The 288,358-nt window shown below is 45.3% G+C and overlaps 2 protein-coding genes and 1 pseudogene across 3 annotated transcripts; 1 reads left to right on the forward strand and 2 right to left on the reverse strand.

Moving 5' to 3' along the window:
* Nucleotides 1-12,822: 12,822 nt before the first annotated feature.
* Nucleotides 12,823-33,193, forward strand: nipsnap3a (nipsnap homolog 3A (C. elegans)). Of its 2 annotated transcripts, XM_078214081.1 has the most exons (7): nt 12,823-13,142; nt 13,409-13,519; nt 21,146-21,353; nt 22,779-22,937; nt 25,181-25,330; nt 30,425-30,511; nt 32,925-33,193. In XM_078214081.1, the coding sequence occupies exons 1-7, from the start codon at nt 13,059-13,061 to the stop codon at nt 32,999-33,001; spliced, it is 876 nt and encodes a 291-aa protein (XP_078070207.1). In that variant the 5' UTR covers nt 12,823-13,058; the 3' UTR covers nt 33,002-33,193. The 2 variants fall into 2 exon arrangements, with proteins under 2 accessions (XP_078070207.1, XP_078070208.1); XM_078214082.1 differs by lacking the exon at nt 13,409-13,519 and having other exon boundaries at nt 12,844-13,142.
* Nucleotides 33,194-55,772: 22,579 nt separating this feature from the next.
* Nucleotides 55,773-215,034, reverse strand: LOC144494770 (phospholipid-transporting ATPase ABCA1-like). The gene is made up of 50 exons (XM_078214083.1): nt 214,899-215,034; nt 191,005-191,126; nt 180,864-180,957; nt 169,737-169,878; nt 166,055-166,173; nt 145,447-145,568; nt 139,925-140,116; nt 138,022-138,111; nt 129,884-130,121; nt 128,943-129,082; nt 127,500-127,616; nt 122,934-123,131; nt 121,928-122,133; nt 121,345-121,521; nt 119,537-119,759; nt 117,171-117,392; nt 116,294-116,498; nt 112,975-113,088; nt 111,925-112,096; nt 110,301-110,432; nt 107,465-107,604; nt 104,552-104,689; nt 102,145-102,365; nt 101,128-101,200; nt 99,820-100,022; nt 96,898-96,946; nt 95,185-95,301; nt 92,995-93,143; nt 92,403-92,527; nt 89,223-89,321; nt 88,578-88,767; nt 87,133-87,227; nt 86,912-86,944; nt 85,783-85,888; nt 83,859-83,933; nt 82,618-82,787; nt 81,897-82,074; nt 76,573-76,688; nt 75,502-75,646; nt 74,787-74,910; nt 73,228-73,357; nt 71,961-72,081; nt 71,792-71,854; nt 68,688-68,794; nt 66,168-66,309; nt 64,385-64,519; nt 62,337-62,440; nt 59,660-59,752; nt 58,645-58,888; nt 55,773-57,028 (listed from the first exon to the last, which is right to left on the reverse strand). Exons 2-50 carry the CDS (start codon nt 191,071-191,073, stop codon nt 56,888-56,890), a joined length of 6,798 nt encoding a protein of 2,265 aa, XP_078070209.1. The 5' UTR covers nt 191,074-191,126; nt 214,899-215,034; the 3' UTR covers nt 55,773-56,887.
* Nucleotides 206,212-206,433, reverse strand: LOC144495391 (U2 spliceosomal RNA; annotated as a pseudogene).
* Nucleotides 215,035-288,358: the final 73,324 nt, after the last annotated feature.

The raw sequence follows: 288,358 nt of genomic DNA on the forward strand, positions 1-288,358 counted from the left end.
CGATAAGTGGGCCAGATGAGATATATCCTAGGATTCTTTGGGAGGCAAGGGATGAGATTGCAGAGCCTTTGGCTTTGATCTTTGAGTCCTCACTGTCCACGGGGATAGTGCCAGAGGACTGGAAAGTGGCGAATGTTGTTCCTCTGTTCAAGAAAGGAAATAGGAATGACCCTGGTAATTATAGGCCAGTTAGTCTTACTTCGGTGGTCGGTAAGTTAATGGAAAAGGTCCTGAGGGATGGGATTTACAACCATTTAGAAAGATGCAGCTTAATCCGGGAGAGTCAACACGGATTCGTGAAGGGTAAGTCTTGCCTCACAACTTTGATTGAATTCTTTGAGGAGGTAACTAAGTGTGTAGATGAAGGTAGAGCAGTTGATGTCATACACATGGATTTTAATAAGGCGTTTGATAAGGTCCCCCATGGTCGGCTCATGAAGAAAGTAAGGAGGAGTGGGATAGAGGGAAATTTGGCCGATTGGATAAGTAACTGGCTATCTCATAGAAGGCAGAGGGTGGTAGTGGATGGAAAATTTTCAGACTGGAGACCAGTTACCAGCGGTGTACCACAAGGATCAGTGCTGGGTCCTCTGCTATTTGTGATTTTTATCAATGACTTGGAGGAGGGGGCTGAAGGGTGAATCAGTAAATTTGCTGATGACACCAAGATTGGTGGAGTAGTGGATGAGCGGAGGGCTGTTGTAGGCTGCAAAGAGACATTGATAGGATGCAGAGCTGGGCCGAAAAATGGCAGATGGAGTTTAACCCTGATAAGTGCGAGGTGATTCATTTTGGTAGGATAATTTTGAATGCGGATTACAGGATCACAGGTAGGGTTCTGAGGAATGTGGAGGAACAGAGAGATCTTGGGGTTCATATCCACAGATCTCTGAAGGTTGCCACTCAAGTGGATAGAGCCGTGAAGAAGGCCTACGGTGTGTTAGCGTTTATTAACAGGGGGTTTGAGTTTAAGAGCCGTGGGGTTATGCTGCAACTGTTGGTGAGACCACATTTGGAATATTGTGTACAGTTCTGGTCACCTCACTATAAGAAGGATGTGGAAGCACTGGAAAGAGTGCAAAGGAGATTTACCAGGATGCTGCCTGGTTTGGAGGGCAGGTCTTATGAGGAAAGGTTGAGGGAGCTAGGGCTTTTCTCTTTAGAGAGGAGGAGGTTGAGAGGCGACTTAATAGAGGTTTATATGATGATGAGGGGGATAGATAGAGTGGACGTTCAGAGACTATTTCCTCGGGTGGATGTAGCTGTTACTAGGGGGCATAACTATAAGGTTCATGGTGGGAGATATAGCAGGGATGTCCGAGGTCAGTTCTTTACTCAGAGAGTGGGGGTTGGGGTGTGGAATGGACTGCCTGCTGTGATTGTGGAGTCGGACACTTTAGGAACTTTCAAGCGGTTATTGGATAGGCACATGGAGCACACCAGAATGATAGGGAGTGGGATACCTTGATCTTGGTTTCAGACAAAGCTCGGCACAACATGTGCTGTACTGTTCTATATTCTATATTCTATAGTAATTGGAACAGCTAGGTAGATAGAAACTAATTCTGCTAGTTGGGGAATCTAGGGCTAAGTTTAAGTTTATTTATTAGTGTCACAAGTAGGCTTACATTAACACTGCAATGAAGTTACTGTGAAAATCCCCTAGTCGCCATGCTCCAGTGCCTGTTTGAGTACACTGAGGGAGAATTTAGCACGGCCAATCCACCTAACCAGCACGTCTTTCGGACTGTGGGAGGAAACCGAAGCACCTGGAGGAAACACAAGCAGATGCGAGGAAAACATTCAGACTCCGCACAGGCAGTGACCCAAGCTAGGAATTGAACCTGGGTCCCTGGTGCTGTGAGGCAGCAGTGCTAACCACTGTGTTACTGTTCCGCCCCCAAGGGAGATGGTCTAAAAATTAGAACCCAACCTTTCAGCGGTGAAATCAGGATGAGCCTCAACATACAAGGCTTGATGAAAGTTTGGAATTCCCTATGCACATGCCAATCAAAAAACAATACAGCACAGGAACAGGCCCTTCGGTCCACCAAGTCTGTGCCGAACCAATGCTGGATCAATTGTAAATTTAAAATCTGATAGATTTTTGTTCTCCAAATGTATTAAGGGATATGGGGTAAAGGTGGGCAAATGAAATTATGTCACTATTCAACTATGATCTACTTGAATCGCAGAACTGGCTCAAAGGATTCAATAGTCTGCACCTATTCCTCTGTCCCTAATATGACCCATGTGTTATACAACTTTAATTTAAACACCTTCCAAGCATTCCCATTTAATGAGACAAACAAGAACAGTAACTAAACAATTCCTTTATTTAACACTTCTGGTACCAACTCAAACATAAACAGTTACAACTCATTAACTCTTCACTGAACTTTAACTGAACATCAACTTTCAACTGAACTTTAACTCTTAAAGTGCGCTTTAACTTTAACTGAACAACAACTTTAACTATTTAACTGAAGATAGATACTATCGAGTTTAAAAAAACCTTGGCCAAGATATATCCTTGATGTATCTTCTCCTTCTCTGAAGCATCCTTCAGGGTACAAGTCTTCTTCTTGTAATGGTTGGTCTCTTTGAGTTATCGCTGCCAAACAAAGGACTCACATGTCTCTTTATCCACAATTCTCCACTTGCTTCCAGAAGATTCTCTGCAATCCAGCCAACTGTATAACCAGAAACTGATCACATGGCTCGAACATCCAATAAAATTACTTTTGAATGACGCCATTACACTTAGTTCATTTGATATGTCCAATACATAGCAGCCACATAAATCAGAGATGACTGCGTCGGTTGATGTAAACAACATCCCTCATCTGGACCAACACAGGAAGCTTCAGATCACAGCTCCCAGGCCAGAGCCTCTTTACAACCTGCATTTGGTTTTAATCAATAAGTTGACCAAAAATCCCAGCATGCTTAGCTCTCAGGCAGAATAGCCATTTTAAAGACACTATTGCCAGTATTGCTGTTAAATCTTTGTTGCAGCCATTCTTTCTCCGTCCACACATGTTTCCATGTGATTTAAAGCAAAAATAAAATGTTTCCAATTTAATATTGTCCACCCAATGATATTGGCACACTTTAAATGTAATGCTTTGGACTCAAGCCTTCAGTGCTGGAAATGGGAATACTTTGTTCACTTTTGTCAGCTACTATCACCATCAAGTACTCTCAGGTCAGATTCAGGACACCAACCTGCAGGGTAAAGGCCCATTTATTAATGGAACACATGTACAATCACAACAAGCATCCCGTATTGCACCAAGGTATATTCCTTCCATGAGTGGCACGGTGGCACAGTGATTAGCGCTGATGCCTCTCAGCGGTAGGGACATGGATTCAGTTCTGGCCTCGGGTGACTGTTTGTGTGGAGTTTGCACTTTCTCCCCTGTGTCTGCATAGGTTTCCTCCGGACACTCCAATGACGTGCTGGTTAGGTGGATTGCCCATGCTAAATTGCCCCATTATATCAGGTGGATTATCAGGGTAAATATGTGGGGTTGCGGGAATAGGGCCTAGGTGGGATTGTTGTTGGCGCAGCCACAATGGACCGAATGGCCTCCTTCTGCACTCTAGGGAATCTATGATTCAAAATGGGTCACATCAGCAAGTTTCCCTGACTCAGGTTGAAAATGTTCGACAGTTTAGCATCAAATGATGGCCCTCCACATGCTAGTGGCTAGGCTGGACCTGCCCAAACTGAAGGTCACAAGACTTTACATTCAGATAAGAGAAGATAGTTTTGTCCCATCATACTGATTTAGAATTATACTCAAGCCTCAACAGGGGGAGGGTATTTGGCTAACCCACAATACTTCCTGGTTCCCATTCACCCTTGCATTGAAAAATATTTCTAAACCTGACAATTAAGCTGTTTATTCAAGGGATCCTATCCACAAATTCTGGCAATTGTGTGTATTTACATACATAATATAAAGCAGAAAATGCTGGATTAACCCAGCAGGCCTGGCAGCATCTGTGGAGAGAGAAACAGAATTAATGTTTTGGATCTAAATGACACTTCTACAAGACCTGTTTATTCAATTTGAGTTTATCCAACCTTTTCTGTTTTCGAGCAACTGCAGAGTACTTCAATTTACACATATTGGTTCAAAACTGACAACATGCATGGAAATGCAGACAAAATGTATTTCTTGAAGGAAATACAATGAAATGAATTATACAACGGTATTTTTCCAATTATTATGAAGCTAAAACTGAGTGCTACAGCGTAATGCCAAATTATTCTTGTGATGCATTTGATTGAAAATGTATCTCTATAGTAGACACTTATAAGTATTAATTATTCAAGGGCTATGAATCTTTGGAATTTTCTACCACGGAGAGCCGTGATGCTCGATATATTCAAGTCAGAGGTCTTTTTGGATCCCACGGGAATCAAGGGATATGGGGATAGTATGGGGAGAGGTAGAAGATTAGCCAGGTTTTTAGTGAATTTCAAAGCGTGCAGGTACAGCAGACAGTAAAGAAAGCAAATGGTATGTTGGCCTTCATAACGAAAGGATTTGAGTATAGGATTAGAGATGCTTTGCTGCAATTATATAGGGCATTGCTGAGGCCACACCTAGAGTACTGTGTGCAATTTTTGTGTCCTTATCTGAGAAAGACTGTCTGAGCTATAGAGGGAGTGCAGCAAAGGTTTACCAGACTGATTCCTAAGATGGCAGGTCTGTCATATGAGGAGACATTAAGTCGATTGGGATTATATTCATTGGAGTTTAGAAGAGTGAGAGGGGATCTCGTGAAAACTTATAAAATTCTAACAGGTTTAGACAGGGTCGATTAAGATAGAATCTTCCCAATGGTAGGCGAGTCCAGAACTTGGGTTCATAGTTTGAGGATAAGGGGTAAACCCTTTAGGACTGAGGTGAGGAGAAATATCTTCACCCAGAGGTGAGGCCAAAATGTTGTGTGATTTCAAGAAGAAATTAAATATAGCTGTTGGGGCTGAAGGGATCAAGAGATATGAGGGGGAAGTGGGATCAGGACATTGAATTTGACAATCATAATGAATGGCGGAGCAGGCTCGAAAGCCCGAATGGCCTACTCCTCTTTCTATTTTCTATGTTTCTATGAGTTGAGGGGCTGAATAGCCAACCTCATGCTCCCGTTTCTTATGCCATCATGATCTTAGAGCTTGTGCTTGTAATAAATGTTCTCATACGTGTTGAACGGTAGAAGACTTGGCAGCACAGTGACACAGTGGTTAGCGCTGCTGCCTCACAGCACCAGAGACCTGGGTTTGATTCTCGGCTTGAGTCTGCACGTTCTCCCTGTGCCTGCGTGGGTTTCCTCCGGGTGCTCCGGTTTCCTCCCACTGTCTGAAAGGCGTGCTGGTTAGGTGCATTGACCACGCTAAATTCTCCCTCAGTGTAGCTGAACAGACACCAGAGTGTGGCAACTAGGGGATTTTCACAGTAACTTCATTGCAGAGTTAATGTAACCTACTTGTGACAATAATAAATAAACTTATCTCAAGCTAGAAATGAGAGTTGCCAACCCTGATTGAATGCATTCCTGGCAGTGTTACGACATAACCACCTACCTCCAATTGCTAGTCTCAATGTACATGTTCCCATGCCAATTCATAGAAATCATAGAAACCCTACAGTGCAGAAGGAGGCCATTCGGCCCATCGAGCCTGCACCGACCACAATCCCACCCAGGCCCTATCCCTACATATTTACCCGCTAATCCCTCTAACCTACACATCTCAGGACACTAAGGGGCAATTTTAGCATGGCCAATCAACCTAACCCGCACATCTTTGGACTGTGGGAGGAAACCGGAGTACCCGGAGGAAACCCACGCAGACACGAGGAGAATGTGCAAACTCCACACAGACAGTAACCCAAGCCGGGAATCGAACCCGGGTCCCTGGAGCTGTGAAGCAGCAGTGCTAACCACTGTGCTACCATGCCGCCAATTGCTAACAGCCTCCTTGTCACCTGACTGGATGACTCTGGACTGCTAATCTAACAGCCCTCGGCCTTATCTCCAATATTTTCCAAACAAACAAACAAGATTGTACATATCAAAGCAAACTGAGAAGATGGGATGGTCTTGGGATCATGATATTGCCACTGGATTAATATTACAGTGATCCAGGTAATGCTCATCTGGTTCACTAATGTCCTTTATGGAAGTGTTATAGGTCAGGTTAGAAACTCCAAAGTACTTTATGGAGATCACCCGAACCATAAGTTTTACATCTCGAATTTGGCTAGGATGAGCAGGAGATGTTTCTCTTCAGGTATGATTCAACAACCCACAAGAGAGCTTTTATCAAACAAGGTTTATTTAAGAATATAGTTAACATGTATAGAAAGAAAATTAGCAATACCTTTAATCAATTACAAAGGAAAACAACCGCAATAATGTATTGTTGAGGATTGACCTGACAACACACGGTGAGTACTCAACCTCCTAAGCTTTTATTACTTGCAAGCAAGGAGAGCAGACACAGTAAATTTCACCATGATGTTCTGCCGATTCATACAGATAATTAGCAGTTATAGTTAATTACAGCAAATGAGAAACGAGCAAATTTCCTAATCCTTTATTTGCATATATAGTCCACCAATCATTGCATATCTTTATGCTCTTATCCAATAGGAAACCACCTCCTTCATTAGCGTAATATGTCACCATATCTTATTTTTTGGTATTTGTCATGGTAACTTGTCTTTGTTTCATCCTGTGGCCAAGTACGGGAATGCAGTGCTTATGAAACTGACACAAAGTTAGATTAGTCTCTTTCCTGAATACCACTGACCTTCAATGAGGCCTTGTCTGATAATAAGCCTTGTCCATCAGAGCCGTCCACCATAGTTGTTGTAACTTAATTTCCACAGTATTAACCCCTAATTGAATATTAAAGCAGTTCCAACAAACCAAAACCTTTCAGAGACAAAACCCTTTTCACAGGCTTAACACATCATAGATTAAAATCTCATTTGACTGGAATTGAGTCTTTTTGAAGGCCGTACTTTCCTTTTGGAAGGCAAAACGTTGCCTTGAGATAACCAGCAGAATTTCCAAATAGAACAGGGAGACAGAGAGAGAGAGACTTCAGCTTCTTTCTTGCTTGATGCCCCTGCTGAAACGAAAAACTAAACTGCCGCCTCAGAACTCTCAAAACTGAAACCTTAAACTCACTGGAAAAAACAGTGTCCAAAAATACATGACCTTTTCTCCTAACAATGCAGAATCATAAAACTAATCCCAGAGTAAACATAAACAACACCATTTAAACTATTTAAGAAGCAATAAAAGGACTCACCGTAGTCAAGCCGGCAACAATGACATCACTGAAACTGTGAGCTAAGAAACTACTGACACTGTGAGAGCTGCAGAATCATGTTTTAAAAAAACCTTCCTTAAAGGGACACTAATGTCACAGGAAGGAAATCTGCTAACCTTCCCTGGTCTGGCCTAGATGTGACTCCAGACCCTCTGATTAGGGATAGGTTATAAATGCTGGCCTAGCCAGTGACACCCACACCCCATGAACGAATTTTAACAAATACTGCGAATGCTGGAAATGTGAAATAAAATTAACAGAAGCCACTGGGAAAAAACTCAGCAGGCCTGGCAGCATAGAAATCATAGAAACCCTACAGTGCAGAAGGAGGCCATTCGGCCCATCGAGTCTGCACCGACCACAATCCCACCCAGGCCCTACCCCCACATATTTTACCCGCTAACCCCTCTAATCTACGCATCTCAGGACTCTAAGGGGCAATTTTTAACCTGGCCAATCAACCTAACCCGCACATCTTTGGACTGTGGGAGGAAACCGGAGCACCCAGAGGAAACCCACGCAGACACGAGGAGAATGTGCAAACTCCACACAGACAGTGACCCGAGCCGGGAATCGAACCCGGGACCCTGGAGCTGTGAAGCAGCAGTGCTAACCACTGTGCTACCGTGCTGCAGCATCTGTGGAGATACAGAAACAGAGTTGACACTTTGGGTGGAATTTTTCCATTCAACCCACCATGGGAATCACAGCGGGCGGGACAGGACCAGGCAAAGGTCCGTTGACCTCAGGCGGCAGTTTGCAGTCTTGGGGTGAGCACGGCTGAAAACTCCTGCATGACTCTTTAGGGGGAAGCGATGGCCTAGTGGTATTATTGCTAGACTATTAATCCAGGAACTCAGCGAATGTTCTGAGGACCCAGGTTCGAATCCCGCCACGGTGGATGGTGGCATTTGAATTCAATATAAAAGAAAAATCTGGAATTAAGAATCTACTGGTGACCATGAAACCATTGTCAATTGTTGTAAAAACCCATCTGGTTCACTGGTGCCCTTTAGGGAAGGAAATCTGCCGTCCTTACCTGGTCTGGCCTACATGTGACTCCAGAGCCACAGCAATGTGGTTAACTCTCAACTGCCCTCCGAGGGCAACCAGGGGTGGGCAATAAATGCTGGCCAGCCAGTGATGCCCATGTCCCACAAATGAATAAAAAAACTATTATAATGTCCACGGGGGACCATCAATAGATCTCCCAGTGTAGAATACGAGCACGCCTATTAGGCAAGGGGAGGCTCACCTAATAGGGCGGCACGGTAGCACAGTGGTTAGCACTGCTGCTTCACAGCTCCAGGGTCCCGGGTTCAATTCCCGGCTCGGGTCACTGTCTGTGTGGAGTTTGCACATTCTCCTCGTGTCTGCGTGGGTTTCCTCCGGGTGCTCCGGTTTCCTCCCACAGTCCAAAGATGTGCGGGTTAGGTTGATTGGCCAGGTTAAAAATTGCCTCTTAGAGTCCTGAGATGTGTGGATTAGCGGGTAAATATGTGGGGATAGGGCCTGGGTGGGATTGTGGTCGGTGCAGACTCGATGGGCCGAGTGGCCTCCTTCTGCACTGTAGGGTTTCTATGATTTCTATAATAGGGAAGGGGGGGGGTTAAAAACCATCTGGTTCCACTCAGTCCGGCAGTCGAAGAACTCCGCGACTTGACCTGTACACTGGAGCTGCCCGACAGCACTTTCTGCACTTTGTAAATAAAGGGTGATGGTGACAAGACTGGCCTCGGCGAGATTATTACAAAAACATATTTAATAGCTCTATGATTTCTCTCCCAGGGTGGTTCGTAGCGTTGTGTCGAAGAGTATATCCTTCATAAATAAAAGCAGTAAGTGCTGGATAAACGCAGCAGGTCAGATAGTGAGAAACGGAATTAACATTTCGGGTCGATAAACTTTCATCAATTCTCTACTGATGCTGCCCCACCTGCTGAGTCTTTTCAGCATATCTTGTTTTTTTTTAAGATAGCGTTTCAGGTCCGTTGCCTTTGATCACAACAGGGGAATATTCAGGGATGTAACGGACTTTAAATAAGTACAGAGGCAGGAAAAGGGGGAGGAGGGGAAGGAAAGAATGGAAGGGAAGTCTGTGTGAGGATGCGAGCAAGTGAGATGAAATGGAAAAAGGGATGATGGTGCCTGTCAAAGGAGATGGTAATGCATAAGTAAAAAAAACAAAGGATCTGATGGAGATGTAACTGAGAGAAGTGGGATCATCATCAACCGCTATGGGGCAGAGGTTATGGCAAAGCAGCTTCACCAGGATGTTGCCTGGTCTCAAAGGCGTTGGCTTTGAGGGGAGGTTGAATGAACTAGGATTGTTTTCACAGGAAAGATGGAGGCTGAGGGGAGACCTGATAGAAAATTATGAGAGGCACAGACAGGCAGTCGAGACTTTTTCCTAGGATGCAAGTGTCAATTACAAAGGGTCACAGGTTCAAGGTGAGAGGGGGAAATTTTAAGGGAGATGTGTGGGGGAAGTTTTTCATGCAGAGAGTGGTGGGTGCCTGGAACGCGCTGCCAGAGGAGATGGTGGAAACAGGCACATCAGCAACATTTAAGAGGCATCTGGATGGGTACATGCATAGGGAGGGAATAGAGGGATACAGACCGAGAAAGGGCAAAAGGTAGGGCATCATGATTGGCACAGGCTTGGAGGGCCTTTGCTCTTTGATCTAAAATTGTCGAATTTGGGGTTGAATCCGGAAGGTTGTAAAGTGCCTAAAATCAAACAATGAGCATTTTTGGAACATTGTAGGAAGACAAGAACGCAGAAGTCAAGAGTGGATGTCGAATTGAAATGACAGGTGCCTGGAAGCTTGGAGGTCATGGTGTGTGTGTGTGGGAGAGGCGGTCCACATGCAGGCTGAATGGATCAATAATCATTCACCCAATCTACATTTGGTCTCTCTAAAGAGCAGCGAATGCAGGATATTGAACAGAAGTACAAGTCAATGGCTGTTTTAACTCGATAGGAGTAAAGTTAAAATTTATTTATTAGTCACAAGTAAGGGTTACATTAACACTGCAATGAAGTTACTGTGAAATTCCCCTAGTCCCCACAGTCCGGCGCCTGTTCAGGTCAATGCACCCTAACCAGCACATCTTTCAGAATGTGGGAGGAAACTGGAGCGCCCAGAGGAAACCCACACAGACACAGGGAGAACGTGCAGATCCCACACAGACAGTGACCCAAGCTGGAAATCGAACCCGGGTCCCTGGCGCTGAGAAGCAGCAGTGCTAACATAGAAACATAGAAACCCTACAGTGCAGAAGGAGGCCATTCGGCCCATCGAGTCTGCACCGACCACAATCCCACCCAGGCCCTACCCCCACATATTTACCCACTAATTCCTCTAACCTACGCATCCCAGGACACTAAGGGGCAATTTTAGCATGGCCAATCAACCTAACCTGCACATCTTTGGACTGTGGGAGGAAACCGGAGCACCCGGAGGAAACCCACGCAGACACAAGGAGAATGTGCAAACTCCACACAGACAGTGACCCAAGCCGGGAATCGAACCCGGGACCCTGGAGCTGTGAAGCAGCAGTGCTAACCACTGTGCTACCGTGCCGCCCAGAGGGCGGGAAAGGAGGATATAAAAGGAGATTTCTTGCACTTGCATGGGAAGGCAAAGGGGTCATTTTAATTCTCAGAACTCATCGACCTGAAATATGTTGGGCGGAATTTTCCCATCCTGCCCATCACAGGAATCATAGAGGGCGGACAGAACCAGGCAAAGGTCCGTTGACCTTGGATGGGATTTTCCGGTCTTGGGGCGAATGGGGCCAGAAAATGCCACTCGATTTAACTTGATTTCTCACTTCACAGTAGCTTCATGACATGCTGGGTATTTTGCACCTGAATATTTGCAGCATTTCCTGTTTACATTTCAGATTTTCACAATATGAAAATCATTCTTGGAGAAACTCCAGGATGAAACTTGACAACCCTAGCTACAAATTTGGTCACGGATTCTATGGGCGGAATTCTCCCACGGCTCTGCCGGCGAGTGGTGGCAGGAGAGATTCCAGCGGGGATGAGGCCAAAAATCAGTTTCACGCCGGTGTGAAATTCCCGTGGGATTTTCCGCTAATGCGGGCCATGGTGGATCATGAATCCCGCTGTAGGCCATTGCGAAAAACTCATTTGCATCCCGCTAATGGGATGCAGGGGAATGTCTGAACAGAATCTTCCCGCAAGCCAGATTCTTCATTACGCCAGTGGGAAAATACGCCGGTCCAGAACATGTCTGGAACAACATGCAGAAGTCAGGACTTACCCGAAGAGTGCCTGGGGCCACCTCCAGAGTTTGGGATGGAGGCTGCCAGCAACTCTGGACCCTGGAATACCACAGCAGTGGGTGGGGGGACCATCCATCAGGTGGATCTTCCAGTTTCAGTGTCATCGAGAAGGTCCATCTTCCAGCCTCAGAGTGTTGCTGGAGATCTATCTTCTTTCTTCAACGGTGGATCAGAGATGTCAGGCACCATTCTAAATATGGCACCTGGGTATATCAGTGTGACGTGCACCATCGAACCCGCCCAGAAAGACGGCGCAAAACACCCAGGTGCATAATTAATAAGATGAGTGCTGGAACATATGGGATGAGATTCTCCGGCCTCCCAGCCTCATGTTTCCCACCGACAGGAGGTGGCGTGCTGTTTGCTAGCAGCGGGATTCTCTAGTCCTGCCGCTGTCAACAGAAATTCCCATTGACGTCACCCCACGATGGTGGGAAACCCGTAGGCAGGGCTGCCAGCGGGATCCTCCAGTCCCGCATGAATGACCGGAGAATTCGGGTCATGGCGGAGTCCCAACCCCTCTCTGTCACCTTCCTCCCCCCCTCCTCCACGCCGCTGGACTTAGTCTCAGACGGGAGATTTCCATCCTATGTTTATTTTTCTAGTGTTAGTTCCGCTACCAATGAAGCAGCACCTGTCTCTCTCTCTCAATAATCCCCCCTCTCCAAAACAATGGTTTCCTCTCACATTCTGAAAGACATGCAGGTTAGGTGCATTGACCCGAACAGGCGCCGGACTGTGGCGACTCGGGGAATTTCACAGTAACTTCATTGCAGTGTTAATGTAAGCCTTACGTCTGCCTAATACATAAACTTTAACTAATAAATAAATTTTAACTTTATAACACTCATGAATAGCCCAACAACAAAACAAAAATCTGACAGGTTTTATTTGGAAGCACGATCTTTCGGAGCGCGGCCCCTTCATCAGGTGAGGGGCAGCGCTCCGAAAGCTCATGACTCCAAATAAACCTGTTGGACTTTAACCTGGTGTTGTGAGACTTCTTACTGTGCCCACCCCAGTCCAACGCCGGCAACCCCACATTATAACAACAAAAATGTTGTGGAGGAATTCCAACATCTGAAGAGACTGAAATCCACAAGAGGGGGCAATGCTGTGCATTTGGTATTGTGAACCGTTGTGCTTTTGTGTTAGTGCGGCTACCGTACGCATTTAAGGGGGGAGGGGGGGGTGCTTTGAGGTGAGCGACTTTTGTCTTTTGGTTCTGGGTCAAGTGTCCGGTCAGCTGGGCGGATTGGAACGTTCGGTCACAGCCAATTGTTGCAACGTTCCAAAAACACTGTCGCAACGTTCGAACCCGCTGTCGCAACGTTCGAACCCATTGTCGCAACGTTCCATCGCTTGTTCTGAGTGTTCCATTGCCATGTACAGTGTAAGGGGCGCATTGAGCAGAATCTATGCAGCCGCTCCACGGTCCCTGCTCTTCTCCAGTTACCTGGGACAACAGGTAAAAGTTCAAAACGGCTGCGGGGTTAAAATAGGGTCCTTTGATCTTGGAGGAGGGGGCGGGGCTGTGCTGTAATTCCTTGTTGCAATTTTTGACTCTTAACCTCGAAACTTTAATTGGGCTTCCTTTTGGTCTGAAGCAATCGTTACTTTCGACTTGTAGTTTCTGAATTTTTTTCTATTTTTTTTGCAAGAACGGCCAAGCCGTGTTGTTTTGGAAACCCGAGGTTGATGATTTGTGAAGTTGACATTGAAAATTATTTGTAGGGCGAGGAAAAGTTGCTCCAAGTTGCATGCAGTGCAGCACGTCGGCGTTGGTGCGGGAGCAGTGGAGTCAGACCAGCCGCACGTAACAATTCTTGGGAATCCAGGCCCTTGGTAAGGGAGTGTGTCGGAAGAAAACCTTGCACATAAAAGACTACAGTCAGGACCAGTGAGTGAGATCAGTTGATGGAAGCTTGTATGCAAACTGGCTGTTTAATTGCAGGTTCACCTGTCTTTGTTTGAGAAAAATAACAATCAGATTATCTTTAGTTATAAATTTACTCTTTCTGGTTTAATTGGTGTACAGTATTTGGTTTAGAATCCCTACACTGTAGAAAGAGACCATTTGGCCCATTGAATCTGCACCTACTCTCTGAAAGAGCATCCCACCCTCTATCTTCTCCATGTACCCTGCATGGCCAATCCACCCAACCTGCACATCTTTGGACTGTGGGAGGAAACCGGAGCACTTGGAGGAAACCGATGCAGACACGGGGAGAACGTGCAAATTGCACACAGTCACCCAAGGTCAGAATTGAACCCAGCTGTGAGGCAGCAGTGCTGACCACTGTGCCACAATGCTGTCTGAGAATTCTTTAATGTGATTGGCTGATTTAGTCGATTTGTACCAACGTGTGCACTGGATAACTCTCATAGAACATTACAGTGCAGTAGAGGCCCTTCGGCCCTCGATGTTGCACCGACCTGTGAAACCAATCTAAAGCCCATCTAACCTACACTATTCCAATATCATCCATATGTTTATCCAATGACCATTTAAATGTTCTTAATGTTGGCGAGTCCACTACTGCTGCAGGCAGGGCATTCCACGCCCTTACTACTCTGAGTCAAGAACCTACCTCTGACATCTGTCCTATATCTATCACCCCTCAATTTAAAGCTATGTCGCCTCGTGCTAGCCATCACCATCTGAGGAAAAAGGCTTTCACTGTCCACCCTATCTAATCCTCTGATCATCTTGTATGCCTCTATTAAGTCACCTCTTAACCTTCTCTCTAACAAAAACAGCCTCAAGTCCCTCAGCCTTTCCTCATAAGACCTTCCCACCATACCAGGCAACATCCTGGTAAATCTCCTCTGCATCCTTTCCAATGCTTCCACATCCTTCCTATAATGTAGCGACCAGAACTGTACGCAATACTCTGCAAGTGCGGCCGCACCAGAGTTTTGTACATCCCTCTCCTGCTTGTCAAAGGGACCTTGTGCCAACTCGGATGCACCCACTGCTTCAATTTTCAATGTTTCGTCCGGAAAACAGCACTCCCAACAGTAAGCAGCTGCAAGAGACGGAGATCCCAAATGATAAGCTCAGGCGTCTGAAGTGGGACTTGAACTCTGAACCTTCTGACTGTCAGGCCAGACTGCTACCAACTGAGCCACAGCTGACAATTGACAGAAGTGGACTGAATTGACTGCATCCATGATTTTCGGAATCATTGAATTGTTGCGGTGCTGAAGGAGGCCATTCAGTGTGTCTGCTGGCTCGCGGCAAGGGCAACATGGTCAGCCCCACTTCACCCATTCCCAGTCAGCTTGCAAATTGTTTGTCTTAAGGGACTTATCCAGTTCCCTCTTGAAAGCCCCAATATGTATCTGCGCTCACCACTGTCTCGAGCAGCGCTCTCCAAACCCAAACCACTTCTGTGCAAAACAAAGAAACGATAACCTCATGTCGCAGTTGATTATTTTGCTGGTCACCTGAAATTGGTGTCCTCTAACTTCCAGATCCTTCTGTCAACGGGAACATTATCTACTGTTGGGTCCATTCATTCATTTGAAGAGACGGGGGAAAGCATTGGCACAAGTTTTAAAATGTTTTTTTTAATTGGAAAGAACTTTAAAAAATTACATGATGGAAGCAAAGAAAAGCGAACTTGGAGACTGGCTTCTCAGCCAAGCCCTTGAACTGTGCTGAACGGAACTGAAACACTCAAATCCAAACTACATTTCAACCCTTATCTCGTTATTGGAAGTGTTTTTCACCGGCCATCTCTGTCTAGAAAAACAATCCTTGCAGCTGCTGTTATGCTGTTGTTTGCCTGCATTGTGTACCCTTCAGGAATGCAGTCAATTTTTAGCTAACCCATCACGCCGTCTGATTCTACATGTAGTCAAGCCAGCTACAGTTGGTCAGCTTAGCAGAGTTAGTTAACCCCTACAGCCTGGCACTTGAATGTAATTGTGCATAGGCAGAAATGACTTAAAGTAGAATCTTTGCATGGACTGAAGCAAGCAGGGCTAAGCATACACAGGATCCCTCACAAATATCTACTTTGTCCAGACCCCTTCGTGATTTGAACACCTCAATCAAATCCCCTCTCAACTTTCTCTCGAGAGAACAACCCCAGCTTCCCTGATCTAGCAGTATACTTGAAGTTCCTCATTACCGGAAGCTTCCGTGCAAATCTTTTGTGCACGCTCTCACATCCTCCCTAAAATGTTGCAGTCCAGAATTGAACAGAGTTCTCCAGTTGAGGCCAAGCCTGAGCTTTATAAAGCTTCATAATCATTTCTTTGATTTATGTGCTCTATATCTCTAGTTATCTGGGATCCTGTATATCTTTTGAACCATTTTCTCAACCTACCCTGCCACTTCAGTGATTTTGCACATACACCCCGAGGTGTCTCTATTCTTGCAACCTGCTATTGAACAGTGTCCTTTCTGTTAGAAGCTAGAAACAGGAGAAGCCATTCGGCCCTTCGAGCCTATTCCGCCGTGGGTTTGCTCCGGCTGCTCTGGTTTCCTCCCACTGTCCAAAAACATGCTGGTTAGGCGCATTGGCCGTGCTAAATTCTCCCTCAGTGTACCCGAACAGACGCCGGAGTGTGGTGACTAGGGGATTTTCACAGTAACTTCATTGTAAGCCTACTTGTGACTAATAAACTTCTAACCCTGTTAGAATTTCATAAGTTTCTGTAGATCCCCTCACTCTTCTGAACTCCATTGCATATAATCCTAACCAATTTAGTCTCTCCTCAAGACAGATCTGCCATCCCAGGAATCAGCCTGGTAAACCTTCGCTGTACTCCCTCTATTGTAAGGACGTCCTTCTTCAGATAAGGGCACCAAAACTGTACACAATGCTCTAGGCGTGGCCTCACCAACACCCTATACAATTGTAGCAAAACATCCCTATCCATACACGCAAAATGTTGCTGCTCCACATTCTTCATATCAAAATATAAGATTTCACACTTTTCTGCATTGAAGTTTATTTATTAGCGTCACAAGTAGACTTACATTAACACTGCAATGAAGTAACTGTGGAAAATCCCCTAGTCGCCACACTCCGGTGCCTGTTCAGGTACACTGAGGGAGAATTTCTAACCAGTACATCTTTCAGACTGTGGAAGGAAACCAGAGCACCTGGAGGAAATCCATGCAGACACAGGGAGAACCATGCAGACTCCGCACAGACAGTGGCCCAAACTGGGAAGCGAACCCAGATCCCTGGCTCTGTGAGGCAGCAGTGCTAACCACTGTGCAGCCCGTAAACTACCTCTTCCATATGTCTGCCTATTCCGCCAGTTTGTTTATGTGCTCCTGGTTTAACATTGTCATCCTCCTCCATTCACAATGCATTCAAGTTTTGCGCCATATGCACATTTTAAGATTGTCCCCTGTAAGACTCGGTCATTGATTCATATGAAGAAAAACGGTGATCCTAATGCCAATACTGAGGGAACTCCATTGAATGCCTTCCTCCAGTTCGAAAGCAACCATTCACTACTTCCTATTTTCTGTTACTCAACCTGCTTTGTTGTCACATTTATTCCAAGAAAAAGTTTACTGGCAGGTTATTGGCAGTTTATCAAACATCTTTCGGAAGTCCATATTCGCCACATTAGGTTCGACTGTTATCTCAGTCAACACTCAGCACTATTTGCCTTTTTAAAAAAAAATCTGTTGTCTCTCCTTAATTAAACGGAGGTGGTGGCATGATGGTATTGTCACTGGACTCGGGTTTCAGGACCCAGGCTCGAACCCCACCACGGCAGGTGGTGAAATTTGAATTCAATACAAATCTGGAATTCAAAATCTCATGGTGACCATGGAACCATAGTTGATTATCATAAAAAACATAGAATGTCTACTGTGCAGAAGCAGGCCATTTGGCCCATTCAGTCTGCACTGACTCTCCGAAAGAGCATCTTACCATGCCCTATCCCGTAACCCTCCACATTTACTGTGGCTAATCCACCCGAGCTATGCATCTTTGGACTGATTCCTGTTTCAGGACAGGGTTTGTGTTCATGCTCCCTGTTGCGTCGGAATGCAGAATCGGGCACAGTGGATAGCACTGCTGCTTCACAGCGCCAGGGACTCGGGCTCAATTCCGGCCTCGGGTCACTGCCTGTGTGGAGTTTGCACGTTCTCCCTGTGTCTGTGTGGGTTTCCACAGGGTGCTCCAGTTTCCTCCCACAGTCCAAAGATGTGCGGGTTAGGTTGGCCATGCTAAATTAACCCTAGTGTCAGGAGGATTAGCAGGATAAATATGTGGCGTCACAGGAATAGGGTCTGGGTGGGATTGTGGTCGATGCAGACTTGATGGGCCGAATGGCCTCCTTCTACACTGTAGGCATTCTAAAATTCTATTCTATGAATGCAGGACATTTATATGGATTCCCCTGAACCTAAAACTAAGTGTTCAGCCTGCCAAGTTTTGTCCACTCACTTCATCTCTCTATATCCCTCTGTAGACTCTTTGAGTGGGATTTTCTGGCTGCGCTCGCCCCAAAATCGGAAAATCCCACCCGAGGTCAATGGACCTTTGCATGGTCGCTACAATTCCCATGGTGGGCGGGATAGGAAAATTCCCCCATTATGGCATCCTCACCACACTTACCTACCCACCTATTTTTGTGTCATCTGCAAACTTAGCAACAGTAAATTCAGTTCCCTCATCCAAGTCATTATATATTGTAAATAATTGTGATTCCAGCACTGATCATTGTGCCACTCCGCTAGTTACAGGTTGCCATCCTGAAAATGCCCATCTTATCCCAATGCTTTGTCTCTATTAGTCAGTCAATCCTTTTATCTATGCTGATAGGGGCTCATATATCATCAAGTGGCCTTTTGTGCGGTACCCTTTGAATGCTTTTTGGAAATCCAAGTATGTTACATCTACTGGTTCCCCTTTATCTACCCTGCTTGTTCCCCCCTCAAAGACTTTTAATAACTTTGTCAGGCATGATTTTCCCTTCATGAAGCAATGTTAACTCTGCTTGATTATATTATATATTTCTAAATGCTCTGCTATTACGTCCTTTATAATGGACTCTTAACATTTTCCAAATGACAGGTTATGTTACCTGTTTTTTGTCTCCTTTTTGAATAAGGGTGTTACTTTGGCAGTTTTCCAATCCTCTGAGGCTTTCCCAGAATTTGTGTATTTAGAAGATTTCTACCAGTGTACCCACTACCTCTGTAGCTACTTCCTTTAATATCCTAGGATATTACTCATTTAGCACCTCAGCCATGCCCTCTGCCTTCATGTGTAGCTCCAACTTTTGGTCCTTAATCAGGCCAGCCATCTTCTTATTACTCTTATTATATCATAGAATCCCTACAGTGCAGAAGGAGGCCCATCGAGTCTGTACCGACCACAATCCCACCCAGGCCCTATTCCCGTAATCCCACATATTTACCCTGTAAATCCCCTGACACTAGGGTCAATTTAGCATGGCCAATCAACCTAACCCGCACATCGTTGGACTGTGGGAGGAAACCGGAGCACCCGGAGGAAACCCACACAGACACGGGGAGAACGTGCAAACTCCACACAGACAGTGACCCGAGGCTGGTATTAAACTTGGGTCCCTGGCACTAAGAGGCAGCAGTGCTAACCACTGTGGCATCGTGCTGCCCTAGAAGACTTTGTTAACTGCCACTCTCTTCTCATACACTCTCTTGCCTTGCTCATTTACTTTTTCCCATGATCGCAATGCTGTAGTTTTTTTCACCTCTGTAATTTCCCTTCAGATTCCTTTCTCGGTATCTTTCCCACTAGTTGGGAAAACCTAGTGTACCCTGCTCTGTAGTGGTATTCCTATTGCTTTTTTAAAACTCTACTAAATAGATACAGTTCTTGGCCCCTAAAGCACACTCTCTTTCTTCAACACTTAATATTCCCGTTCATCCACTTATTTTTCTTCTCAATCTTCCCTGAATATTGTATCCAGGAAAATATAATTCCCAAACCTGCTTTTTTTTTGAACCAGTTTTCTATTAATGTCACAATGCTATATTGATATGTGGCAACCGATCACCAACTTGATTTACCATGCTTCGTATGTTGACGCACAGCACTATGAGCCTAATTTGCATTTGATTATATTACCCCTACTCTGAACTCCACCTAATATTTCAGTCCAATATGGTCTTCAACTCCTAGCATATTCAGCCTCGCCCCTCAGAGCGCTCTGCAGCTGCTTAGCGACATTCTTCACCCTGCCACCAGGGAAGCAACAGCCATCTGGGATTCACGTCTGCGGTTGGAGAAATGCCTGTCTGTATCCCTGAATATGGATTGGTTTGCAAGCCGAGATACTGTGTTCTTGACTCTGGCTGCACTCCCAAGCTGAACTACCACTCTCAGTTAGAGAATGCGATGTACTCCAGCCTTGTCAGGTCCACTCTGACTGCCTGGCTGTCATTCCAACTCTGCCTGCACACCCTTCTGTAAAACCTGAGTAACGATGAAGTTTGGCTTGAAAAGTAGTGAGTAACACTTGCACCTATAAGTGCCAGGCAATGGCAAGAGAGAATTTACCTGTCTGCCCTTGACATGTAACAACACTGCCATCATTGCATTCTCCAACAATATTCTGGAGGTTACTATTGACTTGAAACACGGCTAAACCAAGGATATAAGAAAGCACAGTGGTTAGCACTGCTGCTTCACAGCGCCAGGGACCCGGGTTCAATTCCAGCCTTGGGTGACTGTCTGTGTGGAGTTTGCACCTTCTTCCCGTGTCTGCGTGGGTTTCCTCCGGGTGCTTCGGTTTCCTCCCACAGTCCAAAATTGTACAGGTTAAGTGGATTGGCCATGCTGCATTGCCCTTTAGTGTCCCAAGGTGTGTAGGTTAGGTGGATTAGCCACGGTAAGTACACGGGGTTTCGGGGGTGTGGTCTTGGGTAAGATGGTCTTCCAGAAAGTCATTGCAGACATGAGGGGCCGAATGGCCGCCTTCTGCAATGTAGGAATGCAATAGATTCTATCAGGGCAGCAGATGCGTGTGAATACCATGACCTGCAAGATCCCCTTCTGAGTTATTCAACATCCTGACTTGGATCGGATCTCAGCCTTTCACACTTTATTGTTCTATCATTGCCATTTTTATGAGCTAACTAACCTGGTTAGAAGCAGTAAAGCTATGAAATCACCTGTATAGGCAGGACCTCCCACCAACATAAACTGTTACATGTAGGATACATCTCTGTGCACAAATGATATACATATTTTTTAAAAATAGTGTTACTTGAGTAACCACGAAGCTTCATTAATTTAAGGCCCCAAAATGGTGCGTGTGTATATTGGAGACACTGTGACATACATGAGCTCTGTGCGCTACAGAGAATACAGCACTAGTGTTGCTTTATATGCAGGCACTGTCGTGGGTGGGAACTTTTGGGTGATGTGAAAGTCTTCTGTAGGAAGGTCACATCTGGATGTTGTCATGTAACTATGAAATATTCCCTTCTGTTGCCTCCAGAGATCTATAGGAACTTCCACAAGAGGCCAGCAGGAAAATGGCACTTTTTATGAATTCCGCACTTACATCATACAACCCAGGAAGGTGGCTGACTTTTTGAAGCTGACCAATGATAACATCCACCTGCGCACTGCCCATTCTGAGCTCATTGGTTACTGGTCTGTGGAAATCGGCTGCCTGAATGAAGTCTTTCATGTTTGGAAATATGGTAAGAGAAGAATTGACATACCAAAGAGTGTTTCTGTTTTTGATAACTTGTTTTATTCTATTCAGGAGTAGAAATGGGGGGGTGACACAGTGGTTAGCACTGTTGCCTCACAGCGTCAGGGACCCGGGTTCAATTCCCGGCTTGGGCCACTGTCTGTGTGGAGTCTGCACATTCTCCCCATGTCTACGTGGGTTTCCTCCAGGTGCTCGGGTTTCCTCCCACAGTCCGAAAGACGTGCTGGGGTTAGGTGGATTGGCCATGCTAAATTCTCCCTCAGTGTACCCGAACAGGTGCTGGAGTGTAGCAACTGGGGGAATCTCACAGTAACTTAATTGCAGTATTAACGTAAGCCTACTCATGGCACTAATAAATAAACTTAAAAGTTGCTACAAGGGCGCAATGTATAGAAATGCTATAGTGCAGAGCAGGTTTGCCCAACCTTCTAGAGCGGGGGAGCACTTTTTTAAAAAAAAAATTCTCACTCAAGGGGTCGATGACCAAGTTTCAGAAATGTTTGTTCATGAAATATGAATTTTAAAAAAAACACAAGGTATGAAAAGAAAAAACTTGCTGAACGAACTAAACGAATTTTAAAAAAAACACAAGGTATGAAAAGAAAAAACTTGCTGAACGAACTAAACTATGAGTAAGGATGAGTGTTAGAGTGTAAAAGGGTGAGTGTGTCTGTTTCTGGCTCTCTCCCAGGCTCTGGTTACTCACTCAGTCACCCTCAGCCACCATTAGAGTGCACGGATACTGTCGATGAGCCAGACTAATGGAAACAATCTACCCGTCTCTCACCCTCTCGCACTTTGGACAAGCCTGGCATGGAGCATTGAAGGGGGTCAGACACGAGTTTGTTTCTCAGCCTCTTTCTCTCCTGAGTTTCAAATCTGAAGGGTGGTAATCGGGAACCCTGGCTTTCCGTTCTTCCCTCTGGGAGATATCGGAGGGGGTTCAACATCTGTTCTGAAGGACAGCACCTTCTTCAGTGCTCCTTCAGTACTGTGCTGAAGCCTGGAGTGGGACTTGAACCCGGAACCTTGTGAATTGGGGGCGAACGTGCTGTCAACTAAGCCATGGCTGATACTGAAATTGAATAGTGGAATGGGCTGAATGGCCTACTGTTGTTATGATGTGTCAGAACAAGTAGTTCGGGAATAAACTCTGGTGTTTGTTTTAAGTGTCAAAAATGGTGTCCACATGAGCCACACCACCATTGAATATGGAGCTGCAAATTGGGAGCTAGGTATGGAAGATAAGTGTGTACATGTGTATGTTCTATAGTTTGAATATGACAGAAATGGTGTAAATAATATGATTATATATAATATGTACTGAAAGTGGAGGAGGTGTGTGCTATGTCAAAGGCTGTAATATTATCATGTGAGAATGATGGACTATCTCAAAGCATTTTTTCCTTAGACAGTTACAAGCACCGATCAGCAGTACGAGAAGCCCTGGCCAACGATAAAGACTGGCAACAAAATTATATCTCCAAAATGCTGCCAATGCTTCGAGACCAAACCAGCGAGATTGTCTACATGGTGCCTTGGGCAGAGTTGAACCAATCGCCAAAAAAAGGCAAGCATCTTGCTCTGAGCTTTGTCCTTGTCCAGTCCAAACAAATTCAAACCCAGGGTGAAAGGTTGATGAGCCAACAATCTAACCAGTTCCTCCAGGAGGTCCCTTTTATTTACCTGGATGGGGCAGCCAGCGATTAATAATGTGTGAGTTAACATAGGGCTCACCATAGGTTGATTGTTTGAAGGTTAGATGTCTAGTTGCATGATTGCGTCTAACTTGCCGTCTTGAATCCCAAGCAGCGACGTGCATCGGCTAATACCATCTTATTTGTGCCAGCCGGATTAGAGGGATTACACTCTCAACTTCCTGGAAAAGTTGAAGCACCATAATGCGTGCATCATATTTTCAAAACACCTTGATGTGATGAGCTTTCCAGGAACCAGGAGTGCTCATTGTTGTATTAGTCATCATCCAAGTGTTACATTGTGCAGATATAATACCTGATCCAACAAATCAGACAGCTCTCATTCTCATTGACATTGTGATGATGACAAGCATTGATTTGTTGGCTCAACTTCTGCAGAACATGTTCTTGTTGACAACCGCTATTTTTGGTCGACGCAGATAGAGAAGGGGCCAGGGACAGAAGATTAGAGGTTAAAATAAGGTTGGAGGACGATGCTAAATTTGATGGGAGTCAGTTTGTGGAGGATTTGTAAACACTTTATAAAAGGGTGGCACAGTGGTTAGCACTGCTGTCTCACAGCGCCAGGGACCCGGGTTCAATTCCAGCCTCGCGTCACTATCTGTGTGGAGTTTGCACATTCTCCCACGTGTTTGCGTGGGTTTCCTCCGGGTGCTCCGGTTTCCTCCCACATCCAGAGATGTGTGGGTTAGACTGATTGGCAATGCTAAATTAACCCTAGTGTCAGGGGGATTAGGGTAAATATGAGGTGTTATGGGAATAGGGCATGGGTGGGATTGTGGTTGGTGCAGATTCAATGGGCCGAATGACCTCCTTCTGCACTGTAGGGATTCTATGAATTGGATCTACTTTTGCCTCAGCACTGTTAGTGAGGGTACATTATGATGTCCCAGAATATGCACAGTGCATCACACCTTGGTGTTTATCTGCATTTTGCCACTTTCAATTGCTGAGTGCAAGATTACACATGAGCTTTAAGTACCAATTATGAAACACTTCCTAATATTTGTATAATATTGTAGTTCTTCAATAGGCAACATGTTGTTTGATGCACTGGACCCTTGGGACTTGTAGTTTGTGTGTGTTGTTTTATTTTCTTTGATCGCTAACCAAGATTCTAGAAGGGGGAGATGCTGGTGTAGTAGTCTTCTTCCTGGGCTAGTCATCCAGAGACCCAGGAAAATGCTCTGGGGACAAAGCAGCTGGTGGAATTTAAATTCAATTAACTAATGCAATCTGGAATTATAAAGCGAGTCTTAACAATGGTGACCATGACAACCCTGGTCTACGTGTGACTCCAGGCCTACATGTGACTCCAGACCCACAACTCTTAATCACCCTCTGAAGTGGCATAGGGAGCCACTCAGTTGAAAGGCAGGTTAGGAACGGGCAAATTAGAGCCTTGCCAGCAATGCTCACATCCCTTTGAAGGATTGGTGCTCATGCCCTATATTCCAGTTATAGTCTTCTAAAATTCAATAATGCCACTTGATTTCGTATTCTAATTCTCAATACACAAAACCAATCATAGAATCCCTACAGTGCAAAAGGAGGCCATTTGGCCCATCAAATCAGCTCCGACCACAATCCTACCCAGGCCCCATTCCCGTAACCCCACATGGTTAGCCTGCTAATCTGCTGACACTAGGGTCAATTTAGCATGGCCAATCAATTTAACCTGCACAACTTTGGACCACGGGAGGAAACCAGAGCTCCCGGAGGAAGCCCACACAGACACGGGGAGAATGTGCACACTCCACACAGACAGTAACCCGAGGCCGGAATTGAACCCGAGTCCCTGGCGCTGTGATGTGAGGCAGCAGTACTAACCACTGTGCCACCGTTCCGCCCAGACCCCATTTGAGTGTGGTGTTTTTAAAAATTATCTGTTGGGCCAAGTACTGGCAAGTGGGATTAGGTGGGCAGGTCAGGGTATTTCATGCATCGATGCAGACCCAATGGGCTGAAGGGCCTCTTCTGCACTGTGGTATTCTGTGATCTGTGAGAAGGTGTGTCCACACATTGATTTGTAGCCTGTTGTGTAGTAATATTGCTTGTGTTTGGTTGAATGAGTTTCTTCTATTCTTCCAAACAGGTATATATGAGTTAGTGAGTTACCAGATGGTACCGGGTGGACCTGTTGTATGGGGCAAAGCCTTCCAGAAAGCTGTGAGTGCACACAGCCATGTGGGATATTGCGCACTCATTGGGGTATTCCACAGTGAGTTTGGCCATCTCAACAAAGGTAAGACCTGAATTTTAAGCTTCAGAATCTTCAGCGTAGTAAGACTACATATATTATTTATAGGCAATTTACTCAATATATATTTGCTCTCTTGCATTCCCTTCCGCCAAATCTCTTTTCTGCCATTGTAGTTTCTGCAATCTCCAGACATTCTAGACACATGAACCTTTCCACTTTGAGATTATGCAGAAACTCTGAATCATCTGGGGTTAATTCAGTCAGACCTGACCTGCGAGGGGAGATGGAATGTGAATTGAGGTGACATTTACAAATTTACTCGATATTCAACACTTTGCGGTGCTTGCGGATTATTCAACAGCAACGGAAATCATGCCATTAACACAGCAAAGCATCAGTAAATGTACCGATTGCTATTGGAATGCTACCCTTTATTATGAGAGGGGTTGAACATAAAACTAAGGATCAAAAACAGAAAATGCGGGAAAATCTCAGTTTCTCGTTTTGTGCAATGCGGATCCAGGGAAAAGCTTGTTCAGAGCGAACCCTTCCGTTCCTGAATGACATTTTTCCATTTGCTTTCTCCAAAACATTCCGAGGGAGCTTTTGTCTGAATGTTTTTGCAGATATTGTGTGCAGTTCTGGTCACCTCACTATAAGAAGGATGTGGAAGCACTGGAAAGAGTGCAGAGGAGATTTACCAGGATGCTGCCTGGTTTGGAGGGTAGGTCTCATGAGGAAAGGTTGAGGGAGCTAGGGCTGTTCTCTCTGGAGCGGAGGAGGCTGAGGGGAGACTTAATAGAGGTTTATAAAATGATGAAGGGGATAGATAGAGTGAACGTTCAAAGATTATTTCCTCGGGTGGATGGAGCTATTACAAGGGGGCATAACTATAGGGTTCGTGGTGGGAGATACAGGAAGGATATCAGAGGTAGGTTCTTTACGCAGAGAGTGGTTGGGGTGTGGAATGGACTGCCTGCAGTGATAGTGGAGTCAGACACTTTAGGAACATTTAAGTGGTTATTGGATAGGCACATGGAGCACACCAGGAGGATAGGGAGTGGGATAGCTTGATCTTGGTTTCAGATAAAGCTCGGCACAACATCGTGGGCCAAAGGGCCTGTTCTGTGCTGTACTGTTCTATGTTCTATTGGAACGTAAAGGTAGAATTTTGATGCATTTTTATGTTTTAATCAAGTTTAATTAAAACAGTGGCACACTCCTCTCAAAAGGGTGAATGTCGCGTCTATTTTCAACAATATACAAAACATCTCCGGGTAGATAACCTGGGCAGCCTTGGTGTGCCTTGGAGAGAGAATAGAGCCCACGTTTCGAGTCTGGATGACTCTTTGCCAGAGCTGAAGAGAAGGAAAATCGTGTGTGTGTGTGTGTGTGTGTGTGTGTGTGTGTGTGTGTGTGTGTGTGTGTGTGTGTGTGTGTGTGTGTGTGTGTGTGTGTGTGTGTGTGTGTGTGTGTGTGTGTGTGTGTGTGTGTGTGTGTGTGTGTGTGTGTGTGTGTGTGTGTGTGTGTGTGTGTGTGTGTGTGTGTGTGTGTGTGTGTGTGTGTGTGTGTGTGTGTGTGTGTGTGTGTGTGTGTGTGTGTGTGTGTGTGTGTGTGTGTGTGTGTGTGTGTGTGTGTGTGTGTGTGTGTGTGTGTGTGTGTGTGTGTGTGTGTGTGTGTGTGTGTGTGTGTGTGTGTGTGTGTGTGTGTGTGTGTGTGTGTGTGTGTGTGTGTGTGTGTGTGTGTGTGTGTGTGTGTGTGTGTGTGTGTGTGTGTGTGTGTGTGTGTGTGTGTGTGTGTGTGTGTGTGTGTGTGTGTGTGTGTGTGTGTGTGTGTGTGTGTGTGTGTGTGTGTGTGTGTGTGTGTGTGTGTGTGTGTGTGTGTGTGTGTGTGTGTGTGTGTGTGTGTGTGTGTGTGTGTGTGTGTGTGTGTGTGTGTGTGTGTGTGTGTGTGTGTGTGTGTGTGTGTGTGTGTGTGTGTGTGTGTGTGTGTGTGTGTGTGTGTGTGTGTGTGTGTGTGTGTGTGTGTGTGTGTGTGTGTGTGTGTGTGTGTGTGTGTGTGTGTGTGTGTGTGTGTGTGTGTGTGTGTGTGTGTGTGTGTGTGTGTGTGTGTGTGTGTGTGTGTGTGTGTGTGTGTGTGTGTGTGTGTGTGTGTGTGTGTGTGTGTGTGTGTGTGTGTGTGTGTGTGTGTGTGTGTGTGTGTGTGTGTGTGTGTGTGTGTGTGTGTGTGTGTGTGTGTGTGTGTGTGTGTGTGTGTGTGTGTGTGTGTGTGTGTGTGTGTGTGTGTGTGTGTGTGTGTGTGTGTGTGTGTGTGTGTGTGTGTGTGTGTGTGTGTGTGTGTGTGTGTGTGTGTGTGTGTGTGTGTGTGTGTGTGTGTGTGTGTGTGTGTGTGTGTGTGTGTGTGTGTGTGTGTGTGTGTGTGTGTGTGTGTGTGTGTGTGTGTGGATGTTATGCTTCAATTATACTGGGCGTTGGTGAGATCGCATCTCGAATGTAGTGTGGGGTTTTGGTTGTCTTAAGGAAGGATGTAAATGTGTTGGAGGCCGTTCAGAGGGGGTTTACTGGATTGATACCTGGAATGAGCAGATTGGCTTATAACGATAGGTTGGAAAGGCAAGGTTTGTTTCCACTGGAGTTTAGAAGACTGTGGGGTGGCACAGTGGTTCGCACTGCTGCCTCACAGCGCCAGGGAGCCGGGTTCAATTCCCGGCTTGGGTCATTGTCTGTGTGGAGTTTGCACATTCTCCCCGTGTCTGCGTGGGTTTCCTCCGGGTGCTCCGGTTTCCTCCCACAGTCCAAAGATGTGCAGGTTAGGTGGATTGGCCATGCAAAATTGCCCCTTAGTGTCAGGGGGAACTAGCTTGGATAAATGAATGAGGTTATGGGGATAGGGCCTGGATGGGGTTGTGGTCGGTGCAGACTCGATGGACCGAATGGCCTCCTGCACTGTAGGATTCTATGAATGACTTGATTGAAGTATACAAGATCCTGAACAGTATTGACAAGGTGGCATTGAAAGGAGTAGAGGCGGGGTCACTGAATGTTTTTAGGGTGGAGATAGATTCTTATTAGGCAAGGGAACCAAAAGATATTGGGGAAGATGGTGAACGTGGGATGCAACACAAACAGGTCAGCCATGATCTTATTGAATGGCAGGACAGTCTCGAGGGGCTGAATGGCCAACTTATTTTCATATGGTTTCATTTTCTTCAATCTCAAACCAAGATTCTGGAAAGGGGGAGATGCTGGCATAGTGGTACTGTTCATAGAATCCCGACAGTACAGAAGAAGGCCATTTTGGCCCATCAAGTCTGCCCCAACCACAATCCCACCCAGGCCCTATTCCCATAACCCTCATTTACCTGCTAATCTCCCTGACTCTAGGGTCAATTTAGCATGGCCAATCAACCCTAACCCACACATTTTTGGACTGGGAAGAAACCGGAGCACTCGGAGGAAACCCACGCAGACACGGGGAGAGTGCGCAAACTCCACACAGACAGTGATCGGAGGCCGGAATCGAACCCGGGTCCCTGGCGCTTTGAGGCAGCAGTGCTAACCACTGTGCCACCCCATGCTGTTCCTGGATTAGTAATTCAGAGACCCAGGCAAATGCTCTGGGGACATAGCAGCTGGCGGAATTTAAATTCAATTAATTAATACGATGTGGAAATATAAAGCAAGTGTCAACAATGGTGACGATGACAACTGTCTTTGATCGTCATTGACTACTGCCCTTTAGGAAAGGGAATCTGCTGTCCTCACGCAGCTTGGTGTATTTGTGACTCCAGACCCAGAACTCTTAAACACCCTCAACGGCATTGGGAGCCATTCAGTTCAAAGGATGATTAGGAGTGGGTAAATTATTTTGTATTTTCTTATGTACTTTGTTAAAATAAAGGATTTGGGAAGAAAGGTACAGTTTTGGGGGAGCTTTTTGCGAATGGAGATGGCGAGGCAAAGATTGAATTTTAATGTTCTGGAAATGAGGATATATTTTCAGTGGAGATGCAACATTGATGTTGTTTCAACACATTGTAAGCAATGAAGTTAGTTCGGGCTAGGTGGCACAGTGGTTAGCACTGCTGCATCACAGTGTCAGGGTCCCGGGTTCGATTCCCGCTTGGGTCATTATCTTTGGAGTCTGCACATTCTCCCCGTGTCTGCGTGGGTTTCCTCCGGGTGCTCTCGTTTCCTTCCACAGTCCGAAAGACATGCTGGTTAGGTGCATTGGCCATGCTAAATTCTCCCTCGGTGTACCCGAACAGGTGCTGGAGTGTGGCGACTAGAGGATTTTCACAGTCACTCCATTGCAGTGTGAATGTAAGCATACTTGTGACACTAATAAATCGGTAATAATGACAGGTTTAATACCATATTGGAGCTAATTTCCATGAAGCATCATATCAATGCAGCATAAAGCTAAGTGCTTCGCAGAGTCTTGGAGCTTTCATCTCCCATTTGATTAGGCCCCAACCCCGGATTTATGCAGGAACTTCAGTAACCAAGTTTCATGGTGAGCATTAAAGTTGCCATATTCAGGCAGCATTGTACGCCGGAGAATTGACTGCTAGAAGAAGCCAACTTCAGAAATCTGGAAACTGGGGAGTTGAAGAAAGTTTCTATCTGCCAACAAGGGGCGGCACGGTAGCACAGTGGTTAGCACTGCTGCTTCACAGCTCCAGGGTCCCGGGTTCGATTCCCGGCTCAGGTCACTGTCTGTGTGGAGTTTGCGTGGGTTTCCTCCGGGTGCTCCGCTTTCCTCCCACAGTCCAAAGATGTGCGGATTAGGTTGATTGGCCAAGTTAAAAATTGCCCCTTAGAGTCCTGAGATGCGTAGGTTAAGAGGGATTAGCAGGTAAATATGTGGGGGTAGGGCCTGGGTGGGATTGTGGTCGGTGCAGACTCGATGGGCCGAATGGCCTCCTTCTGCACTGTAGGGTTTCTATGATTTCTATGAAGTGAAGTTGAATACCACCACGCTGCCTGAATAAGGGATTTAATAAATATCTTCCTTTTTAATATATATTTTGTATGTCTACCTCAGCCCCTGCCCCTAATATCACCCCAGTTTCAAATTGTCTGTTCATTCCTGAGCCTCTTCACCTCTTTCTAATTTGACGCTGTTATTTCACAGTCCATTCCCTCTGGTGGCACGAGGATGCTGACCAGAGAGCAGCTGGAAGGCGCAGGGCACATGAGGATGTCAGGGTGGTGGCAGCAGGTAAGGACCTTTCTCCCCATGACAGGCCTCTGAGACAGGAGGCTATATTCAATGAGCCTTCCATTCCCAGCCAGGATGGAGAGAATTGGGAGTCAAGACTTCCAAGACTCGGCGAGCAGTCTGTTTTAAAGCGAGTCGCTACAAATTACAGCCAAGCAGTAGGTAACACCCCTGCGTCTGAACCAGAAGCTCCGGGTTCGTGTACCACACTAAGACTTGCTGACCAAGGAAAATGCATTCATAATGCGGCTACACAGTATCAACCTGCATAATCCTTCCAATGGCTGGCTGTAAGAGTGGGACCGATTCCTCGCCAGCTATGCTTGATTCTGTAATTGCCATCATTCTTACAGTGCCCCTAAAGTTGTATCTTTGTTTATATAAAAGGGTGGCGCAGTGGTATTGTCACTAGACTAGTAATCCAGAGACCCAGGTTACTGCTCTGGGCATCTGGGTTCAAATCCCACCATGGCAGATGGTGAAATTTGAATTCAATAAAAATCTGGAAGCTGAAGTCTAATGATGACCGTGACACCATTGTCGATTGTCGTAAAAACCCATCTGGGTCCCTAATGCCCTTTGGGGAAGGAAATCTGCTGTCCTTACCTGGTCTGGCCTACATGTGATTCCAGAACCACAGCAATGTGGTTGACTCTTAAATACCCTCCGGGATGGGCAATAAATTCTGGCCCAGGCAGTGATGCCCACATCCAATGAATTTTTTTTAAAAAATAGGCATTGAATCCAGTGGATCACCCAAGCACTCTTTTTGTTTTGAACCTGGTTTCAACTCTAGTTACACTAAACTGCAGGGCTCAACCTGGAGACAGGCTGCCTCTTGTGTGCTGGGGATTTCAACTGGAATCTGCCTCGACGCATTCTTTTGAAACCTTTGGGTCACCATGCTAGTAACTGTAGCCTAAACTGATCCAAAATAATTACTCAATGGATGTTGGGAATGTGGAATTTGCTACCATTCATGGTGGTTGATGTGAATAGCTTAGAATCAATCAAGGGAAATCCAGATAACTAGGCTGAGGGGAGAAAGGAAGAAGTGGGTGGTTACAAAAAACTGAAAATGCTGGAAAATCTTAGCAGGTTGGATAGCATCAGTGGAGAGAGAGTAAAACGTTGGCTCTATCCTCTTTCCACAGATGCTGTCAGGCTTGGGCGGCACGGTGGTTAACACTGCTGCCTCACAGCACCAGGAACCCGGGTTCGATTCCCAGCCTCAGGTCACTGTCTGTTTGGAGTTTGCACATTCTCCCTCTGTCTGCGTGGGTTTCCTCCAGGTGCTCCGGTTTCCTTCCACAGTCTGGAAGATGTCTGGGTTCGGTTGACAGGCCGTTGTAAAGCTCCTTAGTGTCAGGGGGGTTAGCAGGGAAAATATGTGGAGCTACAAGGATAGGGTATGGGTGGGATTGTTGTCGGTGCAACCTTGATGGGCCAAATGGCCGCCTCCAGCACTGTGGGATTCTACAATTCTATAACCTGCTGAGATTTTCCAGCATTTTTTGTTTTTGTTTCAGATTCCAGCATCCATAGTATTTTGCCTTTATCTTAATGGAAGGTTATGTTGAGAGGTTTGGGTGAAGGACATTGAGACTCAGCATTGGTTTTGGCCTCCTTGGGCTGAACAGCCTGTTTCAGGATCATTCACTTCTGTGTAATGTATGTTCTGAAAAGGCTTAGCATCAAGGCAAAAATCACTAAACTATTTAATATTCCCAGTTGAATAATTTCTGACCACAATTTAATTATAAATACCTATTTCTTAAAAATTATGGTGCGCAGCAGGCATTAGTAGAATCGTAGAATCCTACAATGCAGAAGGAGGCCATTCGGCCCATCGGGTCTGCACTGACCACAATCCCACCCAGGCCCTATCCCCATAGCTCCATGCATTTACTCTAGCTAGTCCCCCTGCCATGCAATTTAGCATGACCAATCGGCCTAACCCCCACATCTTTTTGGGCTGGGGGAGGAAACCGGAGCACCCGGAGGAAACCCTCGCAGACACGGGGGAGAGCGTGTAAACTCCACACAGACAGTGACCCAAGCTACGAATCGAACCTGGGTCCCTGGCACTGAGGCAGCAGCACTAACCACTGTGCCGCCCCCAAAACTATACTGTGCCCCGAGCGAGGATTGAACTCACGACCTTCTGATTATGAGGCTGGCACGCTACCTACTGCGCTAATGAGGCATTAAAATAAAATTGTGAGAGTACGTACAAAAGTATAAAACGTTTTGTTGGTTCCTGATTTAATAATTATTTGTCATAATGCATGCATTTTAATGGCACCATCCTACTTTAAGACTTGCATTATGTTGGATCCATATCATGAAATGCTATGACAAGTTTTAAACATTATCAGATCTTATCATACTGTCTTTTTTTTTTGTTTTACAGTGAGGGATAGTGCCACATACTTGGTGTCCCAGACTAACAAGCTCCTACGCCCTACGCCTTATTCCCCTCTGAAATGATTCCATGCACTGAGCACTGATTGTACCTCCTTTCCGTTGAATGGTGCCTGTGATACAAGTGGTCCCTTTGAACTCGACATTCTAACCACGTGGCATGTTGCATAGTGGTAATGGTCATCACTGTGGCCAGAGCTTTATTTTGCATTCTCAAGGGCTGAACTGGTTGGAAATAAAAAAAAATACTAACTTTAATCCTTTGTGTGCTGTGAGATCTTTGAAATGTGGGGGTAGGGCCTGGGTGGGATTGTGGTCGGTGCAGACTCGATGGGCCGAATGGCCTCCTTCTGCACTGTAGGGATTCTATGATTCTATGATCATTACTGACCATTTGTATACTTTCATCCCATGTTTCCGTTGCTGTTTAGTCTGAATTATGGGAGGCACAGTGGTTAGCACTGCTGCCTCACAGCACCAGGGGCCTGGGTTCGATTCCCGGCTTGGGTCACTGTCTGTGTGGAATTTGCACATTTTCCCCATGTCTGCGTGGGTTTCCTCCGGGTGCTCCGGTTTACTCCCTCAGTCCAAAGATGTGCAGGTTAGGGTGGATTGGCTGTGCTACATTAACCCTAGTGTCAGAGGGATTAGCAGGGTAAATATGAGGGGTTACAGGAATAGGCCCTGGGTGGGGTTGTGGTCGGTGCAGACTCAACGGACCAGGTGGCCTCCCGGTGCATTGTAGGGATTCTATGATTCAAAATTTCTGGGAGTTCTCTATCTGATCCCAGTGATTTGTTCCCTGTAGCTGCCCTTCTTGTGGCTGCAACACTTTATTCTTCGAGCGTACCGGCTGCCAATTAGTCTAATGGTATTTTCCCGTCCATGGAGTGTATTACTTGAAATGAATTTGAATCCGGTTAGCAGTGGATGTTCCGAATACGGCAATGAATTGTCATGAAAGTGCCTAGTAACAGTACCAAGAATGTGACAAAACTAACAGGTGGAAGCCATCAACATTTCAAAAAGCATTTCACAGGATGAGGGTCTCGGTAATGAGATTAGCGGTTTTTAGACAGATCAAAAGAAAACGTTGTCTTGCTATTAGGAAACACCTTGGACGTTTGAACCATCGAAGGGAGGCATACATACATTAATCTTTTAGAACCCCAGCTGAGGGGACAGACGGCAAATACACGGAGAGAACCACCAAGGAGAAAAATAGTATAACCTTTCATAGAATTCGGGGGCGGTTTACGTCTAGCAGCTTGTGAGCCAGTTCTAGCTACAGACCAGAAGCAAGAGTGCAGAAACCTTTGTGGAGACAGTTAAACCATATCTTTGAACCAAGAAGAGACATCCATCCGACTAACTCCTCGATCATATACAGTGTGGTAACTATAACCCGGTCTTATAGATCTATTGAATTGGATGTTGTTTGGGCAGAGGGAAGTCCTGAAATAGTTATGATTTTGTAAATAATAACTTGGATCAAAAACGTTAATTTCAACATAACTTGCGTGGGTGTGTTTAGTAGTTCCTATACGTAACATCATTATAGTACTGTTTGTGTATGTGTGTTTTTTTCTTGTAATAAATAGCCTTCAATAAGTGTTGTACTACGACTGGGCTGGGTTACTTTTTCACTGTGTTTTCCATGTGACTCCTCACGCCATTCCTGTTAACAAAGTATACACCACCACCAACTGGTGTTCCAGTTTGTGACACCCTCGCAGATAACATCAACCGGGTTTGTGACAATCTATAATTTAGCAGAGAGATGTGGGAAAATGGACTTAAAGCATCAGTGGAGCAGAAATCTTTTTTTCTGGGATTAGTATAAACTTGCGCTCATCCAAAGCTAATGTGTATATCCTTACCAATCCAGGTCAACTCCCCCTGTGCTTTCTGCCTTATCTTGCCTCCTTGTCTGACAATGTCTCGGTTTTTAAAATTCTTGTTTTGAAATTAACCTGTAGCCTCGCCCCCTTCCCAACTCGTTATCTTTTTCCCTGCCCCACAACCCTCTGAGGTTGCTGCAAATCCCTAATTTTCATCGCTCCACCTTTTGGGAGCCGTTTCGCCAGCAACCAAGTCCTTAAATTCTTCCTGCCCCTCTCCACCTTTTCATTCTACTTTTTAAGATGCTCCTCAAGAGTTTATTAAGATTTAGATCAATTGTCCTGAAACTTTCCTTATGTGTCTTGATGTCAACTTTCATTTGATAGCGCTCCTGTGAAGCACCTTGGGGCATTTTTCTGAATTAGGAATCCAAGTCATTGTTTAGGTAGCTTTACTCTGCATCTCTGGACTTTTACTGGATTTTCACAGTAGCTTCATTGCAGTGTTAATGTAAGCCTACTAGTGACACTAATAAATAAACTTAAAGTTTAATGTTAAACATCTTCCTTTTGCTGTTTTTGTTTTACCAAGTTCGTAAAGGACTTTCAAAAGTCAGAGAATTGTACTTGGGTAAAATAAAATATGTCAAGTTAATCAAAAAAATGTTCTGGTATTTGAAATGTGGTGCTAAAGATTGATTTTTCTTCAGTTATGGCATCTGGGCCTTGCTGGCTAGGTCAGTATTTATTGCCTATCCTTAGTTGCCCTTGGGAAGAGAATGGTGAGCTGCCGCCTTGAACCGCCACAGTCCCTGAGGTCTAGATACAGTCACAGTGCCATTAGGGAGGGAGTTCCAGGATTTTGACCCAGCGACAGTGAAGGAACGGTGATATATTTCCAAACCAGGATGGTGAGTGACTTGGAGGGGAACTTCCAGGTGGTGGGGTTCCCAGTTATCTGCTGCCCTTGTCCTTCTAGATGGCAGCAGTCATGCGTCGATTGACAATGCATGTTTCTTCAGCATTAAGTCTTTGTTGAAGCATATAGCAGTTCGGTTATGTATTCCAGTTCTGTAACCATGGGCTTCCAGATTTTAGTTCAGTTTGTCAATGTTTTCAAAACTGTCACAGTATTGTCAGAAAGGTCCTATGGTCACAAGAAGTTTTAGATTCGGGGCAGATTTTCACACAGGTTGGTGCGTATTTGGAATGAGCTGCCAGAGGAGGTGGTAGAAGTGGGTACAGTTACAACATTTAAAAGATATTTGGACAGGTACGCGAATAGGAAAGGTTTAGAGGGATATGGGCCAAACGCAGGCAAATGGGATTAGTTCAGTTTAGGGAACCTGGTAGGCATGGACAGGTTGGGCCAAAGGGCCTGTTTCCGTGATGCATCATCTCTCTGACTATTTCAAATGTTTAGCTTTCCCCCCATCAGCCCCTACAGTTTTTCCAACTGAGAATGGCAATTGTCACTGTTAGTGGAGCCCACAGGTACCCAGAGTCTTCTGCCAATTAGCTTAAATGGCTTTTTGTCACGTTAAGTTGCAGTGATGTAGGTGGCCATTGTGCTGCAAAGAACTTACCGTGTATAGGAGTGCTTCTAGAGATTTGACTATTGTAGTTCTTCTGAAAGGTCATTTGCATGATCTGGTGACTGTACATGACCTGTGTATAATCAGTTTTAAACTGTAGGTTAAATATAAGCTTGAGCCCTTGCGCAATCTTAGCCAAGAAGACCTAGATTGCCTGCAATTTCACACACTGGTGATTTTGGCAATGATTTCTGAGTTGTGCGGTGAAACTAGTCAAAATTAGGAAACATTTCTACACGCAATTAAAATTCAATTTCAGCAAAAACAGGTTTGGGCAGGCAGGCTGGGCAAACAGAACCCGATTAAGGATGGCCGTACAATTTCAGATTGTGGAACGCACATGATGCCTTGCTGTGAAATGAAGATTGAGTTTTAGATCACAATACATGAGCATTTTTCTGAACAGGTTTCGCTCCTGAGGGACTCTGTGTACTGTTGTCAGGTTGCATTTCTCTCCTGCTATGATGTAAATGGTTTGACTGCAAATTCATATTTTTCATTTAAAGTTTCATTAAAAGTGGCAATCAGCACAAACGTGCTCTGCTTATATATTTATCTCAGCCCTTGTGCAATGGCAACAATTAGGTTCCAGATGTTTTTATGAACAAAAATGGCACACTTGTGAAGGATAATATTGTACAACATGCTAATTAGCATGTGGTCAATATCTTAATTGATTCCGAAATGATAACTGGACACTATGCAATTTTCTTTACAAGAGATTACATATGAATTAGGAACAGAAGTAGGCTTCCCAAGCCTGCTCCACCATTCAATGCAGTCGTGGCTGAACTGATTGCAGCCTCAACTCCACATTCCCACCTAACCCCGATTAGCCTTTCACCCTCTTATTAATCAAGAATCTATCTAGCTCTGCCTTAAAAATATTCAATGACTTTGCTTCCACTGCCTTTTTGAGGCGGTTCCAAAATTGGGCAGCATGGTGGTACAGTGGTTAGCACTGTTGCCTCACAGTGCGAGGGAGCCAGATTCAATTTCCGGCTTGGGTCACTGTCTGTGAGGAGTCTGCAAATTCTCCGTGTTTGCGTGGGTTTCCTCCGGGTGCTCTGGTTTCCTCCCACAGTCCAAAAGATGTGCTTGTACGATGCATTGGCCGTGCTAAATTCTCCTTCAGTGTACCCAAACAAGCGCTAGTGTGTGACAATGAGGGTTTTTCACAGTAACTTCATTGCAGTGTTAATGTAAGCCTACTTGTGACACAAATAAATAAACTTTAAAAAACCCTTAACCCTCTTGAGAGAAAAAAAATCTCTACTCATCTGTCTTAAATGAGCAACCCCTCATTTTTAAACAGTGGCTCCTAGTTCTAGATTTTCCAACAAGAGGAAACATCTCCACATCCACCCAAAGCCCCTCAGGATCTTAAAGGGTTCAATCGATTTGTCTCATTCTCAACTAATGGATACAAACCTAACCTCGCCAACCTTCTCTCCTGAGACAACCCACCTCTTATACAAACTAGGGTTGCATTCCCTAGGATCTTAAAGGGTGATTTGATCAAGATTTTGTTAAAAGGAACTGGCAACATTTTTCGATGCAATTTATGCTGGTGGGGTGGGGGGGGCGTAGGTCTAAGATGAAGGAGCATGTTTAAAAATTAGAGGCAGACCTTTCAGGAGTGAAATTAGGAAATGCCTCTATGTGCCAAACATAGTAGAAGTTTGGAACTCTCTTCCGCAAATGGTAATTGTTGATCAATAGTTAAGTCTTAAAACCGATTGATCGTTTTTTGTCAACCACGGGTGTTAAGGGACATGAGGTGAAGATGGGTATATTAAGCCAGGTCTCATATCATAGGAACATAGAAGTTAGGAGCAGGAGGAGACCATTCGGCCCTTCGAGCCTGCTCCACCATTCATCACGATCATGGCTGATCGTCCAACTCAATAGCCTAATCCTGCTTTCTCCCCATAATCCTTGATCCCATTCGCCCCAAGTGCTGTATCTAGCCACCTCTTCATAGAATCCCTACAGAAGGAGGCCATTCGGCCCATCAAGTCTGCACTGACCACAAACCCGCACTGACCACAAACCCACCCAGACCCTATTCCCACAACCCCTCATATTTACCCTCTGACAGGGTTAATTTAGCATAGCCAATCAACCTAACCCACACATTTTTGGATCATTTGAATACATTCAACATTTTGATATCAACTACTTCCTGTTGTAATGAATTCCACAGGCTCACCATTCTTTGGGTGAAGAAATGTCTCCTCATCTCCGTCCTAAATGGTCTACCCTGAATCCTCAGACTGTGACCCCTGATTTTGGACTCCCCCCACCATCAGGGACATCCTTCCTGCATCTACGCTGTCTAGACCTGTTAGAATTTTATAAGTCTCTATGAGATCCCCCCTCCCCCCCCCATTCACCTGAACCCCAGCGAAAACAATCCTAACCTAGTCAATCTCTCCTCATACATCAGTCCCGCCATCCCTGGAATCAGCCAGGTAAACCTTCGCTGCACTCCCTCGAGAGCAAGAACATCCTTCCTCAGTAAAGAAGACCAAAACTGTACACAATACTCTAGGTGTGGCCTCACCAAGGCCCTGTATAATTGCAACACATCCCTGCTCCTGTACTCAACCTCTCGCAATGAAGGCCAACATCCCATTTGCCTTCTGTACCGCCTGCTGCACCTGCATGCTTACCTTCAGCGACTGGTGCACAAGGACACCCAGGTCCCACTGCACACTCCCCTTTTCTAATTTACAGCCATTGGAGCCATTCATCTACAATCTTTTTGAATGTTAGTAGTGGCTTGAGTGGCTATGTTCCCAGTCTAATCGTATTATGGTGTTTTGGATAAAATTCAGAGGAGTGTAGTGTCTTATAAGCTCGGGATATGAATCAGAGAGGCAGAATTTCTTGTGCTTGTAAGCTTAGTAGAGGCTCCATGTTGACCATTTGGAAGCTTTGTTAAGGCTGACATTTTTTATGGCGGTAGAAGGGATTAAGGAGTGAAATATTGCGCAAGTGGATGAAAGTGGAGCACAAAAGTGAATCTTTGGACATGTGAAGACTCATTGTAAAGCTTATAACAGTAAATTTATTTCCTATAACCCGGCTCATGAAGACACAGGGTCTTCATAGAATCCCTACAGTGCAGAAGGAGGCCGTTCGGCCCATCAAGTCTGCACTGACAACAATCCCACCCAGGTCTTACTCCCCTATCTCCACGTATTCACCCTGCTAGTCCCCCTGACACTAAGTGGCAATTAAAATGGCCAATCTATCTGACCAGCACATCTTTGGAGTGTAGGAGGAAACCAGAGCACCCAGAGCAAACGCACTCAGACACAGGGAGAAGGTGCAAACTCCACACACACAGTGACCCAAGGCTGGAATTGAACCCGGATCCCTGGCGCTGTGAAGCAACAGTGCTGACCACTGTGCCGCCCTAAAGTGCTCACTTGCCTTCCCCTCAATGCGAACAAGCACACTTGCTGGAATGTTCTCCCAAACTGCCTGCACCTGATCTGTCCTAACAAGGGACAGCTCTTTAAAACATCATATGCGGGGTTAGTGAGCAAAATTAAAGGATGGACAAGCAGACAGGCAACATAGGAGAAAGTGCCAAAGTGGCCAACGCCCAGGTTCACAAAGGGTGACATCAGCAGGTTGCTGGATGTTGCAGAGGCGAGGGTGGCATGCTCTTCCCCCCCAGCAGGATACAGACCCAGGGCAGGTGACGGCAAAGTGGCCTGGTTGATGTGGATTACCAGTGTACTCACCTTGATGTCCACCTGAGTTGTTGATTTTGATTGTTCTGGTTACAATTCGTTGAATGATGAGCATTGGACAAAGCGGCCACCAGCAATCTGTATTATTTACTCTGCTGGCAATGAGCTCTGCAGCACAATCAGCACATTTTTGCTTCGTTAAAAAAACAGATCAGTTTCAAATAATAGCCCGATGGAAAATATGACAGTTAATAGTTCAAGGCTCAGGCTATTCATTTTCAACCCCTACTAACAACAGCTGATGAAATTTGATCTGGTCCCTCAAATAGATTTTCTAAAGTGAAATTGAGATACTGACAATTTTACTCTGGTCCCTATTCTTGGTTCAGTAGTTCATTAAGTTTATTGGCAGAATCAACCTCGGCAACATTGACAAAGGAAGATCCTAAAATTTGATTGAAGGGGGAAAACAGAGTATGTGATTAAAATTGCAGGGGACGTAGAAACGGACCACAGAATAAATTTGTGAAGAGAAAAAGATTAGTAAAGACAAATGTGGGTCCCTCACCATCTGAAGCCAGGGAAATAATAATGGAGAGCAAAGAAATGGCAGAAAAATTGAACATAGACTTTAGTTCTGTCTTCACAAAAGAGGGTACAAGTAATCTCGTGAGCGAGTAGAAACAAAGGAAATCAGTATTAGGAAGAAAATGGTGCTGGGGAAATTAATGGGGCTAAAGACTGATGGATCACCAGTCCCTGATAATCTACATCCGAGGGTATTAAAGGAAGTGGCCCTGGAAATATTGGGTGCATTGGTGGCCATCTTCCAAAATTCAATAGACTCTAAAGCAGTTCCTACAGATTGGAGGGTGGCAAATGTAACACCAATATTTAAAAAAGAAGGGAGAGAAAAAAGGGAGAATTACAGAGCAGTTATCCTGACATCAGCAGTGGGGAAAATGCAAATGCCTGTTGTAAAAGACATGATTACAGAATATTTGAAAAGCGTTAATGGGATTGGACAAAGCCAGCTTGGGTTTATGAAAGGCAAATCATGCTTACCAAATCTACTAGAGTTTTTTGAGGATGTAACTAGTACAAAAGATAAAACAATTCTAACCTAGTCAATCTCTCCTCATACACCAGTAAGGGAGAGCCAGAGGATGTGGTGTATTTGGACTTTCGGAAGGCTTTTGATAATGTCCCTCATATGAGGTTAGTGGGCAAAATTAAAGCACGTGGGATAGGAAGTGATGTATTGTCATGGGTCAGAAATTAGTTAACAGACAGGAAGCAACATTAGAATAAATAGGTTCTTTTTCGAATGGCAGCCAGTGACTAGGGGCAGATGCAATACCATGTGGCTAAATGTGAAGTTGTATGTGAAAAATAGAAAGGAAGAGTACTATTTAAATGGTGATATATTGGGAAGTGTAGAGGTACAAAGGGATCTGGGTGTCCTTGTACACCAGTCGATGAAAGTGGGGAGGCAGGCACAGTAAGCAATTAGGAAGGCAAATTATGCATTGGTTTCATTGCAAGAGAATTTGAGTTCGGAAGTAAGAATGTCTTAGTAAGGATGTCTTACCGCAGTTACAGTAAGAGTTTTAACAACACCAGGTTAAAGTCCAACAGGTTTATTTGGTAGCAAATGCCATTAGCTTTCGGAGCGCTGCTCCTTCGCCAGGTGGAGTGGATATCTGCTCTCAAACAGGGCATACAGGGACACAAAATCAAGTTACAGAATACTAATTAGAATGTGAGTCTCTACGGCCAACCAGGTCTTAAAGATACAGACAATGTGAGTGGAGGGAGCATTAAGCACAGGTTAAAGAGATGTGTATTGTCTCCAGACAGGACAGCCAGTGACATTCTGCAAGTGCAGGAGGCAAGCTGTGGGGGTTACTGATAGTGTGACATGAACCCAAGATCCCGGTTTAGGCCATCCTCATGTGTGCAGAACTTGGCTATCAGTTTCTGCTCAGCGACTCTGCGCTGTTGTGTGTCGTGAAGGCCGCCGTGGAGAACGCTTACCCGAAGATCAGAGGCTGAATGCCCGTGACCGCTGAAATGCTCCCCCACAGGAAGAGAACAGTCTTGCCTGGTGATTGTCGAGCGGTGTTCATTCATCCGTTGTCGTAGTGTCTGCATGGTTTCCCCAATGTACCATACCTCGGGACATCCTTTCCTGCAGCGTATCAGGTAGACAACATTGGCCGAGATGCAAGAGTAGGTACCATGCACCTGGTAGATGGTGTTCTCACGTGAGATGATGGCATCCGTGTCGATGATCCGGCACGTCTTGCAGAGGTTGCTGTGGCAGGGTTGTGTGGTGTCGTGGTCACTGTTCTCCTGAAGGCTGGGTAGTTTGTTGCGGACAATGGTCTGTTTGAGGTTGTGCGGTTGTTTGAAGGCAAGAAGTGGGGGTGTGGGCATGGCCTTGGCGAGATGTTCGTCTTCATCAATGACATGTTGAAGGCTCCGGAGGAGATGTCGTAGCTTCTCCGCTCCGGGGAAGTACTGGATGACGATGGGTACTCTGTCCACCATGTCCCGTGTTTGTCTTCTAAGGAGGTCGGTGCGGTTTTTCACTGTGGCGCGTAGGAAATGTCGATCGATGAGTCAAGCGCCATATCCTGTTCTTATGAGGGCATCTTTCAGCGTCTGGAGGTGTCTGTTGCGATCCTCCTCATCCGAGCAGATCCTGTGTATATGGAGGGCTTGTCCGTGGGGGATGGCTTCTTTAACGTGTTTAGGGTGGAAGCTGGAGAAGTGGAGCATCGTGAGGTTATCCGTGGGCTTGAGGTACAGTGAGGTGCTGAGGTGACCATCCTTAATGGAGATGCGTGTGTCCAAGAATGCAACCGATTCCGGAGAGTAGTCCATGGTGAGTCTGATGGTGGAATGGAACTTGTTGATGTCATCATATAGTTGTTTCAGTGATTGTTCACCATGAGTCCAAAGGAAGAAAATGTCATCGGCGTATCTAGTGTATAGCATCGGTTGAAGGTCCTGTGCGATGAAGAAGTCTTGTTCGAACCTGTGCATGAAGATGTTGGCATATTGAGGTGCGAAATTGGTCCCCTTGGCTGTTCCGTGTGTCTGGATGAAGAACTGGTTGTTGAAGGTGAAGACATTGTGGTCCAGATTACCGCAGTTATACAGGGCCTTGAGTATTGCATGCAGTTTTAGTCTTCCTACCTAAGAAAGTAGATACTTGCCACTGAGGGAGTGCAGCAGAGGTGCAGTAGGCTGATACCGCGGATGATAGGACTGTCCTATGAGGAGAGACTGTTTCGACTGGGCCTGTATTCACTGGGGCTTAGAAGGATGAGAAGATCTGGTTAAAACACATAAAATTCTAACAGGACTGGACAGACTAGATGGAGGGAGATTGTTTACCTTGGTTGGGTAATCTAGAAATGGTATTTGCTACCAAATAAACCTGTTGGATTTTAACCTGGTGTTGTTAAAACTCTTACTGTGTTTACCCCAGTCCAACGCCGCCATCTCCACATCATGGGTAATCTAGAACCAGGGACACAGTCTCAGGATATGGGGCAGACTATTTAGGACTGAGGTGAGGAAAGATTTCTCCACTCAAAGGGTAATGAACCTGTGGAATTCTCTACCACAGAAGGCTGTGGAATGTATTTTAGAAAGAGATAGAGGCCGACATTTTACTGCCCCACTCACCACAGGAATCGGAGCGGGTGAGGGGCAGACAGTGGGAAGGTCCATTGACCTCGGGCGGAATTTTATGGTTTCAGGACGAGTGAGGCCATAAAATCATGGCCAGAAAGCTTTTTAGATTTTAATGGTATCAAGGGATATGGGGAGAAAACGGGAATTTGCCAGTGAGATAGAGCTATTGAATGGCGGAGCAGGCTTGAAGGGCTAAATGGCTCTACTCCTAGCTCCTATGTTTCATTACAAGTAAGGTTGAAGAACATCAGAATTGACCCCATTTTGCCCAGCCCAGGTCCTACTGTTGGTAAGGTCCTACTTCCTGATAGATATGATTATGCTGTAGGTGTTAGGAGGAACGTTCCCCAATTTCGAATTGCAACCAGCGTTCGAAATATAAGTTCACTTTTTAACTGAAAGCAAAACTGTGCTAAGTTTTATCCTGACCTTGCACCTTCTGTTCAGAAGAACAACGATCGACCTTTAGATATACTGTTTAGGTCAAAATGTTACCTGGACCATTTATCATTGATACTTTCGGAACTGGCAGCAAACACTGCATTGCAATCAGCTTAGCATCCCGATGTTTCATATTATTGTCAATCCATAAAACCATACCAATTACATTTATATTTCATGATGTGGAGATGCCGGCATTGGACTGGGGTGGGCACAGTAAGAAGTCTCACAACACCCAGGTTAAAATCCAACAGGTTCATTTGGAATCACGAACTTTCGGAGCACTGCTCCTTCATCTGATGAGTGGAGAGGTAGGTTTCACAAACATGGCATATATAGACAAAGACCCAGCAAGATTATGTATCTTGCTGTGTCTTTGTCAATATATGCCGTGTTTATGAAACCTACCTCTCCACTAATCTGATGAAGGAGCAGTGCTCTGAAAGCTCATGATTCCAAATAAACCTGTATGATTTGCATTTCAGGCCGATGTATGACCTACAACAATGTATTTCCTTTAATTTCATCCACCAGGATTAAGGATTTTTGATGGGGATCACCAGTAACACTCATCGCGATATCTGTCTGAGTTGTTGCTTTTGATTGGAAACAATCTGTTTCTACAAGGGAATTTTCTGCTGCAGATTTTATTAATAAACTCTGCTGAACTATCACAGATAGGTTTTACAGGTCCTGAGAGAAGGCCACAAAAATGTGCAACTATTGATTTGGGAAAGATTTGTACTGATTATTTTCAATGTTCAGGAAATGTACTGATAACAACAAACAGAGAGCGAGGAACAGTACAGCACAGGAACAGGCCCTTCGGCCCTCCAAGCCTGCGCCAATCACGTTGTCCTATCTAAACCAACCGCTTGTATCCCTCTATTCCCTCTCTGTTCATTTGCCTATCAAGATAAGTCTTAAATGTCGCTAACATAACTGCCTCAACCACCTCACTTGGCAATGCATTCCAGGCCACTATCACTCTCTATGTAAAAAACTTCCCCGCACATCTCCACTGAATTTTCCCCCCTTATCTTGAACTTGTGCCCTCTTGTAATTGTCATTCTGCCCTGGGAAAAATCTTCCAACTGTTCACCCTATCCATACTCCTCATAATTTTATAAACTTCTATCAGGTCACCCCTCAGCCTCCGTCTTTCCAGAGAGAACAATCCCAGTTTATTCAACTAATGCCCTTCATACCAGGCAACATCCTCATAAACCCTTTCTGTACTCTTTCCAAAGCCTCCACATCCTCTGGTAGTGTGGTGACCAGAATTGTATACAGTATTCCAAATGTGGCCTAACCAATGTTTTATACAACTGTAATGTAATTTGCCAACTGTTATACTCAATGCCCTGTCCGATGAAGGTAAACATGCCGTATGCTTTCTTCACCACCTTTTCCACCTATGCTGCCACTTTTAAGGATCTGTGGACCTGTGCTCCCAGATCTCTATGTGTCTCTATGCTTCTGATGGTTCTGCCATTTATTTTATAGCTCCCACCTGAATTGAATGTGCCAAAATGCATCACCTCACATTTGTCCATAGAACATAGAACATAGAAAGCCACAGCACAAACAGGCCCTTCGGCCCTCAAGTTGCGCCGATCACATCCCCACCTCTAGGCCTATCTATAGCCCTCAATCCCATTAAATCCCATGTACTCATCCAGAAGTCTCTTAAAAGACCCCAACGAGTTTGCCTCCACCACCACCGACGTCAGCCGATTCCACTCACCCACCACCCTCTGAGTGAAAAACTTACCCCTGACATCTCCTCTGTACCTACCCCCCAGCACCTTAAACCTGTGTCCTCTCGTAGCAACCATTTCAGCCCTTGGAAATAGCCTCTGAGAGTCTACCCTATCCAGACCTCTCAACATCTTGTAAACCTCTATCAGGTCACCTCTCATCCTTCGTCTCTCCAGGGAGAAGAGACCAAGCTCCCTCAACCTATCCTCATAAGGCATGCCCCCCAATCCAGGCAACATCCTTGTAAATCTCCTCTGCACCCTTTCAATGGCTTCAACATCTTTCCTGTAATGAGGTGACCAGAACTGCGCGCAGTACTCCAAGTGGGGTCTAACCAGGGTCCTATAAAGCTGCAGCATTATCTCCCGACTCCTAAACTCAATCCCTCGATTAATGAAGGCCAGTACGCCGTACGCCTTCTTGACCGCATCCTCCATCTGCGAGGCCGATTTAAGAGTCCTATGGACCCGGACCCCAAGGTCCTTCTGATCCTCTACACTGCTAAGAATGGTACCCTTCATATTATACTGCTGCTTCATCCCATTGGATCTGCCAAAATGGATCACCACACACTTATCCGGGTTGAAGTCCATCTGCCACTTCTCCGCCCAGTCTTGCATTCTATCTATGTCTCGCTGCAACTTCTGACATCCCTCCAAACTATCCACAACACCACCTACCTTGGTGCCGTCAGCAAACTTACCAACCCATCCCTCCACTTCCTCATCCAGGTCATTTATGAAAATGACAAACAGCAAGGGTCCCAGAACAGATCCCTGGGGCACTCCACTGGTCACTGACCTCCATGCAGAGAAAGACCCCTCCACAGCCACTCTCTGCCTTCTGCAGGCAAGCCAGTTCTGGATCCACAAGGCAACAGCCCCTTGGATCCCATGCCCTCTCACTTTCTCAAGAAGTCTTGCATGGGGGACCTTATCGAACGCCTTGCTGAAGTCCATATAGACCACATCCACCGCTCTTCCTTCGTCAATGTGTTTGGTCACATTTTCAAAGAACTCAACCAGGCTCGTAAGGCACGACCTGCCCTTGACAAAGCCGTGCTGACTACTTTTGATCATACTAAACTTCTCTAGATGATCATAAATCCTGTCTCTCAGGATCCTCTCCATCAACTTACCAACCACTGAGGTTAGACTCACCGGTCGGTAATTTCCCGGGCTGTCCCTGTTCCCTTTCTTGAATATAGGGACCACATCTGCAATCCTCCAATCCTCCGGAACCTCTCCCGTCTCCATCGACGATGCAAAGATCATCGCCAAAGGCTCCGCAATCTCCTCCCTCGCCTCCCACAGTAACCTGGGGTACATCCCATCCGGTCCCGGCGACTTACCAACCTTGATGCCATTCAATAGTTCCAACACATCCTCTTTCTTTATGTCCACATGCTCGATCCTTTCTGTCCACCGCAAACCAGCAGTACAACCACCCAGATCCCTTTCCACCGTGAATACCGAGGTAAAGTATTCATTAAGCAGCTCCGCCATTTCTAACGGTTCCGCACAAACTTTTCCCCCTTCACCTTTTAAGGGTCCTATGCCTTCACATCTCATCCTTTTACTCTTGACATATTTGTAGAAAGCCTTGGGATTCTCCTTAATCTTACCCGCCAAGGCCTTCTCATGACCCCTTCTCGCTCTCCTAATTTCCTTCTTAAGCTCCTTCCTACATCCCGTATACTCCTCTAAATCCTTAACACCTCCTAGCTCTCTGAACCTTCTGTACGCCTCTCTTTTCTTATTCACCAGGTTCATCACAACCTTCGTGCACCACGGTTCCCGTACCCTACCAACACCCCCCTGTCTCATCGGAACGTTGTCATGCAGAGCTCCAGACAAACATTCCTTGAAAATCCTCCACTTTCCTTCGGTACTTTTCCCCAAGAATGCCTCCTTCCAATTTACCCGTCTAATTTCCTCCCTGATGACACTGTATTTCCCTTTACTCCAGAGAAACACTTTCCTAGCCTGCCTGATCCAGATTAAATTCCATCTGCCATTTCTCCGCCCAATTTTCCAGCTTATCTATATCCTGCTGTATTCTCTGACAATCTTCATCACTATCCGCAACTCTGCCAAGTTTAGTATCATCCGCAAACTTGCTAATCAGGCCAGCTACGTTTTCTTCCAAGTCATTTATATATATTACAAACAGCAGAGGTCCCAGCACTGATCCCTGCAGAACACCACTAGTTTCAGACCTCCATTCAGAAAAACACCCTTCCACCGCTACCTTCTGTCTTCTATGGCCAAGCCAGTTCTGAATCCATTTAGCTAGTTCACCCCTGATCCCGTGAGATTGAATCTTTTGCACCAGCCTGCCATGAGGGACCTTGTCAAATGCTTTACTAAAGTCCATGTAGACAACATCCACAGCCCTTCCCTCGTCAATCATTTTTGCCACCTCCTCAAAAAACTCAATTAACTTCGTGAGGCATGACCTCCCACGTATAAAACCATGCTGTCTGTCGCTAACAAGACCATTCAATTCCAAATGTGTATAGATCCTATTCTTAAGAATATTCTCTGACAATTTCACCACCACTGACATTAAGCTCACTGGCCAATTATTACCCGGGTTATCCTTGCTACCCTTCTTAAATAACGGGACAACATTGTCTATCCTCCAATCCTCTGGGACCTCACCAGTGGCCAACGAAGAAACAAAGATTTCTGTGAGAGGCCCAGCAATTTCATTTCTTGTCTCCTTCAGTAATCTGGGATAGATGCCATCTGGTCCTGGGGATTTGTCTACCTTAACGCTTTTTAATTCACCTAACACTTACTCCCTCGTAATGATGACTTGTTCGAAAGGGTTTACACACTCCTCCGAGACACCATCAATTGATATGTCTCTCCTTTTTGTGAATACTGATGCAAAGTACTCATTAAGGATCTCACCCACTTCCTTTGGTTCCACACATAATTTCCCTCCTTTGTCCTTAAGTGGACCAACTCTCTCGAGCTATCCTCTTTTTTCCAATATATGTATAAAATGCCATGAGATTCTCCTTAATCCTGTCTGCCAAAGACATTTTGTGACTCCTTCTTGCCCTCCTAACTCCCCGTTTGAGCTCTTTTCTACTTTCCTTGTATTCTTAAAATGCTTCATCTGTTTTTAGTTGCCTCGACCTCATTTCATAACATTTCATTGCCTAATAAAGTTTTAATTGAGAGGCAACGTAGAAGAAACATTCCTTCCATTCAATTTCAGTAAATTCAAAATCTGCTAAATTTGAATCCTAAAATTGTCATATTTAATCCAACATTGTCGATATACATATTTTTCTTCCATTCTTATCCACTCTTTGCACAGCTGGGCGGAACAGTGGCACAATGGTTAGCACTGCTGCCTCACAGTGCCAGGGGCTCAGGTTCAATTCTGGCCTTGGGTGACTGTCTGTGTGGGGTTTGTCCATTCTCCCTGTGTCTGCGTGGGTTTGCATGCTCTCCCCATGTCTGCATGGGTTTTCTCCGGTTTCCTCCCACAGTCCAAAGATGTGCGGGTTAGGTTGATTAGCCATCTAAGTTGCCACTTAGTGTCAGGTGGATTTGCAGGGTAAATACATGGGGTTACAGGGATGGGTACAGGCTCGATGGGTCGAATGGCCACCTTCTGTACAGTAGGGATTCAATGATTGATTTTATTTCCTTCTTTATCCTCTCATGGAGAGGAATTGACTGTCTGACTCCTGTCTGTGAGATGAAAATTCAGGTGGGGAAGAGGAGCATGATCAGAGGATGTCCCACGTCTGATGAACCTGTCTTCCCCCCCATCACATCCTAAAATGTGTGGCTGCTAACCTGGCAGCTAGTTACCACCGCATGCTTTGTGCTTAACACCCTGCCGAATTCAGGTGTGATCAACTCAAGGCTAATTCGCAAGGCCTTGATGAGAAACAGATATGAAAGCCTGGGAGTACTGTGACATTGAATCTGAACTTTATTAAGGCAGGAAAATAAGAATCCCTCGCCAGCATTGCTGCAATAGGTTATGGTGAATAGGGGTTGTTGAGAAGATTAGAAGATTAGCCAACATTGGATCGCACAAGGAAGTTACGGTGGCACAGTGGTTAGCACTGCTGCCTCACAGTGCCAGGAACCAGGGTCCAATTACAGCCTTGGATCACTGTCTGTGTGGAGTTTGCACGTTCTCCCTGTGTCTGCGTGGGTTTCCTTTGGGTGCTCCGGTTTCCTCCCACAGTCCAAAGATGTGCGAGTTTAGTTGATTGGCCATGCTAAATGGCCCCTTAGTGTCAGGGGGACTAGCATGGTAAATATGTGGGGTTACGGGAATAGGGCCTGGGTTGGATTGTGGTTGGTGCAGACCCGATGGGCCGAATGGCCTCCTTCTGCACTGTAGGGATTCTATTTCTGTTCTATGTTATATAGGGCAAACGTTCAAGTCTTTGGATCATCAGATACTGGAAATATGAAGTGCTCTTCAGGACCCTGTGGAAGTCCTGATGTGGGAATTGTCCAGAAAGTTTCAACTTCCAGTGGGCAATTCATCTACCCTCCAGGGCCTTCTGCAAATGTTCCCAACTCTGAGCTATGGCTGTGGACTCTTGACAGTTTCGATGTACTTACCTGGATAGCTATCCATGGAGTGTTAGACACATTAAAACTTAATCTAATATCTGGGGTAACTATACAACTGACTGAGCAACTGCTCATACTGAACGCCATGAAACCACCCCCACCTCCTCGCCCAACTATCCCCTGGCCACCTGGTAGCTCCATGGCTACCAAATCACCAACCTGACCACCCAACTCCTCTGACCAGACCGGATACCCTAATTGCCAACTACCTCCTTGACCTGACTACACTCGCGACACACCCCAACCACTCCCCAGATCCGACCACCACCTCCCCAACAGCCACCTCACCAACCTGCCATCTCTGCCACCCATGTCGTTCCCCCGGCCACCTCACCTTCCTGCCTGCCACCAAACTCCAACCCACTTACCCACCTCACCCGCTTACCCATCTCATTCGCCCTACCCACTTACATACTTACCCCCAAACCCATTTACAATGGTTCACACTGCACCTTGGCGCATCTCAATGCTAAAAAACAGGGCTTGTTCTGTCATTTACCACCGACTCCACTCTGCTCGAACAGGGCACTCTGAAGCGGACTGCATTTTTTGGAAACAGTAAGAAGTCTCACAACACCAGGTTAAAATCCAACAGGTTTATTTGGAATCATGAGTTTTTGGAGTTCTGCTCCTTCATCAGGTGAGTGGAGAGGTAGGTATCTCCACATCATTTTTGGAAGAGCTGAGTTTGAAGGTTCTGGAAGATATGCTGAGGAGCTTCAAATTGGGGGTATTTTCAAGCAGAGGTTCAATTGGACAATAATTTCCACTCCTTGAAAGTTCTGGGCCAAAAGCTTTTTTTTCAGAAAGGCTTGAACTTTGGTTAATGGATTAAAATTGGTGAAATTTTAACACATGTTCAGAACGAACTCAGTTGACCATGAGACAGCATTGAACTTTTAGAACATCAAGCTTTACTGTAGATCTCCCTTTACTGTAGCTTTACTGCTTGATTAAAAGTGTTCAGGGAAGTGATGCTAACCAACTTCTTTTTCCAAAGTGAAAGATTTCAGTGCTGGGAAATGCAATAATCTCAAATAATGATGAGACAGAGTACAGGAATGAGATAGAGGATCTGGTGAACTGGTGCGGCAACAATAACCTCTCCCTCAATGTCAACAAAACGAAGGAGATTGTCATCGACTTCAGGAAGTGTAAAGGAGAGCATGCCCCTGTCTACATCAATGAAAACGAAGTAGAAATGGTCGAGAGCTTCAGGTTTTAGATGTCCAGATCACCAACAACCTGCCCTGGTCCCCCTATGCCGACATTATAGTTAAGAAAGCCCACCAGAAGACTAAGGAAATTCGGCATATCAGCTACGAGTCCCACCAACTTTTATAGATGCACCATGGAAAGCATTCTTTCTGGTTGTATCACAGCTTGGTATGGCTCCTGCTCTGTCCAAGACCGCAAGAAACTACAAAAGGATTGTGAATGTAGCCTAATCCATCACACAAACAGCCTCCCATCCATTGAATCTGTCTACACATCCCCACTGCCTTGGAAAAGCAGCCAGCATAATTAAGGACCCCACGCACCCCAGACATTCTCTCTTCCACCTTCTTCCGTTCCAGATACAAAAGTCTGAGGTCACGCACCAACCAACTCAAGAACAGCTTCTTCCCTGCTGCCATCAGACTTTTGAATGGACCTACCTCGCACTAAGTTGATCTTTCTCTACACCCTAGTTATGACTGTAATGCTACATTCTGCACTCTCTCATTTCCTTCTCTATGAACAGTATGCTTTGTCTGCATCGCGCGCAAGAAACAATACTTTTCACTGTATGCTAATACATGTGACAATAATAAATCAAATCAAATCAGATCAACAGTTCACGATCCACGTTTTGCAGCAAGTATTAGCATCAATACAATTTAGGTCAGGAATAATAGGATTAGAGGAAGAACAAAATTCCCTTTAGCTCCACATAATAATGCGTGATAACCCTAATCTCAGAACATCATTTTATACCCAGTGTGACATTTCCTATTCTTTTAGAACAGCTGTAATTCATATTCCCCGCTCTCACTGACCTGATGTCCACCAAGAACTTAGGCTAAGATCAGGAAGAGTCCATTAAGGAGTCATGCCTCCAAACCTGCATCTTCTCAATCCAATACATTAGAGAGCCAAAGCACATGGGATGCTCCCTGACGTCACTGCAGACCATCGAACAAACGAGTGCTGCAAGTTTTCCTGACTCCACATGTTCCTCTATAGGAACAAACCCCTTGTGCTGTTCCACCAATCATCTGGATCATGGTTGGTCTATGTACATATATACATATATATCAACTCCATTTACCCACCTTAGCTCCATATCATAGAATCTCTACAGTGCAGAAGGAGGTCATTCAGCCCATCGAGCCTGCACCAGCTCTCCAACAGAGCATTCACCCCTTGCCCTATCCCCCTAGCCCCACATGTTTATCCTGCTAATCCCCGTGTCTACATGTGTTTCCTCCAGGTGCTCCGGTTTCCTCCCACAGTCCAAAGATGTGCGTGTTAGGTTGATTGGCCATGCTAAGTTGACCCTAGTGTCAGGAGATTAGCAGGGTAAATGTGTGGGATGATGGGAATAGGGCCTGAGTGAAATTCTGGTTGGTACAGACTCGATGAGCCAAATGGCCACCATGGTACTGTAGGAAATCTATGATTCTAACCTAGACTTCTTGGAACATGAAGGGACAATTTAGCATGGCCAATCCATCTAACCTTTACATCTTTGGACTGTGGGAGGAATTCCATACAGACATGGGGAGAATGTGCAAACTCCACACAGTCACCCAAGGCAAGAATCAAACCCGGCTCACTGGTACTGTGAGGCAGCAGTGTTAACCACTGTGCCACCGTGCCGCCCAGTAAACATGAATTATTGATCTTTTGCCTTACTCTGAAATTAAATGACTTTGACACTGTTTCTGCCTGGTTTCAAACCAGGGACCTTTTGAGTGTTAAGCGAATGTGATAACCACTACACTACAGGAACACTCCAATATCAATAAAATATCTATCTATCAAGCTGTTTAGAAACATAGGAATTAGGAGCAGAAGTAGGCAATTTCAGCCCTTCAAGCCTGCTCCGCAATTCAATCTCTCCCTGGTCTCAAATCCACTTCCCCACCTATTCCTCATATCCTCTTATCCCTTTTTTATTAGAGATATATCTATCTCCTTCTTGAAACCATTCAACAATTCCGACTCCACCGCACTATGGGGCAGCGAGTTCCACAAATTTAGCACCCTCAATCGTAGACAGTGTAGGTGATTGGGACTGTAGTTATTTACCCTGATTGTGGCAGGTTTGGTAGTATAGAACTTGAGTATTGCTGAAGAAAGACACATGTTGCCGAAGCTTTTCATCTTGCACTCATCAGCACTAATCGCAAGAGTATCACATGTAAAGAGAATAACAATTTATACTTCAGGTGTAGAGAACATGGATTGGTAGGTAAGTGTATTCTGATTGATAGAGATGTTGCCATAGAGAATGCACCAGCTAACTGATGACTGACAGTTAACTGCTAAGCTTTGTTTAAATTCAAACCAGGCAGGTTGACTTTGATCAAGGCATTGCCTTGAGAAATGAACCAGAGAATGGCTGTCACCTGCATTGTTTAGTTGAAACAGGTGCAATGTGTACATCTCCTTTGTCTGCAGAAAGTCTATTTCCATCTTGAACCCTTCAATTGTCCCCCAGAACCACAGTTTCTTGATGGCAGATGATTAAAAACTTTTCCTATGATTGAGTGGAAAATACGCTTCCTGATTCCCCTCCAAGGTGGCCTCACTTTAATTTTACGATTACTTCCCTTGTTCTACATTCCCCAAGCAGAGGAAATCGCTCCTCCATCACCTATCAATTGAATCCTTTTAACATCTTAAACACAAGAATTAGATCACCCTATGATCTTCTATACTTAGGGGAAGACAAGCCAAGTTTATGCAATGTGTCTAACGTAATCCTTTAAAACTGATGTACTCATAGCATGGTTACAGCACAGAAGGAGGCCATTCAGCTTGTCATATTTATCCGCGTCAGCTCTCTGCAAGAGTGACCTGGCTAATGCCTACATTATTTTCTCTTCCAATTATTATCCATTACCCATTTGAAGGCCACAATTGAAGCTGAGTTCGCCACACTTGTAGATAGTGCATTCTGGGCCCTAACCACTCACTGTGTAAAAAATGTATATATTTTTCTCATGTCGCCTTTGCTTTCTTTTGCCATTCACCTTGAATCAGGTTCTCAAATTGGTATGATTTTCGTGAATCTATGCTAACCCCTCCAAGTCCAATATAGAATCATTGAATACAGTGCAGAAAGAGGCCATTTGGCCCATCAAGCCTACACTGACAACATTCCCACCCAAGCCCTATCCCTGTAACCCCAAGTATTTACCTTGCTAATTCCCCTGACACTAAGGGGCAATTTAGCATGGCCAATCAACTTAACCCACACATCTCTGGATTGTGGGAGGATACTGGAGCACCTGATGGAAACCCATGCTGACACAGTGAGAATGTGGGCAGCACGGTGATTAGCACTGCTTCTTCACAGTGCCAGGGACCCGGTTCAATTCCCGGCTTGGGTCACTGTCTGTGCGGGATCTGCACATTCTCCCCGTGTCTGCATGGGTTTCCTCCCACAGTCTGAAAGACGTGCTGATTAGGTGCATTGGCCATGCTAAATTCTTCCTCAGTGTGCCCGAGCAGGCGCCAGAGTGTGGCGAATGGGAGATTTTCACCGTAACTTCATCGCAGTGATAATGTAAGCCTACTTGTGACACTAATAAATAAACTTTAAAACTTTAAAAATATGCAAACTCTGCACAGTCACCCAAGGCTGGAATCAAACCTGGATCTCTGGCACTGTGAGGCAGTAGCTCTAACCATTGTGCCACCGTGACACCCTTCCAGAGATCTGATGCCCAAAACCTGAACCCATAGTGCTCTGGTTGAGGTCTGGCAAGACATGATATAACTGCAGCATAATATTTTGCCCCTTGGATGAATAGTTTACCAAGGAACCCATGAAAGCAACTTTAACAATGGGTTTAACAGAAAATGGAAAATCCTGGAGAGGAATTGAATTGGAAAGAGAAATGGTGGATCGATGTGTTCTGCCTAAGATGGGGCTGATAACATAACATCATGCATGAATGTTATCACAATTTTATTTCCTAACTTAATGCACGTGACACTGAAAACAATATACAAATACATTTACACATTAATACTTTCTCACAAACGTGGTATTTTCTTTTGGTATTGCAACCTTTTTGTAAGAAGAACGACTTGAACTGATAAATGTCAAGCCTTTGTCATTACTAAGCCTTACCAATCATTTTTGTTTGCTTTCATAAGGATTAGTTGATATTATGGCAAAAAACAAAAAGAAGAAGAACACAAATAAGTTCCAGAACTGTCTGTGTAAAGTGCTTGGAATGAATAGGCCAAAATAAGAGTTCTAAACATGACTGGTTGAAAACTCCAGTGCCTATAGGTGGGATTTTCTGACTTCATCTGCTGCTGGGAGTCCTCTGAAATGACCTCCCTCTGAAAGTCCGTGGACTTTTGGCAGCCCCACTGTAACACACTACAACCCACCGCCCCCCCTTCCCCTTCCCCTGCCATGGCCAGAAAATCCCCACTTATGAAAACATAGAGATTCACAATTTAAATCAAGGATGCAATACTTCTGTAAACACTTCTCTTGTAGCTGGTTATACCTGCAATGGTAAATAAATATGTTACTTTATTAAGATTTTATTTTTTAAAAAAAATTCTAAGGAAGTCACACACAGGGATTATTAAAATAAATGTGCCCAGACTTTGGTTACATGTTCTGAAATCGTCAGGATGCAGTATGTATTTCATCTTCTATAATGAAATGTGGGTGGGGAGGGTGTGTACACATTTGTATGCATCAGTTATTGATTAGCTATACTCAATTACTGGCCATGACTAATCAATAACTGTAGGATTGTCACATCGCTAAAGTTAAATGATAACTTACGGGAAATGGATTCAACCCAAGGGTTTCACAAAGTCATGTCGTAATACCAACGATATTCAAGTTTTACACTTAACCTCAGTAACTAATCAACAACTAACAGAGGCACCATTTTATCACAAGATAGTGGAATTGTTGCATTGCTTTGCATTGAATGGCATCAGTAGAGTGTCCAGTTTAATCTTCCTTCTCCCAGCGAGGTTTCCCTTCTGAGCGAAGGAAAGCTTTTTTTTTCAGTCTGAAATTCAGTTTATCAGCTCACACACAGCTTTCCTTCACACTGTTGTCGTGTAAAAATGTATTGAGGAGTGCAACATCTAACACAGTGTCGTTCCTGTGAATGGACATGTCCTTGGAGAGGTCATCATCGCTTTGGTCCTTGGCAAAATTTACAAATACCTGCAAAGAGGCACAAGATGAATGTCAGACAACAGAGGCAGTCTATAAATAAACTCTATTTATAGAGTCCAATTCCAATTCTCTTCCCGCACCTAGTGACACACTAAGGCAGACTTTTGTCTGATCCATAGCTAATAATTCCTGGAACATTTCGTTAGGGGGTGGCACAGTGGCACAGTGGTTAGCACTGCTGCCTCACAGCGCCAGGGACCCAGGTTCAATTCCCGGCTTGGGTCACTGCCTGCACATTCTCCCCGTGTCTGCGTGGGTTTCCTCCAGGTGCTCTGGTTTCCTCCCACAGTCAGAAAGATGTGCTGGTTAGGTGCTTTGACCATGCTAAATTCTTCATCAGTGTACCCAAACAGGTGCTGGAGTGTGGCAACTAGGGATTTGCACAGTAACTTCATTGCAGTGTTAATGTAAGCCTACTTGTGACACTACTAACTAAAAACTTAAAAAACTTTAGTCTGTCACCAGGGGATGAGGGGTGTCATTCCACATCAAGCATAGCTGACCAGGAATTTCTCCCACTCTTACCACCAGCTGTTGACATATTTGAAAAGATTTCCAGGTTGACACTCAACCTGTTTGACTGCGTTATAAACGCACTTTCAATGGCCATCAAGTCCTGGGTGGGACATGCACCCCTGAGCTTCTGGCTCAGAGACGAGGACGCTACCCACTGCGCCACAAGACCTCGGCCGCTTTTATAGTGTCTTTGATGTAATAAAATATCGCAAGGTGTTTCACGGGAGCATTATAAAACAAAATATGATCCTGAGCCAAGTCAGCAGATATTAAGGTAGGTGACTAAAAGCTTGGTCAACGAGGTAGGCTTTTCAAAGTTCCTTAAAGGAAGAAAGGGACCGGCAGAGGACTAGAGAGATTTATGGAGGGAGGGAATTCTAGAGCCTAAGGCCTAATCTATGTATTGCTGGGTTTCTGGGTCTGTATTTGATGGAGTTTAGAAAGATGAGTGGGGGGGGGTGGGGGGGAATCTCATTGAAACTTACAGAACACTGAAAGGTCTGGATAGACTGGACGTGGGGAAGATGTTTCCATTAGTAGGAGATACTGGGATTCGAGGGCACAGACTCAAGAGTAAATGACGACCCTTTAGAACCGAGATGAGAAGGAATTTCTTCAGCCAGAGGGTGTTGAATCAGTGGAATTCATTGCCACAGAAGGCTGTGGAGGACAGGTTATTGAGTATATTTAAGACAGAGATAGATAGGTTCTTGATTGGTAAGGGGACCAAAGGTTACAGGGGAAAGGCAGGAGAATCAGGTTGAGAAACTTATCAGCCATGATTGAATGGTGGAGCAGACTCGATGGGCTGAATGGCCTAATTTTCCTTCTATATTTTGTGGTCTAATGGTGGAATGTTTAGAACCACGGACACTAAAGCGGCCAGAATGCGAGGAATGCAGATATATTGAAGGGTTGTGGAGCTGGAGGAGAACACAAAGATAGGACGGGGAGAATGCCACAGAGGGGCTGTAAACATAGGTGAGATTTTTAAATGTGAGGCATTACTGGACTGGCAGCCAAAACAAGTCATGGATAAGATGCAAGCGTTGCCTGAAGGCGCAATGAACAAAAGGAACCTCACTTACTTGGTCTAGCGTGGTCTGCGAGACAGAGTAATCCTCAATCTGAAGCTTCTCCTTGTTGCTGGAGAGAATGCTGAAGATCCTGGATAAGGAGGACTGGTAGGAAGGCAGCTGGTACTGGAGCATGCTGCGGTGCTTCTCTTTGAGAATGCTGCCAGGGAAAGCCCGCTTGAAGAACTCCTCCATCGGACGCAGGTCTGGATTAGGACCTGCTACCCGCACGATTATTGTATATCCATCTCCAAACCTGCCGAAAAAGAGAAGCGTTTGGTTTTAGTTGGTCAATGAATTGCAGTGGAGCATTTCAGCCCAGTTTACACATTGGCCTGTTGTGATTTATATTTCTGTGCATTCTTCCTGGCAGGGAGTTGGTGGCCTAGTGGTATTATCGCTAGCCTATTAACCCAGAAATTCAGCTGATGTTCTGGGGACCCCAGAAATGTGGTTGACTCTCAACTGCCCTCGGGCAATGTGGGATGGGCAATAAATGCTGGCCAGCCAGTGACGCCTCTATCCCACGAACGAGTAATAAAAAGGTAATTTAAAAGAACTATGTTGACTCTCACTATAGCAATTGGTGCTATAATGGGAGATGGTGCAGTGTTTCAGGTCCTGGTCTGGGTTCAAATCCAGCACCCTCAGTGCACGCGAACAGATGCTGGAGTGTGGCGACTAGGGGATTTTCGCAGTAACTTCACTGCAGTATTAATGTAAGCCGACTTGTGACTAATAAATAAAACTTTAAACTTTAACTTTTACTCTGTGCAAATCTCCAAAGTTTTGCTGGGTTTAAGGATTATGTATGAAACTAGTTAAGAATAGGTCTGCGGCCCTTGGGAATCAATCTATTCCGTTTACACGTAATAATTTCCTGATATACTGACGCCCATCCTGCCATCCCATCATTGATAACCAAGAAGTGACATTTTGAACAACAATCATCAGTAGGAAGGGTTCCCTTCCAGAGACACGACAGCTCTCGGACTAATAGGCACAGATTGCTACCGTGGAGTCTTACCTGTTTTTGAGATGTTGAACACTGCCCAGACATCGGAACCTGCCATTCACCATTATGGCCATTCGAGTGCACAGGGCCTCACATTCTTCCATACTGTAAGGAAACAAACACTGAAGGTCAAGAATTTTGCTCACTTCGCTGCAGGTAGGGCTCCAGATTTTGCAACAGGCAAGGCAATTTGAATTGAGAGCTTTGTGATCTTCAATTGAGTTGCGCAATAGAAAATAAATTGCTGCTTTATAAGCAGTCAGAAGCGGTTTATAGTGCGAGATCCGTGAATTAACACAACTTTATTCAATTAATTCAAAAGCAGTGTTTCATTTTGGTGCAGATTTCAGATGCAGTAGGTGTCAGCACTGTGTGGAATACCTGCATTGTGTTTCTGTTCATGGTATCGTTATATTGACATCGTTTTGTAAAATTGATGCCATAATTGGGGTAAATAACTAGGGTCCCAATCACTGCTTTGACAAACGGTCATCCAGACTCGAAACGTCAGCTCTTTTCTCTCCTTAAAGCTGCTGCCAGACCTGCTGAGATTTTCCAGCATTTTCTCTTTTGGTTTCACTGACACTGTCTTTGATTACAGGTTAAAGTCCAACAGGTTTATTTGGTAGCAAATACCATAAGCTTTCGGAGCGCTGCTCCTTCGTCAGCGCTCCGAAAGCTTATGGTATTTGCTACCAAATAAACCTGTTGGACTTTAACCTGGTGTTGTGAGACTTCTTACTATGATTACAGCTGCCAGTGGGCCCAAGGAATGGATAAGGTGATTAGTGCTGATACATTCAAGGGGAAGCTAGGGAGAAAGGAATAGAAGGGTACTTTGATAATGTTAGATGGAGTAAGAGGGGAGGAGGCTCATGTGGAGCATGAAAACCAACAAGGGGAGGTTGGGCTGAATGGCCTGATTCTGGACAGCAAATACAATAACGTGCCATCGCTTCTCGGCCTTTTGGCTAAGACCAAGTGTAGCTTTTGATCCTGCAGCTGGTAGGTATATGAGATGATAAAAGGTACGAATAAAGTAGACGTGGAGTGGATGCTTCCTCTTGTGGGGCATTCTAGGACAAGAGGTCATCGTCTTAGGATAAGGGGTAGCAAATTTAAAACAGAGTTGAGGAGAAACTACTTCTCCCAAAGGGTTGTGAATCTGTGGAATTCGTTACCCCAAAGTGCGATGGATGCTGGGACAGTGAGTAAATTTAAGGAGTTAGACAGATTTTTAATTGGTAATGGGTTGAAGGGTCATGGGGAGAAGGCAGGAAAATGGGGATGAGGAACATATCAGCCATGCTCGAATGGCGGAGCAGAGTCAATGGGCCAAATGGCCTAATTCTGCTCCTATATCTTACGAACTTATGAAGCAATGTTTTAAAGCCATCTCGGCCTTTTGGCTAAGATGAAGCCCAGACCAAGGCCGGGACAGGGTGCAATGCCTCATCCTGTCAGCTTGGATCTTGTTTGATCAAGACCAAGACAGGAGGAATGGCCTGTCCCGTCAGCTTGAATCTATTTCATCTCTCTTGTTGGATTTTTGATTGGGAATAAAGGAACAAAAGGTACAAAAAAAACATGCAAATGCTATGAACCATTTGCCATTACCATGACAGAAAATTACGATAAACTGTGTTAAGCGTACTGACTAATTTGGGCAGTGCAAGCAGCTATTTTTTCACACTTTGTTCAGGTGCAAACTCATCTGATGAAGGAGCAATGCTCCGAAAGCTTGTGATTCCAAATAAACCTGGTGGACTTTAACCTGGTGTTGTGAGACTTCTTACTGTGCCCACCCCAGTCCAATGCCGGCATCTCCACATCATGTTTACAATCCTGGGTATTCCCTATTTCCCCATCATTAATTCTAGTGTCTACTTTACAATTCAGCTATAAATTCCATTCTTTCTACGTTCAAGCCTCTCTGTTGCCTTTTGTCGATCATCGATAACGAACCTTGACGAAGTATCTGAGTATGGTTGCTAATCTTCCAGTCTCTGAGTCTAAAGTGTGCAAATTCTTTCATTAACGCAACACTGCCTTGGAAGATTTTTTTTTGTTGCTCGAAAGTCATACTTTTCTTTGTAACTGGACAAGTAATTAATTGTTCCATTCTGGGTGACAAAAGGGGAATTGTATGCCGAAGACTTTAAATAGAATCCAGTCAGACAGCGCTTCATTTAGTTATCAAAAAGGCAGTGAGGGTCACAGTCTATTCTGCATCCTTTGCAAATGTGCAATTTTCCGGTTATCCCGCTCTTCCTTGCCCGCCAACTCTTGGATCTTAGCCATAAGGATACACAGAGCACCATGCATCAAGGGAAAATCACACTGATGCCCAAGTGGGCACTGGTATTTTACATCAGAATCGACCAGTCAAAGGACAAAATTTTCCAACATTCAGAAGTCTCACTACACCAGGTTAAAGTCCAACAGGTTTATTTGGAATCACGAGCTTTCGGAGCGCTGCTCCTTCATCAGGTTAAATATTCACCTGATGAAGGAGCGGCGCTCCAAAAGCTCGTGATTCCAAATAAACCTGATGGACTCTAACCTGGTGTTGTGAGACTTCTTACTGTGCCCACCCCAGTCCAATGCCAACATCTCCACATCATGTTTTCCAACATTGCAACTAGTTCATATACTAGACAAAGACTCTGCACTGTTTTCCATATCCTACCTGTGTGACGTCAAGACCACTGATCTCCCTTCTTTAACGATACTAAGAATTGTGTTCCACAGGAATCTCCGAGCCTTCGGATCCATTCCTGTCGTGGGTTCATCCTGTTCAAAACATTAATCGTAGAATATGTTGTCTTAATTTTAAAGAGGCCCAGCATATCCAGGAGAATAAGGATTCACAAGTGGCTACAGTTATATAAAGGCTTATTTTATGCCCTTGATGGCGATTTCAGGGATTCAAATACATGTGCCATTTGAAAAAAAATGAAATAGACTTTTTATCTATTTGCAAGGTGTTGGTGTCACTGTCAAGGGCAGCTTTTATTCACTGAGTGAATTGCTTGCCCATTTCAGAGGGTAGTTTAGAGTTAATCATATTGCTGTGAGTCTGTAGTCACATTTAAGTCAGATTAGTTAAAGATGATGACAGATTTCCTTCTTGGAAGATATAAACAAACAAGGTGGGTTTTTATGGCAATCTGGTATTTTCACGATTACTGATACTAGACTTTTCTTTTTCATTCCAGATATTTTTTACCAACTGAATCAAAATTCCCCAGGTGCCTTGGCGGGAATTGAACTTACTGAACTCATTTGAACTGGGCGGCACAGTGGCACAGTGGTTAGCCTCACAGCGCCAGGGACCCGGGTTTGATGATGGCCTTGGGTGACTGTCTGTGTGGAGTTTGCAGGTTCTCCCTGCGTCTGTGTGGGTTTCCACCAGCTGCTCCGGTTTCCTCCCACAGTCCAAAGTTGGTTGACCATGCTAAATTGCCCCTGAGTGTCAGGGGGATTAACATGATATATATGTTGGGTTACGAGGATAGGGCCTGGGTGGGATTGTTGTCGGTGTAGGTACGGTGGGCCAAATGGCCTCTTTCTGCACTGTCGGCATTCTACGTTTTCTCAATATCGATCATTTGGACCGGGTCTCTGGCTTGGCAGCCCAAGAACACAATCACTTATGGGCCCAACTTTTGAACTACGGACATCACCTTTACACAAACACTTCTTCCTTGCTGGTGAAAATGTTTCGTTAACATGCAGTGACGGATCTGCACAACAGTAACCCATGTGATGTCCCAAATTATTTTGTAGAGTGGATTGAAATTCCATGAAGAGATGTTTTTAACATCTTACATACGAAATGCCCTATTTTGCGAAGGAACCCTTTAACCTGTTTTTTTAAAAAGTAGGTTAATTACTTGTTTTAAGCAAGTTAATGACTTAATTAAAACAGGGAACAGGGAAATGCCACCCATACTTATGTACCAATTCATTATAAAAGACTTTACAGAGAGGAACTGCAACCATTTTGCATAATTTCAAAATGCAAATTTTAAATAATTTTATTTCTTAAGTGTCACAAATAGGCTTACAATAACACTGCAATGAAGTTACTGTGAAAATTCCTTAGGGGAATTTACCAATCTGGCTTTACCAACCTTTTAACTGCCAAACATTATTCTTGACGTAATGCTTGTATTTTCAAGTGATGAAAATATAAAGGGGGAAACATATTACACAGGCTTATGGACTGGAGACTTGATTACTATATTTATAGAATTGAAGCATTGTATAATCAGGTATGCCCTTTGCAAATTCACTTAGGTTTAGAGGTGCTTCACGCCTGGACGGGCGCAATCAAGATGACCGAGATTTTATAGGGTGTAATATGCAATGGTGAAATTTATGTTTTGCCATGTAACTGCTTTAATTGCTTTGGGCAGCACGGTGGCACAGTGGTTAGTCTCATAGCACCAGGGGCCCGGTTCGATTCCCGGCTTGGGTCACTGCCTGTGCGGAGTCTGCACGTTCTACCCTTGTCTGTGTGGGTTTCCTCCAGGTGTTCCGGCTTCCTCCCACAGTCCGAAAGATGTGCTAGTTAGGTGCATTGGCCATGCTAAATTCTCCCTCAGTGTACCCGAACAGGCGCCGGAGTGTGGCGACTGGGGGATTTTCACAGTAACTTCATTGCAGTGTTAATGTAAACCGATTTGTGACACTAAGAAATAAAACTTTAAACTTTAAATGTCAAATACTCACCAGAAATAACACAGGGGGTCCCGCGAGCAAGGCCATGGCAGTGGAGAGTTTGCGCTTGTTCCCACCGCTGTAGTTGCCAGCTCTCTTGTCTGCGTATCGAATAATTCCCAGCTTTCGGATCCCCCATTCGGCAACCTGACAGAATGGGAGACTGTCAGTGTACAAAAATAATCTGCACCAAAGTGATTTCATCAAAGAAGTACGCTAACAGCTCCCTGGGGCAGTGGGCCTGGAGGGTGCTGGGCCTGGAGGATCCGGGATCAGGCTGGAGCAGCCCGTGTCAGGAGGGGGAGTCCGCTCCGCTCCTGCAGTTGCGATAGGTGGGGGGAGGGGGGGGGGGCACTGCCGCTCTGCATCAGATCGGAGGAGAGAGGGGGTGGCCCGCGATTGTGGGGGGTAGGGGGAGGTTGATTCAGGCTGTCTCCAGCAGCAGAGGCCTGACAGTTCTCTCCCTCTCTCTGTCAGGCCTTTGCTGTTTGAATTGCACATGTGCAAACACAAAGATCTGCACATGCACAATAGCTCCCTGTGCTGTTGGAATTGCGCATGTGCAGTCACAGGGGTCTGCACCAGCGCAATAGCTCCCTGTGCTGCTGGCTGGTGAATTAAGCCCTACCCACTGCTTGCAGTAACTAGAAACAGTCTAGCCCATTTTTTCATGCACTATGTGACAAAATTGGGCTAAACATGCACCCAAAAAACCAATCTGCAACTCTCCCATTTTCACACTAGCTGGACATTTAGAATTTTTCTTGTAAAATTTTGCCTTCTGTTTCCACTGACTTTTGAGGAAGTGAGTTCCAGAGACTCACGACCCTCTGAGAGAAAACATTTCCCCTCCTCTCTATCTTAAGTGAGTGACCCTTTATTTTTAAGTGACTCTTAGTTCTAGATTTCCTGACAAAAGGAAGCATCTGCTCCACATCCACCCTGCCAATAGCCCTCAGGTTCTAAAGGTTTTTAGGCAACTAAAAACAGATGAAGCATTTGAAGAATACAGAGAAAGTAGAAAATAACTCAAACAGGGAGTTGGGAGGACAAAAGGGGATCACAAAATGTCCTTGGCAGGCAGGATTAAGGAGAATCCCAAGGCATTTTATACATATGTTGGAAAAAGGAGGGTAGCTAGAGAAAGAGTTGGTCCACTCAAGGACAAAGGAGGGAAATATGCATGGTGGGGGTCTGGAATACACTACCAAGTGAGGTGGTTGAGGCAGACACATTAGCGACATTTAAGACTTATCTGAATAGGCACATGAACAGGTGGGGAATAAAGGGATACAGGCTGTTGACCTAGATAGGACAATATTATTGGTGCAGGCTTGGTGGGCCGAAGGGCCTGTTCCTGTGCTGTACTTTGTTCTTTGCTTTGATCAAGTCACCTCTTACTCTTGTAAACTCGAGCCTTTTTAAAAATTCATTACAGGATTTGTGAAGGATAAATACCAGTGCGGGCCTGTCACCCTGCTACTGTGCTGTAAACATTTTGTAATACGATTGTCTCAGCTGCCATCTTCCTTCAGACAGCTTGAATACGTGACCAACCTCATTGCCGAGGGCTCACGAATGAAAATGTCGATGGTACCATCAGGACAGGAAGGTACAGAGCGGAGGAGAAAGGGTGGAAAGGAGAGGGGAAACGGAAAGCATTCTCCACCCCCCCCCCCCCCCCCCCCCCAGCCATACAATGAGGGGAACATGCATTTCCACACATTCCCATGAAGGCTGAATGCTGGAAGAATGCCACCCAGAATGATCACAGGTTTGATGCTCTCAGTTTTACCTTGCAGATCTCTTTTTCAGGAATTCCCCGCAGGAGTCCATACAGCTCCAAATGTTCCCGTCCGGTCAGCAGCTCGTTGATGGCATCAAACTGGGGGCAGTAACCCATGTTCTGATGGACCTCTTGCATGTTGGATAGAATACTGCAGCAGGGAGACCAAACCAAAGCATTTTGTTTCAGTAAAAACTCTGCAAACCACTCTTCTTTTACACGCTGCCTACTGAACTAGGGATGAATGGTTTCTGCAAATCCAGATTCACTCTGGATCTTAATATGTTATTCCAGCTAAATTGGGGGCAATTTAGCTCAATGGATAGAGGTTCCTATTTCACAATAAATAAACTCTGGTCTCTTTGATCTCAAACTAAATGCTATAAAAATTCAGATGGTGGACACAAGTTGGGAGAATACTTCAATTCTGCAACCTCTGAGTACACCCATAATATAAGACTCTGGTGATCTATAAAGGAGTCTTATGATATAATGATCTAACCAATATTGATGTTCTCCCCTCTGATGAGTCCACGTTATGATTCCACTGCTTGATAATGGTGTCAAGTTTACCTTTTGCAGGATCTGAGGTGTGCCAGGCTAAACAGTTCAATTAAAAGCCCTTCATATCTCTTATCCTCGAGTAAAAGGCTGCATGCATTATAACTGGACATGTACTGACATGAGCTGTAATGTGAGGCAAAGTTTCATGCTAGATTCTACAGAGAATCAGTTCAGAGTATCCTTCCAGTAGCCTGCAGCAGGATTCAACATCTAGAGGTGGGCGGCACAGTGGCACAGTGGTTAGCAATGCTGCCTCACAGCACCAGGGACCTGGGTTCGATTCCCGGCTTGGGTCACAGTCTGTGTGGATTTTGCACGTTCTCCCCATGTCTGCGTGGGTTTCCTCCGGGTGCTCCAGTTTCCTCCCACACTCCAAGGATGTGCGGGTTAGGTTGATTGGCCGTGCTAAATTGCCCCTTAGTGTCCCGGGATGTGTAGGTTAGAAAGATTAGCGGAGTAAATATGTGGGGTTACGGGAATGGGATCTGGGTGGGAATGTTGTTGGTGCAGATTTGATGGACTGAATGACTTCCTTCTGCACCGTAGGGATTCTATCATAAATTTGATCAGGTCAACAATGAGTGAAAGAAGGTCCCTTTTACACCTCTCAGGATGTAGGGCGGCACGGTGGCGCATTGCTGCCACACAACTCCAGGGACCCGAGTTCAATTCCGGCCTTGGGTGATTGCGTGGAGTTTGCACATTCTCCCCTGTCTGTGTCTGGTTTCCTCCCGCACTCCAAGATGTGCAGGTTAGGTGGACTGGCCATGCTAAATTACCCCTTAGTGTCCCAAGATGTGTAGGTTAGATGGATTAGCCATGGGAACTATGTCGGGTAACAGGGATAGGTGGGGGTAGTATACTCTATCTGAGAATTGGTGCAGACTTGATAGGCCGAATGGCCTCTCTTACACTGTTGGGATTCTTAGATAATTTTTAGATGATTTTTAGATAAGTTTTAAAAATGGAATGTAAAATATGCTGGAGGCAGAAATTTATTTTTTCAATTTCACCTTTGCTATTTAAGTTAGTGTCAAGTGACCAACTAAAAACCGAAGAGACAACTTTCTCCTTAACAACCTGTGATCTCTTGCTATCCATTCTTCTTCAGTGTTTGTTTTTGATTAACTATCACATGCAAATGACAAGGAGGCTCAGCAATAAGACGGGTGATATTTGAGAGGATAATCTGTGTGACCCTGTGAAATGCCACAGTGCAATCTCTTAATTAAAGCCCACTGCTGTCTCCTCAGCGGAGTAGGAGGTCATAATTTTATCCCAGCACAGCACCGCGGGGGCTAACTTTCACTTCTACTCCTTCAGAAAGCATCAGTACCCTACTCACACTGCGTGCTTGCTTCTACCAGCAAAAGCTCACTGAGAAGACAATATCGTTATGTAGATAACCCAGGAACGGTGCTATTGGAGGTCATGCATAGCTCCTTGAGAAGAAATCAGTTCTTGAAATCATTACCCATCTATGTAAGAAGGTTTGACATATGGTAAGAGCAGGAGGGACTCCGAATCAGTCGTGTTCTGGTTCCCAGCCCTGGAGAAATGAGGTTGGTTCGTGGGAGGAAGGGTATCCGTTTGTAAAACCGCCCAGGTCAAAGTGACAGTTGACCTCAAGGTAATCAACCAGCGTTGTGATGATGGGAGAATGGGATGATGTGACATGGGAGAAGGAGAAAGCAGCCAAACATGTCCATTAACAAACTGTGAGGTTGGCCAGAATTTTACCGTTCCACCCACCACAGGAATCGGAGCGGGTGAGCAGCGAATCATGGAAAGGTCCGTTGACCTCAGGCGGGATTTTATGGTTTCGGGACGAGGGAGGCTGTAAAATCCCGCCCGTAGAGTCACGACTCAGCCATTTTAATTGTTTATGGATATTATGCAAGACTTACTTTGTGGTACATTAGGTTTTTGAGGGCACACCTTATGATGAATCACACACTGTCTTACCTGTAGCCATTAAGGAAAGCTTCTCCCCCTGTCACATAACTATCGCCGGTCAACATCTTGAAGGTTGTCGTTTTCCCAGCACCGTTCACCCCGAGGAGTCCAAAACACTGGAGCGGGAGAAACACCAGCATCAGAAAATGTGCTTGCATTCTGGATCTTAACAGCAAAGCAATGATACACACGCTATCACCTCCACTAAACGAATGAGGATCAGATGAAAAGGGCACTCATTGAATAACTTGATCACGTCTCTTGACACCTAACATAATCCGTGAGCTTTTAATGGAATGTCCCACAATTTGGAGTTGACTACTTAATCAAATCCCTGCCACTGCCCAAGGAGAAAATAAAAGACAATAGTTCAAACACCCAGGCAATCTAGTTATAAAACTATCTCTCAAACTAAAGGTGTTAAAATGAATGATCTGGTCGCCATCACTTTGCTCTTTGTGAGGCCTTCCACGCACAGTTTGGCTGCAGTGTTTCCCACATTACATCAGTGGCCATTCTACTAAAAGATACTTCATCTGCTGTGAAGAGTTTTGGGAAATGTTAAGGTCAGAAAAAGCACGAGATAAATGCAAGGCTTTCTTTTTGTTTCCCTGTACCTGATGTCCCAAATTGAGTTACCGTTTTCTCTGTGGTGGTGTTTCGGGAGTTGATACTTAAATATCCATAATGACACTCCCATGGGGACATTTTCCATAAAAGGTCTCTCTGCCAGCGAGAGAGCTTTCATAATTACCTTGTGTTAAAAATATTGTCAGGATAAAATAATCATAGAATCCTACACTGCAGAAGGAGGCCATGAATGGCCAATCGAGTCTGCACCAAACATAATCCCACCCAGGCCCTATCCCCATAGCCCTTGCTCGTCCCTCGGACACTGAGGGGCAATTTAGCATGGCCAGTCCACTAACCCGTACATCTTTCTGACTGTGGGAGGAAACTGGAGCACCTGGAGGAAACCCACACAGACAAGGGGAGAATGTGTAAACTCCACACAGGCAGTGACCCAAGCCGGGAATCGAACCCGAGACCCTGGCGCTGTGAGGCAGCAGTGCTAACCACTGTGCCACCGTGCCGCCTAAATATGGCCCTCCCAAAATGGCCTCTTCATTCCATTGCATGAGCTTACTTCATTTATTTATTCTTTTGATTTTAGTTCAATTTACAATAATGGCCACTAGAGACTCTGTGCAGTGAATCTCAACTGGAAAGCATTCGACTCAAGAGTTTCATATTTTATATTTTATGAACCTGTGGAATTCATTACAAAGAACAATACAGCACAGGAACAGGCCCTTCAGCCCTCCAAGCCTGCGCCGATCATGTGTTCCTAACTAGACCATCCGTTTGTATCCCTCTATTCCCAGTTTGTTCATGTGGCTATCTAGACAAGTCTTAAATGATCCTAGCGTGTCTGCCTCAACCACCTTGCTTGGTAGTGCATTCCAGGCCCCCACCACCCTCTGTGTAAAATACGTCCCCCGCATATCTGTATTGAACCTTGCCCCCCTTACCTTGTGACCCCTTGTGTTTGTCATTTCTGACCTGGGAAAAAGCTTCCAACTTTTCACCCTATCTATGCCCTTCATAATTTTATAAACTTCTATTAGGTCGCCCCTCAACCTCTGTCTTTCCAGGGAGAACTACCCTAGTTTACTCAATCTCACCTCATAGCTAATACCCTCCATACCAGGCAACATCCTGGTAAACCTCTTCTGCACTCTTTCCAAAGCCTCCAAGTCCTTCTGGTAGTGTGGCGACCAGAACTGGACGCAGTATTCCAAATGTGGCCTAACCAACGTTCAATATAACTGCAACATCATATGCCAACATTTATACTCTATGCCCCGTACAACAAAGGCAAGCATGCCATATGCCTTCTTCACCACCTTTTCCACCTGTGCTGCCACCTTTAAGGATCTGTGGACTTGCACAACCAGATCCCTCTGTGTGTCTATACTCCTGATGGTTCTGCCATTTATTGTATAGCTCCCCCCTGCATTAGATCTACCAAAATGCATCACTTCGCATTTGACAGGAAGTGGTTGATGCGAAAACATTGAATGTATTCAAGAGGCAGCTAGATATAGCACTTGGGAGCGAATGGGATCAAAGGTTGTGGGCAGAAAGCAGGATTAGGCAATTGAGTTGAGCGATCAGCCATGATCGTGATGAATGGCGGAGCAGGCTCGAATGGCCTCCTCCTGCTCCTATCTTCTATGTTTGTGATAATCACCCTGCCCCTTGGGCTCCTTACACAGTGGCTTCCAGGGAATTATGGGCAGGATTTTCCTCCCCCTCCGTTACGTGTTTAGCAGTGTCACGAGGCAGTGCACTGCTCGCTGGTGGCAGGATCATCTGGTCTCCACGTTGTCAACAGGGCTTCCCATTGAAAGCCCTCTCACCCTCAGGAAATCCCCGGCAGGGGTGCACCATCAGTCGGATCGTACGATCCTGCCACTGTAAACGGCCGCAAGATTTTGCCATATGTTTTAATTGGTTCCAGCAATGGGCTCCTGGTTATTAAGATGTGAAATGCATGACATGAATGGATGGTGGAATCAGATTCGAGATAGGGACATTCATGGAGACAACGAAAGAACCCCACATCCCATGAATGAAAGAAAAAAGAAACTAGAAGAGGACTAATTTTCAGGACTAAGGTCAAAAGGCAAAGACTTGCGGCTAAATTGGAAAAGCTCTTTCACAAAACCAGCACAGGTACGAAGGGCTGAATGGTCTCCCTCTGGTGCTGTCATTTTATGATGCTATGGTTACATTTCTCAAGATGGCGCCAGAGTGTGGCGATTTCATACAAACTGTGCCCAGTATACCTTCTAATTCTATTACTCTCGTCCTATGCATCTAAAACTTTATTCAAAAACAGTTTCTTCCCTGCTACCATCAGACTTTTGAATGTACCTACCTCATATGAAGTTGATCTTTCTCTACACCCTAGCTATGACTGTAACACTACATTCTGCACTCTCTCCTTTCCTTCCCTGTGTACGGTATGCTTTGTCTGTATTGTGTGTACTTTTCACTGTATACTAATACATGTGCCAATAATAAGTCGAATCAAATCAAATCCTTACCTCTCCCGGAGGGATCCCGACACAAAGTCTGTCCACCGCAGGCTTTTGTTTCATCCTGTAAATCTGTAAGGGAAGCTCACTCATTAATAAGACACAGCACATCTAGGAAAATAGCAAGAGTGTCAATTCATCATCACTCCATTGGTTGTGTACACATGTCAGCACTCACCTTTGTGAGGCTTTTCAGTTCCAGGATGTCATTCTGACAGCCACCACTCATGACCCGCTGCCTTTCCTTGGCCACATCTTCATCTTCATCTGTGAGCACTGGGAGTTTTACCGATGTGCGTCTAGACAAAGGAAATAAAATACATTAACCCCACATACCATAATATACAGCAGTCATATTTTTTAGTCAAATGGAGATATACGGGGGGGTGGCACGGTGACACAGTGGTTAGCACTGCTATCTCATAGTGCCAGGGACCTGGGTTCAATTCCAGCCTTGGGTCACTATGTGGAGTTTGTATGTTCTCCCCGTGTCTGCATGGGTTTCCTCCGGGTGCTCCGGTTTCCTCCCACAGTCCACAGAAGTTTAAAGTTTATTTATTAGTGTCACGAGTAGGCATACATTAACATTTCAATGAAGTTACTGTGAAAATCCCCCAGTCACCACACTCTGGCACCTGTTCGGGTGCACTGAGGGAGAACTTAGCATTGTCAATGCAGCTAACCAGCATGTCTTTCAGACTGTGGGAGGAAACCAGAGCACCCGGAGGAAACCCATGCAGACATGGGGAGAACGGGCAAACTCCACACAGACAGTGACCCAAGCCAGGGATCGAACCCGGGTCCCTGGTGCTATGAGACAGCAGTGCTAACCACTGTGCCATGTGCAGTTTAGGTGGATTGTCTATGCTAAATTGTCCCTTAAGTGTCCCAAGATATGTAGGTCAGGGGATTAGCAGGCTAAATATGTGGGTTTTTTGGGTAAGCCTGGGTAAGACTCGACAGGCCGAAAGCCTTCTGCACTGTAGAGATTCTATGATTCTATGATAGAGAAAAAATGTTCTCCATTTCTATTATTTTCTTTTTACTAATATGTTTTGTATTGATAGAAGCTTATTTTAAACTTAGATCAAGTGATGAATGCCCATTTCCCGACACAACAGGCTACACTCAAATAGTAATTCATTGAGGGGAAGGCATTGTACAATAAGGTGTTAACTTAACTCAATGATTAATATGCTTAAATGTTAAGGTAACATAGATCCAAGATTTAATTGATAACAAATGTAACTGTTCCAACTTTAATATCATTGTTTATTCAGTATCTCTGAAAGAGAAAATACAGTTATAGGAGTCTTTCTGACTTGTGAATTTTACAGCATAGACACTGACTAATCAGCCCACAGGTTTAAGTCAGGGCTTATGCTCCACATGAGCTTCCTGTGGTCATTCTTCATTGAATCCTGTCAGCTTCAGGCACTACTTACCTTGGTTTAATGAAGAATCTGTACTGAATCAGGACAGTGATTAAGAAGAAGACTACCCCTTCCACAGCCATAGCGAACAGGTTCCGTCCCACCAGATCCCAGGAAAGCGGCGAGACAAAACGATTCTCACCTACAAACGGAGAGAGTCCTCATGAAGCGCACTCCAAGACAACAACAGTGTGCATTTGCCCAGCATTTCTAACACAGTAAGACATCTCAAGGCATTTCACAACAGCACTAATTTATTGGCAAGCCACGTAAAAAAATATTCGGACAGCTGAGCAAAAGCCTATCCCTAGACGTACGTTTAAAGAACTTCCTAAAGGAGTTAGAGAGGCTAGGGAAGGCCTATACAGATGAAAACCAATGATAGAGTAAGGAAAATCATGGATGTGCAAGAGGCCGGAATTGGAGGAATGCAGAAAACAAGGCGGGCTGGAGGGCTGGAGGAGATTACTGACATGGGGAGGATTCCACTTTGGACCTGGACACTTTTTGATGCAGTGTCTTTCTCTGCAACATGTTTTCTTGTACATGACTTGGGACAATGATTGCACCATGAAATGACAGATCTATCATTACGTTTTCTGACTTAGGCATAATTAACTTCCAGCACTGCTAAAGAATATGTGAGTATGCCCTGCTGGTACTGAGGTACCTGAAACAGCCACAGTACAATCGGCAGACAGTTACCATTCCAGCGCCTGTTAACCAAGTGAAATCATAGAAACATAGAAGATAGGAGCAGGAGGAGGCCATTTGGCCCTTCGAGCCTACTCTGCCATTCATCACGATCATGGCTGATCGTCCAACTCAATAGCCTAATCCTGCTTTCTCCCCATAACCTTTGATCCCAAGTGCTACATCCTCTGGAATACATTCAATGTTTTGGCATCATCTACTTCCTGTGGTAATGAATTCCACAGGCTCACCACTCTCCTCACCTCTGTCCTAAATGGTCTATCCCGAATCCTCAGACTGTGACCCCTGGTTCTGGACTCCCCCACCATCAGGAACATCCTCCCTGCATCTACCCTGACTAGTCCTGTTAGCATTTTAAACTTGGAATGAAAATATTGCAATACTGGAAATAATACTGGAATATAAATCTCGAGAACCTTATGCTGCCGTGATCCAAATGTTTTGCCATCCTTTTTGACTTGCATGCCTCCCGCCTCAAGTTAAAAATGGGGCTTAGAGTCATAGAGGTTTACAGCATGGAAACAGGTCCTTTGGCCCAACTTGTCCATGCCACCCAGATTTTACCACTAAGCTTGAATGGATCTTGAACACAACACTTGTGACTGAGAATTAGAATGACATTAATCATCCCAAGTGGGCAACATTCATCTGTGCCGTAAGTTCAGCAACACAGACGCCCATCACCCTACATCACCTCACTTACATCTGCTCCTAAAATATTTTGGTCTTCAAAAACACTGGACCAAAATTAAACATGTTTAGTGCAAAGGCCACATTTTGAGGCAGTTTTTCCCCCCTCAAAGTTCAGCGGACCCGGAATTCAATGGTAAAATGACAAGTCTGTAACTATTACGCACCAAATCGTTCTAAGGCGTCTGCCATGGCCTGATTTTTCACCATGTCGATCAAGCCACGGCCTAAACAGAAGTGAGGGAAGATCAGGAACACAGATTTCAGGACCTCATTAATTCTGTTCAGTTTCTGCAACAAAACAAAAGAGAACCCGTTTACAGATACAAAGAACAAAAGTTTAAATTCAGCAAGTTGTTACCGTTTCAATTCGCTGTACCAGAACATCATAACCTTGGGACAGAAGGAGGTCAGGTTGCACCTGGCTTTCTCTACACCTTAGTTATGACTGTAACATTGCATTCTGCACTCTTCTTTCCTACTCTATGAATGGTATGCTCTGTCTGTATAGCGTGCAAGAAGCAATACTTTTCACTTTATATTAATACATATGACAATAATAAATCAAGTCAAATATAAATATATTATATTAACCTTGAGCAGGTGATAAACTATGCTGTCATACAGGGAACACTTGTTAGTGCCAATGGATCTTTTTGGGAATATAGTTTACATTGCACACAATGCCAGATACTTATCTCATTAGGTTCATTCAGATTTGAAGCCAATTTTTGCAAACATTAAATGGCTTATTGTTGCCAATGGCTATGTTTCCTCTGATCATCAGACCAACCAATTCTCTTCTTTAGAGAAAGCATTCTGTCAGTAGCTTGGCAGAGTCCCATTTTGCCAGTGATTGATGCCCCAATTTCATTCACTCACATTGTTGCTAAAGAGCTCCAGTACAAAGGTTGCCACGCTGCCATTGATCCCAATGAACAGGTTCACACTGGTTAGTATCACGTAGGCAGTGCTGGGGATCCTGAACACAAACGACGCTGGGTACATCAAAGGGGTGATGGACCACCTGCAAAGAGATAAGGAGCTCGTGTTACAAACGTACGGGGGAATTAGCTAATCATAGAATCATATTTATAGAATCCTACAGTGCGGAAGGAGGCTATTCGGCCCATCGAGTCTGCACCAACAACAATCCCACCCAGGCCCTATCCCCGTAACCCCATCCTACTAATCCCCCTGACACTAAGGGTCAATTTAGCCTGGACAATCAACGTGGCGTGCACCCGGAAGAAACCCACGCAGACACGGGGAGAATGTGCAAATTCCACATAGTCACCCAAGGCCGGAATTGAACCCGGGTCCCTGGTGCTGTGAGGCAGCAGTGGTAATCACTGTGCTGCACAAAGAGGACCGCATTATCTTGCCTCTGCCTGCTTCTACGGAGGTGGGTTCAATCCTCCTTGAAGATACCAAAAGTGTGTGGGTTAGGTTGATTGAGTATGCTAAATTGACCCTAATGTCAGAGGATTAGCAGGGTAAATATGTGGGGTTATGGGAATGATTGTGGTCGGTGCAGACATTGATGGGGCAAATGGCCTCCTTCTGCACTGTAGGGATTCTATGATTCTATGATACTCAAACACAACACCTAGATTAATATTTTAGTGCAGTACCGAAGGAAGCCTTTTGGGTAGATGATGCCATCTTTCACGGCATTATCGAAAGAAGAGCAGTTAGCTCTTTGGTTTCAAGGCCAACATTTATTCTTCAGCCAATATCATCATTAGCTTATTAATGATCCCAATCCTGTTTCTGGGTCTTTGCTGTAGGCAAGAGTCATAGAGGTTTACAGCATGAAAACAGGCCCTTCGGCCCAACTTGTCCATGCCGCCCTTTTTTTTTTACCACTGAGCTAGATGGCATTTTGGTTCCATCCATTCCAAACAATAACTACTGAGAATAAGCAGAGCAACAAACAATTTACTGACTTACCCATAGAGGAAAAGAAGCAAGGCCAGCACGGGCAGATTTGAGGAAGACACGTAGGATTTTTGTTGGAAACAGACAAAAATGAGAATGACCAGGGTGGCAGGCACCACATAGTTACACTGCAAGAAAACAAGACCAAAATTTGTGATTAACAGTCATGTTTTATCAACAGGTTCATGACAAATAAAATGTTTTGTTGGCTACAATTTAGTTTTATGGGTTCTCTCTGAATAATTGGGCTTTTTCCCTTTAAATTCTGTGTCTTTTGCTCATTGTACAGAAGTGCAAAACGCTGATGTATTTGCAGCCATCTTCAGCCAGAAGTGCCAAAGGGGTGATCCACCTGGGCCTCCTCCAGAGGTTCCCAGCAGCACAGATGCCAATCTTCAACCAATTCGATTCACTCCATAATATCAAGAAACAGCTAAAGTATCGGATACTGCAAAGGATACGAGCCCTGACATTATCCCGGCAATTGTACTCAAACTTGTTCTCCAGTTCGTCCTTCACCAAGCTGTTCCAGTACAGCTACAACATCTACCTGGCAGTGTGGAAACTTGCCTAGGTAAAAGGAGAATAAATGCAATTCGTCCAATTCCCCCATCAGTTTCCACTTGATCATCAACAAACTGACGGAAGGAGTCATCAATAGTGCTATCATGCAGCACTTACACAGTAAACCCTGCCTACTAATGCTCAGTTTAGGTTCTGCAAGGCCCATTCAACTCCTCACCTCATTACACCCTTGGTTCAAACATGGACAAAAGAGTTGAATTCAAGAAGGAAGTGAGAGTGACTGCCATTGACACCAAGGTGGCATTTTTACTGAGTGTGGCATCAAGGAGCCCAAGCAAAACTGAAGTCAATAGGAATCAGAGGGAAAACCGTCCACTGATTGGCATCACAGCTAGCACAATAGAAGATAGCGGTCAATCTTCTCAGTCCCGGGACATCATTACAGGGGTTCCTCAGGGTAATGTCCAAGGCCCAACCATCTTCATCAATGACTTTCCCTCCATCATAAGGTCAGAAATGAGGATGTTTGCTAATGACTGAACAATGTTCAGCACCATTCACACCTCCTCAGATACAGAAGCAGTCCATGTCCAAATGCAGCATGACCTGGACAACATTCAGGCTTGGGCTGACAAGTGGCAAGCAACATATGTGCCACACCCAAGTGCCAGGAAATGGCCACCTCCAACAAGAGAGGATCTAACCATCGCCCTTGACATTCAATGGCATTACCATCACTGAATCCCCAACTATCAACATCCTGGGGTTTACCATTGAACAGAAATTGAACTAGACCATTTATAAAAATACTGTGACTACAAATGCAAGTGAGGGGCTGGGAATTCCGAGGGGACTAACTCACCACCTGACTCCCCAAAGCCTGTCCACTGTCTACAAAGCACAAACCAGGAGTTTGAGGGAATACTCTAAATTTAACAGAATGAGTGCAGCTTCAGCAACATTCAAGCAGCTCGGCACTATCCAGAACAAAGCAGTTCACTTGATTGACATCCTATTCACCATCTTCAACATCCACTCCCTCCGCCATCGTGGCAGTATTGTGTACCATCTACAGAATACACTGCAGCAATTCACTAAGTCTTCTTCAAAAACGCCTCCTAAACCCTTGATCTCTACACCTAGACAGACAAGGACAGCAGTTTCATGGGGACACCAGCACGTGCAAGTTCCCCTCCAAGTCACACACCATCCTGACTTTAACTAAATTACGATTCCTTCACTAATACGGGGTCAAATTCTTTACAGCACTGAGGGTGTACCTGCAACAGAGGGACTGCAGCAGTTCAAGAAGGCAGCTCACTGTACTTTCTCAAGGACAACTAAGGTTGAGCAACATACGCTGGCACATCCCATGAAATAATTAGAATATGATGTTCTGATTTTTAAAAATCAATATTACAACGTATCAATTTTGATAAATTCTGAGCAAACCTCAAAAACAGAGTCACAATGAAATCCTTCATCACAACTCAAGAATGTCTGCCGCCACATAAAAGTTGGAGAAATCTGGCCCTAGTGTCACAAACTTTGGATTGTTTATGGACATCTGTAATAAACATCTAAGAATTCAACCCTATTCCTGGGAGATGACAACAAGCAGGCCTGAGATCAACCATTGCAAATGTGCCAGTCGAATTGCGTTTGTTATCCTAGATATTGTTGAAGGATGTGGTCTGTGATAGCCAAAACTTAAAAAGGCCTCCACTACTTTCTCTAACTTTCCTGAGAATGAAAGTCAGAATGAATCCTATCTCTTTGCTCAGGTACATGAGTCTAATACCTCAACTGATCCAGACTTCGGAGTTAGAATTCCTCTGGTTGGTGGATGTAACAAATTCTGTACTCTGTTATTCAGTGCTTCCAGTTGATTTTCAAGTTTGCTGATGACACCACCATAGTGGGTCAGATCTCAAACAATGACGAGACAGAGTACAGGAAAGAGGTAGAGAATCTGGTGAACTAATGCAATGATAATAATCTCTCCCTCAATGTCAACAAAACAAAGGAGATAGTTATCGACTTCAGGAAGCGTAGTGGAGAGCATGTCCCTTTCTACATCAATGGGGATGAAGCAGAAATGGTCGAGAGCTTCAAGGTTTTAGGTGTCCAGATCACCAATAACCTGTCCTGGTCCCCCCATGCCGACACTGGTGTTAAGAAAGCCCACACACCATAGTGTGTATGGTATGGCAGCTTCCTTCTACTTTCTCAGAAGACGAAAGAAATTTGGCACGTCAGCTATGACTCTCGCCATCTTTTACAGATACACCATAGAAAGCATTCTTTCTGGTTGTATCACAGCTTGGTATGGCTCCTGCTCTGCCCAAGATTGCAAGAAACTGCAAAGAGTCGCGAATGAAGCCCAGTCCATCGTGCAAACCAGCCTCCCATCCATTGACTCTGTCTACACTTCCCGCTGCCTCAGCAAAGCAGCCAGCATAATTAAGGACCCCACACACCCTGGACATTCTCTCTTCCACCTTCTTCTGTTGGGAAAAGGATACAAAAGTCTGAGGTCACGTACCAACCGACTCAAGAACAGCTTCTCCCCTGCTGCCATCAGACTTTTGAATGGACTTACCTTGCATTAAGTTGATCTTTCTCTACACCCTAGCTATGACTATAACATTACATTCTGCACTCTCTCCTTTCCTTCTCTATGAACAGAATGCTTTGTCTGTACAGCGCACAAAAAACAATACTTTTCACTGTATGTTAATACATGTGACAATAATAAATCAAATCAAAATCAAATTATAAACTCCTTCCCATAGAACATGTTAGAATTCTTCTCAAAATATGAAACAGAGGAAATATTCACGAGCGTGATTCCAGTATAATCACAAATAATAACCCACGAATAGTGATCCTTTCTCTGTGGTTCATGATCTAACGGGTTGGTTCATAAAATGTCACTGTTCCTCAGGAGTCTGCATTCTTACAGTACTTGACGCCCAACATTAGAGGGCACCAGCACACTGTGTAAATACACTAGCTTTGGCAGTCAGCTGAGGAGAGCAAAGAGTAGCAGGTCAGCATTAACCTGGAGAGTATTGGACTGGTTACAAGGCAGGGTTTCGATGACGGCTCTCTCTGACCTCTGAGAAGTTAAAGACACCTTTGCCAAACATAGGCAAACACATCGTAATTCATTCATAAATGTGAAAGAACTGCGAGTGCTGATGAATGAAGGAACAGAGGGTACATCATCTTTTTTTGAACAGTTTGTTCCTTTCTCCAGAAAGAACTTCATGAGCAGATTCTGGGACACAAAGATTGCCAGGTATTATTTTTCTCATGAGTAATATCAATTCTCTGGTGGATTAACTATTCATCCTCATAATATAGATGAGTTTTTTTTTTAAACCCTCAAGAACAAAGCCCTATATTTCTCTGGGACACTGTCAGTGATGAGTACAAAGTAGGTTCCACACTATTTTTTTTCATCAACACTGGTACAATGGAGGAAGATATGTGGGGCCGCGATTTCTTCTTCAAATTAAGGGGCAGAATTGCTGGGGAGTGGGGGTGTTGGGGGGGGGGGGGGGGGGAGGGGAGGGGGGAGTGGGGGGGTGGTGGGGGGGGTGAGTGGGTTTATGACTGCTTGCACACCCAAATTGACATTGAGTGGATGTTTCCTCTTGCGGGGCAATCTAGAATGAGAGGTCACAGTTTTAGAATAAAGGGTAGCAGTCGATCTAAAACAGGGAAGAGGAGAAACTGCTTCTCTCGAAGGGTCGTGACTCTGTGAAATTCACCGCCCCAGAGTGCGATGGATGCCGGGATATTGAGTAAATTTAAGGAGGAGATAGACAGATTTTTAATTAGTAATGGTTTGAAAGGTTATGAGGAACAGACAAGGAAGGTGGAGGTGAGGTTGAGATGAGATCAGCCATGATTGCATTGAATGGCAGAGCAGGCGCAAGGGGCTGAACTGCCTCCTCCAGCTCCTGGTTCTTTTGTTCTCTGGACAAGCAGGGCAAAGTCTAACGCAGGCTTTCCATCAACCAAGAAGAACCGCAGCAGGAAATTCACCACCACTGAAACCTCATAAAAACATGCAGTACAGAAGGGGGCCATTCAGCCCACTATGGCTGTGTGGAGTTTGCACATTCTCCTCGTGTCTGCGTGGGTTTCCTCCGGGTGCTCCGGTTTCCTCCCACAGTCCAAAGATGTGCGGGTTAGGTTGATTGGCTGTGCTGGAAGTTGCCCCTTGGTGTCCTGGGATGTGTAGGTTAGAGGGATTAGCAGGGATATGGGGGTAGGGGCTGGGTGGGATTGTGGTCGGTGCAGACTCGATGGGCCGAATGGCCTGTTTCTGCACTGTAGGGTTTCTATGATTTCTATGGCAATACTAGCCCTTTGAAAAAGTTAATTCATTGTTTTTTTTATTCATTCGTAGGACACGGACGTCGCTGGTTGGCCAGCATTTATTGCCCATCCCTTGTTGTCCTTGAAACTGAGTGGCTCACTAGGCCATTTCAGAGTAAACCACATTGCTCTGGCTCTGGAGTCACATGTAGGCCAGACCGTGTAAGGAAGGCAGATTTCCGTCCCGAAAGGACATTAGTGAACCAGATGGGTTTTCCCAACAATCGACAATGGTTTCATGGTCATCGGTAGAATCTTAATTCCAGATTTTTTTTTATTGAATTCAAATTCTGCCATGGTGGGATTCAAACCCAGGTCCCCAGAACACCAGCTGAGTTTTTGGATTAATAGGCTAGCGATAATACCACTTGGCCATCGGTACTAATTCGAAGCATTTCATGATGAAGGTTCTTACTTACCATATCCCACACGTAGTTAGTTAGCCAGTAGACTCCCGGTTTGACCCCGCTGATGAACTGCATGTGTTTGGCTTTGGTGACTCGTTCCTGAATTAGGAAGACGACAAAGCTGGCCGGGACAAAAGACATGGCAAAGATCACGCAGATCGAAACCAAAACATCCACTGAGGTGGTCATCCTGCAACGTAAACAAATTCAGGATCATTTAAAAAAAACAGATAATCAGACCGTTCTGTTGAAGTGTCAAGGGAATAGAGCCTGGGTGGGATTGTATTGGGCCGAATGGCCTCCTTCTGCAATGTAGGGATTCTATGATAAGAAACAAAGGAGGGCTTCCTGCGTAAGGGGGATGTGGGGCAGCCACTACAAGAAGCTGGTTCAAAAAAACTGAAGGCACCCTTTTGGCACAGTGGTTAGCACTGCTGCCTCACCGCGCCAGGGACCCGGGTTCGATTCCCGGCATGGGTCACTGTCTGTGTGGAGTCTGCACGTTCTCCCCATGTTTGTGTGGGTTTCCTCCAGGTGCTCCGGTTTCCTCCCACAGTCTAAAAGATGTGGTGGTTAGGTGCATTGACCCGAACAGGTGCCAGAGTGTGGCGACGAGAGGAATTTCACAGTAACTTCATTGCAATGTTAATGTAAGCCTTACTTGTGACTAATAAATAAACTTTTTTTTAAGAAAAATAGCTTGCAGTGAGAGAAACAAGAAGCAAATACTTACAGGGCCACCTCAGAGATCTGCTCTTTGGTCAGATTGAGCGGGTGATTGATGGCGGTAATTCCATACATACTCGGATCTTCACCTTCTGCTAAATGAGTGCGCAGAATGGCGTTGTTCATGACATTCAAGAAGGCACCGATGGCATGCCAACCTTTGTTGTTGAACCAGATCTAAATTGCAAAACCAAATGGATAGTGTGAAACGTCACCATTGATGATATGGGCTCGCTGTAACTCTGGTATAAATGGTAAGGACAGCACAGTGGCACAAGGGTTGGCACAGTGAGTTTCCTCCAGGTGCTCCGGTTTCCACCCACACTCCAAAGATGTGTGGGTTAGGTGGATTGGCAATGCTAAATTGCCTCTTAGTGTCAGGGGGACTAGCTAGGGTAATGCATGGGGTTATGGGGATAGGGCCTAGGGGGGGTTGTGGTTGGTGCAGACTCGATGGGCCGAATGGCCTCCTTCTGCACTGTAGGGATTCTGTGATTCGATGACTAAATCTGCTTCAAACTCCCTTTCCGATTGTGCATGCACAACAATTTGTTGTGTTACAAAGGTTCACCTCATCTCCCCTACTGGCTGTTTTGGCAATTAATTTGAAGATGTGCTCCCTGGTTAGGAACTCTCCTGCTCGCGGCAACAGTTCCTCCCTATCCACCTGGTCCAAATTCCTGATGATCTAGGCTGGCATTCTCAGCTATTAACTGTGTGGCAAACACATTGCATAGTAGAGATGGTTCAGTTAGTGTAATGACTTCAATCAGGCCATTGAGGTTGGCCTGTTGGAATATGAACTCCCTGATTACGGATCCAATTGATGGGTCAATCAGGGAGTCCTTGCCTTGCACTTAACTGGGAGCGTCAGTTCCTCTGGCACTCCCGAAGGTACACTGCTGACTGATAGCACTCTGTGTACTGCTGTTAGACTTGCAAATAAAGGGATTTTGGTGAAGGGTCTTTGGCCTCCGCAGACTTATTAGTTAGGATTATTGGTGCAGAGTAGAGTCACACTTTAGTCTCCACCAAGCTGTGCTACAGTGAAAATGGGCACCGAAGTTGGTTGTAAAACGTAAAAGGGTCACACTGCCATGAGCACACATCCAATTAAAGTAAAATAGTAAATTGTTCTCTATTTTTACATTCAAAAGCAAAGAATTATTAGATTTGGGAAGGAGCACTGGGATTCTAAAACGCTTGACTGGAAGAAATGCTGGTCCCTCTTAACAGGTCAAGTCTTACCTTCACATTATCTTTTGTGTCCAATCCGGACATAAACTTCGGAAGCTGGCTCATAAATCGGTCCGAGGCACTGCCCTGGAAGATGAAGAGTACAATGTTTAATCCGTCTTAACTGTGCAAATAACTTCAGGCAGATTCACTCTTCAGTAGGCTGCAGGAGTAAATGGCAGCTCATCAAATCACACTGATTCATTCGTAAGATGGATTGCACGGATCAGCTAATGTAAGACATGAGTAAGCGACTCCAGGGGGCACCACAAGGGTGGTGCGCTGGCACAGTGGTTCGGGCGACTAGGGGAGTTTCACAGTAAATTAATCTCAGTGTTAATGTAAACTTTACTTGTAACTAATAAACTTTAAGAAAAGAAGACTCTCGGCAGGATTTTCCAACCCTTCCCTCCGGTGCCCCATGGTGCATTCCCTGGCGGTGGGGAATGGAAAACACTGCAGACATCGGCAGGACTGGATGATCCCGCTGGAAGCCATTGGTGAACCACCTCCACTGAATAATGCTGTGAATCCCAGACACAAAGACTGATCAGTATCTGGGTTCTGAGAATACTCTAAGTTGGATATCCAAGTCATAGAATCATAGAATCCTACAGTGCAGAAGGAGGCTATTCAGACCATCGAACAGGCACCGACCACAATCCCACCCAAACCCTATCCCCATCACCCCAGGAATTACCCCGCTAGTTCCCCTGACACTAAGGGGCAATTTAGCATGGCCAATCCACCTAACCCACACATCTTTGGACTGTGGGAGGAAACCGGAGAACCCGGAGGAAACCCACGCAGACACGGGGTGAATATGCAAACTCCACACAGACAGTGACCCAATCCGGGAATCGAATCTGGATCCCTGGCGCTGTGAGGCAGCAGTGCTAACCAATGTGCCACCGTGCCGCCCCCTAGATGGTAGAGTATGTGCATTTTGGGAGGTGGCGCTACAGGAGTTAGGACAAAGGTGCAGAGATATTTTGCCATGAAGCAAACCAAAGCAACCAGTGTCCCAGTTATTTTTAACTTTAATCGGGATATGGGCATCATTGGCTAGGTTGGAATTTTTGATCATTCTTGATATGCTGAGTGGCGGATTGTCCCCTTGAATGAGCAAAGTGCTCTTTGCATTAAATATTCCCAGAGAAACCAGGGATGTGCAATGACTGCTGGCCTTGCAAATGATGCCCAGATCCTGAGAATGAAGGAAAGCATTGCATTTGGTCCATGCAGTTTGTTGCCTGTGATTGAGCTGTACATCATTAGCACTCAATGCCACCACACGGTTCAGTTCTCTTCTCGGTTTCTGATCTGAGTTGCATGGTGTAGAAGGGAAAGAGACACTGGTGCCCCCATGCAGCCAGACGGATCTTTTTTTTTAAGCTTTATTTATTAGCGTCACAAGTAGGCATATATCAACACTGCAATGAAGTTACTGTGAAAATCCCCTAGGCGCCACACTCCGGCACCTGTTCGGGTACACTGAGGGAGAATTTAGCATGGCGAATGCACCTAACCAACACGTCTTTTGGACTGTGGTTGGAAACCAGATCACCCAGAGGAAACCCACGCAGACACGGGGAGAACATGCAAACTCCACACAGTGACCCAAGCTGGGAATTGAACCTAGGTCTCTGGCACTATGAGGCAGTAGTGTTAACCACTGTGCCACCATGATGGCGAATTAATCCTGATGTCTCCTTGAGCTGTCGAAAGGACTACAGCTGAAGACCTGGGAGCAGACTGCTAGGTTGCAGATGTGCATGTTCTGGAGGACTAAAGAATGGGAATAACTTATCTCACAACTACTATTTGTAAGACTGGTTTGTGCTGATCAAAAGGTTTTGTTATGCTATTATTTTGCTGCAAACTGTTCAAAATTATACCATAAGATATCTGACTGTAATAAAAATCCACTACTGACCTGTGTCAATGCAAGAGTCTTCTTTAACTGCAGTATGGCTTGAGTGACTTCTTCTCGTGGCGGCAGTAACTCAGAGCTTTTCCCGCCCAGCGAAAATCCCCCATACCTAGGGGACAAGAACAAATCAGTGGCTGGTTCTCTACCTATTGAAGTGGAAATGTCTTGGTCAGAACAGGTTGTAGGAACAACATGCTACACTGAGACCCCAATGATCCTCAAATGTACTCTGGGGAGATGATGGTGCAGCAGTAACGCCACTGGGCCAGTAATCTAGATGGCTGACTCAATGGGCTGAATGGCCTCCTTCTGCATGTAGGGATTCTATGTTCTCGCAGGTTCTGATGGCAGGTCATTAACCGGAAAAGTTAACTCTGTTTTTCTCTGTCTGCAGATTTTTCCAGATTGACTGAGTACTTCCAGCATTTTCTGTGACTTACAGTATTTTGTCCCCAATTGAAGGCCATTGTCTGACTTGAGGAAAATTGAAGAATGAGGATGACTATCAAAATAAAATGGATTTTTGGTAATAATGGTAGCTCGCCGCCTCAAACGTTATTGCCATCGTACATGTTTCTTGGGCAATTTGCTAACAAGATGATCCAAAGACATCATAGAATTGCCACAGGAAGTAAAGCAATGATACCTGGCAAGAACAACAACAAGGCCAGTAAAGAATAACCTGGAAAGAGTGAAGACTAACTATAGTATTTCATAAATATAGCTGACAATTCCAAGGCACCCAAGGCTTTTGGACAATATGGCTTTAGAAGGAGCGACAACCAAGTGACAAAAGGGTTTCCTCCGGGTTTTCTCCCACAGTCCAAAAAGATGTGCAGGTCATGTTAATTGGCCATGCTAAATTATCACTTAGTGTCAGGGGCACTAGCAGGGTAAATACGTGGGGCTAAGGGGATAGGGTGGAATTGTGGTCAGTGCAGACTCGATGGGCCGAATGGCCTCCTTCTGCACTGTGGGATTCCATGGTTCTATGAAAAGGATATCATGCAAGTTCAACAATGATTCTGCTGCACAGTCGCTTCAGCAGAACACAATTTGCTTTACTCCCCCAAAACCATTCTGAAAACAGTACCAATCTAGAGGCAGAACATTTTATTAGGTATTAACCTACCTGAACTCATTCACCCACATTTTGTTCTTTAAGCTGTTAAAAACAAACCAGAATGAAGAATTGAGAAGACTTGGCATGTGATGGCAAACACAAATTAACTGAGAAACACTTTTCAGTCGAAAGCCCAGTTGCAATTGCTTTTTGCCTTATCGCGTGTAACCCGTTTCACCACTAGATAACATTAGTGACAACAATCCAATTTTAAGTGATTTTCAGGTTACCTTCTCCCAATGATTTGTGCATAGGTTTTCACAAGGTAATCTGACACATTACTGCCCGACAGATTCTGCAGAATGTCTGTAGAGTCCAGTTTAATCTAGAAAGGGAGGGAAGAAAAATAAGTGATCTTTGCAATGATTCCAAATTTCATGCCTGCTGTATTTAGGGCATTATGTTTATTCGTCTTTGCCTTAATTTTAAAGATAACTAAAACCCCGATGCTAATGTTAAAAAGTTACTTGTCAAGTAAACAACAATGTTGTTCCCTTCAAAATTTGGTATTGTGATTCTGATGAGTCCAAAATGAAAAGCTTTGACAGCATGGCAGGATTTTCACACCACGCTTGCCCCAAGACCGGAAAATCCTGCCTGAGATCAACAGATATTTGCATGATCCTGTCCAACTCACTACAATTCCCATGGTGGACAGGACAGGAAAATTCCACCCATATCTCTTTTGTGAAGTAATATTCAGGTTCTGTAGCTACTGCTGTAATGTTGGAAATATGGGAATTTGAACACATCAAGCTCCGACAAACGGCAATATCTTAATGGCCACACTATATATATTTTTGTGATGTTGATTGAGGAATTAACATTGGTCAGGGCACCACTGGTCTTTGAAATAGTGCCATGGGGTATTTTACATCCACCTCTGTTTAACACCTCATCCAAAAGATGGCATTTCCAACAGTGCAGTAACTTCCATCCAATTACGTGTGGCTGGAATCACATAAAATGCAAGACAGACGAACCATCGCATAGGTGTGAACCTGGGGGTGTGAGTTACACACCAGATTGGACAATGCTGGGGTGAAATCAAGATGACAGTTACATCAAGGTCACACACCAACCAACTCAAGAATAGCTTCTTCCCTGCTGTCATCAGACTTTTGAATGGACTTACCTCACACTAAGTTGATCTTTCTCTACACCCTCGCTGTGACTATCACACTACATTCTGCACTCTCTCCTTCCCTTCTCTATGAATGGTATGCTTTGTCTGTACAGCGCACAGGAAACAATACTTTTCACTGTATGTTAATACATGTGACAATAATAAATCAAATCGAATGATTGCAGCCAGTAGAGCAAGTCTTTTGGTACAATTGGTACAAAACGTGCCATGGTACTTATGCAGCTTCAGATGAAGACTTTGATCTTTCTAGTGAGAGGTTTTTCTCACCAAAATGCCCCTCCTGTCATTTATGTTACTCTAAAACGTGCATTCTTGCCTGACCTAGTGATATCACAATGAGAGCACAATAGATAAAAATTAGCTGAATACTGGAGATTCCTCATTCGCAGACATGTCATTTATGCAAGCCATGTTTCGATTCAGTTGGAAGTGCGGGATGCATTGACCTTTACGTTACAACGGTTCTAAAAGCACCTCACGTGTATTTGGCCATTACAACATTGTAAATAAAATGGCTCGTTCTCGGACCTGAGGAGGAGGAAGTCCACCAGCAGCTGCAGGACAGTCAGGGAGCATCTTCTTTATAGAGTTATCGCTGCACCGACAGGACGGGGACGGATTATCCATCGTCCAATTTCCATTGCGAAGGACGTCCATTATAGAATCCGAAACAGAAGGGGTCATCCATTCGTCATCTGTAAACTCACAGGGTCGATTCCTAAAATGAGCACAAGCCACAAGAGACAAGCCATTTATTTTCGTGCCAAACCTTCTTCAAGCACATAACTCAATTTTAACCCCATGTGTTTGCACTATTTTGACATCAATGATTTTATTGTGGGCAATATAGGGGAGGCAGTGGCATCATGGTATTGTCACTGGACTAGTAGTCCAGAGACCCAGGTGTAATGCTCTGGGGACAGGGGTTCGAATCCCACCACGGCAGATGGTTAAATTTGAATTCAATGAATTTAATTCAATAAATTGTATTTGAAAAGTCTAATGGTGACCATGAACCATTGTGGTTTGTTAATTAATTAACAATGGTTGCAAAACATGACCTTCAATAATTGAATCAAAACCAAATTGGCATTCTTTGTAGATTCTTCCTCCACATAAAATCAAACGTGAGCATTACGGTTATATTAAGAAAAAATTCGGCAATATACTTACAGGATTGGGTCTCCTTTCATACACCGAGTGCCAAATCCTGGTTTACTAACCAGAGAGTCGAGCAGTCTTTCTGTGTGTTCATCTCCTGGGGCATCATTGCTGTGAACAGATTAGACAGGAAGATTAATGGTCTCAGTTAAGTTGTACCAGCAGTGGACACAGTTAATGGGATTTTACGGCCCCGCCTGTCGCCAGGATCATCCAGTCCCATCGAATGTCAATGGACATTTGGCTAGGCTGTTGAATCTTCTGCGACGGGGCCATAAAATCTTAGCCTGGATCATCAAAATCTACCTTTATCCTTTTTATGTATTTTATCATGACAATTCTTGTTCCGTTTGATTGGCTAGGTCTTTGATTTCAAACATGCACGGATCAGTATCATGATTGCACAGGAGGGAAATGTTCCCATTGTGATGATACTGTGCCTTTAAGAAATATATTGGGGTCCTGTTTCTTGTGCAGGATCTGCCTTAGTAGTTCATGTTATTGTTGATGCCATTTTGCCTGTATCCGGCAGTCCTGTATTGTTACTGCATCAGCATAATTGGGCGGCACAGTGGCACAGTGGTTAGCACTGCTGCCTCAGAGCATCAGGGACCCGGGTTCAATTCCCAGCTTGGGTCACTGTCTGTGTGGAGTTTGCATGTTCCTTCTGTGTCTGCATGGGTTTCCTCCGGATGCTCCAGTTCCCTCCCACACTCCAAAGATGTGCGGGTTGAGCTGATTGGCCATGATAAATTGACCCTTAGTGTCAGGGAAATTAGCAGGATAAATACATGGGGTTATGGGGATAAGGGCTGGGTAGGATTGTGGTCGATGCGGTCTCGATGGGCCAAATGGCCTCCTTCTGCACTGTAGGGATTCTATGAATTGCTCCTAATTGCTGGAATCTTTGTTCTAATCTGGACTAATGTTGTTCTGCTGTTTTTAGTGCTTTCCCCTGGGGTTTTGTAGAGCAGGACTTGATTTTATTAAGTGACAAGGGAATTGAGTGACTGGGTAGAGCTGGGCTTACATGGACAAATCAAGCTCAGTTGCTTTCTGGGAGCTATGGAAGGAAGAATTAGCTCTGAGTCTGTTAAGCCTGGAGACTGGGATCTGCCAGAGTAGGTTCATTTCTCTAAAGTTTGAGGATATATCCTTTTCTGGAAAATGCTGTCTGGATCTCTGTCCAGAGGTGTTGAAAGGCTGGAAATCTAGCATCCACATGAGCATATCTGGTCTTGGTGCTAATTGAAGAAGGGATTGATGTCTTTGGGGTATTGCTTAAATTGGAACAATAGAGATAGCTAGCTGTTAAGAATCATACTGTATCATGTTTAAGTATTTTAATTGGTAAAAGGTATGCTAATTATTTTTGTTATTTTCTAACTATGTTCTTAAATAAAGTTTGTTTTGATAAAAGCTTCCTAGTGGGTCACTTGAATCACACCTGGCGCAAAACATCTTATGCTCACACTCATGCCAAAATCAAAAGTAAAGGTTGGGGTCTAGGCTAACTTCATAATATACTTTGGACTTTTGGATCTAGTCCCTAACACCATGGCTATCGTGGCGAGTGTATGCATGACCATGTCTGATTAGCAGGAGGGCCAGTTGACAAGCACACAACTGGAGATGCATCTGGTGTGCCTGCCTATCACCTGTAACAAAAGCCCCCTTTCCTGAAACATTTCAGCCCATTGCCATTTTAACTCGGATTTCTGTTTCTTTGTGGCAGCTATGACTTCTTTCTCATGATACATGCAAATTTAGGGTGTTTTGAGGCCATTAGGGTTGCACTTTAACCGCTGACTGACTTGAGATCCTCCCGTAAATAACCCGCTCAGTGAAACCTGTCGAGCAAGAAGCAGACTAGCTAAAAGCGTTGAAATGTAAACTCATCTTTACTCTCATGTTTCCTTAGACCTCACAAGGAAAGCCTGGGCCTCTACTATCCTGGGAATACCCCCGACTTCTCTGGGGAAGGTGGTGGCATAGCAGTAATGTCACTGGACTAGTAATCCATAGGCCTGGGCTAATGCTCTGGCGACACGGATTCAAATCCCACCAGCAGTTAACAAAGTGAAAATTCTTCTCAGTAATGGTGACCATGAAACTATAATTGATTGTCGAAAAAACTGGTTCACTAATACCCTTTTAGGGAAGGAAATCTGCTGTCCTTACCTAGCCAGACCCACAGGAATGTGGTTGACTCTTAACTACCCTCTGTAACGACTGAGCAATTCACTCAATTTATGGGCAACTGCGGGGAGCAGGGGTGCAACAAATGTTGACCTTGCCAGTGATGCCTAATCCTATAAAATAATGAATTAAAAAGGAAACATCACCAACTACCCATACCACCCATGATGCTCCTGCAGCTTGCCAGATTGGTGCCCACTTCAGGCACCCGGCTAGATGGCTGAATGTCAACGAGTCCCAGGAATTAAAATAGCCCGGACCTCAACTTGATGTCATTTGGGAGAGTGGAGGAAGTTCATGTCCAAGCTGCCCACCCGCCTGCCCACTCTTCCCTTTCCTGGGAGCCTGATATCCCCTTCCATGTTCAGTAGGATTAGGCAATACAGTTCGGAGTAATTTGTTAGAAGTTTGACCTCTCGTTTCAAGTTACATCAGCAGCAAGGAGGCAAGAAGAGCAAGTGTCCAAGAGTAACCACGTTGGGACAACTCGATTTAGAATCACAGAATCTCTACAGTGCAGAAAGAAGCCATTCAGCCCATCGAGTCTGCATCGACCACAGTCCCACCCAGGCCCTATCCCTGTAACCCCTCATATTTACCCTGCTAATCCCCTGACGCTAAGAGTAAATTTAACACGGCCAATCCACCTAACCTGCACATCTTTGGACTGTGGGAGGAAACCGGAGCACCCAGAGAAAACCCATGCATACATGGGGAGAATGTGCAAACTCTACACAGACATCACCTGAAGCCGGTATTGAACCCGGGTCCCTGGTGCTGTGAGGCAGCAGTGCTAACCACTGTGCCATTCCCCCGTCCCAATTTAATTCTTCAAACTGTTGTTATGATGGGCGAGTCATTATCCAGCCTAAACGTGGCAATTAACTAAATTGAACACCAGTAACCATGACAATGGTTCTGCTTGATCTCTCTTTAATCACTGCCTTCGTTTTGTTGCCAGGAGTTGCGACTGACCCATCGTTGAAGACGTACCTGATGAAAGTGTACTGTTCGTCATACATCCAGGGGTGCAGCTCCAAGCTGGGGTATTTACCAAACGGAGGCACAATCAGGCTGAACACCAGGGCTATGCACACAAACACAGCAGGCAGGACGATCTGGAAAACAGAAGAGGGCAGCGTTCCTTCAACTTGTACAAAAACCAGGTTTGCACGACATTATACCCGACTGAGCAACATTGCTGTTATTAGTGCTGCACTGCTTCTCCACTTCCCCCCTGCAGGTTCTTTCAAGATTTTGGCTGGAATTTTCTGGCCTTTCACACCCTTCCGCTGCTGCCAACGAGGGAGGAAGAATTTGGTGAATCTCCGTTCACTGCAGCGGGACCGGAGAATCCCCCTGACGTGAACCGCCGGAGAATCTCGCCCTCCGTTTCCACTCGCGTATGAGCTAATGAGCTCTTCTTGCTTTGCAATCGGACTCCATGAAGGCAGGGCCGCCAGTAGTGACGGATCGTGGAGATGACTCAGAGCCCAGAACTGGAAGGGCGTAGAAATCTCAAGAGGTCGGCGGGATTGGGAAGGTTACAGAGATAGGACAGGTTGGATCAACAGTGTAGTCTCACCTGAGCAAAGATTCCTTTCCTGCTGCGCTTGGCATAAATCAATCTCTTCCAGAACAACGCCACAAACTGTTGTCTAAAAAGATTCCAGCCCTTGACCGAGTAAGAACCTTTCCCATCCATCCCACTCAGGAAGTCCGTTTCCCGGGCCTCTGCAAACAAGAACAATCGTTGTTATAGATTGCACGCCTTTAACTGCATACCGAGAGCAAAATAAAATTCAAGTATGTGCATGTCATTCACCAGATAACTCAGTGATCTTGAAGCACAGTAAAAAAAAATCAGCACTACCAAAAGGTACATGAGAACATTTGATAAATCAAAACTTGCATTTGTGTGCCGCCTTTCACAACCTTGGGACATCAAAGAACAAAGAAAATTACAGCACAGGAACAGGCCCTTCGGCCCTCCAAGCCTGCACCGACAATGCTGCCCGACTTAACTAAAACCCCCTACCCTTCCGGGGACCATATCCCTCTATTCCCATCCTATTCATGTATTTGTCAAGATGCCCCTTAAAAGTCACTACTGTATCCACTTCCACTACCTCCCCCTATTCATGTATTTGTCAAGATGCCCCTTAAAAGTCACTACTGTATCCGCTTCCACTACCTCCCCCTATTCATGTATTTGTCAAGATGCCCCTTAAAAGTCACTACTGTATCCGCTTCCACTACCTCCCCCGGCAACGAGTTCCAGGCACCCACTACTCTCTGTGTAAAAAATCTGCCTCGTACATCTCCTTTAAACCTTGCCCCTCACACCTTAAACCTGTGCCCCCTTGTAATTGACTCTTCCACCTTGGGAAAATGCTTCTCATAATCTTGTAGACTTCGATCAGGTCGCCCCTCGACCTCCGTCGTTCCAGTGAGAACATCCTGAAATGCTTTACAGCCAATGATGTGTTGTAATGCAGGGAGATGAAGCAGCCAATTTGCGCACAGCAAACTCTCACAAACAGCAATATCGATAGTTGCTTGGTGGCACAGAACTTGAGTATTGCTGGAAAAATACATCTTGTTGAAGCTTTTCATCTTGCACTCATCAGGGCAACCACAGGAATACAACCAATGTCAGGGGAAACAATTACTTTATATTGTATAAGGAAAGGGTGGTGATTGGTTGAAAAATGAACTTCTCACACACTATAAAAGTTGTTGGTATCCATGCAATTGTCAACAGACCTTTGCATGGTCCGCCCCCCGTACGCAATGATTCCCACGGCGGGCGGGACGGGAAAATTCCGCCCAACACCTCCCACGATACAGCATTGAGCATTATGAGGGGTATGAATAGAGTTGGTAGGCAGGGGGAAGTGGGGACATGGCTGCTCCAAGTTCAAGCTGCTACCAAGCCATTGGATAGATTAACATCAGCAACAGGCTTTTCTTGGTTTCAGTTTCAATCTGTTCTCTGCATTCAATTCCTGTAATCATCAGGTAACAAGGAACTGATAGTTACCCTGCGTGGACAAGCGCATGTACCATATAAATGTACCAATGAAAGAACTTCATGATGACTGAGAGTCACTACTTTTTTTAGCTTGTGATGTGAATATGCACCAATAAAATAGATTTGTAGGCTAAGTGTGGAGAGGGAATCTGAAGTGATCTTAAATGAGCTTTGCATATAATCTGCACCACTTGTCCCAGTATTCTGAAGCCACATCACAGGAATATGTGGATTGAAACTATCCTGGTTACATGAAACAGGGATGATTTTCCTCTTGTGCCCTCTTGCAGTTGAATGAAGTGTGCGCATGAAAGTAAAAACCGACTGGGTAGCTCTTCAAAGGGCTAGCACAAGCCTCACGGGCCAAAAGGCCATCTTGGCATGTAGTGCCATCCCAAGTCAACCAGATAAAAACATGATCCATTTTCTGCAGGAAACAAAACGCTGGATCTCTCCCACTGGATTTAAACTGTCTGCCACTGTAATGGTGCTGCTGTTGTTAAGATCCAATTTACTTTTCGTTACCTATCTTGGCATCTAATAGATTCCACTTCCTCTGTGGTATTGATACTGGCAGGAAATCCCAGCGCTTCCCTTGGTTTTGTTGCTCTATATACACTCACCGTCAGCATGGAGCGGGGGAAGATCAGCCCTTGTACACCTTATAAAGGTTCAAGTGATAGGGCGCCACTGGTTTAGGGTAGACTCACAGTGTGTATCGTTTTCCACCTCCACGCTTACCTGGATCACCATCCGAGTCATTAACATCAGCGGCATCGTCATCAGTAAACGGCCTCAGACAACTCTGCCTGTCCACAAATCTCGACCTCCTGTTTCGGCAAGCTGGAATCAGACCATCTGAAACAAAACCACATTTCCTGGTTATAAAAACAGAGAAAGCTGGAAAACACTCAGCAGCGAGGGAGAGAAAACAAGAGTTAACGTTTCGAGTCCACCTGACTTCTTCGGACCTGAAGACAAGGAAAACGTGATTATGTTTCGGAGAGGATGGAAGAGTGATTAGTGGGAGCTGCTACAAAGACGTAGCAAAACTCAAAAACAAGTGACAGATGGCCTGGGAGGGAGAAGTTTTGCAATAGGAACAAAGAAATGTTTGGAATATAGAAAGATAAAGATTGGCAGAAAGGTCGTTGTTGAACTCAATGTTTAAAGTTTTAAAGTTTATTTATTAGTGTCACAAGTAGGCTTACATTAACACTGCAATGAAGTTACTGTGAAAATCCCCTATTCGCCACACTCTGGTGCCTGTTCAGGCACAATGAGGGAGAATTTAGCATGGCCAACGCACCTAACCCACACGTCTTTCGGACTGTGAGAGGAAACCCACGCAGACACGGGGAACACGTGCAGACTCCGCACCGACAGTCACCCAAGCCGAGAATCGAACCCAGGTCCCTGGCGCTGTGAGGCAGCAGTGCTGACCATTGTGCCACCCTGAGGGCTGTTGCGTCCTGAGGGCTGCAACATGCTTAATCAGAAGATGAGGTGCTTCTCCTCCAGTTTGCATTGGGTTTCGCTGAAGCCTTGCACAGGCCAAGGACAGACATGTGGGAACAAGAGCAAGATGCTGAGTTGAAATGGCAAGAAACAGGAAGATTGGAGTCATGCTTGCAAGGTGAGCGAAGGTGTTCCACAGAGCGGTCATCCAGTCTATATTTTTGTTTCAGATCCCAGCAGCCGCAGTATTTTTCCACTTTACAAGTTATAGATTAGCTTTAAATAGGCAAATACACAAGCTGTGATTCCCTTTAAGAAATCAGAAGTGTTAATAAACACGACTGAGTGGCTCACCAGTTTTTGGTTCCTTGTTGAGGACCCGTTCAAGGGCTTTACTTTGATCAAGCACTATGTACGACAAAGTTTGCAATTATTATCCCTGACCTTATGTGGGCCAGTTAACTGAGTTAACTAGATGGCTCGTTAGTGGTTCAGAATAATATCAGCAGTGCAGGTTCAATTCCCATTCTGGCTGGGCTGGATTTGGGAATTGACTCCTTCCCCTGAACCCAAGGAGCAGAACACAATGGAAAACCACCACTTACAAAAAGACTGCCAAGCAAACAGCTCAGGATGAAACATCAGCAGACAGTGAAGCAAGGACTTGCCTTCAGGATTTGATTTGATTTATTATTGTCACATGTTTTAGTATTCAGTGAAAAGTATTGTTTCTTGCGTGCTGTACAGACAAAGCATACCGTTCATAGAGAAGGAAAGTAGAGAGTGCGGAATGTAGTGTTACAGTCATAGCGAGGGTGTAGAGAATGATCTACAGCACAGCACAAATGGAATGACTGAATAATTTCTAATCTTAGAAAATAGAGCTTATAGATATTTTTAGAACACAAATAGACCCGTACAATTCAGAAAGCTGAGCTTGTGACAGAACAAGGGCAAGGTGCATTGGATTACAAAAGGCAGCGGTATTAAATTTACCTGAGGTTTCAGCATCCACTCCATTATCTTCAGCAACCTTAAGGAATATCTGCAAATAAAAATGACAAAGACATGAACGACTGTTCTCAATGTACCACAAGCATCTGTAAGGTGATGATCCCGTAACTTATAGACCAACCTAGATTCTGGACGGGCTTGTTCTGGGAACTCTGGCACCATTTCATTGTAAGAGTTTAACAACACCAGGTTAAAGTCCAACAGGTTTATTTGGTAGCAAATACCATAAGCTTTCGGAGCGCTGCTCCTTCGTCAGATGGAATTGACGGGAATCGAACCTGGGTCCCTGGTACTGTGAAGCAGCAGTGCTAACCACTGTGCTACTGTGCCGCCCACTTTATCTCCATGACAGCACAAACTTTTATGTATTTTTGTACTTGTGGTTCAGCTTTCATAGAGTCATAGGGGTTTACCGCACGGAAACAGGCCCTTCGGCCCAACTTGTCCATGCCGCCTTTTTTTTTAAACCCCTAAGCTAATCCCAATTGCCCACATTTGGCCCATATCCCTCTATACCCATTTTACTCATGTAACTATCTAAATGCTTTTTAAAAGACAAAATTGTATCTGCCTCTACTACTACCTCTGGCAGCTTGTTCCAGACACTCACCACCCTCTGCGTGAAAAAATTGCCCCCCCTGGACACTTTTGTATCTCTCCCCTCTCACCTTAAACCTATGCCCTCTAGTTTTACACTCCCCTGCCTTTGGGAAAATATATTGACTATCTACCTTGTCTATGCCCCTCATTATTTTATAGGCCTCTATAAGATCACCTCTCAGCCTCCTATGCTCGAGGGAAAAAAGTCCCAGTCTATCCAGCCTCTCTTATAACTCAAACCATCAAGTCTGTGTAGCGTAGTTGAAGATGAGAATAAAGGGAGTAAGTGAGATGTGATAATCAGGGAGGCAATAAGGTTGTGTGTGGTTGGCAGTGACGCCATTATTCCCCACCCACGCCCCACCTTCAAGACAAAGTAAATATTTAGGATAAGATCGTCTCTACAAATCCTCCAGTTTAATCCCATTTATAAATCTGTCAGTGTTTCCCTTGATGGAAGAATACTGGCACACACTCACATGAGTCTCTTTTTTCTTATAATCAGACGATGTAGATCCCAAGAGAGGGCCAAACTCACAGAGCGGATGTGCGACTATCACCGACACAGTTGAGATATAAACCACATCTCATCGGCCCCAATAATGTTTTACTTTGTATTTCACATGCTAAATGTTAATCATGTCCTGTTGACTTGGGCAAGAGGTGTTCTGGTCCACTACATTCCTGTATGAATTAGCCTATGCTCTGTGATGTCAATACATACAATCATACAGTGCAGAAGGAGGCCATTCGGCCCATCGAGTCTGCACCGACCACAATCCCACTCAGGCCCTATCCCCATGCATTTACCCTAGCTAGTCCCCCTGACACTAAGGGGCAATTTAGCATGGCCAATCCACCTAACCCGGAAACCGGAGCACCCGGAGGAAACCCACGCAGACACAAATAGAATGTGCAAACTCCACGCAGACAGTGACCCAAGCCAGGAATCGAACCCGGGTCCCTGGCACTGTGAATCAGCAGCGCTAACCACTGTGCAACCGTGCCACCCTCTAACAGAGGCCTCTCTAAAGAAATTTACAGATAGAATGGCTTTATTCAAGAATATTAGCATTTTTCTATATCTTAAAAAGAAAATCCTCTTGAATTTTCTCCATGGTGGCACAGTGGTTAGCACTGCTACCTCGCAGCGCCAGGGACCCAGGTTCCATTCCGGCCTTGGGTGACTGTCTGTATTGAGTTTGCACGTTCTCCCCGTGTCTGTGTGGGTTTCCTCCGGGTGCTCCAGTTTCTTCCCACAACCCAAAGATGTGAGATGTGCAGGTTAGGTGGATTGGCCATGCTAAATTGCCCCTTAGAGTCCAAGGATATGTAGGTTAGGTGGATTAGCCATGGTTAATGCGTGGAGTTACAGGGATAGGGCAAGGGTAGAGGGCTTGGGCTAAGATACTCTGTTGGAGAGTCGGTGCAGACTTGATGGACTAAATGGACTCTTCTGCACTGTATGGATTCTATGATTACCCCAAATTGAGGGCCAGACTTTAGATACCATTAGCTTTCCTTTTCCTCACCAAGTGACAATTTCCCATGTGTGTCAACGGTAAGCATTGTCAGGGTATTAAACCATGAGATTATCATAGCTGAATCTAGAGTTTGCCCTCACTCAACAATGTATCAATAGATGACACTGAATGGCTGCCTGGAGTGGAAACTGCGGCTGATAGTGCCTCAGAATAAGAACCAACTATAACGATCCAGGCTGAAAACGGCTAATTCAGCACCAATTGGGGAATAGCTATGATGCATAGCATTCTGCATAGTTCCAAATTACAAAGCAAACTAAACAATCAATCCATCAGAGGATGCCATAACTGCACTATTTTCACCACAATGAAAAAAGGCGCAACATAGTTGAGGGTGGCACGGTGGCCCAGTGGTTAGCACTGCTGCCTCACAGTGCCAGGGACCCGGGTTCGATTCCCAGCTTGGGTCACTGTCTGTGTGGAGTCTGCACATTCTCCCCATGTCTGAGTGGGTTTCCTTGATGCTCCGCTTTTCCTCCCACAGTCCAAAGATATGCGGGTTAGATGGACTGGCCATGCTAAATTGACCCTTAGTGTCAGGGGGACTAGCTAGGGTAAATGCAGGGGGTTATGGGGATAGGGCCTGGGTGAGATTCTGGTCGGTGCAGACTTGATGGGCCAATGGCCTCCTTCTGCACTGTAGGGATTCTATGAACATCTATGAATAATGTAACCAAACGCTGCTCGCCGAGTGTTCCTTGCTTGAATACCCGATGTCTGGGGTAAAACAAAATATGAAGCTGAGAACCGAAATTCTTACTTCTTCTAGGGTGGTGTCTGAAATTCCATAACTGGAAATGCCAAGGTCAGACAGTCGGTCATCGATCTCATGGAAAAGTTCGACAAAAGCTCCATCCTTTGCAGCCTCATAAGGTAACACATACGTCAGTTCATGGCCAATATCTTCAACCAAGCGAGCCTTGGGGATGTGTTTCAAGATTAGATTAGAAATGGCTGAAACATCTGGAAAATGAAGAATAAAAGAAATAACTTATTGATTAATGAGTTACTCAATGCCACGGAATAATGTCCTGGCCAATACTAATCACACTTTTAAAAATTATTATTATTGATAATCCTTTAAAGGAATGATTTCAGGAGGCCACATCTCTAGGTTAGGATGATTGGCCATGCTAAATTGCCCCTTAGTGTCAGGGTGATTAGCAGGGTAAATATGTGGGGTTACGGGGATAGGGCCTGGGTGGTACAGTGGTTGGTGCAGACTCGATGGGCCAAATGACCTCCTTCTGCACTGTAGGGATTCTATGATTCTAAAGGTGTGGTGTAAGGAGGCATGACCAGAAGGAGTGCCATGAAGCTAGGAGGAGCAGAGATCACGCCCAACTGAGATATCAGGCAGGCAAATTACTGGCCCCACTCCGTGAAAACCATTCCACAACTTTAGCTGCACAGCTGAATGAGAAGGTCTGAGTGACACGGTGGCACTGCTGCCTCACAGCGCCAGGGACCCGGGTTCAATTCCAGCCTCGGGTCAGTGTCTGTGTGGAGTTTGCACCTTCTCCCCATGTCTGTGCGAGTTACCTCCGGATGCTCCAATTTCCTCCCACAGCCCAAAGATGTGCGGGTTAGGTTGATTGGCCGTGTCAATTTGCCCCCTAGCATCAGGGGGATTAGGGGGGTAAATTTGTTGGGTTATGGAGATAGGGCCTGGGTATGATTGTTGTCGGTGCAGGCTCAATGGGCTGATTGGCCTCCTTCTGCACTGTAGGGATTCTACGATTCTATTCCATGTCCCCCTCTCTCCCCACTGAGGAAATGTCTAACCTGCATCAAGTAGATAGAAATTAAGTAGTCCTACAAATACCAAGCAACAGTGCAACAAGCTCTGCATTAGGCTGCTCATGCATGTGAGCTGCTTATTCTAAGCAGGTCTGCTTAAGTGTTTTTAAAATTTATTTATTAGTGCCACAAGTAGGCTTACATTAACACTGCAATGAAGTTACTGTGAAAATCCCCCAGTCGTCACACTCCGGCACCTGTTTGGGTACACTGAGGGAGAATTTAGCATGGCCAATGCACCGAACCTTATTTGTTAGGTTTTGCTTACCTATTGTCGTGGTGTCACTTTCTTGATCGCTGCCAAGTCCAGCATCAGAGCTGCTTTGAGAAACACTGTCGTCCTGTGAAAGAGGCCAACAGAATGGATATCCATCAGTCCAGTGAGACAGCAACAATCCCACATTCACCACTAGATTATCAAAAAGAGATGGAGGCACTGGAGAGAATGCAAAGAGAAAAGATTTGCAAGGACGACGGCAGGAATGCAGGGGTTATACTTATGTAGAGAGGATATGTATCTCTGAGTCTCCAAACTCTTGAAATGAGGAGGCTGAGGTTGACCTGATAATTTTTTTAAATTACGAAAGGCTTTGATAGAGTCGGCACAGGGAGAACTTTTCTACTTGTAGGAGAGAGCAAAGTCATCATTGGTAAGATAGTCACCAAAAATCCAACAGAGAATTCAGACGAATCCTCCTCACCCAAAGAGCAGTCGCCATAGTCCCAGATGATAATAGGCTGCTCTCCCCTTTGAGTGGAGGGAGGGGTGACTGGAGGTGATTTAATCTGAGGATTACCACACCTCAGGTGAGGAGCAAAGTTGAGAAGGCAGGGCCTTCATGAATAGCCTCAGCTGGTACAGGAATCAAACCTGTGCTGTTGGTCCCCTCTACATCACTAACCAGCTGTCCAGCCAACTGAGCTAAACAGAGAGTCACAGAGGTTTACAGCATGGAAATAAGCCCTTCGGCCAACTTGTCCATACTGCCCTTATTTTTAGCCAGTAAATTGGTCCCGATTGCCTGCTTTTGGCCCATATCCCTCTATACCCATCTTTCCCATGTAACTGTCTAAAGTAACTGAGTATCTAGAATATGGAACATGTTACCACAGGGGGTGGCCAAAGTGAACAAGGAGAGGTTAGATAAGCATTTGCGGGAAAAGGAGATAGAAAGTTATATTGATAGGATTAGATGAGGAAAGATGGAAGGAGGCGTGAGTGGTTGGGCTGAATAGCCTGTTTTTGCACCCCATAATCTGATAAAATGCCACATAAGGCATTTACCTTCTTCAAGTATGACATGGTGCTGCTGCTGTTTCTGCAGGAGCTGAGAGATGGTTCCAAATCTTTCTTGACCAGGGTGAGGTAGTAGCCTGTTCCCAATTGGTTCTTTAGGTACAGTGATGATCCACAACAGCACAGCTTGCCATTGGAAATAATGGCAATCCGATCTCCGAGCATATCTGCCTCATCCATATGATGTGTTGAGAGGATAATGGTCCGACCTGGGAAAAAAATGGATTTAGGTCTTTCCCCAACACAACCTAATTTAACATTCATTACTCCCCTGAAATCATCCTGTATCAATCCGCAGGTTGGAATATAATGCCCATAATAAACCGTGGATCATCACTCAGTCAGAATACATTGATTGATTCCAGAGATGAGGGGTTTGTTGTATGAAGAGAGATTGAACAGTTTAGGTCTATACTCTCTGGAATTTAGAATAATGAGGGGAGGTCAAATTGAGGTATACAAGATGATAAAAGGTATGGAGAAAGTAGACGTGGAGCGGATGCTTCCTCTTGTGGGGCATTCTGGGATGAGAGGTCATAGTCTGAGAATAAGGGATAGCAAATTTTAAACAGAGTTGAGGAGAAACTACTTCTCCCAAAGGGTTGCGAATCTGTGGAATTCGCTACCCTAAAGTCCGGTGGATGCTGGGACAGTGGGTAAATTTAAGGAAGAGTCGGACAAATTTTTAATTGGGAATGGGTTGAAGGGTTATGGGGAGAAGGCAGGAAAATGGGGATGAGGAGCACATCAGCCATGATCGAATGGTGGTGCGGACTCGATGGGCCGAATAGCCTGATCGTGCTCCTGTATCTTATGAACTTATGATCACCTGTATGTCTTTCAACAAGGGTGCAATATCCCAACAGGATCATCACACACCATTTACTATGACAGTCACCATAAGCAAATAAATGTTATTTAAATCTGATGGCTAGTATTTATAAGCCAGTCCTTAGTACTTTGCTCACAGATCAAGTATATTAACTGGTTTGTGTCTTCTGCCAAATCCTTTAGGCGTGATTTTACTGGCCATTCACGCCACGCTCCCGCTGCAGCGAGGCTGGAGAACTTGGCGCCCAGTCAAATCTCCCTTCACTGCGGCGGGATGGGAAACTCCCGCCAGTGTGAACAGCTGTAAAATACTGGCCTTTGTTTCAAGTTGTAGTGTGGCTCCTGACTTCTACACCATTTTTTAGCATTTGGAACCTCCTTTACTTAACCCCTCAGCACTGATAAACATGTACTTCAATATTGTGCAAATGTTAAATCGTCCTAACCAAGTTCAATATTGAATTTTCATGAAAGACCGGGGAAACATCCAAAAAATTCAAGTGGGAGGGACTGGATTCATTGTAATTCAGTATTCGGCAACATGCATCAAGAGCTTTAGAAAGATAGAGAGACCTGCATTTATGCAGCATCTATCATGACCTCTGGGCATTGCAAAGTGCTAATGAAGCTTATTTGAAGCCACTGTTACAATGTGGGAGACCACAACCAATTTGTGCACAGCTAGCTCCTATAAACAGCAGTGCCCGGATAATCTGTCTTTTTTTAAAGTGATGCTGATTGAGGGATAAATATTGTCCAGGACACCAGGGAGAATTCCCCTACTCTTCTTTGGAATAGTGACCTGGGTTCCTTCATGGCCAACTGAGAGCGTCTCTGTCTATCATCCAACAGTGCGGCACTCCCCTGGTACTGCACCAGAGGAAGGTAAAGGCAAAATACTGCAGATGCTGGACTGTGAAACAAAAACAGAAAAACGCTGGAAAATCTCAGCAGGTCTGACTGCCTCTGTGGAGAGAGAATAGAGCCAACGTTTCGAGTCTGGATGACCCTTCGTCAGAGCTGGATTCCAGTTACTATAACTGGCTGGTCTACAGCGATTCCCTGTCAGCTTTCAAACAAGACTGATAGGGGTGGCTCGGTGGCACAGTGGTAGGGGCGGCACAGTGATTAGCACTGCTGCCTCACAGCTCCAGGGACCTGGTTCAATTCCTGGCTTGGGTCACTGTCCGTGTGGAATTTACACATTTTCTGCGTGGGTTTGCTCTGGGTGCTCCGGTTTCTTCCCACAATCTAAAGGTGTGCAGGTTAGATTGATTGGCTGTGATAAATTGCCTCTCAGAGTCCCTTAGAATGTGTATGTTAGAGAGATTGGCAGGGTAAATAGGTGGGGTTTCGAGGATAGGGCCTGGATGGATTGTGGTCGGTGCAGACTCGATGGGCCGAATGGCCTCCTGCTGCACTGTCGGAGTTCAATGATTCAAAGATTCATCCCAAAATTCAAGTTCCTTCATCACAACAGATCGTCTATATTCTGCAACAATATTTTAAAGGAGTGTCACGCCAGGCACTGTGTTCTCTCGCTTCAGCCATGCTGTGATCTTACCTTGACGATATTTAAGCAGCAGATCCCATATTCCCCGGCGGGAATAAGGGTCAACTCCAGCAGTTGGTTCATCCAAGATGACAACTTTTGAGCCACCAACAAACGCAAGAGCCACTGAAAGTTTACGCTGCATCCCGCCTTTTAAATAAAACAAAGTTAATCAAACATTAATTTCCACTTAAAGGTTGAGCGAGAGGAATTGGAAGGCAACAGCACTGTCACAAATTCCCAAGGTTTACAAGTTAAGAAAGAGTTGGCAAAATCACCGTTTATTGCCCATCACCATTTGTCCTTCAGTTCAGGTTGGTGAACCTCCTTCTTGAATACAACTTAGAGGTTTGCTAGACCATCTCAAAGGGCAGTTAGGAGTCAGCCCCATTGATGTGGGTTTGGAGTCACGTATAGACCAGAGCAGGGAAGGAGAGCAGGATTCCTTCCCTAAAGGGGAGATGAGATTTTAGTCTGGCAGTTTCATGGTCACTATTGCTAATATGAACTTTTAATTCCAGACTCTGTTAACCAACCAAACTTAAATTCTCCAATTGCCATGACGAGATTTGAACTTGTCTCCAGATTGTAATCCAAGCTTCAGAATTACTGGTACGGTAACATTACCACAATGCTATCACACCCCTGAACTAAATCCACTGAATTCCACCTTCGTGAGAGATCATTGAGTTCAGAACAAAGAACAAACAACAATACAGCACAGGAACAGGCCAATCGGCCTTTCAAGCCTGCACCAATCACGTTTACCTATCTAGACCAACCGTTTATACCCCTCTATTCCCCGTTTGTTTATATGCCTATCAAGATAAGTCTTAAATGTGGCTAACGTGTCTGCTTCAACCACGTCACTTGGCAGTGCATTCCAGGCCCCCACCACCCTCTGTGTAAAAATCTTCCACAGTAACAGTTTTAACAACACCAGGTTAAAGTCCAACAGGTTTATTTGGTAGCAAATACCATTAGCTTTCGGAGCGCTGCTCCTTCGTCTGATGGAGTGGAAATCTGCCCTCAAACAGGGCACAGAGCAGATTTCCACTCCATCTGATGAAGGAGCAGCGCTCCGAAAGCTAATGGTATTTGCTACCAAATAAACCTGTTGGACTTTAACCTGGTGTTGTTAAAACTGTTACTGTGTTTACCCCAGTCCAACGCCGGCATCTCCACATCATAAAAATCTTCCGCCATACATCTCCACTGAACCTTTCTCCCTTACCTGGAACTTGTGCCTCCTTGTAATTGTCATTTCTGTCCTGGGAAAAAGCTTCCAACTGTTCACCCTATCTATACCTCTCATAATGTTATAAATTTATATCAGATCTCCCCTCAGCCTCCATCTTTCCAGGGAGAACAATCCCAGTTTATTCAATCTCTCCTCATAGCTAATACCCTCCATACCAGGCAACATCCTGATAAACATCCTGGAAGAGGGAGGAATTGGTTGCAAGAGAAAATGAAGTATTCAAAACAAAGAAAATATAATCTGTTGTAATGCCCAGAACTGCACAATACTAACCACACTGCACGATTTGGTTCCAAATATAACTGAAGCACTCTGACCACAATGAAAATTAAAAAACAATGCGGAAAGACAGTCTGTCTTGTTTCCACTTTGCAAACTGAACTTTAGTAACCTTAGCGAACGGCACTCACAGTCAGTACAGTGAGTGACTCAGGAAATAATAACTGCGTAGCCACTTGGCAGCAGATCACAAACACTTAAAAATTGATAGCTGGAGTTGAGTCGTTCTGATTTGCGTTTTGAGGCGGAGATTGCACAAGTGAGGCTGCGAACTGGAACTCCCAGCCCAGCTTTGGCTCTTCGCCGTGCCAGTAGGCGGAGTCACCAATTGGTATCTGGTGTAATGTCTTCCCATGACAAGCGCAAGCAGAACAATGCAAATACAAAACTGCTCCCGGGCAATTGAAAAGAAACACAGAGCCGTTTGCATTTTCACCACCGCAAGCCAGTAAGGACAACTAAATGGAGGATTGCTCACAGGGAACCTTTCAAGGATTGCTTCATGCAGCAGTAATGTGCATCAGATAGATAGTAAATAGCACTCCACACACCCTGCCTGACTAACTTCCTTCATTTGAGTGACCACTCAAGTAAACTCTCCATTAACACTTCCAGAAAGCATCTGATAAAATTCCTCACTAAAGGTGACCGATTCAGCTCAACCTTTTGAGAATTAAGAGAATTATACAGAAAATAAGGCACACAGACAGGCCATTCAGCCCAACTGGTCCATGCCAGTGGTTTCTCTTTAATTCATTCCCGGAATATGTGCGCCCCTGGCAAGGCTGACATTTATTGCCCATCTCTATTAGCTCTAGGGGTGGTGGTGATCAACTGCCTTCTTGACAACTGATTAGCCCATTTCCCTGGGCAGTTAAGAATTGATCACATTGCTGTGAATCTGGAGTGATATATAGGCCAGACCGGGTATGCATTGCAGATTCCACCCTCCCCGGAGAGACATTATGAACCAGGTGAGTTTTATGACAATCCGGTAGCTTTGTGGTCGTCATTACCAATACTAACTTTTTATTTAATGGACTGAATTTAAGGTCCCTCCACCCCAGTTGCCATGGCGAGATTTGAACCCATCTCTCTGCTAATTATTCATGTAGACTGCTTGATTACTCATCTACTAATGCAGCTACCATTCTATCAGTTCCCCCATTTCTGCTTCATGTGAAGGGTTGGAAAATCCTGCCAACAGTTTTTTAAGGAACATCTTAAAGCAGGAAGATAGAAGCTCTTTCTCGTACGGCGAGTGAAGGTGATGGTTTCTTTCAAAAAGGAAAGCCAATTAAAGACTTACCCAGTAGAAAGGTCAATGAACCAATTGGATTAGTATTGTTTTGAGTATCTGCACCCAGTACAGAAAGGTGACTCACCCGAAAGTTTGTTGGTTGTTTCTTTGCGTTTGTTGGGCAGTCCCACGTCCAAGACCATCTGCTCCACCTCTGCCTTCACCTCTTTCTTCGACAGTCCCTTTAGCCGCGCGTAAAACCAGACATGTTCCTCGACAGTAAGCCTGAGAAATTCAGAACGGTCTTTAGTTACAAAGGAATCTGACTGACTGAACATTTAATTTTTGACCTCTGTGAATAAATGAGCATGCGGGGGGTGGGGGTGGGGCGGGGGGGGGGGGGGGGCGATAACAGGACTAGACACTGCTAACGAACCAGAGATCACAATCTGAAATTAGTGTAGAGCTTAGCCCTACAAACCCTCATGATGCGTAAGTAACTTTGCTAATTGAGCAACACCAAATAATTAAAGCCACACAAACTCTTCATTTCAGCTGAGGGAAGGTAATGGCAGCCCTGCCCGTGTCACAGTTGCCTACATACAGTGTTTAGCAGAAGCTGTACAGGAATCATAGAATCCCTATAGTGCAGAAGGAGGCCATTCAGCCCACTGAGTCTGCACCGACTCTCCAACGGAGTATCTTATCCAGACTCTATCCCCTTAACCCCATGTATTTATCCCACTGGTATGGTGGTAGCACTGCTGCCTCACAGCACCAGGGACCCGGGTTCAATTCCCGTTTGGGTCACTGTCTGTGCGGAGTTTGCACGTTCTCCCCGTGTCTGCGTGGGTTTCCTCCGAGTGCTCCGGTTTCCTCCCACAGTCCGAAAGTCGTGCTGGTTAGGTGCATTAGCTGTGCTAAATTCTCCCTCAGTGTAACCGAACAGGAGTCGGAGTGTGGCGACTAGGGGATTTTCACAGGAGACTCATTGCAGTGTTAATGTAAGTCTACTTGTGACACTAATAAATAAACTAATACCCCTAACTTGCACATCTTGGGACACTAAGGAATTAAACATAAACATAATCAATCCATCCAACTGAAGGAGGAACTTCTTCACACAAAGGGTTGTGAATCTGTGGAATTCCCTACCCAGTGAAGTAGTTGAGGCTATCTCATTGAATGTTTTTAAGGCAAGGATAGATACATTTTTGAACAGTAAAGGAATTAAGGGTTATGGTGAGTGGGTGGATAAGTGGAGCTGAGTCCACGAAAAGATCAGCCATGATCTTATTGAATGGGGGAGCAGGCTCGAGGGGCCAGATGGCCTACTCCTGCTGCTAGTTCTTAAGTTCTTAACCTGCACATCTTTGGACTGTGGGAGGAAACCGGAGCGCCCGGAGGAAACCCGAGGAGAAAACGAGGACAATGTGCAAACTCCACACAGACAGTGACTCAAACTGGGATTGAACCCAGGTCGCTGGCGCTGTCAGGCAGCAGTACAAACCGCTGTGCCACCGTGCCACCTAAGAAAACAAGATGGCTTCCCACCCTCTTGCTTGAGGTAATCTGCAATTAAAGGTGAGCTGACAGGAGATAACCGAGATAATAAAGAGTCCTTATAATGAAATAATGTCAGAAAATAGGGCACTTCTATATATTCGCCTCTTTATCAGGTTTTCACCTGACAACGTTGGATTGGCCTCTCATTTTCTTCAACCACCTGGGTCCCCAACTCCATATTGAGAACTGTATTCCCATTGTTAGATTTATCACCATTCTGCTCATTTTACCTCAGACGCACTGATGTTAAATTTAAGCCCTGATGGCTCCAGTGCTTGAAGTGAGGAAAGAAGGTGTTTGAGAGAGAGGGCAAACTCTTGAGGGGTATAGCTGGTCAGTGGAGATGATGATGGGTGGATAATTTACAAATGCCTTAATCATCTCTGAGGATCTGAGAGCAATTTTGGACATGTGGGTGGGAGGGAACCATACACCTGACACTTGTGGAGGGCTGGCGTCAACTGGCTTCTCTACCACTCCCACACCCCCACTTTTTGCCTCCAACTCTCCTGAAAGGTCACACCCTTGCTGTGTTACACTATCAGAGGTACCCGCGCCCCCCTCAGTAGTTACCACTTCATTCTGTCAGACATGACAATTTCAGCCAGTTAATCCAATCCAGAGGGAATCACAGACAATCCTAGCCCTGTCTTTATACGTATGAGTCACCAGATTATCGTCAGAAGCAGAAATCGTTAGCCCAAGAATGCAGATGCCAATTGTTACACCCTGTCACCAACCTACTGAGATCAGCACTGGTGGGCAATCAGGTCTGGAAACCTCAGGACCTGCGTGGTTCAGTGCAGGTCCCTTTTGTTTATGGTATTAAAACGTCAACAATATCAGTAAATTATAATGTGCTGTGGTTGTAGTCTTGTGACTTACACGAGTCAAATGTTATTTTCAAACAATGTATGCACATGATGTGTCACTTTTGGGATTTATTGCAAAGCTATCACACAGTACTGCCTCACTCTTGCCACATATTAGTCACCGACTACTTAGTGGCTTCCACCAGCATTATGTTGCAGAGAAATCTCTGGAGCATAGCATTAACGGCGAGTGAGGTTGGGAGGGGGGGTGAGGGTTTCTGAAAATGATCATGACTTTAGATAATATTAGAAGATTAAGGGCGGGATTTTCTGGCCCCGCTTGCCCCGAAACTGGAAAATCCCACCCGAGGTCAACGGACCTTTCCATGGTCCGCCTCTCTCCCGCTCCGATTCCCGTGGTGGGTGGGATGGTAAAATTCGCCCCAAAGAGGGTGAAATGGAAATGCCTCATAAGCTTTCAGGTATGTTCAGTGGGACAAACTACTCCAGAGAGTCTGCACTGACTACAGCACTCATGAGCAATTCTATGATTGAAAAAAACGGCCCAGGATTCACTGACGGAACTTCCCAATTGGCACTTACATATCAAAAAGGACATTGTGTTGCGGACACACCCCCAGGCTTTGCCGGATGGAATCCAAGTCAGAACAGATATCTTTTCCCAGAATGTAGGCGGTTCCGGAGGTTGGCGGGAACAGTCCTGTCAAGATTGACCTGTTTAAAAAAAAGGTTAACAAATTGTGTAAAACTGCAGCTTGGCATAAAGGAGTCACTTTTCCCAAAATCTCCGATAGCACAGTACTGCTGTCTCACAGCGCCAGGGACCCGGGTTCGATTCCGGCTTTGGGAGACTGTGTGGAGTTGGGACGTTTCCCCCCGTCTCTGCGTGGGTTTCCTCCCAAAGATGTGCGGGTCAGGTTGATTGGCCATGCTAAATTGCCCCTTAGTGTCAGGGGGATTAGTGGAGTAAATCACCGGAATTCTACCACCCCGCCTGCCATGGAATCAGAGCGGGCGAGGGGCGGACAACGAAATGTCCGTTGATCTCGGGTGGGAAGTAAAATCCCATCTAATATGTGGGGTTACAGGGCCTGGTGGGATTGTTGTCGGTGCAGGCTCGATGGGCCAAATGGTCTCCTTCTGCACTGTAGGGATTCTATGATTCTTTTATGATATTCTTGTTTTGTTTGCACTCAGAGATTTGTCACAAACGTTTAACAACGATGAAGAAGCGGCTGGATTTTAAGGGGCACTGCCCACCTCACCCACCCCAAGAAAAGTCAGTTGGGATTTACCCAATGTGAAAGCCAGCTGCTCCACAGCCATTTAAACTTGGTGGGGAGTTAACCGACTGAGTGCAAGACATCTGCACCACCTCCTACCCCATCTGAGGAGGAAGTCCTGCCTTACTAAACTGCCGGCTAATCCAATTGGCCGGCAGCTCTGTTGTCCCAGCAACACCAGATTTGAGAGGTGGCCACAATAGGGTCAGCAGGTGGACCCTGAAGAGAAAGAGGAGATAAAGAACTCAGCGCAGAGAGTTGAGAGGCCAGGTTTCAAAAGAGTTGGGGGAAGGTTAAAGGGGAGGGGGGAGTGAGGTATGACCTTGGTTGGGAAGGTTGCCTCCAATGGGTACAAGGGGCCCATAAGGCAGGCCCCTTGCCCAACAGCAACTTGCCCAGTTAAAACATCCAGGATATCCGATTGGCGCGGACCTCCCTCTGCTATGGGTACAATAGTGATGGGGATGGGATGAGGTGCTTAAGTGGTCAACAATTGGCCAATTGAGGGCCTCAATAGGGCCAAGTAGGGGGGTGGAAAGGGGATGGGGGAATGTGGTGGGACCCCTGGTGCTTCCACCATCCCCATAAAATGTAAGAGTGGTGGGGGTGGCCACGCAGGCAGCAGAAAGGCCAAACACTGCATTTTACAAGCCCATCCACCTTCAAACACATTGGCAGGGGAACATAAAATCCAGCCTCAAGCTCTAAAGGAACAAGAATTGGGAGTGACATATAACAGATTGCCGACTTGCCATCCCTCAAAGCACTCAATCAAGATCCACACCTCTCAAGAGATTTTTGTGACATATTCTGGTGCCGCACATAAATGCAAACTTTGACTATACGGAAGCCAGTAATTGCCTGGATCTAGCATCGCACATCAAGCAACTGGGCAGCTTTCATTTCTTGCACAGTCTCCTTACATAGTGGTGGTCTTGCCAGCTCCATTATGTCCCAGGAACGAGGTGATCTGTCCTTCGTAAAAGCTCAGGCTGAGCCCGTCGACTGCCAGCTTCTTGCCGTTGCGGTAAATCTTGACCAGGTTTTGAATGGAAACGCCAAGTTTCAGGTGACTCGGTTCCTCTTCCACGCAATCTGAAAGAGAGGGGAAAAAAGGGAAGTTTCGGATCATGTGGAGGCCTCGAGATTGCCCTGAAAATGTTCCAACCCAATACCTACTGAACAAATAGCGAAATGCTGGGGTTACTGGAATAAAAGGAGAATGTGCCAGAAGTACTCGGCATGTCAGGCATTTTCTGTGGTGAGAAAAACAGAGGCAGGGATTTTCCGGCCCTTTCTGCTGGTGGGGTCTTCCAGTCTCGCTCAAGATGCCCTCCTCCCCACTCTGCAGGCGAGCAACGAAAATGGCCATCGGCTCCGGTGGATCTGTAAGATCCTATCGGCGGCCAATGGCCATCTGCTCGCCACGGGGGTGGGTGGCAAGAGTTCTCATGAAAAGACACTGATTTTAGCCCCTGCAAGGCTGAACTCAGAGGCAGGTGGATGGCTGAAAATCCAGTTGAAATTTTCCACTTTCCCCACACAGCCAGTCTGGGAGTAAGAAGCCAGTGACAGGCTCGGAGGCTGTGACAGGCCTGGTGGCCTGCCCTCCCTGCCTGGATGCAAGAGCAGCCAGAGACTACCCTTCCGAGAGGGCCGTACCCAATCCCCCACTTCCCCAACCCAACCGCTCACCTCACCCAACACTGGATCCATTTTTTAATTAAAAGATTTCAGCACCTGAGAATTGTTTCCTGACACGTTCTTGGGCATATCGTTACTTTAATCAAGAACTGATATAAATACTTGAGGTGAAATTTGTGCCGGAATTTTACCGCCATGCCTTGTCCGAGCGAGGTTGTAAAATACCGGTCATGGAAACACGATTTAAAATAAACGTTTGGCGGCAGCTAAAAATCTATGTGATCTCGCAGACACATCACTCATTACAAAGAATATTCTTCAACACTTACTCTGTGAATTTGCATTCTTTGCCAATGCAGGGTGCCTGATGTTCTGAACCACGTCTCCACACCAGTAGGATTTGGTGAAAGGAAAATACCATGGTTTGGGAATGCCATATTGACCTGGATAACAAGAGAATTACAAAAATGTGAAGTCTGCTGCATCTCTGAAAATCTAACTTCCTTGTTTCATATGGTTTGGTTAGGTGGATTGGCCATGCTAAATTGCCCTTTAGTGTCGGGGAACTAGCTCGGGTAAATGCATGAGGTTATGGGGATAGGGCCTGGGTGGGATTGTGGTCAGTGCAGACTTGATGGGCCGGACGACCTCTTTCTGCACTGTAAGATTCAATGATATTACACGCTGGTTAAATTTGGAATCGGATTCTCAACTGACTCGCTTCCCAAATCAGTCCACGCTGAATACATGAATACCTACACTACGGGCAGAAGTTCACCGGCACATCTGTCCGAGGTTTGTACGATCTCACTCAGAGCCAATGGAGAATGCCGTTCTCCGAGCCTCGCCCGCCCCCGTAATTGGGGCGGGCGTGCCGGTAAAATTCCAGCCTATATGTGGCCATCATGAAGCAGAACTTTCCAGAAATCCCAATACACAGTCAAGGTTTCATTCGGAATTCACAGCATGTTAGCAAGTGACAACGGGAACAATCTTGGTGTTAAATGATGAGGAAATGAAAACTGGGAGCAATGTTCAACTTGAATCCATTGCACCCAAGTCAAATCGCCCCCAATGCCTCCAGTGAGACCAAATAACTTAATAAATAAGTCAGTCTGGGGCAGGAACACTGCATCAGCTCCAGTATAACAGCTGGATGTGTGTCACAAAAATGCTCCATCTACTTGAATCTGGGTTTTCCACAGCCCTCCTCCCCAACTGAAAAGTTCATGGATTGAAAACTTGGAGCTGATCTAGTCGGCCACACATCCTGTGAAACCAGAGAAGGTCTCTGTGTACACATGAAACATTGCTGTGTTGTACCTCTGCAAGTTCGGCCAGGGCCATTAAGGCAGTGTGGCTAGACACACATTCTCTCTCTTCCACACTGGATAGAGAAAAACTACATTCCTCTTTTGGGGGAGCTCAGAACAAGGGGACGTAAGAGTAACGCGAGAGCCAAGCCATTCAGGGATGGTGTCAGGAAGCACTTCTTCACAATGGGAATCTCGAACAAGGTTAGTGAGGATTACGGAATGAAGGTGGGGTCAGGATACGGATCAGCCCGAATCTAATTGAATAGTGGAGAGAGGCCCAAGAGGCTGAATGGCTTATCCCTGCTCCTATTTTCCCTTCGAAGGCAAGACTACATTGGAATTGGGCAGCAATTCACCTCATAGTGAACTATTCAACCTGATGAGTAATGCCTCTGATCTAGCTGCCTTGCTATTCCACCCAATTGTAAAGAGATCAATGGTTGTCTTCAACTCTCAAAGTAGGCACCACGTAACCTCATTTTTAATTCGCTCACATTGTGTAGGTGTTGCTGGGAGGACCAGAATTTATTGCCCCTTGAGTAGGTGATGTGAGCTGCCTTCTTATATACCACTGAGTGGCTTGCTGGCCATTTCAGAGGGCGGATAGGGGTTACATAGTGGCCAGATTTTCTTCCCTAAAGGGCCATTAGTGAACCTGGTGGGGTTTTACTGTGACAATCCAGTTGTTTCACGATCACCATTACTGATACTAGGGGGGGGAATTTTCCCATCTTGTCCGCCACGGGAATCGTAGTGGGCGGGGGGTGGACCATGCAAAGGTCCGTTGACCTCGGTCGGGATTTTCCCAACTTGGGGCGAGCACGGCCGGAAAATCCCACCCTAGCTTTTTGTTTCCAATGTAGTTAAGTAATTGAATTTAAATTCCCCAGCTATCCCGGCAGGATTTGAATATAATATAGATTATTAGCCCAGATCTCTAGATTATGAGTCCAGTTACATTATCACTTTGCCACCATATCCCAAACCTGTGGACAGCCTTGAATATTCTTAAAGTGAGAGGATAACTCTTGAGCAAAATGCTGATGATTGGATAATTTCCCTCTTCAATCGTGCCTGGAGACCAACATTCTTCAAGTGACTGGAATTGATTTTATACCCAGAATTAGCATTATGAGCAACTATCCTTCGCCCGCTGTATTTTGCTGAAAAATAGTCATGCTTTTCGCAGGTGACATGAGCCTTGTCAGTCGTGAATCGATTTAAATAAACTATTTTAACATTGGCTGTTCGCTGTCAAATCAACTCTGTTTGTTGTAAATCCTTCCCATCTTCAATTCACTGAGTGGCGTCATTAATCTACAATTTTACAGTGTACAATAATCTGGGAACATGTAAACTTTCTTTATGGGGGAGAAAGTTCAAAGGAGATGTGAGGGGCAAATCTTTTAGAGAGATAGAGAGTGGGAGGTTTGTAATGCGCTGCCAAGAGTGGTATTTTTTTTAGTTTCAAGATTTAAAGTTTATTTATTAGTGTCACCAGTAGGCTTACATTAACACTGCAATGAAGTTACTATGAAAATCCCCTAGTCGCCACTCTCGGGTACCTGTTCGGGTACACTGAGGGAGAATTTAGCATGGCCAATCCACCTAATCAGCACGTCTTTCAGACTGCAGGAGGAAACCGGAGCACCCGGCGAAAAGCCAAGCAGACACGGTGTGCACAGTGACCCAAGCCGGGAATCGAACCTGGGTCCTTGGTGCTGTGAGGCAGCAGTGCTAACCCACTGTGCCACCGTGCCAAAGAGGGAGGTGCAGGCAGATACAATAGGGGCATTTCAGAGGCTTTTAGATAAGCACATGAGAATGCAAGGAATGGAGGGATATGGACCAAGGGCAGGCAGAAGGGATTAGTTTAATTTAGCATTATGTTCGGCACAACATCATGGGCTGAAGGGCCTGTTCCTGTGCTGTACTGTCCTACAACCAAAAGAGAAAATGCTGGAAAATCTCAGCAGGTCTGGCAGCATCTGTAAGGAGAGAAAAGGGCTGACGTTTCGAGTCCAGATGACCCTTTGAAAAGCTTTGACAAAAGGTCAACTGGACTTGAAACGTCAGCTCTTTTCTCTCCTTACAGATGCTGCCAGACCTGCTGAGATTTTCCAGCATTTTCTCTTTTGGTTTCAGATTACAGCATCCGCAGTAATTTGCTTTTTATCCTGTACTGTCCTAAGTTCTATAACTCAATAATTGTAAGGGAGCAAAAAAAAATTGGAGGGAAGAAAGTATTCCACACAACGATACTAACAGATCCATTCACCTCACTTCACCAGTGGGATGATGAGGTTGTTGACTTTGGAATGATTATCTGTACCTGGGAAAACTGCCTCGATGTACCAGGTGAGGACTCCGTAGAGGAACGTGTCGATTATCATGAGGATGATGGAGGTGGTGATGTTATACTCATCGCCTTTCGAGGGACTCGAGAAGAGGTTGTGCCACTGGACTCCAATTCCCTGCTCCTCAAACTGGGCAAAGTAGTCGAAGCCAAAACCAAATGCGACTGGGGAAAGCAGACTCTGCAAAAGCAAGAAGACGTTGGAACTGGGAGAGGCAACTAGTGTAAGTCAACAATTGTTATCAGTGCTCGTGGTTGTAGTAATTATTTTTACCTCACGGCAAGAATCCTTTGTAAATAGGAACTGCAACGAATCTGAAGCACAACTACAATCGTCAGGAAGAACCTCAATAAACACTCTGAACGTCATTCAAGCCCACTCCAAGAGACTTGAGTTTGAGACTGGCACTGCAGTGCAGTAGCATGGGAGTGCTGCATTGTCAGAGGTGCCATGTTGAGAGCTTGAATTGAGGACCTGTTTGACCTCACAGGCGGACATTCCACTGCCAAAACTTATCCTTCAGCCAAATAAGAAACAGATTATCTAGTCACTGTCTCTTGGCTTTTTCTGGGAGCTTGTCATGTGCAAATTGGTTGATGCGTTACCCACATGACAGAATTAATAGCACTTCAAAATGTACTTAATTGGACGTAAAGCAGTGAGGAACTGTGAAGCACTGAGGTTGTGAAGATGTGACATATATTCAAGTCTTTTTCTTTAGTTTAGTGACAAGCGTGAATCTTTATACTTTGCTTTGAATACAATGGGCAAGATTTGAGCAAGTTTTAAAAATGTTTCCCCACAACACAGAATTTGGTCGTTACACAGTCAGATACCGATTGATCTACTTACAGCAACGATTTTGACCGGATAGGTTATATACTCCTGCCAGGCCATGCAGAGCACGTAAGGGAGGTACAGGGTGAAGTAGATGATCCCTCCACAGGCCGCTGCCAGGTTGGCTTTGGAGAACATGGTGCTGATCAAAAAGCATTGTAAGATGGTCACCACCCCAAAAACAGCGAGGAACGTGAAGATGGCAACGGGGTTACTGTAAGGCAGGATGTTCCCTTCCTGAAAGAGTGAGGGAGAGGAATCATCGTTAAAATTCAATAATGCTTCAAACCTAACTTTGAGGAGCATTAAATCAACAAAACCTAAATGAGAACTGTTCAAAAACTGGTTGTGGTGAAACTAAACTTCGTATTGCATTGCTGAGGTAAGATCTGAATCTAAACTGCATCACCTGATACATGCTGGGCTCCAACCACAGAGCAAAATGATTGCAGGTTTAAAGGACCCATGTAAAAACTTAGAAAATAGGAGGGGAAGGAGGCCATTTGGCCCTTTGAGCCTGCCACCCCCATTCATTAGGATCATGGCTAATCATCCAAACCAATAGCCTGATCCCGCCTTCCCCTCAAAGCCTTTGATCCCCTTCGTCTCAAGTGCTATATCCAACTCCTTCTTGATAACATATAATGTTTTGGCCTCAATTACATTCTATGGAAGCAAATTCCACATGCTGAAATATTGGGTGGCATGGTGAGCATGGTGGTTAGCAATGCTGCCTTACGTCGCCAGGTACCTGGGTTCGATTCGAGCCTCAGGTCACTGTCCGTGTAGAGTTTGCACATTCTCCCCATGTCTGCATGGGTTTCCTCCGGGTGCTCCGGTTTTCTCCCACAGTCCAAAGATGTGTGGGTTAGGCTGATTGGCCATGCTAAATTGACCCTTAGTGTCAGGGGATTAGCAGGGTAAATATGTGGGGTTACGGGAATAGGGCCTGGGTGGGATTGTGGTCAGTGCAGACATGATGGGCTGAATGGCCTCCTTCTGCACTGTAGGGATTCTATGATTCTCTCTGGGTGAAGAAATTTCTCCTCATCTGTGTTCTAAACCATCTACCCTGTGTCTTCAGACTGTGACCCATGGTTCTGGACACCCCCACCATCAGGAACATCCTTCTTGCATCTACCCTGCCCTGTCCTGTTAGAATTTTATAGGTTTCTATGAGATCCCTCCCTCATTCTTCTGAACTCCAAAGAATACAATTCTAACTGACTCAATACATATAGATACAATTTCAAGTTATAATGCAATGTGAACTTAGCTGGCAGAGGTATGAGACACTGACCCAAACACGAGCTGGAACCGCTTTGCATACTAATCAAGGTTAAAGGTATCAATCGGGTCTTGGTAGCCTCTCTTATTGTAGCACTCTTGCCTCCGAGTCAGAAGGTGGGTAATTGTCCCCATCAAGCTGACATTCTCAGTGAAGTACTGAGGGAGTTCCACATTGCCATCGGTGCCGGTTTTCATGAGAGATTTTAAACTGAGGTCCTTCTTGGGTCGATGGAAAAGCTCTCCACGAACGATTCCAGAGAAGTGTAGAGGACTTCTTAAATGTGTCCAGGCCAATATTTCTCTTTCAAACACAGATGATCTGGCCATTATCACCATTTCTGTCTGTGGGATCTTACTGTGTGCTAATTTATAACCTCAGAAGTATTTCAATTGGCCGTAAAACAATTTAGTACATCCAGAGGTTGTGAATATTTTGACGACAGGGCAGTTAAAAGTTGTGGGCAGGACAGTCAGGAAAGTGGAGTTAAGGCCGCAACAGATCAGCCATGATCTTGGTAAATGGCAGAGCAGGCTTGATGGGCAGAATGGCCTACTCCTGCTCTGAATTCATATGATCTTGTGTTTTTAATTTCCAGAGCCATTGAGGTTTACAGCATAGAAACAGGCACTTTGGCCCAACTTGTCCATGCCGCCCTTTTTATCTAACCACTAAGCTAGTCCCAATTACCCGCGTTTGGCCCATATCCCTCTATACCCATCTTACCCATGTAACTGTCTAAATGCTTTTTAAAAGACAAAAGATTTTTTTCAATTACTTTGTACCCTTCCCGCAAAATCACTGAAGAAACCTTGCCGCAGATTTCGTTTGGAGAAAGGGAAATTCCAGGGAATTCTCCCACTCCATCAACGATCTCTTCAGCAGCCCCGAAAACGAAAAGTCTTCAGCATGGGTGAATGTGGATCCAGCTAAGCTACTGAGAAACATCGGGGACATTCAGCCCCACACTCACTTCCAACCACTTTCAAACGTCTACCAACACAAGCGGAATTCCAGGAACTTCTGCATGGGAAAAGGAAGGCTGAAGGCAACACAGAGCCAACTTTATTTGGTTAACAATAGAATCACTTACCTTCAGAATGACCACCAGCAGGGCTGCACTGATGAGAAGAGGAATTAAGCTGCTGATGAACCAGCTGAGCCACAAGGTGCCGCTACTCAACCCCATAATTCTCATGGTCTCCTTGAGCCGTGCTTCCTTCTCATAGACTATCCCTTTAATGATCACAGCGACAGAGTATATCCAGGCCAGGGTGGTGAAGAGAGGCAGTGACTGACTCAAGACGCGAAGGAACCTAAGGTCAAACGGCAGAAGGAGGACATTTCTGAGGTTTTATCCTTTGAACTCTTCAGACATGGACACAAGCGAGTGCATTTAAACAAAGACTTTAATGTGATCTCCTCGATCAGATGAAAGCAAAGAACATTTCAAACGTTTGGTATGAGAGTCAGATGCAGGGATTTGGAAACATTTGAGGTTAATACTTGGGCACCTGGTTATTGTGAGGTATTTATTGTTGCCTCCAACACAGAATGGGAGTAAAGGCAGCACGGTGGCATGGTAGTTAGCACTGCTGCCTCACAGCGTCAGGGACCTGGGTTCAATTCCGATTTTGGGTCACTGTCTGTGTGGAGTTTGCACATTCTCCCGGTGTCTGCATGGGTTTCCTCCGGGTGTTCCGGTTTCCTCCCACAGTCCAAAGATGTGCAGGTTAGGTGGATTGGCCATGTTAAATTGCCCCTTAGTGTCCAAAGATATGTAGGTTAGCTGGATTGGCCATGATAAATTGACCCTAGTGCCAGGGGGATTAGCAGGGAAAATATGTGGGGCTACCTGGATAGGACCTGGGTGGGATTGTGGTCAGTGCGGACTCGATGGGCCAATTGGCCTCGTTCTGCACTGATTTTAAGAACACTGCATATTTCTTCCTTAAGTTTCTCAAGAACAAAAGTGATGAGGTTTAATTTACATAGCACCTTTTACATAGCAGAGTGTCCCAAGGCACCCCAGAGGAGAGTAATCAAACAAAATCTGATACCAGACATGTAAGAAAATATTAGGGCAGTTGACCAAAAGCTTGGTCAAAGTGACAGGTTTTAACGAATGCTTTAAAGGATGAAAAAGAGGGATAGAAAGATTTAAAGAGGGAGTCCCTGGAGTCTCAGCAGCTGAAGGTACAGCCTTTCCTGCTGGACAGATGGAAATTCAGGATACTTAAGTAGCCAAGAATGGTAGGATTGCAGACTCTTGATGAGGGAAGGGTGTTGGAGGAAGCTGCAGAGATGAAGGGGATGAAGCCAGGGAAGGAATTGAGATAGGGATGAGGATATTATAAAGGAAGGCATTGCTTAAGCCGAGGCCAGTGAGGACAGGGCTGGGAGGAAGAGGGGTTTGATGTGTGTTAGATAGAATAGATAGAACCCCTACAGTGCAGAAGGAGACCATTCGGCCCATTGTGTCTGCACTACCAACAATCCCACCTAGGCCCTATCCCCCTAACCCCATATATTTACCCCTCCAACCTACGCAACCTGGGACATTAAGGGGCAATTTAACCTGGCCAATGCACCTAACCCGCACTTCTTTGGACTGTGGGAGGAAACCGAAGCTCCCAGAGGAAACCCATGCAGACATGAGGAGAACGTGCAGACTCCGCACAGACAGAGACCCAAACCAGGAATCGAACCCGGGTCCCTGGCGCTGTGAGGTAGCAGCGCTAACCACTGTGCCACCGTGCCGCCCAGTTAAGACACGGAAGTACAGGCGATCTGAAGCTGTGCGGGTTGTCCACCAGCTCCTTCAGGCCTGCCGTGCGAGATTCAAAAGGAAGGGAACTAAATCCTCTGTTGGAAGTCAAGAAGTTGATTCTTTTAACTTACAAATCATCCACGTAGCAGGGGTAAGGCATCTGCTGAATATACACGCCAGTTTTCTTATTGCTCCCTGTCACGGTGCGGATAATTGCGTGCTCTATTATATCCTGGAGGTAAGAGAAACCACCCCAAATGTACCGGAGATCTTCAAATGGGTCGGCACGAGGACCAGGATCCCAGTAGCTGTATGAAAAGCACAGGAAAAAAGTAAAGTTTATTTATTAGTGTCACAAGTAAGGCTTACATTAACACTGCAATGAAGTTAATGTGAAATTCCCCCAGTCGCCACACTCCGGTGCCTGTTTGGGTCAATGCACCTAACCAGCACATCTTTCAGACTATGGGAGAAGGAAACCTTCGCAGACACGGGGAGAACGTGCAAACTCCACACAGACAGTGACCCAAGCCAGGAATTGAACCCAGGTCCCTGGCGCTGTGAAGCAGCAGTGCTAACCACTGTGCCACCGTGCCGCCCAAATAAGCATCACTCTCAGCTGCAGTAGCTTTGATGAAGCAGTGAGCAAAGTCCTCAACACGTTTCCCTCCATATGTAAAGGCTTTTAAAGTGATGCCGCTCTGATTGCCTTACCCATCCATGATCTTGTTTGTCCTCTCCACATTGTCTATATCCATCCGAATCTTGTACTTGACGTGCTCTGATGGCTTTGTACTCTTCGAGTCAGATCCTAGGAAGACAATTCCAGCCCAGAATTTCCTTTCATCCAGCAGTTCCATGGACTTGTTTATTAGCTTCTCCTCCGTGGATACGGCCTCCAATTTGTCCCACTTTATGCACTGGGAACGGAGAGAGAAGTTACAGTTAACATCCGGTCAAGCACCGTCACCAAGCTTATCCAGCTCACCATAGAGTCATCACAGCAAAGAAATAAGCCACTGAGTCGGCACAGTGGCAGAGTGGCTAGCACTGCTGCCTCACAGCGCCTAGGACCTGGGTTCAATTCTGGCTTGGTCACTGTCTGTGTGGAGATTGCATGTTGTCTGTGTGGGTTTCTTCCGGGTGCTCCGGTTTCCTCCCACAGTCCAAAGATGTGCAGGTTAGGTGGATTGGCCATGCTAATTTGACCCTTAGTGTCAGGGGGTTTAGCAGGGTAAATGTTTGGGGTTATCGGGGATAGGGCCTGGGTGGGATTGTGGTCGGTGCAGACTCAATGGGCTGAATGGCCTCCTTCTGCACTATAAGATTCTATGCATATCTAGAATTTCCCTGTTGGATTGATTAGTGATTATTTTATAAATATGGTACTCGGTTGTGGTTTTACCCAGAAGGATCTACCCTCTCAAACCCTTTCATTATCTTAAAGAACTCTATTAGGTCTTGAGTCAGCCCTTTGCTGTTCCAGAGAAAAGAAAGCTAGCCTGTTCAGTTTTTCCTAATGGGGAAAGCCTTTCTGTTCTGGTGCCATTCTTAAAGGTCCTGCAATGGCTGGGAGCCGAACGCCAGTCTTCTGTGTGGCAGGTAGAAACTCTACCCCCAAGCAACCAACACAAACCTACCGATGGAGGCTGCAAGACAAATTTTTATCAGATGGGGCAAATTGGTTGGAATGACCATGCTAAAGACAGTTAAGACTGACCTCCATAGCGAGTGATATTTTGTGAATTGCCTGTTCGGTCACATTGTAAGCCTCCCTCCAGGTGTTCGTTGACCTGTTTGGGTGATGGGCCTCCTCTGGGTATTTAGCGAGGAAATTGGAGAGGTCAGCGGCCGTCCAAGAGGTTCCAGCTAACTTCGAGTCAACGTACTTGGCAGTGACGTGCTTCTTCAATAGACTCTGCGGAGATTAGAAGTGAAAGCAAAACATTTGATGTCAATACAGTATTTAATGGTGGTGAGGCCTGTCTGTGCTGCCTCCCAGTGGCAAGATCAGGTCTGGAGTCAATTAAAATGAGAGAAGAACATAGCTGAACGTAGATACGTCAGAGGCAAATTTCTTTTCCATCTCTGATAATCCCCCTTATCTCTTCCCTCCCAAATGCGGCAGCCATTGTGCCTCCTGGAAAGAGCAACTTATTCATCACACTCTCTTTCTGGAACTGTTTCCTTTTTATTTATTTATCCAATGTATTTTTGAAAGTTACGATTGAATCTGCTCCCACTATCCTTTCAGGCAGTGGACTCCTGATCCTGACAATTTTTAAAGTTTATTTATTAGTGTCACAAGTAGGCTTACATTAACACTGCAATGAAGTTACTGTGAAAATCCCCCCAGTCACCACACTCCGGCGCCTGTTCGGATGCACTGAGGGAGAATTTAGCACGGCCAATGCACCTAACCAGCACGTCTTTTGGAGTGCGGGAGGAAACCGGAACGCCCAGAGAAAACCCACGCAGACGCGGGGAGAACGTGCAGACTCCGCACAGATAGTGACCCGAGCCGGGAATCAAACTCAGGTCCCTGGCACTGTGAGGCAGCAGTGTGCCACTGCGTTAAAAAAAATTCTCCTCATCTCTTCTCTTGCATATTTCCTCTGAAACTTTTGCCATTGATTTGTTGAAGCGACTGATAATATTTCAACTCATGGGAGTGCTGCTGGGCTACAGGAGGAATCACAATCAAGCCTGATGCCTCTGCAAGTGCTCTTTCCAGAATATCCTGAGTGTACTTTGCCAGAAGTACATTTAAAACAGGCGGCATAATCCAGCCCCACAGTTCTGGAGAAAATCAGTTAACTCAATCCAACTTGAAAGACTGGGCAATTCAGAATCATGCATCTGCCCATTAGGCCTTGGGGAAACCCATTTCAAATCTGCTGAGGGTAGGTCAAAGGAAAATGTCAAAACATAGGCTATTCAGGGTCATGGAACCAAAGTGGGTAACAGGAGTTAAGGAATGAGCTAACTGAATGTTGGTTCCTCTCCTGAAACATTTCTAAAAGCAACAAGACTTGGGCCAGATACTGCTTGAGCAGATATGGCCAATCAGAAGTGTCAACCAACTAAGTAGGAAAGCTTCTGGGTAGATTTCATTGTACTGATGCCAGTGCAGTCCTCATGGTTTTTTATTCATTGCATAGTTCCTGCATTCTCCACCAGGGGACAATGCAGTTCACATAAAGTCATTCATAGACAACTGAAGCACAAATAATGAACGGACTTTGCCAAGTTCTCTGCCAATTAGACAGTCGATAACAACACTCCCATGTTCCCCGCACGCAACCCATACTTAATGTACATACTTGCTTAATTACAAAGAGTGGGCATAGCGAGTGCACAGATTCAGATTGCTGCCAGTAAGATGCTCATTTTTATTCCATTAGGAAAGATAGCTTACACACTTGTCTCGATGTGACTAGACTCATTTATCAGCAAAGGAATAAAACTTGGGGCTTCAAGGTGGGTTCGCTGTGAACCTCCAGGCTCATGATTTCCAAATCAAATAAACACAACAAATCCTTGCTTGCGAGGGGAGTCAGGAAATGTTGAAACTGGCATTTAATATGGGAAAAACAAACTCCTGCAAATAATTAAACTAAACCATGATTGTTAGCTTATGAAAGCATTATAATTCAAAATAAATAGGTGCTAGAGTGCATTCGGGTGGCTTACACTGGCTAGCTTTTGGGAGCAAAGTGAGAGACAGAGAGGCAGTAGGAGGAGGTGCATGTTTAGACTTCCATATATTTGAATCAGAGGACAACACTGGAGATAGAGCAGGGCAGTGGGGTCAATTTTGGATTGCTTAAGCAAAGAGTTTACACAAAGACAATGAGCCTAATTCCTTCTGTGTTGTACACTTGGGAGTGTATACTTGGGGGCGGCACGGTGGCACAGTGGTGAGCACTGCTGCCTCACAGCAACACTGCAAACTGCTGGCTCCAAGTGGAGAGGATCTCCAAGAAGATCACTCGTATCGACTCAGACATCAAGTTTCTACAAAGATGCACGCTCCGAAAGCTAGTGGCTTGTGCTACCAAATAAACCTGTTGGACTTTAACCTGGTGTTGTGAGACTTCTTACTGTGTTTACCCCAGTCCAAAGCCGGCATCTCCACATCATGGCCTCACAGCGCCAGGGACCCGGGTTCGATTCCTGGCTTGGGTCACTGTCTATGTGGAGCTTGCACATTCTCCCTGTGTCGGCGTGGGTTTCTTCCGGGTGCTCTGGTTTCCTCCCACACTCCAAAGATGTGCGGGTTAGGTTGATTGGCCATACTAAATTGAACTAATTTCGGGGAGATTAACAGGATAAATGTGTGGGGATACAGGGATAGGATGGATTTGTTTTCAGTGCAGACTCGATGGGCTGAATGCCAACATTAAGGGCATTTAAATGGTCATTGGATAAACATATGGATGATATTGGAATAGTGTAGGTTAGATGGGCTTTAGATTGGTTTCACTGGTCGGCGCAACATCGAAGGCCGAAGGGCCTGTACTGCGCTGTAATGTTCTGTGTTCTATGTTCTGTGCTGTAAAGATTCTATGATTCTATTCTATGACTTCTAAGTTCTATGTCGTTATGAATGCAAGACTATATAAGACGGTTATGTTTTAAACTGTCTCCTATCATTTAAGGTGAAATAAGGTGCCCCGAAAAAGGAGCCTGGCGATCGCACTAAACTCTGCCCGGAGACAGGCCCATGTGATTCGTAACTGTAACCTAAAGAAAGTCAAGTGACAGCTTTCACACGATGAGACAGAGGAAAGACAGTTTGTTTTCTGGACACGGAGACACACGGAAACAGAGAAATGAACAGGAAAAAGCAGAGGAAAAGACCTTTGCTTATGTGTGTTAGCCACCAAGCAGGATGCTGGTGAGAGCGGAGTTCTCTGTTCGAAGAGGGACTTGTGGAGATTTAAGGAACAGGAAGTCACGAGAGCAAGTGACAAACCTACTGCTAAGTGGAGACACCAAAATTACAGTCTGACTTCCTGCATGCTCAGCCACTTCTGGGTTAGTCAAGTACGTGGCTATTTTGCAACTGAAGATATATGTACAGATTGCTAAAAGGGAAAAATGTACTGAATGTCCCATTTCTGAAAAGGGTGCGTCACATTTCCTGAACACCTTATGCTGAATGAGTACTACCTTATCCAGCTGCCAGCCATAAGGTAACAAAAGTAAAGTTCCATCATATTTATTGATTGCAACAACATTGCCACCCACACGTGCTGAGTGAAGGCCATGTGTACTTTTGACTATACTATTGACCGGAGTGTTTGGACCAACTGCTGAATGGGTACCCAAAATGGAGGGGAAAAACTGTCAATCACAAAATGGTCAATTTTGTTTGTATTCTTTCACGGGATGCGAACGTCGCTGGCGAGACCCAGCATTTATTGCCCATTCCTAATTGTCCTTGAGAAGGTGGCGTTGAGCCGCGACAGTGACAGTGTAGGAACAGAGATATGTATATTTCCATGTCAGGATGGCGCCTGGCTTGGAGGGGAGCCTGCAGGTGGTAATGTTCCCATGTGTGTGCTGCCCTGGTTCTTCTAGCTGAAAAGAGTTTGAAGGTTCAGAAGGTGCTGGCGAAGACGCCTTGGTGAACTGCAGCAGTGCATCTTGCAGATGGTACACACTGCTGTCACAGTTGGTGGTGGAGGGAGTGAATGTTTAAGTTAGTGGAATGGGGTGCCTACCAAGCAGGTTATTTTGTCTTAGATGGTGTTGAGCTTCTTGAGTGTTGTTGGAGCTGCACTCATCCAGACATTCTGTCTAAATGGTGTCAATGAAGTACAGAGACAAGCAGTTTAGATTATGGTTTTGTCTTGTTTGTGGCGTACAGATCGTGCTAATTCATTCCAGAATTAATCAACAATGTAGGGTGACACGGTGGCACAGTAGTTAGTACTGCTGTTTCACAGCGCCAGAAACCCGGGTTCAATTCCCAGCTTGGGTGACTGTCTGGGTGAAGTTTGCACGTTCTCCCCATGTCTGCGTGGGTTTCCTCTGGGTGCTCTGGTTTCCTCCCATAGTCCAAAATGTGTGGGTTAGGTGGAGTGGCCGTGCTAAATTGTCCCTTAGTGTCAGGGGGACTAGCTAGGGTAAATGTGTGGGGTTAAGGGGATAGGGCCTGGCTGGTGATTGGAGACTTGATGGGCCGAATGGCCTCCTTCTGCACTGCAGGGATTCTATGTGAGACAGAATGACGACACAGAGAGACTAAGAGTGTACCCAGCCACCAATGTCTACTTACCCGAATCAGATCCATTGCTTGACCTCTTTCCATAAATTCCCAGATCTTTGGTCCAATCTCTCCCCACATCTCTCCAACCTCTCTGAAGACACTTAGCTCTTGAAAGGTCTTGTTCACCTGAAATAAAGCAAGCCAGCCTTGAGATACAAGTTGAGCAGGCATATCGGTTGTAAGTTGGGTGGACCGATTTTGTTGTAATTATACATGCAATGCTCACCCAGAAAAGGCCGAACGCTGAGAAAAATAAAAAGCTGACCAACAGCTTGTTTCCCCGATTGCACAAAAATGGAAGGCCAAAAGACTTAGGGCGCGATCTTACCGGCCATTCATGCCATGCTCTTGCTGCAGCGAGGTCAGAGAATTCTCCATTCACTGTGGCGGGATGGGAAAATCCCATCAGCATGAACAGTGGTGAGATTCCGGCCTTAGCATTTTTCATGACCTCCAAACTTCTCAATGCACTTATAGCCAATGAAGTACTTTCTGAAATGTGGTCACTTTTGTAACGTAGGAAACACAGCAACTGAATTGCATGCTGTAAATTCCAACAAACATCAATCTGTTCATGAATAGATAATCTGTTTATCGTGATGTTGATTGAGGGATAAGTATTGGCCAGGACACCGGGACGAACTCCCCTACTCTCCTCCGATGGGCGGCACAGTGGCACAGTGGTTAGCACTACTGTCTCACAGCGGCAGGAACCCAGGTTCAATTCCGGCCTCGGGTCACTATGTGCGGAGTTTGCACTTTCTCCCCGTGTCTGCGTGGATTTCCTCCGGGTGCTCCGGTTTCCTCCCACAGTCCAAAGATGTGCGGGTTAGAATGATTGGCCATGGTAAATTGACCCTGGTGTCAGGGGGATTAGCAGGGTAAATATGTGGGGTTACGGGAATAGGGCCTGGGTGGGATTATGGTCAGTGCAGACTTGATGGGCTGAATGGCCTCCTTCTGTACTGTAGGGATTCTACAAAAATAGTACCTGGGATCTTTCACATCTACCCGAACCGGATGGGGACAACCACAACCCCACACTTATGGCTGACTCTTAAAGCTCCCAGTGAACTTAGGGACATTGCCTGCTTTCCAACGAAGACAACCAAGGATAATAATTAATTTGAAAAGCATAGAATAGCTGGGGAGGGAGTTAGTAACACTGCTGAGAGCAAAGGAGGTCACATCAAATTCATGGCTGACGCTCCTTCTCATCCAAGCTAGGGGGGGCAGTAATTTGGAGTCACTGGGTGAATCATCACTCGCAATTGCAAGGTCCAGCTGAGTTTGATCAGGGAGTTACGAAGACTGGCCAAGCCCTCTACTTATGAGAGGATATATGGTGCAAAGGAAGTAAATGGGATGGGGCAGCGGATGGACGTGGTGTGGATTGGGAAAAAGGAGGAATGTGTTCCCGGTTACCTTGGCCTGCCGACAAGGAAAACTCACCTCTTTAACGATTCTCCGGGTCACGGGAGTATCAGGCGTGTACAGAACTTTGCCGACCAGCAGTGGCTTCATGGCTCTCCAGATCATCTTAGAAATGGGGTTGGATTCCAAATTCCTCATCAGATCGTTGCAGTACGGCGCTTGAAAGGGAAGCAAATATTTTACTTTAAAAGATCCACGAACTAGCTAAGTATTTTTTTTCCTTGCTGAAGACATATGAGTGAAACAGAAAGAAAACATTGATAACAACCCCTGCATCTGCCGAAGGCCTTCATGACCCTTGACCTCAGCAACGCGAGAATGTCAAAGAGTGCACCAATTTATGCAGCCGGAGAGAAGAGGGTGCTGATTGGTTGGCAGGTCGACGCTGACTGGCTGAGGTAATACCATGGAGAGTGCACCAGGGAACTATTGGCCCCACGCTTTTGTGGAAAAATTGTTGCTCCCTTTGAAATTTCACACTTTCGTCTACGTCCCAATGATTGCAAGACAAATGGCTTTGATAGCATGTCCAATTTTCCGGCAATATGGGCAGCACGGCGGCACAGTGGTTAGCACTGCTGCCTCACAGCGCCAGGGACCCGGGTTCGATTCAGGCTTGGGTCACTGTCTGTGTGGAGTTTGCATGTTCTCCCCGTGTCTGCGTGGGTTTCCTCCAGGTGCTCCGGTTTCCTCCCACAGTCTGGGAGACGTGTTGGTTAGGTGCATTGTCCATGCTAAATTCTCCCTCAGTGTACCCAAACAGGCGCCAGAATATGGTGACTAGGGGATTTTCACAGTAACTTCATTGCAGTGTTAATGTAAGCCTACGTGTGACAGTAATAAATAAACTTTTAAACTTTATAAGACTTTTGCATCCAAATCCAGTCTGCGACATTGGTCACTATTTGTGAAAGTACACGGTTTAATGTGCATGGTGACAGCCAAGTGCGGACACTCACTTGTTGAATTGTCATACTGTGCGTCCTCCTCGTCCGTGCTGTTTTTACCCAGAAGGTACTTGTAATTGTTGTCCTCGTACCAATTCAGGGATTTGATTTTTAAGCCTCCGCCTTCAGGGTGACCGCACACGATCCTTGACACGGCCTGGTAGAACTCCTGTGGAGATCCGGTCATGTTGTCGTTGGATAGCAGCATCACCTCGCGTCTCATGTCACTCCAACTCTTCACTTCTGTCAACTGTGGGATCAGAAAACAATGTGTGTTACTACCCAGGTGCCTCTCTGGTACCTAGCTCACCCTCTGAACTGGAGAACAAGAAATGGTCTTGCTTTTCTGTAGACAAGACTACTTTCAATCATAGAATACCTGCAGTGCCATTTGGAGGCCATTCGGCCCATCGAATCTACACCGACCACAATCCCACCCAGGCCTTGTTCCCGTATCCCCACACATTTACCTGTTAATCCCCCTGCCACTAAAGGTCAATTGATCATGGTCAATCAACCTAACCCGTGCATCTTTGGACTGTGGGAGGAAACCAGAGCACCCGGAGGAAACCCACACAGACACGGGGAGAATGTGCAAACTCCACACAGACAGTGACCCAAGGCTGGAATTGAACCGTGGTCCCTGGTGCTGTGAGGCAGCAGTGCTAACCACTGAATGGCCTCTTCTGCATTGTAGGGACTCTATAACTATGTGGCCAGGCACATGCACTGCTTAGCAGAAACATTGCTTGAGACACTAGCACACTTGTTCCTTGTGAGCCTGTCTGACATATGCTGCACCTTTGTATTACTTTAATTATTGTCATTTAAATATATCCTGGCAGCCATCGGCTGCCTGGTTGTGTGTAAATGCATCTGTGCTGGAGTTCCAGAACCTCCCCTACTGGTCCTTTTATGAATGGGAGATTTGTTGGAATGGTAGATAACGAAATGAAGGCCGGAACTTTACCGTCCCAACCATCATGGGAATTGGCACGGGTGAGGGGTGGACAATGGAACGGTCCATTGACCTCGGGCAGGATTTTATGGTTTCGGGACGAGCAAGCCCGTAAAATCCCACCCAAAATGTTTACGTTTCGGAGGATTGTGGTGATGGGATGCGCTGATGACATAGCACTTGGGGCGAATGGGATCAAAGTTAATGGGGAGAAAACAGGATTAGGCTATTGAGTTGGACGATCAGCCATGATTGTGATGAATGGCAGAGCAGGCTCGAAGGGCCAAATGGCCTCCTCCTGCTCCTATCTTCTACTTTCTATATCAAACAGGTTTTCCTCTCTGCCACTGGCTTCAAATGTTAGGTTGCTCACTTCTATCGCAAAATAACGTTTCTCTCTTAACACAGCAAAACTTGGAGGCAATAACTGAACCATTGGTCAGGTGCCAATTCATTACGAAAACAGAGCTAGGGGACCTCTCACTGTAACACTCTCTCTGGCCCTGATATTTATGGAATGAGGCAAAGAGGCTGCAGGTGAGTTCCAAAATGGCCGAAGAAGCAGGCAAGATCGGGGCATGAGGGAGGTCGTGACTCAGGAGCTCATTAGCATTTTGTACGCCAGCCTCACACATGGTAACTGGCCACCTAGCCTGCAGGCAAGAGGGAACACCCGCGGCAGGAGACTGAAAATAGGGATTGCCCAGAGTGGACTAGGCTTGTGAATGAGTGGGACGCAGATTCAAAGTCATTGTCAAAAGAAGCAATGGCGACACGAGGAAAAGCTTTTTCACGCAGCGAGTCCAAAGATGTGCAGGTTAGGTTGATTGACCGTGCTAAATTGCCCCTTCGTGTCAGGGGCATTTGCAGGATAAAGACAGGGGGTTGCGGGAATAGGGTCAGGGTGGGATTGTAGATGGTGCAGACTCAATCGGACGAATGCACTGCAGAGATTCTATGAGTGGTTGAGATCTGGAATACACTGGCCGTGAATGTGGTGGAGGCAGGTACAATTGAGGCACTCAAAAGGGAATTGGATTATTATTTGAAAGGGAAGAATGTGCAGGGCTATGGGGAGAAGGCAGGGGAATCGCACCAGGTGCACTGCTTAATCGAGAGCCTGCACAGACACAACGGGCTGAATGGCCTCCCTCGGAGCTGTAATCATTCTGTCATTCTATAAATCTTCAGCAAATAGGAGAACACAACAGGCTCTCGTATTCCATTGCAGGTGCATTTATACAGAGCCAAGCAACTGGCTGACTCTCAGGGTATATGAAAGACAGGCAACTGTGAATTGTGCACAGTATTAAAGATGTCTTCAACATCAGCAAACTGCAGTTCAACTCAAGAGGGATTTTCCCAAAAGTACATAGTGTTGGCTCAGGCAGGAAAAGCAATGTGAAGCTCACAGGCTGCATGGGCAACTTTTCTCGCCCTGTTGAACAACTCTGTGCATTTTAAACGTGGAAACGAGATCCTCGCCATCAGCTGGGAGGGGCAGAACCAGGAATCCCGAGATTGGGGTGCTCGTCTTGAATAAATGCCCCCCTTCCATCAAGGAAATCGGGACCCCACTGCCGCACCAAGCATTGGGGCACCTCCACAGCAATGCCAACATCAGGCTCTCCCTCCCCACTCGGAGGCATCGGAGCTGTCTCCTTCCCAACCGCCCCCCCCCCCCCCCCCCCCGGAGGGATTAGGGCCCTATTGCCTCCCCGCCCCCCAACCCTACCGCTCACAGACATTGGGGCTCTCCCCTCTTCCCCGCCCACAGCACACATCAGGGAACTCCCCTCCAATGGCGCTCCCCAGAATTCCCAGCCCTGGCACTGCCAGGTGGCATTTCCAGGGTATCAAGGCAATGTCCCCCACCACTCAGGGGGACATACTTCACCTCCATGCTCCCTGTCTGGTCACCATGACTGGTTTCTGCATTTGAAAACCAGTCGTGATTTGCGTTGGCATGGTGTCACACTGACTGGGTGGGAGGATAAGACGTGGTGGGCATTACAGCATCAAGGCCAGTAATATATGTTAATTTATTAAAATTCATGGAAATGATCACAACACCGGCGGGGATGGGGGCACAGGGAAGATCACAAACCAAGATCTCACCGATGCAAATCCCGTTTTGGCAATCTTGCAAGATTTAGCAGCCATTACGGGGTTCGCGTCCACATCTAACACGGCTGCTAGATGGCAGTCTGTGCTTTCTGTAGATCGGAAAGCACCCAGCGGGTCAGGCAGCAAGTGTGGGTTGAAAAGCAGAGTTAATGCTTTAGGTATTTAAGCTGAAAGCATAACGCCGCTTCTCATCCCCACAGATGCTGTCTGGCCTGCTGAGTGTTTTACAGCATTTCCCATGGAATCATACAGTGCAGAAGGAGGCCATTCAGTCCATCGAGTCTGCACCGACTTTCTGATAGAGCATCCCTGCCAGGCCCTATCCCCAAAACCCCACGTATTCATCCTGCTAATCCACCTAACCTGCACATCTTGGGACACTAAGGGGCAATCTAGCATGGCCAATCCACCCAATCTGCAGCTCATGGGACACTGAGGGGCAATTTAGCATGACCAATCCACCTAACCTACACATCTTGGGACTGTGGGAGAAAACCGGAGCACCCAGAGGAAACCCACGGAGCCACGGGAAGAACGTGGAAACTCAAACAAACAAAGAACAAAGAACAATACAGCACAGGAACAGGCCCTTCGGCCCTCCAAACTCGCGCCGCTCCCCGGTCCAGGATTGAATCCTGAATCCAGGATCCCCGCCCAATTTTCCAGCCTATCCACATCCTAATATCCTATCCACCGAGCTGTCCCTCACAGCTACGATGCTTTGTTCATCACTCCATACAAGACAGTCCCCCGAGGCCGGATGGAACCCGGGTCACCGACGCTGTGAGGCAGCACTGCTAACCACTGTGCCACCTTGCCTCTTGAACTGTTTTGGTCAGCAGGGAGTCCATGCCTCTCTACTCATGAAGACAAGAAGTGTGGTTATCTGGTCTATTTGGCTACAGTCCAAGACAAATGCAAGTTTCCCAGAGCAGGGTGTACTGGAATGACTTGGCCACGTCAGCAAGTTGGCTATCACATGATTCCAATTATATCTGACAGACAAAGGCAGGCCTGAGTGCTGTAACAGTAAAAGTTCTGAAACTTGACACTGTTTACATGTGAACCTATTTCTGTAATGTGAGACCGAAGCAAAGCCTATACCTTTTTTTAAAAAAGCATATATCACAATCCTGCTGCAAGTTGTGCAAACAGTCTAGCATGCATGTTCTTAGTGGGCTGCTCTGACTCAAACCGGAAAAGAGGATGTTAGACCACACTGCGAAACATGAAACCACCACTAAACTCGGGTGGCCCGAGTCTCTCACGAAGAACGGGGTTACTACAGTTCATTTGACAAAGGACTCCTCCGCGGTTCGTTTGTGCATTTAGTAATCTCGCGTCCCAGGGAAGGGAGCTCCTTGAACGGTTGCCACTATTCATATTCCAGAGGATCGCACAAAGGATAACTGCAGATGTGACCGAATGTAGCCTTCTGTACCACATCAGGACGGCATGTCAAAGTACATACAAAGAAACTACACACCCGCAGCATTGTTGCCTGCTCTTCATTCCCCTCTGAAGTGTCCTACCAAGTCACCCAAGGGTAACTCAACGGTAATTAGGGATTATCAACAAATGCCCTCCTGAGCAGTGACACCGTGAAAGGCTTTGATTGGTAGATGTAGAATTTGTACAGTGCGAAGGAGGCCATTTGGCCCATCGGGTCTGCACCACCTCTCTGAAAGAGCATTTTGCCCTAGCCCCATAACCCCGATATAAAGAGAGAGGAGGTAGGTTCAAAACTGAGATGAGGAACCACTCCTTCTCTCAGAGGGTTGTGAATCTGTGGAACTCACTGCCCCAGAGTGCAGTGGAGGCAGAATCAATCAACAGATTCAAGAAAGAGATAGATGTGTTTCTGATGAGAAGTGGGATAAAGGGCGATGGGAGCCTTGGGTGACGGTCTGTATGGAGTTTGCACGTTCTCCCCGTGTCTGTGTGGGTTTCCTCCGGGTGCTCCAGTTTCCTCCCACAGTCCAAAGATGTGTGGGTTAGATGGATTGGCCATGCTAAATTGCCCTTTAGTGTCCAAAGATGTGCGGGTTAGGTGGATTAGGGACATAGAAATTTGAAATGAGAGTAGGCAATTCAGGCCTTCGAGGCAGGAAAGTGGAGTTGAGACAAGGATAAGATCAGCCATGATCGTGTTAAATGGCGGAGCTGGCTTGAAGGTCTGAATTGCCTACTCCCGTTTCAAATTTCTATGTCCCTAATCCACCTAACCCGCACATCTTTGGACACTAAAGGGAAATTTACCATGGCCAATCCATCTAACCCACACATCTTTGGACTGAGGGAGGAAACTGGAGCACCTGGAGGAAACCCACACAGACACGGGGAGAACACGCAAACTCCACAGACAGTGACACAGGGCTGGAATCGAACCCGGGTCCCTGGTGCTCACAGCAGCAGTGCTAACCACTGTGCCACCGTGCCGGTTGCAAAGATGTTTCCACTTGAGGAGGGAGACGAACACTAGGTGCAAGTTACTTACTAATAAATCCAGTAGGGAATTCAGAAGGAACCTATTATCTCAGAGAATACTGCGAATTCGAAACTCAGTAATCCACATGAGTGTGAGAGGTATCCAGATAAACACAAGAGGGAGAAAAGACTAGGCTGAAAGGCTTAGAAAAAGAGAGTTGTGATAAGATTGTGAAAAGCTCATGTGATAACAAACATTGGCATGGACCAGATGGACGGAATGGCCTGATTCTCTGCTTTACACACAGGGAAATTCAATGTAATAATAGCTTGTGTGGCAAATCCAAGCCTGCAAATCAAGGTACAAGTTAACACCTGCCATGTTACAGCTATTTACCCCCATTTGTACATGGTAATCAGGCTTCCATTTTGTGCCTTTAGTCTGCACTAAAGCAGTCTTTCTGACAGTGTTGATTTTTTCACAAGTCTATTTGTGTTTCTCCTTGACAAAGCAAATCATTATTTTCAGCACCGACATACAAACAAACTCTAATCGAGCTGGCCTTGCAGGCACCAGTTGCCCACTCAGTTTTTGAACTCACACATGTCCACTTTAAGGATATAATTGAAGAGAGCCTCTGAGTTTACTGAGTTACCTGGTCTCCACTGTAGAGAACAGCAACAATACCAGAAAAAAGTTTGCTAAAAGCAATAAACCAACCCCATCGCACTCCTGACAGCTAGATAGAATCATAGACTCCCTACAGTGCTGAAGGAGGCCATTCGGCCCATCGAGTCTGCACCGACCATAATCCCACCCAGGCCCTATCCCCGTAGCCCCACATATTTACCTTGCTAATCCCCTGACATTAGGGTCAATTTAGCATGGCCAATCAACCTAACCCGCACATCTTTAGATTGTGAAAGGAAACCGGAGCACCTGGAGGAAACCCATGCAGACATGGGGAGAATGTGCAAACTCCATATAGACAGTGACCCGAGGCCGGAATTGAACCCTGACGCTGTGAGCCAGCAGTGCTAACCACTGTGCCAGCAGTGCTAACCACTGTGCCAGCAGTGCTAACCACTGTGCCACCGTGCCATCACTGTATGAATCAGAGAATCATACAGTGCAGAAGAGGTCCTTCAGCTCATCGAGTCTGCAACGGCACGTGAGATGCACCTGACCTCCCACCTAATCCCATTTACCAGCACTTGGAGCCTGCAGCTTTGCGCTCTTTGTCACTAGGGTGGGACTTAAACCCACAATCACCTGATTCAGAGGCAAGAGAACTACCAGCTGAGCCATGGCAGGCACCTGCAAGCTCCTTTTTCACCCCTGGATCTTTCCTGTTATAAAGTAAACTGTTGGACTTTAACCTGGTGTTGTTACAGACTTCTTACTGTGTTCACCCCAGTCCAACGCCGGCATCTCCACATCATGACTACCATCGACACCGCAAACTGCCGGCTCCAAGTGGAGAGGATCTCCAAGAAGATCGCGCATATCGACACAGACATCAAGTTTCATTATTCATGTAAATTGAGTTTGTGTCTTTGTGCCCTGTTTGTGATCAGAACTCCCACCCACCTGACGAAGGAACAGCGTTCCGAAAGCTAGTGGCTTTTGCTACCAAATAAACCTGTTGGACTTTAACCTGGTGTTGTTAGACTTCTTACTGTATAAACTAAACTGACAGGAATGATGTGCTCGCAAGGAAGCAACTGCACTCGGTTGGTACCTAGGTTTATTTGATTTATTGCTCTCTGTGCAGTAAACAATTAGTGTGGAGCTACTTTGTGCAATGTCTACACAGTTCCTAATAGCCATGTGAGTCCACAGTACAGAGCAATCATTATCAGGCGCTGGCTTGGAAGTTTTGTTCAGTGACACTTACTATTCTGAGGGATGGCAACATGTCTAGTAGTAGGTCATACTCTTCTGAGATTGGGTTACATTGTTTAAGGGCAGCGCAACAAGGTGCTTTAGTCAGCAACTGTCAATGACTGACTTGGAGTGCTTGATGCTAATTCTTGGGCTTCATAGAATCCCTACAGGGCAGAAGGAGGCCATTCGGCCCACTGAGTCTGCACCGACAACAATCCCACCCAGACCCTCTCCCCATAACCCCACGTGTTTACTCTGCCAAATACCCCTGACACTAAGGGGCAATTTAGCATGGCCAATCAACCTAACCTGCATATCTTTGGACTGTGGGAGGAAACCGGAGCACCTAGAGGAGACCCACACAGACATGGGGAGAATGTGCAAATTACATGCAGACAGTGACCCAAGGCCAGAATTGAACCAGGGTCCCTGGCGCTGTGAGGCAGCAGTGCTAACCACTGTGCCATCGTGCCACCCCATTGAATTGAATATGGGAAAATATTCCACCCTTCAGCAATGCCTGCGCTGTCATTAACTACTTGTGAAGTTCACACATAAGGTGAAGGAGGCATTGAGAACCTGTGAAGTGTACTGATTAGCTATGCCACACGTTTGGAAAAGACTCAGGATTCCGGGCAAACTGAGGCTAATGAGTAAAAGCATTGACCTTTGGAAACCAGGTTCTGATCTCCCAGGCACCATCTAACATCACTTCCCAGTTATTAATTCAACATTAAACGGTCGTTATACCTCTTTAGCAAGAATGATGAGGTTTTGCAGCACAATATCCATGGCTTCAGTTACTTCTATTGCTGCACTAGGATTAGTCGTCAATCCTTTCTGTAAAACATGGACAGAAAATTATGTAACAAAGCAAATGCACACACACATACCCAGACACACCTACAAAAACACACACACACACAACACATATGCACACACACAAACACACATCTATAAACACACATACACACACTCCACTGCACATGCACCCAAACATAAACTCACGCCTACAAAAACACACACACGCACTTGCACACACAGATGGACACGCACAAACGCACATCTCCCACACACATACAGCCACCCACCTGCAAACACACATCCCCACAAACACACAGAAACGCACACGCATCTACAAACACACACACACACAAAACACACAGACACATAAACACACCCCCACACACAAAAATCTGCTGCCTCATACTGGATGATTTTTAATTTGAGGCTTAAGTGTGATACTGTTTCTTACACCTCAGCCAATTTTACTCTCCACTGAAGTCAGCAGACAGTAATATCAGGCTAATGTAAAAAGATTACACCCAATCCCATGGATCTTCTGCCCAGTGACATTGCTTAAAAGCATCGCCTTGCTTCATGCTTGGACAAGAAACAAAATTGGCCACATTCACAAGCAGGGATAGGCTGACACTTAAATGAGCTTGAGTTATGAGAAGAATACAAAACTAATGATTTACTACTTTCTACAGTTTTCCTTTCAGAAAAGAACAATTCTGGTTTTGACTTTTGAATATGGTAACAGATGTAACTGCGTGATAATTCGGAGGAAACATGATGGAACGGGTAATGTTCATGGTCTGCTGGATCATCACGTACAGTGTTACCAGACAGAACTTAATGCTTCAGCATCTGATTGATGAATGGCTGTGGTTGGGGACACGTCATATTTCTTGTAAGTAATATAATTTTAAAATCATTCTTGAGATCTGGACATGGGTGATAAGACGGTATTTATTAAGATCAACAAGGGAGAATGTCTGAAACCATTCAGCAGGTCAGACAGAACTGGATGAAAGATCATTGACTTGAAAGGTTAACTCCATAATTCTCTCTCCACAGATGCTGCCTGAGGAGTATTACATCCAGTTCCGGTCAGCACTGTTTTAGGAAGGATGTGAGCAACTTTGAGCGGATGCGGAGGAGATCTAGCAGAATTGGCCCAAAGGTGAGGGGCAAGATTCTCCGGCCTCCCGGCCCCGTGTTTCCCGTTGGTGGGAGGTGGCGCGTTGTTTACCAGTACCGGGATTTTCCGGTCCCGCTGCTGTCCATGGGAATTCCCACTGACAGCACCCCATGCTGGTGGGAAACCCACGGGCGGGGGTACGCTGCCGGCAGGACTGGAGAATCCCGCCGGTGTGAACGGCCGGAGAACTCTTCTGGCCAAGGAATTTTAACTGCAAGTTTGGAGAAACTCCTCCTTGGAGCGAAGGTTTGATAGAGGTGTATGAGATAATGACAGATTTCAATAAGGGGGATAAAAGAATGAGATGTTGGTACAAGGACTATGGAACATAGAGTTAATGTTTTGGATGGGTGATGCAGGAGTGATGTGAGGAAAAGCTATTTAGCGGGTGATAATGATCTGGAACTCGCTACCTCCGAGGATGGTGGAGACAATGGGAACTGGATGGGCGTTTGGGGGAAATAAACTTGTCGGGCTATGGGCAACAGAGCAGGGTAATGTGACTGACTGCATTGTTCCAGTGTGAAGTAGGATGGACGTGATGGGCTGAATGGTCTTCTTCAATGCATTAATGACCCGAGAGTCCCAAGCCCAATTGCTCCTGTCCATAATGTCCGACGTATTTTGCCATGCACCGTGACGAACTGATTCAATGACTTAACTTACTTGAGTTAACTTTAGAATATCCAGATTGGAAAAGAATGCTCGCTCGACTTTCTTCAGTTCTGCATCAGGCAGAGTGCAAATGAGAGATTGAGCGTAAGTGGCTGTGGAGCGATTTCCAATGATGACAAAGTCCTCCAGTTTTGGGCCATTGCAGAGGTCCTTGAGCTGTAATCCTTGCCCCTCTGTAATGATCTGAAATGAGAATGACATTACTGTTTGCCATGTTGGAGGTGCAGAGACATATTTAGTGACCTTGTGTTTAGTGCCTTTACAGTGGAATTGCGATAAGTGCTCTGTGTAATAAAATGAGTTAAGCCAAAGTTAATCAAGATTAAAAATAGGTTTAACAATAAGTAAACTAAAATTATTATTACGAACAGGAGTGGGGGCCCACCAGCCTTTGAAGCTGCACCACGATTCAGTCAGATCACAGTTAATCTGAGCCTCGATTCTATTAACCTGCCTTAGCTCCATATCTCTTAATATCCTTACACAAAACAAAGAAAAAGTCATTTTCTAAAGCTGTAATGCCTAAATGAACAGCCCAATAAAAATTACTTTCATGTCAAAATGTATTGTGCTATAAATAATACCAACCCAGAATTTAGCCTTACACAATTTGCAAAGTCCAACAGCAACACTTGAAGCAAGTTCCACTGGGTCAGGTTTTAAAACGTAATGATTACGTAAACTATATAGTGCAATGTGTTAGTTGCAAGGTTACTATAACCTCATCAAGTGGCTGGAATCATACCACAGATCATGAACACTAGTTCCAGCACTGTATAACTGTTACCTTAACCTTGAAAATTAGATAACAGCAATGTCATTTTGAAGAGATACACATAAAACTCCAAACCAATCCAAGCACAGATTCATCCCCATCCATTACACTGGAGATTACCTGACACAACCACAGCCTTTTTGATAGCAATGTGAATACAAAATAGAATTAATCGACCACCATGTATCACATGGGGTGGCAGAATGTCAAAGACTTTTAACCAGTAGTTATACTGTTTATGAGGTGGAGATGTCGGCATTGGACTGGAGTGGGCACAGTAAGAAGTCTCATAACACCAGGTTAAAGTCCAACAGGTTTATTTGCAGTCACGAGCTTTCAGAGCGCTACTCCTTCATCAGGTGAGTGTTTAACCTGGTGTTGTGAGACTTCTTACTGTACTGTTTATGTCTGTCCAAATAGTTGACATGCCTGTATAAAATACACACTGAATTCATAGGAGAATCATAGAATCCCTACAATGCAGAAGGAGGCCAAATCATGTCTGTACCGACTCTCTCTGATAGAGTAACCTACCCAGGCCCTTTCCTCCACCCTATCTCTGTAACCTCACCCATTTACCTTGGCTAATATGAACATAGGAATTAGGAGCAGAAGTAAGCAAATTCAGCCCTTCGAGCCTGCTCTGCCATTCAATCTGATCATGGCTGATCTCTCCTGGACTCAAATCCACCTCCCATATCCTCTTATCCCTAATCCATCTAACCTACACATTTTGGGACACTAAGGGGCAATTTAGCATAGTCACCCCACCTAACCTGCACATCTTTGGACTGCGGGAGGAAACCGGAACACCCGGAGGAAACCCACGCAGACACGGGGAGAATGTGCAGACTCCACACAAACAGTGACCCGACGCCAGAATTGAACCAAGGTCCCTGGTGCTGTGAGGCAACAGTGCTAACCACTGTACCACCGTGCTGCCCCTAAATGAGTGGCTGAATGGTGCTTCATGGTGTTTTGAGGTTGTGAAAGACACTATAGAAATGTAAACCCTTTCTCTTGTTTCATTAAAGGATAGTGAAAAGAGAGTTCAATTCATAGCCTATTTACACGGGCATATCTGCAACATTTCCACCTCCCAAACCCACATCCAATGTTGCCTAGGACAGCAGAATCATTGGAACACTATGTGTAAGTTCCTTCCCAAGTCACGCTACATCCTGATTTGGAAATATTCCTTTATCAGCGCTTGGTCAAACTCCTCAACCAACTGCTGCATTATGCATTTAAGGGATAACAGCATGCAATCATTCGAAGGGAAGTGTGTCACGTTATCCAATCTCGGTTTCACTTTGGCCTGTTAGCCGTGTGCTCTGCTCAAAGACCAAATAAAACTGAGACTTGATCGCGTGACACACTTCCCTTTCAGTGATAGCATGCTGTTATCCCTTAAAGGTATGTTAGAAAACTAGCAGCACTGTGGGAGTCCCTTCATGAGCTGCAGTTACTTCAGAAGGCAACGCACCATTGCCTTTCTAAGAGCAAATAAGGAGGGGCAATAAGTATCGACCTTCCCATCAACACTCACATCCCATGAAAAAAATTTTAGAACTGTCACATGGTGAAGTAAATCTCGAAGAAGGAAAATGATACAAGTGATTTGAATGGAAGCAGCTTATTCTAGGTAGTTATAATCTCATATTTATTTCATATATCTATATATATATAGACACAGAAAATATCTAACCTCTGACCTACTTCATTATACACAATGTTATCCAAAAGGTATCAAAAGCTTCACAAAAAATATCCAAACTCACGACTGGGTCTTAGATATTACCCATGGCAAGGTGAGATGATCAGGCTCCCTCGCTATCGGCTTTGTTCCAATGGCTCCGTGGGATTTTCTGGCTGCGCTCGCCCCAAAATCGGAAAACCCCGCCCGAGGTCAAAGGACCTTTTCATGTTCCGTGTCCCACCAGTTTCCTCCCACAGGCTAAAGATGTGCGGGTTCGGGGATTGATTGGCCATGTTAATTTGCTCCTTAGTGTCAGAGAGATCAGCAGGGTAAATACGTGGGGTTACGGGGATAGGGCCTGAGTGGGATTGTTGTTGGTGCAGGCTGGATGGGCTGAATGGCCTCCTTCTGCACTGTATGGATTCAATGATTCCATGAAGTCAGAGCTATCATCTCTATAAGTGAATGAATTTGGTTGCAGCATGGTAAGAAAGCAGAAACAGGATTATACAGTGAACAATGATCACAGATACTAATATTTACATATCTATTCCAATTGATTTTAATTCAAGATGGGTGAAGCAGGGTTAGAGGATGCGGGGATAAGTGAAACAGAATTATCAGTTACACTTTTTCAAGTTTTATAGTAAGAAGTCTCACAACACCAGGTTAAAGACCAACAGGTTTATTTGGAATCACAAGCTTTCAGAGCGCTGCTCCTTCACTCACCTGATGAAGGAGCAGCGCTCCGAAAGCTTGTGATTCCAAGTAAACCTGTTGGACTTTAACCTGGTGTTGTGAGACTTCTTACTGTGCCCACCCCAGTCCAACACCAGCATCTCCACCTTATAGCTACCATCAAGTTTAATAAACAGGAGTAGGCCATTCAGCCCCTCAAGCCTATATTAATGTAGATCTACTTTCTCAGAAGACTAAGGAAATTTGGCATGTCAGCTACGACTCTCACCAACTTTTGCAGATGCACCATAGAAAGCACTCTTTCTGGTTGTATCACAGCTTGGTATGGCTCCTGCTCTGTCCAAGACTGCAAGGAACTACAAAAGGTCGTGAATGAAGCCCAATCCATCACGCAAACCAGCCTCCCATCCATTGACTCTGTCTACACTTCCCGCTGCCTTGGCAAAACAACCAGCATAATTAAGGACCCCATGCACCCCGGACATTCTCTCTTCCATCTTCTTCCTTCGGAAAAAAGATACAAAAGTCTGATGTCACGTACCAACCGACTCAAGAACAGCTTCTTCCTTGCTGCTGTCAGACTTTTGAATGGACTTACCTTGCATTAAGTTGATCTTTCTCCACACCCTAGCTATGATTGTAACACTACATTCTGCACTCTCTCATTTCCTTCTCTATGAATGGTATGTTTTGTCTGTATAGCGCGCAAGAAACAATACTTTTCACTGTATGTTAATACATGTGACAATAATAAATCCAATCAAATCAAATCAAAAATCATTGGTGATCCCTACTTTAACTCCATCCACCCGCCTTGATACCGTAACTCTTGATACTCTGGCCTAACAACAATCTATCTATCCATCTCAATTTTTAAACCTTCAATTGACCCAGACTGAAAATTATTCCGGCTCTTAGACCGAGACATGACACCACATTAGCTCTGCACGCCCTCACAGAAAAGCCCGATATTAAGTCTTGGGCCTCATTTGAGTGAGCATGCCACCAATGTCTTTTCCTCAGGAGCTGGGGTTGTGCCTAGTTATCTCACAGGCATCATTGTGGAAGTGGGCAATTGAGGTGATGATCGGGCGGAGGGGTGAAGCTGGGACAATGGAGTCTGAAAGTGATGGAGGGTGTTAGGGGGAAGGTTTCAGGGAAGAAGTCCCTTTGCTCCTCAGTAAGGTGTAACTAGTGTCAGCAAGGGGCAACTGAAAAATCCTGTGTGGAGCAGTGCCAGATGCCTGCCCTGCTTGTTGGTGTCTAAATTTATACAGGAGCCCTTGAAGTGTTAAATCGCTCAATAACATATTCCAGGATCTTAACACTTACATGACAAGTACAACCCAGGACATCTATAGCATATCAAGTTCAGTGCTGCACAGAGGGTGCTGGCTGTCCTGTGTCTAAATCAGTGTGCATTGTTCCCTTACACCTCAAAAACTTGGCTGCTTTTCCCCTATCTGTCCATATTTATATACCTCTATTCCAAATTCCTTTGCCTGCAATGATGTGGGAACTACCAATATAAACATATCATGCTGTAATTCTATCATAGTAACCTCACTGGTAGGAGGATGAAAACCCACCAATGCATCTACTTTCTCAGAACGCTAAGGAAATTCGGTATGTCCACTACGACTCTCACCAATGTCTACAGATGCACCATAGGAAGCATCCTTTCTGGCTATATCACAGCTTGGTATGGCTCCTGCTCTGTCCAAGACCGCAAGAAACTACAAAGGGTTGTGAACGAAGTCCAGTCCATCAACAAAGCCAGCCTCCCATCCATTGACTCTGTCTACAATTTCCACTTTCTCAGAAAAACAACCAGCATAATCAAGGACCCCACGCAACCTGGACATACTCTCTTCCACCTTCTTCCATCGAGAAAAAGATACAAAAGTCTGAAAACACATACCAACCGACTCAAGAACAGCTTCTTTCCTGCTGCCATCAGACTTTTAAACGGCCCGATCACATATTAAGTTGATCTTTCTCTTCACCCTATCGGTAACTGCAGCACTATATTCTACACCTTCTCCTTTCCTTCTCCCCTGTGTACTCTGTAAACAGTACCATTTGTCTGTATAGCACGCAAGAAACAATATTTTTCACTGTATTCCAGTGCATGTGACAATAATAAATCAATTCAATTCAATAATTATGATGTGACAAGTTTACATAGGTAATTTCCATTGTAAGTGTGAGCACAGAAAATTGATAGGAGGCAAAAGCTGGCAGGAAGTGTAAGCAGATGCAAAGTTTTCTAACTGATGGTACACAACATTCTGAGGCCGGAATTATTATTATTCCACTCTGGTCTCTCCACTTCCTTACCTTTCCAAAATTTACATCAGCATCCAGGATCTCATTCACTGTATAACCATCAAACGCCATGTCTTGGTACAGAAATTCCGACAGTGTCTCGTTCTCAATTAAGAAGTCCCGGAGCCTGAGATCTGTGGAGAAGAGATGATGTTGTCAGTGAGTAAATATCCGAGGCTGGGCCAGAGGTAACAATCCATGTGAGTTAGCGTCAGAAGAAGCCACACGTCTATCAGGAAAAATGCATCCACCAGCAATAAACTAACTGAACGGTGTCAACAGTAGCAGTCTCAACTTATGGTCTGCAAGTATTGGACTTAAATTTAAGTTTATTAATTAGTGTCAGAAGTAGGCTTACATTAACACTGCAATGAAGTTACTGTGAAAATCCCCTAGTCGCCACACTCCGGCGCCTGTTCGGATACACTGAGGGAGAATTCGGACTGTGGGAGGAAACCGGAGCACCCGGAGGAAACCCACACAGACACAGGGAGAACATGCAGACTCTGCACAGACAGTGACCCAAGCCGGGAATCAACCCGGGTCCCTGGCGCTGTGAGGCAGCAGTGCGAACCACTGTGCCACCATGCTGCCCACACAGGAGATGTTTCATTACATTAAAGGTACCAAGATGTGTAGGCTAGGGGGATTAGTGGGGTAAATACGTAGGGTTACGGGGATAGGGCCTGGGTGGGATGCTCTGTCGAAAAGTGTGTGCAGACCCGATGGGCTGAATGGTCTCCTCCTGTGCTGTAGGGATTTTATGATTCTATGATTGTGACTTTCCCCAGTGCAGCCAATTAATGGCCGGAGTGAAGGCTTGGCTTCCAATTAGGGATGGGAGGTACGTCTGTGGAGTTGGAGGGCCAATAGGAGACTGTCCAGTTAGATGGGAACAGCAAGATGCAATGAAAGATAGGTGAGGGAGAGGGCACTTCAAATTGAGGGAGCCCTCTCTTCAAATTTACAATGGAAGATGGCTTTCGCAGTCAGGCCAAAGTGCGGTGGTGAGGGGAGAGGATGTGTGAAGGGGAAAAGAGGAATAGTTCCACAAGGCAGCCAGCACCACTCAGGATATCAGCAGAGGAGGCCTGAAGATTGTCCTTTTGTCCAATGTTATGGCTGCCTCGATTAAACTAGCCCCCGCCATCTCCAGGACCTGGAGGCTAACTGAAAAACCCTGGTCAGCCTCTGTTAACGTGCCTTGTAGGCATTCATCGGTTACCCACTATATAGGGGTGAATAGCCCTGCCTCACACCACCCCCCCTCCCCAACCATCTTCAGTCCAAAGATGTGCAGGCTAGGTTGATTCACCATGCTTATTTGGCCCTTTGTGTCCCAAGATATATAAGTTAAGGGGATTAAGGGGTGTGGCTGGCATGGTGGCACACTGGTTAGCGCTGCTGCTTCACAGCGCCAGAGACCCGGGTTCAATTCCGGCCTCGGGTGACTGTGTGGAGTTTGCACATTCTTTCCGTGTCTGCATGAGTTTCCTCCGGGAGCTCCAGTTTCCTCCCACACTCCAAAGATGTGCGGGTTAGCTTGATTGGCCGTGCTAAATTGGTCTTGGCGTCAGGGGGATTAGCAGAATATATATGTGGGGTCAAGGAACTGGGGCCTGGTGGATTATTGTTGGTGTCGGCTCGATGGGCCAAATGGTCTCCTTCTGCACTGTAGGGATCCTATGATTAGTGGGGTAAATATGTGGGGGTGGGGAAGGGGGTAGAGTCTGAGTAAGATGATCTATCGGAGAGAGTCGGCGCAGACTCGATGGGCCAAATGGCCTGCCTCTGCACTGTAGTGATTCTATGATTCACCCGGGAGCTGGTTGGCAGTACTATTATTGGGCACCCCTCTATTCATAACCCTTGTGCTGATTGAGAATGAAGCTTCTGTCCCGTCTCTGTGTGATTTGGGATGTTCTGAGCAGGCGAAAGGCATTAAACAAAGGGTCAAGGATCTTTCTTTCTGGATTGAAGGCAACCCCTGATGCTGCAGAATTAATTCGCAGAAATCCTTTATAGTGCCCAGTCTTTTGTTATGGTCAAACACTTGGCCAAATGCTAAATGCAGCAGCTGGTCATTGACTCCCTGCTTCTGCAATGAACATACGCACCTTAATCCATTCTGAGTGCTTCGTCAAAGGGAATAGTTAAAAGAATACAAATATGCCACGTTTATTAAAATAAAACATTCCTTATTGTCCTCCAACCCTGCTGAACCCCACCAAATAAAGAAATATATATGAAAAAAATCCCTGACAGAATGCCAGCTGATGAGGTAAGTGCATACTGGGTGAATAATTCTGCAGGGTTAATATAGTTCACACGCTGTCTCAGTCCAAGAGGCTTAGGCTCCCACTGAATCTCGTTAATATTCAGATGCAGACACACGCATGAAGGCATTCCAGTGACTTGTCTTGACTTGTACACTGACCGAGAGTAACCCCACAGCCTACACATGCTCGGAGGGCTGGTGCTTCTTTTATCAAGAACATTTCAAGTTCCTGTGGGAGGGGGGGTGGAGTGGCCCCAAACTTCCGAAACTCGATCTGTCAGGAGGGAAAGAGGACAGAAAACCACCCACAGGAATTTTCTTTGCAGCTTTTGTGCCGCTTGTCTGCTTGCGCTGTTTAAAAGCACTCTTAATTATCACTGGGGTAGAGAGAAGGGGAAGGGTTCATTCACAATGTCTTTATCAAGTGCTCTAGAAACACTCACACACAAAGAAACTAGCCAGCTGGCTGCCAATTGTGCACCTTTTGCATGCATGATGATCCCGCAGGCATTAGATTAGCTCAGAACAAAATAACCACACAATAAGCTCCCTGAAAGGTTTTTTTTTGCCTGTTATTGAGATGGATATTCAGGGCAGGAGCTAAAATGGCAACGTCCCAACTCCCAGCCATTTGGCAAAATGTAACACCCAAAACATGCAAAGGCAAACTCTCTAAAACTGCCGTTGGCATTCTTAAAAGGGCTTCACACTGCTGCTCACAGTAAGCATAAACAGGATCCGTTGAATTTACATAGCGCCTTGTTGGATTGCTAAGCGAAAGAGGAGTATCACGCAAACCAGCCTCCCACTCATTGACACTTCCCGCTGCCTCGGAAATTAGCCAGCAAATTCAAGGACCCAACGCACCCCGGGCATACTCTCTTCCACCTTCTTCTGTCAGGAAAAAGATGCAAAAGTCTGAGGTCACGTACCAACTGACTCAAGAACAGCTTCTGCCCATCAGACTTTACAATGGACCTACCTCGTATTAAGTTGATCTTTCTCTACACCCTGGCTATGACTATAACACTACATTCTGCACTCTCTCCTTTCCTTCTGTACGCACAGTATGCTCTGTCTGTATAGCTACAGACTGTATAGCGTCTGTAGCAACACTTTTCACTGTATACCGATACATGTGACAATAATAAGTCAAAATCTGGGCATTTCAGCTCAGGAGAGTCTGTGGAAGAAGTAAAGAACACCATATATCATAACACTGGAACATGACTTCTTTAAACCAGTCAGCATTTCTATTGTGATGTGGAGGAGTGCAGGGTTTGGCAACATGCCCACGTCTGGCAGCTCAGCTGATTGCAAAAAGCAACACTGCTCATTACCCAGAGTCAGGCAGCAATAAGGAGGTTACTGTCGGTCATTGCTCTACAGCCTACATTAGCTGCGATCAGATTACCAACACCAGCATTGTTCTCCCTCCTGCTGGCTGCAACCTGCCTTGTGCTCGGAGTCACTCCAATTTGCCGGGCTGAAAATGTTCTTTGAAGCAATGGGAACAGCAGCTTCCCGGGCAGCGCAGAGGCTGAAGGAGCTCTCTCAAGCTGTAAAGGCACTGCGATGATGTTAAAACCAGCGTTAAAGCATCCTTCGAGTGCCACCATAGGAATCAGAATTCATTGGTGATGGTAAATAAATTTGAATGTTCTGACCTCCATAGATTCCGTACAGTACGGTACAGTAGGAGGCCATTTGGCCCATTGAATCTGCACCAACTCTCCAAAAGAGCACCCCACCCTATCCCCATAACCCCACGCATTTACCATGACTTATCCACCTAACCTACGTCTCTTGGGACACTTTAGCATGGCCAATCAACACAACCTACACATCTTGGGACACTAAGGGGCAATTTACCATGGCCAAACCACCTACCCTACACATCTTGGGACACTAAGGAGCAATTTAGCATGGCCAATCCACCTAACCTGCATATCTTTGGACACTAAGGGGCAGTTTAGCACGGCCAATCCATCTAACCTACACATCTTGGGACACTAAGGGGCAATTTAGCATGTCCAATCCACCTAACCTGCACATCTTTGGACTCTGTGAGGAAACTGGAGCAGCCGGAGGAAATCCACACAGACACAGGGACAATGTGTGGACTCCACACAGACAGTGACCCGAGGCCGGAATGGAACCTGGGTCCCTGGCGCTGTGAGGCAGCAGTGCTAACCATTGGGCCACCGTGCCACCCTATGTGTCTTGAGACCTTTAGTATCTTCCTAAACATGAGGAGGTCAACTTTCCTTTCGTCAAGTATTTCCCCTCAAGCTTTAACATTGACTGACTAACTGGAGCAGGTAGTTGTGGCTTGGCTGCCATAGCTGGAGCATGCCAGAAGTCATTTTAAAAGAGAGTTGGACAAGAAGCCGAGGAGGAGGAACTGGCGAGCTCACAGACAAACACAGGCGAATGGGGATGTGGGACAAAGCACTACTACACGTTCAAAGAGCTAGAACAGGCACAATGGACCAAATGGGCTCCTTAATTCTGTGGTTTCACTCATCTTAGCGAAAGGTCATTCAAGTAAGCAATTCCTTATTGCTGAACGCAAGAGTCAGCTGAGATCGTGAGTACACTGACCTCATTCGCAGGCATATGTTACAGGAAGCATAGTCAGCAACCTTCACACTCGCCCTCAGCCTCTGTGACCTCAGCCCTACAACTGGGCAGACTGATTACAGCATCGCATGTAGCTGTATCGCAAAAGATAAAATTCCGTCTATTTTCCAATTTAAAGGAACCATTAAAGGATGTTGTGTATACCCTAATGTGGCTGTGCGTCCTGACTCACCTGTATTGCCTCATGGGGGAAGGGGATATACCACAGTAGACGGTGTTAATAAATATGGGCGGCACGGTAGCACAGTGGTTAGCACTGCTGCTTCACAGCTCCAGGGACCTGGGTTCGATTCCCGGCTCGGGTCACTGTCTGTGTGGAGTTTGCACATTCTCCTCGTGTCTGCGTGGGTTTCCTCCGGGTGCTCCGGTTTCCTCCCACTGTCCGAAGATGTGCGGGTTAGGTTGATTGGCCATGCTAAAATTGCCCCTTAGTGTTCTGAGATGTGTAGGTTAGAGGAATTAGCGGGTAAATATGTAGGGATATGGGGGTAGGGTCTGGGTGGGATTGTGGTCGGTGCAGACTCGATGGGCCGAATGGCCTCTTTCTGTACTGTAGGGTTTCTATGATTCTATGATTCTATTGCGTTGTGGACTCACAACGATGACTTAGCGGTGTTATCACTAGACTATTAATCCAGAAACTCAGCTAATGTTCTGGGGATCCAGGTTTGAATCCCGCCACAGCAGATGGTGGAATTTGAATTCAAATAGAAGTATCTAGAATTAAGAGTCTACTGACGGCCATGAAACCATTGTCGGTTGTTGGAAAAACCCATCTAGTTCACTAATGTCCTTTAGGGAAGGAAATCTGCCGTCCTTACCTGGTCTGGCCTACATGTGACTCCAGAGCCACCGCAATGTGGTTGACTCTCAACTGCCCTCGGGCAACTAGGGATGGGCAATAAATGCTGACCAGCCAGCGATGCCCATGTCCCACAAATGAATTAAAAAAAGCAATAGCTTCAGCCAAGAGTGAATGAAGTAGGAACCCAGATCTGAAGAAGCCTTCAAAGAATTGCTGCTGGGATTGTGATACTGAATAACATGCGAGAGGAACCATTCCAACCGTGAAACATTTCCAAATAGTGTAGTGGCTCGAATGTTCCAACTTGGAAAAGGATCTGTACAGACTCAAGTGTAAAGTGTAGAATTTGAAAAACCATCAAACCCACTCCTTGCACAAAACGTGCAGAATTCAGCCCCATTATGGTCTTCCTCACCGCCAGTTTCTGGGGCTGAAGTTTGCATCTATACTCCCTGATCCTGGACATTGGGGTGGCACAGTTGCGCAGTGGATAGCACTGCTGCCTCACAATGCCAGGGGCCTGAGTTCGATTCCTGGCTTGGATGAATGAGTGGAGTTTGCACATTCTCCCCATGTCTGCATTGCTTTCCTCCGGGTGCTCCAGTTTGCTCCCACAGTCCAAAGATGTGCATGTCAGGGGGTTAGTAGTATAAGTAAGTGGGGTTATGGGGAGAGGGCCTGGGATTGTGATCGGTGCAGACTTGATGGGCCAAGTGGCCTTTTTCTGCACTGTAGAGATTCTATGATTCTATAAGCAAATGCTTAGACTCCCATCAGGCCTCCCCCAAACCCCACTACACTTGAAGGAGCTTCCATATTTTACAGGAATCACACCATTTTCAATTTGTTCGCAGTGCATTCATGGAGACTTCCTTCAAGACATTTTGAGGTAAATCAGGTTTCTGGCCAGTTGTACATGCTGCAAAAAGATGCCCTGCAAACCCCCCAAAAATATTCCCATTTGCCTTGAAACAATCCACTGCCACTAACAGTCAAACCGGAGAGAAACGAGTTAACTTTGGCTGGGATTTTCCAGTCCTGCCGAAAGTCAATGGATTTTTGGTTGGACAGCTGCATCTCCCTGTGGCACGTCTCACCATTTTCAGGCATTTAATGAGTTCAGCAAAGTGCAAATCCAATGGAAAAGCACAGAAGATAGATGGAAATGGAAAAAAAGATACAATGCTTTATTAAAGAAACATCTTGGGCAGGATTTTACATCCTCGCTCATCCCAAAACAGTAAAATCCGCCCTGAAATAAACAAAGTTTTCCATGGTCTGCCCCTTGCCTGCTATGATTCCAGTGGTGGGCGGGGAGGCAAAATTCCGGCCCTTATGTGTTTTTACTTCAGAAAATCAGTCCATAAAACAATAGGAATTTTTCCAATTTTCAGATTTGGAATCATAGAATCCCTACAGTACAAAAGGAGGCCATTCATCCCATCCCCGTAACCCCACATATTTACCCTGCTAATCCCCCTGATATTAAGTGGCAATTCAGTATAGCCAATCAACCTAAGCCGCACATCTTTGGACAGTGGGAGGAAACCGGCGCACCTGAAGGAAACCCACGCAGACACGTGGAGAATGTGCAAACTCCACACAATCACCTGAGGCCAGAATTGAACCCTGGTCCTTGGCGCCGCGAAGAAGCAGTGCTACACACTGTGCCACCATGCCACTGTTGAATGAAACTCTTTGCGTTTTACCTCTGTGAAAAATCAGCAACAATAACTTGCATTTATACAGGGCCTTTACCACAGTAAAATGGCCTTTGAATTTACTGGTGGACACCTCCACCTCCAATGTGCATCCTGGGGGAGCACTTAGACGGAGAAGTGGGCCACACAAGATTAGGAAGTTGTAGGTTCACTGAGAGGGCACGGGTGAAGGTCAGCAGTAGTCAGGATTAAGTTTTGTTAAGTGTTAAGTGTTTAGCTTTTATTAACAGGGGGTTGGAGTTTAAGAGACGTGGGGTTGTGCTGCAACTGTACAGGACCTTGGTGAGACCACATTTGGAATATTGTGTGCAGTTCTGGTCACCTCACTATAAGAAGGATGTGGAAGCGCTGGAAAGAGTGCAGAGGAGATTTACCAGGATGCTGCCTGGTTTGGAGGGTAGGTCTTATGAGGAAAGGTTGAGGGAGCTAGGGCTGTTCTCTCTGGAGCGGAGGAGGCTGAGGGGAGACTTAATAGAGGTTTATAAAATGATGAAGGGGATAGATAGAGTGAACGTTCAAAGACTATTTCCTCGGGTGGATGGAGCTATTACAAGGGGGCATAACTATAGGGTTCATGGTGGGAGATATAGGAAAGATATCAGAGGTAGGTTCTTTACGCAGAGAGTGGTTGGAGTGTGGAATGGACTGCCTGCAGTGATAGTGGAGTCAGACACTTTAGGAACATTTAAGCGGTGATTGGATAGGCACATGGAGCACACCAGTATGATAGGGAGTGGGATAGCTTGATCTTGGTTTCAGATAAAGCTCGGCACAACATCGTGGGCCGAAGGGCCTGTTCTGTGCTGTACTGTTCTATGTTCTATGTTAAGAGCACAATAAACTGTTATTTTCACCTCACAGCTGTGACTAATCTGTCTCCCCCCACCCCCTCCACAGAACTGAATGTTCCCCAATCCCATGCATCAAGGCGCAGACTGCTGTGTTGCGCGATACTTGGCTAAATATTATAGACTGCCTGCCCTACTTTCCCCACCATCCACCGGACCCTGAATCAAAGAGGACCCCCTGTCATTTCCCCCCCAAGGCAGCAAAGTTCCAAGTGATTTCTTCTGCCTCTCGGATTTTGTTTTGAAATTCCGTTTCCTCTCACACAATAGACAAGAGGAAAAGAGCAGACACAGTTCTGTTGTGGATCACCGCTGTGACAATGGAATCGTTTGGGCTATAAACCACGGAAACTCATCAGTGACTCCACAGAGCACAGCCGACGGGCAATACCAGACAAAGAAGTGAAGCAACAAAATACTTTCTTTTTTAACAACAGTTAATAGAGTTGGGAGCAATTAATTACATCTGTAGGAGTCATAAAGTTCCATTCAGAAGAATGATTGGGAAACGTTTGCTTGAAGCTCTGCAGAACACCATTCCACAATCTAACATGCTTATGTGGAATGTTCAAATAAGTGGTGTTATGATCTCCAAATATTCAGAGTATCCACTTGCCAACATGTCATTTGTAACCATTCCAATGTTCCTGAAACTCAACGATTTCTACTCAATGCTTTGGGTTTTTTAAGGAAGTCATTCTTCCACTTTCCCTCCCGAATTTCCCTCGTCTTTCCCCATTAAGGAGGGAAGGTTTCCTGGGTCCAAGCCCAGAAGTGTTGGATGATTGACCAGTCCCATGCAGTAGTAAGAGTAAGCAGTACTGTTGAAGGCGATGTCTTTTGGATGAGATATTGAAATAAGGCCCTGTCTCCCTATTCGTAAGATGTAATAGATTCCCCAGGACTATTTGAGGATTAGCAGGAAATTCTCTCAGCATCCTGGCCAACATCGTTCCCTCAATGACTCCACCCATAGAATCCCTGCGGCGCAGAAGGAGGCCGTTTGGTCCATCGAGTCTGCACCCACCACAATCCCACCCAGCCCCTATCCCTGTAGCCCCACGTATTTACCTTGCCAGTCCCCCTGACACTAAGGGGCAATTTAGCATGGCCAATCAACCTGACCCGCACAGCTTTGGACTGTGGGAGGAAAGCGGTGCATCCGGAGGAAACCCACGCAGACACGGGGAGAACGTGCAAACTCCACACAGACAGTGACCCAAGCCGGGAATTCAACACGGGCCCCGGCGCTGTGAGTGCTAACCACTGTGCCACCGTGCCGCCCAAAACAGGTCATCATGCAATTCATTCATTTGTTAATAGTGAGAACTTGCTGTTGCAAAATTGCCGTTGGATTTTTCAACATTGGCAACAATTACTGAATTTAATTGATTGAGATTTTTCAGGATAAGGACATGATAAGAAGTGATGCACACAGAAATTATTTCTCCTTTCATATGGCAAAGAAGGGATCCAACTCCGAAAGAGCAGAGCTAATATTAATTTTTTTAAATGAAAAAAAGCATTTCTGTCGAGGAGGGGAGGTGATGGCCTCGTGGTATTATTGCTACCCTATTAATCCAGAAACTCAGCTAATGTTCTGGGGACCGGGTTCGAATCCTGCCCCAGCAGATGGTAGAAATTAAATTCAATAATAAAATTTGGAATTAAGAATCTACTGACGACCATGAAACCATTGTCAGAAAAACCCATCTGGTTCACTAATGTTCTTTAAGGAAGGAAATCCTTACCCGGTCTGGCCTACATGTGACTCCAGAGCCACAGCAATGTGGTTGAATCTCAACTGCCCTGTGAAATGGCCTAGTAAGCTACTCACCACCACCTTCTCAAGGGAAACTAGGGATGGGCATGAAATGCTGGCCACCTATGTCCCACAAATGAATAAACAAAAGGTGAACATGGGGAAAACAAACCAATTATTTGGTTTCACAGATCAGATAGGAGAACTCAGAGATTAATTGATTTAATCTCAAAGGTTGATTCAGAATTCAACCTAACACCTTCCAAATTAGAAGCTGTGGTATATTTCTTTATGATTAAAGTTATCATTTACAGAGTCAATGTGCACAGTCTGAAAGAGAATTGATCCTCATTCTTAGCAATGGTTCTCTCTATTTTAAAATAAAGTTGGCAAGATACAAAATATATCTACTGTTGACTATATTGATTCCACAATAAATAACTCAAACGTAACCAATATAGAACATAGAACAGTACAGCACAGAACAGGCCCTTCGGCCCACGATGTTGTGCCGAGCTTTATCTGGAACCAAGATCAAGCTATCCCACTCCCTATCATACTGGTGTGCTCCATGTGCCTATCCAATAACCGCTTAAATGTTCCTAAAGTGTCTGACTCCACTATCACTGCAGGCAGTCCATTCCACACCCCAACCACTCTCTGCGTAAAGAACCTACCTCTGATATCCTTCCTATATCTCCCACCACGAACCCTATAGTTATGCCCCCTTGTAATAGCTCCATCCACCCGAGGAAATAGTCTTTGAACGTTCACTCTATCTATCCCCTTCATCATTTTATAAACCTCTATTAAGTCTCCCCTCAGTCTCCTCCACTCCAGAGAGAACAGCCCTAGCTCCCTCAACCTTTCCTCATAAGACCTACCCTCCAAACCAGGCAGCATCCTGGTAAATCTCTTCTGCACTCTTTCCAGCGCTTCCACATCCTTCTTATAGTGAGGTGACCAGAACTGCACACAGTATTCCAAATGTGGTCTCACCAAGGTCCTGTACAGTTGCAGCATAAATATAGTATTCAGTCATCTGGCACTCTTCAAGTGTGAGATAAAATTCATATTCAAAGCTCTCCATTGTCAATTCAGTTCACTCCATGGGCAGAATTTTCATTAACAACACGAGGTTAAAGTCCAACAGGTTTATTTGGTAGCAAAAGCCACAAGCTTTCGGAGCCTTAAGCTCCTTCTTCAGGTGAGTGGGAATTCTGTTCATAAACAGGGCATATAAAGACACAAACTCAATTTACAGTATAATGGTTGGAATGCGAATACTTACAGCTAATCAAGTCTTAAAGGTACAAACAATGTGAGTGGAGAGAGCATTAAGACAGGTTAAAGAGATGCGTATTGTCTCCAGACAGGACAGCCAGTGAGACTCTGCAAGTCCAGGCAAGCTGTGGGGATTACAGATCGTGTGACATGAACCCAATATCCTGGTTGAGGCCATCCTCACGTGTGCGGAACTTGGCTATCAGTTTCTGCTCAGCGACTTTGCGCCATGGTACATTGGGGAAACCATGCAGATGCTGCGACAACGGATGAATGAACACCGCTCGAAAATCACCAGGCAAGACTGTTCTCTTCCCGTGGGGGAGCACTTCAGCGGTCACGGGCATTCGGCCTCTGATATTCGGGTAAGCGTTCTCCAAGGCGGCCTTCACAACACACAACGGCGCAGAGTCGCTGAGCAGAAACTGATAGCCAAGTTCCGCACACATGAGGATGGCCTCAACCGGGATATTGGGTTCATGTCACACTATCTGTAACCCCCACAGCTTGCCTGGACTTGCAGAGTCTCACTGGCTGTCCTGTCTGGAGACAATACACATCTCTTTAACCTGTCTCAATGCTCTCTCCACTCACATTGTTTGTACCTTTAAGACTTGATTACCTGTAGGTATTCGCATTCCAACCATTATTCTGTAAATTGAGTTTGTGTCTTTCTATGCCCTGTTTGTGAACAGAATTCCCACTCACCTGAAGAAGGAGCTTAAGGCTCTGGAAGCTTGTGGCTTTTGCGACCAAATAAACCTGTTGGACTTTAACCTGGTGTTGTTAAACTTCTTACTGTGTTTACCCCAGTCCAATGCCGGCATTTCCACATCAGAATTTTCATAGCACGGCAGAGGCAGGTTTGGAGACAGGCATGTCGGCAATCACTCACTACCCGCTGACAGGTGCATGATCAATTGGACCAAGTATCAATTGAGGGCCCTCTTCATATGCAGTTGTAAGGACTCCCAGGTGTGGTTGGAATCTGTAGGTGGAATGGTGGTGGACTCTTGGCAGAAGGCTGAGGCAGAGTGGGGCCTGAGGTGAGTCTGGCAAAGCAACCCAGCCTGGATCCTCTGGGATGGTGAGAGCCACAGCTGTGGCCACAGGCCCTCCTGTTCTTTACAACTCCAAAATGACCTCCCTGCTTTTGTAATCTATGCCTCAAATGATAAAGGCAAGTGTCCCATATGCCTTTTTCACCACCCTACTCACATGCCCTTCCACCTTCAAAGATCTATAGACAAACACGCCAAGGTCCATTTGTTCCACAGAACTTCCTAGTATCATGATGTTCATTGAATACTTTCTTGTCAAATTATTCCTTCCAAAGTGTATCACCTCACACTTTTCAGGGTTAAATTCCATCTGCCACTTATCAGCCCATTTGACCATCCTGTCCATATCTGCCTGTAGCCCAAGACACTCCACCTCACTGTTAACCACCTAGCCAATCTTTGTGTCATTCACAAATTTACTAATCGAACCACCCTCGTAGTCATCAATGTCATTTATATAAATGACAAATAATAAGGGACACAGCATAGATCCCTGTGTTACGCCACTGGGGGCTTCCAGTCACTACAGCAGCCTTCTGTCATCACCTTCTGGCCCCTACAACTGAGCCAATTCTGAATAACGATCAAGCAATAACTCAGTTAAAATCATTCGGCTTTAAAAATTTATGGCTAAAGTTTCACACGAAAAAATTTATTACAGCGATTTTATTTTTGAAACCAGACCAATCTCCATTGTGGCTTAATTTTTTGATCACTTCATTCAGCACGTCAGAGCCAGGAGAGTTAAAATCATAATCTATAATGAGAGTGGAAACATGAAACGTTTGTGCATGTCAAAGGTGTCCTATTTTAGAAAGGTCACAGGGTCTGCGGGGCTGGATTAAGCCCAGGCACAGTGGGATGGGTCAAAACCTTCCCGGAAAGAAGCGACACAATTGATGTTTCCAGAAGGTGTATGTTCAGGCAGTGCGCATTTGCTGGAGGTATGATTATTGTTCACTTGCAGTCAGTAATGAGGCTAATTGAGATTTAGAATTCAATCCCAAACATTGGCAAAATTCCTGGATTCCTATCCAATAAAAATAGAATTTGACTTCGTTGGTTGCTGTAATCAAGTGGCCGAGGCTCAAGGAAAGATAGACAACAACGACCAAGAGACAAAAATAACTAATGCATTGCTCAGGTTAAAGCAAGGTTCATTTATAAGGCACCTCAAATCAAGAATAAAAACCTGTAACTGCTGTTTAGCTACAATTTTCCAGGTTACTGACTTAGTGGGAAAGCTTGCAGTGCTGACTCATGCATTGCAAAGAAACTGAAATTTATAATTCCAGAGGTAAGGAATATACCTGTTCTAATGTGGCCCATGTCATCCAAAGCTCAAGGCTGCACTATAGGTGAGACTCCATTCTTTCATAGCTGCTGTCTAGAGCTCAGGTTTGATCCCACCAGTTTGATCATAGATAGAATCATAGAAACCCTACAGTGCAGAAGGAGGCCATTCGGCCCATCGAGTCTGCACCGACCACAATCCCACCCAGGCCCTACCCCCACATATTTTACCCGCTAATCCCTCTAACCTATGCATCCCAGGACTCTAAAGGGCAATTTTTTTTTTAACCTGGCCAATTAACCTAACCCGCACATCTTTGGACTGTGGGAGGAAACCGGAGCACCCGGAGGAAACCCACGCAGACACGAGGAGAATGTGCAAACTCCACACAGACAGTGACCCGAGCCGGGAATCGAACCTGGGACCCTGGAGCTGTGAAGCAGCAGTGCTAACCACTGTGCTACCGTGCCGCCTATGGCGATCTCACGACTTTACCGTTACCTATTCGTCAGAACACTGCAAGGTTTGGGGGGCATTCTTACACAAAAGAACAGCGAGGAATCCCCAGCGGCGTGAGTGGACATCTAAAAAATTGATTGAATGTGGGCTGTCCCGTCCCTAAGTTGGGATGCTTTATGTCTGAATGGCAACTTTCACCTCACAGTCGCCATTGGAAAGTGGCAGGAGCGGGTATTAGAAAAATCGACACCATCCTGCCAATGCGGTCAGGTGGACTTCAAGTTTTTAGGTGTCCAGATCACCAACAACCTGTCCTGGTCCCCCATGCCGACGCTATAGTTAAGAAAGCCCACCAACGCCTCTACTTTCCCAGAAGACTAAGGAAATTTGGCATGTCAGCTACGATTCTCACCAACTTTTACAGATGCACCATAGAAAGCATTCTTTCTGGTTGTATCACAGCTTGGTATGGCTCCTGCCCTGCCCAAGACCGCAAGGAACTACAAAAGGTCGTGAATGTAACCCAATCCATCATGCAAACCAGCCTCCCATCCATTGACTCTGTCTACACTTCCCGCTGCCTCGGCAAAGCAGCCAGCATTAATTAAGGACCCCACGCACCCCGGACATTCTCTCTTCCACCTTCTTCCTTCGGGAAAAACATACAAAAGTCTGAGATCATGTACCAACCGACTCAAGAACTGCTTCTTCCCTGCTGCTGTCAGACTTTTGAATGGACTTACCTTACGTTAAGTTGATCTTTCTCTACATCCTAGCTATGACTGTAACAGTACATTCTGCACCCTCTCCTTTCCTTCTCTATCAACGGTATGTTTTGTCTGTATAGCACGCAAGAAACAATACTTTTCACTGTATGCTAATACATGTGACAATAATAAATCAAATCAAATCAAATAATACAGCAGTAAGTTTCAATGCAATACAATTAATGTCCTTTTTTTAAAGCTCAACTTTATTTACCGTCTTTGCTTTGACAAAGGCTCAGGGTGGATTAGAACTGTCAGGCGATTAACCTCAGTGGAGAGAATTTTACCCTTAACCACCAGTCAGGGAAACTGACAGGATTCGATGCCACCCTTCCTGATTACACTCTCCATTGAAGTTAATGGATGGTAATGCTGACTTCAATGGATAAGAACAGATCTTGGCCAACAGTGGAAGTTAAAACCTACCCCTACCTTTAAGAACGCCACACAGCATCCCAGAACCAACCTTTTTTATCTCTGTCCTCTGACCTTGTCAATGAACCCTTAGTGGTTTGGCTCATTTGAGAAAAGGGGAGGGAGGTACATGGTGGCGTGATCTGTATATCTGTCCAGCCCCTTCTGTTTGGTAATATTCAATGTCAAATAAAGTACAGGATCCATGCGTTCAGTGAAATTCATTCCAAAGTACTGTTTATCCAAGACAGATTACAGGAGCAGGTTTCCAGCAAAATGCTGTGTGGTGAAATCTGTTATCTTGAGTTTATGCTTGCTGGACAGTAAATATCCAAGTAAACAAACTGCTTCTATGCCAAAAATAACAACCACGCCAAAAGACACTGGGGAGAGGGACGGATTTTTAATTCTGTCCCCTCAGCAGGAACACAGTGGGTGAGTACTTGAACGAGTGAGGCCCCATTCCCTGTTGCATTCGCACCGATCTCCAGTTTTAAAACCATTAGTTTTGTTGCTGGATGCAGTGCGCGCTTGACTCAGCCTGGAGAACAAATGCCAATTGGTGTCTCTTGGCTCCTGGCACATCAATTGGAGTTTGGAAGTTGCCATCCCGTCTGACCCAAGGTGGGAAAGGCGAAAACCTTCGGCACGGTGCCTCACAGTGCCAGGGACCCAGGTTCAATTGTGGCCTCGGGTGACTCTCTGTGTGGAGTCTGCACGTTCTCCATGAGTCTGCAGATCCCACCAGTTTCAGGCCTAATCAGTTCCCAGTCTTCACACTTTAAATAAATGAATAAAGTGACGCTAAAGTCAACCAGATAATTAAATGGCTGCTGTTAATTTTTTCTTTTGTAGAGTAGAAGGCTCTGTTCAAAGTGGTAGAAGGTATGTGGTCACATTTTCGCAATGAAAATTCTGGAGTTCAAGGTGAGCCTGCAATAGTCCCATTTACACGTTATAGCAGGGCCAAAAACAGAAGCTACTTGGACGACACGGTGGCTCAGTGGATAGCACTGCTGCCTCACAGCACCAGGAACCTGGGTTCAATTCCGGCCTCAGGTGACTGTGTGGAGTTTGCACATTCTTCCCATGACAGTGTGGGTTTCCTCCGGGTGCTCTGGTTTCCTCCCACAGTCCAAAGATGTGCGGGTTAGGTGGACTGGGCATTTTAAATTACCCCTTAATATCAGGGGAATTAGCAGGGTAAATACATGAGGCTAAGGGGGAAAAGGGCTTGGGTGGGATTGTTGTCAGTGCAATCGCACTGGGCCGAACGGCCTCCTTCTGTCACTGTAGGGATTTTATGATACCAGCAAACATTTTCTAAAGTACGCATTTTAAAGCATTGTAAATAAAACCTGTTACCCAGGTATTGAAACTGTATCATCTTTGCATAGCTCCGAGATAAAAAAATTGACAACAGCAGGTGTGAAATCAGGGGCATGGAAAGCCATGACTTGCCTTGCGGGGCTCAAAGAAACATTCAGGCTCAGCCTTGCCCCGCAATGATAGTGTTCGCTTAGTGAGAGGTCTTAGAATAGAATCCTAGAATCCCCACAATGCAGATGGTGGCCATTCGGCCCTTCGAGGCTACACTGACAACATTCCCACATTATCCCCACAACCCCATGTATTTACCCTCTGACACTCAGGCTCAATTTAGCATGTCCAATCAACCTAACCCGCACATCTTTGGACTGTGGGAGGAAACCCACACTGTCCCAGATGACCATAGGCTGCTCTCTCCCTCAAAGGGTGGTGATGATTTAGCCTAAGGGTCACCACACCTCAGGCGAGGGGCAAGGTTCATGAGGAACCTCAGCTGGTACAGGAATTGAACACGCACTATTGGCATCGTTCCACATCACAAACCAGCCATCCAGCCAACTGAGCTAAACCAACCCTCAATATTCTGACTACTATTCATCCCTCAACCTACATTATCAAAAGAAGGACTGATTTTGCCACTCAATCATGCAGTGTTGGGACCAATTATGGTGCTCCTAAAATGGGCTGGATCAATAATCTCAGCAAGCATGGTGCATTTTTGCATTGGTTTAACACAGAGGGTCCATGTATAGCGTTCGATTCTTCATCTTGTACAACAGATGACCTGGCTTTTGCACAAATAAACAGCAAAGACTAAATAAACACATTCCTCCACACTCCTTTATTCCCAAATTGGCCACTGCTTCACATCCTGGCCTTTCTTTATCGACCCTGACCTTTAACCCCCGGCCACCTGACTGCATTGCGACTGCCAAAAGCCAGCGAGCCATTCCCAAAATGTCCAAAGTTGCCTGGAGGAACTCAAAACCCAACAACCGTGTGACTGGGTAGTTTTTAGATCGAGAAGCCATACAGCGAGGGGAGGAAAAGATTAGCTGATCGTAGGAAAATAACCCTCCAATGTGACATGCTAGCACCGAGTCGAGCTGCGACACACATCCCTAATCTGCATGGAGCACACGGCAACGCATTGAAAACGAGTGCACACAAACATTTCCTGAAACATCGTGTTACACAAGGCTCTCTGTTCACAACTGATAACAAATATTCTCATCTTCACTCCTTGTAGATTCATGAGGCAAGGGAGCTAAGGGTTATGGAGAGGGCAGGCAAGAACATGGACTTAAGGCCAGAGTCAGCTCAGTCACCATCTCGCTGAATGGTGAAATAAGCTCAAGGGCCGAAGGGTCTACTCCTGCTCCCATTTCTTGCGTTCTCATGTCAGGCAGAGGGCAACCCTTCCTTTTCTAATTTCTATAGGCAGTTCATGCCAGGTTTTCAATCCTCCAGGATAGACCTGGAGCCTCCAGGAACTATAGGTTCATCTCTCAGACACTGCAGTGAGTAACCCGGCCGGATAAAAATAATGTTTGGGCCTCAAAAAACACTGTACTCCCTTTTTATTTCCCACTTCCATTGAACACTCCTGTTTATCTGTACTAAAAATATTGCCGATGTGGGTTGGTTCACTGACAGGCATCCAATCAGGTCTTGAAGAATCTCCTCAGGTTCTGACTGGTATGGGAAGGCAGGGCACTGTGAAGATGGTCAAGGCAGCCAACCAATGGCAGGAGCATGGGGTCGGGCCATCTCGGAGTTGGGGAGTCATGGGATGAGACTTTCGGAAATGCATTCAGCTGCATTGCTAGCTGTGACTAGCTTTTGCAGAGTGCTGGCAGGGACGTGATGGGTCGAAGAGCCTCCTTCTGTGCTTGAAACCTTTGTATGGTTTTAAAAATTTTATAGATGCATTATAGAAAGCATTCTTTCTGATTGTATCACAGCTTGGTATGGCTCCTGCTCTGCCCAAGACCGCAAGGAACTACGAAAGGTTGTGAATGTAGCCCAATCCATCACACAAACCAGCCCCCCATCCATTGACTCTGTCTACACTTCCCGCTGCCTTGGCAAAGCAGCCAGCATAATTAAGGATCCCACGCATCCCAGACATTCTCTCTTCCACCTTCTTCCATCTGGAAAAAGATACAAACGTCTGAGGTCACGTACCAACCGACTCAAGAACGCTGCTGTCAGACTTTTGAATGGACCTACCTTTCTCTACACCCTAGCTATGACTGTAACACTACATTCTGCACTCTCTCCTTTCCTTCTCTATGAACGGTATGCTTTGTCTGTATAGTGCGCAAGAAACAATACTTTTCACTGTATGCTAATACATGTGACAATAATAAATCAAATCAAATCAAAAGTTGGCACCCTCCCCCAACTTAACGTTATTGGTCAGCCCTACTCTCTTGATAAGCTGGGACTGATATCTGGGGCTATATTCATTGTTTTTTATTCAAAGTAGGGGAGAATGAGCAGGGTATAACCACTGATACCAGACGATCATGGATGCGACAGAACCAAATGTATGCTTGAAATGATGATTTCCTGAACAGAGGGTCCTTGACCTCTCGTTTGCCCATTAGGAAATCTACCAGATAAACCCCAGGTCATTCACCAGACAGAGGTGGTGAAAATAAGCCAGAGGGCAGGTCAACTCAGTCTTTGGACTCACCTACGAGTGATTACAGATTAAAGAGCACAAAAGGCAGATGTAGTGAGGAGTTTTTTTGCTCTGTCCTCACAGGTCCATCACAGGTGGATGGCCAGTGGCCTGGGAGAGAACTAGTTGATGGAAGCCGGAGTTATTGGGTGAGATTCCCTAGCCTCTCGGCCGCATGTTTCCCATTGGCGGGAGGTGGCGTTTTATTTTCTAGCGGCGGGATTCTCCGGTCTCGCCTCTGTCGATGGGAATTCCCATTGACGTCACCCCATGCCGGCAGGAAACCCGCGGGCGGGGGTGCACTGCTGGCAGGACCGGAAAATCCCGCCGGCATGAACGGCCGGAGAATCCTCGTCCTTATGTTTGGGTTCAATTATAAAATATAAAAAGACCATGAGGTAGGTTGGCATAATTCAAACAAGGAGCGATTTATTAACCGTCTTAACAATTGCACCATCAATCCACTCCCCAGGGTGGAGCTTGTTCCCTGGGTCACCTGACCCACTCTTGTAAAGAGGCAGAACACCCTAACTACTTATATAACAGCAGGGAATGGGGAGAAAATAGAAACTTAAAAACAAAAACATTTGTCAAAGGGGTGAAAGCCCTCTAAAACCTTTGCAATCATCCAACTCATCATGATCCAAGTGCGGCACGTGGCCCAGTGGTTAGCACTGCTGCCTCACAGCACCAAGGACCTGGGTTCGATTCCTGCTTGGGTCACTGTCTGTGTGGAGTTTGCATGTTCTCCCTGTCTCTGGGTGCTCTGATTTCCTCCCACAGTCTGAAATATGTGCAGGTTAGGTGCATTGGCCTTGCTAAATTCTCCCTCAGTGTACCCGAACAGGTGCTGGAGTGTGGCAACTAAGGGATTTTCACAGTAACTTCATTGCAGTGTTAATGTAAGCCTTACTTGTGACTAATAAATCTACTTTAACTTACATCATATCACCTTTGCGTTCAGCTGTCTAGGCTCAGCAATTCCCTCCCCATTTCTTTTAACTTTCTTCCCCATGGCATTGCCCCTGGAAATCTAGCTCTTTGACCAAGCATTTGATTGCCTATCCTCATGTCTCTTTCTATGACTCAGTACTCAAGTTTGTCTGTCAAGGTTCCTGTGAAGCATCTTGGCACCTTTCACCATGATGTCAAAAATGTTATGCTAATACATTGTTGTGGTTGTTGTTGGTAAATACAGGCAAAGGTTTAACAAAGAAAACAGCTGGTTAATTCCAAGAAAGAGGAATAGTTATTGAGAGCAAATACCTGAAGTAGAGTTGCTGAACCTCTTCAGAGCTTCAAACAGTTGGTGAAAGGCTCCCTTGTTGCCATCTGTTTGGCTGTACAGAAGAATCTTCTTGGCATCATAAATCAGACGGGAGATGCTGCAAAGAATGGGAAAGTCAAGCGTAAGAAAGTTTCAAGCAAAAGAAAACTGGTTGAGTCGCACTTGCTCTCGATAGTGAATGTAAAACAATGTTTAAAGTGAAAGCATTTGATAGACCATAACCAGGTCAAGGCAGGCATTCTGACAACAATATTCTAAACACCTTCAAATTTGATTTGTCTTATTCTTTTAGGTATTTCTACATCGGAGTAGAGCACACACTGATGTGATTTGCTTGATCCCAAATCAAAATTCAAAACTGGTCTTTCGGCGAGTCCAAAGATGCACGAGTTAGTGGATTGGCCATGCTAAATTGACCCGAGTGTCAGGGGGATTAGCAGGGTAAATATGCGGGGTTATGGGAATAGGGCCTGGGTGGGGTTGTAGTCAGTACAGACTTGATGGGCCGAATGGCTTCCTTCTATACTGTAGGGATTCTATGATTCTATGAGTGCATATCTGACACACAAGACAGTCATTTTTGCCCACCTTTCCACACACAAAACCGGGGGGGGGGGGGGCGGCGGTTGGGAGAGGGGGCAGGGGCACACAGCTCAATCCCTCTGGAAGCAAAATCGGTGTCCAGCCAACCCACTCTGCACCAGTCCTCTTCACTCTCCTGCAGGTGGGATGAAGTGGGGCAGTGCGGGACTTGCACCCCTATCTGGGGAGGAAGTCCCACCCTCAGGACCAGATCAGTGGGTGCTGCTGGAACTGAAAGAAGGATGGGTCCCGGAACCAAGGAAGTCCCGGGTCTTGGACAGAGAGGATTTGGCCAATTTGGGGAGGAGGAGGTGGGGATGGTGCACTTTACAGAGCAGGTGCACGGGTACTATATTAGTGGGGCTTCCCCTGATCCGCAAAGACCACTCCCATCTCCGCCAATGATTGTAACCCCCTTCCTTCCTAACCTTTAAAATAGCTTTTTTTTTTAAACGGCCTGCCACTCCCGCCCGACCGTCCACAACTATACTGTGGCGTGGGCAGCATATTGTCACAGACTATTGGCTTGTTAACCAACTCCATTGACTCTTGATAATTTACTTAAATACAGTAGGTGGCCTGTCTATTTTGTCCTCCTATATTATGGGACGGGAAGGTCATGGACGGACAGTAAAATTGTGGGTGGACACCTGCCCTATTTTACATGCCACCCCCTCAGCCCTCCACTGGAACCTGGGGCACAGTGACACAGTGGTTAGCACTACTGTCTCACAGCGCCAGGGACCCGGGATCAATTCCAGCCTCGGATCACTGTCTGTGTAGAGTTTGCACATTCTGCCCGTGTCTGCGTGGGTTTCCTCTGGATGCTCTGGTTTCCTCCCACAGTCTGAAGATGTGCAGGTTAGATTGATTGGCCATGCTAAATTGCCCCTTAGTGTCGGGGGATTAAGAGGGTAAAATGTGGGGTTACGGGGATGGGACCTGGGTGGGATTGCTGTCAGTGCAGGCTTGATGGGCCAAATGGCCTCCTTCTGCAATGTAGGGATTCTATGAAACACACCAAGGGTGGACTGCGGCTGTCCCCGGATTTCACAGCCCAAAATCTCTGGGGCAACGTGGCGAGAACTCAGCATATTAATAATTCATCCCTCAGACTGTAGCCCACTGAACATTTAGCGAATTAAACAAAGCACAACTTAATCCTTATTTTTTGTCAATTTACTTGACACACCATCTGAACCCAGCATCGACATGTCAATAACTCCTTATATTATATGAACTTTTTGAGTATCAGAATACATGGTAACCACCCCATGGTTAAAACAATGAAATATTTGAAGGAAAGTGCGCATATTTCAAATGCCTTGTTCACTTTTCTTTTGCTAAATGAACTCCGCAAAGTATCTGGAGTATTTAAATTAAATTTAAAAGTAAGTCAAACACTATGAGGATCAAGTGCAGGCCTGAAAATATGTACAACCCCCTGACACTCCATAAACCATTTGAGCAAATCTAATTTTCATAAATTGGTTTAATTCAATGATGGGCGACAGGCTTCACAGCTTTGTGTTTAGATCCAAAAAAAGTTGGCGTTCTCCCAGAAAATTCACTTCACTGGATTGTTCAAACAAAAGGGAAGTTTCCTCTGCTTATTCTCAGAAGATTTTCCACCTCTCCTTGCTGTTTTATAAATAGTCAAATTTCTTGAATGTTACTGTAATTATATATAATATATATATATATATATTTCTTTCCTCTCCTGGGGACCAGGTTATTATAAGATATGAGAAGGAATTTCTTCAGCCAGAGGGTGGTGAATCTATGGAATTCATTGCCACAAAACGCTGTGGAGGCCAGGTCTTTGAGTATATCAAAGACAGAGATAGATAGGTTCTTGATTGGGAAGGGGATCAAAGGTTAAGGGGAAAAGGTGGGAAAATGGCATTGAGAAACATATCAGCCATGATTGAATTGCAGAGTACTCGATGGGCTGAATGGCCTAATTCTGCTTCTACATCTTATGGCCTTATATCCTGTCATAGCTCAGAAAAAAGAAGCAACTTGACACCAAGGGCCAGATTTCTGCTCCTGAGGCGGGTAGCTTGAGCCAGGGAATTATCTTGATGTGGCAGACCTACGTGATTGTGTCATGCTGTGAGGATTTTCTAAACTGCAGCCAAGTTAACAGATTTTGGGCACTAAGGATGTTTTGAAATCAGGAACAGCACACTGGTTTCCCAAAGTCATCTGTCAATTCTACCTTCTTACACCATCACCCAAACCACCCCCCACCTGTATCACCTCTACCACTATGCCAACTTTCCTACAACATAGATACACAATTCTGTTATCCACAATCAGGTAAGGCAACACATTAAGTAGGCAACTCTGCAGTGCATATGTCTTAATTTTATGGGGATACTGAGCTATGCAGCCCAAGGACGGTAGGGCGGCACAGTGGATAGCAATGCTGCCAGGGATCCAGGGTGACTGTCTCTGCGGATTTGCACGTTCTCCCCATGTCTGCATGGGTTTCCCCCGGGCACTCCGGTTTCCTCCCACAATCCAAAGATGTGCGGGTTAGGTTGATTGACCATGCAAAATTGCCCCATAACGTCAGGGGGACTAGCAGCATAAATACGTGGGGTTACGGGAATAGGACCTGGGTGGGATTGTTGTCGGTGCAGGCTTGATGGGTCAAATAGCCTCTTTCTGCACTGTATCGATTCGACAATTCTATGTGCTGAACCAAGATATGTTGCCTTGTTTAATAGCATCCATCTTCAGGTACCCAAGGTATTGATAAGATCAATTTGTCTGCTAAATGTCAAAGAAAGTGGCCTTTACAGAACCCACAGTAAAAATATATTGCCGTTAAACATGTGGACAAGTGTCCTGTTCATCTAAGTTCCCCCTGTATTGCTTAATGAGCTTTCAAATCAGCCATAGGTGTACACATAATGGTAGAGCTCTTTCGGGGTAGTTCTTCATTTTAGGCAGCAGTGTTAATTTAAATGCATTAAATGCGCAGATCCTTTTGGCTGTTCTAACGCATGCACTAATGGTGTGAACTGTAACCACAAGTGGTTCAATGGACTGATGCAGCCTTCAACTCACATTGATTTGTCAAAGTTTCCGATGACTCCAGGAGATTCACCCGGCGTTGGGTAGCGGAAACACGGGTTGTTTGCATTACAAATGATGCCTTGTATCCATGGCAGAGTCCCGGCAGAAGGCATCGCCTTGTTTGGGAAGTGGCCTGCAGAAAGAAGAAAGGAAGAATAAACTGTTGTGACGTGCTTACTCAGTGCGGAATTCACGTGAATATATCATAAAGTCATTGAATGCCAAAGAGGCCCTTCGGCCCATCGAGTTTGTACTGACATGTGAGAAACACTTGACTTCCCACCTAATCCCATTTACCAGCACTTGTTCCATAGCCTTGAATGATATGACATGCCAAATATTCATCCAGGTACTTCTAAAAGGATGTGAGGCAACCCACCTCTACCACCCTCACAGGAATGTATCATAGAATCTACAGTGCAGAAGAAGGTCACTTGGCCCATCGAGTCTGCACTGACAACAATCCCACCCAGGTTCTGTCCTATCTCTGTAACCCCACATATTTAACCTCCTAATCCCCCTGACATTAAAGGGGGGATTTATCATGGCCAATCAACCTAACCCATGCATATTTGGACTGTGGGAAGAAACCAGAGCACGCGGAGGAAACCCACGCAGATACCGGGAGAATGTGCAAACTCCACACAGTCACCTGAGGCCGGAATTGAACCCGGGGTCCCTGGTGTTGTGAGGCAGCGGTGCTAACCCACTGTGCCACCTTGTCACCCCATTTGAACATCCATCTGAATCCATTATTTCTGCTTATTAATGCGATGAGTATCCTAGCCTGCATTCCATCCTAAATCAGCACACTGCCATCCAGGATCATGTGGTTAAGTGCAGTTTGTTTGAGAAGAATAGGACTTCTGGTTCCCAAAGTATTGGAGGTTTTCCTTGTCTCATGTCTGGGTCAGTTGTGGACTAATTGATGGAGACTAATTGCTACGATTAGTCAACAACTCCATCATCGTCATATCATGTGGTGACGAGGTTTGCATAATAGGTGGACCTTGATCTTTTTGTTGTGTTCCGAGGTCCCTATTTCTGGGATCATTTAAATGCAGTGGAAATCTAACTCATCCCACTTGCCTAACCACCATCTTTTAGACATGACCAGCCTCCATACTATGACTGACTGACGCTCCCAAAATCATTCCAGCACTCCCATTATCCGTACAATTCCTGATACTTCTACAGGTTGTCAGAAAGTTCATTTAGGTCACTGAATAAGACAGCACCACTGAGAAGGTTGGCGGCTCTCTGCGGTACAGTGGTTAGCACTGCTGCCTCTTAGCTCCAGGGACCCGGGTTCGATTCCCGGCTTGGGTCACTGTCTGTGTGGAATTTGTATGTTCTCCCCGTGTCTGTGTGGGTTTCCTCCGGGTGCTCTGGTTTCCTCCCACAGTCCAAAGATGTGTGGGTTAGGTTAATTGGTCATGCTAAATTCTCCCTCTGTGAAACCTGAACAGGTGCCAGAGTGTGGCGACTAGAGGATTTTCACAGTAACTTCATTGCAGTGTTAACGTAAGCCTACTTGTGACTAATAAATAAAGTTTAAGTTTTGTTAATTTATATTTTCCAACAAGAGTGCAACTAGGGCAATAAGATAAACAGCTGAAAATAAAGAAGAGAAGGCGACATGAGAACAGTGTGGAGACAAGATTGGAATGACTGTCCACATGAAGGATAAACGCCAACACAGACTGCCAGGTTCCAACAGTATCTTTCAATGCTGTAATTTCAGTGGAAGTAATGTTTCAATCAAAACTCTCTCGTCTAATTAGTAGAAAGCTGACCACCTCAAACCATACAGGAAATACAGTGGATACACACGGGGATTAAGAGAGTGGTTAGGGCAGGCAATTAAAACTAAAACAGCAAACTATAAATGGAACTGAGGGAAGGAGAGGAAATGCGAAATCCAAAACAAACAAACAAAGCAAATGTATTTCCATTCAGAGAAAACAGAACACATTGAAAGAGAGAATATAATGAAATGGTTAACAGGACAGTATCTGATCCCTCATCCACTACCCTGGTTACAAGGGACATAGTGGAAAAAGGGCAATGATTGTGGGGGCTGGTCCAATAAAGGACCTAATAAAGTATTGTAGCATATCTGGGTCCTCTGTTGTCATTTGGTTGTGCGCCCCTGTTTGTTGCAATGCACTGCCCCTTTAAGATTGCTGTCTGTGTGTCTTAAAGATACATCTCCTCTTGCGAGTGACCTGCTAGCCCCCAACAAACCACATTCCTACATGGCCACACATCTGCAAAAATCTGGCAGATGGAACATATTTGGGCAAATGTGAATCTACAACGTGAACTTGTCCACTCTGGCAGGAAGAATAAAAAATAAACTTATCTAATTGGTGAGAGGTTGCAGAATTTAGAAGAGTAAGAGCCAACTTGATTCTGAGGGTATTGGCAGGGTGGATGTGGAGAGGATGTGGAGAGGGGCGGCACGGTGGCACAGTGGTTAGCACTACTGCCTCACAGTGCCAGGGACCCGGGTTCAATTCCAGCCTCAGGTCACTGTCTGTGTGGAATCTGTACATTCTCCCTGTGTTTGCGTGGGATTCCTCCCACACTCAAAGGTGTGTGGGTTAGGTTGATTGGCCATGCTAAATTGCCCCTTTGTAGGTGAGCAGGTTAAATAAGTGGGGTGATGGGGATAGGGCTTGGGAGGGATTGTGGTCAGTGCAGACTCGATGGGTTGAATGGCCTCCTTCTGCACTGTAGAGGTTCTATGATTCTATTCTAGGATGTTTCCTCTTGTGGGACAATCTGGAGCTAGCAGTCACTGTATAAAAGTAATGGGTTTAGGACAGAGATGAAGAGAATTTTTTTCTCTCAGAGTCCCCAAAACTCCACTCCTCAAAAGACAGTGGATGCAGAATATTTTTAAGGCGGAGCTAGACAGATTCTTGAATAACCAGGGGGTGAAAAGGTATCGGGGGTGGGGCAGGAATGTGGGGTTAGGTTACAATCAGATCAGCCATGATCTTATTGAATGGCGAAGCAGGCTTGAGGGGGCCGAGTGACCTACTCCTGCTCCTAATTCATTCGTAGGTTCGTATGACCTGGGTCCCTGTTAAATAGGTAGGTGTCCCATTTTAGTCACTACTCCATCACTTTTGGATGGCATATCCAGTGGTCTAATACAGTGAAACCTGTGACAGTGGGGGTAAGCTGTTTTATCCCTTATCAGTTCAGTTGGTGAAGAGAAGCAGATAATAAATGGCTCCCACGAAGGGCTGGAGTTCCAGGATGGAAAACAAAGTGACAATTTTTTAAAAATTCATTCGTGGGACATAAGCGTCGCTGGCCAGCATTTATTGCCCATCCCTAGTTGCCCTTGGCTAGGCCATTTCAGGGGGCAGTTGAGAGTCAACCACATTTCTGCGTAGATGTAGGCCAGACCAGGTAAGGATGGCAGATTTCCTTCCCAAAAGGACATTAGGGAACCAGATGGGTTTCTCCAACAATCGTTTCATAATCATCAGTAGATTCTTAATTGAAGATATTTTTTATTGAATTCAAATTCCACCAGCTGCCGTGGCAGGATTTGAACCCGGGTCCCTAGAGCTTTTGCTGAGTTTCTGGATGAGCATCTAGCGATGATACCACTAGGCCATCGCCTCCCTTAGTCCCAGTGATTGTCCATACCATCCTTTGAACTCAAACCATCTTCAGCCTGGCCCAACACGTGCAAGGCTGACATGATGTCTCAATACACTGATAAGGAACAGATTTGTGATTTAGGCTATCTTCACACTGAAGAGTCCGATTGAAGTTTGCCCAGTTTAAATTTCAAAAGCAGCACTGCTGAGAAGACCTGTACTCCGTCAGCGCGTGAGTATTTGCCAGCGGATTTTTCACTATCAGGCAGACTTTGGTACAAAGAGAGAAATTCCTGGTGACTCAATCCCTTTCAACTAATGAGAAGCAGCTCTGGATGCTCATTTTCAACATCGCAAAATGTGTCTGGGGTAGGCATGCCATTCGAGTCACTTTGACCACGTTACTAAACGACATACAACTTTTAATCAGTTTCACCCCTCAAAGAATGTGATGATGTACGATTGAAGGGATCGAAATGATATGTTGCCCACATTCAAATTCTGATAGAAGTTTATTAGGACTGATATCAACCATCAGTTATTGCTTCTGTAATCTGTACCATATCAGTCTGCTTCAATAAAGTTCAGACCTAACACCTCGTGCCACATGTCCTACGAAAGGCAAAGTGCTGAGACCAAGGTACAAGAACAGCATCATTGTGTTGCAGACCATATCTACCCTGAATGTAAAGAAATTACAAGCAGAAATGCTGACTGGCTGACGCAATCATTAAGTTGCTGTTATAGTATGTAAGATGTGGGCGGCACGGTGACACAGTGGTTAGCACTGCTGCCTCACAGCACCAGGGACCTGGGCTCAATTCTAGCCTCGGGTCACTGTTTGTGCGGAGGTTGCACTTTCTCCCCGTCCGCCTGGGTTTCCCCCGGGTGCTCCGGTTTCCCCCCACAATCCAAAGATGTGCGGGTTAGGTGGCTGGGACAGTAAGGGGCAATTTAGCATGGCCAAAGATGTGTGGGTGAGGGGGATCAGCAGGGTAAATAAGTGGGGTTACGGGGATAGGGCTTAGGTAAGATGCTCTTTCCGAGAGTCGGTGCAGACTTAATGGGAAGAATGGCCTCCTTCTTCACTGGAGGAATTCAATGATTCCATATCCTAATGCCATGTGGTTCCTGCAACGTAGACCTCATTTTGGCAATCACCACCCTGTGGCTCGGGCATTCTGCTCCCCACCCCTCCCCCCCCCCCCCCCCACACCTGTGCAGTAATGAAGGAAACCAATTTGCACACAGCAAGGTCTCGTGAACACTAATGTGATAATGATCAGATCATCTGTTTGAGTGATGTTGGTTTAGGGATAAATATGGCTAGGACACCATTGCTAATTTGCCTGATCTACTTTCAGCTAGGTTTCTTCATGTCCAGCTAAGATGGCGGACAAGGCCGCTGTCTAATGCATCATCCGATTGAGGTGACCTTGGAGTGCAGCCATTTCCTCAGTATGACACTGGAATGTCATCCTAGGCTTTATGCTCAGCTCTCTGGAATGGGAGCGGAACCCACAATCTTTTGTCAGAATCATGCCATGGCCTGTGAGAGCAAACAGAACCTCTCATCTAAAAGAAAAAGCAGTTCCTCTGACCGTGCGGCACCCACTCAATATGATACTGGAGTATCAACATACGGTGGGATTTTCTGGCCCCTCTGTGGCAGGTTTCCCAGTGATGAAGGCAGCTCGACATTGGCTGTTGGCAGTACCAGAAGAGCAATGGCCATTTGCGTTGCTCGCCGGCCATGGGGAACACACGACAGGGGGCGCTGCCTTCGGTGGGACTAGAAGATCTTGTTGGCAGGAAAGGCCAGTAGATCACGCCCTTGGATTTCTGAGTTCAAGCATCTGGAGAAGCTCTTGAAGCCACAGCCTTCTGACATAAAGGTGAGCATGCTACCAAATGCGTCATGGTGAAATAAGGCTGGCTCTTCAGAACACCAGGTGAAACAGCAGGGGCTGGTATTTTCCATGCAAACCCCCGCATGGCAGAAGGCAGTCCACCAGTGGTTAGCGCTGCTGCCTCACAGGTCCAGGGACCGCCATTTGATTCCCGGCTTGGATCACTGTCTGTGTGGCGTTTGCATATTCTCCCCATGTCTGCGTGGGTTTCCTCCCACAGTCCAAAGACGCACGGGTTAGGTGCATTGGCCATGCTAAATTGCCCTTTAGTGTCTCAGGATATGTAGGTTAGAGGGACTGGTAGGGTAAATATGTGGGGCTACCGGGATAGGGCCTCAGTGGGTTTGCTGTCGTTGCAGACTTGATGGGCCAAATGGCATCCTTCTGCACTGTAGGATTTCTATGATTTCTATGATTGGCCAGTGGTGGGATCATCTGGTCCCGCCATTGTTAACGGGGTTGAATGTACTCCCCGCCACCGGGAGACCCATGACGGGGCAGGGGAGGGTGGGGGGGATGGGGGACGGGGGGACGGGGGGGGGGGTGGAGGGGGGGAGGGTGGGGGGTGGTACACTCTTGGAGGGATGGTAAGATCCTGTCAGAGTGAACAGGCAGAGAATTCCAGCCTAGAGGTTAGATTGCACTTAGACAGGAGCCGATGCTCTGGCTACTTTGCACGGGTACGCAACAGCCGGAAAGATAAAACTCGGGCTTTTATTCTGGGATAAATAATGCAGATGCCTGGCTGCACAAAAACTTTAAAGTGACTACCTGCTATAGAAATGGGTCTCTATAGTTAATAAATTCTGAAGGGATTCTGAAGGCCGGTGTGCAATACAGGAAGAATTGTACTACTGCTTGTCACATGACAGACCTAATATTCACATCTACGGGCGTCAAGGGAACCCACTCTGACACCAACAATGGGCGTCCGATGTGATGTAGCAAATATTGCATCCTCACTCAAGTCCTATTTTATCCTTGCTACAGCGTTCTCCTGGACTCCCCCACACAATAAATTCTTAATTGTGGATAGGTCTGTGTTATGGAGACAAACACTGTGATCTAGAACTCGAGCACTGGTTCAGCCACATGTGGTTCAGCGGAAAATCTAGACAAGAGCCCATGCGTTAAGAGTCAATGATTCCAGTATGGGTCTTCAGTTTTAAAGCAGATCAAGATTTAAAAAGAATCAAATCAGATCAAGGTGGCTCCTTGCTACCATGATGGTACAATGCCATAAACACATGAACCCATCTGGTTCACTAATGTCCTTTAGGGAAGGAAATCTGCCGTCCTTATCTGGTCTGCCCTATATGTGACTCCGGAACCACAGCAATGCGGTTGACTCTCAACTGCCCTCTGAAATGGCCCAGCAAACCACTCAATTCAAGGGCAACTAAGGATGGACACTAAATGCTGGCAAGCTAGCGACGCCCATGGATGAAAAAAAACAGACATGAATCTCTCAACTTCCCAATCTTAGCTAAGTGAGGTGATGCGTTGTTCAAAACTGCGGCCCACAATAAAATGCTGTATCAGCAAGCTCACTGCTGTCTGAACTTGGTGGGAGAGAGCAGTGAGTTCTGTCAATACCAATGGGAAGGTCCCATATAGATGGTGTAAGTGGGCGGCATGATGGCATGGCAGTTAGCATTGCTGTCTCACAGCGCCAGGGACCTGGATTCAATTCCGGCCTCGGGTCAGTGTCTGTGTGCAGTTTGCATGTTTTCCCCATGTCTACATAGGTTTCCTCTGAGTGCTCTGGTTTCCTCCCACATTCCAAAGATGTGCGGGTTAGGTTGATTGGCCATGCTAAATTGCCTCTTAATGTCAGGGGGACTAGCGGGGTAAATAAGTGGGGTTACGGGGATAGGGCCTGGGTGGGATTGGTGTCAGTGCAGACTCAATGGGCTGACTGGCCTCCTTCTGTACTGTAGGGATTCTATGATTCTCACCTATCTAATTTTCTATGACCAGAACTACTCCACCCGCACTTCCCAATTGGGTCCTATCTCCTACCAACCTTGTTCAACACATGAGGCTTGTTTGATGTTGCTGGTAGCAGCTAAGAGGACGGTGTCAGGAGCTGGTGACATGACTGTGACGTTAAGTTGATTTCAAGCTGCTTTTGCAAGGAGACGGACTAAAATAAACCACTTTGAAACTCTCCAAAAGATAGGTCAAGAAAACAAATTAACCTTCTATCCATTGCCTCATTCCCCAGTTGCATGTTGATGCGCCTCGGGAGATTTATTAACCATGTGTGCTATATATTACTGGCAGTAAGATGATACTGAAATCACAAACCATCCACCTCAGGTAAAATTAGCATGATGGTGGGTGGGGAATGAAGGGACCATGCAACTTATTTCTTGAACAAGACAACGTATTTATATGTCAGAGTGTTTTAATCTCACTGGTTTACGAGTTTGTCTCATTGTATCTAAAGCTGAGAACCTGCAGAACCAGAGAACTGTTGTCACAATTATGAGTTTTGTAAGATTATTCTGGGACTATATCTTTAAATTTACGGTAAGCAAAGGGGGCCATGTCACCTGCTCTGCAGTCTGCCTAACAGTGAGCCTGACTGGTTAGGTTGTTAGAGATCACAGGAAAACTCAGATTGATTTACTGAGTGGAAGGTGCTAGGCCTTTATGCATCAAGACAATGGCCACAACCCCTAGGTTTTAGATTTGATTTGATCTATTATTGTCATGTATTGATATACAGTGAAAAGCATTGTTTCTTGCATGCTATACAGACAAAGCATACCGTTCATAGAGTACACAGGTGAGAAGGAAAGGAGAGAGTGCAGAATGTAGTGTTACAGTCATAGCTAGGGTGTAGAGAAAGATCAATGTAATATAAGGTAAGTCCATTCAAAAGTCTGATAACAGCAGGGAAGAAGCTGTTCTTGAATTGGTTGGTATGTGACCTCAAACTTTTGTATCTTTTTCCCGATGAAAGAAGGTGGAAGAGAGTATGTTTGGGGTGCATGGAGTCCTTGATTATGCTGGCTGCTTTCCCGAGGCAGTGGGAAATGTAGACAAAGTCAAGACTTATGCCATGAGTAGAACTGGAGTGCCCCAAAATCCCAGAAAGACAATATAGATATCAGATTGTAAACACTTGTGCAGTAAACTACCCATTTACTTCTAACAAGGATAACTCATTAATATTTCTACTTAGATACAAAAATGTGTTTCACGTTGCTGTAGGGAAGGGGACAAAGGAGACCATTTTTGAAATCAAGTTACAGGTTTCCATTTAAATCTATGAATATCACAGACAGTCAGCCTTTTCTGGCTGATGTGGTCTGCAGCCAACTGAGAGGTAAAGAACAGGAGATAGAAGCAGCCAGTCCTACACATGAAGCAGAGAAAATGCTGACTCTAATGTTCACCATGCAGGGGTGGGACCTCATGCCCAAACTGAAGGCTAAATTCCTGAGGACTCAAAGAACGCTTTAAGATTTTCCTAGCTTAGAGCTAAAGGAAGGAATCCATAGCATAGCCTTCACAGTGAAAGTCAGTTCTGGAATTGGAAGTTCAGGAGCTGAGAAAAAAAGAAAGCAACCTGTAGGAAGCTAGGAGCTACTGTGAATTGTTGGTTATCAGAACTGTAAGTCTGTGGAGGGTGCAATGTGTGATAAGTACATAGAACTGTTTATTTTTGTAGCTTAAAGTATAAGTTACCCACAGAAAGAAAATAATGTTTAGTCAATAGTGTTTCTTTAGTCATTTGTTACAGTAAAAGTTTTAAAACATGAAATCTTGACGTGTCATTCTTTCAGCTGTTATCTGAAGTGTGAATTCAAGGTTATCAGTGGCTACAGAGATCGTAATACGGTCAAGCCAGCATCAGCTAGTAACTATAATGTAATGGGACATTTAGTCAATTTTGCAATATTCTGTGGACGGAAATTGTCTCCTCTTGACTCAGACACATTAAACCACAATCTGGATGCAAGTGCCGTTAGATGCACATTTTAAGGAACAATCAAATGAGAGCATTTCCTAATCATAGCTCTGTCCAGTGAGAAAACTGTCAGTGTTCTCAGCAAATGCAAGGTTTATGGAAACCATTCACGTCTAGGGGCTTAGACAGCCGATCAAACATCACAGGGTGGCTGGGACATAATAGATGACATTGCATACTTTCAGAGTGATGTTGCATGCTGTGTATCATGTCCTTCTCAGACAGACACTCCTCCTATCTGGGCAGCACAGTGACACATTGCTTAGCACTGATGCCTCACAGTGCCAGGGACCAAGGTTCGATTCCCGGCTTGGGTCACTGTCTGTGTGGAGTTTGCACATTCTCCCCGTGTCTGCGTGGGTTTCCTCCCACAGTCCAAAAGACGTGCTGGTTAGGTGCATTGGCCATGCCAAATTCTCCCTCAATGCACGCAAACAGGCGCCGGAGTGTGGTAACTAGGGGATTTGCTCAGTAACTTCATTGCAGTGTTAATGTAAGCCGACTTGTGACACTAATAAATAAACTTTAAAACTATCTGAGGTATGGAATCACAGCCAATGCCAATTTCTTAGAATAAAGAAGTGAACTCAAATTTATAATTAAAATGGTTTCCTTTGTTTTCCTTTCATTTAAGTGATGATCAAAACGTTATTTTTGGAATCACGTCAAGTAAAGGGAGTAAAATGATCTGATGTTCACAGATGTTTAATCCACCCAGCTTTAAAGACTAAAACAATCATTTTGCGATTCGTGACAAAGATCTGAAGTTTACGACTGAAAAGTATTTTTCCATTCTAGTGCCTGGAGATAATTCTGATTTCCCTTTGCATACATATTTACAGCTTTATGCTTGTTCACTCATTTACCCGTGTTCGGATTTCACTGAGAAATAGAAACAAAAAGAATGCTGGGCAGGAAGTGCCCAAATAGAACATAGAACAGTATAGCACAGGAACAGGCCCTTCAGCCCACAACGTTGTGCCGAACATGACACCAAATTAAACTAATCCCTTCTGTCTGCCCTTGGGACATATCCCTCTCTTCCTTGCATGTTCATGTGCTTATGTGAAAGCCCCTATCATACCTCCACCACCATCCCTGGCAGCGCGTTCCAGACTCCCATCACTCTCTGTGTAAAATAATTGCCCCTCACATCTCCTTTGAACTTTCCTCCTCTCACTTTAAGTGCATGCCCCTTAGTATTAGACATTTCAACTCTGGGAAAAAGATCCTGTCAATTCTATCTATGCCTCTCATAATTTTATAGACTTCTATCAGAGCTCCCCTCAGCCTCGGTTGCTCTGGAGAAAACCCTGGTTTGTCCAGTCTCTCCTTATAACTCATACCCTCCAATCCAGGCAGCATCCTGGTAAACCCCTTCTGCACCCTCTCCAAAACCTCCACATCCTTCCTGTAATGTGGCGACCAAAAATTATCCCCCAATCATGCCGGATAACACAGCAGGAATCAGGCTTTTTGTGTCCCTTATTTTGGGGAAAAAAGTTCAATGATAGTATAAAATCCATGACGAGGAGATAAATAGATGACAATCTAGTACAGCACAGGTTGAGTCGCTGAAGAGTAGAATGTGTTGAAGACTTACATTCATGTTGCTCATATGGAGGATAAGAGAGTCGTACGGAGATCAATATGAAGAACAGGAAGAGAGGCCACGCTACCTCAATCAGCAGCTGAAGCTGAAAAAGAAAAGGCAAACATTACAATTATTACACAGAAGCTTTCTTTGAAGATTCATCTGCAAGATGGCCCACATTTCATATAAATCTCTTCCCCTTATGGGGCAATCTAGAACAAGAGGTCACAGGTATAGGTTGAGACGTGGCACGGTGGCACAGTGGTTAGCAATGCTGCCTCACAGCACCAGGGACACAGGTTCAACTCCAGCGTCGGGTCACTATCTGTGTGGAGTTTGCACGTTCTCCCCCTGTCTGCGTGGGTTTCCTCCGGGTGCTCCGGTTTCCTCTCACAGCCCAAAGATGTGCGGGTTAGGTTGATTGGCCATGCTAAATTCACCCTAGTGTCAGGGGGATTAGCAGGGTAAATGTGTGGGGTTACGGGAATAGAATTGTGGTCGGTACAGACTCGATGGGCCGAATGGCCTCCTTCTGTACTGCAGGGATTCTCTGGTTTAAAACTGAGATGAGGAGAAATTACTTCCCGCAGAGGGCGGTGAATTTGTGGAACTCACTGCCCCATAGCACAGTGGAGTCTGAATCATTAAATGGTTTCAAGGAGATAGATATATTTCTGACAAAAAAACGGGTTAAAGGGATTTGGGGAACAGGTAGGGAGGTGGGTTTGAGACCAGGAAGTGATCAGCCATGATCTGAATGAATGGCGGAGCAGGCTCAAAGGGCTGAATTTGCTTTCTTCTGCTCCTAATTCGTATGTTCCTAGGTCTAAGTGGAGACCCCGGGCATGCCGCTGTGTATTTCACAGCAGCAGAGGCAGCCGGCTATGGCTGGCGATGGGTTTTGATGCCCCCGTTGTTAGAATCAATTCTTTGATTCTGTACATGAATTCCAATATTGTTCTACATTAAAAGGCGGCACAGTGGTTAGCACTGCTGCTTCACAGCTCCAGGGACCTGGGTTCGATTCCCGGCTTGGGTCACTGTCTGTGTGGAGTTTGCACATTCTCCTCGTGCCTGCGTGGGTTTCCTGCGGGTGTTCCGGTTTCCTCCCACAGTCCAAAGATGTGCGGGTTAGGTCGATCGGCCATGTTAAAGTTGCCCCTTAGTGTCCTGAGATGCGTAGGTTAGAGGGATTAGCGGGTAAACATGTAGGGATATGGGGATAGGGCCTGGGTGGGATTGTGGTCGGTGCAGACTCGATGGGCCCAATGGCCTCTTTCTGCACTGTAGGGTTTCTATGATTCTATGAAATGTTAATTCACCCGGGACACAGTATTCCGTGTTTATACACATAGGCCATGCAGAGAGGGTCAGTCGATTCAAACAACTGGACAGTGAGCTCAGTAAGATTTTGATAAGTGATTTCCCGTGGTATCGTTAATGAAGAAATAATACTTCGCAAGAGCTGGAGGAGAGGAGAAGTAAATCCTTTGAAATCTGTCACTTCCCCATTTTCGGAAATAAAGATGAAATAAAGGCTCGGTATGAATAGAACTGGTTTTCTCATAAAACACAAGTTATTACTTCATCCATCCGATGTAAAAGAAGAAAGTAGACTAACAGAGTGCCACTCCTCTCATTTGTAATTATGTCAAGGATAAGAATCATAAAACCAAAGCCCTTGATCATACTATTTTTCGACAGATGCTGTCTTTGTCGGCAAGTCTTTTTACAACTAAGCCTGATAAGGAAATAAAGGGCGGAATTTTCCAGGCACACCTGCCCCAATTCCGGAAAATCCCACCGGGGTCAACGGACATTTGCATGGTCCGCCCCTCTGCACCCCCCCCCCCCCCCCCCCACCCCCACGTCCCCCCTACGATTCCCGTGGTAGGCGGGACGAGAAAGCTCCCCACAAAGAAAGTAAGCAGCAAAAAGGTATGAACAACTGTCCAATATAGTGTGTTTGCTGTTTCAGCTCTTGTCCAGCCCCTTAAATTAAGTCTGTGGCTCCTTTAAATTGGTAATGTGCAGCTATAAAATGAGATGCAGTCGACCTAATCTTCTTCTTTGACAATAATTTGCATCTCGTATTTAATTGTATTTGGTTCTAAGTAAAGTAGTTTTCTACATTTGGAAAATTTGTTTGGATGCTCAAAACACGTTTTTCCTTCTTTATTCTTTCATGGAACGTGGGCATCACCGGCTAATTGCTCTTGTGAAGGAGATGGTGAGCCGCATCTTTGAACTGTTGCAGTCCATGTGGTACACCCACTGTGCTATTATTCTCTCTCGACATAAAATGGAAAATGATCTCTAAGTGCAATATCGATCTGCTGCGTTAATTGACATCCAGTCAATAGTAACTTGTTCTTGTTACTAAAATAGCACGTAAAAATATCTAAAGTTGAAACATAATGCCCTGTCTACTGTAAACAGTCAGACTTCAAATGAAAAGGCCACCTGACAGCTGACTACTCAACTCCGAGGCATTAGTTTAGTTTTATTTATTAGCATCACAAGTAGGCTTACGTTAACACTTCACTGAAGCTACTGTGAAAATCCCCTAGTCGCCACACTCCGGCGCCTGTTCGGGTACACTGAGGGAGAATTTGGCATGGCCAATGCTCCTAACCAGCACATCTTTCGGACTGTGGGAGGAAACTGGAGCATCCAGAGGAAACCCATGCAGACGCGTGGAGAACATGCAGACTCCGCACAGATAGTGACCCAAGCTGGGAATCGAATCTGGGTTCCTGGCGCTGTGAGGCAGCAGTGCTAACCACTGTGCTACCATGCCATGAATTTGCGAAGAATTTGTTATTTGAGAAGAAAGATAGCTGTAAGCTCTGGATGTTAGCTTTAAACTGGTACTCCTATCTTCAGGACATATCTGATGTTGGATGTCACAACGTGGTAACTTGGGTTCCATGTGCCAACAACTCCATTCACAATGATGCTGGGCTCAGCTCAACCCAGTCAATAACCCTGATTCTGTGATCAACAGTGAACAAAGGCACTCACCATCCATTACATTTACACATGCCCACAAACTCTCTATGGGCTTTTGACTGTGACTTGCGATAATTAGATAGTGGAAAGAGCATGGCACCTTCCACAGGGGATCTGGGAATTCTGTGAAGGGGGCAAGCAGTGCTGTGACTTCACGAGTTATCAGATTGAAGGATCCACACTGAGCCACGCAGAGTGCAAACCAGGAAGTATAAATTTAAGCTCATTGTCAAATCGTGTGGAAAGTGAAATAAAGAGAGGGAAAGAAAGTTGGAGTTAAGAGAGAGATGGAGATAAAAGGCAGAAAGAAACAGCCAAAAAGAAATGTTTTTAAATCTCCAAAAATAATTAATATCCGAAGGAAGGAGCCTCCATACTATTAGAATAAAATTTTCACAGCCAGTGAGGTTGTTTGACAGTAGCTGAGATTTATCGCGCCTTTAAAAATTCACTTACCAGCTCTAATAGACGAGCTCTAACTTTTTTTGGCAAGTTCAATGGGTACCTTAGAACATAGAACATTACAGCGCAGTACAGGCCCTTCAGCCCTCGATGTTGCGCCGACCACTGGAACCAATCTAAAGCCCCTCTAATCTACACTATTCCAATATCATCCATATGTTTATCCAATAACCATTTGAATGCTCTTAATGTTGACGAGTCCACGACTGCTGCAGGCAGGGCATTCCACGCCCTTACTACTCTCTGAGTAAAGAACCTACCTCTAACATCTGTCCTATATCTCTCACCCCTCAATTTAAAGCTATGTCCCCTCATGCTAGCCATCACCATCCAAGGAAAAAGGCTCTCACTATCCACCCTATCTAATCCTCTGATCATCTTGTATGCCTCTATTAAGTCACCTCTTAACCTTCTTCTCTCTAACGAAAACAACCTCAAGCCCCTCAGCCTTTCCTCATACAATTTTCCCACCATACCAGGCAACATCCTGGTAAATCTCCTCTGCACCCTTTCCAACACTTCCACATCTTTCCTATAATATTTTTCCTTATCATGTCAATACTGCAAATTCCCTCCCTTAATATATTCAGTAAGAAGTCTCACAGCACCAGGTTAAAGTCCAACAGGTTTATTTGGAATCACGAGCTTTCAGAGCACAGTACCGGAAGTTCCACTTCATTTGTACCTCTTTACTTTCAAAAGCCCCATCACAAAGGGGGAAAGGCAAAAGGTAGCGCAACGTTTGACAAGATTCAGACAGACAGCATTGTGCAATCTGGGGCAAAGGTCATTGTTAAGATTTTTTTACTGCATAATAAAAGATCCTTTGTTCTTTTATAGCTGTTGCCAACATTATGGTTACAGACTTTGATGCAAGATAAACTGAAGATTAATTTGCAGTTAACGCCAAAGTCCCGATCTTTAAGGGACCACCTGTATTGGTAGCTAATCACGTAGAAATGTTCCTAGAATGACCGAAGCTTTCAAATCATAAAATGAAGTGAGAGCATCTTCAAAATGAAAAATTTAAATACCATTGCGACGACACGGTGCCAAACTTTAATGGGAAGAAAAAAAAACACATAAAAATGTTTTTAAAATATATATTTCATTGTTACAAATTATTTGCAACAGTATTTAGTAAACGGGTGCTTCCCTGAATTTACGCAAAGGGATGTGTTTAAAGTTTATTTATTAGTGTCACAAGCAGGCTTACATTAGCACTGCAATGACCTTACTGTGAAAATCCCCTAGTCGCCACACTTGGGTGCCTGTTTGGGTACATTGAGGGAGATTCTAGCATGGCCAGTGCACCTAACCAGCACATCTTTCGGACTGTGGGAGGAAACCGGAGGACCCGGAGGAAACCCACGCAGACATGGGGAGCACGTCCAAACTCCACACAGACAGTGACCCAAGCCGGGAATCGAACTCAGGCCCCTGGGGCTGCGAGGCAGCAGTGCTAACCACTATGCCACCGTGCCACCCTTACGGTGCCGCTGTGTACCCCAATGGGAGCTCCGAGCTTTGAGATACTGAGGCCAACAGCCTATCATAGAAATTTGAGTGTAGCATTGGATTCCTTGCATATGCTCTCAGTGTACATGACTCGCAGTGGCATGAGACTCTGTACCATGTGCAAAATAATGTACGCATCAGAGCTTCTGCAAAGTTATCAGTTCCTTGTTGTACGTTATACCACTCACCAGAGATACTTTCGCCTCAAGCCACTATGCTGTTATTCATTAAATCAAGACTATACAAGAAGTAAGCATTCAGATGATTCATTATGGTTTGGAGTGGGACATGGGAGTGGGACCCACCTAAGGAAAATAATGTACTTCTTAGAGCAGAGGAGATTAAAGGAAGATTTAAATCGAGCTGTTGGAAATCATGAAAGGTTTTGATAGAATAAATAAGGTGAAACTTTCTGATGGCAAGAAGGTCAATGGACAGAGGTCACTGATTTAAGATGATTGACAAAAGAATCATAGAACCCCTACAGTGTAGAAGGAGGCCATTTGGCCCATCGAGTCTGCACCAGCTTATCGGCAGAGCATTCCAACCAGATCCCACATATTTACCCCACTAACCCGTACATGTCAGGACTCTTCAGGTCCAATTTAGCATGGCCAATCCATCTAAACTACACATCTTGGGACATTAAGAGGGAATTTATTTTTTACCACGGCCAATCTACCTAACCTGCACAACTTACGAGTGTAGGAGGAAACCGTGGCACCTGGAGGAAACCCACGCAGACACGGGGAGAACATGCAAACTCCACACAGTCACCCAAAGCCGGAATTGAACCCGGGTCTCTGGCACTATGATGCACCACTGTGCCACCCGAGGAAAGATGAAGAGTTTGTTTTTAATCATCAAGGTGTTAGAGAATCCCTAAAATACAGAAGGAGGCCATTCAGCCCATCGAGCCTGCATCAACAACAATCCCATCTTATCCCTGTAACCCCACATATTTACCCTGCTATTTCCCCCGAAACGAGGGTCAATTTAGCATGGCCAATCGACTTAACCTGCACATCTTTGGACTGTGGGAGGAGACCGGTTAACCCAGAGGAAACCCATGCAGATACGGGGAGAACATGCAAACTCCAAACAGGCAGTGACCCAAGCCAGGAATCGAACCCTGGTCCCTGGCGCTGTAAGGCAGCAGTGCTAACCACTGTGCCACCGTGCTGCCCCGTTATAATACAGAGAGCACAGGATTAGTGCTATTAGTAGAATGTCCTCCACCTGTACATTGCTATTCCATGATTCTCTAATATGGGAAAATGGACGTTGATGTTTACACCATGCGGAGAGGCTACCACAACACAGCTCACATTCATATATCACAGGATGGACTTGGAAGGACAAATACGTCTTCCTCCTTTTTGGGAAGCAGCTAACAGTTTCACAGAACTGATGTTATAGAATCTGTTGGAAGAACGGAAAGCATGGAGAACACAGGAAAGGGTGGGGAAGCAGGGCAGCTTGCGATTGTAAAGCAATTCCAACGGAGCACAAAGCAGAACGTAACCAGATAATGAAAAGGAAATCACAATTTTCTTTCAGCTTAGCTTTTCAAGTAAATCAGAAATTTGTTCGCTAATTAACCCTTTGAATTCTGAAAGGAGTAGCTGGAAACCTCCTGCTTGATCCCCATTACCAGAATTCACAAACTCCTCACGGATCATAGATCTCTACAGGGCAGAAGGAGGCCATTTGGCCCATCGAGTCTGCACCGACAACAGTCCCACCAGACTCTGTCCCCACAACCCCAAATATTTACCCCGCTAATCCCTCTGACCTACACATCCCGGTACACTAAGGGACAATTTGACATGGCCAATGCACCTAACCCGCACATCTTTGGATTGCGGAAGGAAACTGGAACACCCGGAGGAAACCCACGCAGACACAGGGAGAACGTGCAAACTCCACACAGACACCCAAGCCGGGAATCGAAAAGGTTAGATGGATTGGCCATGCTAAATTGACCCTAGTGTCATGGGGAATGGCAGAGTAAATATGTGGGGTTACGGGGATAGGGCCTGGGTGAGATTGTGGTCGGTGTAGACTCGATGTGCCAAATGGCTCCTTCTGCATTGTAGGGATTCTATGATCAGGATAAATTGGGAAGGATATACAATGCGTGCTGGACCCACTTCCATCCATTTGTGCACTGTGGTTAGAACATATACTTCATGTCTTTTGGATTCCGAGGCCAAAATTTTCCAGCCTTCCCCCCCACACCATGGTGGATTTTCCTTAAAGCAGGGGGCGGATTAGCACATACGTCCACAGCTGGATCTTCTGGTCCCGCCAAAGTCTATGACAATGTATATGAATCATGACACCCTGCCATTGGGGAATCTGCGGTGGAATCGACTTCAACATGACCAGAAGGTTACAAAATCAGATTTAAAGGACTAATGATGACCATGAAACCATTGTCAATTGTTGTAAAAACCCATCTGGTTCACTAATGATCTTTAGGGAAGGAAATCTGCCATTCTTACCTGGTCTGGCCTTCATGTGACTCCAGAGCCACAGCAATGAGGGTGACTCTCAACTACCCTCAGGGAATAAATGCTGGCCCAACCAGAGACGCTCACATCCCAATTGGCCCAATTGGTGGTACGGTGGCACAGTGGTCAGCACAGCTGCCTCACAGCGCTAGGGACCCAGGTTCAATTCCCGGCTTGGGTCACTATCTGTGTGGAACCTGCATGTTCTCCCATGTCTGCCTGGGTTTCCTCCGGGTTCCCCGGTTTCCTCCCACAGTCCAAAAGATGTGCTGGTTAGGTGCATTGGCCATGCTAAGTTCTCCGTCAGTGTACCGAGACAGGCACCGGAGTGTGGCGACTAGGGAATTTTCACAGTAACTTCATTGCAGTGTTAATGTAAGCCTACTTGTGACTAATAAATAAACTTTACTTTATCCCATGAACGAAGAATTTTTTAAAAAGATCCCGGCGGCAGGAAGGGCTGGAAAATCCCTCCCCTAGTTTCCGCAGAACGAGAGCACATTATCCTTTTGGGGGTGCAGAATCTTCTGCAGGGGCATCGAGTCTTTCAAACTGGCTTGTCCAGTTGGTCATACCCTATTATTAACTGCTGTAAAATGACCTTTTATTAGACCTGAAACATTAACTCTGCTTCTTTCTCTCCGCCAATTCTGGCTGGACTGCTGAGTATTTCCAGGATTTTCTGTTTTAATTTGAGAATTCCAGGATTGACAGTATTTTGCTCTTATAGGATGCAGGGGTTGTTTATTTTCAACAACTCGGTACAATCTGCAGATCAGGGAACGATTAGTTAATATTTTCTTCCTCAAATCCAAACCTCTATAATGTCTTCTTTGAATAAAGACAAATGTGTGCGTTTTTATTCTATCATGGGAGTTGGATAAGGCCAGCACTTAGTGCCCATCCCTAATTGTCCTTGAAACCAGTGGCTTGCTAGGCCATTTAAGAATGAGCCACATTGCATTAGGTCTAGAGTCAAATGTAGGCCAGACCGGATAAGGTTGGAAATTTCCTCTCCAGAAGACCATTAGTGAGTCAGATGGGCTTTTACAACAATTGACGATGGCTTTTGTGGTCACCACTAGCTCATTCCAGAATTTTTTAATTGGATTCAAATTCGTCAGCTACCATGGTAAGATTTGAACCTCTGCCCCCCGTGCATTCGTTATAGGCCTCTGGATTACTTGTCCAATGACATTACCACAACCCTACCCTCTCCCCCGTCCTAGGGGGGCACGATGGCACAGTGGTTAGCACGGCTGCCTCATACGCCAGGGACCTGGGTTCGATTCCCGGCTTGGGTCACTGTCTGTGGAGTCTGCACGTTCTCCCCGTGTCTGCGTGGGTTTCCTCCGGGTGCTCCGGTTTGCTCCCACAGTCTAAAAGACGTGCTGGTTAGTTGCATTGGCCGTGCTAAATTCTCCCTCAGTGTACCCGAACAGCCGCGGAGTGTGGTGACCAGGGTATTTTCACAGTAACTTCATTGCAGCATTCAGTGTAAGCCTACTTGTGACAATAATAATATATAAAATAAGAATAACTTTCTTAGGCTGCTTGGCTGAAACTGTACGTTGGGAAATCCCAAATTCACCGTGTCAATATTCTCCACCATCCAGTAACATAGCTATAGTTTTGTATAAATTCTATGGACGGGATTCGCAGGCCCCCCCAGACACATTTTCCAATGGCCGAGGCAGCTTTCCATTGGCCACGGCTGGGATCTTCCAGTCTTGTCAAAGATAATGGGAATTTGCATTGTAAAATTGGCAGTGAAGAAGAAAGGATGCAACATCCTTGAACTCTGGCTGACTGCGACTGGCTAAATTGCCCATGCAAAGAATGAGCACAGATGATACAGGTTAAGTAGCCTCCTTCTGATAGCAACCATTTTATAATTCTGCAGCTTTATGGTTAAATAGTCGCTTGGTGTTACCGAACCTGAGTAAGAGACATGGAGCGGGATTTTACAGCCTCGCTCGAGCGAGACCGGAAATTCCCGCCCAAGGTCAACAGACATTTCCGTTGTTCACCCCTCACCCCACTCTGATTCCGTGGCAAGCGGGCGGTAAAATTACGGCGATGCAGTCAAAGCTTTTCATCTGGAGATTAGGAGAGTGAGGGGGTGACCTGATTGCAGTTTATAAGATCCTGAATGGTCTTGACAAGGTGGACGTGGAAAGGGTGTTTCCTCTTGCGGGTGAGTCCAGAACTAGGGGGCACCGTTATATAATTAGGGGTCGCCCTTTATGGACAGAGATGAGGAGAGTTTTTTTTCTCTCTCAGAGGGTTGCGCGACTTTGGAACTCTCTGCCTCAGAAGGTGGTGGAGGCAGGGTCATTGTATATTTTTAAAGCAGGGGTAGATAGATTCTTGTTAGGAAAGGGAATCTAAGGTTATGGGAATGCAGAACTCGAAAAAGAAGCAGATCAGCCACGATCTTATTCAATGGTGGGGCAGGCCCAAAGGGCTGAATGGCCTCTTCTGCAGTGGAGTCCATGATCCAAGACTAATTGAATGGACCATTTTTGTCCCTGTCCATCATTGCTTGTATATGTGCATGTTCATACGTTCAACAAATTGTCGTTACTCTTTTCGGATGTTACCTTGTTCGTATTAATCAACTTTAAAGTAAGAACACTTACGGTCTGTCGCCTTCTATACGTTAAATTCTTCCAGAGCAGCAATCCCAGCTGCGTCCAGAAACTAGCCATATTTTCAGAACACCTCGACCCGGTACAGCAGTGAGGCTGTTGCCCGTCAGCAACTGAAAGAACAAGAGAAGAATGTCAGGTCATACTGGAGTGTGACTGACTGGCTCCCAATTTTCCTAACAAGTCCATCAATATTCCTTCCAAACCAGTGGAAAAAAATTAGTCATAAACAGCAGCATCTTCAACCGGAATGTGCGGGAGTGCAAAGGCAGACTGAATGATCAGCCATTCCTTTCTTGTTTTGCACTCACTTTGCTGGACCTTAAGGCAGATCAATGGATCCTGACATCTACATTACTGTGCACGTTGCTTCGTTAGATCATTAATCAAATATAAAAGCAAATTAGCACTTGGTGCTAAATTGGAACACATTACATCACCACTCATCATAGAAGCCTTACAGTACAGAAGGAGGCCATTCAGCCCATCAAGCCTGCGCCGACAATTCCATCCAGGCCCTATCCTCATAACCCCATGTATTTACCTGATTCCCCTGACACTAAGGGGCAATTTAGCATGGCCAATGCAGAAGAGGCCATTCGGCCCATTGAGTCTGCACTGACTCTCTGGCAAAGTATCTTACCCAGGATCTCTCACTCATTCTATCCCCGTAACCCCACACATGGTTAACCACTTCACCTACACATCTTGGGACACTAAGGGGCAATTCAGCATGGCCAATCCACATAACCTGCACATCTTTGGACTGTGGGAGGAAACTGGACCACTCAGACATGGGGACAATGTGCACACAGACAGTCACCCGAGGCCGGAATTGAACCCGGGCCCCTGGAACTGTTAGGCAGCTGTGCTAACCACTGTGCCATCGTGCCAGCCCACAAAATGACTACTTTCTGGAAGTGCTGTCATTAACGTAGAGAAGTACAACAGTCAGTTCAAATCCTAATCCTGTTGGGTTTGCCTAGTTCAAAAGGTGAGACCTCCTCATTAACAGGCATTCAATGAATTTAAAAAAACACCACCAATACTCCATATCATCCATGATGTTCCTGCAAGTTTCCAGGTTGCTGCCCATTTCAGGCACCCAGCAGAAGGCAAGCCATTCAGTTCAAGGGAAATTAGGTGATGGAAAGAAAATGCTGGCCCTGCCAGCGACATTCACACCTTGCGAAAGAGTAAAATTAGGCCTTTCAATATAGATTTTCATTCGGTAAGGGCATCAAGGAAAGACATCTGGAGCAAATAAGGCGAAGACGAGTTGAGATCATCCAGGGTCTGAGTGAATGCTGGAGCAGACATGAGGAGCTTAATGGCCTATTCCCATTATATTTATTCTGAAACCACTGGCATAATGTCATAACTGGCATAATGGCATAACTTGCTATTGGCAAGTTGGCATAATGGCATAACTTCTTAAAATATATCTGATATTTCAAATACATTTTCTACCATCCCTAGAGGCCATTTGGCCCATCTGCAACAACCACAATCCCACCCAGGCCCTATCCCCATAATCCCATGTATTTACCCTAGCTAGTCCCCCTGACACTAAGGAGCAATTTAGCATGGCCAATCAACCTGACCCACACATCTTTGGACACAGCATCGTCTTACCCTTCCAGCTATCTTTATTATTTTGTTTTCGAAGTGAATTCCCATTTTACTACTTCTGATTTTAATGAAATGGTAGCGCCTCAGGAGAATCCTCTGGTGTGTGAAAATCAAAGATGTCTGTGTGCGAGAAGCACAGATGTTCAAGGAGGCGATCAGGTTCAAGTTCATTAAGGCAATGCTTACGAAAGGAGGGCAGGGAAAGGAAAGAGAGGTTACCAACTTGGGTCAACAAGACACAAGCAGTATTGTGTGTCCCAAAGCTGTACAGAATTTCACATGGAGAAGGAACACCCGGAGAACTTTTAACCGTCAGCCCCCAACACTGTGCGCCTTGCATTTTTGCTTTTCTGTTTTTCACACATGATAAACGCCCTTATCAAAATCCTTGAACGTGAAATGGACTTTGCTGAACAAGTTGCAGAGTTGATTGAAGTGTTGAAGTGAATGTGTTGCAACATGTGGGTTTGTCAGGTGACGAAGGAGTAGCGCTCGGAAAGCTTGTAATTTCAAATAAACCTGTTGAATTATAACCTAGTGTTGCGTCCTCTCATCTTGTCCACCCCAGTCCAGCACCAGCATGTCTATTTCATTTTTAGTCAGTTTAATGATGTTGCCATTTTATCTTTGGCTGGTGGTGAAAGGTCGGCAATATCCATTGACTCTGTCTACACTTCCCGCTGCCTCGACAAAGCAGCCAGCATACTTAAGGATCCCATGCACCCCGGACATTCTCTCTTCCACCTTTTTCCATTGGGAAAAAGATAGAAAAGTCTGAGTTCACGTACCAACTGACTCAAGAACAGCTTCTTCCCTGCTGCCATCAGACTTTTGAATGGACTTACCTCGCATTAAGTAGATCTTTCTCTACACCCTAGTTATGACTGTAACACTACATTCTGCACTCTCTTGTTTCCTTCTCGATGAACGGTATGTTTTGGCTGCATAGTGCGCAAGTAACAATACTTTTCTCTGTATGTTAATACATGCGACAATAATAAATCAAATCGATTCAAATCGAAAGAGTTGCCACCCATCGTGCATCCCCCCCCCCCCCCCCCCCCCCCCCCGATTCCAGTCAAAAACAGCGCAAATTGAGCTGGTATATAATGGACAGCTCTTTCAAGATTGTCCACTTTCCAGCATCGTCCTCGGTTAAAATAGCAGCTAACTACAAATCAAATGACAAAGTCTGAATAAATACATCAGGTGATATGCAAAAGCCAACATTACACGCTGACACTACATGGGTTACCTCTACGTTTACACTGAAAGAAATCTTTAACTTTAATGCTAACTTCAGATGTGTCCTCGACTCTGGACTCTGGCACAGCCATATAGCTTTGATAGGTACGTAGCTTTGATAGGTGACCAGTGTGGTCGCCAGCACAGTAGAAATGACCTCTTCTAGAATTAAACAATGCAATCTGATGTCTATGCTACAATGCACTTTGCTTCATTATCTCTCTGACACTGATAGGCAAGTAATCAGGCTAAAGGCAGATCATATTAAAGTCAAACAAAAGATTTTTAAAAAGCAACTGTTTAGTCGACCACTCGTCCCTGTCCAACGTGGCTGAGGAGAAAAGCACGTTTGAACACCACAACATGTATCGATATCTGACAAGTAAAACAATTGATTTTAGTCGGCCACAATGATTGCCAGTGCTGGATTGCAAAAAAACAGTATCCTAACTGGGGAGGTGATGGCCTAGTGGTATTATCACTAGACTATTAATCCAGAAACTCAGCTAATGTTCTGGGGACCCGGGTTCAAATCCCGCCACACCAGATGGTGGAATTTGAATTCAATTTTTAAAAATCTGGAATTAAGAACCCACCTGGTTCACTAATGAATGCACTTCAGGGAAGGAAATCTGCTGTCATTACCCGATCTGGCCTACATGTGGCTACCAGAGCCACAGCAATGTGGATGACTCTCAACTGCCCTCGGGGCAACTATGGATGAGCTGGCCAGCCAGTGACACCCATGTCCCATAAATGAATTAACAAAAAATAAACTATATCTCTTCATTTACTATCAACGTCACTCCATAATTCCCTGGAAATTCGGTGTATTAAAGTGGAGCAAGCTTTCGTCAAATTTCCGATCCAGTAATTCTGATTACACAGCCCGCTGCGAACCCAATGGCGTGACACCTTTAATCCACCAGCAGGAATCTTCTCACATACACTGCAGTTTCAGCAGCTGCTGACGTACAGCATGCTACTGAAGGTTGCAAAAACTTGTGTCAAATCCTGCCGTATCCTTTTGTTTTACAGGGTCATGCCTTGCACAGTTATACTCCGGTAGGAACTCAACTGTGATAAACATGACGGATGGGATTCTCCCCAAAAAATTCTAAGTGTCAAATTTGTATAAACACTGGAGTTAATCCCACTTGTTTTTTCAGCGAGATCTTAAAAATGAATCTCCCACACTCTATGAATCACAGGATGCACTAGTGTGACTCATGCTGAAATTCACTGGACGGGGCCTATTCCCCCTGGAGAGGCCGGCTGCATAGCGCTGAGCGGGCCACTGAGCATGTGTTGATCTGTCAGCATCGAGGTCGGTGCATGTGCTGTAGCCCCACACTGCCGGCCTCCCAATCACTGGCCAGCCCCACAATCCCGCATCGCTGGCCATGCACCCCCACCCCCTCCCCTCCCCCCCAATGCCCCCAATCACGGGCCTCCCGGATGTGTCCGAGCCAACCCCGACCCTCCTGGCAGGCCGATTCCCCCCTCCCCCCGAACATCCCCCCTCATCCCACCCTAATGACTAGCCCCAATCACTGGCCTCCATCCCTCTGTCACTGCCGAGTGCAGAATCTCAGCGGGACCCCCCCAACCCCCACTCCCACCGATCTACCCTCCCAGAGGCCCCAGGCCCCTATAGGAACTGCCCCTGCTCTGGGCCCCACCTCCTTGGCACTGCCTAATGCCCGGTGGGCAGTGCCAAAGTGTCCACTAGGCATTGACACTTTGCCCCTTGGGCAGTGCCAGGGGGCCAGCTGACATTTACCCCCAATTTCCAGGGGGGGCCTCCATGACCTGCCTTCACTCCAATGGGATTGGGCCGCCAGCTCCCCGTTATTGGGGGGCTGTTGAAAACCCCGCTGGAGTGAAACCCTCCTGGCGGGGAGGGAGAGGCTAGCGGGTCCGGAAACATCAGTCCGGGGCCCGCTAATCATATTTAACTGATTGTTAGAATAATTTATACAGCTACACGCCGATTTCTGGTGCCAGAAATCTGGCAGCCAAAGACGCACAGAGACCATGGTGCCCAGTGGGAAGCCCGCTACATGGCCTCTGCTTGAGTCTCCCGGCCCACTGCACTGCTATAGCAGCGCGGCGGGCTGGGAGAATTGCCCCTGACCTGTCTCCCATGAAAATCACCCCTCCACTCCCACTATTAGGGATGCCCACCATGATTAATGTACATCTCAGGGTTTCTTTCTGTGACTTGCCCCCACACTCCAGCCAATAGTTGGGAAGGCAAATGCAATGTTAGCATTCATTTTGAGAGGACCAGAATACAAAAGCAGGAATGTCCTGCTGAGGCTTTATAAGGCTCTGGTCAGACCACATTTGGAGTATTGTGAGCAATTTTGGGCCTCGTATCTAATGAAGGATGTGCTGGCCTTGGAGAGGGTCCAGAGGAGGTTCACGTTCTCATTGAAACTTACAGAATACTGAAAGGCCTGGATAGAGTGGACGTGGAGAGGAAGTTTCTGTTGGTAGTAGAGAATTGGAATAGGCACAGCCTCAGAGTAAAGGGACGAAACTTTAGAATCGAGATAGGGAGGAATTTCTTCAGCCAGAGTCTGGTGAATCTGTGGAATTCATTGCCACAGAAGGCTGTGGAGGCCAGATCATTGAGTGTATTTAAGACAGAGATAGATAGGCTGTTGATTGGTAAGGGGAGCAAAGGTTATGGGGGAAAAGTGGGAGAATGGGGTTGAGAAAATTATCAGCCATGATTAAATGACGAAGCAGACTCAATGGGCCGAATGGCCTAACTCACTCCTTTATCTTATGGTCTTGTTATTTGGCCTTGCAGTGCATTTCCTACACTAATTAGAAAGCAAAAATACCCTCATGAATTCGATAATCCTTGACCATCAACCGAACGTCCTTTGTTCCCCCTTTCTTTCATTATTTCTATATCTAGTAAAGAGAAATGTTCGAAAAAATTATAAAGACACATCTTTTTTTTAAACATCCCAATGATTTTTCTCCAGGGTGGCACAGAGGAGCGTCCTGGAGATGGATCCTCAATGCCTGCAGACACCATGCCAATCTGCAGTCAGCAAACCTACCCACTATATATTGGTCACCACACTGGGAGGTCTCCCCTGCTCACATTTGACCTTTTGTATCCAACTGAGGGGATTGCCGTGGTCTCAGTTATAACATCTTATCCAAAAGAATCATGGAATCCCTATAGTTCAGAAGGAAGCAATTTGTCCCATTGAGCCTGCACCAACAACAATCCCACCCCTATTCCCGTAACCCCACATATTTACCCTGTTATAATTGACACTAAGGGGCAATTCAGCATGGCCAATCAACCTGACCCACAATTCTTTGGACTGTGGGAGCACCCGGAGCAAACACGGGGATAACGTGTAAACTCCACACAGACGGTGACCCGAGGCCGGGTCCCTGGCGCTATGAGGCAGCAGTGCTAACCGCTGTGCCATCGTGACGCCCTAAAGACAGCACCTCTGACAGTTCAGCCCTCCCTCACTGTCGTGCAAAATGAACCATTTGCTGTGAATCTATCCCAAAGTCCGATTTGTCCTCCAACTCAGATTGAGTGGAGTCAAAAGTCAGTGGATTCAACTGCAAAGATTTCCCAATATCCAAGAATGATGCAACCTGGCAGCTTGCCCATGGTTCTCATCCGGGGCTTCCTGCTATGATTAATGCTTTGAACACCACTCCTACCATAAACTATTTTCCTGAAAAAATGGGTTTGACTACGAATGGATCGTAGCTTGAGGATTGTCAATTAACCCCTCTTTAAATCCAAAGTGAGATGAGGCACTCAAGAGGGTACTACATGATGACTTGAATGGAAATAATGTGCAGGGAAATGGGCAATAGGCAAGGGAATGGCACTAAAGCTTAATGCTCATCAGTAAAGTTAACTTTATTTATTAGTGTCACATGTTGGCTTACATTAACACTGTAATGAAGTTGATGTGAAAATCCCCTAGTCATCACATTCCGGCGCCTGTTTGGGTACACTGAGGGAGAATTTAACATGACCAATTCACCTAACCTGCACATCTTTGGACTGTGGGAGGAAAACAGAGCACCCGGAGGAAACCCGCGCAGACATGGGGAAAACGTGCAGACTCCACACAGACAGTGACCCAAGCCGGGAATCGAATCCGGGACCCTGGCACTGTGAGGCAGCCGTGCTAACCACTGTGCCGCCGTGGAGAGCCAGTGCAGACATGATGGTCCAAATGGCCTCCTTTTGCACCGTAACAACCCTGTGATTCTGTGATGGCGGGAGCAGACAAAAGCCAAATTAATTCATTTTTAAAAAATGTCCTGGACCCTGTTCTCTCACTTGGCTGAACATTGGCATGTGAGCAACTTCTGTGGACATGAACCAAAACATTTCCTGTCACCACCAAACAACACACAACAAAAAACCCTGCTGCACCCTAACCCTAGAAGCACTTCAGATCCCAAGACTGAAACTGAAAAAGTGAACTTGTGGGGAGGGAGGGGGTGCGAGCAGAAAAAAAAAGGGAAATCTGAGTGGTTTCGCAGTCAACACACTCCAACAAGTCCAACGAACCTGCGGACTTTCTTCACGGAATGATCCAGAACAGAATAAACAGCAAGCAGGAATTTGGATTTGAGACAAAAGATGCATGATGTTCAAAGGAGAAATTAAACATTGCCTACCATGACCTCCCCAATCCAGCACTCCATTGAACTCAAAACACCAGTTCAGCTATCAATGCGCCCCATTTGTTGGCATCCTCCTCCTCTCCACTGTCCCAACGAAGTAACCCTGAGACTCATCTCCTTGGTGTGATTCTGAGATTGTACAAATGAGAACAGGCACCCACCTTGCCTATTATTCCATTATCCAGCAGCACTGCTGCCTCACAGCACCAGGCCGGGTTCCATTCCCGGCCTCGGGTCACTGTCTGTGCGGAGTCTGCACCTTCTCCTCGTGTCTGCGTGGGTTTCCTCCGGGTGCTCTGGTTTCCTCCCACAGTCCGAAAGACGTGTTGGTTAGATGCATCGGCCACGCTAAATTCTCCCTCAGTGTACCCGAACAGGTGCCGGAGTGTGGCGACTAGGGGATTTTCACAGTAACTTCATTGCAGTGTGAATGTAAGCTTACTTGTGACACTAATAAATAAATTTTAAACATACCGCAGGACACAAAGCAGGGGACTCGGAATCCATAACAATATTACAAGTGCATAGGAACTTAAGGCAGTTTCGATGGTCAGAGGTCCTTGGTATGACTACAGCACGACACATTGGTTAGCACTGCTGCCTCACAGTGCTAGGGACCTGGGTTCAATTCCGGCCTTGGGCAACCATGTGATGTTTGCACATTATACCTGTGTCTGTGTGGGTTTCCTCCGGGTGCTCCGGTTTCCTCCAACACTCCAAAGATGTGCAGTTTAGCTTGACTGGCCATGCTAAAATTGCCCCTTAGTGCCAGGGGGATTGGAATGATAAGTATGTAGGGTATGGGGACTGGGCCTGGGTGGGACCATTGTTCATGCAGGCTCAATGGGCCAAATGGCCTCGTTCAGCACTGTAGGGATTCTATGATTCTATGAACATGCAGTGCATTTCTGGTGCGGACCAAGCAAATGCACCATGATGGCCATATTGGTCACACAAAAATAGTCTCCTAGACTATCTTCAATTCATAGAATCATACAGAATCATAGCATTATACAGTGCAGAGGAGACCCTTCAGCCCATTGAGTCTGCACTGACATGGCTGGCTCAAGTTATCTTGTGCACATGGACACCTTCCTAAATTAACAGCTATACACACTTTGAAGCATATTGACTTTTAAAAACACTGGTGAAATTCCTGCTTAAACCCACTGCGAATTAGCGTGACTGCCAAGAGACAAATCATAGAATCATAGAAATCATAGAAACCCTACAGTGCAGAAAGAGGCCATTTGGCCCATCGAGTCTGCACCGACCACAATCCCACCCAGGCCCTACCCCCATATCCCTACATATTTTACCCACTAATCCACGCATCTCAGGACACTGAGGGGCAACTTTAGCATGGCCAATCAGCCTAACCCGCACATCTTTGGACTGTGGGAGGAAACCGGAACACCCGGAGAAAACCCACGCAGACACAAGGAGAATGTGCAAACTCCACACAGACAGTGACCCAAGCTGGGAATCGAACCCAGGTCCCTGGAGCTGTGAAGCAGCAGTGCTAACCACTGTGCTCCCGTGCCGCCCAAATGTGTTCATATTTGCATATATTTGAGTATGGCGCAGATGAAGTCACCTCCAATATTTAGTTAGGATTCAACTTTTTATGTTAATGATCTTGGAAGTAAGATCTAATAACCATGAGTGACAACCCTAGCTCAGTTGGCAGCAATCTCACCTATAAATCCCTGAGTTCAAGTCCTGTCCCAGCACTGAAAGCTGCAAAGCCAACTCTCCGGTGCAGTACTGAGGAAGTGCCGCACTGTTGGAGGTACCATTTTTTGGATGAGTTGTTTAACTGAGCAAGGTTTGTTGCATAGAATAGGATCCCAACATTGCAGGAGGAGGCCCTTCGGCCCATCAAGCCTGCACTGACAACAAGCCCACTCGGACCCTATCCCCATAACCCCACATTCCATCTGCCTGTGGGTGTGGATGTAAAAGATTCCATGGAACCATTTGGATGTACAGCAGGCTGATTGTCTGTGGCGTCGGGGCTAGGTGGGGTGGCACGGTGGCACAGTGGTTAGCAATGCTGCCTCACAGTGCCAGGGACCCGGGTTCAATTTTGGCCTTGAGTCACCATCTGTGTGGAGTTTGCACAATCTCCCCGTGTCCACGTGGGTTTCCTCCGGATGCTCCGGTTTCTTCCCACTGTCCAAAAATGTGCGGGTTAGGTTGATTGGCCGTGCTAAATTAACCCTAGTGTCAGGGGCATTAGCAGGGTAAATGTGAGGGGTTACGGGAATAGGGCCTGGAGTGGGATTGTGGTCGGTGCAGACTCGATGGGCCAAATGGCCTCCTTCTGCACTGTAGGGGTTCTATGATTCTATGATGAATACTTATCCTACAATCAACAAGTCAAAATGTAGCTTATCTGGTCATTATAACATTGCTGCTTGTGGGAATTTCCTGTGTGTTAATTGGTTGCTGTGTGCCCTACATTATGTGAAGATGCCAGTGTTGGACTGGGGTAAATACAGTAAGAAGTCTCACAACACCAGGTTAAAGTCCAACAGGTTAATTTGGTAGCAAAAGCCACTAGCTTTCGGAGCGCTGCTCCTTCGTCAGATAAGTGGGAGTTCTGTTCACAAACAGGGCATATAAAGATACAAACCAACAGGGACTATACATCAAAAGTACATCATTGGCTGGAAACTCCTTTGAGACATATGATGGTCATGAAAAGCGCAGTATAAATGGAAGCCTTTGCTTTTATATTTCACTCACATATACAGGATACCAGTCAGCAGAAATGCAATGCTCAATGGGAGAGACTAGAACTCGAAGGCACAACCTCCTTTAAAACAGAGATGAGGAGAAATTTCTTTAGCCAAAGAGTGGTGAATCTGTGGAACTCTTTGCCACAGAGGGCTGCGGAGGCCAAGTCACTGAGTGTCTTTAAGACAGAGACAGATAGGTTCTTAATCAATAAGGGGATCAGGGGTAATGGGGAGAAGACAGGAGAATGGGGATGAGAAAAATATCAGCCATGATTGAATGGCGAAGCAGACTCGATGGGCCGAATAGCCTAATTCTGCTCCTATATCTCATGGTCTTATGGATCAGCTGCTGGAGTGGCAACTAGGAAATGACAATATAATAATTCCTGTTCATCAGGTGGCTAAATAACAATTACAACGCTTATTTACATATAACAATAATAGAGGCTAGCAGCCTCTTGGCTGCCAGTCAGCTTCCAGGAACAGAAACCGGAGCTTACCAGGGTGATCCCCCACCCTGCCTCCTGATTGTTTCCCTGGGTCATGTGACCCTTACTTTTCAGATGGATCCTTAAAGGAATCATCACCATTGACTACTTCCCAGTGTGGTGCAGGGTTGGAGAGGAAATATAAAATTAACCAAGATTTCCTAATCGATCTCTATCTGTGATTCCTGTTTCTGGAATTTTCTTGCATGTGGCTGCAGTGAAGAGTTGGCCCAAGTGGATCAATAAATCCCACTGGGAAACGCGCCTGGGACAGTCTGGAAGTATGAAGAATTGGCCAAGTTAAAGCTATTTTGTTCAAGTCTTTGCATTTATGGAGCACAAATGTGGTTTCTCTTCCAAGATTTTTGTTTCAATGTTTTCATGGGATGTGGATTGCCCTTGAGAAGGTGATGATGAGCTACCTTCATGAGCTACCGCAGTCCACGCGGCACAGGTGCTGTTGGAAAAAGGGATTTTCAGGATTTTGACCCAGCGACAGTGAAGGAATGGTGACCCGGTTCCAAGACAGGATGGTGCGTGGCTTGGAGGGAGACTTGCAAGCACTGGTATTCCCATGCATCTGCTGCCCTTGTCTTTCTAGGTGGCAGTGTTTGGAGGATTGGCAGGTGCTGGCGAAGGAGCCTTGCTGAGTTGCTGCTGTGCATGTTGTAGGTGATGCACACTGCTGTCACTGCTTCTACCAATTGTCGCCTCTCCCCTTCTCAACATAAATAATGGGAGCAGCAGTAGATCATAGGGCCCCTCAAGCCTGCTCCGCCATTCAATAAGATCATGGTCATTAAATTGTTCTCTTTATGTAAAGACATAATTAGAAGTTGGATATAACCCATGCCTCCAGAGATAATTGCGACCTGACAGAACTTTAGAGCAGTCAGCCACCCTGCCTGCTGTAAGATGCTGTATATATTACTGCCTATAATGATTTTTAGTCCTGTTTTTACTACAGTCACAATTGTACTCATATTGTGAGTTTTCTGTCTCTTAATATTAAATGAGCCAACTGATATCAGCAGAAATAAAAGTTTCAATGTTGCCTGTTTTGATACTTAACGATGTGTACCTGAAAATCTGCTTCAAAATGAAGCTGAGGCAGGAAGGAGAGGACTGGAGGTCAGTGAGGAAAAAAAGCAAAAATGTCCAAAGATTGCTGGCCGCTTTCATCCCCATCAGAGCATACAGTGACGTGGAAAGCAAAGTCAGTGGCACATTGGGCATTGACCCATCTGGTTCACTAATGTCCTTCAGGGAAGGAAACCTGCCGTCCTTACCTAGTCTGGCCTACATGTGATTCCAGAGCCCCAGCAATGTGGTTGACTCTCAACTGCTCTCGGGCAACTAGGGATGGGCAATAAATGCTGGCCAGTCAGCGACGCCCATGTCCCATGAATGAATAAAAAAATAACTTTTGGGACATCACCTTAACATCCAAATTTTTGCAAATGCACCATTTCGGTGAATGAACACCGCTCGACAATCACCAGGCAAGCGTGTTCTCTTCCTGTTGGGGAACGCTTCAGCGGTCACGGGCATTCGGCCTCTGATCTTCGGGTAAGCGTTTTCCAAGGTGGCCTTCACAACACATGACAGCGCAGAGTTGCTGAGCAGAGACTGATAGCCAAGTTCCGCACACATGAGGACAACCTCAAACAGGATCTTGGGTTCATGTCACACTATCTGTAACCCCCACAACTTGCCTAGGCTTGCAAAATCTCACTAACTGTCCTGGCTGGAGACAATATATATCTCTTTAACCTGTGCTTAACCCTCTCTCCACTCACGTTGTCTGTACCTTTAAGACTTGATTACCTGTAAAGACTCGCACTCCAACCATTATTCTGTAAATTGAGTTTGTGTCTTTATATGCCCTGTTTGTGAACAGAACTCCCACTCATCTGATGAAGGAGCAGCACTCCGAAAGCTTGTGGCTTGTGCTACCAAATAAACCTGTTGGACTTTAACCTGGTGTTGTGAGACTTCTTACTGTGTCTTCCTGCATATATAGATGGAGCCCAGTATAAATCTGGGGGGGGGGGGAGGGGGGGTGATTTTCTGCATGCCCCCACCAGGGAGGCAGCCCACTGGTGGTCAGATCTTCTGATCCCACAACTCTCAATGGGATTTCCCACAGGATCCACCCGCCTCCACCGCTGGGAACGCCATGGCAGGAGTTTGATATCAGCTGGACCAGAAGATCTTGCCGATGAGAAGAGCCAGGATATTCCACCCTTGACCATGAAAACATTACCATATTAAATAACAAAACAATGCACTTTGACTGGGCTGAGCATTGTGCTCGTTTAACAAGAGAAAAATAAAGTTAATGCACTGTTTGTAAAGGTAACACCTCTTAAGGATCAACTCCGCTGACTTCCTAACTCATTTCAAATTAATCCTTTTTTAATATAATCAATTTGAGTTGTTCAGCTATAAATAGTGAAGAAGTACAGCTTTAAGAATGCAATGCAAGACTTCCTATAGAATCTTCAATTTTATTTTCCATTTGAAGTGTTCACGACTGAGTCACAGTTTAGTGTCATCGCTAAATGTGTCTTCTATCCGCACGAACTGTTACAAAACATAGGCATGCCGTGACAGATTTTCTCGACCAAAGTTGCCAGATGCCTCGGATATGGATTTCCAATGATATGACAGTCAGAGTTGGAAGATTATCATTTACGAGTGCCAGCAAGTTGAGGTTACGAATTAAGCCGGAGAGGCTTAAGCCTGATTTTTGTGATAATATGCGGCACCACCTCAGTGCCACTGATGTTCTTATGATGTGGAGATGCCGGCGTTGGACTGGGGTGGGCACAGTAAGAAGTCTCACAACACCAGATGAAATGGCTGTTGGACTTTAACCTGGCATTGTGAGACTTCTTACTGATGTACTTCAGCACTGATTCCCCAGTCATTGCCAATGGTGCTCAAGGGAATTCAGATCAGCATGTTCCCAGCTAGGTAACCCATGATTTTCTGTCCATTGACTTGAATGGATGGTAAAATGGATGGATTTGACAAAGGGTCATCTGGACTGGAAACGTCAGCTCTTTTCTCTCCTTACAGATGCTGCCAGACCTGCTGAGATTTTCCAGCATTTTCTTCTTTGGTAAAATCAGGGGTTGTGAGCCTTGCAAGCAAGTGCCTCCCACCTGATTTCTGAAATCAGTGTGGAAATAATACCGATTGCTTTCAAATCAATGTTTTTCTGTACTCTGTTTCTAAAAATCCAGGCGGACACAGCGCAGTGCTGAGTGAGTGCAGTTCTGTTAGAAGAGCCAATTTTTGATGTGTCATGAAACAGAGGCCCGACCGCCTATAAACGATCCCATGGCTTTGAAGAAGATTTTGGAATTTGTCCGCAGTGTCCCATTCAATTTTTATCCCTCATCCAACACCCTCTCAAAAGAGATTATCTGGTCACATTTGCTGTATGCAAATTGGTTGCCACGTTTCCTTCATTAAAGCCGTGACTGCGCTTTGGAAATTACTTCACTGGCTGTGGAATGTATTGCAGTTGGGAAAGGCGCTACAGAAATGCATAAATGTCTTCCCTTCTGCCTTTACTAGGATTCATAAATTGCAGTGGCAAAGCACAGACACAATCAAATACGGATTAAACAGGTGTAGAATCCCACAAACAAAACATTTGGACATTTTTATTTTTATGATTTTTTTTACTCCATTCTTAAAGTTACAAAGCCAATGCACAGAGTAGACCGGGTAAACCCAAATCCATTCTTTGCTTGCCTGAAAAACCAAATTAGGGGAGGCAATGGCCTGGTGGTATTATCCGCTAGACTATTAATCCCGAAAGCCAGCTAATGTTCTGGGGACCCGGGTTTGAATCCTGCCATGGCAGGTGGTGGAATTTCAACTCAATAAAAACATCTGGAATTAAGAATCTAATGGATAGTCAGATGCTCTTTCCTACGATAGAAAAGTCAAGTACTAGGGGACATAGGTTTAAGGTGCATGGGGAAAAGTTGAGAGGAGATGTGCGAGGCACAATTTCTTTTCACAGAGGGTAGTGAATGTCTGGAACACGCTGCCTGGGGAGGTGGGGGGAGCAGATACAATAACGGCATTTAAGGGACAGCTAGACAAATATATAAATAGGATGGGAATGGAAGGGTACAGACTCCGTAAGTGCATGCACTTTTAGTTTAGGCAGACATCATGATCAGCGCAGGCTTGGAGGGCCAAAGGGCCTGTACTGTTCTTTGTAATGATGACCATGAAACCATTGTCGATTGTCAGAAAAACCTATCTGGTTCACTATTGTCCTTCAGGGAAGGAAATTTGCCGACCTTACCCGGTCTGGCCTACATGTGACTCCAGAGCCACATCAATGTGGTTGACTCTCAACTGCTCTCTGAAATGGCCCAGCAAGCCACTCAGTTCAAGGGCAACTAGGGACGGGCAATAAATGCTGGCCAGCCAGCGACGCCCATATCCCACAAATGAATAAAGCAAAAATTACAATTGAATCCAATTTAAGGTCCCCACAAGAGACTCAAACAAGATCCAAGTTGACAAGATATGGCATCTTGGACTTGATCCGACACTTGATCTGAGCCAAAAGGCTGAGAAGCGATTATTTGCCCATTTTCTTGCCTCGATCAAGTGCAGTGCTTTACTTGAAAGTTCAGATGTAATCATAAAATACTCCTCAATTTCCATTTCCTCATCTTCATTCTACTAAATATAGCCGAAAAAATTACCAGTAGATTCCAAACCAAAGATTCCATCTTGCGCAACATTTTTAATAAAGGAAAAATTGTGTTTTTTTAAAGGAAATGGGAGAACAAATGATGAAATAGGCTGCAACGTAATGGTCTGCAAACATGCTAGGACGCTTATGTTGATGAAGCTTAGAAAAAAAATCCTGATCCAAGCATAAATTTCTTGGCAAACCAATTGCATTATCAACTTTCAATTGTGCAACTATCACAGGCAGACAAAGCTGTTCATTTATCATGCGCAAGTTAAAATCTGCTTACATGATCCACAAACTCACAAACTAAAACGATCTAACATCGCAACGATGTAGGAGTAAAACATACAACAAACAGATTTTAAACACAGACGCCATTCACCAACTCCCACTCGCCAACACCTCATTATAATTGCGAACCAGTCAGAGGTTTCCAGAGCAATCAGAGGCTCCAACACAGCATTCACATGGATGCAAGTTGCTAAAATCATTTTCCAACAATGCACTGTTGGGGGTTCTACAGGAACCAAGACCCCAAAAGAAACACAATTTTTTTTTTTCATTTCAGTGTCAAAATTGTTCCTAAGCACCAAGATTCTCTATGTCGTACAGGTATACAACTGTATATCGGTCTCATGGGCAGCACGGTGACACAGTGGCTAGCACTGCTGCCTCACAGCGCCAGGGACCCAGGTTCGATTTCTGGCGTAAGTCATTGTATGTGTGGAGTTTGCACGTTCTCTCCGTGTCTGTGTGGGTTTCCTCCGGGTGCTCCGGTTTCCTCCCACACCCCAAAGACGTGGGATTAGGCTGATTGGCAATGCTAATTTGCCCCTTTGGGTCAGGGGTTAGTCAGGTAAATAAGTAGGGTTATGGGGATAGGGCCTGGGTGGGATTGTGATCGGTGTAGACTCGGTGGGCCGAATGGCCTCCTTCTGCATTGTAGGGATTCTATGATTAGTCTCACATGTCTGAATTACATCTCACGTACCACACAGTACAGAGCAATGCTGAAATGTGGAAGGTGTCATATTTGAAGTAAGATATTACACCAAGCTCCTTTGTGATTGTTTAGATGGTTAATCATAAGGCTGGATTTTACACCTCCTCCCCACTACTGTATTTGAAAGTTGGGCAGGGTGCTTGGAGAATAAAATGGATGGCCTTCCCACTGCCTTCCCACCCACCCCCATTTTGTCTCCCATATTCCTGTGAGTGGGAAAGCATCAAGCAGTTCATTCACCCTTTGGCCTATTGCTGGCCTTAAATGGTCGACTAATGACCACATGAAGGCCTCGCTCTGCCTCTGCTGACCAGCCAGCGACGCCCCATGAATAAAACAAAGCTCACCCAATACTGTTTTGAATATTACGATTGAATTTGATTCCACCAGTCTTACAGGCAGTGGTTTTCCAGATTGTAAAAACTCACTGGGGACAAAAATGTCACCACATGTCCCCCTCACTTTTTTGCCAGTTATCTGTGTCGTCTGATCAGCAACCTTACGCTGCTGCTGGAAACAGTTCCTCCGTATCTATTCAACCAAAAGCCCTTCAGAGTCCTGGTCACCTTTATGAGATGTGCAGTTCACCTTCTCTGCTCCAAGGAAAGCAGCCCCAGCTTCTCCAGTCACTCCACGAAACTGAATCTCCCGACCTTTTGTACAGGTATGGTAAATCTCCTGCACACCTGTTCCAACACCTTGGCATCCTGCCGAGAGTGTGGTGCCTAGAATTGAATGCACCATTCAGACGGGCCCAACCAATGGTTTATGAAGGATTTAGCCTTTGTGCTCTGTGCTTCCACTCAGAAAAAACAAAGGAGCTCTTGACCTTTTATTTAGTGGTCTTATCAGTTCCTTGTTCCTAGCTTTCTCTGTTCATGCACTCCCTTTGATTTTAGGAGATCCCGGGGCCGTGTGCAAGAGGAGGTTCCACTGGTGTCCTCAACCGATTACTTATCCATTCGGTAATGATGAGAGCTTGCTGTGTAAATATTGAGCACCTTAACAAGACCAGCTACATTGCAAAAGAGTAATCTATTGACTGTAAATAATTTTTGGGGCGTGCAGATGGCATGTTAAGACCTTATTTAAATATACGCTCCCTGTTCTCTTGCAGATGTAAAGAAGACTGAATTGATGACCATATATGCTAAAAACATTCTCTTCTACTCTTCATCTGTTAGTTATCATTCGCTATCAAGCACTAATTAGGCCATAATTATTAGTTCTTTGGTACCTTTCACCCTATGGTTGGTGTCCAGTATACCACTCGCAACCAGCAAAAACAAATATCGTAAAATGGGACAGCAGCAGACGAGATCATTCCATAAGACCATAAAATATAGGTGCAGAATCAAGCCATTCAGCCCATCGAGTCTGCTCTGCCATTCCATCACGCTGATATGTTTCTCAACCCCATCCTCCCGCCTTTTCCACGTAATCTTTTATTCCCTTACCAGTCAAGAACCTATCTATCTCTGTCTTAAATACACTCAATGACCTGGCCTCCTCTGTGGCAATGAATTCCACAGATGCACCACCTGAAGAAATTCCTCCTCATCTCGGTTCTAAAGGATCGTCCCTTTACTCTGAGGTGGTGCCCTTGAATTCTAGTCTCTCTTACTAACGGAAACATCTTCTCCACGTCCACTCTATCCAGGCCATTGTCCACTTACCTGATTAAGGTAGCTTAAAACTATATACTATTTGACATCATATAGATTTGGAATCAATTACAAGACAATTTCAACACAGGGTTCAGATGACATCAATGAACTGCTCGAATTGTCAATGAATTGGGATATTTATTCCGCAATTACTTGTTGCCTTGTTAGAGGATTTTTTATTTACTGTAAAATTTTAAGCATGGGAACATGAGCAACAACTTATGAAAAAGCAGGTTAGCACTGCTTCCTCACAGCGCCAGGGACCCGGGTTTGATTCCCAACTTGGGTCACTGTCTGTGCAGAGTCTGCACGTTCTCCCCGTGTCTGCGTGGGTTTCCTCCGGGTGCTCTGGTTTCCTCCCACATTCTGAAAGACGTGCTGGTTAGGGTGCATTGACCCGAACAGGCGTCGGAGTGTGGCGACTAGGGGAATTTCGCAGTAACTTCATTGCAGTGTCAATGTAAGCCTTACTTGTGACTAATAAATAAACTTTAAAAAAGAAGGGGAAGGTTAGCCGGTTCATTAAGTCTCACACAATCGTCATGCAACAAACGATCAAAACCCTACAGTATTCTCTCCAACCAACATTTTTGTAATCTCCTGGGAGAGGTGAAAAACAGATAAAAGGACACTATGTCAACACAGGAGGAGATGTATCCTGGAATATTCCTACCCAACCCCCTCTCAGGCAATCAAAACAAACTCAGAAAAACTGCACAGTGACCATGCGGCACGTACCCAAACATTCCCATCAACCTTTCATACACAATGGAACTAGCCACAACAAGGAAATCGTCCAGCTCCTTTTTGAACCGTTGAGGCAAATCTGCACTCACCACACAATCCAGTAACTTCTTCCAAGTGTCGATAACCCCTCTGCGTGAACAAAATCTTTCTGACATTCAACCAAGTCGAACGCTTACATAGCTTATATGCGTAACTCTTTGTTTTCCGTAAACTATCTAATACAAATAATCTGCCCACAGAGACACAATCTCTTCGCCATTTTAAATACTTTCAACCCAAGTCCACTTTTCTCTTGTGTCAGAAAAGTTCCCTAAAATGGTTGTGATTCATAAGGGTCTTTTATACTTCATATCAATATAATGGTGCTCCCTTGAACTTTTTTCCAGGCTTCCATGTTACACACAAGGGAACCAAAACGTGTTTATTTGTTTATTAGTGTCACAAGTAGGTATACATTAACACTGCAATGCAGTTACTGTGAAAATTCCCGAGTCGCCACACTCCGGCGCCTGTTCGGGTAACACTGAGGGAGGATTTAGCATGGCACCTAACCAGCACATCTTTTGGACTGTGGGAGGAAACCGGAGCACCTGGAGCACCGTGCAGACACGGGTAGAATGTGCAGACTCCAAACAGACAGTGACCCAAGCTGGGAATTGAACCCGGGTCCCTGGTTCTGTGAGGCAGCAGTGTTAATCATTGTGCCACCATGCCGCCCAAATTTTGTTTGATAATATTCCTGTGAAGCATCTTGGAATGTTCCATCTAAAGAAAGGTTGTTGCTAAAATGCAGATAGTGAATGAAGACCTATTATGTACGGATCAGCTCTTTTTTTCCTCATCCCTAAAACTGGCAAAAATCTTCATGTCCTACAGCAACTTCACCTAGATAATTATCTGAAAACAATGATCTTAACATACATTCCTGTGGGGCTCTTTGTCTTATTATTGTCCTGGGATATGGGGATTTCTGGCTAAGTCAGCACTTTTGTTGCCCATTCCTAATTACCCTTGAGACGGCGGTGAGTCGCCTTCAGTCCAAGTGCTGTATATACACTCAGTGCTGTTATGGAGAGAGTTCCAGGATTTTGACCCAGCGCAGTGAAAGAATGGGGCAGAGTTTTACACACCTCCTCCTCCAACGGGTTCTGAGGCAAGGTGGGGGAATATAAAATTGAAGGGACGGGATTCCCTCCGGGATCCTGTCACCACCCCCCCCCCCCACCACCCCCCCACAACATCCCAGATGCAATTTTATGGTGGGGCAAACAGAGCCTTGGATGGGAAGCCTGCCCATGCTCCTATTAAGGCTTTTAAAGAGGCCACTTAATGACCACTTAAAGGTCTTTTCCAACTCAGTTTCAACTGTTAGGTTGGCAGCAGTTGGATTAGGGTGCCAAATAGATAAAGTTAACACTCTCAATCTCGGGCAGGAAAGTGGGATGGGGCTCAATCTGAAGGCCCCTTCAGATTTGGTGCATCCTCCCCTCAGCGGCCTAGGGGCTTTGGCTCTCCCTCCCCATAGTCGACCCACAGACACTGAGATCACTCCCTTCCAACCACCTCCCCAGGGCATCCCCTATCCTCCAGTTCCTGGGATCACTGGCACTTGCCTGAAGTGCACACCAATACATCTTTTGGGTAAGATGTTAAGTTGAGGCCCTCCCCGTTCTCTCAGGCAGATCCCACGGTATTACATTAAAGAAGACCTAAATAATATCCAACTTTCTGGCCAAGAGTTATCCCTCACGTCAACAGCACAAACAAATTATCCAGTCATTATCACACTTTGATTCGTGGGATCTTGCTCTGTGCAAATTGGTTGCCATTGCTTTCTACAATGCAGCAATGACAATGCTTCAAACACACTTCATTGGCTCTGAAGCACTTTGGAATGTTCTGTGGCTCCACACAAACGTAAAAATTAGTGGTCGGGGTAGGCCATTGAAGGTCACTATCTGTGCGGAGTTTGCACATTCTCCCTGTGTCTGCGTGGGTTTCCTCCGGGTGCTCCGGTTTCCTCCCACAGTCCGAAAGACGTGCTGGTTAGGTGCATTGGCCATGCCAAATTCTCCCTCAAGGTACCGGGTGTGACGACTCAGGGATTTTCACAGTAACGTAATTGCAGTGTTAATCTAAGCCGACTTGTGACACTAATAAATAAACTTAAAGCTTTACTTTAAATGAGCGTCCCTTTATTTTTAAACAGTGACCCCTAGTTCTAGATTCCCTAACAAAAGGAAGCATCTTCTACACATCCACCCTATCATCTACCCCTCAGGATCTTAAAGGGTTCAATCAGGTTGCTTCTTACTTTTTTAACCTCCAGTTGATAGAAATCTAACCTCTCCAACCTTTCCTCAAGAGACAACCAGTCCATTCCTGGTATTAGTTTAGTAAACCTTCTCGGAACTGTTTGTAACACATTTATATATTTCCTCACATAATGAGTAATTATGCAAGGAATACACAATATTCCAGATGTGGTCTCACCAATGCCCTGTACAACTGAGGCATAACCTCCCAAATTTTGTAATGAATTCCCTTCACAATAAACAATAGCATCCTATTAGCTTCCCTAATTACTTGCTGTACCTGTATTCTAGCCTTTTGTGATTCATACATTAGCACACCCAGATCTCTCTGTCCCTCAGAGTTCTGCAATCTCTGATGATTTAGATGATAAGCTTCTTTTTTATTCTTCCTGCCAAAAGGGCCATATGCATATTTGCCCAACTTTCATTCCATTTGCCAGATCTATTACCTTTGTAGCCTCCTTACGTCCTCTTTACAATTTACTTCCCTACCTATCTTTGTGTCATCAGCAAATGTGGTTAGCACTGCTGCCTCACAGCTCCAGGGACCCAGGTTCAATTCCGGCCTCGGGTCACTGTCTGCGTGGAGTTTGCACATTCTACTCGTGTCTGTGTGGATTTCCTCCCGGTGTCCTGTTTCCTCCCACACTCCAAAGATGTGCGGGTTAGGTTGATTGGCCATGCTAAATTGCTCCTTAGCGTCAGGGGGATTAGCAGGGTAAATGAGGGTTACAGGAATGGGATCTGGGTGGGATTGTGGTCGGTGCAGACGTGATGAGCCGAATAGCCTCCTTCTGTACTGTAGAGATCCTATGATTTCATACAGATGCACGTTTTATTTTTTATAATGCACTTTTAAAAATGGAATACTGTTCCATTCCTTAGAATCTCTACAGTGCAGAAGAAGGCTATTCTGCCCATCAAGTCTGCACCGACCACAATTCCACCCAGGCCCTATTCCCGTAACCCCACATATTTACCCTGCTAATCCTCTGACATTAGGGTCAATTTAGCATCACCAATTAACCTAACCCACACACCTTTGGACTGTGGGAGGAATCCGGAGCACCTGGAGGAAACCCATGCAAACACGGGAGAATGTGCAAACTATACAGAATTGGAACCCAAGTCCCTAGTGCTGCGAGGCAGGAGTGCTAACCACTGTGCCACCATGCTGCCCCAAAATTTCTTACAGAGTAGTCAAAACACCATGATAAAACTTGCTGAGGCTAAATTTTAAAAATTCAAATGTTATTTGTGTTTTCAATTTTACAGTTCATCTCAATTAGTAAAACCATTGCTTTTAATACAGCTGTTCCAGTAGTTGCGGCTTTTTATGATTTCAATCACAACTTGTTTTGTAAAAAATGCAGCGATAACCACTCTTAACCTCACCAAAACGTTCTCATGTCACAACACACATCTCAGAATGTAAAGCTAAAGTGATGTGTCGGCATTTACTGCAATCGGGAACAGCAAGTGCATCATCTCAGCAATATTATGGCTCCGCTATCATTGCAGTTCGCTCTCTGTCTCTCTCTCTCTCTGTCGCCCTCTACCCGGGCAAGACAAGAGAAAAACAGCCCATTGCAAAAAATAAATGACCAGTGATTTTTGATGGTTTCTGGTCACTGAAGGGGCTGGGGGGAACTGTGAAAGTATTTGCAATCAATACATGGTGGTAAACCTACCCAGTATTCGGTAACTGGGGCAAAGGAGACTGGTATTATTCAATAAATAGTGAGCTGTGAGGCTGATTCCCTTCCAATTACCCCCAATACACACATTTTAAGGAGAGCTGTACCCCAGGCACTTTATACATTTAAAGGAAGACAACTCTATGTACTATACATATGAGGTGACAGATCCCACTCCAACTTACATTTAATGCAGTGCAGTACACACTTGCACTGACAAAATAAATGGGGCAAAAAAATTGCATAAAAGGGGAACGATTTAGTTACTTTCCACAACCCCCATTCCCTCTCGCACTTATTTCTTAAAGAACCCGCTTTATTGTACCGGCATTCATAAATAAAAGACATTAAGAGCTAAAAGTTGCATCTTATTTGCCTGTCTTTTGCTAGATATATCCCCCCACATCCACAGCTTTATGTGGTTGGGGGGGAGTGATGATTTTCAAATCAGAGGAGAGGGAATATATTAGCACGCAAATAACAATAGAACCTAAAAATCCACTCGCCCCAACCCAGGTCAGCCTCAAAACAAGGCGAGAAGTTAGGAAGTTGCCTGGGTCGCAAAAATCACCAAATGGTTTGCTCTGACCTTAAAAGAAATGGAACAAAAGTAGACCCCCACCGCGATCAAAATTCACATCAATTACAAAGCGATGGGCGAGAAATCCACATATATGTACATCGGGAGAGAGGGAAAGAACAATGGGCTCCAATGTACAACAAAGGAATCGTGAATTTAGATTTACAGAGTTCCACATCAGTATAAGAAAGATCAAATTAAATTAAATTAGCAAGCATTTCAATCCAGGAGATTTAATTCTGTCACCTCTGCACTACATCAAGAAAGGAAAGATTAAACTTCACGTGTAATTTCAACCCAGATAATGGAACTTCATTGTAAGACGCTGATCTCTTACCTGTTCCCCCACTCTGTGTTTTTTAGATGTGTGTACAGTTGAGTTGTCAGTGAAGGGACTCCAATTCCATGTAAAATTCTTCAGGTTGTGTGCAGCAGCCACTGTTCTGCCTCTCTTGTGTGTGTGCGAAGTATGAGAGTGTTTTTTTTTTCTCTCTAACCTCCAGTAGCTCTTATACAGCTGATCGAAATCTCGAGGTTACTATCGGTCAAATGCACTCCTCTCCCTCTCTCTCTCTCGCTCTCCCTGCTTGCTTGACATGTGTTTACGAGTCGCTATCTGCTCCTGAGAACAGGGGAAGGGAAGTCAGGGCAAGAGAGTAAGGTGCCCTGCTGGTTTGAAGGGACCCTTTTATTTGGAGCTGGTTGGGATGGGTGGAGGGTGAGAGGTGAAACCTCTCTGCCAGTCGGCCCCAGGGTTAGCCCAGCCACTTTAACATCCAGGAAATGTTAGTAAGCCACTTACTGTTGCAAAAAAACACGTAATTCTCAGATCAAACGGAGATCCATGTGCTTTTTTTTATATAATGTATCACCTCCCAACTTTACTGTGGATTATGGTTCAGGAAGTGTCAGTAAATTCTTAATGGGGTTAATAACCACGTGTATGGGTGAGTGGGGGGAGGTGGGTGCAGACACAATGGGATTTTACAGTCTCGCTCATCCCGAAACCGTAAAATCCCGCCCGAGGTCAACGCACCTTTCCATTGCCCGCCCCTCACCCGCTCAGATTCCCGTGGCGGGCAGGGCGGTAAAATTCCGGCCAATGGCTGGAATGTTACCACCATCCACGCCAGCGGGATTTTCCCATCCCGCTGCAGTGAACGGAGATATGGTTGGGTGCCAAATTCCCCGAACTCGCTGCAGTGGGAGCGTGAACGGTAAGATCGCGCCCAATTCATTGAACCAAAGTGAGTGTTTTTTAATATTCTTAGATGGGATGTGGGCATCGCTGGCTTGGGCCATCATTTTTACTGCCCATTCTTAATGTCCCTTGAGAAGGTGAACTGCCTTCTTGAATTGCTGCAGTCCATGTGGTGAATGTGTTCCAATGTTTCGACCGAGCGACAGTGATATATTTCCAAATTAGGATAGTGTGTGACCTGGAGGGGAATTTGCAGCTGGTGGTGTTTACCCTGCAACTGCTAGCTTTGTCATTCTTGGTGGTAGAGATCGTGGTTTTGGAAGATGCTGTCAAAGGGGCCATGGTGAGTGTTGTTGCAGTGTATCTAGTAGATGGTAGTTTGGGCAGCACGGTGGCACAGCTGTTAGCGCTGCTGCCTCACAGCGCCAGGGACCCAGGTTCAATTCCAGCCTCGGGTCACTGTCTGTGTGGAGATTGCACATTCTCCCCGTGTCTGCGTGGGTTTCCTCCGGGTGCTCCAGTTACCTCCCACAGTCCAAAAATGTGTGGGTTAGGTGGATTGTCCATGCTAAATTGCCCCTTAGTATCAGAGGGATTAACAGGGTAAATATGTGAGGTTACGGGGATGGGTAGGATTGTTGTCAGCGCAGACTCGATGGGCTGAATGGCCTCATTCTGCACTGTGGGGATTCTATGGTGCATATTGCTGTCACTGTGTGTGTTGGCGGTGAAGAGATTGGATGTTGAAGGTGGTGGAAGGGATGCCAGTCAAATGGGCTGCTTTGTCCTGGGTGGTGTTGAGCTTCTTGAGTATTTGAGCTGCACTGATTCAGGCAAGTGGAGGGTATTCCATCGTCTCTCCTGATGAGTAAGACTTGAGGATCCTGCGATCTGAATTAAGTGACAAGACATACATTTCAATGGTGGGGTTGAAGAGCGCAGATAAAGGGGCTGCACATTGAACAGTGAAGGTAATATAAAAATCGTTGATGAAAACTAAAAAAGAACACTACTGGAAACACAGCAGATCAGTTAATGTGTGAAAGGACATCAACATGGAATGGGAAAGAGATGGAAAAGTACGTTTGCAGGGAAATGGCAGAGGTGTGAAAATTATAGAGTGACGAACTCTAATTATCTCCATATAGATTAGGATAATGATAGGTGCAAAGAGCAGAGAGGAGAAAGACTTTCTGAAGTGTGTTCAGAAGAACCTGCTTGATCAGTACATTTTCCACCCAATACGGAAGGAGGAATTACTGGATCTGGTTTCAGGAAAGGGGTCAATCATATAGCAGCGGTGGAACGTTTAGGGAGCAGTGATCATTGCTTCACAACGTTTAGATTAGCTGTGGAAAAGGGAAAGGAGCATTCTCGAGTAAAAGTACTTCACTGGAAGAGGGCCAACCACAGAGGGGTAAAAATGGAATAAGAAGGGGAAAATGCTGGAAATAATCAGCAGCTCTTGGCAGCCTTTGTGGAGAGAGGAACAGCTAACATTTCTGGTCACAGGTAAACGGGCACGGTGGCACAGTGGTTAGCACTGCTGCCTAACAGCGCCAGGGAACCAGGTTCAGTTCCAGCCTCGGGTGACTATCTGTATGGCATTTGCACGTTGTCCCCATGTCTGCATGGGTTTCCTCCGGTTTCCTCCCAGAGTCCAAAGATGTGCAGGTTGGGTGGATTAGCCATGCTAAAATGCCCCTCAGTGCCAGGGGGATTAACAGGGTAAATATGAGGGGTAAAACAGAAAAATGCTGGAAAATCTCAGCAGGTCTGACAGCATCTGTGGAGAGAGAATAGAGTCAACGTTTCAAGTCTGAGTGCTGAGATTTTCCAGCTTTTTTCTGTTTTTGTTTCAGATTCCAGCACCTGTAGTATTTTGCTTTTATATAAATATGTGGGTTTATGGGGATAGAGATGGGATTGTTGTTGGTGCAGGCTCGATGGCCTCCTTCTGCACTGTAGGGATTCTATTCTATGATTCTAAACTGGAATTGAAGATTGGCAGGCAGAAACTGTAACAGAACAAGGGACTCTGCGACAGAGACATTGCTGATGGAATTTTTCTAATGCTCTTATATGTCGCTGATACATAGTCTAGATCTCACTGCAGTTCAGGAATGTAGTGATGACAACTGTTCTGTACATGAGGATTTGTGTCCACTTGTGGAGTTCTTTGTTGTCATACACTCGCTGCCGATGATTGCAGAAGGCTGAGCTGGCACAACTAATCCAGTGTTAGATCTCCTCATCAATGGTGGCTTTTTGAGCGAGGTGGCAAAGTATGGGAAGTGCTTAACATGTTCTAGAGTCTCTCCTTCAACATAGATCAGAGGTGGAATATTTGGTTCAACAGGTGTGGGTTGATATATAAGCACTGTTTTGGAAACATTCAAGGACAGGTCAAGTCTCTCGTATGAAGAGAGAGTGGCTTGAACATCTGGAGCGTGGGCAATAACGCCAGAGCAAAGTATATGTTTAAAATTTATTTATTAGTGTCACCAGTAATTAACACTGCAATGAAGTTACTGTGAAAATCCCCTAGTCGCCACACTCTGGCACCTCTTCGGGTACACTGAGGGAGAATTCAGCATCGACAATGCACTTAACCAGCACATCTTTCGGACTGTGAGAGGAAACCGAAGCACCCGGAGTAAACCCATGCAGACACAGGGAGAACATGCAAACTTCGCACAGCCAATGAGCCATGCCAGGAATCGAACCTGTGTCCCTGGCGCTGTGAGGCAGCAGTGCCAAACACTGTGTCACCGTGTTGTCGGTCTAGTTTTGGCACAGAGGTGACTGAGGTTAAAGAGTTTTCCCTCTATGTGTTATTTAATACTTACATTAGAGGGAAGTTGATCTTTGATGAGGTGTATAGCCATTGCTATGTAGATGGTGAATAGTATGGGAGCTATCACATAGCCTTGCTTGTCACTGGTCTTGAATTTGAAAGTCTCTTTCAGATCTTTCACTCGAATCAGTTGCATATCATCATGAAATAGTTCCAGGATTGTGATTAAGTTTCTTGAACATACAAATCTTTGAAGCACAAACCACATGATATCAAGAAATGGCACAGGATACTGCAAAGGCTCTGAGCCCTGACTATATTCCGGCAATATCCTGAAGACTTGAGCGACAGAACTTGTTGTGCCCCTAGCCAAGCTGTTGCAGTAGAGCTACAACACTGGCATCTACCCAGCAATATGGAAAATTGCCCAGATCTGCCCTGTACACGAGAAACAAATCCAGCCCAGCCAACTACCCAGCCCCCATCAGTCTATATTTGATTATCGGCAAAGTGATGGGAGGGGTCATCAACAGTGCTATCAAGTGGCACTTACTCAACAATAACCTGCTCACAGACACTCAGTTTGGGTTCAGCCAGGGTCACTCAGCTCCTGACCTCGTTACAACTTTTGTTCAAACATAGACAAACAAGCTGAATGCCAGAGATGAGGTGAGAGTGACTGCCCTTGACATTAAGGCAGTATTTGACTGAGTGTGGCATCAAGGAGCCCTAGCAAAACTGGAGTCAATGGGAATTGGGGGGAAAACTCTCCATTGGTTGGAGTCATACCTCGCACAAAGGAATATGGTTGTGGTCATTGGAGGTCAATCATCTGAGCTCCCAGATATCAGTACAGGAGTTCCTCAGGATAGTGTCCTAAACCCAACCATCTTCAGTGGCTTCATCAATGACCTTCCCTCCATCATAAGGTCAGAAGTGGGGATGTTTGCTGATGACTGCACAAAATTCAGCACCATTTGCGATTCCTCAGATACTGAAGCAGCCCAGGTCCAAATGCAGAAAGACCTGGACAATATCCAGGCTTGGGCTCACAAGTAGCAAGTAACATTTATGCCAGACAAGTGCCAGTCAATAACCATCTCCAACAAGAGAGCACCTAACCATTGCCCCTTGACATTCAATGGCATTACCTTTGTTGAATTCCCGATTGTCAGCATCCTGGGGGTTACCATTGACCAGAAACTGAACTGGACCAGCCATATAAATGATGAATGAAGAGTTCCTGGTGTTGTTATCAACATTTTTGTTGGAATTTTCTGGCAACAAAAACCATTGCCGAAATCTTGCGGTCGCTCACGTCGGCGGGATCTGAAGGTCCCACCAATAGTGCACCCCACCTGTGGTTATCCCAGCGGCGAGGGGTGCATTCAAACGGGAAACCCCATTGACAACGGCGAGACCAGAAGATCCTGCCGCCAGTGAGCAGCGCGCTGCCTTCTGTCGCTGTCAAACACGCCGCGCAGAGGGAGAAACATCCCGCCCATTCTCAGAGGTCCCTCTGGAAGGTCTAAAGCCACACTGTTGCTGAAATTTTAACAGCCCGCCCACGCTGGAGTCTGGGCGGGCGAGGCTCACAGAACAGAATTCTCTATTGGCCTCGGGCAGGATTTTACAAGCCTCGCCCAAGCGAGGTCATAAAATCTCGGCCTGTATCACTGGAAGGATTCAGGAGAATGCGTGTCAGGATTTTCCCTGCTATGGACATGAGGGAGATATCTCTATAGTTTGCATAACATGATTTATTTTTCTTCTTGCTATAATTATCCCACTCCAAATGTTGGGGGTCGGGTGGGGGGGGGGGGGGGGGGGGAATAATTTCACCTCCCAAATCTGTAAGATGAGTACATGGAACCTTGATTAACAAAAGCTCACCAGCTTTGAGAATCTCAGCTTGAATATCATTCAAGGATTAGTTGTGTTACATCCATTTTATTGCATGTTGCAGCTCTCCCATCGAGGGTGGTTCACCCTTGGGGTCTGTCACAGAGTACAGGGGGGATAGCTTACTACTACTGCCCCTGTGGATGTCTGTTTGCGGAGTTGATGAAACTGTTCCTTTCAGTGTCGACGGATGGCATTGTCATCCTTAAGAAGAGAAACAGCACCCTGTGAACAAAGAGGATTCTGGACATTTGACTTTGTCCAATGTGCCTGGCAGCTTCAAAAAAGCTTCACGTATCAAGATGGGCAGCATATCGTTGTATCCCACAAGCTTTCTCTTCCCAATACATTATCCTTTATCATGGGCGGCACGGTAGCACAGTGGTTAGCACTGTTGCTTCACAGCTCCAGGGACCTGGGTTCGATTCCCGGCTTGAGTCACTGTCTGTGTGGAGTTTGCACATTCTCCTCGTGTCTGCGTGGGTTTCCGCCGGGTGCCCTGGTTTCTTCCCACAGTCCAAAGATGTGCGGGTTAGGTTGATTGGCCATGCTAAAAATTGCCCTTAGTGTCCTGAGATGCGTAGGTTAGAGGGATTAGTGGGTAAATATGGGGGTAGGGCCTGGGTGGGATTGTGGTCGGTGCAGACTTGATGGGCAAAATGGCCTCTTTCTGTACTGTAGGGTTTCTTTTTCTTTCTCCCAGATTTATCTTTGGTCATCAGCCCCGAGCAGTTGGAATGCTGCCTTCTTGACTTTCAAATTTGGTTTGCTCTGCCAACCAGGACTGTTTGTTTCTATTATAAAAGGTCGCACATTTCAGCATTGTTTATAAATCCAAAACATGCCAACACAGACTTGACTGCTAAACTTCCAGTATGTGGAGATGCCGGTGTTGGACTGGGGTGGGCAAAGTAAGAAGTCTCACAACACCAGGTTAAAGTCCAACAGGTTTATTTGGAATAAAACATAGAACATAGAACAGCAGAGTACAGGCCCTTCGGCCCTCGATGTTGTGCCAAACCTTTTCCGAAACCAAGATTAAGCTATCCCACTCCCTATCATCCTGGTGTGCTCCATGTGCCTATCCAATAACCGCTTGAAAGTTCCTAAAGTGTCCGACTCCACTATCACAGCAGGCAGTCCATTCCACACCCTAACCACTCTCTGAGTAAAGAACCTACCTCGTACATCCCTCCTATATATTCCACCACGAACCTTATAGTTATGCCCCCGAGTAACAGCTACATCCACCCGAGAAAATAGTCTCTGAACGTCCACTCTATCCCCCTCATCACCTTATAAACCTCTATTAAGTCGTCTCTCAACCTCCTCCGCTCTAAAGATAAAAGCCCTAGCTCCCTCAACCTTTCCTCATAAGACCTACCCTCCAAACCAGGCAGCATCCTGGTAAATCTCCTTTGCACTCTTTCCAGTGCTTCCACATCCTTCTTATAGTGAGGTGACCAGAACTGCACACAATATTCCAAATGTGGTCTCACCAAGGTCCTGTACAGTTGCAGCATAACCCCACGGCTCTTAAACGCAAACCCCCTGTTAATAAACGCTAACACACTATAGGCCTTCTTCACGGCTCTATCCACTTGTGTGGCAACCTTCAGAGATCTATGGATATGAACCCCAAGATCTCTCTGTTCCTCCACATTCCTCAGAACCCTACCTTTGACCCTGTAATCCGCATTCAAATTTGTCCTACCAAAATGAAGCACCTCGCACTTATCAGGGTTAAACTCCATCTGCCATTTTTCGGCCCAGCTCTGCATCCTATCAATGTCTCTTTGCAGCCTACAACAGCCCTCCACCTCATCCACTACTCCACCAATCTTGATCTCATCCGCAAATTTACTGACCCACCCTTCAGCCCCCTCCTCCAAGTAATTGATAAAAATCACAAATAGCGGAGGACCCAGCACTGACCCAGCTCTGAATCACAAGCTTTCGGTGCACTGCTACAATCTCCTGAGGAAGGAGCAGCGCACTGAAAGCTCATGATTCCAAATAAACCTGTTGGACTTTAACCTGTGTTGTGAGACTTCTTACTGAAACTTTCAGTAAGCTGTGCCCTTCCCAAATTGGCAGATGGGAGCTTAGGGCTTTCCATTCCTCCATCCGAGCCCACTTCACCCCCTCACCTCCCCCACCTCCATAGCCCTCTACCAATGCATCTCTGGGAGGACAAGACTTAGAACATAGAACATAGAGCATAGAACATTACAGCGCAGTACAGGCCCTTCGGCCCTCGATGTTGCGCCGACCAGTGAAACCAATCTAAAGCCCATCTAACCTACACTATTCCAATATCATCCATATGTTTATCTAATGGCCATTTAAATGCCCTTAATGTTGGCGAGTCCACTACTGCTACAGGCAGGGCATTCGATGCCCTTACTACTCTCTGAGGAAAGAACCTACCTCTGACATCTGTCCTATATCTATCACCCCTCAATTTAAATCTATATCCCTTCGTGCTAGCCATCACCATCCGAGGAAAAAGGCTCTCACTATCCACCCTATCTTCTCCTGGCCACAGAGGTATCGCACCTATCCAGTCTATCACTACTCCTGGCCATCTCCTCATAGAGAATATCTTTCCACTCCGGAGGAAGTATCAAGTTGAAAATGAAATCCTTGTTCTCTGTGCAGTTTGCAAAGCAGCTCTTGGTTAAAAAGATGAACTTTTGGCTCCTCTATTTTGAGTACACGTGCACAATGACGATCCTGAGGTCTTTGCACAGAACGGCCTAGCCGTGCTTTCATTCCATCCACCTTGTTTCACTGGGATTTTCGAGCACTGGATGCCTGAGCCAAGCAACCAGCCTCTCTTTCTCCCCAGCTTTTGATGAGTGGAACTCACTGAGGCCAAGTTGCTCTCGATTTTATGCGTAACACCTTGTCTGGCCAGGCCTACTCAAGATGTGGTGTTAAAGCACAAAACAGGACCGGAAACAGAGGCCATTGGGCTCCCCACATAATCCAGCACCATTAAAGTGATCCAGCGTTTTAATAAAGAAATATACTTCTCAATGAAACATCGTGCCATTGACTAACAGATGCTTCATTGAATCCCTAGTGCAGAAGGAGGCCAGTCAGCCCATCGAGCCTGCAATCCCACCAGGGCCCTATCCCCGCAACCCCACGTATTTACTCTACTAATCCCCCTGACACTAAGGGGCAATTTAGCATGGCCAATCCACCTAACCCACGCATCTTTGGACTGTGGGAGGAAACCGGAGCAGCGGGGAAAACCCACGCAGACACAAGGAGAACGTGCAAACTCCGCACAGACAATGAACCAAGCTGGGAATCAAACCCAGGTCCCTGCCGCTGTGAGGCAGCAGTGCTAACCACTGTGCCACCGTGCTGTGGAGGTTTTGTGTTCTCAACTGGGCTATCCAGTGCAGGTACCAAGTAGTAAATGGCTTGGAGTGAGGATCTACTGTGTATCATGCGGTGACCAACCAAAGAAGCAGCATAGGCGGAGGGAGGCCTTTGGATAAGCCACTTGCATTGCTATCTTGTCCAGAATATGTGAGGTGCACTGGGGGAATTAAACAGGAAAGGCAGAAAACCGAATTAAAAGTGGGCGAATGAACCTACAGCAAAATAGAAACACCTACCCTTGTTCCTGTGACTCCAGCTGTAAACACTAAGTTCCTTGGAGAAAAAGTTGTTAGTCATGACATCATTTACTCTGCAAAAACAGAGTTTTAAAAAATATTTCTGCATTTTACACATCCACCTCGTAGCTGGGCCATTGAGCATGATTGAGGCAAGTCTGGGTTTTGGAATAATAAAGCATTTCTTTTGATTCCACTTTTCAACTAGCCTCAACAATTTAGCCCTGATTAGTACTTACTCCCATGAGAACAAATATTCCCCACACAGGTAAAGCATCCGAGGTAGTTATATTCACGTGATAAAGCTGACCAATGGAACAGTCATGTTTAGAGAAGATAGTGGCATAGCGGTAATGTCACTGGACTAGTAATTAAGAGGCCCAGGTGAACGTGCTGAGGACATGGGGTGGCGATGGCCGAGTGGTATTATCATTAGACTATTAATCCAGAAACTCAGCTAATGTTCTGAGTAAGTGGGTTCGAATCCCGCCACGGATGGAGGAATTTGAACTCAATAAAAAATAATCTGGAACTAAGAATCTACTGATGACCATGAAGCCATTGTTGATTGTCGAAAAAAACCCATCTGGTTCACTAATGCCCTTTAGGGAAGGAAATCTGCCGTCTTTACTGGGTCTGACCGACATGTGACCCCAGACCCGCAGTAATGTGGTTGACCCTCAACTGCTCTTGGGCAACTAGGCATGGGCAATAAATGCCAGCCAACAACGCCCATGTCCCATGAATGAATGAATAAAACAAATCCTACTACAGTAACTGGCGGAATTTAAATTCAGTTAATAAATCTTGAATTGAAAGCTAGTTTCAATGATGGTGACCATGAAACTATCTTCCATTGTAGTAAAGATCCATCTGATTCACTAATGCCCTTTAAGGAAGGAAATCTGTCATCCTTACCCAGTCTGGCCTACATGTGACTCCAGACCCAAGGCAATGTGGTTGACTCTTAACTGCCCTCTGAAAGCCTAGCAAGCCATTCAGCTCAAGGGCAATTAGGGATGGGCAACACATGCCAACAATGCCCACATTCCATGAAAGAATTAAAGAGGTTCCATTCTGATCAAGAATCAAAACTCAGATACAAACACATTAAAATCCTCTTTTAAAACTTGGAACTTGGATACACAGTCACCACTAGTACTCCAATCCTCTGCATCCGCAACAAGTTTTATTTATTTCAGCTGTTCTATAGCTGGTCAGCAAAAGCTACCAATGAGGACCTCTCTATCAATATTTTCTTACTTTCTGCAGGGAAGCACTGACCCTCTCAGTTGGCATCGCCACCTGAGTGCATAGCGAGGGACAGGAACTTACCAGTTCTGGGTTTGAATCCACATTGCCATGTTATTCACACTTAGGGAAAACACTAAGGTTTGATTATGGTTGAAGTACAAAACAAGGGAGCCCATGTTGTTTTGGCAACAGACCCTTCTACGTGCTTGGTTGTAGTGTTGAATTATGGGTAGTGATGGTCCTGTCTCCAACACCACATGGCTGACTGAATAATCTCTCCCACTCTTACTGCCTGTCATTGGTGTGTGTTGGGGGGATTTGCAGACTGATATTCAATTTGGCCATACCGTGATCACACCTTCCTTGGCAATCACAGCTTGGTATGGCTCCTGCACTGACCAAGACCGCAAGAAGCGACAAGGGATTGTGAATGTGGCCCAGTCCATCACGCAAACCAGCCTCCCATCCATTGATTCTGTCTACACTTCCCGCTGCCTCGGCAAAGCAGCCAGCATAATCAAGGACCCCACACACAGCGGACATACTCTCTTCCACCTGCTTCCGTTGGGAAAATGGTACAAAAGTCTGAGATAATGTCTTGCCTCAAGTCTTGCCTCACAAATTTGATAGAATTCTTTGAGGAGGTAACTAAGTGTGTAGATGAAGGTAGTGCAGTTGATGTCATATACATGGATTTTAGTAAGGCGTTTGATAAAGTCCCCCACAGTCGGCTTATGAAGAAAGTAAGGATGTGTGGGATAGAGGGAAGTTTGGCCGATTGGATAGGTAACTGGCTATCTAACAGAAGACAGAGGGTGGTGGTGGATGGAAAATTTTCAGACTGGAAACCGGTTACCAGCGGAGTGCCACAGGGATCAGTGCTTGGTCCTCTGCTATTTGTAATTTTTATAAATGACTTGGAGGAGGGGGCTTAAGGGTGGATCAGTAAATTTGCTGATGACACCAAGATTGGTGGAGTAGTGGATGAGGTGGAGGGCTGTTGTAGGCTGCAAAGAGATATTGATAGGATGCAGAGCTGGGCTGAAAAATGGCAAATGGAGTTTAACCCTGACAAATGCGAGGTGATTCATTTTGGTAGGACAAATTTAAATGTGGATTACAGGATCAAAGGTAGGGTTCTAAAGAATGTGGAGGAACAGAGAGATCTTGGGGTTCATATCCATAGATCTCTGAAGGTTGCCACTCAAGTGGATAGAGCCGTGAAGAAGGCCTATAGTGTGTTGGCGTTCATTAACAGGGGGTTTGAGTTTAAGAGCCGTGGGGTTATGCTGCAACTGTACAGGACCTTGGTGAGACCACATTTGGAATATTGTGTGCAGTTCTGGTCACCTCACTACAAGAAGGATGTGGAGACACTGAAAAGAGTGCAAAGGAGATTTACCAGGATGCTGCCTGGTTTGGAGGGTAGGTCTTATGAGGAAAGGTTGAGGGAACTTGGGCTTTTCTCTTTGGAGCGGAGGAGGTTGAGAGGAGACTTGATAGAGGTTTATAAGATGAGGAGGGGGATAGATAGAGTGAACGTTCAAAGACTATTTCCTCGGGTGAATGGAGTGGTAACTAGGTGGCATAACTATAGGGTTCATGGTGGGAGATATAGGAAGGATGTCCGAGGTAGGTTCTTTACGCAGAGAGTGGTTGGGGTGTGGAATGGACTGCCTGCAGGGATAGTGGAGTCAGAAACTTTAGGAACATTTAAGAAGCTATTGGATAGGCACATGGAGTACTTCGGGATGATAGGGAGGAAATAGCTTGATCTGGGTTTCAGACAAAGCTCGGCACAACATCGTGGGCCGAAGGGCCTGTTCTGTGCTGTACTGTTCTATGTTCTATGTTCTAATGTACCAACTGACTCAAGGACAGTTTCTTCCCTGCTGCCATCAGACTTTTGAATGGATCTACCATATATTAAGCTGATCTTTCTCTGCACCCTAGCTATGAGTGTAACATTTTTCAGCACCATCTCCTTTCCTTTTCCCCTATGTACTCTATGAATGGTATGTTTTTGTCTGCAAGAAACAATACTTTTCACTGTATCCCATTTCATGTGATGATAATAAATCAAATCAAATCAAATCATCGGGTTCTGGAGTGGGACTGGAAGCCAGAGCTTCTGGCTCAGAGGTAGGACACTACTCACTGCGCCACGAGGCCTCCACAAAGAGATAATTGCTGGCAAATCCAATTGGGAATTCATGAGAAATGTATATGCCCAGAGAATGATTAGAATGTGGATGTGGAGCTCTCTATCACATGGAGTAATTGAAGCTTTTGTGCAGCTGTAATTAAGGGGAAGATAAATGCGTGGGTGAGGAAGGAATATATGTAGATGTTGATGTGGTCAGATGGACAAGAAGTAGAAGGCAGCCCGTGTGGAGCACGAACAGCCAAGTGACAGTTCCTGGGCTGTGCATTCCATTCAGTGCCAGACACTTTCAATGTTGGGTCAGGCTTTCTTATACAGTGTGAAAAAGTGGAAGGTAAAGTCTCGAAACCCCCTCCCAGTGCTTCAATCATTTATATATATACATTGAAACAGGAACAGGCCGCTTGGCCAATGGAGCCAGCTGCACCATTCAACTAGCAGCATGGTGGCACAGCCGTTTGCACCACTGCCTCACAGCGCCAGGGACCCGGGTTCAACTCCGGCCTTGGGTGACTCTGTGGAGTTTGCATGTCCTCCCTGTATCTGTGTGGGTTTCCTCCGGGTGCTCCGGTTTCCTCCTACAGTCCAAAGATGTGCAGGTTAGGTGGATTGGCCGTCCTAAATTGTCCCCCTGTGTCCAAAGATGTAGAGGTTTGTGGGTAAATGCATGGGATTATGGGGATAGGGCAGGGGATGGGCTTGGTAAGATACTCAGTTTGAGAGTTGGTGCAGACTCAATGGGCAAATGTCCTCCTTTTGCACTGCAGGGATTCTATAAGATTATACCAATATACTAGTTAGATTTCCTCTGCCTGCCACTTTAAGTTTTAGTTATTACAAATAAGATGGTCACTGAGCAACAATCAAATTCTCAACTGAAGTACACAGCATGCTGTCTCTGGACTGACATTCACACTGACCCTGTTGGTGAGAAGCGTATTAATTATACTTCCAGCACAGGTCAAGTGTTCAGTAACACCAAGTACACTGTCAAAGGAGCAGGACTGATAACACTTGTGCATATGTTCATGGCATTAGCTGTTCCTTTCAATCGGAGGAGTCCTTGAATGGATAGTGGGATAGAGGAATGAAGAATTAGGAAATGGATTTAAAAAAAGAAGGAAAACTTCTGTCAAGAAAGTTTGCTTAAGTTACTGCACCAGCAGAATAGTTTTGGTGGCAAGCATCCAACGACAACAAGCTTAAAGGAATGGAACGAGAAGTATTCTTACTGGTAAGCTAAAACAAACTACAGGCAGCTAGAAATTCATCAGGAGTTCGGGTCATCAAATACTGTAGGAGTTGAAATTCCCCCTTAGAGACATCTAGAACAAAGGGGAGTAACCTGAATATTAGGGGTGGCACGGTGGCAGCACAGTGGTTAGCACTGCTGCCTCACACGTCAATTCCGGCCTCGGCTCACAGTCTGTGGAGAGTTTGCACGTTCTCCCTGTGTCTGCGTGGGTTTCCTCCCAAAGTCCAAAGATGTACGGGTTAGGTTGATTGCCATGCTAAATTGTCCCTTCGTGTCAGGGGGACTGGCAGGGTAAATATGTGGGGATTACGGGGATAGGGCCTGGGTGGGATTGTAGCCGGTGCAGACTTGATAGGCCGAATGGCCTCCTTCTGCTCTGTAGGGATTCTACGGATTCTATTTGAACTAGTTTATTCTTTGCCTTATGGTAATGTCAGGAAACCAAGAGTCATAGAAATCAGGAAATCTCTTCTCCATAAAGCTGTAAATTTGGCGTAAATTGAACATTTCAAAACTGAGGTTGACATGTTTTTGTTAGGTAACATTCTTAAGAGTTATGGAACCAAGCTGAGTAAAGTGAGTTAAGATACAGATCAGCCATGATCTAATTGAATGGTTGAACAGGTTTGAGGGGCTGAATAAATTACTCCTGTTCCTGTATTTTCTCCAATGTTCTTCTGCTATTTAAAGCTTCAGTATCCCCTTTGTGTTTTTAATCACATTGTTCCTATTCAATTCTAAATTGGGAATAATTTCTGTGCATAACTAAGAGAAAGGGTAACGCAAGCACATTCCTCATTCGTTCTGCCAGAGTGCTGAATGGGCAGTATTGCAGTCATAATGTTCTATCAGTTAAATTCAAGGAATCTCAGCCTTTTTCATTCTCTGTTTCTTCTGTACCTCGTGCCTCTGACAAAGCCAATTCTGACCACTTCATCCTCTCCCTTTCTGCGCACACTTCTTTTTCTTCCCTGAACCTTACTACATACACTGTTACAATCAGGTGAGGAAGGGTCAGAGAGCTTCACTCTTTTCCCTCTTTTTGTTTGACCACAACAAGTTTTATTTTTTTAAAAAGACCTGTTTTCCCCTTGAGTCTTTGTCCTTATTTCTCTGTCATGTTCTCCTCCTTCATCGACCTACACGCTTCCAGCTTTTAGTTGAAATCTTTGTTGTGTTCAGTCTTCAACAACCCATGTCCACTTATCCACATGTCCTTCACCCTTCTATCAAATGAGTCCTCATTCTCTGTTGACCCCAATCTACACCTTAACTTTCTTTTTCCACTCTCCTTTGGCTTACTTTCCCTCTTAGCCTGACTTAATTTTAGCCTTAACTTGTGTAATGACTTCAATCAGACCATTGAGGGTGGCCGATTGGAGCATGAGCTCCCTGATTAAGAAGTCAATTGATGGGTCAATCAGGGAGTCTTTTCCTTGTATTTAACCGGGAGTGTCATTCCTCTGGCACTCCTGAAGATAGACTGCTGACTGATAACACTCTGTGTACTGCTGTTGGAATTGTAAATAAAGGGATTTTGGTGAAGGGATTTCTGCCTCCGAAGACTTATCACAGCTTGAACTTGCTATCCTTTCCCAAAGATCATTTTTGATATAAAGTATGGTTTTGCAGCAATGCATTTTGGGAAAAATGCTGTCCCACCCTCTCACTGGTTGTAATCTTACCAGCCAGATGGAAACAGCTTTAGAGGCCAGGGGAGGAGTTTCAGAAAGTTGGTTATTTACCCGATGCTTGCTGGCCTATGAGCAACCCTATGTTCAGAACAGCAATGTTCAGGCATGTTCAGAGCAGCAATGTCACCTGTGCATTAAGGACAGGCAGCTAATTATTAGCAATGACTGATCAAAGCACTGAAATTTTACTGATGGACGATACCCCCCAACCCCCCCTCCACACCGAGGTTGATGCTTGTCAAATATCTAGAAACATCTTCCTTGTGGCAGGATGGGGGCAAATGAAGCCTCTTTTAATTCCCCCCCCCCCTCTGGTACCACAGCTGCCTTCCCGTGGAGGGTTGTCCTTCATGATGATGGTCTGTCAGCTGCAGCAGCATTTATTTTCCCAATTATCTGCAGTGTGCAGATGGCATCTCCACCTTGAGATGCCTCCTTTGATTTCCTCTGCCATTGGCAGTGCCCACCACTACTGGTGGGGCAGCTGGATGCCCACTGCCTGATTGACCCTCCCACTTGTAAGGGCTCACCCGCCATTTCTAATTGGACAGGGTTCCCAAATGTATCCCCTTAATTCATAGAATCCCTACAGCGCAGAAAGAAACCAGGGATGGAATTTTCCGGCCGCGCTCGTTTAAAAGCCAGAAAATCCCGCCCGACTGTCAATGGAATTTCACAATCCACCCGCTAAAATTCCAGTGGTGGGCGAGATGGGAGAATTCCGGCCCATGTATCCCATCGAGTCTGCACCGACTCTCTGACAGAGCATCTTACCCAGCCCCTTTCTCCCACCCTATTCCTGCAACCCCCACATATTTGCCATGGCTAATCCATGTAACCTACACATCTTGGGACACTAAGGGGCAACTTAACATGGCCGGTCCACCGAACCCACACATCTTTCGGACTGTGGGAGGAAACCAGAGCACCCGAAAGTAACTCGCAGACATGGGGAGAATGTGCAGACTCCGCACAGACAGTGACCCAAGGCTGGAATTGAACCCGGGTTCCTGGCACTGTGAGGCAGCAGTGCTAACCACTGTGCCACCGTGCTGCCCTTTGCCACCCCCCGGGGAAGATCTCAGAGACAGGCAGGTCTTGCAGACCATTAGGATCAGTACCTGTGTTTAAGGACTAAAGTAGCAAGATCCTGCACTCTAATTTGAGCTCCCTGTTCTCTGCCCCCCCCTCTCCATTGAAGAGATCTTTGTGGCTATTGGCCTGATAAACTTCTTTCTCAAAACTGTAAAATGTGAGGGATTGTTTTTATTAAGTAAACAACTCACAATGTGGGGAAGTATAGTGTTTGTATTATTTTATATTCTTTTATGAAAACGTCTTGTGCTAAATGAGAGATGTTGATTATAACTTGCTCTATATAGTTACTTACTGTGAAAAAAAACAGCTTCAGAAATGGTTTCACGCCTCTACTATGGAGTGTTTTCTCAGTCTAACTTCAAAGAACACATATAAGGGTATACTTAATTGACACAAATTCCTAGTTCATGTTACAAGGGGTTCCTATTAATAGCCCTCAGATAATACAACTGTATATTTAGATATTGGAGAACAAACACACACCCATGAGGCACAAGACTGTTTATGGAAGTAACAATCAAGATTGTAACACAGAGAATAATAACGTTTATTTTGACCATGGAGAATCATCTTCTCAAACCTTGGTTCCCAACCCCTCTCCCCCATTCACCACCACATTTATTTAGATTGCTCCTTTCTGTCACCTTGGGAATGTGTTTTATTGATAGTGTTTTTCCAAAATATTGGTCACCTATTTGAAGCATCCTATCTGAGACAGACCTGAACTCATCCTGCAGGAACACAGGTGCAGGAGTAGGCCATTCGGCCCTTTGAGTTTGCTCCACCATTTGATTAGATCACGGCTACTTTTCAACATCAACGCCATCTTCCTGCATTATCCCTTGATGTGATTGAAATCTAGGAATCTATCGACATCTGCTTTGAACGTACTCAATGACTGAACCTGCTCTACCCTCTGAGGTAGAGAATTCCAAACATTCACCACTCTGACTGAAGAAATTCCTCCTTATCCAAAGGCTTCTTTACTGCCATCAGACCTTTGAATGGTCCTCTCATATATTAAGCTGATCTTTCTCTACACCCCATCTGTAACTGCAACACCATATTCTGCACCTTCTCCTTTGCCTTTCTCTTATATACCATATGAAAAAGATACAAAAGTCTGAGGTCACATACCAACCGACTCAAGAACAGCTTCTTACCTGCTGCTGTCAGACTTTTGAATGGACTTAGCTTGCATTAAGTTGATCGCTCTCTACACCCTAGCTATGACTGTAACACTATATTCTGCACTCTCTCCTTTCCTTCTTTATGAATGGTATGTTTTGTCTGTATAATGCGCAAGAAACAATACTTTTCACTGTACGTTAATACATGTGACAATAATAAATCAAATCAAATCAAATAAATGGTATGTTTTGTCTATATAGCACACAAGAAACAATACTTTTCACTTCATCCAAATACATGTGACAATAATAAATCAAATCAAATCAAATAAATGGTATGTTTTGTCTATATAGCACACAAGAAACAATACTTTTCACTTCATCCCAATACATGTGACAATAATAAATCAAATCATCTCAATCTTAAATGGCCCACCTCTTACTCTGAGACTGTGTTCCCTGGTTCTAGACTCCCATCCACTTGGAGAAACATCCTTCTTGTATCCACCCTGTAAGAAATTTGTACACTGCAATGAGATCACCACTTATTCTTCTGAACTTGAGAGAATACGGGCTCAACATTTTCTCCTTAGACAATCCTGCTATCCCAGGCAAAAATTAGCCCAAAATTGCATTATTTTTATTAATTAAGACATTTCCATTATGTTCATGCATGATTCTATGAATTTTTCTATCTCATTTGGCCTGTTTCAATAATATGCATAATCCACAGAATAAGTCAATTGGGCTCATCATGCCTATGCTTGTTCTCTGTGAGAACCATTTAATTAGTTCCACTCCCCTGTTCTTTCCCATTTCCCCGTCATTTTTTTCCTTCTCAAGTGTATGTGCAATTTCCTTTTTTGTAAGTTATCTTTCAGGCTGTACCTTCAAGATCAGAACAACCATCTGTGTTAAAAAAAAAATCCTCGCTAGTATACGGGTATAGAAAGTAATTAGGAAAGCTATTAGAATGTTATCATTTATTGTGAGGGGAATTGATTACAAAAGTAGGGAGGTTATGCTTCACTTCTGTATGGTGCATTGGTGAGAGCACATCTGGAATATTGTGTACAGTATTGGTCTCCTTATTTACGGAAAGATTTAAATGTATTAGAAGCGGTTCAGAAAAGGTTTACTAGATTATTACCAGGAATGGGTGGGTTGTCTTATAAGGAAAGGTTGGAGAGGTTGGGTTTGTATCCATTAAGTTCAGAAAAGCAAGAGGGGGACTTGATCAAAACATTTAAGGTCCTGAAGGGTATTGACAGGGTGGATGTGGAGAGAATTTTTACTCTTGTTGGAGAAGCTAAAACTAGGGGCAGCACGATGGCACAGTGGTTAGCACTGCTGCCTCACAGCGCCAGGGACCTGGGTTTGATTCCCGCTTGGGTCACTGTCTGTGTGGAGTTTGCACATTCTCCCCGTGTCTGCGTGTGTTTCCTCCAGGTGCTCCGGTTTCCTCCCACAGTCCAAAGATGTGCAGGTTAGGTGGATTGGCCATGCTAAATTGCCCCTTAGTGTCCAAATATGTGTAGGTTAAGTGGATCAGCCAAAGTAAAAGCGTGGGGTTACGAGGATAGGGTGGAGGGGAGGACTTGAGTGGGATGATCTTTTGGAGAGTTGGTGCAGTTTCAGTGGGCTGAATGGTCTCTTTCTGCATTCCATGGTTCTTTTATCAATTATCTAAAAACCACTGTCCTCATAACTAGTCATTGTTCTGCCAGTGGAGATAATCTCTCCTTTCTCACTCCATAAAATTTCCTCCTCTACAAATCTTCTGGTCCACAGGCAACCTTTCCAACTTATCCACTCTCTTCCTCATTACAGATGTCCCTCAACTTGGGTATCATTCTTATTCTCATTCTGGTGGCAGGTTCACAAGAAATTGATTTATAAGTATAATTCCCTTTCCCTGACGCAAATGAAAACTTGTACTTAAATAAAGTTATGTCTGACATTTGATGTTTCACTTCCAAGTATGAAATTATGCCTCATTGGAGGGTGCTCTAATCAAATGTTAACTCGTTTCAGTGACCTTACACATTGCTGAAGTCAGTCCATATTGAATTCAACATCCAGCACGTTCAAGCCAACCCCTCACTAACCAATTGCCAAGACACTTCTAAAGTATGAACAGTGTGAGTATCATAGTTGGAATCTTTCCCAATGTAAAAGACAGGCATTTCTAGTTAAAAAGTTAAATATCAAACGGAGAGACAATTAACAAGAACGCTTTCACATTAAGTTCTGCCACATCTCATGACAGATGCAAGGGAAAAGCTTTCAGCTGTTTACAGGTAAAACACCCAAGGCTTGAGAAGCCAAAAGAGAAAGGGCTTTTTGACAAATAAATTCAGTAACATTAAGCAAAAGTTTATTTTTTACCTAAAATTAGTAATGATGTGGAGTTGTCAACGTTGGACTGGGGTGGGCACAGTAAGTAGTATAACAACACCAGGTTAAAGTCCAACAGGTTTATTTGGAAGCACGAGCTTTCGGAGCGCTGCTCCTTCATCCGGTGAGTGATGAACCTGTTGGACTTTAACCTGGTGTTGTGAGACTGCTTACTAAAATTAGTAATAAAGAAGGAGAGATGTTTCTGCAGAGTGTTCAGTTTTGATACACTGAAGCCAACCTGAGTCAGAGAGTGCCGAATCCAGTTCTCAGCAGTGCAGCGAAGCAATCGATTACGTGGAGGTGGGAAACTGTAAATATAACATCAAAATTGAAACAGAGAAGGAATAGTCAAAGGGAACGGGTGCTTGTCTGGGGAAACAAAACAAAGAAATCCTCATTCGGTCAGATTACAAAGAACCATCCCAGATAAGATGGAAAGAAAACTGGCAACACTGGCCCTGCTTAAACAATGGGAGACATTCAGACTGAAGATGATTAGGGTTCAGGTGAAAAATCTTCCCACAGACTGTGGAGATGGCAAGAAAAAATGTGGAGACATTGCATGAGTTGAGAAACGAAAATGTGGATGAAAAAGCAATCTTTGATAAATTCTTTTGTCAAGAATACAAAGGAAATTTCTACCAGATGTGGAAAATATAAACGAGAAGCAAAAACCAATGAAAAGGACTGAGAGAAAGTATGAAGAAAGCTTTGGAGGTAATGTGAACAGTAAAGAATGTTATAAACCCACAAACAGTGATATCTTTAAGAGGAAATAGAAACCATTGGTGATCTCAATGGACGTTTTATGGAGATAAGGCATGAGGGAGATACTTAGTCCTGGATATTCATGATGTTGGAATGACTACAGAGTCACTTGAAAATGGCAAGCATACCCCGATTCTAGAAGCTTCTTTCCCCCACCGCCAACTGACAATTTTCATTGATACAGGATCAGAGTGGGGGCCTGTCCCCTGCACTCTCAGCCTGACTGGCTCCATTATGAGAGTAGGCATTTCTTAGCCCCCTGCCATTTTCGTGGAGACTGGTCATCTTCCCCCCCCCCCAAACACTCACTCCCCCCACCACCAGCGCACAGTAGCAGCAGTGTGTACCATCAACAAGATGCACTGAAGCAACTCACCCAGCTTCTTAGACAGCATCTCCAAACTCAAGTCCACTGCCATCTAGAAGGACAAGGGCAGCAGATACGTGGGAACAGCACCACCTGTAATTTTTGCCCCAAGCCACTCACCACCCTGGCTTGGAAATATATCACTGTTCCTCCACAGTTGCTGTGTCAAAATCCTGGAACTCCCTCCCTAACAGCCCCTCCTTATAATTCAAACCTTCCTCTACCGGTAACATCCTTGTAAATCTTTTTGCACCCTTTCCATTTTAATAACATCCTTCCTATAGCAGGGTGACGAGAATTGTACGTAGTACGTAGTACAATTGGCGGCACGGTAGCACAGTGGTTAGCACTGCTGCTTCACAGCTCCAGGGACCTGGGTTCGATTCCCGGCTTGGGTCACTGTCTGTGTGGAGTTTGCACATTCTCCTTGTGTCTGCGTGGGTTTCCTCCGGGTGCTCCGGTTTCCTCCCACAGTCCAAAGATGTGCCGGTTAGGTTGATTGGCCATGCTAAAAAATTGCCCTTAGTGTCCTGGGATGTGTAGGTTAGAGGGATTTGTGGGTAAATATGTGGGGATATGGGGGTAGGGCCTGGGTGGGATTGTGGTCGGTGCAGACTCGATGGGCCGAATGGCCTCTTTCTGTACTGTAGGGTTTCTATGATCTTTCTATGATCTAGTACTCCAAATATAGCTCTTCATTTAAATGTGGACAAGATTGAGAGATGTGATGCCTCTGTTATTGATTATTTAATGATCTTTCTGACTAACAGTTTTATAGGGTCAGAGGAACAGCAGTTTTTTTTTCAAAATAAGATTTGCGAATGCATGTTTGTTTTAACAAATCCACACACATCCTTGCTACTATAAAGTTCACTGGTTCTGTACGTAGTGTATACTGGGTGAATGGTCATGGAAAGACCATGAGTTAGTATGGAGGCAAGCGGAGCCACTGGGGGTGAGTGGGCATGAGATGTTATAGAGGAGTCATGGGTAAGAACTTGCAAATATACTTTTCAAAATGTTCCCAAATCCAGACTATGGTTCATGACCTACACTACATGGCCTGCCGCGGTTCAAGAAGACAGCTCTCCGCCACCTTCACAAGGGTAATTAGGGATTGACAATAAATGCTGGCCTAGTCAGCAATGCTCACAACCTTTGAATAAATAAAACAAAATTCCCTGTTTACAATCAAGTTCACACAGGATTGTCTAATTCCCTGATCTCAGAGGAATCATGAACCAGAGACTGGATATAACATCTCATGCCCACTCACTCCCAGTGGCTCCGCATGCCTCCCTACCAACTCATGGTCTTTCCATGCCCATTCACCCAGTATACACTATGTACAGAACCAGTGTCATAGAGTCATAGAGGTTTACAGCACGGAAACAGGCCCTTCGGCCCAACTTGTCCATGCCGCCCTTTTTTTTTAAAACCCTGAGCTAATCCCAATTGCCCGCATTTGGCCCATATCCCTCTATACCCATCGTACCCATGTAACTATCTAAATGCTTTTTAAAAGATAAAATTGTATCCGCCTCGACTACTATCTCTGACAGCTTGTTCCAGGCACTCACCACCCTCTGTGTGAAAAAAGTGAACTTTATAGTAGCAATGATGTGTGTGGATTTGTTAAAATAAACATGCATTCGCAAATCTTATTTTGAAAAAAATAACTGCTGTTCCTCTGACCCTATCAAACTGTTAGTCAGAAAGACCATTAAATAATCAATAACAGAGGCATCACACCTCTCAATCTTGTCCACGTTTAAATGTAAGGCCACATTTGGAGTACTACGTATAATTCTAGTCACCCTGCTACAGAAAGGATGTTATTAAAATGGAAAGGGTGCAAAAAGATTTACAAGGATGTTACTGGTACAGGAAGGTTTGAATTATAAGGAGAGGCTGGGTAGGCTGGGACTTATTTCTCTGGAGCGTAGGAGGATGAGGGGTGACCTTATAGAGGTTTATAAAATCATGAGGGGCATAGATAAGGTGAATAGCCAAGGTTTGTCCCCAGGGTAGGGGAGGCCAAAACTAGAGGGTATAGGTTTAAAGTGAAAGGGGAAAGGTTTAAAAAGGAACCTGAGGGGCAACTTTTTCACACAAGAGTGTTTGGAATGCCAGAGGAGGTGGGAGAGGCGGGTACAATTACAACACTTAAAAGACATTTGGACAGGTACATGGATGGGAAAGGTTTAGAGGGATATGAGCCAAACGCAGGCAAATGGGACTTGTTCAATTTAGGAAACCTAGTCGGCATGGGCGAGTTGGGCCGAAGGGCCTGTTTTCCTGCTGTATATCTCGATAACTCTACACTCACTGCACTTTGCTGGAGAAATTACCACGCCCTCATCCGAGACGTTGCCGTAGTTCTGGTCTTAAGTTCTGTTTGCTGTTGGTTTGTGGGGATTCTATTCAGATAGACTCTGTTTACTGAGTGAGTTGTGTGTCCTTCTGTAAGTCCTGCCCTGCCTCCAGCTCATTGGCTGACACAATGGTGCCAGCGACACTCTGCATGAAATTAAGATAAGATTAAAAACAAACATAGAATTCTCTGGTTCAATTTTCAGCCGTTTAATTCATTTAACAAAGACCAAGTGGGTAGAGTTTCTTCTTCATTATCTTCATTACTTGGACATTGAAGGTGAATGGAAACAATCTCCCACTTTTTATAGATTCTGTCTGATTGCCATTCAGTTGATTTCAAAGGGTTGACAGTCAGGTGGTGCCCGTAAGGGCAGCAAGCCATTCCATATGGTTATCAACTAGGCAGTGAAAATGGAAACCTGCCTGAGGAGATTAGCTGAAATAAGTTGCCTTGTGAGTTCTTTGTTACTATAAATTCTTTAAAGTTTATTCATCAGTGTCACAAGTAGGCTTACATTAACACTGCAATGAAGTTATTGTGAAAATCCCCTAGTGACCACACTCTGGCACCTGAGGGAAAATTTAGCATGAACAATGCACCTAACCAGCATGTCTTTTGGACTGTGGGAGGAAACCGGAGCACCCAGAGGAAACCCACGCAGACACGGGGAGAACATGCAAACTCCACACAGACAGTGACCCAAGCCAGAAATCGAACCCGGTCCCTGGCGCTGTGAGGCAGCAGTGCTAACCACTATACCACCATTCTGCCCCACTGAAGGCACCTGAAAACTGAAGACACCTCTGTAGTTCTTTATCGCAGGAGAACAGTGAAACCATGTTCGGGAAAAATGAGAACTTCCATGCAATTTGCAGTAAGTGAATATTTTAGAAGCAAACTCCAAGCATTCAAAACTAATTTTTGCATCTGGAAATAATTTGAATACATCCTGCCAACATGCACTATTGAGGCCCACTTATGGAATGGCAACGTGAGTAAGTTCATCAAGCTGTAAACAGCATTGGAGTTGTACTCACAACAGCTGGAGAAGAGGGAAGATGAAGGGGGAGGGGCAGAGCTGAAGAAAATAAAAACGGAGACATATAAAATAGAAGTTGTTTGTGGTCTATGGTGTGGTCGCAAATCTGAAGTCTGAGGATCAAAAATCTGACCATCAAAATCTAGAAGCTGTCGAATTTATATATTCAGACAAAATGGAGTTAAGTTGCTAATGAACTAGCTGTGTTGTTCCTCAATATCTGTACAATTAATTAACCCACTCCCAACCTCCCCTTCCATCCCCCCTCCCCCACCCCACCCAAAACAAAATGCAAAATAACTGACCCAAAGCCTGCTCTCTGAAAAAGGTAAGTTTAATTTTCACTTCTTGCCACTAGTCCTGGCAACATCCTGTTAAATCCTCTCTGCAATCTTTCCAGTTTGTCAATGTCTTTCCGATAACAGGGTGGCCAAAACTGTACACAATACACCAAGTGCGGCCTCACCAACAACTTACACAACTGTAACACAATGTCCCAACTCCTGTACTCAATATCCTGACTGATGAAGGCCAGTGTGCTAAATGCCTTCTTCACCACCCTGTCTACCCATGGCGCCACTTCCAATGAATTATGTACTCGTACTCCTAAGTACCTGTTCCTCAACACTCCCCAGGGCCCTACCTTTCACTGTATAAGTCCTACCCTGGTTTGACTTTCCAAAATGCAACACCTCACAATTATCTCTATTGAAATCCATTTGCCAATCCTCGGTCCACTTCCCCAACTGATCAAGATCCCCTTGTAATTTTTGATAAGCTTCTTTGCTATCAACAATGCCTCCTAATTTAGTATCATCCGCAAATTTACTAACCATGCCTTGTACATTCACATCCAAATCATTTGTAGCAGGTAATAGGGTTTGGGTGGGATTGCTGTTGGTGCAGGCTCGATGGGCCGAATGGCCTCCTTCTGCACTGTAGGATTCTATGATTTCTATTATGATAAATAACGAATAACAAGAGTCCCAACACCAACCTCTGGGGCACCCCAATAGTCACAGGCCTACAGTCCGGGAAACAACCTCTGACCATCACCCTCTGCTTCCTACTAGGGAGCCAATTTTGAATCCAATTAGCGAGCTTTCCCTGGATCCCATGTAACCTGACCTTCCAGACTAGGGTGCCATGCAGGACATTGTCAAAGGCCTTTCTAAAGACAACATCTACTGCCCTACCCTCCTGCTGCTTTGAACAGAGATTTGGTTGCGTGCCAAATTCTCCCTTCTCGCTGGCAGCCAGTGATTTAATCAGATGAAAGCAATGGTGTCTTTGGTGTTTCCCCCAGTTCCCTTGTATCTTTTCTTGAATTTATAGCAGTTGATTGGGAGAAACCCTTGTAGAATTTCATCATCAGAATGTTTCAACTTCTTTCAAATTGGTGCATGGAATAGGGTGGTGGGCAGGAAGGCCATCGTTGTGGGATGGTAATGGGAGCGAGAAACTCACTTGAAAACAGAGTGCTGTGTTGACGAGGAGGCAAAAAACACAGTTTTGCAAACAAGTAAAAACGAATGACAAAAAGTGCACTCAAATGTAACGAGATTTTGTGAACAGTTCTGTCAACCACTTCAATCTCACCGCTTCCAACTGCAACTAAATCACATTTCCCCTATTACAATCCAAAAGGTCAGCATAAAATTTGTTTATGATGACTAAACACCTCAAAAGTTAACTGCTGATGACTAAGTTTAGAAATCAAATGATAACAAAACAGCCCACAGATGCACATGACAAAGTTGTGCAGCTCCATATTTCAGACAGACTATTCCACTGTTATGGTGATGGAGAAAAGAAAACAGATAGAATTGTACAGAGCAAAAAGAGGCTTTTCGGCCCATCATCTCCGCATCAGCCATCAAGCACTTATCTATTCAAATCCCATTTTCCAGCACTTAAGTTGGCCCATAGCCTTGTATGCTCTGTTTCAAGTTCTCATCTAAATGCCTCTTAAATTAGAATCATAAAGTGCAGAAGGAGGCCATTCAGCCCATTGAGTCTGCACCGACAACAATCCCACCCAGGCCCTATGCCCATAACCCCATGTACTTACTCTGCTAGTCCCCTAACACTAAGAGGCAATTTAGCATGACCAATCAACATAACTCGCACATCTTTGGACCGTGGGACGAAATCGGAGCACCCGGAGGAAATCCGTGCAGACACAAGGAGAACATACAAACTCTACACAGTTACCTGAGACTGGAATTGAACCCAGGTCCCTGGCACTGTGAGGCAGCAGTGCTAACGATTGTGCCACCAAGGGTTTCTGCCTCTGCCACTCTTTCAGGCGATGGGTTCCCGATTCCCACAACTCTCTGGGTGAAAAACTTTTCCTGCAATCCCCTCTAAACCTCCTGCCCCTTACTTTAAATCGATGCTTCTGATTATTGACCTCTCTACTAAAGGAAAAAGTTCCTTCTTATCTACCCTATCTGTGTATCTCATAATCTTTTACACCTCAATCAGTTCCCCCCTCAGTCTTCTCTGCCCTAAGGAAAACAACCCCAGCCTAACCAGCTGTTCTTCACAGATGAAATGATCTCCAGCCCAGGCAACATCCTGGTGAAATAACTCTGCACCCTTTGTCGTGCATTCTCATCCTTCCTTGCCCCTTCTTCTGACTTCTATTCGCTCTCTGACTGCACTTCCTTAAGATGCGGGACGACCACATCTAAAAACATGCTATCCATGAACCTTTCAGCCTCTTGGATACACTGTTGCACCTCCAGCCAATGTTCAAGCTCTGAAACTCAGCTCTCAAGCTGGTCAAACCAGTGGCACTCCCTGCACTGTAAGAAGTTTAACAGCACCAGGTTAAAGTCCAACAGGTTTATTTGGTAGCAAATGCCACTAGCTTTCAGAGCGCTGCCCCTTCGTCAGGTGGAGTGGAGATCTGTTCACAAACAGGGCATACAGAGACACAAACTCAATTTACAGAATAATGATTGGAATGCAGTCTTTACAGATAATCGAGTCTTAAAGGTACAAACAATGTGAGTGGAGAGAGCATTAAGCACAGGTTAAAGAGATGTGTATTGTCTCCAGACAGGACAGCCAGTGAGATTCTGCAAGTCCAGACAAGCTGTGGGGGTTACAGATAGTGTGACATGAACCCAAGATCCCAGTTGAGGCCGTCCTCATGTGTGCGGAACTTGGCTATTAGTTTCTGCCCCGAGGCATGGTACATTGGGGAAACCATGCAGACGCTACGACAACGGATGAATGAACACCGCTCGACAATCACCAGGCAAGACTGTTCTCTTCCTGTTGGGGAACACTTCAGCGGTCACGGGCATTCGGCCTCTGATCTTTGCGCAAGCGTTCTCCAAAGCGGCCTTCATGACACACAACCTTCATAACCTGTGTTTAATGCTCTCTCCACTCACATTGTTTGTACCTTTAAGACTTGATTATCTGTAAAGACTGCATTCCAATCATTATTCTGTAAATTGAGTTTGTGTCTCTGTATGCCCTGTTTGTGAGCAGATCTCCACTCCACCTGACGAAGGGGCAGCGCTCTGAAAGCTAGTGGCATTTGCTACCAAATAAACCTGTTGGACTTTAACCTGGTGTTGTTAAACTTCTTACTGTGTTTACCCCAGTCCAACGCCGGCATCTCCACATCATGACTATCCGCACTCCCAGACAGCAAGGAGTATCTAGAAATTCCCATATACTGCAGGCTGTGCAAAACATGGGACTGAGCTCCCCAGTCATGCTTTTCGTTAAAGGACTCTTACATTAAATGTATTCCAAGTGGAAAATTGTTTAAGTTATTTATTAAACAGATAAAACTCTTACCTATTTTTAATGTAGCTTTAAATTCAAGAAAAACAACTTATCCACTATCTACCATAAAACCATAAGACATAGGAGTGGAATTAGGCCACTCGGCCAATCGAGTCTGCTCCACCATTCAATCATGGCTGATATTTTTCTCATCCCCATTCTCCTGTCTTTTCTCCATAACCCATGATCCCCTTATTAATCAAGAAACTATCTATCTCTGTCTTAAAGACACTCAATGACCCGGCCTCTACAACCTTCTGCGGCAAAGAATTCCATAGAGTCAGCACTCTCTGACTGAAGAAATTCCTCCTCATCTCTGTTTTAAAGGATCGTCCCTTCAGCCTGAGGTTGTGCCCTCTGGTTCTAGTTTTTCCTACTATTGGAAACATCCTCTCCAAGTCCACTCTATCCAGGCCTCGCAGTATCCTGTAAGTTTCAATGAGATCCCCCTCATCCTTCTAAACTCCAATGAGTACAGACCCAGAGTCCTCAACCATTCCTCATACGACAAGCTCTTCATTCCAGGGATCATTCTTGTGAACCTCCTCTGGACCCTTTCCAAGACCAGGACATCCTTCCTTAAATATGGGGCCCAAAACTGCTCACAATACTCCAAATCAAACCAATCAGCTCTCTCCCTTGTAGCCTCTACTCCTGCAGCAGGGCAAGATTACTTTCTGAAGATGGAAAAATTAGAAAGTATATAGCAAAAGAGCACCTCTTTCCCTCTGTACTAAATTCCCACTTTGCTCCAAATTCGCAAATATACTCACTCCGGATGTGGCTCTGCCCAAGACAAGAAAATAAAAAAGGTCGTGAATGTGGCCCAGTCTATCACGCAAACCGGCCTCCCATCTGTTGTGGGAAAAATGCCACTTGTGAGTCAGACTTGAAGGTTTCAACAATACAGTTTTATTTAACGAAGCTTCGTGGAGAAAAGGCACTAACAAGCAGCAAAACCTTCTCTCAATGAGACAATAGGAGCGGTCCATCTTTATACCCTTTACACAATAGATGGACCGGCATCTAGCCATTATCACATCATTGTAATCAAGTAGGTGATCGATCGTTAAACACATCGTTATAGACAAATACAGACAGATACAGACATAAGCATGTTAACATCGCATTGTTCTATGAATGGATACATTTCCTACGTCAGTGACTAGCAATGACTTTAGTTTCGGTCTATTCATACAGTAGTTTACAGTAATTGGTTTTCCTGCATTTTGTATTCCCGATCCCACCTGTAGCTAATCTCTTCATGATGTGGAGATGCCGCCGTTGGACTGGGGTAAACACAGTAAGAAGTTTAACGACACCAGGTTAAAGTCCAACAGGTTTATTTGGTAGCAAAAGCCACACAAGCTTTCGGAGCCCCAAGCCCCTTCTTCAGGTGAGTGGGAATTCTGTTCACAAACAGGGCATATAAAGACACAAACTCAATTTACATGAATAATGGTTGGAATGCGAATACTTACAGCTAATCAAGTCTTTAAGATACAAACAATGTGAGTGGAGAGAGCATCAAGACAGGCTAAAGAGATGCGTATTATCTCCAGACAGGACAGCCAGTGAGACTCTGCAGGTCCAGGCAGGCTGTGGGGTCACATTATTTGTAATCCCCACAGCCTGCCTGGACCTGCAGAGTTTCACTGGCTGTCCTGTCGGGAGACAATACACATCTCTTTAGCCTGTCTTGATGCTCTCTCCACTCACATTGTTTGTATCTTAAGACTTGATTAGCTGTAAGTATTCGCATTCTAACCATTATTCATGTATATTGAGTTTGTGTCTTTATATGCCCTGTTTGTGAACAGAATTCCCACTCACCTGAAGAAGGGGCTTGGGGCTCCGAAAGCTTGTGTGGCTTTTGCTACCAAATAAACCTGTTGGACTTTAACCTGGTGTTGTTAAACTTCTTACTGTGCTAATCTCTTTACCAGACCCTTTTGTCCCTATTTCCACTGGCTTCCTGCAGTATCTAATTCCTGCATATTTTAATTTCCAAGTAGTTGTCTGAGTGTCTTTAATCCTAAGTAATTGTCTGGGCTAAGAGTCAATGTCCGTTTAATGTCTCTTTCCCAGGTGACTGTTGGTGTGCCAGGCCACTATCTTATGTGTATCCATCTGGATATTTTTCCTCCTTCAGTCCCCGCTTTTGGTCGGATTATGAGTTTCACTAATCCTTAGACCAACAATACAATTTTTATATGTATAATTCTTTGTTCTTCTTTCCTTCTTTGTTTCTTCTGATGTCTTCGGGGATCTTCATCGGGGTTTCTTCTTCGATGTATACACTGGCTCCAGGCACAATTCTAGTCACCATCACTTTGCAACAGACTTTTAGGCATCCAACAATGAGACAACAGACAATTACAATTGAAATGAGCATGACCAATCCATGTAATAAGTAAGATTCCCAGGTACCCCCCCACTAGCCATTCCAGCCAGTTACTTCCTTTCTTGGGTCCCTGGCTGAAGCTATCAAGTTGTTCTCTGATGCTATTGATGACCTGTGTAATGTTATAGGACTCGTCTGTGACATGGGTTATGCATTTATTGCCTATAATTGTACACTCCCCCTTGTTGTGCTAGCTGATAGTCCACTGCGTATCGTGTCTGTTGTGCATATAATCTCAGTTCAGCCATTTCTTGGTTAACAGCCTCCAGTGCTTTTGAAGTGCTGTTTCCCAGGACAGTTAGTCCACAAACAATATGATTCCTATTCTTTGCACTAATCACTCCTGCTCCCCGCCACCCCCCCCTCCCCCCCCCGCCAGAGATAAGGTTCCAAAGAACCCATATCCGAGTGAGGATCCCATTGTGCCCGGGGCTTCCCAGTCAGCGCAGAATTCTTTGCTGATAGCCTGAGTTACTATTCTCCTCCGAATATGCCCCATCTGAGGGCATGGAACAGTCAGTGGTCCTATTGTTCCTACTGCAAAACGGTTTGGGAGGTTTGGTGTTTCTGTCGTGTAAGTACCATTGAAGAGGAACACATATCCCTTCTTAGCCCGGTAACATTTAGTGTCTTGATTATGAGTTTGTTCATATTGCCAATTGTTCGGTTTACTTGACTCCCCGTTTGATCCCACCATCTGGTAAGTATCAAATGGGTATGTCCATTTGCCTGAGCTTACGTGAGTTCCATTGCATTGTCCACAAATAAGCTGTCTTCCCGCGGTTATATTCAGACATTTCTGTTCATCACAAGTGCAAGTAAACTGTCCCTTATTAACCCGATAATGTTGACGGACGCACTGCGTCTGTACGCAGGAATCATGCTTAGGGACCAAGGCATAGGCGCATCCCCATCCCTGCCCCGTAAAATAAAGCGGATAGCTTGCAGTATCTGAACAAGCTTTTCCTCCCACCTGTTGGAACCCCCTGCACACAGGATCTGTGGGGTTTACAAGTCCCACACATCTGCCCTGTATACCTCTCTTATATTTGCCAATTTGTCACTTACTTTGGGTGTATCTGATGTATCTACAGTATATAAGTCATGAGGGGTCCACCCAGGGGTGGCTACAAATAGGGCTTCAACCAATTGTGCTAACGGGTAACATACAGTTTGATTCGCGTGTAAATGTATGTGAGCTTTGTAAAACAAGTTATCCTCCAATCCAGTTAAATTTACAGTCACGACAACACAAAGTGGTACAGTTACATACGCGAATACATACATATTCGCAACGATCGAATATCAAACCTAACACTATAATTCATATAATCTTTGCAAGTTATATTATCTATCAACCCACGCGCGCCAGTCCTTATTGCTTGCAGTCTTTGCCTGTGTTGAGGAAAGCATCTTCGTTAGTTCATCAATTTAATTACTTATTTGTCCCCTTGTATAGTTTTAGCTGTGTCCAATGCTTCCAGACCCCTTTCCCTCTTATGTCTATACAGGCACAGGTGTCTCCACTAATTATAACTTCATATGGCCCATTCCATTTTGGTGCAAACCCTGGTTTGTCAGGTAATGTTTTTGCTAGGTCGCGACTTCCTGTTGGGACGTCAGGGAGCATTTCAAGCTCTCTCTCTGCGTCTTTTATTTCCTGATTGTCCTTTACCAATTTGCGCATCCCTTTTAGTTGGGTGCTTAGTTCCAGAACATATCTCCTGATTTTATCTTTTAGTGGACCTACATCGGTCCTACTTGTTATGATGCTTTCGAGTAATTGCATCACCCATACTGTAGCTCATAAGGGGTTAATTCAGTGGTCCGGTTTGTGGTAGCCCTTAATCTCATTAGTATAGTGGGCAATACCTCTGTCCACATTTTCCCCAATGTTTGTATGGCTTTAGCTAATGCATTTTTTAATGTTCTATTCTTGCGTTCCACCATTCCAGAACTCTGTGGGTGGTAAGGGATGTGAATTTTTTGTTTTATCCCCATTAATTGACATACTGTTTTTACCACCTTTCCGGTGAAGTGCGTCCCTTGGTCTGAATCGATTTGTAGGGATCCACCCCATCTAGGGATTACCTCTTCTGCCAATATCCTAGCCACCGTGGTAGCAGTACAATTTGTAGTAGGGAACGCTTCTACCCACCTGGTGAACTGGTCTATAATAACCAGACAATAAGTTTTGCCATGGGATTGTGGTAGTGGCCCTGTGAAATCTATTTGCAAATGTTCCCAGGGTCCCTTTGGTCTTGGCTGGTGTCCCATTTTAATTTTTATGGGTCTACCAGGGTTGTGTTGCACGCACGTCACGCATCGGTGACAGTGTCGGGCTATATCTCTTCCCATTCCTTTCCACCACCATTCCTTTCCTATACTAGTTATCATGGCCTCTCTACCCACATGTGAGAGTCCATGGTGTAGTTCTAATAGGGTGTTTTGTGTGAACTCTGGTGCTATTACCTTATCTTCCCATCTCCAAATGTTATCAGTCCCTTTGGCTGCTCCCTGTGCTTTCCATTTCTCCTTTTCCTCCCTTGGGGTATCCTCATGTAAGTCCCGAATATCTATTTAGTCTCCGGTCTGTTCTGTTGCTGCTATTGGCAGCTCGCCAATTGTCTCCTGTCCTAAGGCTAACTGTGCCGCCCTGTCTGCGGCTTGGTTCCCTTTGAAATTTAACCAGTCCGGGTTTTCTCTTCCTGGCTCTTTCTGGTGCGCTTTAATTTTGATTACTGCGGTTTCTCTAGGTTTCTCGCTAGCTCTCAATAATGCCTCAATTCTTTGCTGGTGCTTATTAGGGGTCCCTCCTGTGGTTATGAAGCCTCTTCTTCCCCATGCTGACATGTAGTCATGTATGATTCCGAATGCATAGCGACTGTCTGTATAGATATTTACCGTTTTACCTTCAGATAACTCTAGTGCCTGTGTGAGTGCCACTAGTTCTGCCACTTGCGCGGATAGACCTCCATCAATCCTTACTGACCTTACTGTCTCTAATTTGTCATTCACTACTGCCCACCCTGTTCGGGGTGATCCTTCCACATATTTGCGTGACCCATCCACAAAAAGGGTCTCCTCAGCTGTTATTAAGGGTATATCCTTTATCTTACCCTCTTCTTCATCCCTATCTATATCTTCACAATTGTGTGGCTCTCCTTCGTCTAAAATCCCTTCTGCTGGGTTATTCCCTGTATCCCTTATTATTATCACGGACTTGGTTGGAGGTAGGAGGACAGCTTCCCACTTCGCCCTTCTCACGTTTTAGACTGACCTTAGTTTTCCCGTGTTCAACATTTCCACCAAGGTGTGTTTGGTGTGAAGGATTATATTCCCTGCCATGATTACTGGCTCGCTAACCTTTACAGCCCAGGCGGCGCAATCCAAGGCGGCTCTGCACCTTGGCAGTCCGGTGACTACCGGCCCTTCTGCTGTGGAATAATATCCTATGGGTCTCTTTCTGTCGCCATGGATTGTGTTACCACGGCGGAATAGAACCCTCCCTCATTACTACAGTGGATGTGGAAGTCCTTATTAGAATCGGGTAATCCTAATCCAGGGGCTGATATCAGTTCTGTTTTTAGTTTAGTGTAAGCCTCTTCCTGCTCGGGTCCCCATTCTATGGGATCTAAAGCTGGTTTTCCCCCTTTGACTAGTCTTTGTATGGGTTCTGCTAATGTTGCGAACTCTGGGATGAAGCTCTGGCTATAGTTGAATAGTCCTAGCACCTTTCTGACCCCTCTTACGGTGACGGGTCGTGGCATTTGTTGTATCGCCTTCTTTCGGTCCGTTGGCATTTCTTTAAGTCATAGAACATAGAACATAGAAACCCTACAGTGCAGAAAGAGGCCATACTCCTGGGGCGGAGGGACAGATGGCTCCGAACCCTCCTGTTTCTAATTCCCAATTTCTGGTAATGACTGTGGCCACCCTAATAGTTTTGAGGTGACTCGTAAGTTTCCCTATTCTCGTTTTCCGACCGTCCTGTCTTGGCCAGATTAATTCTCCCTTTCCACAGTCTATCAGAATCTCATATTCTTTCATCAGATCATTTCCCATTATTGTACCCTCGTTATTTTTGCACACATAAAACCTCATTGGTATATACAGATTATTTATCTCTCCTAACGTGGTCTCGCACAGGTAGGCGGGTGTTTTGTTCCCTCCTATCCCGGTCAGGTAAATCATTTTATTTGTAGTGGGTAAGGGTAGGTCGGTGACAGATATGGATGCTCCTGTGTCCACTAGCATCTCACATTGCCTGCCCCCTACTAGTGCTGACACGTAAATCCTTCCCTCCTTCTTACCCTTGTGGATGGGGGCTGCAGACTGTCAATCTTGCTGACCCCGGAGGTCCTGTGGTTCCTCCAGTTCTGCTGTGGACATGGATTGGGTCGGGGGTTTCCCATGCTTATTCCAACACACTGCTTCTGTGTGTCCATATTTATTACAGTGGCTACAATGTTTCCCACTGTTCCCAAATCTGTTCCCTTTCCGTGGAGTCCCGCAATCCCTCGCAAAGTGTCCTTGCCGGCCACAATTGTGGCAAGTCAGTTTAGACTTTGTTCCATTCCCATTACTGTCGGCTGCTACTCTTTCTAGCCTTGTTCTTGCCTGGGATTTATCTTCTCCCAGTACTCCACGAGCCCACTCTACCAATTCATCGTAATCTTGGGACATAATCACTCCCATTTTTAGGATGACCTGGTGAGCGCTGGAGAGTCCATCCTTAAAAGCCTGGATGAATGCTCGATCCCCTCGACCTGGGTTCCCTTGTCCTGAGCACTCCTGATATACCTGGAGCAACCGTTCCCCGTATTCAGAAGCTCCTTCTCCTTTTAACTGTTTTGTTGTGGTAATTCTGCTCCAGTTAGTGGGACCATCCTCTAATACCCTCTGAATCTCTGTTTTAAACTGGGTGAAGGGTGCCTGTTGGGCATTTATCTCCGATGTTAGGGCGACTGCATGTATCCACCGCCCCCCACTATAATCCTGTGCTGGAGGAGTGGCGGGTCCACCTGCTACCTGCCTCCACTTATCCGCTGGACAGGCTGCCCTGACCAGCTGGTGTATGTCTCTCAGGTGTAATTGGTGTCCTACCCAGATTGTGTCAAATTCTTCCCAGAATTTAGTGTTTGCGCTTCTCGGTTGTAATTTACCCAGGGAAGCCATTATCTGTTGTCTCTCACCTGGGGTGAAAGGTTGATAAGTTGCCTTTGGTCGTGCATTTGTTCCCCCTCAGGTTACTGGTGCTAAGTTGTGTTCTAGCGCTTCCCACTCCTCTGGGGGAGCGGTTGGTTCCTGCTGTGTGGATTCGTAAGGAGGTAGAGGAACAGTTTCCCCTCTGCATTGCTTTTCTTCTAAAACCTGGTTTTGCTTTTCCAGTTCCCTCACTCGGGATTCTAATTCTCTAATCCTTTCTTTATCTTCTCTCCACTTCTTAGTAGAGGCGACTACTTGCTCAATTAGACCAGCTAACTGATGTGTTAACATTACTCCTATCTTCTTTGTCTTGTTCCTTTTTTCTTTATCTATCCATTCTCTCTGCTGCTCTAAGGTCTGAGAAGTATCCCAGCCATCCTTTTGCATTCTCTTTATTAACTCTTTCCTGTCTGTCATGTAAATTTCAATGAGGGATCCTGCAGCTCCCCTTTTAACTTCATTATCTGCCATTTCGCAGACTTCACTACCCCCGGCCACGATTACTCCCTAGTATAGTGTGCTCTCTACCGTAGGGACTTCACTACCCCCGGCCACTATTACTACTCTAGCACCGTGTTTCACTACCGTTACAGGGTTTCAAGTTATACTCACGGCTTCCACTATTATCACCTCAGCAAGGTGCTTCTCCACCGGAGTCCGGTTTAGGTCAGAGTTGATCAAGCTCCTTTTCCGCCCCACTTTTCACAACATTGACAGTACAGTTCCCAACTTTTCAAACTTTCATGCAATCAGAGAGCAACTCTGCGTTTGTTCGCCACGACAGAGTTTGATGTTAACCGACCTCTGCCACTTGTGCTTCACAATCCTAAGTGCCCTTGGTGTCTCTTTACCCACTTCAATCTCCTGGCCTCCACGTGGGAAGTTTCTCCTCTTAACAACCGGTCTAAGGCAGGGTTTTGAGACAGGCACTACCTTGTCCTCTTGTCGGTCAGCACCAGCAACAGTTACTTATCACTATCAGCAGTTAGTACTTATCACTATATCATATACAACAATACTTATTACTACAAATACCCCTTAAGTTTAACCCCTTAAGTTTAACCCCTTAAGTTTAACCCCTTGCAAACTGTATTCTTGACTTTGTCTGACTCTCACAGATTCAGTGATCTCTACCCCGGCTCCGATCGTGGCCAATCGATCTCACCAGTAATAGGACCCTAGCCGATGACGCCAATTTGTTGTGGGAAAACTGCTACTTGTGAGTCAGACTTGTAGGTTTCAACAATACAGTTTTATTAAATGAAGCTTCGTGGAGACAAGGCACTAACAAGCAGCAAAACCTTCCCTCAATGAGACAATCGGAGCAGTCCATCTTTATACCCTTTACACAATAGATGGACCGGACATCTAGCCATTATCACATCGTTGTAATCAAGTAGGTGATCGATCGTTAAACACATCGTTATATACAAATACAGACAGATACAGACATAAGCATGTTAACATCGCATTGTTCTAAGAATGGATACATTTCCTACGTCAGTGACTATCAATGACTTTAGTTTCGGTCTATTCATACAGTAGTTTACAGTAATTGGTTTTCCTGCATTTTGTATTCCCGATCCCACCTATAGCTAATCTCTTTACCAGACCCTTTTGTCCCTATTTCCACTGGCTTCCTGCAGTATCTAATTCCTGCATATTTTAATTTACAAGTAATTGTCTGGGCTAAGAGTCAGTGTCCGTTTAATGTCTCTTTCCCAGGTGACTGTGTGCCAGGCCACCATCTTATGTGTATCCATCTGGATATTTTTCCTCCTTCACATCCATTGACTCTGTCTACACTTCCTGCTGCCTCGGCAAAGCAGCCAGCATAATTAAGAACCCCATGCACCCCAGACATTCTCTCTTCCTCCTTCTTCCATCAGGAAAAAGATACAAAAGTCTGAGGTCACGTACCAACCAATTCAAGAACAGCTTCTTCCCTGCTGCTGTCAGACTGTTGAATGGACCTACCACGTATTAAGTTGATCTTTCTCTACACTCTAGCTATGACTGTAACACTACATTCTGCATTCTCTCCTTTCCTTCTCTATGAACGGTATGCTTTGTCTGTATAGCACGCAAGAAACAATTCTTTTCACTGTATGTTAATACATATGACAATAATAAGTCAAATCAAATCAAATTAAAATCAAATCAAATCAAATCAAATCAAAGTCTCACTCAGGTTATGTCTCTACCACCTGCTTGTGCACCCACTTACATGGAATTATGCACAGAAATATTGGACTTTAAAAAGACCTGAGCTTTATATTTTAAAGTGAACACAAATCCCAAAGATGGCTGAGAATGCATAGTTAGCCGCTGATGGGAATGACTGCAGGGTGTTTCTCGAAGGATTCCTCTCCCTGTGTTTCCAGCCCAGATACTTCTAAAATAATCCAAAAACTGATTACCATCCCTGATTAAGACAAAGGGACGCAATTGCCATCCCATCTTGAAGACCAGGCGTATAATTGCCCAGACTGACTAGTGTATTCCCGTTTCCTCTTGGAATACACAAAGAACGGGGGTTAAAAAAAGCTAGCTGAGAGAGCTGCTCAATGTTTGCTGCCTGCTTACCTGCACGTGTGTGTATGTAGGTGCATGTGTGCGTGTGCATGTGTGTGTGCGCATGTGTGGGCGTGTGTGCGTGTATGCATTATCCATCCCCCCGCGACTCAACACTGTTCCGTATAATTCCATATTTTTATATTTACTTTCCATTTGACTCAATTCTTACTTCTACTGTGTGATGCATATGTTTTACCATTTCTCTTTATCTTTTTAGTAGTTTGTATCCGGTTAACATGCGGCTCTAGGATTGGGCTCATCAGCCACGCAAGGACTCAAAGAACCCATGACCAGTAACACAGAGTCTCTAAGGTGGACTATCATACTTGTTAGTGAGTGATCAATGAAGAAAAAGGGGACAGCACGGTGGCACAGTGATTAGCATTGCTGCCTTACAGTGCCAGGGACCTGGGTTCAATTCCTGCTGGGGTCACTGTCAGTGCGGAGTCTGCACATTCTCCCCGTGTTTGTGTGGGTTTCCTCGGGTGCTCTGGTTTCCTCCCAAAGTCCAGAAGAGGTGCTGGTTAGGTGAATTGGCCATGCTAAATTCTCCCTCAGTGTACCCGAACAGGCGCCAGAGTGTGATGACTTGGGGATTTTCACAGTAACTTCATTGCAGTGTTAATGTAAGCCGACTTGTGACACAAATAAATAAACTTACAACTTACAGCTATCGATGTACCTTTCATACATCACAACAGCGACTACATTTCAACAAAGTACTTCATTAACCACATTAAGGATAAACAGTCCAGCTCGCAACACCCAAACCCCATGAAATAATAAATAAAACATACATTTGGAATATATTTGAGGCTATGAAGGTAGACCTTTGTCTTCTTTCTTCCAGGCATAGGGTTTTAATGTCATGCTAGCAGATGATGTTGCTTTCAGCATGATTTGATTTGAATTGATTTGATTTATTATTTTCACATGTATTAGTATACAGTGAAAAGTATTGTTTCTTGCGTGCTATACAGACAAAGCATACCATTCATAGAAAAGGAAAGGAGAGAGTGCAGAATGTAGTGTTACAGTCATAGGGAGGGTGTAGAGAAAGATCAACTTAATGCGAGGTAGTTCCATTCAAAAGTCTGATGGTAGCAGGGAAGAAGCTGTTCTTGAGTTGGTTGGTACGTGTCCTCAGACTTTTGTATCTTTTTCCCAACAGAAGAAGGTGGAAGAGAGAATGTCCGGTGTTTGTTAGACTGTTCAAAGTATAATTGCGTTACAACATTGCACAATGCATTATTCTTGGGAGCAATGCATCTTTAAGACCAACAATATCAAGTTGTTGTTCAGTAAAAGTAACCTCTGGTCACAATCAATGTGTACCATTTGCTGAGGGAACCATGCAAGTGAGGTCAGTTCGAGTTTAATTGCATTGTGGGGAAACTTGTGCAGCAAGAGGTTAGCGCAGCTTCATTGCATCAGAGAAGAAATCAGCAAGGGAGAGGTCAGTCAGAGTTAGATTTCATGGCAGGGGACTGGTGGATGACATTATGACTCTTGAATCAAGATATTTTCCGCAGGGGAGGAGGAAAGTACATTTGTACATTTCAAATGGCTGTCTTTTGTGCTTTAAAAAAATGCTGGAAAAATTGAATTACCAAGCTCAATAGTGCAAAGACATTTGCACAGAATAAGCTTGTCAATAAGTAAATGTGCTAGAGAATTGTGACGTGTGGGATATATGATGGGCATCAAATCCATCCAAGTGCATTGCATATTGTTGAAATGTCACCCATGGTATTACAATGAATTGTAGGTTTTGCTTGGAAGAGCTGGAGGTTCTGAGGTGTTGAAGAAAGAGAGAGGGATAAAGACTTGCATTTATATATTGGGTGGGGTTTTCCAAACCCCCTCCCCACACCTCACTGCCCCCTATGGCCTGATTTCAGTTGGCAGAGGCAGCTCACCATTGGCCGGGTGGCAGAATCTTCCAGCCCCGCCGATGTTTCCAGCACTTTTTCTTGTTCGCTGGCTGTGCTGCTGGGGAACCCACTGTGGAGGGAGGGGGTGGGGAGGGGGGATCATTCATCATCAGCAGGACTGGAAGATCCTGCCAGTGGGTAGGGCTGGAAAATTCAGTCCATTGTGTTTCATGGCGTCAAGACAATTAATAATAAAGACGAGGGTTTAAAACTTAGTCTTCCCAATGTATTGGCCATAAAATCTGGCGCTCACTGTGGTGTAAAGCTGCGTGAGTTCCTCACTGCGGACACTCTCCTCATACTGGCAGCTGCCTCTATGCTCAGTAGGAAGCTAAAAACCATTGTGCTGACAGTGTGTGGTGCTGGCAGGTTGCTCTCTGCTGTCTCTCGACAAGGGAAGCCTCATTGACTCATGTTGCTGGAAACTGCATCGTGGAAAATGGAATACAGGACTGCGAGAATGTTCCCAGCCTGACAGCATTGGAGGCTTTGCAGGTGAGGGTGTGCATGAGGACAGTCGTCATGGGTCTGCAGAGGGTAAGGAGGCCCTCCAGCATCACCCACAGAAGAGGTTAGGCACAGGTGCCCAGGGAGGTCAACCCCTGGCATCTGGAAATGAGGACTTAGCAGCATTGCTAATGACCCACCATGGCAGCTGGTGGAATTTGAATACAATTAATAAAATTTGGAATGGTGATTCTTGTAAACACCCACCTGGTCCACTAATGTACGTCAAGGAAGGAAATCTGCCACCCTCACCTGACCTGGCCTACATCTGACTCCAGATCTACACTAACATGCTTGGGAGGCAGTGGCGACATGGTATTGTCACTGGACTAGTTAATCCAGAGACCCACAGTAATGCTTTGAAGACATGGGTTCAAATCCCACCACGGCAGATGGTGAAATTTGAACTCAATAAAAACATAGTGTTAAAAGTCCAATGATAACCATGAAATTATTGTTATGCAAATCCATTTGGTTCACTAATGTACTTTCGGGAATAAAATCTGTCATCCTTACGTGATCTGGCCAGCAATGTGATTGACTTTTAACTGTCCCCTCAAGGGCAATCACAGATGGGCAAGTGCTGGCCCAATGATGCCCACATCCCATGAAACAATTTTTAAAAACTTGCCATTGGCATGTGTTGGAAGGATTTACAGGTTGATACTCAAAATATTTGGTGGCATTATGAATGTACCACTCCTGGCCATCAAGTCCTGGGGTGGGATTCGAACCCAGTACCTCTGGCTCAGAGACAGGGCTGCTACCCATTGTGCCACAAGTCCTCCAATATAAGGGCTGAATAGTACACACTATATGCACACTGAGAGAAACATAGTCTTGCTGTTCAGAGTGCACAAAGAGCTCATTCTGTCACTGAAAAGGTTATGAGATTCCCTCATTTAATTCAGAACACTTAAAAACAACATCGGAAAGCCAAAAGCTCTATAAAATTGAGTCTCATTGCTGAACTAACAAGGCAAATAAAATTAAGAGGAAAATAACTTTGCTGTGATTGAATAGAACTATATTGTTGTGCTGTCAAAAACAACCTTGCACTTTTTACAGTGCCTTTCATGCTAAAAATAAGATCCAAATGAAAATAAGCAGCATGGTGGCACAGTGGTTAGCACTGCTGCCTCACAATGCCAGGGATCCGGGTTCAATTCCGGCCTCAGGTCACTGTCTGTGTGGAGTTTGCATGTTCTCCCTGTGTCTATGTGAGTTTCATTTGGGTGCTCCAGTTTCCTCCCAGTCCAAAGATGTGTGGGTTAGGTTGATTGGCCATGATAAATTAACCCTAATGTCAGGGGGGTAAATATGTGGGGTTACGGGAATAGGGCCTGGGTGGGATTGTGGTTGGTGCAGACTCATTGGGCTGAATGACCTCCTTCTGCGCTGTAGGAGATCTATGATCTATGAAGATAAGACACGCAGAGACTGTGACCATATAGGACCTTGATGTGGAGATGCTGGCGTTGGACTGGGGTAAACACAGTAAGAAGTCTCACAACACCAGGTTAAAGTCCAACAGGTTTATTTGGTAGCAAAAGCCACTAGCTTTCGGAGCGCTGCCCCTTCGTCAGGTGAGTGGGAGTGCTATTCACAAACAGGGCATATAAAGACACAAACTCAATTTACAGAATAATGATTGGAATGCGAGTCTTTACAGGTAATCAAGTCTTCAAGGTACAGACAATGTGAGTGGAGAGAGCATTAAGCACAGGTTAAAGAGATGTGTATTGTCTCCAGAAGGACAGTTAGTGAGATTTTGCAAGTCCAGGCAAGTCATGGGAGTTACAGATAGTGTGACATGAACCCAAAATCCCGATTGAGGCCGTCCTCATTTGTGCAGAACTTGGCTGTCAGTCTCTGCTCAGCGACTCTGCGCTGTCGTGTGTTGTGAAGGCCGCCTTGGAGAACGCTTACCCAAAGATCAGAGGCTGAATGTCCGTGACCGCTGAAGTGCTCCCCAACAGGAAAAGAACACTCATGCCTGGTGATTATCGAGCGGTGATCATTCATCCGTTGTCGTAGCTTCTGCATGGTCTCCCCAATGTACCATGCCTCGGGACATCCTTTCCTGCAGCGTATCAGGTAGACAACATTCGGCCTCTGATCTTCAGGTAAGCGTTCTCCAAGGCGGCCTAAAGACGTCATTCCAATCATTATTTTGTAAATTGAGTTTGTGTCTTTATATGCCCTGTTTGTGAACAGAACTCCCACTCACCTGACAAAGGGGCAGCGCTCCGAAAGCTAGTGGCTTTTGCTACCAAATAAACCTGTTGGACTTTAACCTGGTGTTGTGAGACTTCTTACCATATAGGACCAGCCAGATCCACTTTCTCAGTCCAATGTTTTTATATATTCCTTTGCAAGAATTAGGGGAGTTGACTGAAGATATGGTTGAGGATTTCATTGGTAAAAGGAGACTCACCTCTGGTTCAATCACTTTAAATGGTGCAGGGTTTAAGGCATAGAATACAAAAGGAAAGACCTATGAAAGACCTTTATTAGGACACAAAATATTGTGTTGAATTTTGTGCCCCCTACTTTAAAAAGGGTGTGAAAGACATCAAAAGAGTTTTGAAGAGATTAGCTAATGCCAGAAGGGAAAGGCTTTAAGAATGAGGAGAGACTAGAGAAATGGGGTTTACTTTCATTAGAACAATCAAGATTAAGGGGGGATCTGATAGAGGTGTTCAAAATGTTTGGAGATTTTGATAAGGCAAGTATAGAAATTTATTTCATCTTGTCTGTGAGTTGGTGACTCGAGAGATTTAATTTAAGGTCACGACCAAATGAATAGATGGAGTAGCATACTTCTGTTATGTAAAGGTTTGTTAAGTCTATAATGCATTTGTGATGTAAGGAGTAATTCAACCGCTTTTAAAAGAAAAGACAGGTAAATATTTGTAAAAGATAAATGGCATGAAGAAAGAAGCCAAGCGGAAAGCTCTTTTAACACAGGTACAATGACTCAGATGGCAACCTTTTATGCCCTTATGATTCTATTAGTTCATAAGTTCATAAGATATAGGAACAGAATAAGGCCATTTGGCCCATCGGGTCTGCTCCACCATTCGATCGCAGCTGATGTGCTCCTCATCCCCATTTTCCTGCCTTCTCCCCATAACCCTTCAACCCATTACCAATTAAAAATCTGTCTAACTCCTCCTTAAATTGACTCACTGTCCCAGCATCCACCGCACGTTGGGGTAGCGAGTTCCACAGATGCACAACCCTTTGGGAGAAGTAGTTTCTCCTCAACTCTGTTTTAAATTTGCTACCCTTTATCCTAAGACTATGACCTCTCGTCCTAGGATGCCCATAAGAGGAAGCATCTGCTCCATGTCTACTTTATCCATACCTTTTATCATCTTGTATACCTCAATTTGATCTCCCCTCATTCTTCTAAATTCCAGAGAGTATGGGCCTAAACTGTTCAATCTCTCTTCATAAGACAAACCCCTCATCTCTGGAATCAATCCAGTGAACCTCCTCTGAACTGCTGCCAATGCCACTACTTCTTTCCACAAATAAGGGGACCAAAACGGTACACAGCAATCCAGGTGAGGTCTCACCAATGCCTTGCAGAGTTGCAACGATACTTCCTTACCTTTTTATTCTATTCCTTTATCTATTATGCTGGCTAAACAGGCTCAGCCCACAAGTCTGGTCCCAACCATCCTGTTGCTTGCCATTTTAACTCAGCACTTTGCTCTCATGCTCACGTGTCAGTCCTTGGCCTGCTGCAGTGCTCCAGCGAAACCCAATGCAAACTGGAGGAGCAGCACTTCATCTTCTGATTCAGCACATTACAACCCTCAAAACTCAACATTTGAGTTCAACTACTTCAGACAGTGACCATTCTCCTCCATCTTAACCTATTCTAATACCCAAAACATTTTTTACAGCTATGCAAAAATCTCCCACCCCATCCTCCACTGGGCCATCTGTCACTTGTTCGTAAGTTTCGCTACATTTTTGTTGCAACCTCTCCCAGTTCCCACTAATCAGTCTTCCAGCTGTTCCACCCCCTCTTAGATATTTCTCCCTCTCTTTAGTTCTGAAGAAGAGTCACGCGGATACGAAACGCTAACTCTGTTTTCTCTCCCTACCTGCTGAGATTTTCCAGCATTCTCTGTTTTTATTTCGGATTCCAGAATCTGCAGTATTTTGCTACTTTATAGACTACAGCTGAGTGGCTGGCCTTTACTTCATCTGTGGTTATGCTTTTGTTCATAGCTATTGCTATGCAGTTTAAAGTGGACAAGTTATGAAGTTCTTTTTGGAGATAAGCGCGATCGATCTTCAGAAGCAATCCTGAGCTTTGTGAAAGAGAGTAACAAAGAAATTCATCCTGATAAAGGGAAAGTTAGTGAAGGCAATCTCACTGTTCTTCAATGCAAGGTAAACTGTGAATCATAGAATCTTACAGTGCAGAAGGAGGCCATTCGCCCATCGAGTCTGCACCAACCACAATCCCACCCAGGCCCCGCTCGCATAACCCCATGCATTTACCCTGATAATCCCCCAGACACTAAAGGGCAATTTAGCCTGGCCAATCCACCTAACCCATACATCTTTGGACTGTGGGAGGAAACCGGAGCACCTGAAGGAAACCCACGCAGACACGGGGAGAATGTGCAAACTCCACTCAGACAGTGACCCAAGCCGGGAATCAAACCCGGGTCCCTGGAGCTGTGAGGCTCAGTGCTAACAACTGTGCCACCGTGCCACCCATACCATGAAGGCTGTGCCTTTCTTTGGAAAATGATTTGCAAGAAACATGTGGTGCCTTTTATATGTGTTGAAGGTACTTGGGCACAAGGCTTGCCAATCATTGTCAGCTCTCTTTGTCCAAATGCAGCGCGTCTAAACTCCTGGCTCTACCCAAGGGGGCACCACAGCTCCCTACGTGCTATGCCGCATTAGCTGCTGCAACAGAACAAAAGTAGCCCCCGGGGTACTTTGTTCTTGCTGTTGGCAACCCATTCTGGAACATTTGTCTTCATGACAGGAGCCACAATTTATTTGCAAACAGTACAGTGCCTGTCAAAAATAGTAGATTGCAGTTACACACCTTGTTTCTGGAACAATAACATTTTGCTAGCAAGCCCTACAATTAGTAACGTAAGCAAGCGTGATGGGCAAGTGTGTCTTCATTGGGAAGTGACGCCCAACTGTAGAAGATATTCTAAGTGGATTAAATTCGCTTTTAAACATAACCACAAGCTCTAAAATTGATTGGTAACCTAGCAGTTCAGCTCATGGTCAACAGCAATTATAAGAAACCACAACACAAAATGTTGGAAGCACACAGCAGATCAGCTGACATCGAGAGGTTGCCTTATCCCTCTCAGATTAACCTGGTGTCTCCCAGAATTAAAGATCAATAACCTAGAGAATTCCCTGAGCAATCATGAGGGGAAAAAAAACATGGGCGTGGGAATAATTGTATCCTTCTTTTATTTCCTAAGTTTTAAGTTTAAGTTTATTTATTAGTGTCGCAAGTAGGCTTACATTAACACTGCAATGAAGCTACGGTAAAAATCCCCTAGTTGCCACACTCGGGCGCCTGTTTGAGTACACTGAGGGAGAATTTAGCATGGCCAATGCGCCTAACCAGCATGTCTTTTGGACTGTGGGAGGAAACCGGAGCACCCGGAGGAAACCCACGCAGACACAGCAAGAATGTGCAAACTCCACACAGGCAGTGACCCAAGCCGGGAATCGAACCCAGGTCCCTGGCGCTCTGAGGCAGCAGTGCTAACCACTGTGCCACCGTGCCGCCCAACTTTAAATGCTTTAGTTATTAATTATAAAAATAGTGGAGCTGGAGAACAAAAGACTGTATAACTGGATGGGGCGGTTAGAGACAGGAGTCCTGGGATGAACAATAGGCCCAGATCAAAACTAGCAATTCTCTCAACACATCTGGAGAGATTTGCTAATCTGCGCTTTGGGGAAGGTTGTGAACATTTTGAAACCGCGTGTTATTACAGCTGTAAAATACGTCAAAGTATCATTTGCTTCTTAGCAGAAGAGGAAAATTGATAAGCATACACTAATTTTCAAAGTTCCTTGGCCAAATAACAATTCGGTGGGACTGATGGGACTTTGTAGCCAACACTGAAGTAAGAAAATGCTTAGAACAGTCTCTGCTTTCATCCACCATCTGTAAAGGATAGATTGCTGACTTGGCCATGTCCCCTGACTTCTATCATCTTCTGCCATGATAGAAGTCTATCCAATCTGCCCATCAACTCATGCAGTGAACTCTACTGGATGTAGAAGAAAAGGATGACCCAAGATTAACTGGAGCCAGACAGTGACTAGAGACCTCCAGCTGGTCAACAAACACTGAAGTGTTGTGAGAGTAGGGTGGCACAATGGCACAGTGATTAACACTGCTGCCTCCGAGGGCCAGAGACTCGGGTTCGATCCCGGCCTTGGACGACAATCTATATGGAGTTTGCGGACACGATAAGCTGAACGGACTCCTTCTGCACTGTAGGAATTCTACCGTTTTAACATTGGTTGTGGACATGAGAGAATAGAGAGCTTTATCTGCCTCATGTATCATTGGACAAAGGAGCTATTGAACATAAGTGAAGGTTTCACCATCTCCGAGCATGCCTTTCCTACATTTCCATCAGTGATTGCACATTGATTGAGGGATTGTTTGATTGAGGGATAAACATTGGCTTGGACACCAGGGATAACTCCCCTAATCTTCTCAAAAATTGGATCATTTGTATCCACTGAGAAAGCTACCTGGACTCAATTTAATGACTCATCCAAAAGGTGTGCCCTTCATTTAAGGGAGCTCTTCCTTGGATCTGTAATTTTGTGCTCAAGTCTCTGGAATGGGGCTTGAACCCACAGTCTTCTGTCTCAGAGGAAAGTATAGTACCAACTGAATAATCATAGAATCCCTACACTGCAGAAGGAGGCCATTTGGCTCAACGAGCATGCACTGACAACAATCCCACCCAGGCCCTAACCGCGTAACCCCACGTATTTACCCTGCTAATCCCCCTGACACTAAGGGGCAATTTAGTGTGGCCAATCAACTGAACCCGCACAACACATTGGACTGTGGGAGGAAACCCGGAGGAAGCCCACGCAGACGCGGGGAGGATGTACAAATTCCACACAGACAGTCACCCGAGGCCAGAATCAAACTTGGGTCCCTGGCGCTGTGAGCCAGCAGTGCTAATCGCTGTGCCACCGTGGCGAATAATGGTTGACATGAAGTTTTTTTTAAATTCATCCATGGGGTTTGGGCGTGGCTGGCTGGATCAGCATTTATTGTCCATTCTTGCGACGGCAGATGATGGAATTTGAATTCAATAAAAAATATTTGGTATTAAGAATCTACTGATGGCTGTGAAACCATTGTGGATTGTTGGAAAAACCCATCTGGTTCACTAATGTCCTTTAGGGAAGGAAATCTGCCGTCCTTACCTGGTCTGGCCTACATGTGACTCCAGAGCCACGGCAATGTGGTTCCCTCTCAACTGCCCTCTGAAATGGTCTAGCAAGCCACTCAGTTGTCTCAGCATTTGTAGAAGGCAGCTCAGCACCACTTTCTCAGGGATAACTAGGGATGAGTAATAAATGCTGGTCAGCCAGCGACATCCATGATTGAATAAAGAGTCAAATGAATGAAGTGTGTGGGGAAATCGCAGTTACAAATCAATCTTTTATTACTGTAACATATTAGAGGGCAAATAATCTTGATCATTGTGATGATTTCAGCCAGGCTAATGAGTATGAACTACCTGATGAGTCTTGATTGATGGTTAAGTCAGGGAGCCTCATCTCCCCATTTAAAGCAGGTGTGTCAGATTCCCAGCCTGCATTCAGCAGGGAGCAACTGGAGAGCTGACTGTGTACAGATGTATGGTGTAAATAATACACTTGGTGATGGGACTTTCACCTCCGTGGAGTTATTACAATTATCATGCAGTCGGTCTGACAATTATTTTCTCCCTCATTTTGTCCCTCCACCCTCTCCTCTTCTATCCTCTGCGCGGGTGCTCCAATATGATTTCAAATCATCTGTTGTCCAAATTGTGCAACTGATTTTTAAACAAGATCTTGTGGCATAGTTCTCTTTGTTACCTTAGGAATGCTAAAATACTGGAACACTCAGCAGAGCTAAATGCAATAACATTGGTGTTGGAATATCATGTGCCCAGAATCATATGATCAATTGTTACAAGACCAAACTTCATGAAATGCATTCAACTAGGATTGACAGCTCTTGGATCCCATTGGGAAGTTCAACCTTTTGCCCATCTTCCGACAGCTGATTGGCCTATCCGAACATTTCTGTTACTTGATTGAGATGATTTGCCATAACATTTTTACTGATATACATTCCATCTGTTTCCCCTTTACTGACTATGTCATTAGTTGCATTTATGAGTATTCATTCTGAGTGGCTCATTGGAGATCTGCTGTATTAAGGTAAGTACCAGAAAGGATGTAATAGACCTAGCACAGGAACATAGAATCCCTACAGTTCAGAAGGAGGCCATTTAGCCCATTGAGTCTGCTCCGACCACAATTCCAGCCAGGCTCTATCCCCGCAATCCTATGTATTTACCCTGCTCGTCCCCCTGACAGTAAGGAGCAATTTACAATGGCCAATCAACCTAACCCGCACGTCTTTGGACTGTGGAAGGAAACTGGAGCAGCAGCTAGAGGAAATCCACGTAGACAGAGGGAGAACGTGCAAACTCCACACAGTGAGCCTAAGCCAGATTCGAACCCGGGCCCCTGACGCTGTGAGGAATCAGAGAGAGAGAAGAAGAAGCAGCTGTGGAAGAGATTGCACACTGTTAATAAAGCTCAGTTCATTTTTAACCAAAGTCTATCCCACATTTCATATCTTCAATACACAACCAGAACTGGCGACGAGGACTACCGACGTGTACTTGCCAGCCACCCGGAAAGAAGAAATTAACCGAGGAAAGGTCAGAATAAAAAAAATAACATTTTCACACATGCTACAGTGTCTAATGGGCTAGGTGGACGTGAGTAAATAAAGCTCTGCAAGCAGAGTATAGAGCTAGCTGTGATAAGTAAGTGGCTGAAACTAGATTAGGTAACTTGTGTGTCAGAAAGTCAAGGGAGCTGCTGGAAACATGGGTGTAAAGCGTGCACATGGGGAAACCTACTTAAGTGAAAAAAATGTTGCGAGATTTTGGCATTGTGGGACCTTTAGATGAAAATGTGCAGCGATGGAGCTCCTACACTGAACATTTTGACTATTTGCACAGGCAAACAAAATAGTTGAAGATACTACTTTCCTGAGCATGATGGAAGTGGGAGAGGGGGGGGACCTTTTAATCTCCTCCATAGTTTAGTGCAACCTGACAAACCTGGCACTAAAAACTCAAACAGATTGGGGACTTTCTGCAAGCATATTTTTCACCAAAACCCCTAGTGATTGCAGAGTGCTTTAGATTCCATGAAAGAAACCAGGAGGAGGAGGAGTCAAACACACACTTCATGGCAGTGCTTAAAAGACTTGCAGAATATTGAGAGTTGGAGATGTGCAGAATGATGCTATTCAGGACAGATTGGTTTGTGGTCTACACAGTGAAGCAACGCAGAACATTCTGTTAACTGAGTGGTGGGAATTAAAATCAGTTAATAAATCTGGAATATCAGCAATTACAATTATCATTAATTGCTGTTTTAAAAAATAAAATTGGAAATCTGCTGTACTTACCCGTCTGGCCTCCATGTGACATCAGACCCACAGCAATATGGTTGACTCTGAACTTCCCTCTGAACTGGCCCAGCAAGACATCCAGTTCAAGGCCATTGGTCATTGGTGTGTGGAGGGGTATACATGTATGTTCTGCTGTGAATGGCCTGTGTTATAGGGTGTTTTCTGCCGGCAGGACTTTGTTTCTTTGTGGTCAGGTTTATCAAAACCTATCTGGTTCAAATGTTGCAATGAACCATGAGGTACCTCAAATTGCACCCAATATTAAATAATGACTGCTCTAATGCTGAGGAAATATGACACAATCCAAGATTCATAAATAATACATTTAGTTTTTTATATGCTTCCATGGGGTGAGGGGGTTACCGACAAGGCCGGATTTGTAGCCCCTCCCTAATAGTTCTTGAACTGAGTGGCTTTGCTGGACCATTTCAGGGGGCAGTTAAGAGTCGACCACATTGCTGTGGATCTGGAGTCAGGTGTAAGCTGGACCAGGTAGAGATGACAGATTTCCTTCCCTGAAGGAAGGTAGTGAACTAGATGGATTTTTACGACAATCAACAATATTTTCATGGTCATTATTGTTGAGAATCGCTTTATATTCCAGATTATATTAGCTGAATTTCAAATTTAAATTTGAATTTGAACCCAAGTCCCCACAACATAAGCCTAGAACCTCTGGAGCACAGCACGGTGGCACAGTGGTTAGCACCACTGCCTCACTGCGTCAAGGACCCGCGTTCGATTCCTGGCTTGGGTCACTGTCTGTGTGGAGCTTACACATTCTCCCCGTGTCTGCGTGGGTTTCCTCTGCGTGCACCAGTTTCCTCCCATAGTCTGAAAGACGTGCTGGTTATGTGCATTGGCCGTGCTAAGTTCTTAGAGGATTTTCACAGTAACTTCATTGCAGTATTGATGTAAGCAAGCTTGTGACTAATACATATACATACTTAAATTACTACAACAAAAACAGAAAATGCTAGAAAATCCTAGCAGGCCTGACAGCATCTGTGGAGAGAGAATGGAGCTAATGTTTTTGAACAAAGATGTCATCTTGTTTCCCCTCCCCTCCCACCCCATGAGGGCCATCTGTCACATGCCTCAGGTTGTCCTTTGACACTCTCTACCTTTGTTCTGCCATTTACACATTCTGAATAGAATAGAATCCCTACAGTGCAGAAGGAGGCCATTCGGCCCAACGACCCTGCACTGACAACAATCCCCATCCAGGCCGTATCCCCATAACCCCATGCATTTACCCTGCTAATCCCCCTGATACTATGGGGCAATTTACCATGGCCAATCCACCTAACCCACATAACTTAGGACTGTGAGAGGAATTCGGCGCACCCAGAGAAAACCCACGCAGACATGGGGAGAATGTACAAACCCCACACAGACAGTGACCTGAGGCCGGGAATTCAACCTGATCCCTGGTGCTGTGAGGCAGCAGTGCTAACCACTGATCTCTTAATGGGCCACAATCAACACCCTTCCCAGCCTTTATCATCACTATTTACCTTCCCTTTGTCTTTTGTTCCTAGTCAATTATAACCCCCACAACCTTTCCACCCCACCCTCACAGTATAAATCCTGTCCTATTTCCTTTGATTTTAGCTCTGACGAAGGGTCATCCAGACTCGAAACGTTAGCTCTCTTCTCTGTTCAAAGATGCTATCAGACCTACGAGTATTTTCCAGCATTGTGTCTTTGGATGGGATTTTCCAGCCTCGCTCACCCCAAAGTTGGAAAATCCCACCTGAGGTCAATGGACCTCTACATGGTCCGTGTCCCGCCCGCTACGATTTCCATGGCAGGCGGGATGTGAAAATTCTGCACTTTTTGTTTCAGATTCCAGCATCCACAGTAATTTGTTTTTACCCCTGGATTACTAGTTCAGGGGTAAAAGTATGCCACCATCTCTCCACCTAACATGGGGGTCAAAATTGGGTGATTTCTCATGGGGTTAAATTCAACATTGAGCCCAGAAGGCTGTAAAGAGCTGAACTGATGTGTTTTATGAAATACAGGCCAAATCTAATATAAGGGGAGACATCACCAACAACCTATCCTGGTCCCCCCATGCCAACACTTTAGTTAAGAAAGCCTAACAATGCCTCTACTTTCTCAGAAGACTAAGGAAATTTGGCATGTCAGCTACGACTCTCACCAACCTTTACAGATGCACCATAGAAAGCATTCTTTCTGGTTGTATCACAGCTTGGTATGGCTCCTGCTCTACCCAAGACCGTAAGAAACTACCGTAAGGTCATGAATGTAACTCAATCCATCACGCAAACCAGCCTCCCATCCATTGAAACCAAAAGAGAAAATGCTGGAAAATCTCAGCTTTGACAAAGGGTCGTCTGAACTCGAAACATCAGCTCTTTTCCCTCTTTACAGATGCTGCCAACCCTGCTGAGATTTTCCAGCATTTTCTCTTTTGGTTTCAGATTCCAGCATCCGCAGTAATTTGCTTTTCTCCCATCCATTGACTCTGTCTATTCTTCCCACTGCCTCGGCAAAGTAGCCAGCATAATTAAGGACCCCACGCACCCCAGACGTTCTCTCTCCCACCTTCTTCCGTCGGGAAAATGATACAAAAGTCAAAGATCACATACCAACCAGCTCAAGAACAACTTCTGATTTTTGACCTCACACCAAGTTGACCTTTCTCTCCATCCTTGCCATGACTGCAACACTACATTCTGCACTCTCTCCTTTCCTTCTCTATGAACGGTATGCTTTGTCTGTATAGCGCGCAAGAAACAATACTTTTCACTGTATGCTAATACATGTGACAATAATAAATCAAATCATATCAAAATTAAAACATTCCGGTGAATGGTTTCATCAGCATGTCCTGCAGACCATCACCTCTCACCCAGACATATGCTTGGCGCCTTGTGATTCATTCCCTTCTGTCATCGGAGGCATTTAAAATGGGATGTCAGGTTTTGTCATTGCCGCAGCCAGCAGCTAGTGCACAGGGACAGGCCATCAGCTTCAACACTGTGTGGATAAGTCACAAACCAACACAGTGGTAACACGCTGGCATGCTTGTACAGAGAAAAATGAATAATCTTCATTAAAATAATTCTGAAATGGCACACCAATTAATGTCACAGAATGTATTTACTTGTTTTAATTAACAAGTGGTCCTTTTTTTAGCCATTTTTTGAGAGTGGCATAATGGCACAGTGGTTAGTACTGCTGCCTTGCAGTGCGAGGGACCCGGGTTCAATTCCGGCCTCGAGTCACTGTCTGTGTGGAGTTTACATGTTTCCCCCTGTCTCTGCGTGGGTTTCCTCTGGTTGCTCCGGTTTCCTCCCACAGTCCAAAGACGTGCAGGTTAGGTTGATTGGCCATGCTAAAATCCGACACTTAGGCCGTAATTTTACCGTCGCGCCTGCCACGGAAATCAGAGCGGGCGAGGGGCGGAACATGGAAGGATTCATTGACCTCGGGTGGGATTTTACAGTTTCGGGACGAGTGAGGCCGTAACAACCCACCCTTAGTGTCAGGGGGATTAGCAGGGTAAATACGTGGGGATAGGGCCTGAGTGGGGTTGTTGTCGGTGCAGGCTCGATGGGCCGAATGGCCTCCTTCTGCACTGTGGAGATTCTGTGATTTAATATCCAGAAATAGTGCAATAAAACGTAGTTGTTGCAGGGTTTGCTATTTTCCTTCTTTTCCCTATCAAATGAATTGCTTAGACTTTTGCTCTTGACACTAGGAGTGTCACTTGCTTATTGCATGAAGTTGTGCAATTTAACATATATCGGAAGGTGGTGTGTCAATGCCCACCTCCTTAAACTGAGTGAACTTGTCCAATCCTGGTCCTGGTTGGAGAACAGTACGGTTAGAGTCTGAAATGTGAGATGTAAAACATTGGCGTGGGCTGGAGAATTTTTTTGCAAAACAAAAGAGGCTGTTAGCCAACGTCAGGGAGCATTAACCACAGAAAAGCTAAACAGATTACAGATTTTGACTTTCTTCTTTAATGTCTCACAAACCCAACTGCAAGACTTAAAAGAAAAACCCAACATGTTTAGTTTTCTGTTGGAGGGAGGAAGAGCGAGGAATTGTGTTTTTTCTCTTGCAGTGCACTTGTGTAACCCCTGCGTTAACAGCTGCCGATAGACTGGAGGCTGTGCCGAGCTGTTTGACCGAGAGTAACCCCGTGCAGAGGAAGGAGGTGAAAGGTAAGTGGTGTGCACACTATTCCGGCTGCTAGTCAGCGCTGTCAGAACCAGATGCAAACTGTTTGCTCGGAACGTTCTGTATACAGCAGCATGTTCCGCCAACCCAAGTCTGTGCCTTTTCCCTAACTTAATCAAGTTCGATTTTTGGAACGGTCTGCTGCAAAATACGCACATAATTGCCTTTAAAAAAAGATGTTCTTGTTTGGAACAAAATTGCTGTTAACAATAAAGTAGGGAAAAAAAACACAGTTCAACATTTTACAATTCCCAGTAACAATCAGTAATACTGACAGCAGTAATACTGAAGTTCCATTTTAAGACCAGTTCAGACACGCTTTACTGGTGCCTTTCATTTCCAAGTTTTCCTGTTTTTTTTCCCCATCTGGTTTAGGAGTTGCTAGCAGAATGCCAGGAAGTTAGGTTCAGACGCTGTTATTGGGTTGTAATATCCCACATTGGAATTTTCCAGCCGCTCCCGCTGGTGGGATCATCCAGTCCCGCCGACTACAAACGCAGGGGGAGCAGACAATGGGAAACTCCCGTTGACAGCGGTGGGTCTGGAAGATCCCACGACCAGCTAATGGCAGGTCATCTCTGCCACTACTTAGGAAAAATCTCACCTCCAGGATGGACCGAAGTGTCGGGGAGGGAATGCTCCCTTTAAAATGCTGAAGAAGTAAAGGATAATAATCCCACTGACTCTCACTCCCACCTCGACTACACTTCCTCACACCCCAGGCTAAAGGGATCAAGGAATATGGCGGAAGGCGGGATCAGGATATTGAATTTGATGATCAGCCATGATTATCATGAATGGCGGAGCAGGCTTGAAGGGCCGAATGGCCTACTGCTGCTTCTATTTTCTGTGCTTTGATCCCACTTGCTGTAAGGATTCCACCCCATTTTCCCAGTTTCTCTATCTCCATCACATTTGTTCTGCCAATGCGAGCTTCCGCATTATCGCTTCTGATATACAAAGAGCAAAGAAAAGGACAGCACAGGAACAGGCCCATCAGCCCTCCAAACCCGTGCCGATCATGATGCCCTAACTAAACTAAAAAAAAACCTTTTGCCCTTATTCGGTCCGTATCCCTCTATTCCCCCCCAATTCATGTAACCATCTAGATGCCTGTTAAATCTGCCTACTTCCACCACCTCCTCTGGCAGCGCGTTCCAGGCACCCACCACCCTCTGCGTGAAAAAGTTCCCCCGCACATCTCCCTTAAACTTACCCCCTCTCACCTTGAACCTGTGCCACCTTGTAATTGACACTTCCACCCTCGGAAAAAGCATCTGATATCCACCTTGTCTACGCCTCTCATAATTTTGTAGACCTCTATCAGGCCTCCCCTCAGCCTCCGTCTTTCCAGTGAAAATAATCCTAGTTTATTCAACCTCTCCTCATAGTCAAAACCCTCAAGACCAAGCAACATCGTTGTGAATCTTCTTTGCACTCTCTCCAAAGCTTCAGCGTCCTTCTTTTGTTCTCCTTGTTCTTCAATCGGAGATTCCCTCCACCATGATTGGTGGGCATTTTATTTGCTGCAATTTAGTTGTCAGCCCTTCCCCTCGCTCCCAGACTGGTTTCCCCTTTGTCTTCACCTCGACCAGCCTCCTCATCCAACAGATCATCCTCTGACATTTCCCTACGATCAGGATGGTGCCACAGCCAAAACACACCTCCTGCTCCCCTTTCAGCATTGTGAAGGCACTGTTCCTTCCTCCGCACTTTTTGCTCCTCTTGTTCTACTAAAACTTCGATGCCTCACTGATTAGTGATCTGATGAAGCTTATCCCGCATTGGACCACTGTCTGTGTGGAGTTTGCACGTTCTCCCCGTGCCTGCGTGGGTTTCCTCCGGGTGCTCCGGTTCTCTCCCACAGTCCAAAGATGTGCAGGTTAGGTGGATTGGCCATGCTAAATTGCCCCTTAGTGTCAGGGGGACTAGCTAGGAAAAATGGATGGGGTTATGGGGATAGGGCCTGGGTGGGGTTATGGTCGGTGCAGACTCGATGGGCCGAAAGGCCTCCTTCTGCACTGTAGGATCATATTAATGTACGTGCGAGGAACAGCAAGTCATCTTTCGATAGGATTTTAACAGCCTTCTGGATTCAACACTGAGTTCAACAATTTCAGACAGTGATTTCCACCCCCATTTTGTTTCTTTTTTTAAAAAAAATCAACCTTAACGTTGTGGCACAGTGATTAGCACTGCTGCCTCACTGTGCCAGGGACCCAGGTTCGATTCCTGGCTTGGGTCACTGTCTGTGAAGAGTCTACACGTTCTCCCCGTGTCTGCGTGAGTTTCCTCCAAATGCTCGTTTCCTCCCACAATCCGAAAGATGGTTAGGTGGATTGGTCGTGCTAAACTCTGCCACAATGTACCCGAACAGGCGCTGGAATGTGGCGACTAGGGGATTTTCACAGTAACTTAATTGCAGTGTTAACGTAAGCCTACATGTGACGCTAATAATTAATAAATTTTGCCATTCCCTCCTGCCCTGGGCACATCTTTTGTAACTTTCTTTTCTTGATCATTACCACTCCCTTTAGCCCTACATTACTTAATCTCGTCACTTAATCTCTCCTGTTTTTCCACCCTCGAACAGAACTTGCCTGTTTTTTTTCCCACCCTCCCCCCTTTTACCTGCTTAAAACCCATGACATTTTTTCACTTTCCTCAGCTGTGATGAAAGGTTGTTGATCACATAATTTCTCTCTCTGCCGTTCTGCCAGTCCTGCTGAGTGTATTTACAGCATTTTCTGTCAGATTTCCGGTATCCACAACAGTTTGCTCTCGTTAGGATGGCATAGGTCTTTGGTATCCAAATGTGGACTACATTAAGCTGGAATCAGGAGGAGTGCCAAAGTCTGTGGACCTTGATACATTTTATTAACATTTGGACACAGTGAACATAACAGAAACCACAATTATGATTGCCAACTCCTTCCAGGCTGTACATTGTAAAGTAATCAAACTAGTTTTCCCATTTTTGTATTCAACTGCAGAAAGCTACAGACTAAAAACGCAGCCTCCAACCACCACTAACACTTGAATGGTAGCAGATAAAAATATACAGTGTGTGTTTGCGATCATTCATCTACAGTCCTTTTACAGGTGTTGTATATGAAAATTATCAGAAATTATTGCAGAAGTGCTGTGTTCCCAAACACTGGCAACAAGGAAGCTTTTTTTTAATTCATTCGTGGGACACGGGCGTCGCTGTCTGGCCAGCATTTATTGCCCATCCCTAGTTGTCCTTGAGAAGGTGGTGGTGAGCTGCCTTCTTGAATCGCTGCAGTCCAATGCCATTAGGGAGGGAATTCCTGTTCATGAAATGAAATGTAAGTAAAGTTTATTTATTAGTCACAAGTAAGGCTTACATTAACACTGCAATGAAGTTACTGTGAAATTCCTCTAGTCGCCACACTCTGGCACCTGTTCGGGCCAATGCACCTAACCAGCACGTCTTTCGGACTGTGGGAGGAAACCGGAGCATCTGGAGGAAACCCACGTAGACACAGGGAGAATGTGCAAACTCCACACAGACAGTGACCCAAGCCGGGAATTGAACCCGGGTCCCTGGCACTATGAGGCAGCAGTGCTAACCATTGTGCCACCGTGCCACCCGAGTTGAGCAACCACTCCATTCTTTGCAGTGCCCGTGCTCCAGGAAGAACTCTGGCACTGCCAACACGTGACCCTTTTTGCAGCCGCGTCATCATGTCATCACGTGACCACTTAGTCTACATTTTCCCCGTTTAGTTTGGTGCAAACACTGGCATGATACGTAATAGTGTGTGCAAATGGAAACTGTACAAACTGTTTTGCACTGTACAAAATAAACAATATATAACTATTTACATATGGTAAGGCAAGGATTAAGCAGTTGCAGCTGGTGCACAGCCCATTGTGTCTCCTCCCCCACTCCACCTTCTGCTTTTGTGGAAAAATGTGATTCGAAGTCCAGTTCTAGACTAGGTGGTAACATAACTCTGGGTGGTTTTCTTCAGTCACACACTGCAAGTGGGTGATTCAGGAGAATGTGTGTCAGGATTTTCCCTGCTATGGGGAAGAGGGAAAATACTTTGACTGTTTCCACAGCATGACTTATCTCCCTTCTTGAATATAGCTCTTTATCCTCCCAAATCTGCAGGATGAGTGCGTGAGGTCTTAATGTGAACAAAAGCTCATCTGCTTTGAAGACCTCAGGTGGAATACCATTGGGGTCAAAGACTTTAGGTGGAATTTTCTCATCCCCCCACCATGGAAATCGTAGCGGGCGGGAGACAGACCATGCAAGGATCCATTGACCTCGGGTGGGATTTTTCAGTCTTGGGGCAAGCGCGGCCAGAAAATCCCACCCTTTGTTGCTTTACATCCATTGATTGCTTATTACAGACCTTCAGTGAATGGCCGTTTCCCCCATGGATTCTGGCACAGAGTACTGGGCGATAGCCTGGAGAACATCGGCTGCCACTGTGAATTCACAGTTTAGAATCAGTTGAAAAATCTTCTTGCCGAAATTGATGGATGGCATTGCTAACTTTAAGAAGAGAAACGCCATCCTTTGTGTGAGAGGGTTTTTATCCATTGTCTATAGACGGCCCTGCTTTCATCAAGAAAGCTTCACGGGCGGAATTTTCTGGCTGTGCTCGCTGCAAGATCAGAAAATCCTGCCTGAGGTCAATGGACCTTCGCATGGTCTTGCCCCACCCGCTACGATTCCCGTGGCAAACTGAGCGGGAAAATTCCACCCCACATGTCATGATGATCAGCATACCATTGCATCTTTCAGGTTTTCTTTATCAACCATATGTCATTTATCTTCTGGAGCACAAAAGGTCGCGAATGTAGCCCAATCCATCACACAAACCAGCCTCCCATCCATTGATTCTGTCTATACTTCCCGCTGCCTCAGAAAAGCAGCCAGCGTAATCAAGGACCCCACACACCCCAGAAATAGTCTCTTCCACCTTTTTCTATCAGGAAAAAGATACAAAAGTCTGAGGTCAGGTCCCAACCGACTCAAGAACAGCTTCTTCCCTGCTGCTGTCAGACTTTTGAATGGACTTATCTTGCGTTAAGTTGATCTTTCTCTGCACCCTAGCTATGACTGTAACACTACATTCTGCACTCTCTCCTTTCCTTCTCTATGAACGGTACGGTTGTACGCTTGTCTGTATAGTGCGCAAGAAACAATACTTTTCACTGTATGGTAATACATGTGACAATAATAAATCAAATCAAATCAAAATCAAAAACCTTGGGCTGTTCTGCCAGATAGTGAAGACTACTTGTCTTTGTTCTAGGAGGTCACATATTTCAGCATCATTTTCATCAAACCAGTCCTGGTGATGATGATGCTCGAACCCAAAGGTCTGGGCATCATTATTTGATCGTATTGTTCAGGAACTGAGTTGGATGTGTGAAGATTTTTCAGATCGATTTTGAGGCTTACTCACTCTCACCTCTCTTCAATCAGGCAGCTTCAGAACTGACGCATTGATTTTCCTCCTCTTGGACGTTTACTCTTCGCGACATCTTGGTGCCAGGTGCAAGTTCATCGTTGGTTGAACAAGTCTATGATCTGTTCAGCAGGCATCAATCCCCCACAGGGATTGAGAGATAGAGACAGCACCATCACTTTTATCACTCAATTACAATTTCAATAAGGAATTCTTTAGAAAACCTCTCCAGCCAGAAGGTGGTTAGAAAGTGGAACCTGCTGCCACAAGGAGTTGTTGAGGTGAACAGCATTAACCCATTTAAGAGCAAGCTTGGGAAGAGCTTCAGGAGCCAAGGAAAAGCCGGATGTGTAGGATGAGAGAAGGTTCACGTACACATCATTGTCAATGTGAATAAGATGGGATGAATGGCCTTTTTCTGTGCTGTAACTTCAATAAAATTCTATGCAGTTTGACTATTGACCCGCCCTTTTTGATGATCTGTGTAATTAGACGCCATCTTCTATTAGTTGGACATGAGTCCTTCCTGTTCATGTGGGCTGTGTGGTTGCTCTGAGGAGCCCCAATATCCGCATAAATGCCATCAACCCTGAACTCTTGGGAGCCTTGCCCTCTGATTGTAGCTCTCTATCCTTTACAAGGTAGTGTCTCCTATGAATGGGTAGAACGATAAAAACATTTCTCCTCACAAACGTTGCGACTCACTTGCATGGCACATCAACTGGTTGTGTGCTCGCAATATTAACCGGTCAGACATTCCCTGCAGTGGCTTACAAGGTTCTTGAGATGTGAGAACATTCTGTCTTAGGAATCTTCACCATTATTGGAAGAGTGACATTCCCAGATTTTTAAATGCCGGGATCTTTAAATATCCGTCCCGAGGTAGTGATGGCAGATAATACCTTGAGTGTCTTTGCACTTGCATTTTGGTATCGCCGTTGAATTTATCTTCCCCACCTAAATTATAAAGCTCAATAGGGACAACCAAACAGTAGCCCACCCACTCCCAACATTTTATCTTCTGCACAGTTCATGGAAAGTTGGTGTGACTGGCAAACCCAGCATTAATTGCTCATTGATAGTCTATGACTTCTATGATTAATTGCTCATCCCTAATTACCATTTAGAAAGTGATGGTGAGTCACGTTCACTCCAACTGACTGATTGCTGGGCTATTTAGAAGGGCTTTAAGAGTTCATCACTTTAGTGTGGATGCAGAGTCAGATCATAGATATAGGCTAGATCAGGTAAGGACAGCAGATTTCCTTCCCTTTTTGGATCATTACAGGAGCAATGTATCTTTATGTCATGGTCATCATTGCTGAGATTACCTTTTTATTTAATTACATTGATTTCAATTCCCCAACAGCCATGGTACGATTCAAACTTGTATCTCTGGATTATTAGTCTCACAACAACCACTCAGAATATTGGAGGTGGCAGATTCATTGCTGTCAATTTTCTACTCCTGCCAAACATGAACTGCAACACACTCTGAGTGGGATTGTATCATCTTTCCTGCCAGCAAGATTGTCCAGTCCCCTTGACGGTGAGCCCCCATGGCAGGGTCCCTAGTGGCGGAGGGTGCCAACATTGGAAAACCACATTGATAGCAGTGAGACTGGAGGAATACCCACATTCTCCACTTCACGGTGGCACAGTGGTTAGCATTGCTGCCTCACAGTGCCAGGGACCTGGGTTTGATACCCGGCTTGGGTCACTGTCTATGCAGAGTCTGTATGTTCTCTCCGTGTCTGCGTGGGTTTCCTCTGGGTGCTCCAGTTTCCTCCCACTGTCAGAAAGACATGCTGGTTAGGAGCATTGGCCATGCTAAATTCTCCCTCAGTGGAGAATAGGCACTGAAGTGCGGCGACTAGGGGATTTTCACTGTAACATAATTGCAGTGTTAATGTAAGCCTATTTGAGACACTAATAAATAAATTTAAACTTTAAACTTTGATTTGGGCAGCACGTTGGCACAGTGCTTAGCACTGCTCCCTCACAGTGCCAGGGACCCAGGTTCAATTCCAGCCTTTGGTCACTGTCTGTGTGGAGTTTGCACGTTCTCCCCGTGTCTGTATGGGTTTCCTCCGGGTGCTCCAGTTACCTCCTACAGTCCAAAGATGTGCGGGTTAGGTTGATTGGCCATGCTAAATTGCTCTTCACTGTAAGGGGGATTAGCAGGGTAAATACATGGGTTACAGGGATAAGGCCTGGGTGGGATTGTTGTCGGTGCAGACTCGATGGGTCGAATGGCCTCCTTCTGCACTGCAAGGATTCTTTTCTGTGTCCATCATGAGCTGATTAAATACATTTACTTCCTTTTCTGTCACTTATGATAGTATAAAATAAGACTTTTAAAATGTAGGTTGATTGTTTTCAATGGTTTGAAAAATGTACACGAGAGTATCCTTCACTCCCTTCACCAACTCACCAAGCTTCCTTCCAAACCAACTACTTCAACTATTTCAAAGGACTAGGGCAACAGACACACTGGGACACCATCATCTGCATGTTCCTGGTTTGGAAATATATCAGCCGTTCCTTCACTGTCACTGGATCAAAACCCTGGAGCTCCCTCCCTAACAGCATTGTGGGTGTACCAACGCCATATGGACTGCAGCAGATCAAGAAGACAGCTCACCACCACCTTCTCAAGGGGCAGTTAGGGTTGGGAAACAAATCTTGGCCTTGCCAGTGATGTTTAAGTTCCATGAAAAAAGAAAAGAAAAGCCTCTCTGCATTGAGAAATAAGGTAGTCATGATGTGGAGATGCCGGCGTTGGACTGGCTGGTTGTAGGGATTTGCATTCTAATCAGTATCCTGTAACTTGATTTTGTGTCTCTGTGCACTGTTTGAGAGCAGATTTCCACTCCATCTAACGAAGGGGCAGCGCTCCGAAAGCTTATGGTATTTGCAACCAAATAAACCTGTTGGACTTTAACCTGGTGTTGTTAAAACTCTTATTGAGAAATAAGAACAGAACGTTGTCTGGAACCCTGATGAATTGTGAGGCAACATGTGGCCCAGCAGTTATAGGAACAGGAGTAGGCCATTCATCCTATCAAGCCTGTGCTGTCTTTAGATCGCAATCAGAAACACAAAAGGGCTCCTCATCCCTGGCCTGTTATTTCCTATTACAATTTCAGTGCTTGTGGCTTTCTTTCTTAAGATCGAGAAGCAACCTCGGCACGCTGGCACAGTAGTTAGCACTGCTGCCTCACAGCTCCAGAGACCTGGACTCGATTCCTGGCTTGGGTTGCTGTCTGTGTGGAGTTTGCATATTCTCCCCCGTGTCTGCGTGGGTTTCCTCCGGGTGCTCCAGTTTCCTCCTGCAGTCCAAAGAGATGCAGGTTAGTGCATTGGCCATGCTAAATTGCCCCTTAGTGTCCTGGGATGCGTGGGTTAGAGGGATTCATAGAAATCATAGAAACACTACAGTACAGAAAGAGGCCATTCGGCCCATCGAGTCTGCACCGACCACAATCCCACCCAGGCCCTACCCCCATATCCCTACATATTTACCCACTAATCCCTCTAACCTACGCATCTCAGGACACTAAGGGGCAATTTTAGCATGGCCAATCAACCTAACCCGCACATCTTTGGACTAGTGGGGTAAATATGTGGGCTTACAGGGATAGGGCCTAAGTGAGATTGTTGTCGGTGTGGACTCGATGGGCCGAATGGCCTCCTTCTGCACTGTAGGGTTTCAATGTTAAACCTCACCAGTTAAGCACCTTATATGATGTGTTGTGTATACTCCCTGTAAAATATCATGTCCAAACAGGCTTTGGATCTGGAATTTCCAGATATAAGGACCAAAACTATTTGAGATAATCAAAACTCCTACGCAAGGATTAGTAAAGAGGTGTGTTCAGAATAAGAATGAATCCGGGAGTCCGTACTGCTCAGCAGACACTTCTGCTTGTCCTTTCCGAGGAGTTATGCTTATTTTTGTTGCTGCCGATGAGAAGGGTAGAAATGTTTATAGGCATTCACTTCATCCGAGCAAGCTAACATCTTAATAACTGCAACGTCAAATACAAATTCAACTCTTTCTGTCACACACCTTTTGGTATCTGCTGTTGCGGAGCTCTAATCTTATTTAATTGCCATAGTTCCGTTGATAGCCTAAGGTGAGGGAGAGAGAGTGACTCACACTTGCCCAGCAGGTTGCAAATTCTCAATATGAAGCTAACTTGTTCGTCCTCAATCTGTGGGAGGACAAGGTGCAGTATCAGGTTTTACTTAGTTGGTTGGATTTGATTTGATTTATTATTGTCACATGTATTAATATAGTGAAAAGTATTGTTTCTTGCGCGCAATACAGACAAAGCATACCGTTCATAGAAAAGGAAAGGAGAGAGTGCAGAATGCAGTGTTACAGTCATAGCTAGCATGCAGAAAAAGATCAACTAGTGCATGGTAGGTCCATTCAAAAGTCTGATGGCAGCAGGGAAGAAGCTGTTCTTGAGTCAGTCGGTATGTATCCTCAGACTTTTGTATCTTTTTCCCAACGGAAGGAAGTGGAAGAGAGGATGTCCGGGGTGCGTGGGGTCTTTAATTATGCTGGCTTTTGGATAGTTGGATTGAAACACCTCAATTATGTAATAAATTGGCACGCTTCTGAATCTATTCTTATCTGAGCAATTCAACGAATGCCATTGAGTTTCTTCCGACAGTATAACCAGGACCTTCATTTTTTTTCTGCAGGTATTCACATTCCCTTCACGGCTGTTGGCTGACTTATCTTGGACATCTGTCTACTTTCAGAAGAATAGAGAACTTCCTTCCACGCTGTTGCATGTTCCACCAGCATCATCATCGAAGCATGGCAGAAACAGAATGCCCTGGCCAACAACTCACACTGCTGCCTCACAGCGCCAGGAACCCCAAGTTTGATTCCAGGCTTGGGTCACTGTCTGTGTGAAGTTTGCATATTCTCCCCCGTGTCTGTGTGGGTTTCCTCCGGGTGAATTCATAGAATCCTACAGTGCAGAAGGAGGCCATTTGGCCCACCGGGTCTGCACCGATCACAGACCCACCCAGGCCCCATCCCCATAACCCCATGCATTTACCTTAGCTAGTCCCCCTGATACTGAGGGGCAATTTAGCATGACCAATCCACCTAACCCACACATCTTTGGACTGTGGGAGGAAACCGGAGCACCCGGAGGAAACCCACGCAGACACAGGGAGAACGTGTAAATGCCACACAGACAATGACCAAGCCAGGAATCGAACCTGGGTCCCTGATGCTGTGAGGCAGCAGTGCTAACCACTGTGCCACTGTGCCGCCCGGTACTCCGGTATCCTCCCACAGTCTGAAAGACGTGCTGTTTAGGTGCATTGACCATGCTAAATTCTCCCTCAGTGTACCCAAACAGGCGTCCAAGTGTGCCAACTAGAGGATTTTCACAGTAACTTTGTTGCAGTGTTAATGTAAGCCTACTTGAGATACTAATAAATAAACTTTTTTAATATACATTCTTCCTTCCTAAGAGGGTGCTGCTTCCTACCAGACTGGCACTGTGAAAATATCATCCCATCTTTCCCTCTGGCTTCCCCCACCACTCCACCACTACCCCACTTTAAAAGAAGCAGACTGTCTTTTAGAAGTGTAATTCATATTGGCAGTTCACATATCAAACTCAGCCATCAAAATGTTTCTGGACTTTTTGACAATAACGCTAGGCAGACATTATCAACCATACTTCCACTGCTGCCCAATATATGCAGTAAGAAGTCTCACAACACCAGGTTAAAGTCCAACAGGTTTATTTGGTGGCAAAAGCCACTAGCTTTCGGAGCGCTGCTCCTTCATCAGGTGAGTGGGAGTTCTGTTCACAAACAGGGCATATAAAGACACAAACTCAATTTACAAAATAATGGTTGGAATATGAGTCTTTACAGGTCATTAAGTCTTCAAGGTAAAGACAATGTGAGTGGAGAAAGGGTTAAGCACAGGTTAAAGAGATGCATATTGTTTCCAGACAGGACAGTTAGTGAGATTTTGAAGGCCAAGGAAAGTCATGGGGGTTACAGATAGTGTGACATGAACCCAATATCCCGGTTGAGGCCATCCTCATGTGTGCGGAACTTGGCTATCAGTCTCTGCTCAGCGACTCTGCGTTGTCGTGTGTCGTGAAGGCCGCCTTGGAGAACGCTTACCCGAAGATCAGAGGCCAAATGCCCGTGACCGCTGAAGTGTTCCCCAACAGGAAGAGAATACTCTTGCCTGGTGATTGTCGAGCGGTGTTCATTCATCCGTTGTCGCAGCGTCTGCATGGTCTCCCCAATGTACCATGCCTTGGGACATCCTTTCCTGCAGCGTATCAGGTGGACATCGTTGGCCGAGTTGCAAGAGTATGTACCGTGTGCCTGGTGGATGGTGTTCTCACGTGAGATGATGGCATCCATGTCGATGATCCGGCACATCTTGCAGAGGTTGCTGTGGCAGGGTTGTGTGGTGTCGTGGTCACTGTTCTCCTGAAGGTTGGGTAGGTTGCTGCGGACAATGGTTTGTTTGAAGTTGTGCAGTTGTTTGAAGGCAAGAAGTGGGGGTGTGGGGATGGCCTTGGCGAGATGTTCGTCTTCATCAATGACATGTTGAAGGCTTCGGAGAAGATGTTGTAGCATCTCCGCTCCGGGGAAGTACTGGATGACAAAGGGTACTCTGTCCGCCGTGTCCCCCGTGTTTATCTTCTGAGGAGGTCGGTGCGGTTTTTCGCTGTGGCGCATCGGAACTGTCGTTCGATGAGTCGAGCGCCATATCCTGTTCTTATGAGGGCGTTTTTCAGCGTCTGGAGGTGTCTGTTGCGATCCTCCTCATCTGAGCAGATCCTGTGTATACGGAGGGATTGTCCGTAGGGGATGGCTTCTTTAACATGTTTAGGGTGGAAGCTGGAGAAGTGGAGCATCGTGAGGTTATCCGTGGGCTTGCGGTACAGTGAATTGCTGAGGTGACCGTCCTTGATGGAGATGCGAGTGTTCAAGAATGCAACCGATTCCGGAGAGTAGTCCATGGTGAGTCTGATGGTGGGATGGAACCTTGTGTCATGCACAGGTTCGAACAAAACCTCTTCATTGCACAGGACCTTCAACTGATGCTATACACTAGGTACATCGATGACATTTTCTTCCTTTGGACTCATGGTGAACAATCACTGAAACAACTATATGATGACATCAACAAGTTCCATCCCACCATGGACTCACCATGGACTACTCTCCGGAATCGGTTGCATTCTTGGACACATACATCTCCATCCACTTCTCCAGCTTCCACCCTAAACACGTTAAAGAAGCCATCCCCTACGGACAAGCCCTCCATATACACAGGATCTGCTCGGATGAGGAAAAGATTCCCTCCACTTAAAGAATTAAAATTTGCTGAGTTGGCCTGAGAACAATAATATATTTGCTCTGAACCACAGTTTCCTCTCTTCTGTAGCTTTATAAAAATGTACAGTAAGAAGTCTCACAACACCAGATTAAAGTCCAACAGATTTATTTGGAATCACGAGCTTTTGGAGAGCGGCTCCTTTTTTTCATGGAAAGAGGGATAATCACAGGTTAAAGAGGTGCGAATTGTCTCAAGCCAGAAAAGTTAGGAGAATTTTGCAAACCCAGGCAGTATGATGGAGGTTACAAGTAGTGTGACATGAACTGGTTGAGGCCATCCTCATGCGTGCGGAACTTGGCTATCAGTTTCTGCTCGACGATTCTGCGTTGTCGTGTGTCTTGAAGGCCGCCTTGGGGAACGCTTGCCCTAAGATCGGAAGCTGAATGCCCTTGACTGCTGAAGCACTCCCCGACTGGAAGGGAACAATCCTGCCTGGCGATTGATGCACGGTGCCCGTTCATCCATTGCTTGCATCTTTGTTGAAACTTGATGTCTGTGTCGATATGCGCGATCTTCTTGGCGATCCTCTCCACTTTCAGCCGGCAGTTTGTGGTGTCGATGGTAGCCATGATGTAAGAAGTCTCACAACTGCAGGTTATAGTCCAACAGGTTCGGAGCAGCGCTCCGTTAGCTCGTGATTCCAAATAAACCTGTTGGACTTTAACCTGGTATTGTGAGACTTCTTACTGTGCCCACCCGAGTCCAACGCCAGCAGTTCCATATTATAAAAATATAGATGTGAATTTAAAAATGTGTAATGATAGTAGAAAGTGCTAATACACCTTTATCCATGCTTAGCACTTATCAATGGATTTTCAACCCTTCAAAAATTGGTTATCGCTCGTAAAATAGCTAGTGTTCATTCGTAAGGTGTTGTAAGAAGTTGTATTTTTCATTGTACATGATTGTTAGATGTCACCAGTCAGGAATTCATGCAACTTCCTTCAGCTGCAGAATCAAATGAACAAGTGAATACCTTCATCCAGTTCAGACCTGTCATTATTAAGCTTAAAGAAATGGAAAAATATCACAACAGCAAAACACGAATCTGAGGAAAGAGAGCTGACAAGAAGTCTGTGGAACCATCCCCATCCATGCAACCTCACTTTGTTCACTTCCTCCCCCTCCAGCAATGCTATCTCCTGGGTGGGGCAAAAAAAAAGCTTGTGGCCAATTTCGGAAAATGCTGGAACATTCCTCTCCGATCCCTTTCATCAATCAAGCAAGCTGTGAGAGATTGCAGTCGTCTATAATCCCAATACTAAATAGCAATTTAGTCCCTATAATTGGGAAGGCTTATTCTCTTCAAGACTTGTCAAGTTCCCTCTTAAAGGACTATAATGAGATGGCACGCTCACCACATGACTAGTAAGCTTGCTTTAGAGGGAAATTATTCTCTGTGAAAAGGGCTACTTTCTCACACACAATCTAACTGTTTGCGTCCAGATTTTAAAGACCTGGCTTCTAATCATAGAATCTAATGTGCAGAAGGAGGCCATTGGGCCCATCGAGCCTGCACCGACAACAATTCCACCCTGGTCCTATCCCCATAACCCCATAGAGTTACCCTCCTAATCTCCCTGACATTAAGGGGCAATTTAGCATGGCCAGTCAGCTAACCCTCACATCTTTGGACTGTGGGAGGAAACTGGAGCACGCAGAGAAAACACTCTCAGACACGGGGAGAACATGCAAACTCCACACAGTCACCCGAGGCGGGAATTGAACCTGGGTCCCTAACCACTGTGCCACCGTGCCAGCCCCTAATCCTACTATCATTTCTGATAGCCTCTCCAACAGACAGTATTCAGTCCATTCATCATTTGAAAAACCTCTTCTCTGCCTGAATTCCAAAGTAAATAGCCTGAGCTCTTGCCATCTGTCACCCAAATCATGTTCCAAAGTAAGTAACAGCTCTCTGAGATTTGATATCTCAGTTGGCCTTCTCTACAGCCTCTCCAGTGTCTTGATATGCATCAACATGCTTGGAAACCAAAACTGCACATAATATTGATGCCTCATATAACCAGCAGCCTAATCATTTTTTTTCAATGTAAGCTACCTCAGACGGTTTGTACACCAGTAACAAGCGATACATTTCTATCCCCGAGGTCCTTTCATGATCTATTAGTGTCCTTTTATGATGTAGAAATGCATGGACTACCAAACCTCAACCGGGGCAACCAGTTCACCTTTGGATCCAAACCACTTTGGGAGGTTTTGGCAAGTTCCAGCGGCAAACCTCTGATTTCAGCTAGTTTCCCACCATTAGTCAATGTGGAAGGGCAGTAACTCTCTTTTGGAAAATCAAGCACTCAGGAAGTGGGGAGCTGGGGAGGGAAGTTGATGTCTATCAGTTGGGTAGTGTGAGAGGGGGCCCTGGGCATGCAAGGCCTAAACGTTTCTTGTGGGGCCTAAAGAAATATTTCTAATGTTCTTGTCTTCAGTAATAAAAGGGAAAGATTTTTCAGTCTCTCAGACAGGTGGCAACATCAGTGCATCCCATTGGCCCAAGACTCCTCAGGAATTTCTAACCTTTTATCCTTTCACCCTTGCAATCTCTTCACGTAATAGATATAATCCCTACAGTGCAGAAAGATAGGCCATTTAGCCCATCGAGTCTGCACCGACTCTCTGAAAGTGCATCCCACCCGAGCCCTCCCCTCCACTCTATCCCTGTAACCCTACGCATTTACCACGGCTAATCCACCTAAAACATCTTGGGGCACTATGGGTCAATTTATCATGGCCAATCCACCTAACCTGCACATCTTGGACTGTGGGAGGGAACCGGAGCACCCGGAGGAAACCCACGCAGACACGGGGAGAACGTACAATCTCCACACAGACAGTCACCCAAGTCTGGAATTGACCCCGGATCCCTGGCACTGTGAGGCAGCAGTGCTAACCACTGGGCCACCAGTTCCTCTGGACTTTTTCCTCTGACAGAAAGGCACAGTGGTTAGCACTGCTGCCTCACAGTGCCAGGGGCCTGGATTCAATTCCAGCCTCGGGTCACTGACTGTGTGGAGTATGCACGTTCTCCCCGTGTCTGCGTGGCTTTTCTCCGGGCGCTCCAGTCCAAAGATGTGTGAGTTAGGTTGATTGGCCATGCTAAATTAACCTGAGTGTCAGGGGGATTAGCAGGGTAAACATGAGGGGTTACGGGAATCGGGTCTGGACGGGATTGTGTTCGGTGCAGACTCGATGGGCCAAATGGCCTCCTTCTGCACTGTAGGATTCTCTGATAAACCTCTCTTTCTTCTTAACTCCAGTTACAATATATCCTGCTGTTATGATGATGTTGAGAGGGTAATTTATTCCTGGCTTTTAAAAGGTCTTGCAAAATAAAGCATATGTCACAAGTTGTTTTAGTTATGAGGTTACTTGTACATTTCCAGCAGCTCAAGTGGTTTGATGCAACGCCAGCAGTGTACAAAGTGTAAAATCGCCTTTTTACTGTCAGACTCCACTATTGACAAAATGTGACTGTTGATTGGATTCAGCCTGTGTGTAAGTTTTTCATTTCCCAAAGAGGCTTATCAACAAGTGAACACAATGTGCCTGTGGGACAAAAAAAACCAGTGATCTTGAGAAGAAGATGAATATGCTTACTGGAATGCTCTTCATGCCTTGAAATTTATTAAACAAGTGTTGGCCTATGGGAGTATTGAAGTGAACGCGCAAACTACAGATGCACTATCTGTTTCCACAATTACGTAAACTGCTCCTGTCTCACTCCAACCCACCACGCCCCTCATTTACTGGAAACCCATTGTTGTTCTTCGGCTTTCCTGAATTCTTTGACTCTGGTTCAAAACAGGAATCCGAAGCCGAAACATTTAGCTTTAATTTGTTTCATCCATGGGGTTACTCGGCCTGCTTTCCTGACCTTTTCCGATGGTTTGTGCAGTGTGTTTGGAAGCAGAAATGCACACCCTATAGGGGAAGAGTGCCCCAACATCGATTTTTCTTTCAAGAAATTATTTTTCCACATCATGACTACCATCGACACCGCAAACTGCCGGCTCCAAGTGGAGAGGATCTCCAAGAAGATCGCGCATATCGACACAGATATCAAATTTCTAAACTTCTTACCAACATCGATTACACAGACTGAGGTGACTCAATGAGAGAGCCACATGCAACAAGAAAATCACTTTCAGTTTCGATGTGGCACACCGGTTGGTGACCTATCAAGAGTTCCAAAACAAAAGGCACTTGCATTTGCACAACATGATGTTAGGACTTCCCAAAGTTAGTGCCAACAAAGTACTTTCGAATGTTGTAATGTAGAAAATACAGAAACCGATTTGGGCACTGCGAACAGCCATAAGCAGCGAGTGACCAGATCTTTTACTTTAATGATGTTAGTTGAGTGATAAATATTAATCAGAGCACCAGAGAGAACACCAGAACTCCTCTTCAAAGTAGTGCCATGGGACCTTTCGTGTCCTGGGATGGCAAACGAGAGCTTGGTTCAATATCTCATCTGAAAGAAAGAACTTCTTAACTGTGAAGCACTCCCTCAGCGCTGGACTGGTTTGCACAAGTCTCCGGCAAGGGATTCTGATCTTACACATTGGGGAGGTGATGGTGTCGTGGCATTGTCACTGGACTAGTAATCCAGAGTAATAGTCCAGGAACCCGTGTTCAAATCCTACCATGGCAGATGGCAGAATTTGAATTCAATAAAAATATTTGGAATTAGGAATCTACTGATGACCATGAAACCATTGTTGATTGTCGTAAAAACCCATCTAGTTCACTAATGTCCAGTAGGGAAGGAAATCTGTCGTCCTTACCTGGTCTGGCCTACATGTAGATCCAGATCCACAGCAACAGTTGACACTCAAATGCCCTCTGAAATGAAGGGTAGTGAGGGATGGGAAATAAATCTGGCCCAGCCAGTGATGCCCACATCCTGGAAAATGAACCAAAAAAATCTTCTAATTCAGAGGTGACCAGCGAGACAGGTTAACACTAGCTGTATAGCAGACAGCTGCAGAATGAGATCATGGGACTTACACTTGCACATCAACTGGTTAGGTTCTATGACACGGAAAGGTTTACTTTTGTCTTCCTATTTAACTCTGATTCCTTCTTGTGTCATTTCCTCTGATTCTGCCTCCCTTTCGAGGAGCCGTTCAAGTCGCTTACATGCTTCTTTAAAAGGCTCTGTCCTCCATGTCCCTCGCCCTCATGTTGTGTGTGTTATGCACTGAGTTAAATTGAATGAAAAGGCTTTGAGCACTAGTCGAAATTGAGTCAAGTAACCAACCTAGAGAAAACAGCACAACAGATACCTAAGTATTTCCAAGCCAGAGTCTCGAGCGATATCAAAATCAAACCAATCCCTTTTCTTTACAATTATATTTGGAAAAAAAAGGTGGCCAGAAGCATTGTGGGCCACTTGAAAACTGAAAATGGTGACACTGGGCGG

The sequence above is a fragment of the Mustelus asterias genome, chromosome 6 (genome assembly GCF_964213995.1).
Source record: "Mustelus asterias chromosome 6, sMusAst1.hap1.1, whole genome shotgun sequence".
Taxonomy (NCBI): Eukaryota; Metazoa; Chordata; class Chondrichthyes; order Carcharhiniformes; family Triakidae; genus Mustelus; species Mustelus asterias.

Excerpts from the sequence above, each read along its gene's own strand:
- nipsnap3a (XM_078214081.1), top strand. The coding sequence starts at position 13,059 with ATGTACAGTGTAAGGGGCGCATTGAGCAGAATCTATGCAGCCGCTCCA. Across the intron at positions 13,520-21,145 it reads CTTGGGAATCCAGGCCCTTG|AGATCTATAGGAACTTCCAC; the intron begins GTAAGGGAGTGT and ends TGTTGCCTCCAG. Across the intron at positions 21,354-22,778 it reads CTTTCATGTTTGGAAATATG|ACAGTTACAAGCACCGATCA; the intron begins GTAAGAGAAGAA and ends TTTTTTCCTTAG.
- LOC144494770 (XM_078214083.1), bottom strand. The coding sequence starts at position 191,073 with ATGGCTAGTTTCTGGACGCAGCTGGGATTGCTGCTCTGGAAGAATTTA. Across the intron at positions 76,689-81,896 it reads CTAACTACGTGTGGGATATG|TGTAACTATGTGGTGCCTGC; the intron begins GTAAGTAAGAAC and ends GTTTTCTTGCAG. Across the intron at positions 64,520-66,167 it reads CTGAAAAAGAGATCTGCAAG|GTTGCCGAATGGGGGATCCG; the intron begins GTAAAACTGAGA and ends CCATTCTGTCAG.